Below are 212,723 nucleotides of genomic sequence, written 5' to 3' on the forward strand. Positions count from 1 at the left end.
GAGTTATCTTGAACTGCTTCCGGTTGCGTGCAGTTATTGTAGTGCTTCTGACTTAATGACTGGATCGATATGGAGAGCGGCAGTGTAGGCCTGCTTGTCCGTCGAGTATTGATCACTGGAGCTATATTTATCATCATCTCACCCTCAATACGCCTGTCTGCTGTCAGCTCATTAATCATCCTCTCAAAGAGTGCCACATGTCCCACCCACAGTTGTAAGTGCAGCCAGGCTTTTTAGAATAAATGTAAGTGCAGTAAACATTTCTGTATTGCATTTATAATGATGATAGGAGACTTTGATGCTTTTCATGCTAAGCAACAGATTATTACCAGTCATATTCTTACATTTATCAAAGACAGAACTTTGAGATTTTGGGTATCTCTATGGACCGCAGTTTTGTGTGGAATATGCAACAGGACAATGCATCATGCAGGCTATAATGACCTACTGGCGGGCTTCCGGTGACGGCGGGCGGGAGGCAGCCGCACAATGGAGGGCTCCCATTCGGGAACGGCATTTTCGGGGCTTTAAGCCTGGTCCCAGGGTCCACGGAGGCGGCTAAAGCAGGGAGAAGGCACAGAGGAGGCACAGTGAAGGCACAGTAAAGAAAAATGTCGAGGGTGAGCAAAGAAACGGCCGTAAAAAAAAACAGCTGGAGGTCCGTCGGGGAGTGGAAAGGTCACCACGGGGTCACCAAGGAAAATGGAGGCTGGAGCAACAGGGGAGGCCGCATTGCTTATGGTGATGGTGATGGCTGCGGAATTCGAAAGGCAGTTTACAAAATACATGGAGACAATGAGGAAGGAGATGAGGGAGGTTTTGAGTGTGTTGGTGGAGGAGGCGATTTCCCCGGTGATGACGGCGGTGGCGAGCGCAGTAGCGGTGGTGCGGGAGCAAGGGGAGGCGCTGAAGGAAGTGGAGGAGACATTATTGCAGCACAGTGATCAACTTACCTCGATGGGGAAGGAGATGCGGAAGGTGCTGGAGATTAACAAGGATCTGCAAGGAAAAATGGAAGACCTGGAAAACAGATCCAGGCAACAGAATTTGAGGATTGTGGGGCTGCCCGAAGGAGTTGAAGGACCGAGGCCGACTGAGTATTTTGCCACGATGCTGACGAAACTATTGGGGGAGGGGGAGGATCCCTCCCGATATGAACTGGATCGGGCTCACCGGTCGTGGAGGCCTGTACCAAAGGCGAGTGAACCGCCAAGGGTAGTGACTCTGTGCTTCCGGAGGTACAGTGCGAAGGAGAAGGTCCTGCGCTGGACCAAGCAGAAGCGGGTGGTGCAGTGGGCTGGAGCTGGTATACGTGTATACCAGGACTTTACGGTGGAGCTGACGAGGAGGCGGGCTGCCTTCAACCGGGTGAAGAGGGCACTGTACATTAGCAAGGTGCAGTGCGGCATTGTATATCCAGCGAAGCTGAGGGTGACTTACAAGCTCAAGGACTTTTATTTTGGAACGGCGGAAGCAGCGGAGGAGTTTGTGAAGGCAGAAGGACTGTGGCAGAACTGACAAATTGAGAAATGGCCATGTGCCGATGTAACCTCATGACTGTATTTTCTTCTTTTTTGTATCACTGCGCGCGGGTGTAGAGGCTAAAGGAGCCAATGTTGTATATATTTGGACAAGGGAAGTGATGGGACTTTCACTCGAAATGAGAGCTCTTTGGGGTGTAGATGGATATGTGGGGTTTGTGTGCTAAAAGGGGATTTCTGGGCTTTCCTAGGGCCGGGCAAGGGGGAAAGGGACCCAGGCGGGGGCCTCCATGCTGGCCGGTTTAAGCCGGCAAGTGAACGGGAGTGAGGTGGGGGGAGGGGCTGCGGCCATCGGAGCCTGGCAGAACAGGGTCCGAGTGTTCTAGCCGGGGTGGAAAGTTGGGGGGAAGTCTAGCCGGGGTGGAAAGTTGGGGGGAAGGAACCGAGGTTGGGGGGAGGAGTTTTACAGGAGGCAGTGGACGGGAGGAGTTGGAGAGGGGGGTCGGTGTTTACAACTCTTGGGTATCATGTACGGTACTCTTTCAGAGGTTGGATGGCGTTGAGTGTTGGGGGGGGGGGAGTGGACTCTATAGGTTAATGGTGACCATAAGCGATCCCGGACTCCTTTTTCTTTTTCTCCTTTGTTTTTTGTTTCCACCATAGGAGGGCTTGTTTTTGTATTGATGCATATATTGACAGGTGGGCCGTTGTTTGGGTGGTGGGACGGTGGGATCGTTGTTATTGTTAAAAGGATTGATTTTGTATTTGTTACCATTTACTGTCTGTGGGTGGGGTGTAAATTTTGAAGGAAAATGTGAAAATGGAGAATAAAAACATTTAATTTTTTTTTTTAATGACCTACTGGCCTATCTCCATTATTGCAATTCAAAGCATGGAAAACAAGAGTGGAAAATTGCTGCTGAGTTTGAGGCTGACGTGATGGAACCTGATGTTGAAGCCAAGTAGTCTGCTCTCAGTAATTACAAGTGAGATGTGAGAGGGAAAAACACTGACTGCACTAAGAGCCACTCAAAGCAAAGTCCAAATGACTGGGTAGGCGGTATCCTATTGACTACCAGTTACGAACTCTGCCAGACTATCCTGTTGTCCTTCGAAGTAGGGGGGAATGTCTGAAGCAATCAAAATGGCAACAGGTCCATCAGTAAAGAAAATGTTCCATTAATAACAAAGGCATGGAAGGCCATCGCTGACTGCAATACATAGTTGGAGAGATGTGTGGAACACTACCTTGAAATGTACTCGAAGGAGGATACTGACACCAAGAAAGCTCTAAATACCACAGACATCATGGCAGAGCCACTGTGGAAAAACGTACCAAAGATATTGGGCAGGAAACTCTGTCCCACCGCACCAATTTTCTGGTGAGGTGCAACCCCACTGGCGGCGGTTATCTCCAGATGGACAATGGGGTTTCACATTGTGGGCAGCCCAGCCACCAGGAGATCAATGGGAGTGATTGCGCACCTGGTTCAACGGAGAATCCTGACAGTGGAGAATCCAGCTTGACTCACCATTAGCGGGATTCTACGGACCCCCACGCCGGGTCGGAGAATCCCCGGGGGGCCGTGCGACTCCCGCCCCGCCGTCCCAACGCCGGCTGCCGTATTCTTCGGTGCCGGTGTTTGGGGGGGGGCGGGGTTCACGCCACGCCGGTCGGGGGCAGTTGGTAGTGCCCCCCCCCCCAGCAATTCTCCGGGCCCTGATGGGCCGAGCGGCATCCGTTTCTGGCCAGTCCCGCCGCCGTAGGTTAGGCATGGTCCCACACAGCAGGACCTGGCAGGTAAGTCGGCTGGGGTGGTCCTCGGGGGGGGGGGGGGGGGGGGGGGGGGGTGATCCGACCCAGAGGGGGCCCCCATGGTGGCCTGGTCCGCGATCGGGGCCCACCGATCTGCGGGCGGGCCTGTGCCATGGGGCACTCCTTCCTTCCGTGCCGGCCCCTGTTGGGCTCCGCCTTGTCCGGAACGGAGAAGTCAACCCCCTGAGCATGCGCCAGAATAGGCCGGCCAAAAAACCACGCCGGTGGTTCCGCGCATGCGCCGGATCACACCAGCCCTTTGGCGCATGCGCGGACTCGCGCATTCCCTTCGCCGCCAGCTGGCACGGCGCCAACCCCTCCGGCGTCCACCCAGCACCCAGTACATTGTAAAATTGAGGCACTGCCCCTTTGCCAGCCATTGGCGAGGTGGTGCATGACACGCTGCAAGAGGGGGTCTTTGGCTGTCTCCTCACGGATACGAACCAGCTTCTCATCTGACGCCTGGAGAGTGCTAGCACACAGCTGCACCCGTGATTCAATCTGCCGGATGATTTCCAGCGATTCACTAGGCAATGTGATGGAGCGGGACAATGCATCAGCGATGATGAGCTCCTTGCCAGGAGTGTACACTAAGTCAAAGTCGTACCTTCTGAGTTTGAGGAGGATGCGCTGCAACTGAGGCGTCATGTCGTTCAGGTCCTTGTGGATAATGTGAACCAGAGGCCTGTGATCCGTCTCGACAGTGAATGTCGGCAGGTCGTAGACATAGTCGTGAAACTTGAGAATGCCAGTGAGAAGACCCAGGCTTTCCTTCTCTATTTACGCATACCTTGTTTCAGTGAGCGTCATGGCCCTCGATGCGTAGGCTACCAGTGCCCAGGATGAAGTGTCATCGCGTTGAAGCAGCACCGCACTGATGCCATCCTGGCTCGCATCTGTCGAGATCTTCGTCTCCCTGTCTGGTGCAGTGGTGAGCTTGGCTTTCAGCTCCAACCACTCTGCCTGATGTGTTGCCTTCCACTCAAAGGACTTTTTCACCAGGTTTCGTAGGGTCGTGGTGTGTGAGGCCAGGTTTGGGATGAACTTGCCCATAAAATTGACCATGCCCAGGAAGTGCAACACCGCCTTCTTGTCTTCAGGACCTTCATGGCTTCGATGGCCTTGACCTTGTCTGTGTCCGGGCGCACGCCCTGCTGAGAGATCTGGTCACCTAGGAACTTGAGTGTCGACATGCCAAAGCAACATTTGGACCTGTTCAGCTTCAGGCCATTGGCATGGACATGGCGGAATACCTGCTGGAGACGGGAAACATGCTCTTCAGGGGTCGTGGACCATATGATGATGTCGTCCACGTACACATGAACCCCTTCAATGCCCTCCATCATCTGCTCCATGATGCGATGGAAGATCTCCGATGCCGAGACAATGCCAAACGGCATGTGATTATAGCAGTATCTGCCAAACGGTGTGTTGAAGGTGCAGACCCTTCTGCTGGACTCATCCTGCTGGATTTCCAAAATCCATGTGACGCATCTAACTTGGTGAAAAAACATGCGTGTGCCATCTCACTGGTGAGTTCCTCCCGCTTTGGGATGGAGTAGTGTTCACGCATTATATTTTTATGAGATCCTTGGGATCAATGCAGATGCGCAGGTCTCCCGAAGGCTTTCTAACACATACCATCGAGCTGACCCAGTCAGTCGGTTCGTTTACCTTGGAAATGATGCCCTGTTGCTGAAGATCCTTGAGCTGTGCCTTCAGGCGCTCCCTCAGCGGAGCCAGGACCCGCCGTGGTGCGTGGACCACTGGCTTGGCATCAGGTCATAGCAGAATCTTGTATCGATATGGCACATGCCCATCCCGTCGAACACATCCGGATACTGAGCGAGGATGTCGTCAATGCCGGTCTGAAGATCCACATTGGAAGATGTCGTTGTGTAAACCCGCTGCACGAGGTTCAGCTGCTTGCAGGCATGCGCGCCAGGTAGGGATGCCCTGTCTGGCTTGACAATTTCAAAACGTAACCGTGCATGGGTGCTCCGGTTGGAGACGAGTATATGCAGGATCCCAGTGCTGTGATGGCATTTCCGTTGTAGTCCAGGAGCCTGCAGGCTGCTGGAAGGACCTTGGGGGGCTTCTTGATGCATTTGAAGTCTGCCTGTGAGAGGAGGTTGGCAGAAGCACCTGTGTCCAGCTTAAACTGGATGGAGCAGTGGTTGACCTGCATCACCGCACGCCATTCATCCGCAGAATCCACAGTGAGGATGGACTGAATTTGTGATGAGTTGGATGTGGCATATTCACATTTGGTAATGATGCCCACACAGTCGGCGGAGTCCAGGCAATCTTCCTCTGGATCCATTGTGCTGCCAGGATCAGAATCCTGTAATCGTTGTTGCACACTCTGAACGTGCCGTCGTCGGAATTGGGAGCGCTGGCCCGACTGGTGGTGCAGACCTGCACAAGGCTGCATAGTGTCCAGGCTTCCCGCAGTTTAAACATCGCCTGCCTCTTGCAGGGCAGTGTTTCTTTAAATGGGCATTGCCGCAGTTCGAGCACATCATGACATCGGCGTCCTGACGCTCCGTGCGTCATCGCACATGCGCAGTGTGGGTGTCAGCCGCTTTGTTATCCCGTTCGCATCGCGCATGTGTGGGCCCCAGGAAAAGAGCGCGAAATGGCCGCTTTCATCAATGCTAAGGCGCTGCATCCGGGAGATGGCCTGCACACTCTCTGCCTCGTGGAGGCAAGTTTCTAATTTTCAGCCGATTTGTATTGGGCGTAGCGATTTTTTGCGTGCTCATGCACTGTGCATGTTTCAATCGCGGCTGGCAGGGTCATATGCTTGATTTTCAGTAGCTGCTCTCTCAGAGGATCAGAGTGAACTCCAAAAACGATTTGGTCTCTGATCATGGAGTCAGCAATATCATCAAAGTTGCAGTACTGCGCTCACAGGCAGAGGTTAGTTAAGGAGGAGTTGAAAGATTCATCTTTACTTTGTAGACGCTGTATGATTACGTAGCGCTCGAAGATTTCATTGGTGTCCACTTCACAGTGACTGTCAAACTTGTCCAGGATGGTCCTGAAACTTTGTCTTGTCCTGGCCTTCGGTGAAGTGAAAAGAGTTGAAGAGTTTGATGGCTTGATCACCCGCTGTTGAGAGGAGAAGCGCGATCTTCCTTGCATCAGACGCACCACGACGTCTGAAGCTTCGATGTACAGCAGAAACTTTTGCTTGAATGTCCGCCAGTTGGCACTGAGATTGCCGGAGGTCTTGAGTTGGTGAGGAGTCTGGATCTTCTCCATGGTGCCGGGATACATTCGCTGGTCGTCATGGAACAGACTGAGGTAAAACACCTAGATTAAGCAGTCTCCTGGTAGCATGTCGTGTGATGTACTCTGGGATAACACAGGCTGCAACTGGATGCAGCTTTAACCAAAAGATACTCCAGACCTTGAAGTTAGTTCAATCTGATTTATTGAACCAGTCGCACAGTTCTCTATGAGTTCGACTCTCTGCTAACCTAAGTGTGGTTACTCTGTCTGACTGAACCAGACTAGCTCTTAGCCACGTGCTGGAGGTGTGATACTGTACATACACCCTGACTCACTCTGTAGATGTTCATCAGTGGGAAGAGGCGGAGTGTGAGTTCCTCGTGCCTTTCATAGTGAGATACGACCCCTGAGTGTCCTGCCTGCTCATTGGTCATGTCCTGTTCTCTGTGTTCATTAGCTGCCTGTCTGTGCCTGAATGTATATCATTATCTGCATGTCTGCATATCATGACAAGACCTGAACAATTTATGCGGGGCAGGGGAAAAGTCTGAACAGTTTCACCTTTGCTGTTTCCGATGTATCATCGGCATCTCTTGCCACCAAATCAGAGGTCCTGGAGCTTGCTAATTCCACAAACTCATTGCTGAGCCAACAATGTTTGTGGCTGGCTTGACCATATTCATCAGATGGATGACAGCCGTATACAGAAAGACCTTCTGCACGGTGGATTAGCAACTGGGTCATGACCTCCTGAGTGCCCATAGCTCCACTCAAAGGACACCTGGGAGTGAGATTGAAGATGGCAGCTATTGACACTACGAACTGGGAGATAGTCACTGACAACTGTGACCTCTGGAGGCTGACTGTTTGGCAAGGCATTGGATGAGATGAACAGAAACAAGTGCAGCTGGCCATGAAGAGGGCCCAGAGAAAACAGAGGCCAGTAAATCCTTCACCTTCTCAACCATTGTCCTCCGCTGCAGCAAATGAAGCAGTGGCTGCAATGCCGGAGTGGGGCTCTTGAGCCACACCAGGCAACGCTTTGCAGAGTTAACCACCAAGGCACAAGATGGAAGGCAGCCACATGTAATGTCTTTTACTTCCATTTCAAATGATATACTGTAAAATGAGCAATACATTAATCATAAATAGATTACAAAACGTCATTTGAACAGTACTTGTTGTATATGTTAATATACTGTGTACTTAATCTACAATGTACTACATAACAGCATAGAGATATATCAGATTGCATACATTAAGCTACAAATGGCCAATGTAACCATTGTGTTAAGGTGGTATTTATTACTAATCTCTTGAAAAGCAATCTAATTTCCATTCCAATAATGGATAAATATTTTCAGGAACTGTTTCTTAGTACTTGGATTGGTGTAGGAATACAAAATTAGACCTACCAAACATTTGTACATGTTAATCAGAAACATCCTGAAGTCTGAGTCAATAAATCAGACCAAGAGTAGTTGCAATTTTACTCAGTCACCTTCTCTCTGTGGGGTCGCAAGATCTCTTCCATTACTAAGGTTTCAACTTCTTGTATTTTTATCGTATCTAATCGATAAGTGGTGGAGTTGGCTCAATACTGCTGAAATCATGGAATTATGGAATCACGGAATGGAGACAATATTAGACTAAGCTAGAGTCACAGACAAACGACACGGTCTCTCGTCGGTTGTGGCAAGACTTAAACAATATAACAGACTATAAAGCCAAGCCGAGTAGAATCTCTGGCAACAGAGCACTCCTCCCCGATGAACTCATTGCATTCTGCGCTCATTTAGAACAGGAAACCAACAAAACAATTGTCAACAAACCGGACACACCCATACCTACTGTCACAGTCTCAGAAGTCAGATCGGCCTTCTTGAAAGTGAATCCTCGGAAAGCAACGCGTCCTGACAAAGTCCCTGTTTGTGCACTCAGATCCTGCATGGACCAACTGGCGGGTGTGTGCGCGTTCAAATTCAACCTCCCCTACTCCGTTCCGAGGTTCCCATCTGCTTCATGAAGACCACTATCGCCAAAGAAGAACCAGGCAACGTGCCTCAACGACTACCATCCAATGGCCTTGACATCTATCATTGTGAAGTGCCTCGAGAGGTTGGTCATGAGACACATCAACTCCGTTCTCCCAGAATGCCTAGATCCACTGCAATTCACCTACCACCATAACCGATCCACAGCAGACCTGGCCCTACACTCATCCCTGGAGCATCCGACAATAAGGACTCCTGCATCAGACTCCTATTCATTGGATGTAGCTCCGCCTTCAACACCATAATCCCAGCCAAACTCATATCCCTCTGCAACTGGATCCTCAACTTCATGACCCATAGACCACAATCAGTAAGGATAAACAACAACACCTCCTCCATGACAGTCCTCAACACCAAGGCCCCACAAGGCTGTGTACTTAGCCCCCTACTATACTCTCTATACACACACGACTGTGTGACAAAATTTGGTTCCAACTCCACCTATAGGTTTGCTGATGACATGACCATAGTGGTCGGATTTCAAAAAACGATGAGTCAGAATACAGGAGGGAGATAGAGAACCTAGTAGCATGGTACAACAGCAACAATTACTCCCTCAATGTCAGCAAAACAAATGAGCTGGTCATTGACTTCAGGAAGCAAAGTATCGTACACACCCCTGTCTGCATCAATGGTGCCAAGGTGGAGATGGCTGACAGCTTCAAATTCCTAGGTGTGCGCATCACCTACAATCTGTCCTGGTCCACCCACATCGGCGCTATCACCAAGAAAGCACAACAGTGCTTATACTTCCTCAGGGAACTAAGGAAATTCAGCATATCCACATTGACTCTTACCAATTTTTACAGATGCACCATAGAAAGCATCCTATCTGGCTGCATCACAGCCTGGTATGGCAATTTCTCAGCCCAAGACCATAAAAAACTACAGAGTCATGAACACAGCCCAGTCCATCACGCAAACTCGCCTCCCATCCATTGACTCTGTCTACACCTCCCACTGCCTTGGGAACACGGGCAGCATAATCAAAGACCCTTCCCACCTGGCTTATTCACTCTTCCAACTTCTTCCATCGGGCAGAAGATACAAAAGTCTGAGAATACGCACTAAGAGATTCAAAAACAGCTTTTTTCCGCTGTTACCAGACTCCTGAATGGCCCTCTTATGGACTGTTCACTGTACCTTGGTGCACGTGACAACAAAACTAAATCTAAATCTAAATTCAGCACTGAAAGAGGTAATTTTGCTATCCTGCCTGTGCCAGCTCTTGGAAGAGCAACCTAATTAGTCCCATTCCACTGCTCCTTCCTCATGGCCTTGCAATCAAGTACTTATTCAATTCCCTTTTGAAGGTTGATCCAGCTCCCATTCAGGTAGTGCATTGCAGATCCTAACGACTCACACCACAAAAATAAAAAAACATTCACCTGAAGGAAGGAGCAGCGCTCCGAAAGCTAGTGACATCGAAACAAACCTGTTGGACTTTAACCTGGTGTTGTAAGACTTCTTACTGTTACCACAAAAATAATTCTCCTCGTGTCAGCCCTGGTTATTTTCCCAATTTTTAAAATGTTTTGTGTACCCAATTAATTTTTTCCAATTAATGGGCACTTTAGCGTGGCCAATCCACCTACCCTGCACATTTTGGATTGTGGGGGCGAAACCCACGCAAACAGGAGGCGAATGTGCAAACTCCACGCGGACAGTGACCCAGAGCCAGGATCAATCCTGGGACCTCAGCGTCGTGAGGCAGCAGTGCTAACCACTGCACCACCGTCCCGCCTTGGTTATTACCTTATATCTGTGACCTCTGGTTGCTGACGTTTCTGTTACTAAAAAGATTCTGTCCTTAATTACCCTATCTAAACCCTTTATTATTTTGAACACTTCTATCAAGCGTCCCCTTAACCGCGAAGGAAAACAATTCCAGTTCCTCCAGTCTATTTGTGTAACTGAGCCCTTTGTCCACGGTGCCACTCTGATAAGCTTCCTCTTTAGGATCATGTCAATCTTCCTAAATTGAGCCTCCAGAATTCATTACAATAGTTCAGCTGGAGCCTAACCTATGATTTATAAAGACCTGTAACTTATTGGTGTGCAAAGTCAGATTTGGGGGGTATCCCAAAGATGCGATGGGGAATTCCTCTCGGAAGTTCCTAACTTTCCCTGAACAATTGCTGGTAACCATCCAAAAAGCAACCTAAATCGCTAACTTCAGATGGTTCTTCCAACATTACGCTAATAGTTACTTTGAAAATGTTAGAAGAAATATAACCACTTCTAACTTCAGCATAAGTATTTTAAATACCCAGTCCGGTTTCCGCATTGGACCCCACCCCCTAACCCCCAGGGGACTCTGTCACCCCATCCTCGACAGAACAGCCCCACACAGTGTTCCCCACCCCAACCCTCACCCACATGGTATTCCCCACTCCCCACATTCGGCCTGATCTGGCTGAGCCCCCCCACCCGACCCGTCCCATCCCAACCCAACCTGACATGACCTAACGCATATGTCCGAACCCCCCACCTCCCAAATCTAATTCACTTACCTTAGACACTTACCTTCCCCCTGGCCTGTTATTTATTTATTTTTAGTACCTAATTAATTTTTTCCCCCCAAATTAAGGGGCAATTTACAGTGGCCAATCCACCTATCCTGTATATCTTTAGGTTGTGGGGGTGAGACCCACGCAGACACGGGAAGAATATGCAAACTCCACACGTACAGTGACCCGGGGCCGGGATCGAACCCTGGTCCTCGGTGCTGTGAGGCAGCAGTGCTAACCACTGCACCACCGTGCCGCCCACTGGCCTGTTATTTTCAATGGGACCTTTAAAGCACCTGCTTTACATCAGCTAATGCCATAAAAAGGGGGGCATGACTTCCTTTGCTGAAATTTTTTTGCACTCTGATGCTGGATCCAGAGACCTGCCTAGATCTAATTCAGCCTGTGTCTGGAAGGTAGGGCGAGGCAGGAACTGAAGAAATTTAGTGCAGGCAAATGAGTATGGAGTGGAAATCGACGTTGATTGCCACTCTGAGGAAGTTATGGTCCAAAGTCTTTGCATTATTTGTCACCGTCAGCAAAGCTTATTGGGGTAGAAATTGTTATGTATTTTGCTTGTTTCGTGACTGTAATTTGTCGATGCATTGTTTCCACTGACAAATTTGTGGGAACCACCAAATTCAAGGAACCTCTAAATATTGACAAGTGATCGGGCCTGCCGCATGATCTGATTGAATGATAAAATAGGCTTCGGAATTCAGTAACTACTCTTGTTCCGAATAGAGTTAAATCTTGGTTGGCTTGATTGTTTCTTAGTTTAGGTATTGAATTGTAATCATGTAGATGCTATCCAGAGTGATTTATATGGACTTGGTGGAATAAATGACCTATTCTGATTAAAGCTAATTGAATTGAAATGTTAATTCGGTTTCTCTTTCCGCAGATGCTGCCTAATCTGATGAGTGTCTCCAACATTTTTGGTTTTTATTACAGATTTCCAGCACACACAGTATTTTGCTTTTGTTTGCTTGTGGTCTTGATTGAAACAACTACCATGTAGCTTTGGGAATGTAGAATCAACTGACTTCAGTATAAATTAAGTGTGAGGTGGTACATTTTGTTTGACAGGATAAGGAGGCCCAATATATTCCTTGGAAAATGAGTGTCCAAATGTGTAATAATCCACAGGAGGCAGGGGTACCATCATGACCTCAGTATTTATTTGCAATAACTATATACAAGAGCCGCTCCAAACAGTGCTGCTAGCATTCCAGTCAACTTAAGACTGCTTCACAAAGCCTACACAGGTGCTTATATGGGCCCCCTCAATGAGCTATCATTGAGGGAGCTCATACTCCAATTGGCCAGCCAATAATGCCAATTGGAGGTCATTACAAAATGGAGTAGAAGAACACCAGGATCTGTGGGGACCGTTAGGCAGGTAACTGAAAGTAGTAATTATTAACCACATTTTTAAAAAAAATATATTTTATTAAAGTTTTCAAACACAATTTTTCCCCTTACAAATCAACAAAAACGGTAACGTGATAACTGATATATAACATTGTTTAAATAATATAGTAAACCAACCAAATAACACGAAGTAATGCTCCCCCACCACCTCTCCCCATCTAGAACACAAACAATTTACCCCCCCCCCCCTTCCCCCCCCCCCCCCCCCCCCCCCCCCGGGCTGCTGCTGCTGGCTATCTATCTTCCCCCTAACGTTCCGCTAGATAGTCGAGGAACGGTTGCCACCGCCTGGTGAACCCTTGAGCCGATCCTCTCAGCGCAAACTTCATCCGCTCCAGTTTTATGAACCCCGCCATATCATTTATCCAGGCCGGGGGGTTTCGCTTCCTTCCACATGAGTAAAATCCTACGCCGGGCTACTAGGGACGCAAAGGCCACAATATCGGCCTCTTTCGCCTCCTGCACTCCTGGCTCATCCGCTACCCCAAATATAGCTAACCCCCAGCTTGGCTTGACCCGGACCTTCACCACCTTCGAGATCACTCCAGCCACTCCCCTCCAATACCCCTCCAGTGCCGGACACGACCAAAATATATGTGTGTGGTTCGCCGGGCTTCCCCCGCACCTCCCGCATTTGTCCTCCACTCCGAAAAACCTGCTCAGCCTCGCTCCCGTTATGTGTGCTCTATGTAGCACCTTAAATTGGACCAGGCTAAGCCTGGCACACGAGGAGGAGGAATTTACCCTCCTTAGGGCATCAGCCCACAAACCCTCCTCAAACTCCTCCCCGGGCTCTTCTTCCCATTTCCCTTCAGTTCTTCTACCAGAGCTCCTCCCCTTCTTCTCTCATCTCCCGGTATATCTTGGACACTTCGCCCCCCCCCGACCCCCCCCCCCCCCCCCCCCCCCCCCTCGAAAAGCACCCTGTCCTGGATCCCTTGTGTCGGGAGCAGTGGAAATTCCCTCACCAGTTGTCTCGTGAACGCTCTCACCTGCATATACCTAAAGATATTTCCCAGGGGCAGCTCATACTTTTCCTCTAGCGCTCCCAAACTCGCAAACGTCCCATCTATAAATAAGTCTCCCACTCTCCTGAATCCTGCCCGGTGCCAGCTCTGGAACCCTCCGTCCAGCCTCCCTGGGGCAAACCTATGGTTGTTCCTGATCGGGGACCACACCGAGGCTCTCAGCACACCCCTCTGTCGCCTCCATTGCCCCCAGATACTTAATGTTGCCGCCACCACTGGGTTTGTGGTCAACTTTTTCGGGGAGAGCGGTAGTGGCGCCGTCACCAGTGCTTTTAAGCTTGTTCCTTTGCAGGACACCATCTCCAGCCTTTTCCACGCCGCCCCCTCTCCCTCTATCATCCATTTACGGATCATCGCCACGTTGGCGGCCCAGTAGTATTCGGCAACGCCAGTCCCCCTCTGTCTCTGCTACATTGTAGGAACCCCCTCCTTACCCTCGGGGCCCTCCCTGCCCACACGAAGCTCATGATGCTCCTATCTATTTTTTTTGAAAAAGGCCTTAGTAATCAATATAGGGAGACATTGGAACACAAATAGGAACCTCGTGAGGACCATCATCTTAATCGCCTGCACTCTGCCCGCCAGTGACAGCAGCTGCATGTCCCACCTTTTGAAATCTTCTTCCATTTGTTCCACCAGCCGAGTCAGATTGAGTCTGTGTAAGGTTCCCCAGCTCCTGGCTATCTGAATCCCCAGGTATCGGAAGTTTCTTTCCACTCTCCTTAGCGGCAGGCCATCTATCCCTCTACTCTGGTCCCCAGGGTGTATCACGAAAAGCTCACTCTTTCCCATGTTAAGCCTATATCCCGAGAAATCTCCAAACTCCCTCAATATCTGCATGACCTCTGTCATCCCCCCCCACTGGATCCGCCACATACAGCAGTAGGTCATCCGCGTAGAGTGACACTCGGTGTTCCTCTCCCCCTCTAACCATCCCCTCTCCATTTCCTGGAGTCTCTCAGCGCTATGGCCAGTGGTTCAATTGCCAGCGCGAACAGTAATGGGGACAGCGGGCATCCCTGTCTTGTTCCCCTGTGTAGTCAAAAATACTCCGACCTTTGCCGATTTGTGACTACACTTGCCATTGGGGCCACATAGAGGAGTTTAACCCAGCTGACAAGCCCCTCCCCGAACCCGAACCTCCTCAGCACCTCCCATAGATACTCCCACTCTACCCTATCAAATGCCTTCTCTGCATCCATTGCCGCCACTATCTCTGCGTCCCCCTCTGCTGGGGCATCATTATCACCCCCAATAGCCGTTGCACGTTGACATTCAATTGTCTCCCCTTTACGAACCCTGTCTAGTCTTCGTGCACAACACCCGGGACACAATCCTCTATCCTCATTGCCAGCACCTTTGCCAGCAACTTGGCGTCCACATTTAGGAGTGAGATAGGCCTATAGGACCCGCATTGCAGCGGGTCTTTACCTTGCTTCAAGATTAGTGATATCGTCGCCTCCGACATTGTCGGGGGTAGGGTCCCCCCTTCTCTGGCCTCGTTAAAGGTTCTTGCCAGCAGCGGGGCCAACAAGTCCACATATTTTCTATAAAATTCCACCGGGAACCCATCTGGTCCCGGGGCCTTCCCTGCCTGCATGTTCCCCAGCCCTTTGGTTACCTCGTCCACCCCAATTGGCGCCCCCAGGCCTTCCACCTCCTGCTCCTCCACCTTCGGGAACCTTAGTTGGTCCAGAAACTGCTGCATCCCCTCTTTTCCCTCCGGGGGTTGGGACCTATATAACCTCTCATTAAAGGTCTTAAACACCTCATTTATCTTCCCTGCTCTCCGCACCGTGGCTCCCGTTTCATCCCTAACTCCCCCTATCTCCCTCGCCGCTGTCCTCTTTCGAAGCTGGTGGGCCAACAGGCGACTCGCCTTTTCCCCATATTCATATCTCATCCCCTGTGCCTTCCTCCACTGTGCCTCTGCCCTCCCTGTGGTCAGCAGGTCGAACTCCGTCTGGAGTCGTCGCCTCTCCCTGTATAGTCCTTCATCCGGGGCCTCTGCATATTTTTTTATCTACACTCAGAATCTCCCGCAGTAATCTTTCCCTTTCTTTGGCCTCTGTTTTCCCCTTGTGAGCCCTGATGGAGATCAACTCTCCCCTGACCACCGCCTTCAGTGCTTCCCATACTACCCCCACTTGGACCTCCCCATCATCGTTGGCCTCCAGGTACCTTTCGATTCATCCCCGCACTCTTCCGCAGACTCCCTCATCCGCCAATAATCCCACATCCAGTCGCCAGAGTGGACGCTGCTCCCTCTCCTCTCCTAGTTCCAGATCCACCCAGTGTGGGGCATGGTCTGAAACAGCTATGGCTGAGTACTCCGTTCCTTCCACCCTCAAAATCAATGACCTTCCCAAAACGAAGAAATCTATCCGGGAGTATACCTTATGGACATGGGAGAAAAAGGAGAACTCTTTGGCCAGCGGCCTAGCAAATCGGGATCCACTCCCCCCATTTGCTCCATAAACCCCCGAAGCACCTTGGCCGCTGCCGGCCTTCTTCCGGTCCTAGACCTAGATCTATCTAACCCTGGGTCCGGCACGGTGTTAAAGTCCCCCCCCCCCATTTACCAGGCTTCCTACCTCCAGGTCCGGGATACGTCCCAGCATCCGCTTCATAAATCCCGCATCATCCCAATTCGGGGCATATACATTAACCAACACGGCCTCCATTCCCTGCAGTCAGCCACTCACCATCACATATTTGTCACCGATGTCCGCTACAATGTTCCTAGCCTCGAACGACACCCGTTTCCCCACCAATATGGCCACCCCTCTATTCTTTGCATCCAGCCCTGAGTGGAACACCTGTCCCACCCATCCTTTCCTTAACCTAACCTGGTCCGCCACCTTCAGGTGCGTCTCTTGGAGCATGGCCACGTCTGCCTTCAGTCCTTTTAAGTGCGCGAACACTCGGGCCCTCTTAATCGGCCCATTTAGGCCTCTCATGTTCCACGTGATCAGCCGGACTGGGGGGGCTGCCCGCCCCCCTCCCCTGTCGACTAGCCATCACCCTCTCTGGGCCAGTACCACGTCCCGGTTCCGCGTACCCACCCGTCCCCCAGGCGGCGCATTCCCGCCCCGACCACCTTTTCTTTTACCAGTTCCCTTTCAAACCAGCAACCCAGTTATCCCCCCCTCCCCCCCCCCCCCCCACCACCACCCCCCCCCACCGCTAGACCCCCATCTAGGATGGTTACTCCCCCCCATATTGCTTCCGAAAGTCAGCTGACTTCAACTGACCCCGGCTTCTCCCGCTCTCTCCTTGACCCCCCCGTGTGAGGAACTCCCATCCACCTTGCGCCTATCTTCCCGCCATCATCTTTCTGATGCGGGAAAGAGAAAAAGAAACCCCGCGCTCTCTAGAACCGTCCCGCCCCTCATGGCGCAGCTCCCCCTACCGCCCCACTCCTATTTCCCATCCCCCGCCTGTGTCTCTTCTTCCCCCCCCACTGGCGCCCTCATTTCTCAATGTCCCCCCCCTCCCCAATTTACATCTCTATATACATCAGCATTGTCGTTTCCCCTCCAAGATCAGTCTCTCAGTTCTGATCCAGTTTCTCGTTTTTAATGAAGGTCCATGCTTCTTCCGCCGTTTCGAAATAGTAATGCCTCTCCTGGTGCGTGACCCACAGTCACGCCAGCTGCAACATCCCGAACTTCACTTTCTTCTTGTGCAGCACGTCCTTGGCTCGATTGAAGCTCGCCCTCCTTCTCGCCACCTCCGCACTCCAATCCAGATACACTCGTATCACCGCATTCTCCCATCTACTACTTCGTACCTTCTTGGCCCATCTCAGAACCACCTCTCTGTCATTGAAGCGGTGAAATCGCACGATCATTGCCCTAGGTGGTTCTCCAGCCTTTGGTCTCCTCGCAGGGACCCGATGGGCCCCTTCCACTTCCAAATCGCTAAGCCCCGCCGTCAGCTCCTTCCACTCCCTCGGGGAGACCCAGGATCCGGAGGTTCTTTCTCCGTGATCTGTTTTCCAGGACTTCAATCCTTTCGGTGCACTTCTTATGGAGCGCCTCGTGCGTCTACATTTTGACCGCTAGGCCCAGGATCTCGTCCTCGTTGTCAGTTACCTTCTGCTCCACCACACGGAGCTCTATCTCCTGGGCCTTTTGTGTCTCTTTAAGCCCCTCAATTGCTTGTAGCATCGGGGCCAGCACCTCCTTTTTTAGCAGCTCCACACACCGTCTTAAGAATTCATCCTGGCCCGGTCCCCAGGTAGCCTGGGCTGCCTCCGCCGCCATCTTGCTCCTTTCTTCCTTCTGCCACTGCCCTCGAGGATTCTTCGATATCTGGCCACCGCCGCCGATATTTTTATTTTCCGCTGGGGGGACTCCCTGTTGCCTCACCCCACACCGGGTTTCGTCCCGAAAAAATTCCCCATTGGGGCTCTTAAAAGAGCCCGAAGGTCCGTTCGAGCTGGAGCCGCCGAAACGTGCGGCTTAGCTGGTCATCGCCGCAACCGGACAATTATTAACCACATTAAGGCCATTTTTTAAAAAAACAAATCACTGGGGTTAATTTCTAGAGGATCGAATTGAAAAGCAGAGACTTGTTAAACTGGTATAGAACTTTGGTTAGACCAAAGATGGAGTACAGAGAGCAGTTCTGGTTTCCATGTTATAAAAAGAATAGAGAGACACTGGGGAAGGTGTAAAAAATATTTACTTGTTGTAGCATAGAATGGTTGCAACATAGAAGGAGGCCAACTGGCCCGTTGTGGGCGTGCTGGCTCTTTGCAAAGAGCAACTCAGTGAGTCTCACTGCCCTGTAGCCCTGCAGTTCCTTTCTCTTTGGCTAATTATCCAATTCCCTTTTGAAAGCAATGACTGAAACTGCCTCCATCAGACTCTCAGGCAATGTATTCCAGATCCTTTCCACTTGCTAAGTTAAAAGGGGTTTTTTCTCCGGTCGCCTTTAGTTCTTTTGTCATTCACCTTAAATCAGTGTCCTCTGGTTCTCAATCCTTTCGCCAATGGGAACAGTTTCTCCCTACCTACTCATGATTTTGAAAACTTCTATTAAACCCTCTCTCAAACCTCTCTTCTCCACGTTTTCCGCATAACTGAAGTTCCTCATCACGATAAACATTCTCACTGCACCATCTCTATTGCCTTTGCACCCTTCCTAAAGTGCGTTGCTCCAAATTGGACACAATATTCCAGTATAGACCGAACCTGTGTTTTATAAAAGTTCACCATAACCTCTTTGCTTTTGTGCTCTCTGCCTCTGTTCATAAAGCCAGATGACAAAACTATGGGTTCAATCCAATGGCCTCAGGGTGGCCGAAAAACAGCTTACCGCAGCGCACCGTGGCCAATAAAATCCAGGAGTTCCCGCTCCTACCCCCGGGATCTACCTGGCTCACAACTCCTCGCGAGATTCTACGCGATCTTGCGAGATGTTGTGATGTAAATCCCACCCATTGTGGGCATGATCATTTTTGGCAAGTCTCCATATTTGAGCGAGACAGCTAGTCTCACTCTAATGTGTAGATTCCCGAAGTACCTGAGACTTTGAGATTCATCCCATTCACCTCAGAGACCTCGGACAAGTGCTGTTTGGTACTGGTCTCCACAAAGGGGGAGCAGATGGAATGTCAATCGTGGTGGTTTCCCAGGGGATCGGAGGCACCCCCAGCTGCATTTTCCTTGGGTAGGGTGATGCCCTGGCAATGCCACCTGGGAGCCACCCTGGCACTGTCAATGTTCCCAGGAGGCATTACCAGCTGGCATACGCACTGCCAGGGTGGCATTGCCAAGTTGGCATTTTCTGCATGCATGCGATTGGGCCAGGGCGCCTTGCATGGTTGTTGGAGCAAGTGGAGCTCCCCAGTGTACAAAACGGGCTATGTGCGGCCTTCGCCACATGTTCCCGCTGAGACCCCTTATATAATGCAAATCGCTGCGAGCGCAGGGAAACATGTGGCTAAACGCTGTTGCTAACTTTTGGTTGGTTCAATTGGCTATTTTATAACCTTTGCTCTCGAGTCGCCAGGCTCGGGACTTGGCCAACCCAGGTGGCTACACTCCATCCTTGTGATCCTAACGCGAAGCGTGAAGTATCACATAACTGCGTTGTTTTTCATTCCCTGACCCGGCGAGCGCTCTTCTATAGCCTCTACATTGACCATAACTATGCAAAAAAATTTTAACTGACAATTCTGAGGGGCGCTATGTCAAACAGGGACATGCATTACAAAACAAGAAAATCGGAACCTCTAACTACCCTTAATAAACTACACTCACTCAAACATTTCATCACACTAACTTCCTGAATCATACAAACAAAATCATAGCAGTATTATAGACATTTTCTGGCTTGGCAGTCAAGCTCAGAATTGTACAATTGCTCATGAACATTTCTTTATTTACAACAAATCGCAAACAAATGCTCTTTATTATAGATCGTGGGGGTCTGGTCATATCCAAAAATAGGGGATCTTATCCTATATACCGGGGTGCGAGCGCGGCCGGCTCTCCTTCTCCATTTCCTCAGACGAATAGTCTGCACGATGCAGCAGAGTATTGCCAATACCAATAGGGATTCTATCAAGTAGGACAGGGAGTACCAGGTTATAAACCTGTCACACCAAGATGGTGTGGTGTCGCTTGTGACTGGGCTCTGGGTACTGTGGGGAAGTGAATAATTAACGGCTGCGGGGTTGAGGTCAGGGGGTTTGTGTTCGCGCGCAACCAAATGTCCATTATGGTTATGAGCCATGCGGAGGATGGCCTCATGGTTCTTCTTCTTTCACTCTTTTCTTCTCTTCTCTGGTCCTGGAGCTTCTGGAGTTCTGTGGGATCAAGCATAGTGTCTGTTACTATCGTGGTTTAATATCTCGTATGATAGCCTATCTGTCCTTTAGTGCCAATTACTCCCTTTATAATTGGTCACTATGTGTGACTCCCTCATTTTTTTTCAAAAACTGAATTACAGGACAAGACACACTTACAAATACTGAACCAGTGCGAGCCGTCTCGCAGACTGTGCAATTTACCATCCAAATGTTTGAGGATGTAAATAGCAGAGGGTTGGCAACCTAAGGGTTACCTGAAAACAAAACAAAGCTTTTTGAACAAAACGTGCCGAAATTAGGTGTGTATGGGCCGCGACGGGTAAGAGTTGGATGGAGTCCCCGGGTAGGACGGCGACAAATGCCGTGTGTGCCCTACCCGAGTGTAGCTGACCAGAGGGGGGTTCCCAAGCAGGGCGGGTCCCAATGCCGTTTCTTCACTGCCTGAGCAACCGACAAGAACGGGCAAGAAATGTAGTCATCGTGGGGGGTTGCCATATTGGTTCTACCTTCGAACCAGAAGGGCAGTTACGAACGAGGGTCTGTGTTTCAGTCGACAGACGAGTTCCTCTGAACTGGCATCTGGGACATTAACAAGTCTCTGCGGACAAACTAGTTCCGCTGAACTAGCGTCTGGCCAAACTAGTTTCTCTGACTGCCAGTGGGCGTCAGAAGGGTGGTGTCGTGGGGCCGTGGAAAAATAAATTCCGGTCTAACATACAACATTTAACAGTACAAGTACAAACAACATCAAATATGCTGCAGGTTCCATCAGAAAGGACACCGTTTTCTCCCAAGCGGTTCCTTTTAAAACATCATCTGGACACCTCCGTTATCAGTTGCGAGTAGGGTGGCAAAGGGGTTCTCGTTTTGGGAGTCAGACTCAAGGTCGTCATCTTCTCCCGGATGCCAAACTCTCGAGTGTATCAGGGCTGATAGGGCTGCATGGTGTGATTTTTGGATCGCTCTCGTCGTTCCAGACAGGTCTGTACAAATTATCTCGGTGCCAAAAGGTGGTGTCTAGTTCTGTGGGGACGGAATCGGGGTCGTCATTGTTGGTCGGTGGTGGGGTTTGTTTTGGAAAGTGATCATGAAGGGATCACTCGAATCGTGGTCAGATTCGGTGGGTGTCGGTCCTGTTGCATGGGGATAGTAGGGAGGCGTGCTGTGGCTATTGTCTGAGTCACAGTCTCTGTCGCTGCTGCTGCAGTCTGTGGGCGTTCCGGGGCGGAGTGTATATTTTGGGGGTGGAGTCGAGGTTGAGTCCGTGGCTGGGCAGGACGTGTTGGGGGAGGGTAGGGTTACGTTGGCTGTGGGCGGGGCATGGTCTGACAGGAATGTGCTGGGGTTGTATACGGAGAGCATGACTTGCTGTCCTATCCTGAACTCAGTCGCATGCACTGTCTTATCAAAACAGGTCTTGCTCTGTTTCCTTCTTGTGCCTAATTTCACTGTGGCTGCTAGCTGAGCTGTTTTAACATTCTCCACTAATTGTTCTACTGCTTTCTCGTGTGTGAGGACTGTCACTTCGGGGCTGGTCAAATCTAATCCTAATAAAAATTCTGTGCCTTTCATGGGGCGTCCGGTCATGAGGGTGTGTGGGGTGTAACCTGTGGATGTTGAAACTGTATTTCGCAAAAACAGCACAAATGGGAGGACTGAGTCCCAAGTGGTGTTGTTTTGCTGGACCATTTTTCTGAGGGTGGATTTTAGGGTCCGATTCATGCGCTCCACGATACCACTCGACTGGGGGGTGTATGCAATGTGGAATTTTTGGGTAATGCCAAATATCGTGAGGACGTTCTGCATGACACGTCTCGTAAAATGGGAACCTTGGTCGGATTCAATGCTGCGGGGGAGTCCCCATCTCGTAAAGATGTGGTGGGTTAAAATCTTGGCTGTGGTCTTTGCCGTGTTAGTTCTGGATGGGAATGCTTCCACCCATTTTGTAAACGTGTCTATCACCACGAGTACATATTTATAACCATTCCTGCAAGGGGGCAATGGTCCTATAAAATCAATCTGGAGGTTAGTCCAGGGGCCACTAACGGGTCAGGTGTGACTGAGTTGAGCCTTTTTGGCGTATCTGTCCGGGTTGTTCTGGGCACAGATAAGGCAATTCTCAATGTAGTGAGTTACATCGTCTTTTAAACGCGGCCACCAACAGAGCTGCCTGAGGTGGGCTGTAGTGGGATCGATTCCCTGATGTCCATGACTGTCATGGAACAAACAAATCAGTTGGTTCCTGTCCTGGTCAGGAACCACATAAAGGGTGTCCTTTAACACCACACCGTCATGTGTGGTCAGAGCATTTTAAAATCTGTCATAGGGAACTGGATAGTTTCCTTTCAAAATCTCCCTGAGATTGCTGTCCTGCTTCTGGGCCTGCACTGAATCCTCAATATTAGTCTGCGAGACCTGAACTGCATTCACTGGTGCGCTTTCGGGGGGTGTCCAAAAATATCCGTGCCTGGAACCTGCTTTAGCCAGTGTGTCGGCTTTTACATTTCCAGGGGGGGAGGAACGATGGTGACTTCGAACTTTGACTATCCCAAAAGTCCTGTTCTGTGCTCTCTCTAAAATGTGACGGAGCAATGGGGCTGAAGGGAGGGGTTTTCCGTCTGCGGAAACAAATCCTCTTGCTTTCCACAGGGGTAGGAATTCCGTAAGGCTGTTGCAGACATAGAGGCTGTCCGAATATATGTCTGCTGGGCTGGGGAAGGAATCTGGGTGTTCCACTATGTATGCGATGGCCGCAAGTTCTGCTCCCTGCGCGCCTAAGTCTCCTGGAAGTTTTATTGCTATTTCTTCTAGGGCGCGTCCTCGACGTAAATACCACATCCTGTTATGAGCTTCCCTTCTAATATTGTGGAAGATCCATCCACATATATCCTTATGAGGTCGCACGTGTCTGTGTGCTTGGGGCTCTGGGTTGAACTACCTATCTTTCTGGGGGGGTGTTTTCGCAATAAAGGTGCCTGTGTTGTGGTGTGGAGAGATAATTTCACATTCATGGGGGGCTCCGGGGTACTGTAGGTTGTTGGCTAAAAGGGTGTGGGTCTTTGTCCTTTTAACAGTGGTGTCCCGTCCCTGCAAAAGAAGGGTCCATCTGGCTGCTCTTATCTGACTAACTGTACCGTCCTTGAGTTGTCCGTCCAGTAAAAGTTGGGTGGAGGTGTGTTCTGTGAGGATTGTGATGGGGTTTAGTCCAGTAATGTACGGAAAATACTGTACTGCCCAGAATACTGCGAGCCGGTGCCTTTCACAGGCTGAAAATCCCTGCTCCACAGCATCTAAAACTCTGGAGGCATAAGCCACGGGCCTTAACTGTTCGTGCCGTTCCTGAAGGAGCACGGCCGAAAGGGTGCGGTCTGTGCTTGCTACCTCTATCGCATAGGGGGAAAGCGGGTCTGGAACTTGTAGTGCGGGGGCTGCTATGAGTGCTCTTTTCAACGCATCCACAGCATCCGTATGCTGCGGAAGCCATTCCCAGGGGGCTCCTTTCTTTAGGAGGTCTGAGAGGGGTGCTGCCTTGCTGGCGAAACCGTCAATGTGGTTTTGGCAGTAGCCAACCAGTCCGAAAAATGACCGGAGGGCTGAAATGTTCTGGGGAAGGGGCAATTTAGCAATCGAGTCAATCCTTTTATGCTCGATCTTGCGTTTACCATGTGTGATAATTGTACCCAAATATATCGCCTTATTTTCCAGAATCTGGGCCTTTTTGGGGTTAACTTTACATCCAATTGCTTGTAGGAGTTCCAGGAGTTCGGACAGAAGCTCGACGTGCTCTTTCTTGGTGTCTGTCTGCAGTAGTATGTCGTCTACGTACTGGGCCAGACATTCGGGGCGAGAAAATTTGGCTAAACCATTTGCCAGCTGTCGGTGGAAAATGGAGGGGGAGTTGTGGAACCCTTTGGAAGGCATGTCCACATGTACTGTTGATTTTTAAAGGTGAAGGAAAATTTGTACTGGCACGCCTTTGCCAATGGAATGGACCAAAATCCGTTCCTGATATCCAAAACCGTAAAGTATCGGGAATTGAGTCCCTGCTTGAGCATGGTCTCGGGACTTGTGGCTACTGTGGGGGCTGCTGCGGGGGTGACTTTGTTGAGTTCCCGGTAATCGATGGTCAGTCGCCATGATCCATTGGGCTTTCTCACTGGCCAAATCGGGGCATTATTAGTGGAGGCTACTAATCTAAGTACGCCCTGCTCTAATAAGCTGTCGATAACTTTTGCGATTTCTCTCTCTGCCTCTTGGGGAAATCCATACTACTTTTGGGGTCTAGGGTCAGGTCCTGTGATTTGTACTGAACCAGTCATCTGGCCACAGTCATGTTTGTGGGTCGCGAATGCTGTCCTGTTCTTTTGTAACACTGCCCTAACCTGCTTGACCGTGCTAATTGTCATCGGGTTAAACCAGAATTCGCCTACTGCGCTAATTTTGTTGGCGTATTCACCTATTGTGAGCGTTGCGGGGGCTCTTGTGGATTTTGCCATTTTCCAGACACACTGGTTGACTGGATCGAAGGACAGGTTGTGGGAATTCATAAAGTCTATGCCCAAAATGTGTTCTGCTGTGTGGGGCAGGTCGACTAAGACTACGGGGTGCTTGGTAGTGATGTTGCCGATTTGAATGGGTGCAGGGGCTGTGATGTGTCCCTGCTGTGAGTGGCCTGTAAAGCCGCTGAGGGTGATGGTGGCTGTAGTGGGCCACGTGTCCTTTTGGAACATGGTGGAGGAATTTATTGTGGTGCGGGACCCTCCTGTGTCCCAGAGAAACTCGATGGGCTCACCCCGTATTTTTGCTGCAACTACCGGTCGTCCGGACCTATCCCAAAGGGTGTCGCAGACCCAACTGGGGGAGCCTGAACACCGTCAGTCCGTTCCGTTCAGGTCCATCTGATCTGAACGGGTGCTCACACTATGTATGGGCTCTGTCTTATTCTTACTTAAAGTGGCCGTCTGCTGGGCTCTCTGTGGCTTTCGTGGGGCATTGCACTCTCTTGCAAAGTGTCCCAACTGTCCACAGTTGTAACACTCCTGTGACTTTTGTGGGGGGCTGTTCTTGCCTTCATTTACCCATGCGGGGTTCTGGTGTGTTTTAACTGCTTGTATGTCTGCTTCTGCCTGCTTTTCTTCGGGTTTTATAACTGTGGGTTTGTTTTGTACAGACTGCTCCCAGGCGCGGGACAATCTTTTTACGACCCATTTCTCATTATGAGCCTCCTCTGAGGGATCATAATTCGCGCAAGCTTTCTGTCCTGTTTCTGTGGCATGGATTGGATTGGATTGGATTTGTTTATTGTCATGTGTACCGAGGGATAAGGGTGCGGGTCCATTTGGCCATGTTGTCTGGGGACAAATGGGCGCGGTCTAAGGCTCCAAAAACTGCTGCAAAGTGGATCCACAGGCATCCAGCAAACGCTGTGGGGTGCTCGGTTTTCTTTTGCCTGCATTTATTGAGGCCATCTACGGGGTCACCCCGGTATACCCGGGGGCAGCACGGTAGCCTTGTGGATAGCACAATTGCTTCACAGCTCCAGGGTCCCAGGTTCGATTCCGGCTTGGGTCACTGTCTGTGCGGAGTCTGCACATCCTCCCCGTGTGTGCGTGGGTTTCCTCCGGGTGCTCCGGTTTCCTCCCACAGTCCAAAGATGTGCAGGTTAGGTGGATTGGCCATGATAAATTGCCCTTAGTGTTGGGTGGGGTTACTGGGTTATGGGGATAGGGTGGCGGTGTTGACCTTGGGTAGGGTGCTCTTTCCAAGAGCCGGTGCAGACTCGATGGGCCGAATGGCCTCCTTCTGCACTGTAACTTCTATGATAATCTATGATACCCGATCGCGTCTAGGACCGCAGTATGCATTTCTGCAAAGGTGCCTCCTCCTACATTCTGTGGGTCGGGAAGGGCTGCTACGACCGAAGGGTCTAAACTCAAAACTGTGAGCTTCACGTGCTCTCGCTCATCCAGGCCGTACATGGTCACCTGCTGCTTTATTCTGGCAAAGAAGTGGTGGGGGTCTGAGGTGGGGAGGAACAGTTTGATTTTCTCGCACACGTCCCGTAATTGGGTCACTGTTAAGGGGGTGGTGTACAGAAATTCCGTGTCGTCCGATGTGGCTGTGCGGTGATTGGTTACAGGGTTCATTGGAGCCTGAACTATCTGTTCTGTGGGGGGTTGGGGCGCTTTTCTCTTTTGGGGCTTTCCCTGCGCACATGTTCCCTGAACATATCTCTGCGCTGTCTCATTCAACTCTTCCCAATCAGGGCCGTCTTTCTCATCTAATTTGCTTCAAAGATTTCCTGGAATCCTTTTTGAACTTAAAGCAGAGATTGCAGCTCTGCAATCTGCTTCCAGGACTTTGCGTGGTCTAGTGAGCTTTGTCTTTGCTCCGTGGTGGCAGCATGGAGTGCTCTTAACGCTGCCTTCAGGTCACTACACTGCCTCTGCAATGCCTCTACCTGCTTCTCGGGTTCTTCTCGTACCAGGACTGCACGTTGCGTGTCCTGATAGGCCTTTTCATACTGGGACAGGAAGCTGCTTAAGTGCGCCAGACAAGACTGATGTGCCCCCTTGGCATCGTTCACCTCTCCGTCTTTTGCTGCCAACTTCCTCCTTAACTCTAAGTTCTCTTTCTACCTCACTGACGTCGACCTTGCTCATTCGATGTATGCCTTCTATCTCTTTCCGGAGCGTCCTAACGACCTCCTCTGTGCCTCGCAACTGTGCCAAGCAGGCCACGATTGCTATCAGCTTGCGAGCTTTTCCTAAGCTCTTCTTGTGAATCTCGCTGAGGTTCTCCCAGCAAGTATGCGCTATACTCCCAGGACCTGTTTCCTCATTGCTACAGAATTCGCTCCAAAGGGGCCATCCTTTCCCTTTGAGGTACTTTCTGATTTCTTCTTCCCATACGGGACATTGTCCTACTCTACTGCTGCTGATCGCTGTGACCGCAAATTCTTCTGGGTTCATGAGGCGTTGCATTGCCTGCATTGCCATCTTTCTTATCTGAATGCTTCTTTTAAATTTGGAACAGGAGGACTAAGGCGGTGCTGTAATTACGGGTACGGCTTTCGCTAATTTCCGAAATACAAACTCCCGACAGTTTTGTCGCAACAAAAAGATCTATCAGTATTACCTTATGGCCCTGTTAGTTACGCATGCATTTAACACACTTCCGAATTATGAGGATTGATCAGAACTGCTTGAACACTTGTGGTTTTCTGTTCCCAATTGGATCTCTAATTCAAATTTTTGGGTTCTCCCGGAGTGGTTAAGCCACTTCAAGTTCGAGTCGCCAGTAATATGTTGCTAACTTTTGGTTGGTTCAATTGGCTCTGTTTTATAACCTTTGCTCTCGAGTCACCAGTTATCTTTATGATACCGCCACGAGGTTCAAGTTCAAGTAATGATCAATAACTCAATACACCAATTAGTAAGATTCAAATCAAAGCACATTTTCTATACACAGTAATCGCTACTCATGCATAAATTCTACTTCTGAGCTACTTCTACAACTAACAGGCCTACACTTAGCTTCGAACTGGCCCACCAGGTCAGGGGAACAAATGGCCTTTCGTTCGGGTTCTGAGTCTGCGGGATTCAAAGTTGGTACGGATTGGTAGCTAGGAGCGCCTATCTCGTAGCGAGCGTTGACTTAAGACTTACTGGATATCGGCGGCAGCTGCACCGGTCACTGTCAAGGGTTGGTTCGCGTTGCTGAGTGACCCGGCCAAGAAGAACGATTTGAACTTGGGGGCTTAACTTTATAGTCCCCAGGGGTTTCTCGCCTTTCGGGGTGGACCCTGTACCTGGTTCTAGGTGATTGGACTTTGTTCCAATCGCTTAGTTCAATTTCTCCAATACTGGAGCGGTTCCCTGATCAATGGGCCGTCTTGAGGTGTCCGTTAACCTCTTTTGTGTTGGCTCCTGCTGGCGCTGAGGAGTCTGGCTTGGCTTTGTTTATCCCAAATGTTGCGATTGTTCCCGGGGATTGCTTATTAGTATGTAGATGGCTGCTACATTATTATGCAGATGGCTGCTTGTATCGATGCTGTCTGGGCTTTTGCAGAGTTTAATACACAGTAACTTGCACCTGCTAGTTTCTGCCTGTGTTGGCTGAATTTCCCTTCAGCCTTTGCTGTTCTCCATTTTAAATCGGGACTTGGCCAACCCAGGTGGCTACACTGCGCTCACTATGGAACTTTGTTCCCAATTAGGTGAATCGTGCACTATTCGTATAAGAAAAAATTGAACAGGATGGAACTCTTTTCTCTAGAAACGAGTGGCCAGGGAGCGAGGGGGGGGTGGAGTGAGTGACCTAATGAACGTCTTCGGGATTATGAAAGTCTTGATGGGATCAATGTAGAAATGTGTCCACTTGTTGTTGGGACCAGAACTAGGGGCCTTAAATGGACGGTACTCAGTAATAAATCCAATAGCCAATTCAGGGGAAGCACCTTTTCAAAGAATGAAACATGCAACACAGCAAGTAGTTGAGACGGAAGCTTGGATGCATTGCAAAGGAAATCTAGATGTGTGCAAGAAGGAAAAAGGAATATAAATTTATTTTGATGGGGTTAGATGAAGAGGTTGATATGGAGTATAAGCACAGCTGGGTCCTCTGAAGTAAATACATTTAGAATCACGGTTGGGGGTGGCATTTGTGGTCTGCAGGTCACAGCGACAGGGAGGAGCAAGATCAGAAAAAACAAAGATGCAGAATTTTCAAATAAGGTGATGCCAGACTAGACATCAGTGTAGGTCAGTGAACATGTGAATGATGGTGTAATGGGACTTGGTGAAATTTCAGATGGGGCAGCAGTTTGGGCGAACTCAGGTTTATGGAGGATGGAGATGGGAATCCGGGAATGCATAGGAATAGTCAAGTTTAGGGGAAACCAAAATGTGGATGAGTGTTTCAGCAGCAGGTGAGCAGAGGCAGGAAGCTAGAAAATGAAATAAATAGCTGTATTTACCCCTCGGGAACTATCAAAGGACTAATTGAAGTGCAGTGCAGTTGTAATGTAGGAAACAAAGCATGCAGCGTACAACAACAAATCAGTTGGTGGGAATCAGGGAATGCAACATTCATATAGGGGCGGCACGTAGCATAGTGGTTAGCACTGTTGTTTCACAGCTCCAGGTCCCAGGTTCGATTCCCGGCTTGGGTTACTGTCTGTGCGGAGTCTGCACGTTCTCCCCGTGTCTGCGTGGGTTTCCTCCGGATGCTCCAGTTTCCTCCCACAGTCCAAAGATGTGCAAGTTAGGTGGATTGGCCATGCTAAATTGCCCTTAGTGTTCAAAGGGGTTAGGTGGGGTGACTGGGATAGGGTGGAGGCGTGGGTTTAGGTAGGGTGCTCTTTCCGAAAGCCGGTGCAGACTCGGTGGGCCGAATAGCCTCTTTCTGCACTGTAGATTCTATCACATAGCTGTTTGCCTCTGGCGGGTGTAATTGGAGTGAACGTTGGAGACTGCAGTCCCATTAAATGGATTATTCTACTAGTTTATGCAGGATAATATGTTGACGCGCTTTGCAAGTTATCGTGTTAGTGCATGAATGCTTTGTACAGTGGCGGGGTATGCCAGGAATGAGCGAGGCATGTCAGCACCGAGGTCCCGCTGGCCACTTCCGAGTCTGTTGGGCGCCGCGCTGCCGGGGCGTTCGGCAAAGATCGTTGAATTCCGGCCACCTCCGTGTTCTGGGCGAACGAGCTGCGCTGTCCCCATGTCCAAGGGAAGGGGTGGAGCGGCGCGCCTGCGCGCCGCCGGCTCGCGCGGGCTGCGAATGGTGCAGTGAGTGAAGTTCCTGGGGAAGGAAGTGAGAGCGCAAGAGGCGCCGCCCGCGCGCCTGGAGGAAGTGAGCGCTCGCGCGAGAGAGTGAGTGAGGCAGCTCGAGCCGGCAGCACCAAGTCCAACAGTCACTTAGAGAGGGAGGGAACCGGGAAAGATGCCGCGAGTTGTCCCCGATCAGAGGAGCAAGTTCGAGAACGAGGAGTTCTTCCGCAAACTTAGCCGGGAGTGCGAGGTGAGGAGCGGCGCTGGGCTGGAGCGGACCAGGGCTGGGGAGTGCGGTGCGCGGGGAAAGTTTGCCTGAGTTGCCGCTCGGGTGAGGAGGGGGAGGGAGGAGAGGCCGGAGTTGGAGCCGGGCTCGGTGGTGGGGGGGAAGAGACACATGGCCACCCACTGGCACTGAGGTTGAACCTGCCCGCCCGCTCTGGGGAGAAGGGTGGGGAGGCTTCCCGGGCGCCCACTCACCATTCGCAGGCGACCGTTGTAACTTTTTTCCTCCTCATTTCTCCCCCCCCCCCCCCCCCCCCAGATTAAATACACAGGTTTCCGCGACCGGCCGCACGACGAGAGACAGATGCGGTTTCAGAACGCGTGCAGGGACGGCAGGTCTGAGATTGTGAGTACTAAACTAACATTCATCCTCACTTGGTTATGGGCACCAACAAAACATCGACTGTAGCTGACATCAAGTGACTTGGCGAGGAGCGGCATCCGCAAAACTGCGCCAGAGTCAGGCAGGCTGGCCGGCGGGGCTCTTACATTGTCCCTATACATGGAAACGGGGAAAGTAGTGAACACTAGTGCGGGTCGCCAATGTGTAGAGGAGGAGAAAGGCAGGGTCCACGAACAGTTTGGGTGGCATCCTCCACCAGGATGCTAGTGGAGTTGGTAGCCTATTTTTTTTTTCCTTTTTGGATGCTGCATGTTTGCAGCATTTAACGTTTATATTTCAGATTTTTGTGGATAACATTCTTTGACCGAGAGATTAAATTTAAGAAGTAATTCTCTAGGTAAAGCTGACCATTTCTCCTGAGAGATTTTATATGCATCTGGTATTTGGTGGGCACAGTCAGTCTAGTCGAGATAAAGTTCGCATTGGCCTATTTTGCAATGCATTAGTCAAAATGAGCCAACTGCTAAGGATGAAACTGGATAATGAAGATACTGAGCAAAAAGCTTTTTCTCCTGACTGATCTGTCAATATGAATTACATTTGGAGCTGCCAAATTTTTTTTTGTCCTCTTGGGAATAGCAGCTTCCCTCATGCAGAAAAATAATTGGACACTCAAATATTATTTGTTTGAATTCAGTGGTGTTGCTCAACTTTTAGGCCTTTATGCTTCACATCTTGTCTTTATTTATTTAACGTTTGCAGATGTATGAGGCTCGACAAATCTTAATCTGGTTCACAAAGCTCCCGGTATATTTCTTGAGCACTGGTACAGGCTAGCAGGATTTTACTATAGACAAGTGTTTCATTAGCTCAGATAAATTTATCTCATAAATGTACCTTTTTTGGCAGTGGGGTGCAGCTGTATATTCCCAGCTACATGGCTTATTTGTATTCATGTCCAGAAGGAACTTGTAAATTAAGTGCCATTTTGATTAAACCACCTCTAACATAGGGGAATTTATAGGGAGTGTCAAATTTTGGTAGGCAACTTGGTATCAATTGGGCCTCGGTAGTACACTGTTGAGATCATTACCGCCACTAAGATCTGCATTGGTTTTATTTTTATGATAAATGAATGAAATTTGAGAAAGTAGGAGAAAATAACCTATTTTGCAGTATATGGTTATTTAACATTCAATTTACTTGTACACATCGTCGGTAATCGTATATTTGTTCAGTCTCTGAAACCCTGGGTAAAATAAAGTTCCACAAATGTGAAATCTTTCTTGCACGAGCACATCTTCGTAACTTAAGTGTTAATTCCCTCTGGGTTGAATCCAATCGTCCATATCCCAGTCATATTTCAGCTGTCACAATCAGCACAGACAAGCTGTCTGATTCTGGAGGACATCTTGACCAAGCACAATCCTGTCATCTTGTAGCATTTGTGGATGACCTTTCCAGTAGGGGTTGCTGCAAAAGTAATCATATTGTCATAGCACAGATTGTATAACCCATCAAGTCCAATACTTGTGCTTTCTACAAGTGTGTCACCTAGTCTAATCCTATGCTTCTGTGTGCTTTCTCATAATCTGCAATTTTTTTTCTTTTATAATGAACTAATTCTCTTTTGATACCACTTAGACTCTGCTTGATGACACTTTATGATAAAAGTTCCACTCACAGAGCAGTGGTTCCCTTATTGCTTGGTGTTTTGGGAAATTAACATTCATGCCACATGTCAAGCAGTGACTGTCTCCAACACGAGTGAGTGGCATTAACCATTGTCATTCTGACCTCGCCATTGACCAGAAACCTAACTGGGCCAGTCAGGATCTGGTGGGACGGGGCACATTCTGTGACAAATGACTTTCCTCCTAATTCCCCAGAGCCTGTCTACCATCAAAGTATTCCAGCCAGGCAGAAATCAGGAATGTGTTGGAATACTTTAAGCTTGTCTAGATGAGTGAAGCTCCCAACACTCTGCAAAGCTAGACATCAACCAGAAAAAGCACTGTACCATGGCTGAGGGAGTATCATCTACAAGATGCACTGTACCAATATGCTGAGGTTTCTTTTATGGCCCCTCTCAAACCAATGATTTCTACCACCAAGAAAGATGAGCGTAGCAAGCATGTGGGAACACTACCTCTGTGTTGAACACCATATATCACTGTTCCTTTATTGTTAACAAATTCCTGGGGCTCATTCCCTAATTATAGTGGAAATAGCTTCATCAATAGAGTTCAGTAACAGCAACCCAGGGGGAGGGGGGGGGGGGGGGGGCGGGGGTTTAGTTTAGGTCAAAGATAAAGGGGTTTTGTTACTTGTGTATTGTTTAAAATTTCTGTATTGTTATTGTTGCGTTTGCTTTGTAAGAGGGGAAAAATTGTTGTTTGGGAAAAAATTTTCAATAAAACATTTATAAAAAAAAAAAAAAAAAAAAAAAAAAAAGAGTTCAGTAATTTAAGATCGTCTAGGACAATTGGCGATGACCAATATATTCTGGCCTCTGCCTATATTTCATGAATGGATTAAAATAAAATGGTAATATCCTTACCAATGTTTAAACTGAGATCAGATAATCAAGCACATCAGGGTCAAATATGAACATTCCTAGTATGTCAACTTGAGAGAGTGAAGCATGTCTCAAATTTAAGTGAACTAGATTTCACCCATGTAAAGAATCATTAAAATTCACAAGCTTTTAATTGGAAAATTTGGCATATTTAATCAAACATTTTCCAGCAAAAGGAAGGTTTCTCTTTTTAAAAAAAAAAAAAAGTACTTATGGAAGACCATTTGCATCTTTTTAGACCATAAGCAGGCTGATTTTGAGGGGACAAAAAATATTTGGCCAAGAACAAAATACTGTGGATGCTGGAAATCTGAAATAAAAACTGCTGGAAATACTCATGGGTCTGGCAAGCATCTTTAGAGCGAGAAACAGGGTGAATGTTTCAGGTTGATGACCTTTCATCAGAAACAAAAGAATGAAAGGTCATTGACTTGAAAGGTTAACTCTCCAGATTCTGCCAGACCTGTATATTTCCAGCATTTTCTGTAAATATTTCTTCTTGTGTTTGTCTGTTCCTCTATTTTTGTACAATGGCAAGTTTGTTTTTGAGCTGTTTTAAAATCTGATTTAAAAAAAAAAAACCACAATTCTTTGTATGGCATGCTTGTGCAAGCTCCTATACCAATGCATTAAATAGATTGAGTTGCTGTTACATGAATAAATGTGCTGTAGTTCGACAAAATAAATGCCAGGCAAACAATCCGAAATTGAGCACAGGATACAGCGTTATATTCCTGAATCGAAGAATTAATGCAGAGATTTGGTCTCTTTGAAACATGGTGGTTTATTCTGTACGTCTGCGCTATTGATCTTTCTTCCACTGTCATTTCTCTTTGCAACTTTGCAGCATGCTCAATACCTTTCCACCACCCCTCTGGAACAATTTGACATTTGCACTGTATAGATCATGCTGTAATACCAAATTGAGTCCCATAATGTTTTTTGAGGGGTGCGTAACCGATCGTTATCAGTTATTGTTAAAGTCTCCCTTCCTGATTTTATTTGATCTTGTCTCACTAGAAATAATCATCATTATACGTTCAGCTTTTCAAAATGCTTAATTGTTCTGGGCAGTGACTTAGTTAACTGATGGCTGGCTTATTGATTAATGCAGTATCCCATGCTATCGACATCTTCTTGGCTGTGTGTCAAAGCAGAATCCGATCCCTGGAAATGTACACTTGAGAAATGATGAGTCCATGTTTTATCATGTAATTTCAGAGTTTGAAGTATACGGTGCCGTCTGGCAGGCTATAACCTCAGGATGCAGCACTGATGTAAAAAATAAATGACTGCATAATTTATTTAAAGTCCTGTTTCTAATATAGTTTGTATTGATTTTTCTGAAAGGCTTTTGTGGCCTCTGGAACCAATCTATCTCTGCAGTTTTTTCCGGCAAATTGGCATGGAGAACAGCGACAAACACCCACTCGGGAGTATGTGGACTTTGAGCGTGATGCAGGCAAGGTAAGAAACGGGTCCTGACATTCTTCTGATTGGGAGAAATCTAGATGTTCTAGACTGTATGTTGCTATATAGGTGTTTTTAATACATTTAATATGAATATGAACAGTGAAGTGTTTTATACTACCTGGATATTTGCTCAATTGTGCTAATTGTTTACAGTATGGTGAAGTAATTAGCAAAGCTAAAATAAGTAGATATATAGCCAGAACAATAGATATAAACCATTATGGGATTTTGCTGAGACTCTAGTGTATCTAGATTGGACAACAATGAGTACTGCATGCATTTCTGGTAATTGTGATACAAATGAGAAATGCAAGCATTGGTGAGGGTATAAGGATGGCCAAGTGTATATTAATGAGCTACAAGGAGAGACTGGAGATCAGCTTTTACAGATGGAATAATACAAGTATATTAGTTACAATGAATTCTGAATACATTATTTTCGAATTATGAATATAGTATCAAATGTCATAAATATGAACTACTAAAGTATCAACTTAAATTGGATAATCATAGAATGGTTACAGCACAAGGCCATTCAGCTTGTCATATCCATGCCAATTCACATAACAGTTAGTCCCATTTCCCCATGTTGCCGTTGGTTCTTGACCCTCCTCTCTACTTTGTCCTGTCTACTCATGGTTTTGAACACCATCAAATCTCATCTCCACCGCCTTAAAATGAATGACCATTCTCCATTCCATTCTCCAATCCATCCACCTAAGTGAAATCCCTTGTCCCTGGAATCTTTCTCAAATGACTCAAGTCCAATGCCTTCACAACCTCTTTAAAGTCCGATGCTCTAAGCTGGACAGAATACTTCAGTTGATCCTGAACCAGTGTTTTATACAATTTACCGTAAATCCCCAAAGCACATAATTCCATATACCTTATTTTTCTCTCTTTAACCTACCATCTTTAATGATTTCTGCACATTACACCCCAAGTCCTTCTGCTCTTGTAGAATTTTCCCTTTAATTCTTCTTTATTTGTTCATGGGACGTGGGTGTCTCTGGCTGTGCCAGCATTTATTGCCTATCCCAAATTGCCCTTTGGTGGGGGGGTGGGTGGGGTGGGCAGTTACAAGTCAACCACATTGCTGTGGGTCTGGAGTCAAATATAGGCCAAACCAGGTACGGATGGCAGATTTCCTTCCCTAAAGGACATTAGTGAACTAGATGGGTTTTTATGACAATCAACAATAGTTTCATGGTCATCACTGGACTTCTACTTCCAGATTTAAAAAAAATTTAATTCAAATTTCACCATCTGCAGTGGCGGGATTTGAACCTGGGACATCAGAATACTCTGGGTCTCTGGAGTACTAGTCCAGTGACAATACCACTATGCCACTGCCTCCCCTAAAATTTGTATTGCCATTCCTCATTCTCCCTACCAAAATGCATTACTTCCCATTAAATTGAATCTATTGTGTGTCTGTCCATTCCACTAGCTTAGGTCTTTTTTAGGTTTCTCACTATCCTTTTCGCAGTTGACAATACTTGTCACAATAATAAAGATTATTATTATAAGTAGGCTTACATTAACACCGCAAAGAATTTACTGTGAAAAAATAAAAGTATTGTCATCAGCACAATTTGAAATTATGTCCTGTACACTTGTCATTAATATAGATCAGACAAAGCAGTGGCATTACCCACCCATTATATACTTCCAGTGTGTTCACTGCTTCATTTCTGTTTCATATCATTCAGACAACTTTGCTTCCATTGTCCCTTTTATTCAATGGACGTTAGCAAGCCTATTATGTGGCACTTTATAAAATGCCTTTTAGTCATGCTGACTTACTTTAATTTACATTTATCTTACTGACAATTTATGTCCCATATTTTAAAAAACCTTTCTACCAACGAGGCTAAACTGACTTGCTATAGTTGCTGGGTTTATCCTTCTAACTCCTTTGGAATGAGGTGTAACGCTTGCAATTTTCCAATCCTCCAGCAGAACTCCTGTGTCTAAGGAGCATTGGAAAATTATGATCGGTATCTCTGCAATTTCCACCCTTCGCTTGGTATCTTCAAATGCATCTGATCTACTTCTGGTGACTTCTCAACCTTGAATATAGCCAATCTTTCTAATACCGTTGATCAATTTTTAACCCACCCAGTATCTCAACCACCACCTCTTTACTGAATTTGTATCCAGGAGTAGTTAGCGCCCAGTCCTGCCTTTTGTTTTGAGCTAGGCTTCTGTTATCACCAAAATATCATAGTTCCACATGGATAACTGCGCCTGCAGCTCACCAACCTTATTTACCACAAACCGTGTTCACATGTAGACACAGTGAGTCTAAATGAGGTCTCTCTGCATTTCCTCTTACTCCGCCCCCATCTGATGCATTACTATTTCTTATCTAGTGCTATCTGTCCCTCCCAATTTTTTTTTGTGCATTTTGTTGCCCCTCTCTGATATCCCCTGGTTCCCATCTCTCTGCCAATTCAGTTTAAATCCTTACCAATAGTACTAGCGAACAGTCCCGCAAGGACATTGATCTCTTATTGTTCCGGTGCAACCCATCTGACATGTTCACTTCCCATCTTCCTCAGAACTAGTTCTAATTTCCCAGGAATCCAAAGCCCTTTTCCCAGTACCACTTCTCCAGTCAAGCAGTAATTTGCTGTCCTCCTGTTTCTTTTTTTAAAAAAAATATATTTTATTCAACTTTTTCGGCCATACAAAACAATACAAAGGTTTTTCCCCTTTTTACAACAGCAAAACAATATAAATAACCGTGACCGTATTTTAACAAATAAATAAATAATATATAAACTAAATGGCAACTGCCATAACAAAAATAATAGCTCTCCCAAATAATAAAATCAGCACTTCAATTCAATATACATAACCAAGTACCAATAATTTTACAAACACACCCCTGAGGACCCACCTGAGCCCCCCTCCCCCCTGGGTTGCTGCTGCTACCTTCCCGTTTCCTTTATCGTTCTGCGAGGTAGTTAATGAATGGTTGCCACCGCCTGGTGGACCCCTGAGCCAAACCCCTTAGTGCAAACTTTATCCGTTCCAGTTTTATAAACCCTGCCATTTTGTTTATCCAGGTCTCCACGCCCGGAGGCTTGGCTTCCTTCCACATAAGCAGTATCCTTCGCCGGGCTACTAGGGACGCAAAGGCCAAAACATCAGCCTCTCTCGCCACCTGCACTCCCGGCTCTTCTGCAACCCCGAATATAGCCAGCCCCCAACTTGGCTCGACCCGGACCCCCACCACCTTTGAAAGCACCTTCGCCACCCCCACCCAGAACCCCTGCAGTGCCGGGCATGACCAAAACACGTGGGTGTGGTTTGCTGGGCTTCTCGAGCATCTCCCACACCTATCCTCTACCCCGAAAAATTTACTGAGCCTTGCACCGGTCATATGTGCCCTGTGCAAAACCTTAAATTGTATCAGGCTAAGCCTAGCACACGAGGACGAAGAGTTTACCTTGCGTAGGGCATCTGCCCACAGCCCCTCTTCGATCTCTTCCCCCAGCTCTTCCTCCCATTTTCCCTTCAGCTCATCCACCATGTTCTCCCCCTCGTCTCTCATTTCCCTGTATATATCTGACACCCTACCATCCCCCACCCATGTCCCTGAGATCACTCTATCCTGAATCTCCTGCATCGGGAGCTGCGGGAACTCCCTCACCTGTTGCCTCGCAAAAGCCCTCAGTTGCATGTATCGAAATTCATTCCCTTGGGGCAACCCATATTTTTCCGTCAGCGCTCCCAGACTCGCAAACGTCCCGTCCAAGAACAGATCCCTCAGTTGCACAATCCCTGCTCTCTGCCATGTTCCAAATCCCCCATCTATTCTCTCCGGGACAAACCTATGATTATTTCTCATCGGGGACTGCACCAAGGCTCCCGTCGTTCCCCTATGCCGTCTCCACTGCCCCCAGTCCTCCTGTTTCTATACTCACTAGCATGTGGCACCATGAATAGTCTCGATGTTTTAACTGTTGAGATTCTGCTTGCTCTTTTCTTTCCTCGCTTCATAACATCTACCTGCAAGACCCTCTTTCTGATTGATCTGATTGAACCGTATAAAATTCTAACAGGGCTGGACAGACTAGATGCAGGGAGGATGTTTTTTCTGGGGAATCTCGTACCAGGGGACAGTCTCAGGATACGGAGTAGATCACTGAGATGAGGAAAGATTTCTTCACTCAAAGGGTAGTGAACCTGTGGAATTCTCTACCACAGAAGGCTTTGGAGGTCAAGTTACTTAATGTATTCAAGAAGCGATGAATAATATTTAGATTTTAATGGCGAAAAGAGGTATGGGGAGAAAGCTCCAAAACTTGAGCTTCAGCTGATACTTACTGCACGATATATGAAAAGCATCCTGTAAATCCCACATAGAACAGGATATGCACTCGATGGGACTGTGAAGCCTTGTTCTGCCACACCTCTATTTATTAGACTATTAACTAACTTAACAGGAATAGGCTTAAATTGATGCACCAATCAGCTGTCTCCCTTTTTTGTAACAAATTGGTTTCCGTTTTTATACTGCTAATTGATCGAGTCTTACTTTATAGTTGATTAATTTAAATTAAAAGCTTAACAGTATACTTACCCCAAATGAATCCATGTCCCATGATGTTGCAGTGTTTCCTCCCTTCAATTCTCACTTGTGGTCTGATCACAGCAGCTTCAATCCCCAGCCTCTCCTTTATGCTCTTTTTGCATAGAAGGTGACTGATTGGAATAATCTGCCTATTTTGGGTGATAAAAACAAAGTCGCATGCAAATCTGGGAGAGTTGTAACAAGAGGCAGATGAGATTTGGTGGATTGAATGTCATTCTCTATCCTGCACTTTTCTGTCATTTTAATGCAACTTTAGATCCATAGTATTTTGGGAAATTAAAGTAGCCGTTGTACTGATAAATGTTTGCTTTTATGACATTATCTTTCTTAACATTTTTGTAAAGGCACCAAATTGAAGTCAATTAAGATATTCTAAAGTACCTGGCAAATTTTAGCATGATAGTAAAAACTTTGATCTTGAAGTCCAAAAGTGACTAGTTTTAGTTTTGAAAAATCAGTTTGTTTCAACAGCCAGTAATCCAATTTTTGTCAGTAGGTGATTCCTAGAAAATGGAAATGACTCATTACAGGTCGGTGAAAACTGAGTTTGATGGTAGACTTGTATTATAGAAATGGGTGTAGTCACAGTGGAACATCAGTATTCTCATTCTTATACTACTGTTCTTCAAAGGCAAACAATTGCAGCTTCCAAGTTTGCATGTTTTTGTGTTGCCTTTGTTGTGGATGGATCTCCAGGGTCCATAATAGTGACTGAAATTAGAAAGTAATAAAAAGCTCTGGTTAACCTGAGGCAGTCGGCATGAAATTGTGATGGATAGATTGTGTTTGTCAGAACTAGTTGTGATCCGAGGAACTGGCAGAGTAAGAAGCAATAGTGATGAGGGAACTATTTTCACGCAATGAGTGGTTAAGATCGGGAATGCTTTGTCTGAGTGTGTGGTGGTTCAGATAAAGCACCCAAAAAGAAATTGGATTGTTATTTGAAAAGGAAGTATGCTCAGGAATATGGGGAAAGTGGGAGAATGAAACTAGGTGAGTTGCTCATGCAGATTCAAAGGACCAATTGGCCTGCTGCACCTTAACGGATTCTGTGAATGGCGTAAATGTTATCCCTGTATATTTGAAGCCATTTAAGGTGGTGCTGAAGTGTTTGATTATGATGGTGCTTGTTATTAAAAGAACTACAATCCTGCAAATTTAGACAGTTACACAAAAAGCTGATTGGAGGATAACTATTCATTTAAGATGTGGGTAGTGGTATGCCCAAAGAATTTCTGCTGAAATTTCTTGCTTGTAATTGATTTGGTCGAAGGCACACATATTACATATGCCATGTTGAGCATCAGCAAATGGAGGAAGACTGCAGAAGGACAATAAATAGGCTGCTTATGAGTGGGGAAATAATTGGCTGGTGCAATTAAATGTTGAATCTGAAATAACAATTGGGTGTGGTGATAAAAATGAGAGAGGAAATTTACCTAATCGCAAGAAGCTTGAGCAAGGATTGTAGGAAGGATTTTGGAGCCATTTAAAAGATACAGTAAAAATTCAGTACGTTATGCTAGGAATCCGGGTTAGAACTATGATGGGGCACTGAAAAAAATGTATTCTGTCAGGACAGGGATTGAGGGAATACAGTTAGGTTTTGCAAGATAATGGAAGATTTGGATAGGGTAAATAATGAATGATCTAGACTGGATTCTCACTGGGAGAATGAAAGGAAAAAAGTTTGAAAAGATTTGACCCCACAAAGTTTATACAATGGAATAAAGAGCTATTGAGGCAGAGATTCTAACATTCTAGAGGATAATTATTCAGTAAGTAAGAACATTAAATTGTATCCCATCCAAGTGATTTGATTAGACTGGCTATCTGTTAGCATTTAAAAGTTCAACGGACTGTAATGCTATTTCTACAAAATCAAACCAAATTATGTCTTTAGTTTGATGTCAACTGCAGAAGATCCAAATTGGATGATATGAGTGTTTATAGTGTTGAGAGTTTATGCAATATTTAAAAATAGTTCTTCAGTGAGATGGTTAAATATTTGTAAGTAATAGATATTGAAAGAGCGAGCGTACGTACTTATGGGGAAGTTGTTTCCTGCTTTGACTTGCGGTATTGTCTGAGACCAATGGTTCACCTTTTAGCTTTTAAACAAGTTTCTTTGCACCATTTGTTTTAAATTTGGAAACTATTTCATGCAATATGTTATCATTTGTGACCTAAAGGCACTTTGCGGGTCAGTCTTGAGCTCAACAGCTAAGTGCTTCATTTCAAATTGAATCTTATTATTATAAAGTGGCGCTCCAATATCTGATTTCATCTCTGATCAAAAATACAATTATGATTACTTCAGAAAAACTAATGTTGCATACTTTCTTCATTTGTGTTTTACTTTTAATTCTCATTTATACCCCATTTGAACGAGCTGTACTGAGTTGATTTTGTTCTTGGAAGTAGGCAAATGAAATTAAGAACCTGTGTTCACAACTCAACTTAGTTTTCTTTGCCAATTCTAATGTGAACCTATTTTGAACAACTCATCATGAGACCTGTTTCAGTTGAAGTCTATACAAAATACACCGAAGCGAGAAGGATTTGAGCTCAATAATCTATAAAGTATGAAAACACTGTACCACTCATATGGGTACAGCCGTTAACTTTCCTGTGTTATCAGTAAACCAATATACCACCAGGAGTTGAGTTTTGTGTTGTGAAGTGCAGGAGAGGGTACTCTCCTGCACTTGAGTGGCCTTGACTGACAGAAACTGAGCACTGCAACAGCATAAAGTATTTTTCATCAGCCTGTTGGTTATATGTCTTGCTACTTGGATCTTTTTCTTCTCCTTCATTTGTCGCCTTTCCCTCCCAAAAAAATCCCTTTGAAGACAAGGAGAGGACAGGAACCCATTGAATCAGTGCCACTAAACATGCTGATATTTGCGAGGGTATCCCAACATGGAATACCAGCTTGTGGGGGTATATAGTTTTGTTTTGGTGTGAGGAGACGAGTGAAACTCCAGTGAGAGTAAATAGCCCAGTTGTCATGTAACAATTATTAAAGACTATTTATTATAGAAAATACAAATACACACAAACCTGCCTACTCTATTCTCATGCAATTAACATGTATGAATTATTAAACACACACTTTCTATGGAATGTACCCCTTGTTACAAAAAATATATCTATGGTACCTGAACTCTAAGGCTTCCCCTGTTCCCAAAGCAACAACCAAATTGAATAACCAGCTATACTTACCACACAATAAAGAAGTTATACTCAAATCTGGGAACCGTCTTTTCTTGGCCCAACGAAGGTGTTATGAAAGTTTACTGCACTACTTTGGCTCTAAGACTTAGAAGCTTGGCCTCCTGGCTTGGTAGCTGGAAATGGGCCTGTCCAGTTTCTGAGACTGCTAGATGGTAACTGTCTCCCTTCTCGGAGGGAACTTAAGGTGAAGGAACCCTTAGTTGACCACAATATGATAGAATTTACCCTGCAGTTTGAGAGGAAGAAGCTAGAATCAGATGTAACGGTATTACAATTGAATAACGGTAACTGTAAATACACGAGGGAGGAGCTGGCCAGAGTTGCTTGGAAGGGAGCCGAGGGGGGGAAGACAGTGGAACAGTAGTGGCAGGAGTATTTGTTTTTTCATGAGGCACAACAGAAATTCATCCCAAGGAGGAGGAAACATGCTAAGGGGAGGATGAAGCATCCATGGTTGACGAGGGAAGTCAAGGACATCGTAAAAGCAAAAGCATACAAGTAGCAAGGATTAGTGGGAAGCCATGGGAGTGGGAAGCCTTTAAAAGCGAGCAGAGGGCAACTAAAACAGCAATAAAGGGGGGAGAAGATGAAATACGAATGTAAGCTAGCTAGTAATATAAAAGAAGATAGCAAAAAAATGTTTCAATATATAAAAGCTAAGAGAGAGGCAAGATTAGATATTATAAGACCTTGAGACATAGGAGCAGAATTAGGCCACTTGGCCCTTCGAGTCTGCTCTGCCATTCAATCATGGCAGATATTTTTAGCATCCCCATTCTCCTGCCTTCTCCCCATAACCCCTGATCCCTTTATTAATCAAGAATCTATCAATCTCTGTCTTAAAGACACTCAGTGATTTGGCCTCCACAGCCTTCTGCAGCAGAGTTCCACAGATTCACCACCCTCTGGCTGAAGAAATTCCTTCTCATCTCTGTTTTAAAGAATCGTCCCTTTAGTCTGAGATTGTGTCCTCTGGTTCTAGTTTATCCTACGAGTGGAAACATCCTCTCCATGTCCATTCTATCAACTAGACCACTGGAAAATGAGGCTGGAGAAATAGTAATCGGAAACAAAGAAATGGCTACTTTGCACCAGTCTTCACGGTTGAAGACACCAGTGGGATACCAGAACTTCAAGAGAATCAGGGGGTAGAGGTGAGTGTAGTGGCCGTTACTAAGGAGTATGTGCTGGGGAAACTGAAAGGTCTGAAGCTGGATAAATCACCTGGATCGGATGCAGTGCACCCCAGGGATCTAAAAGAGATAGCTGAGGAGATTGTGGAGGCATTGGTGGTGGTTTTTCAGGAATCACTGGAGACAGGGAGGGTCCCAATGACTGAAACATGGCTAATATAACACCCTGTTTAAGAAGGGAGGGAAGCAGAAGACTGGAAATTATAGGCCGGTTAGCCTGACGTGGGTCATTGGTAAGATTTTAGTATCCATTAATAATCATTATTGTCACAAGTAGGCTTACATGAACACTGCAATGAAGTTACTGTGAAAAGCCCCTAGTCGTCACATTCCGGCGCCTGTTCGGGTACGCTGAGGGAGAATTCACAATGTCCAAATTACCTAACAGCACGTCTTTCAGGACTTGCGGGAGGAAACTGGGGCACCCGGAGGAAACCCACGCAGACATCGGGAGAACGTGCAGACTCCTCACAGACGGTGATCCAAGCCGGGAATCGGACCTGGGACCCTGGTGCTGTGAGCAGCAGTGCTAGCCACTGTGCTACCATGATCCCCATTTAAAGATAAGATTGCGGAGTACTTGGAAGTGCATGATAAAAAGGATTGAGTCAGCATGACTTCGTCAAGGGAGGGCAGCACGGTGGTGCAGTGGGTTAGCCCTGTTGCCTCACGGCGTTGAGGTCCCAGGTTCGATCCCGGCTCTGGGTCACTGTCCGTGTGGAGTTTGCACATTCTCCCCGTGTTTGCGTGGGTTTCGCCCTCACAACCCAAAAATGTGCAGGGTAGGTGGATTGGCCACGCTAACATAGAACATAACATAGAAAATACAGCACAGAACAGGCCCTTCGGCCCACGATGTTGTGCCGAACCTTTGTCCTAGATTAATCATAGATTATCATTGAATTTACAGTGCAGAAGGAGGCCATTCGGCCCTTTGAGTCTGCACCGGCTCTTGGAAAGAGCACCCTACCCAAACTCAACACCTCCACCCAACACCAAGGGCAATTTGGACATTAAGGGCAATTTATCATTGGCCAATTCACCTAACCCGCACATCTTTGGACTGTGGGAGGAAACCGGAGCACCCGGAGGAAACCCACGCAGACACGGGGAGGACGTGCAGACTCCGCATAGACAGTGACCCAAGCCGGAATCAAACCTGGGACCCTGGAGCTGTGAAGCAATTGTGCTATCCACAATGCTACCGTGCTGCCCTTGAGAACAAATAAATCTACACTATATCATTTTACCGTAATTCGTGTACCTATCCAATAGCTGCTTGAAGGTCCCTAATGTTTCCGACTCAACTACTTCCACAGGCAGTGCATTCCATGCCCCCACTACTCTCTGGGTAAAGAACCTACCTCTGATATCCCTCCTATATCTTCCACCTTTCACCTTAAATTTATGTCCCCTTGTGATGGTTTGTTCCACCCGGGGAAAAAGTCTCTGACTGTCTACTCTATCTATTCCCCTGATCATCTTATAAACCTCTATCAAGTCGCCCCTCATCCTTCTCCGTTCTAATGAGAAAAGGCCTACCACCCTCAACCTTTCCTCGTAAGACCTACTCTCCATTCCAGGCAACATCCTGGTAAATCTTCTTTGCACCTTTTCCAAAGCTTCCACATCCTTCCTAAAATGAGGCGACCAGAACTGTACACAGTACTCCAAATGTGGCCGTACCAAAGTTTTGTACAGCTGCATCATCACCTCACGGCTCTTAAATTCAATCCCTCTGTTAATGAACGCGAGCACACCATAGGCCTTCTTCACAGCTCTATCCACTTGAGTGGCAACTTTCAAAGACGTATGAACATAGACCCCAAGATCTCTCTGCTCCTCCACATTGCCAAGAACTCTACCGTTAACCCTGTATTCCGCATTCATATTTGTCCTTCCAAAATGGACAACCTCACACTTTTCAGGGTTAAACTCCATCTGCCACTTCTCAGCCCAGCTCTGCATCCTATCTATGTCTCTTTGCAGCCGACAACAGCCCTCCTTACTATCCACAACTCCACCAATCTTCGTATCGTCTGCAAATTTACTGACCCATCCTTCAACTCCCTCATCCAAGTCATTAATGAAAATCACAAACAGCAGAGGACACAGAACTGATCCCTGCGGTACGCCACTGGTAACTGGGATCCAGGCTGAATATTTGCCATCCACCAGCACTCTCTGACTTCTATCGGTTAGCCAGTTCGTTATCCAACTGGCCAAATTTCCCACTATCCCATGCCTCCTTACTTTCTGCATAAGCCTACCATGGGGAACTTTATCAAATGCCTTACTAAAATCCATGTACACTACATCCACTGCTTTACCTTCATCCACATGCTTGGTCACCTCCTCAAATAATTCAATAAGATTTGTAAGGCAAGACCTACCCCTCGCAAATCCGTGCTGACTATCCCTAATCAAGCAGTGTCTTTCCAGATGCTCAGAAATCCTATCCTCCAGTACCCTTTCCATTACTTTGCCTACCACCAAAGTAAGACTAACTGGCCTGTAATTCCCAGGGTTATCCCTAGTCCCTTTTTTGAACAGGGGCACGTCATTCGCCACTCTCCAATCCCCTGGTACCACCCCTGTTGACAGTGAGGACGAAAAGATCATTGCCAACGGCTCTGCAATTTCATCTCTTGCTTCCCATAGAATCCTTGGATATATCCCGTCAGGCCCGGGGGACTTTTCTATCCTCAAGTTTTTCAAAATGCCCAACACATCTTCCTTCCTAACAAGTATTTCCTCGAGCTTACCAATCTGTTTCACACTGTCCTCTCCAACAATATCGCCACTCTCATTTGTAAATACAGAAGAAAAGTACTCGTTCAAGACCTCTCCTATCTCTTCAGACTCAATACACAATCTCCCGCTACTGTCCTTGATCGGACCTACCCTCGCTCTAGTCATTCTCATATTTCTCACATATGTGTAAAAGGCCTTGGGGTTTTCCTTGATCCTACCCGCCAAAGATTGTTCGTGCCCTCTCTTAGCTCTCCTAATCCCTTTCTTCAGTTCCCTCCTGGCTATCTTGTATCCCTCCAATGCCCTGTCTGAACCTTGTTTCCTCAGCCTTACATAAGCTAAATTGCCCCTTAATTGGGAAAAATGAATTGGGCACTCTAAAATTTTTTTTAAATGACTTCGTCAAAGGGAGGTCATGTCTGACAAATCTGGGGTGAGATTCTCTGACCCCCCCGCCGGGTCGGAGAATCGCCGGGTGGGGGGGAGCGGCGTGAATCCCGCCCCAGCCGGCCGCCGAATTCTCTGGCACTGGAGATTCAGCGGGGGCGGGAATCGCACCAGTCGGCAGGCCCCCCCCGACGATTCTCCATCTCGCGATGGGCCGAAGTCCCGCTGCTTCTATGCCAGTCCCGCTGGCGTAAATTCAACCAGGTCCCTTACCGGCGGGACCTGGCGGCGCGGGCGGGCTCCGGGGTCTTGGGGTGGGGCGATCTGGCCCCGGGGGGTGCCCGCGATCAGGGCCCACCGATCCACGGTCGGGCCTGTGCCGTGGGGGCACTCTTTTCCTACGCGCCGACCATCAGCCTCCGCCATGGCCGATGCGTAGGTGACCCTGCGCATGCGCGGGGATGACGTCAGAAGCCGTTGAGGCTCCCGCGCATGCGCGGACTCGCGCCGGCCAGTGGAGTCTCTTCGGCCCCGGCTGGCCTGGTGCCAAAGACCTTCCATGCCAGAGGCGGGGCGCCAACCACACCGGGGTGGGCCTAGCCCCAAAATTTGCGGAGGATTCCGCACCTTCTGGGCGGCCCGACGCCGGAGTGGTTCATGCCACTTTGTCCCGCCGGGACCCCTGCCCCGCCGGGTAGGAGAGAATCCTGCCCCTGTTATTTGAGGAGGTGAAAAGGAAGTTAGACAAAAGAGAACCAGTGGTAGTGATCTATTTAGATTTCTTGGAGGCCTTTGACAAGGTACTGTATAGGAGGCCGTTAATTAAGTTAAGAGCTCATAGTGTTAAGGGTAAGATACTGGCATGGATAGAGGATTGGCTGACCGTCAGGAGCAGAATGTGGGGATAAAGGGTTCTTTTTCAGGATGGCAGCTGATGACTATTGGTGTACTTCAGGGGTCGGTGTTGGGACCACAACTTTTCACAGTATACATTAACAATCTGGAAGAAGGAACTCGGGTACTGTTGCTAAGTTTGGAGATGATACAAAGATATTTGGGGGGACAGGTAGTATTGAGGAAGCGGGGGGCTGCAGAAGGACTTAGACAGGCTAGTAGAGTGGGCAAAGAAGTTGCAGATGCAATACAATCAGATTATGCACTTTGGTAGGAAGAATGGAGGCATAGACTATTTTCTAAATGGGAAAGGGCTTAGGAAATCAGAAACACAAAGGGATGTGGGAGTCCTAGATCAAGATTCTCTTAAGGTTAACGTGCAGGTTCAGTTGACAGTTAGGAAGGTAAATGCAATATTAGCATTTATGTCGAGAGGGCTAGAATACAAGAGCAGGGATGTACTTCTGAAGCTGTATCAGGCTGTGGTCAGACCCAATTTGGAGTATTTGAGCAGTTTTGGGCCCCATATCTAAGGAAGGATGTGCTGGCCTTGGAAAGGGTCTGGGGGGGAAGGTTCACAAGAATAATCCCTGGAATGAAGAGCTCGTCATATGAGGAGGGGTTGAGGACTCTGAATCTGTACTCGTTTGAGTTTAGAAGGATGAGGGGGGGATCTTACTGAATGTTACAGGATACTGAGAGGCCTCGATAGAGTGGACATGGAGAGGATGTTTCTGCTATTAGGTAGAACTAGAACCCGAGGCTACAGCTTCGGACAGAAGGGACGATTCTTTAAAATTGAGGTGAGGAGGAATTTCTTCAACCAGAGGGTGGTGAATCTGTGGAACTCATTTCTGCCGAAGGCTCTGGAGGCCAAATCACTGAGCGTCTTTAAGACGGAGATAGATAGGTTCTTGACTAATAAAGGGATCAGGGGTTGTGGGGAAAAAGCAGGAAAATGGAGATGAAAAACATATCAGCTGTAATTGAAGGTGAAGCAGACTCGATGGGTTAAATGGCCTAATTCTACTCCTATGTCTAATGGAAACTGGTCAATTATACCTTTGTTGTTCTTTGATTATGCCTTCTGTGTATTCGGCTGTCTGCCCCCATCAACATCCTTGACCATACATTAACATATGTATTTCTCGGACTGTTTCTCCTCCGTAAAATATTCACACTTGATTATTATCTAAGTTGCCGTTCTAAATACGTTACTGGGAGAGAGACTTAATAATTGAGGCCCTTTTAATACTGTCTATGCTGTCTCCAGGCAGATTCATGACACCAGTTATTATGGATATTGCAAGGAGAGTTTGGCATATTTAGTGGAGCAGCATTTAGTTGGGTTCTCGAACAGGTGAGCAATTGCTCAACTGCATTACCTCCTATATGAAGATGAAAACGTGCCCAATGGTGTCATGTTAGCTTTTTTGTGTAACAAGGGAGTTTACTGTTTTGTACATAAACAAGTATATTCATTGATGCAAGTTTTCTTTATAAAACTGTTTTTTTCATGCCTATGTTAGTAAATTTGAACAATATAATTTTGTAGTACTGGCTTATACAAATATTTTGAGAAATTAAATGGGCAGATGTAAATACTCTGGCTTGGACCATGTATTTGAAGATGTATATCTGTTTGTTGTACTCATTTGGTTTTTGGTATGAATTCCTCTCGTTTTGAATTACTTCCCCAAACTGACTGATCTTGTCAACTCACCTTTGCTCCAGCATGTTAGTATTACAGAGTGAGAGGTGCTTGATATTTGGCTAATCAACTGTTGACCTTGTAGGATGAATAATCTGCACAAGAAAACAAAAGTAGATTGGTGCAAAGGAAGTACAGTATTTTGTCAAATTAGAGCAAATGCCTTCGGGAGATGAATTCATGGTTTCATGGTGTGGCTGTCTTGAAAAATGTTGGTATGTGTGGTTAATGACTGAAGTAATCAGGCAAAATGAGACTCGCTTTAATATTTTTAGTCCTATGTGTTTGGAATCTGAGTGGGTCATGGATGTGTTCAGATGGTTAATTTGTTCAGCACATGGAACGTTTAAGAGAATCACTACATGCTTATTGGCAGTAAAAACTGTTGCGACTTTATTGTTCAGAATGAGGAGACTTGCTGAGGGTAGTTAAGAATCAACTCTTGATTAGGGGCAGCACGGTAGCACAAGTGGCTAGCACTGTGGCTTCTCAGCGCCAGGGTCCCAGGTTCGATTCCCCGCTGGGTCACTGTGTGTGCTGAGTCTGCACGTTCTCTCCGTGTCTGCGTGGGTTTCCTCCGGGTGCTCCGGTTTCCTCCCACAGTCCAAAGATGTGCAGGTTAGGTGGACTGGCCATGCTAAATTGCCCTTAGTGTCCAAAAAGGTTAGGAGGGGTTATTGGGTTACGGGGCTAGGGTGGAAGTGAGAGCTTAAGTGGGTCGGTGCGGACTCCATGGGCCGAATGGCCTCCTTCTGCACTGTATGTTCTATGTTCTAACTCCATTGTGTAGATCTGGAGTCACATGGAGCGCAGGTGAGGTAAGGATGACCGATTTCCTTCCCCAGAAGACATTAGTGAACTAGATGGATTTTTACGACAATTGACAATGGTTTAATGATCATGTTTATAAAGCACTGCGGAGGTTAGGGGAAATACTTTTTATATAGAATTCTGTTACACCATGGAATTCACGATCAGAAGCAGTGACAATAGCTGAATCAAAATATGATCAATGTTTGAAAAATATATTGGACTATGTGTATGGGTTGGGACTAACTGGATTGCTCTTCCAGAAAGCCGTATGCTGGGGCACAAACTGCATCCATAGATTATCATAGAATTTACAGTGCAGAAGGAGGCCATTCGGCCCATCGAGTCTGCACCGGCTCTTGGAAAGAGCACCCTACCCAACGTTGAGTGTCTTTAAGACCGAAGTTAATAAATTCTTGATTTCTCGAGGAATTAAGGGCTATAGAGAGAGAGCGGGTAAATGGAGTTGAAATCAGCCATGATTGAATGGTGGAGTGGACTCGATGGGCCGAATGGCCTTACTTCCGCTCCTATGTCTTATGGTTAACAAAGCTGAGCAGATTCAAACAAAGAACTGGTGTGAATTTCTATCCGAATAGAATTAAAAAGCGGAGAAGATATGGTTAAACATGTAAGAAACCTTGGTTGGACCATGCTTTGGAGAGCTGTACACAATTATTGTCTCTTTATTCAAAGGATATTTGGACACTGGAGATGGTGTTTTCAAAAAAGGAAAACAACAAAAAATTACATGGATGGTACCAGAACAAAGGGGTTGTAACTATTAAGATTAAGTCTGGGCTGATCTTTAGAAAAGAGAAGGCTAAGAGAATCAGATAGAAGTTGTTAAGATGATGGGCCTCAACAGGGTAAAGGTAATGAAGATGTGGAAGAACACAAACGACGAGCGGCAATAATTATAAGGAAAGTCATTAAAGTTTAATAAGGAATTCAAAAGAAAAAAAATTATCCACAGTGATTAGAATGTAGAATCTGGGCTTCCAGTGACGGCAGGCGGGAGGTGGCCGCACAATGGAGGGCTCCCGTTCGGCAACGGCATTTTCGGGGCTTTTAAGCCCGGTCCGCGGAGGCGGCAGAAGCAGGGAGAAGGCACGGAGGAGGCACAGTGAAGACACAGGAGGAAAAAAAGAACAAAGAAAAATGTTGAGGGTGAGCAAGAAAACGGCCGGAAAAAAAAACCAGCTGGAGGTCCGTCGGGGAGTGGAAAGGTCACCGTGGGGTCACCAAGGAAAATGGAGGCTGGAGCACCAGGGGAGGCCGCATTGCTTACGGCTGAAGAAATAACTACGGTGATGGCTGCGGAATTTGAAAAGCAGTTGGCGCAGGTTGCGAAATGCATGGAGACGGTGAGGAAGGAGATGAGGGAGGTTTTGAGTGTGCTGGTGGAGGAGGCGGTTTCCCCGGTGAGGACGGAGGTGCGAGAGCAAGGGGAGGCGCTGAAGGAAGCGGAGGAGACGTTGTTGCAGCACGGTGATCAACTTGCCTCGATGGGGAAAGAGATGCGGAAGGTGATGGATACTAACAAGGATCTGCGAGGAAAATTGGAAGACCTGGAAAACAGATCCAGGCGACAGAATTTGAGGATTGTGGAGCTGCCCGAAGCAGTTGATCGACCGAAGCCGACTGAGTATTTTGCCGCGATGCTGGCAAAACAATTGGGGAAGGGGGAGGATCCCTCCAGATATGAACTGGATCAGGCTCATCGGTCGTGGAGGCCTGTACCAAAGGCGAGTGAGCCCCCAAGGGCAGTGACTCTGTGCTTCCGTAGGTACAGGGTGAAGGAGAAGGTCCTGAGCTGGGCCAAGCAGAAGCGGGTGGTGCAGTGGGCTGGAGCTGGTATACGTGTATACCAGGACTTAACGGTGGAGCTGGCAAGTAGGCGGGCTGCCTTCAACCGGGTGAAGAGGGCACTGTACATTAGCAAGGTGCAGTGTGGCATTGTATATCCAGCGAAGTTGAGGGTGACTTACAAGCTCAGGGACTTTTATTTTGGAACGGCGGAAGCAGTGGAGGAGTTTGCGAAAGCAGAAGGACTGTGGCAGAACTGACAAATTGGGGAATGGCCATGTGTTGATGTAACCTCATGATTGTATTTTCTTCTTTTTTGTATCACTGAGTGCGGGTGTAGAGATTAAAGGAGCCAATGTGGTATATATTTGGACAAGGGAAGAGACGGGACTTTCACTTGAAATGAGAGTTCTTTGGGGTGTAGGTGGATATGCGGGGTTTGTGTGCTAAAAGGGGATCTTTGGGCTTTCCTAGGGCCGGGCAAGTGGGAAAGGGACCCGGGCGGGGGCCTCCACGCTGGCCGGTTTAAGCCAGCCAGTGAACGGGAGTGAGGTGGGGGGAGGGGCTGTGGCCATCGGAGCCTGGCAGAACAGGGTCCGAGTGGTCTAGCCGGGGTGGAAAGTTGGGGGGAAGGAACCGAGGTTGGGAGGAAGAGTTTTACAAGAGGCAGTGGATGGGAGGAGCTGGAGACCTGCGGTGGTGGGGGGAGGGGGGGGGGGGGGGGGGGGGGGAGCTGTGTAAGATTAAGGGTGACTACGGGTAATCCCTGATTCCTTTTTGTCATTTGTTTATGTAAACATGCGGGTTGAGGTACGGGGGTTGGTGGGTAGATGGGATTGTTATGGGGACTGACATATCTTGCTGATTATTGTTTATTGTTGATGGATGTAAGTGTGGGAGAAAATGTGAAAAAGGAGGAGAATAAAAGAAATAAATAAAAGAATGTAGAATCTGCTGAAGTAATTGAGGAGATCTGTTTTCGAGAGAAAGCTAAATAAGTACACGAAGGAGAAAGAAATAGAAGGATGTTCTGATAATTTAAAATTAAGGTAGGAGGGTATTTGTGTGGAGCATAAACACTGGCATAGACCAGTTGGCCTACAGTATCTGTTATACAAAATTCATAATTCCACATTCCATGCTACAGGATTGATATACAGTAAAAATGAGTCGAATCCCAGGGGATCTACCTCCAAATTAATATTAACTGATAGCTGAGGAGGCCCCATTCCCACATGAATGCATCTCCACCTAACCCGATACGCCGGCACACGCAGTTTATGTCAAAAACAACATTCATATGCTAAATGAAAACACCGTGAAGCAGTACATGTATGGAATGGTCTTTATTCAATTTGTTCACTCCTTACAATCAGCTGTCCTTGTGAAAGGACGGAACTTTGCATTGAAAAAGATTGGTAGTTAGCTCTGGAAAAGCTCTAATTCTTTTCTGCTTAAGTGTGCTGTCTTTATATGTGCACGATATAGTTCACCATGCTGTCAATGCAGTCTAGCATGATTTTGTGCTGTACTGTGAAATTTCAGAGCATCTTCACAGCTTTTGTATTGGTTGGGGAAACAGGTAATCTTAATTATTGTCACATGTAGGCTTACATTAACGCTGCAATGAAGTTACTGTGGATGAGTGGACTGGCATTCATTTTTGACTATTTAGGGTCAGCGGCCTTCTCGTGCTCCATGATTTTGCACTTTTCAGTGGTCTAACTCCAATCTGGTTGACGCAATCATATGACAAGCTTGGGAATGTTCGGCTAATCGGGGTTACCAAGGTGGAATTTCAGCTTATTGAAGGTGTTGTTCTATGGGATTTACTATTCTGCTGGTGGGGAAGGTCGATGACTTAGCTGGAATTTCATGTCATCCGAGATTGACTCATTGCGATTTCATTAACCTATTTCGTCCCTACCAACAAATGTACCTTCAAATCAGTTGCTCGTGATACACCCACAACAGAGCTGCGGAAGACAACCTCGGAAGCCTTTGCCCTTGCGCAGACTAGTTGGGCTAATTGCCTATTTGTGCTATAAATATATCCGCCTGTGTGCTCTGACATAAAATTGTTTGGGAATGCTGATGTAACAGCGCTCTTCAACATTTATGTTCCTAAACAGTTGCATTGCAAGCTTTGTATTTTTATAAAGGCTGTTTATTTGTGCTCCCGCACTAGGGGGAGTACTTCCTGCATTTGCACAGATGCAGTGTCAGGATGTTTAAAATGAGCGATGCTTTTAAATGCACAACTAAATGTGGAGTTTTGCCATTGGTAGAAATTAATGAAACCTAGTTTAGAATCAAATACGAAAAATAATTGCCCAGTTTGGGGCTCAAAGCCATGGTTCTCGGAATAAGTCCTACTATTTTACTTTTCTTTGTTCTTTTAGAAGGGTTTGGGGTTTTTTCAATGTTTTTATTAAGGCGTTTATATTTAAAAAAATATATATATATTATATAAAATCTCATAACAAATAAATAACCAACACCCTTGCGCCTGACCCTGCTGCTACCCTCCACTCACTGAAAGAGTTTAGGTTAGATGGGCAGCATGGTCAGTGCAGGCTTGGTGGTCCGAAGGGCCTGTTCCTGTGCTGTACTTTTTTTTGTTTGTTTATCTGCCAACTGAGCTTGCGAGGCTGTGTAGGAATTCACACACAACTTTCCTAACTTGTTCCAATAAATCAAAAGAAAAATATTGTTTAGTGTTGAAGTTGAAGTATTAACTTGGGCTTTCTGCAGTGTTAAACTGGTCTGGGAGCAAAACTGCATCACCCAACATCATGGTGGGAGAATCTGTGTGCCTGCTGAAACTGAGTGCAGCTAGTGTTCACATGCAACAGTTGCTGATGCTTTTCAAGTTGGTGGCACAAGTTACAGTGATTTATAAATGATCTAGAAGAGGGTGCAGGCCACTTCAGATTACATCAGTGAGTTTCCTGAATCGTTTTCAGGAACCATTTCTCACAGCTAGGCGCAACCCAAAAGGTGGCAAGCGGAGTGCCTTCATAATCTCTACTGTAAAGAAAATGTTCTGCCTAAGGATTCTACTAGGAAAGCATGCCAGCTCCTGAAGAAATTCTTGCTATTGAGGGAGTACAAAGTAGTAGAAGAAGTTTGGTTAGAAAGTATATATCTTGGTACTCAAGGGGAAGTGAGGCGTCAATACCAAAAACAGCAGCAACAAGGCACATAAATTAGTCCTCGCGGATTGTGTTTGTCACTGGTGGGATATATGTGGTTAGATTTGGAAATGCCTATAAGAAAGAGTAATAATGTTTCCCTCATGGGAGTCTTGAAAGCTGATGCTGGAGGAGAGATATGTATTGCAAGTTAATGAAATTATACAGTAATTGAAGGGGGACTATGATGGTTGGATGTTTAGCACAGTGCTTCCCCAGTGCCTTCGGAATCCTTAGTTAAGTCACAATGTGGGTGGCAAAATCATCCCGACTTCCACTGTAGTTTCTCATCACCCTGGAGTTCATTCTCTTTAAAGTACATGTGTGAAGCAATCCGTGCTTTACAGATGAGGGTATAAAAACTTAAAATGGGCATCACTAGCAGTAATTTTGCAGTTTTGGACAAGTTGGAAGAAAAAAGATCTCCAACTTAAATGATTCTTTGACAGCAGGTTTTACATAAATTTAAAATCCCTGGAAGGTGGACTAGTTTCTGCCCAGCTTAGCATTTCAGAAGCATGGGGCTTGTTCTCTGATCCAACTGGCTTCCCCATAAGTTTAATTCATCCATACAACTTCTAAATATAATGCATTTGGCTTGTATTGGATTTGGTTATTGGAGGACATGTTTTTAGTCAAAGGTTTTTGGAGGCCAGTTGACATTTTATATACTAGCTGCGTGTACTTACCAGAGCTGCACAAACAAAGATCTGAATGCTAGTGTCATATTTGTGTTAATTTAGATGATACTTAGCTAGCTGCTTTTTAAAATCAGTAACTGCTAAGACTAAAAATGAGGTTTCACGGAGTAGTGATGGCAGCTATTCTGTAGTTGGCACCAAGTTGAAATTGTAATGAGATTACCACCTTGAGAGGGTCAGATTGCCTAAATTCTTCATAGTACGAAGTCTTACAACACCAGGTTAAAGTCCAACAGGTTTGTTTCGATGTCACTAGCTTTCGGAGCGCTGCTCCTTCCTCAGGTGAATGAAGCCTGAGGAATTCACCTGAGGAAGGAGCAGCGCTCCGAAAGCTAGTGACATCGAAACAAACCTGTTGGACTTTAACCTGGTGTTGTAAGACTTCGTACTGTGCTCACCCCAGTCCAACGCCGGCATCTCCACATCATGGCTAAATTCTTCATGTCCAAGTAGATGTGGCACTTGCAGCAGATGAGTAGCCATTTTTAGATGCCTTTCTCTCCACGAGTTGAAGCTTCTTAGACTGGTTGAAGCTTCTTGAAGATGGATCTCTGTTGAATGTGGCTTCCAATGCTTTTTACAGGGAAGTCAAAGTGGCCACTGTTATCATGTGACCTGTGCAAGAATGCTAATTTACTTTCCATAAAAGGGATTGGCACTTCTAAGAGCCGAAGAGATATTTTGGTCTTTGAGGGAGTGCAACGTAGGTTTACAAAAATGATACATGGATTACATGAGTTGTTACGAGGAGAGGTTACTCAAATTAGACCTGTTTTCGCTAGAATTTAAGGGGTTAAGGGGTGATCTGATCGAAGTATTCAAAATATTAACAGGGTAGATAAAAATAAACTATGTCCACTCGTTGGAGATTCCAAAACTAGGGGGCATAGTCTAAAAATGAGGGCTATACCGTTCAGGAGAGAATAGGATCCAGCTTTCACAATAATGTTCCTGTTCTTTGAATAACACAAAAACGCAACTTGATGCACTAGACAAAAGCTCATTTTTTTGTTAACTACTTCAAATTAGTGTGTTCACAGTGAGGGGAGCATTTCATTTTAGGAATGTAGTGATCCTCTTGTGCAAAACTGTATCCTGTTTTATTTAATATAAACAAATTTGTTGGTTTTCAATTATATCAATCTTCAGAGTGCATTTCAGTTAAGGCAGGGTCCTGCTCAGAACATATTTTAAGTGGCTTCTGTAATGTAAAGAAATGATCAAAATGTCAAACTGACCGTGGTAAAGATCGAAATGTTAGCTCTCTCCTATAACCCAATTTGCAATAAAATAGGTTCATATAAGATTGTAGAACTTGCAGAACTACATTTAAAACATCCATTTAATCAGATTACACTGGTTATTTCTTCCCATGCTTACATACTTAGGCCAGTTTCAAATTCCTAGGGGTGCACGTCTCCAAAAATCTGTCCTGGTCCACCCACGTCGACGCTACCACCAAGAAAGCACAACAGCGCCTATACTTAGAAAACTAAGGAAGTTCGGCATGTCCACATTGACTCTTACCAACTTTTACAGATGCACCATAGAAAGCATCCTATCAGGCTGCATCACAGCCTGGTATGGCAACTGTTCGGCCCAGGACCGCAAGAAACTTCAGAGAGTCGTGAACACCGCCCAGTCCATCACACGAACCTGCCTCCCATCCATTGACTCCATCTACACCTCCCGCTGCCTGGGGAAAGCGGGCAGTATAATCAAAGATCCCTCCCACCCGGCTTACTCACTCTTCCAACTTCTTCCATCGGTACACGTGACAATAAACAAATCCAATCCAATGTGATGGGGGAGCCTTGAGACAAAATGTGATGGTTTTTGATGGAGATGGATGTGGCAAAGAGTGAATGTGTTGATGGTTGCTGCTGTAATGTGTTAATATGCTTGACTTGTTGCAGGTGTTCTAATTCTTTTGTTACTGATCAAATAACCTGAACAATAGAGCATTAAGCAATGGAACCCACCTCTGTGTCAACTGTGGTGTTTACTCAGGTTTCCTTCAAAATGCTTTGCCTAGCCAATGTGTTTAGAGCAGGTGCTGGAGTTGAGAGAAGCACGTTACTGTCTTACTGACCTTTCATCTGTCAAAGTATAAGCGATTGTTGTATCATGATGTGCTTAGTAAGATGGTGCAGTTAATACTATAATTGCAGTGTGTGTGATAGGTTCGATTATGGAGTACTTGTGTACAGTATAAAGGACTCTGGTATTTATGTTTTCCCCACCTAAAAATAAATCAGAAATTTAGATTTAGTTGATTTGCATTCAGAAAGACTTCTTGTTTCAGGCTTCCAAATGATGGAGTGACTTGGATGATTGAATAGCAAGCCACATTCCCAAATTTGACCCAAAGATGGGTGGGGTGGCATTGTAAGCCATGCAGGTGGAATCCTAAAATTATGAAGAGACACTGCGAAGTGATTGGCAAAACTGGCAAATGGATTTCAGGCTAGCTAAGTGCAAGTGTATCCACTTTGGGCCTGAACAGGATGCTCTGCAAGAGTGTTGCGTCCCTCCCAAAAGATATATTAGGTGGGGTGCAGAGTAAATTTACCAGAATGATAACAGCTCCAAGGACTAAATTGGGAAGAGAGATTACATAATCTAGGTTTGTATTCACTGAAGTTTAAAAGATAAAGGGGTAATATGTTCAAAGTTCACAAAATGTTACGGGGAAATTGCAGGACTGATAGAAACTACAGTAAAATTTCTACTCTCTGGCACTCTACGAACCAGAATGCTCTCTATTAATAATTCAGGGGTTGGGTCTGTTTTTTGACAGATGTCAAGCTCGCCAGTAATAATAATCTTTATTGTCACAAGTAGGCTTACATTAACACTGCAATGAGGTTACTGTCAAACGCCCCTGTTCGCCACATTCCAGTGCCTGTTCGGGTACACGGAGAATTCAGAATGTCCAATTAACCTAATAGCACATCTTTCGGGACTTGTGGGAGGAAAGCGGAGCACCTGGAGGAAACTCGCGCAGACACAGGGAGAACGGGCAGACTCCGCACGGACAGTGACCCAAGCCGGGAATCGAACCTGGGACCCTGGTGCTGTGAAGCAACAGTGCTAACCACTGTGCTACAGCCTCAATCTTCCATTGCTCAGCAGCTCCGTCTCCCATCGGCGCCACTTGTTCAGTTCATGTGTTCCTGCATCTTCTGCAAGGTCTCGACATCCAATTGATCGTACTCGAGCTTTCTGTTTAGATCAAAGTGCGTAACTCACTTGGGTAACTGGCACCTCCCGTTCCCAGAACCTACTGGATAACAAATTTTCTATATTTCAGCTCACTGGGGTGCCTAGGACCAGGGGATGTGGTCTAAAAAATTTGAGCCAAACTTTTCAGAAGTAAAAATAGGAGAAGGTTCTAAGGTTAAGTGTGGTAGAAGTTTGGAATTCCTTTATGCAAGTGACGATTTGTACTCGATCAGTTAATTTTAAATGATATTGGAGTTTTGTCATTCAAAGGCATAAACCTCCCAACAACTCGGTTAAACCCTCCAAGCACTACCTGCTTCATATGTGGCAGATTCTGCAGATCAAGCCATTTTAAATGTTGCTGAAGCATCATTGTCATGTTGTCTTCAGGTCATATTAACTTCAGCTTTGGATGAGAAAGAGCAAGTCTGTCCGATTTATGTGCAAGCTGGAGAATGTTAGTGAGTTGGCATGATGTGGGTGAGCATATGTATATTTTGAAGTGAACTATTGAAGCTGCGCAATAAGTGAAATGTGTTTTGCCAGGATATAACACACATGTGGAGACCAGTAATGGATATGACTGGTGTCGGGTAACAATTAGCGATGCCAAGATATACTGAAGGAGAGAAAACTTTAAACGTCTGCAGCAGAGATGCATGTAATTTTGAAGTAATTTCCATTTCTTGCACTAATATTTGAGAAACATTGAGGAAGCTACTACTGTTTATTGTCAAAATGCAATCCCAATTTCAATAGTTATAAATCACTTGATCACTGCAACTAGTTCAGTGTTGGATTTATAATGAGAACTGTCATGTGCTGGCTTTTTAAGTATTCTTTCCTTGTGGCTGCCTGTTTACACTTCCTAACAATTGTCTTCTGGCTCCCACTTGCCCATCCGTTCTCGTCCAATAATTTTGCCACATTTCTATGGCAGCTAGCTTTAGTACTGTTGTACCTGGGGGGGCGGGGGGGCTCTACCCTAATTTGGAATAATTAACTGATTGTGAAAAATAATTTGGCAAAGGATAGTCTCCTAAGTTATGAGACATTGCGTTTAATATTTACAGAATTTGTAATCCATAAGGGCAGAAATATGACCATGCAGATTTTGGTTTGAAAGACTGTGCACTTAAAAGGTGCAGTGGATAGGATGGGGAAAAATTTGTATCTTTTTTTTGGATGTGCAATTGAGAAGTTGGAAGAGGAAAGGAGTGTGTAATGGAGGCAAACTAAAAATGGGAGAAGTTGCACTTTGAGGAGGAAAACATTTGAATGTCAGTTAAGATTGGATTAATTAGCTCTGTTACAAAGTCTAAGTCACTTTACTGCCTTTAACTGAAGTTGTATGATGTGGTTCAGCCTGATTTGCTCTCTTGTATATGTTGATTTACGTAGAAAGAGAAAATTAGAGATCTATAGACCTCAAGTGTCATTAATTACTTGAGGGATTAAGAGATCTAGCACCTGCATTGTGGTACTGGTTGTGATGTCTGTGGCTAAGCTCCATAAATGTGATGTCTATAAATTGTGAACACAGTCTGGTAGCATATGTGCAATAGCATTTTCACCTGTGCAAAAGGTTAGGAGTTAAATTCTTAAGTTGACCATCACTGATAGTTGTACAGTAATAGTGCAGGCAAATCCAATAGTTCTATAGTTGCTCTTTAAAATGGGATGGACACAACTAACAACAGTACAGTGCACACCCAGTACATGATGTGCTGCAATTATTTGCACGGGTTTTTTATTCCTAGAATAACAAAACTTATTTAATATGTTCACCCACAGGGCTCCATGCTTTGCAGACAGAAGGAACATGTCCACACGTTGTACTTTTTCAACTTAAGGGGAAAGGACCTTGGAATTTATTATGATCCTGGACCAGATCAGTTGCTAGGATACTGGACAGGAATCCCAATATTTTATTTAATTTGTAAGACTGAGGAAAGAATACTTTGCTGCAGGAGTGATTTCATGCACAATCGGGATATGGTGTATGAATACAAACTTTATTACTAACACCGTATTACTAATTTTAACATTATAAATACAGTAATTTTCAATTACCAGTTAAACAGTGCTTATTAATACAATGAAACAATCCTAACTGCTATCTTTATTTCCACTCAACCAAAACTAGTCTCTGGTCACAATCCATTTTAAAATACAGTTAGCGGTGGGTGGCACAGTGGTTAGCACTGCTGCCTCAATGCGCCGGGGTTCGATCCTGGGCCAATGTCCATGTGGAGTTTGGACATTCTCCCCGTGTCTGCATGAATCTCATCCCCACAAAAAAATATATAGTTAGCAAACTCCGGAATACTTGCTGTAAAGAGATGTCTTGGATAAACCACTTTGAGAAAGCAATATCCTTTAGGACCTAGCTTGCAGAACCTTGTCTGTCTCAAAATACTGTTTAAACTGCCAGCTTTTCCAGAAACTGCTGTTCTATTCCCAGGCAAAATCTTTTGAACTAAACTGCTTTGAGAAAAGCTGCTGGTCTGTCCTTAACTGACGTTCTCCAGAAACTGCTCACAGGCAAATCTTTAACTGAACTGTATTGAGAGCACAGCTTCTTGTCTGTTCATATCGCAATCCAAAACCTGACTGCTTTAGCAACCATCCCACCAAAATCAAACACAATGTCTCCAATTATCTACTCCCCACGGAACCTTCTCATTACAAAAAAAGTCTGCCCCTCAAACCAGGACCCCCCAAAACATGGCCACAGCAGTCATACACACATCAACGCAGGTCTCCAAACTGCACCAAATACCCACAACAAAATATACAAGGAAATTCCTACGTTGATCACAAATTAGACTAGCTAAATTGCTCTTGCAGGGAACTGGAATGAACTTGATGGACTGAATGACGGTCTCCTGTGCTATGTAACCATTATGATTTTGTTAAACAATCCATGCTTACTTGATCCTTTTGGAGAAAAGTGTTATTTATTTTTGCCCCACAATTTATTGGCTGAATTGGGATAGGTTTTTCCCAACTTGCAACAGACCTGTAAATGCTACGCTTGAGTGCAGGTTGGAATCTTGATGTTTTTCCTGACCTCCTCATACAGTAAATTTTCAATGCTTGCGGGTGGGGGGGGAACTGTACAATTAGTCATACGATGGAATTTTAAAGAATGTACTATAAGGGAAAGTGCAAGCCTTAGAGCCTGTAACTAGTTAGTTTGGAATAGACAAAGCAGTGTAGCAAAGACTTTCCAAAACCTCAGACTCCCTGGAACATAATGTTGCGGGTTTTGGTATTCCGCTCTGTCCCATGGATTCATCTGGGTTTTCCTTTCAGTTACTTATCTGAGTGATTTGGCTGTAGAAGGCAAGAGATTTTTTTCACAACCCTTTAATGCCATGTGCTTTCATTGCCGGTCAGTGTGTTCTTAGGAAGTTGAATATAGTATATTTTATGTGCATATAAAGATAGTGTTGATCCACATAGATTCAAGGATAATTACAGGTTATAAATATTGGACAAGGTTTGGAACCAACAATCAAAACTAAAGATGCTTACATAATCGCAAGATGATTGCTCAATGTAGGGGAGAAAGGGAAAACTAGAATATTAGCTGTTACTGGAAAGTTTACAAGCAGTTTAAGGTGCATTTTAACATTTGGCACATATAAAAAGTAAATAGTAAGAGTAAGATATCGGAACAAAATTGGATGAAACAGTTAATAGCAATGTAACTGACATAATTTTAATTGAGATTTTCCCTAATTCATCCTAGCAAATACACTTTTCCTCCTCCATTCCACGACAAAGAAAAGCCTGTATTAGAATGCATGGGATTTTTCTCCTTGCGGTCATAGAATCCCTACTGTGCGGAAGGAGGCTATTCGGCTCATTGAGTCTGCACCGACCCTTCGAATGAGCACTCTACCCATGCCCACTCCCCCTATACCCATAACCCCATAACTTAATCTTGAAGTTGGTTTTTAAATTACAAATGGTAAAATATAAGTCGAGCATAGTTAAAATAATTTCAAGAAACTGTAGCAAAAACAAGTGTGCTAGTTGTATCACTGATGTCAAGAATATATATATAATTGAGTATTTGTCATTGGAAACTGCAATAAATGCTCCTTAAATCATTCAAGCTTTTCAAATTGTACTGTGTGGCATGTTGAAGTGTAGCCATTTTCTCAAATGTAAAAGCCAATTAATCCATTTGGATTTTGTTCCCATTTTGATTATATTCAAAGAAACGTGGGGTAATGTGTTCCGTTTACAAGGAAGAGAACAGTTTATTGTAGTTTTGTTGTGGTATTTTAAAGTTCCCAGGTGTTAATGTTGTACGGTTTATGTCAGCTGCACTGATGTGAAGTACTTTTGAACTGTGTAATGTAGGAAACCCGACAGTCAAGTTGCGCATAGCAAACCGCTGCAAACAGCATTGTGATAATGACCAGATAATCAAAGAATTCCTACAGTGCAGAAGAAGGCCATTTGGTCCATCAAGTCTGCACTGATCCTCTGAAAGAGCACCCCACACCCACAACCTCACAAGGAACAATTTAGCATGGCCAAACCTATGGCTGCACATCTTTGGGCTGTGGGAGGATACCGGAGCACCCGGAGGAAACCCACGCAGACACGGGGAGAAAGTGCAAACTCCACACACACAGTCACCTGAGGCCGGAATTGAACCCAGGTCCTGGCGATGTGAGGCAGCAGTGCCACTGTGCTGCCCACATCTTTTCTCCTGTTTTGTTTTGATGAATAAAATTAGCTAGGACACCACATTTACCTGAGTATTGACATGGAGAATGCATCTGGGAACAATGATCGCAAAATAGGAACAAAGGAATTAGGAGCAGAAGTAGGCAATTCAGCCCTTCGAGCCTGCTCCTCCATTCAATCAGATCACGGCTGATCTCCTCCCGGTCTCAAATCCACTTCCCCATCTGTTCCCTGTATCCCTTTCAACCCGTTTTAAAATCAGAAATATATCTATCTCCTTATTGAAACCATTTAATGACTCTGATTCCACTGCACAATGGGGCAATGAGTTCCAGAACTTCATCAACCTCTCGAGAAGTAGTTCCTCCTCATTTCAGTTTTAAATCTACCACCTCTCATCCTATCGTGACCTTGCGTTCTCGAGCAATGAGTAATGTCTATATGAATTTCAGTACCAATGTAATGCCAGCTGTGTAGGCTGTGCATCCCAACGACTGGCAGATCATGTCAAACATTACGTCCCTTCAATGTTTGCAACAGGCAGTACTGACTACCCAGTCAATCTATTCTTGTAAAACTAAAACATAGTTGCTCTTTTTAATGAGTGGAATACTATCCCACCAGTGTCACCAATAATGTTGCCAATTCGCACCAGAGACGCCAATAATGTTGCCAATTCGCACCAGAGACTCCAATAATGTTGCCAATTCTGGGGTATCTACTTTAGTCAGATATTAATCTGACCGTTATTAATGAGGATATTGCTTTCAGAGTTGCCAGGTATCAAATGATACCACCACAAGGTTCAACCGGATATCGATCAAAGACCCAACAACCAGTCAGTTAGTTCAAGTTCAATAAGAGTTTATTTACACACAAAATTAACTCACACACGCAACATAAAAACACTATAAGCTAAATTATACCTAACACTACAACAACCTGTACTTAACTTCAGGCATCCGGCTTTGGCAGAAGAACAAGGCCTTTGTTCGGATCTGGAGTGGCTGGGTCTGGAGAAGTAGCTTCGGTTCTGCTGGGCTCATTCGTTTGGTAGCGGTCGTTGATCTTGAACTTGCTTCTGGTCGTGGTGCTGCTGCAGTTGGCTTCAGGTATAGGCCGGGCCGAAGAGTGCTGGTGTGCCAGGGCCAAAAAAGATCGAACACATGGCAGTGTCTCTCTTTATCCTTTGGGGGTTTCGCGCTCTTTTGGGCAGTCCTTAGCTTTGGACCCAATAATTTGTCAGGCTTCAATTTGAGCCTTGATGGCTGGGCGGGTCCTGAGCGGTGATTGACCTTGGCTGTTTGGGCTTTCTGGGTGAAGGGAGTGGCGCCGATGTGTCTGGATCTGTATCTGATACCTGAGCACAAGTCTTTTGTCCTGGGGAAATGGGCCATTAGAATGTAAATCGGCTGTGGGTTTCGATAGTGTCTGGTTCTCTGGTGGCAAATATACACTTCAGCTCTGAGTTCATCTGGATCTTGCATTGGCCATATTTCCCTTGATTCTTTGCAAGTGGCCACATTTCCCTCTGTGAGTGGCCATCCCAGATGGCTACAATAGCGCCCAACATTAGATGTGGTGCAAAAAATTACACTTTTAGATTCACTTGAGTAGGCAGATTGGTTCACTTGTGCATTCTAGAAACTACATACATTCACATACACGGCTCTGTCCTTTGCAGATAGAAGGAGTATGTCCACTATTGCTCCTTTTTCAACTAAACAAAAGCTGGGGGGTCAGCCATTCCCTCTTCCCCAGGGCAATGCCGTGATCAATCAAGAGTTCTCCTGCCTGGTTTGAATTTGAACAAAAACTTGGCAGTTAACTGTTCCCTCATGTATTCTCCATGGCAATGCTCTACCAATCAAAGTCCACTCGCCAACCAGACAGCACTCTTCCCATGCTGTATAAATTGTTGTTCCCTTTACGCTTGATATTATTGCAAACTGTCCTGTTGAGCGCAATATGAAAAGCTATGATTGAGCACAAATGAAAAGCTATGACAGTGTTTTTTTTCTTCCTCGGCAATTCTCCAGTTCTGTACTATCAAACGATTATGGAAGTAGTATAGATGGACTAAAGCAATTGCGTGCCCTTGTGGATAAAGAAGAGACTGGGAATATAATCAGTTAGTAGAGAGTTGGGGTTGGTATCTGATCAATCTGGGATTTATTGAATTAATTTTGATATTTCTGCAACTTATTTTGAATATTTTGTGCTCAACATTTACCCAGACTCCATAAGAATAACTGTGGCTAGTTCTACATGTTTTGTTTCCCCCTTTCATTTATTGGTGTATTCCTTAATACTTTCATTTCTGTCATTCGTTGTGCCAAACTTTAATTAAAAAAAATATATTTCTTTATTCTCCTTTTTCACATTTTCTCCCAAGTTTACACCCACCAACAATAAACAATAATTAGTAACAAATATGTCAATTCCCATATCAATAACAACGATCCCATCCTCCCACCAAACCCAAAACATTCGCCCACGTGTTCACATAAACAAATGACAAAAAGGAATCAGGAATCACCCATAGCCACCATCAACACCCATCGCCCCCCAACCCATCAGGATCCGCCTTCGGGCGATCAATGAGGCGAAGGCTACAACATCTGTCTCCGCACCCGTTTCCAACCCTGGCTGGTCCGACACCCCGAATATGGCTCCCGGGGGCCCGGGTCCAGTTTCATGTGCACCACTTTAGAAATTACCCTAAAAACCTCCTTCCAGTAATCCTCTAGCTTTGGACAGGACCAAAACATATGAACATGATTAGCTGGGATGCCCCTGCACATTCACACACATCTTCTACTCCTTCAAAGAATCGGCTCATCCTCGCCCTCGTGAGGTCTGCTCTGTATACCACCTTCAGCTGTATCAGCCCCAACCTCGCGCACGAGTTGGAGGCATTCACTCTCCAGAGCACCTCACACCAGAACCCCTCCTCCTTATCGTCTCCCAACCTTCCTCCCATTTTGCTTTGATCCCTTCCAGTGGTGCCTTCTCCTCTTCCAAAATAGCTCCGTAAACCGCTGACACTACCCCCTTCTCCAGTCCCCCTGTCGTCAGCACCTCCTCCAGCAATGTGGAGGCTGGCTCCTCCGGGAAGTTCTGTATCTTCTTTCTGGCAAAATCTCGAATCTGCATGTATCTAAACATTTCCCCCTGCTCCAGCCCATACTTCGCTTCCAGCTCCTTCAATCCTGCGAACCGACCCCTAAGAAACAAATCTTTCAGTGTCTGAACCACTTCTCCTCCCATTTCTTCTCATTGCAATTATGACGCAAGTACAATATCAGTTTCTGGAGTCCACACATGTTGTTAAACGTGGGTATTTGAAAGTTGCAGTCCTGCATCTCCAGGATGCACTCCACTGGTACCTTGCCAATGGACTCAGCATTGAAATCTATTTAAAGGTAGGAAGTTGTAGAATTTACCTACCAGCTACTCTCTAACCATGCCAGAAACGTTTACATAGAATTTACAGAGCAGAAGGAGGCCATTCGGCCCATCGAGTCTGCACCGGCTCTTGGAAAGAGCACCCTACCCAAGTCCACACCTCCACCCTATCCCCATAACCCAGTAACCCCACCCAGCACTAAGGGCAATTTTGGACACTAAGGGCAATTTAGCACGACCAATCCACCTAACCTGCACATCTTTGGACTGTGGGAGGAAACCGGAGCACCCGGAGGAAACCCACGCAGACACGGGGAGAACATGCAAACTCCGCACAGACGGTGACCCAGCGGGGAATCGAACCTGGGACCCTGGAGCTGTGAAGCAATTGTGCTAACCACCATGCTACCGTGCCGCCCGGTTTAGGTTGGTACATTCATGTATATGTGAATTTTGTGTGCCAAGTCTTGATTAGTACCAAACAGCCTTCCTGTCCATGAAAGATCCATTTTAGAAGTGTGGATTCTCATTCCTGCAGAATTTTGCCATTGTTGGAGATATTAAAAATTACTTTCACTTTGTCTTTATCTCTCTCAGTCATCTTTTTTTTCTGCTGTGCATGATTTTTACAATTACCTTTTCCTAATTTATACTTCCTGATTTAGACTCTGCAAGCCTGTGAAGATTCTTCTGGTTGAAGAGCCATGCTGTACCTTGGCCTGCTTTCTCACTCGGGTTTCCTGCAGAGGGTGCTGAGCTGTAAAAGAATTCAGGGGAACATAAAGTTACCACTCAAAAAGCAGACACCAATTCCATAGCCAGCTGCAAACCACCTCTGCCACTGATCTGGGCCAGTATGTCTTTTGACTCTGTCTAACTTTTTGGACAGATGTGCCTTTCTAAACTTTTGAAACAGATTAAAGATTCACATCCAAAGTTATTTTCATTGATTCCATTCAACAAAATGAGAATGTTCCTACTTTTTTAAGAAGAAAAATCAGTCAAAACATGCATAAAAATGCTTGAACTCCTGTAAGTGTGCCACTTTCGTTCAGTCATTTCAAGCTGAAAGGCTCGCACACTTGGGTGCATATTTGTGGGTCATTGATTTTTACCAATCCTTATCAAAAATCCATATTGTAACTCGAGCTGTTAACTCCCATTCTTCCCTTGCCTGAAGGAAGTTGCTTTTTTTTTTTGTGAAGCTGTTAATTACTAAATATAAACACACACTGGAATGTAGAAAATGGAATTGCTAAGATTTGGTTTTGAAGAAGTACTCATCACTCAAGATTCAAAGGATAGCTCTGAAGTCCTTTCCATTCAACTGCTGTTTTGAATCTTTTTGTGAGGCCAGAAACAAATCTTTATTAGCTGACTGCAATTGTATTTCGAGAAAAGTAAACTTACAACAGAAACAAAATTGGAAATCAAATACGAAATTTGTGAAAAAACACAGCAAACTCATCAATATTTAGAATGATGGGTTAACACGAGTTACAAAATTGACGTTCCAAAGTTCTTGCTAGAATCTTGGCCTGGAGGTTGTCTGCTAATCTAAGAATTTAAGCTTTGGGCCTTGGTTCCTTCAACAAATATACTTAGTTCTAAACAGGACTGTTAGAATTATAATTAAAACTCATCAAATTCCCATTTGCAACCAAATGGTTGAAACACTGGCCTGAGGCGTCACATCCAAATATGTAGAACTAGCATTGGCTCTGCAAAGTCCTCCAAAACTCATTACTGGCCTGGCCAAACGTAAGTTTTTAACCTCTGCAGCTATTAAAGATTTGATATTCCATGTTGTTATTTTGACTCTTAATAGACCAGGGTTTTTCCAAATTGCAGGTCACGTGGTTCATGGGTGGGTGTTGGGAGGGTCGTGGCATGATCGGTCATGGCGTTCCCGATCACGGGAGAAGCGCTCAAAGGCCGCACCCGGCATTTAAATTGCCAATTATGGTCGCTACCGGCTTTTAAATGGAACGATGCAGTCTTCCAACCAGAAAAGGGGACAGATGGCAGAGTGTGGATCATGCGCCTGGCACGTACACTGAATTCACGCACCCTGTATGTCTGTGCTTTTGCCGGGAAATCGGAGGAATTCTAACTGTGAGCAAGCAAGGCATCAGGACAGTGAAGAACTGAAGATGGATCGTATCTTCAATTGAAGGAATAAAGGATCAAAGGAAGAGAGGGCCAGAGACGCATACCGGTCAGGATCTCACAACTGAATTTACTGGAGAGAGCTGCGCAGGAGAATCCACGGCAGAACAAAGCAGTGCTAGTATTAACTCTACAGAGTTCCATGGCTTCTGGTGAACAGCCAACAAAGAAAACTGAAAACTGGAACAAAGCAGTATAAAGATGATTTCTTGAGGTATGTCTTTGTTAATCATGCCAGTGCAAATCAGGATGCAAAGCCCATGTAGGGAAGTACTGGCAAATTAGAGTTAAAAATCCTCAACTTCAATAGGCATTTGAATGCATGGCAAATTTGAGGACAAACGTCTTGATTTTTTTCAAAGGATGCAGCGCAAACGTAAATCATCAGCTGAAGTCCTTAGCCAAAATGTAACATTGAATGACAAAGCACAATTAGCCTCTTTATGTGGTAGCTTACTGTGTAGCTAAAGAGAAAATATCCCACACTATAGCAGATTAATTCTCCCTGCAACATAAGACATGGCTTGTACTGAAATGCATCCCACTTAAACACAGTGGCTCGCCAAATTTATGGTATCGCTGAGAGTTTAGAAGCCCAGCTTATTTTGCATTTAAAGTCAGCACAGGAGTTCTCAATATAACTGGATGAAAGTACAGATGTTTCAGATTGTGCATCATTGCTAGTTTACATTATTTATGATTGACACAATGAATTTGTTGAGGGTTTACTGTGCTGCCTGACATTACCAACTCTGAAGCATTGAATAGTTACGTGGTTGGAAGTGCGGGCTCAACTGGGTTCATTGCAGAGGAATCACAAGTGATGGGGCGGCCAACATGACTGGGAAGAACAGCGACGTTATAATAAGGATTAAGGAGGCAACTGGTCAGGAATCATTGTTTTATTCACTGTGAGGCATTGGCATTGAAAGGGATTCCATCCGATCTTGAAGTGGCATTGAAAGGAATTGTGCAAGTTGTGAATTTCATTACATGCAGCAAACTCAATATCAGGCTTTTGAGGCTCTTACGATATGAAGGCCGAGCACACACTTTTTGTTCCACACAGAGGTACATTGGCTATCAAGGGGTCGTGTGCCTGTCAGAGTTTACGAACTGCGGTATGAAATCCATGGATTTGGATGGATTTTGTTTATTGTCACGTGTACGAAGGTACAGTGAAAAGTATTTTTCTGCGAGCAGCTCAACAGATCATTAAGTACATGAAAAGAAAAGGAAATAAAAGCAAATACATAATAGGGCAACACAAGGTACACAATGTAACTAGATAACACCGGCAACGGGTAAAGGATACAGGGATGTAGTGTTAATCGGGTCAGTCCATAAGAGGGTCATTTAGGAGTCTGGTAACAGTGGGGAAGAAGCTGTTTTTGAGTCTGTTCGTGCGTGTTCTCAGACTTTGGTATCTTCTGCCCGATGGAAGAAGTTGGAAGAGTGAGTAAGCCGGGTGGGAGGGGTCTTTGATTATGCTGCCCACTTTCCCCAGGCAGCGGGACGTGTAGATGGAGTCAATGGATGGGAGGCAGGTTCGTGTGATGGAGTGAATGCTTTCCTCCTTGAGAAATCGTCCCTTCTAGCTGATTCGTTTGGTGATGGAACTTGGATGCTAACTATGTCTTTTCAATTCTAAATGAATTGAACCTCAAATTGCAAGGGAAAAGTGGTTGTTATTGGCACTGTGAAGAAATAGATGCTTTCCAAAAGTCATTGAAAATTTGGCAAGTACGAGCACAAAGCCAAAACTACTACATGTTCCCCACACTGCTACGAGACATCGAAGAAAACAATGTAAGTAAGGGAACTGTCAATAGACTGACGAGCCTTATTCAGTCGCATCTGGCTGCGCTGATCAACACTTTCTGTCACTACTTTCCGGAGGAGAAGTTTCAGATTTTGAAAGAGAAGTGGTGGGTGAAAAATCCTTTTGGGTTTAAGACCCTAGAGTCAATTATTAACTATCAGCTGACTCCAAGTGAAGAGACTGACTTTCTGCACCTCACCAGTGACAGCACATTAAATTGATGCCATGAGTCCACGAGGCTGTCAGTATTCCTGGAGTAGCGTCTCCGAGGTGTATCCAGTGCTGAGTAAAACAAACCTTTTGTTGTTATTGCCCTTCACATGTGCAAGGTTGGATGTGCTGCCCTCACAAAGCTGAAGACAGCACAAAAGAACCAACTGAACTCTGCACCTGATATGTGCATTGCCCTCTCTTCCTACAAACCTGATTGAAGTGAGATCGTGAGGACCAAGCAGGCTCACCTGTCGCATTAAAGATAAGCAAAATGATTAGGGTAGAGGTTGGCAGGCAGCGTCACCCCGGGCCTCGCAATGGCTCTCAGATCTGGCCGATTTCATGGGAAAAAAATCAAATCGCCCTTCCTGGAAAACTCAAATTCAAAGGGGGAGAATGGAACCTCAGGGGCTCCAGTAGGAACCCATAAAAATGAACAATACTGTAAAACTCTGAATTAGTATTAAAGCCTCAATCACTGATGTGCCGAAAGCAAGGGGCTCATGTCTTTCTGTTTCTATTTTTAAAAAAATGCATTTTATTACAAACATGTAGCAAAACAGGTTACTACAAATAAACACCCCGGGAAATGTGCTTCCCAGCACTCAACGATACAGTCTGTACAGATTTTTCCCTTTTTACACCCCCCCCCCCCTTGCGACGAACAGCCCCTCCAACACGGTCACAAACACCCCTCCCCCCTCCCCCACCTTTCCTCAAACCCCCCTGAAGAGCCCCTTAACTCATACTTAATCTTGTCTAATCGCAGGAATTCGTACAGGTCACCCAACCAAGCCGTTACCCCCGGTGGCGATGCCGACCGCCACTCGAGCAAAATTCGCTGCTGTGCAATCAAGAGAGGCGAAGGCCAAGACATCGGCCTTCCTCCTCTCCATGAGCTCCAGGTTCTCTGAAACCCCACCAAAGGGTCCGGGTCCTCCACCTCCTCCACTATCCTGGCTAAGACAGCGAACACTCCTGCCCAGAATCTTCCCGATTTTTCACAACCCCAAAACATGTGCGCGTGATTCACTGGCCTCTGCCCACACCTCTCACACTCACCTGCTCCCCCCTGAAAGAACCCACTCATTCTCACCCGAGTCATATGCACCACTCTCTCTTCCCCCCCCCCCCCCCCTCCCCCCCACAGCCACTTGTATATATCCCCAATTCTTGCCTCCCCTTCCACATCCGGAAGCAGCAGTCGCTTCAGCAGGGTGCAGCCTAGGGAACCCCCTCCAGACCTTTTGCGCAATGTCCCTAACCTGTGGATACCTGAACTCTCTCCCCTCGGCAGCTCTACCCTCTCCCTTAGCTCCTCCAGACTGGCGAACCCTTCCTCCAAATACAGATCCCCCACCTTGACCAGCCCCACTTCCCTCCACCTCCTCATTCATCCCCTCCGGCTCAAACCCATGATTCTCGCACAGCGGCGTTAGCACCAACATCCCTTCCACCCTAAAATGTCTCCTCAACTGATTCCATACCTTCACTGTGGACTGCACCACCGGGCTCCTTGAATACTTACTCGGAGCCATTGGCAATGCTGCCGTCACAGTAGCCCTCAAACTAGACCCCTTACAAGATTCCTCCTCCATTTTTTTTTTTACAAAACATTTTATTGAAGCATTTATAATTTAAACATGTTAACATTCTAAATAACAGAAAAGTCCGACAAAGGCGAAGACCCCCCAGTAACATACCCAACTTGCCCCCGCCCTAACTCCCAGCTACCCATATATTAGATTCCCTGCCCTTATTCTGCACTTCCATGCCTCCCCTTTTCTCCCCCCCCCCCCCCCCCCTCTGATGGTCAGTTTTTTCCTTGAGGAAGTCGATGAATGGCTGCCCCCCGCCCCTCCGGGCTCCCGGATTCTTCGACACTCCAAATATTGCCACCTCTGAGTCACCAGACCTCTGACATGACGTCTGCAAATCCCTGCCAAAATCCCCTCAGCTTCGGACACGCCCAAAACATATGTACGTGGTTCCCCTGACTTCCCCGGCAGCTCCCACACCTGTCCTCCACCTCCTCAAAAAACCTACACTCCGGGCCTCAGTCATATGAGCCCTGTGGACCACTTTGAACTGGATCAGGCTAAGCCTGGCACATGACGAGGATGCATTGATTCTTTTCAGGGCCTTCTCCCATAGCCCAAGTTCCAACCCCCCCCCCGACTCATCTTCCCACTTCCTCTTCAGCTCCTCGATCGGGACCCCTTCCCAATCTATTAATTCCTTATATATTTCCGAGACCCTCCCCCTCCCTAACCCCTGTTTTTGACATCACCTTATCCCTTAGCCTGTAGTCCCCTTAGAGGGATACGAGGGAAGTTTGGAACCAGCCTTGGGACAAAGTCCCGCACCTGCAGGTACTGAAATCCGTTCCGACCCGATAACTCAAACTCCTCCTCTAGCTCCTCCAGGCTCGGGGAAACCCTCAATGAAAAGGTCCACAAATCTCTCAATCCCTGCCCGCTGCCACCTCCTAAAGCCCCCATCCAGCCCCCCCAGAGCCAACCGGTGATTGTCACAGATTGGTGACCACATCGACGCCCCCTCCAGTCTCATATGCTGCCTCCATTGCCCCTACACTCTCAGGGCTGCCACTATCATTGGGCTTGTGGAGTACCGAGCCGGCGAGAACGGCAGAGGTGCCGTTAACAGCCTCCACGATGCCACCTCTACCCACTCCCACACCGACCCCATCCCTACTACCCACTTCCTAACCATCGAAATATTAGCCGCCCAGCCGTAATTAATAAAGTTCGGAAGGGCCAGGCCTCCCTCCCCGCGTCCCTGCTCAAGAAGGACCTTCTTCACTCTTGGGGCTTTCCCAGCCCATATAAAACCCGAGATTACCGCATTAATTTTCCTAAAAAATGCCTTGGGGATAAAAATTGGGAGACACTGAAACACAAACAGCAATCTTGGGAGGACTATTTTCACAGTCTGTACCCTCCCCGCCAATGACAGCAGGAGAATGTCCCACCTGCGGAAGTCCCCTTTTATTTGCTCAATCACCCTGCCCAAATTTAGTTTATGAAGCTGGCCCCAGTCCCTTGCCACCTGAATCCCCAGATACCTAAAACTGCTTCCCACCACTTTGAACGGCATCTCCCTCAGTCCCCTCTCCTGCCTCCTTGCCTGGATCGAGAAGACCGCTCTTGCTCATGTTTAGTTTGCAGCCTGAGAACCCGCCTAATTTCTGCAATCCCCCCCCCCCCCCCAAAACGGGTCAGACTAATATACTCTGACCGAACCCAGTTGGTCCTTACATTTGCCACTGGTTCCTGATGAAGCAACCTGACCCAATCCACAAATCCCTGCCCGAATCAACCTTCCCAGGACATCCCACTCCACTCCACCTGATCAAAGGCCTTCTCTGCATCCATGGCCACCACCACCTCGACCTCGCGCCCTCCGCAGGCACCATTATCACATTTAGGAGCCATCTAATATTGGATGTTAGGTGTCGTCCCTTCACAAATCCCGTCTGGTCCTCCCCTATTACCTCCGGGACACAATCCTCCATGCGCATGGCCAAGATCTTTGCCAGCAATTTAGCATCCACATTCAACGGGGAGATCGGTCTATACGACCCACAACTCTCTGGATCCTTATCCCGCTTCAAAATAACGGAGATCGATGCCTGCGATAATGTTGGGGGGAGCACTCCCAGCAACTTGGACTCATTGAAAGCCTTTATCAGGAGCGGCCCTAGCAACTTGGAGAATTTTTTAATAAAACTCAACCAAGTATCCATCAGGTCCCGGGGCCTTACTCGATTGCATCGCCCCCAAGTGCGGGGTGTGGTCTGACACCACAATTGCTGAATATTCAGCATCCACCACCTCAGCCAGCAGCATTTTGTCCAACACAAAGAACTCTATCCGGGAGTAGAATGAAAACGCCTTGCACCTTGGCTCCCAAATCTCCACGGACCCCCACCCCCTCCCCCCTGGAACCGCCTCTATTTTCCCCACCTCGCCCACCACCCGTTTATTGACCGGGATTTCCACCCACCTGCCCAACCCATCCCTTCCTCAACCTAATCTGAACCCCCACCTTCAGATGTGACTTCTGCAACATGGCCATGTCCGCCTTCGGTTGCCTCAAGGGCGCGAACACACGGGTCCTTTTGACTGGCCTATTCAGTCTCCGGATGTTCCACGTGACCAGCCTGTTTGCACCCCCCGCCCCCCAAAACATCGGTCTTCAGCTCACCCCCCACTTTGGGGTGAACTAACCCTCCCAGCTAGCCTGGCAGCCCCGCCCATGGTGCTTAGCATCTTACACCCCCCCCCCCCCCCCCCACTGGTTCCTCTCCCCCCGCTCTTAGTGCAAACCGTTGAACAAAGGCGAAGCGAAAACAATCACTCCCAAGGGCCGAGCACAAAGGCCCACCCCCTCCTCCCTTTATAAATGACTATATACCAGCCTAACCCCAAACCAAACCCCCAAAAACCAGCAAGAAACGAGCAAAACCCCCAAAATAAGTCCAAACAACATGGATCCAAAGTTTTCCAAACATAGTTCAGTTCTCCTCAGTCAAAGTTCAAGATCCTCCTTCTCCTGTCAGTCTATTCTCCTTCATGAAGTCCGCAGCCTCCTCCGACGAGCCAAAGTACCACTCCTGGCCCCCTTAGGTCAGTCACCCATAGCTGGGCCGGGTACATTAGTCCGAACTTAATGCCCTTTTTGTACAGGGCCGGCTTGACCTTATTAAAGCTCGCCCTCCTTTTTGTGAGCTCTGCCCCTAGGTGTTGGTACACCCGGATCGCGGCATCCTCCCACATACATCGCCTCATCTGCCTGGCCCAACTCATAATGTGTTCCTTGTCCAGGAACCGATGTAATTGCACCACCATCGCCCTCGGCGGCCCACCCCCCTGAGGCTTGCGCATCAGTGCCCTGTGGGCCCAATCCACCTCCAGCGGTCGATTAAACACACCTTCCCCAAGCAGCATCTCCAATATCTTCCCCACATATGCACCAGCGTCCGATCCTTCGATTCCCTCAGGCAGACCCATGGTCCGAATGTTGTGCCTCCGGGAACGATTTTTCAGGTACTCCACTTCCTCCAGCAGCCTCTTCTGCTGGTCACGCAGCATCCCAATCTCTGCTGCCATCGAGGTGGACTGGTCCTCATGCTCCACCGCCAGTTCCTCCAACCTCTGGATCGCCTGACCCTGGGCCGCCAGTTTCATCTCCATACGGTCAACCACCGCCTTGATCGAGTCCACCGTCCGGGCCAGGTCCTCCGCACTCTTTCCGTTGTTGGATGAACTTCTCATTTAAGAAGCTCACCAACTGGTCCATCGACCACTGAGCTGACGGGTTCCGACCCTCTTCGTCCGCCATCCCCATTCGTGTTGTCCGCTCCACACTCGCCACCACGCCTGGTTCGTTATTTACCCATGACTTCTGGGCCACAGCTCCATAAACGGGTCCCATCTGTCAGTTTTTGCTTCTACACCCTTTCTCTACAAATTTCCTGCAACAATCCGGCTCAAAAGCCTCACACAACCCGCCATGAGCGGGAGCTGCCAAATGTGCGACCGTTCACTCCATGATCGCCATCGGAAATCTTTTTCCTCCTCCATTCAAACCCACCCAACCCCTTCTCCTTCCCACCACCGCTGCACCTTGTCCACATTCGCCGCCTAATAATAATGAAGAAAGTTCGGCAATGCCAACCCCCCCCCGCTCCCTCTGCCTCTGTAGTAGGTGCTGTTTCTATTTTTGTTGCATACCATTGTCGTTGTTGTCGTATTGCCATTTATATGCAAAACTCTGTTTTTCTAACTCCCAATGCCAATAATTTGTTTTTAAAAATTGTAATAAGAAGAATAAAACCCAGAAGTTACCCGGGCAGACTGCAGAAAGCACAGAAAAGACAACTGCAGAGAAAGACTGTGTCATCTTTGCCTTTTAAGAACCAGTCGTCAGCCAGTCTAAGTGCCAGACGCAAAGTAATTGCCTTGTTCCAGTAAAGTTCACTGACAATCACTCTCCTAGATATTCGATTACAGGACACCTTCACCACCCCCCCCCCCCTCTCCCCTTTCTTTTACCCTCACAATCCAATCTTTCGTCTTCTGCCAATTTCACTTTCTGTACAGGATTTGATGCTTACACATCCTGGTTTAGACTGCACAGTTCATTTCACCATACTTCAATCCAATTGCTGAAGGGATATACAGTTACTTCTCCTGTTCACAAAGATCTCAGATGCCCTGAAGAGAGTGCAACTCCATTTACATTAATTTCCAGTATCATGGAATGGGAAATTCCAAACAACGGTGGATGCTTTTTGTTTGCTGGCTACAGTACATTCTGGCTTGATGGTTTTGAACAGCAAACCAATCAAAATGTCTGCCGAGGCACATGCGCAAAACTCAATACATCTTCATCCGGCCTCCCTCTAAATCAGAAGATTCCCAAGGAATTACCTTTGAAGTCAAAGATTTTTAAAAAATGTAAAGCGGTCAAGGCAGACTGCATTTGAATGTATGTAACAAAAAACTGATGTCAATTCATAGGAAAGCCAAAGTCTCTGCCTGGTGATCAGTGAGACAAAGGTCAGGGCATCTGCCCCCTTTCCTGTCCAGAGCTCTGGATGCGCTGACACCCTGACGACCACCACAGATGGGCAAAACTCCATCTCGACCCCCATATCCTTGGACATAGCCTCGAAGAAGGCCGCCCAGAGACTGGGGCAGGACCAGAATATGTGGGTGTGGTTGGCCAGGCTCCCCTGACAATGCTTGCACTTGTCCTCCACATCCGGGAATAACCTGCTCCTATGTATCTTGGTAAGGTGTGCTTTGTGCACTACCTTGAGCTGCACCAGGCTTTCCCCAGTGCAGGAGGAGGTGGAGTTGATTCTATGCAGCCCCTCGATCCAGAGTCCTCCCCCTATCTCAATGCCCATTTCCTCCCTCCATTTCCGTCTGGTCTCATCCAGTGGGGTCCTGACCTTTTCTATAAGTCGTCTGTAGATGTCGCCACACTTGTCATCTCCTGACCAGTCCAGCCCTATAATTTTGTCCAGAAATGTGTGCCAGGTCTTTTGGGGAAACCTTGTTGTCTCCTTGTGGAGAAAGTCACACAGCTGCAGGTATCTAAGCTTGTTCCCTTTCGGAAGTTGGAGCCTCTCTCTCAGTTCCCCCAGGGCTGCCAGTCTGTTGTCTAAACACGTCCTCTACTGTGAGCGTCCATCTGTCCTCCCTCCATGTCCCAAATGTGGCGTCTATCCTCGCCGTTGCGAACCTATGCTTGTTGCAGATGGGGGTGCCCCAATGGTCATCTCGCCATGCCCTTAAGGTGGCTACTACAACTGGGCTCCTGGAGTGTGTATGTGGGCGGGCCGGGAGTGGCGTGGTGGCCAGCGCTCAGAGAGATGTCCCCGTGCAGGAGGCCTCCTCCATTTGGACCCAGTCCGCCTTCGACTCCCTTAGCCACCCCTTCACCCTCTCCAGTGGCAGAAAGATTGAGACGATTTGGTAGGGCCCGGTCTCTATCACGTGCCACTCTCGCTACAGAATACCTCTTTCTCCTCCCTCTTTCCCCCCCCCCCACACACACCCATTAACTTGTCGACTCTGATGTAGAAGGATTTGGGGAGGAAGGTCAGGAGTGAAATGAATACGAAGAGGAAACTAGGCAGCACATTCATTTTGATCGTCTGTAACCTGACCAGTGAAAGCGGGAGTGAATTCCATCTTCGAAGGTCCCTCTTCACCACCTCCACCAGGCTGGTGAGATACCATTTGTTGAGTTTCCACCAGGTGTGGGCCACCTGGATTCCCCAAATACCTGATTTGAGTTACTTTGAGCAGCAGTTCTTTCAGCTCAACTCCTCTCTTTTGGGAGTTTACCAGGAAGATTTTGTTCTTTCCCAGGTTGAGTTTGTAACATGAGAAGGTGCCAAACTCTCTAAGAAATCTGGTTATCTTTTCCATACTGGCTCGGGGTTAGACATGTAGAGGAGCAGGCCTTCCTCATTGAGTGAGAGTCTATGCTCTCTGCCCCATCTCCGAATGCCCGCCCACCGATCTGCCTGTAAGGCGATAGCCAGCACGATCAGGTGTTGGGATAACGGGCACCCCTGTCTTGTTCCCCTGTGCAGCTGGAAGTATTCAGAGCTGGTGGCTTATGTCCATACGCTCGCCATAGGAGGGCTGTACAGGAGCTTAGCCCACATGATGACCCCCTCCCAAACCCAAACTATTCAAGCACCTCCATGAGGTACTTCCATTCTACTGAATTGAAGACTTTCTCAGCGTCCAGGGAGACGATTACCCCTCGTGTCCTCTCACCGGGTGGGATCATTATTACATTCAGCAGGCACCTGATGTTTGCTGTTCGCTGTCTGCCTTTAACAAATCCAGTCTGTTGAGGAACTGTTTCATCCTCCGGGGGCTTGGAGGTGTATAGTCCTTGGTAACTATTCGTAAATTTCTTCTTGACCTCGTTTTGGTCCGCTACCATCCTACCGTTACTGTCCCTAACTTGAACTATTTCTTTCGTGACTGACTGTTTTCTCAACTGGTGTGCCAGCATGCGGCTGACCTTGTCTCCATATTTGTAAAAGGCGCCCCCCCCGAGCCTGGCGGAGCTGGTGGACTGCCTTCCATGTGGAGAGCAGGTCAAATTCCATCTGCAACTTTTTCCTTTCTGTCATAGTTCCACGGCTGTGGCCATGGAGTACTGCCAATCCACCTCCAGTATGGAGTCGATCAGCCGATACTTGTATGCCCCCTCCTTTCTCACCCTAACGGCCCTGTAGGCTATAATTTCGCTCCTGATCACTGCCTTCAGTGCCTCCCAGAAGGCAAGGGGTGAGACTTCTTGTTCTGGCTGCAGAATACGTAGTCGTCGATGGCTTGGGATATTGTAAAAAACAAATTATAAGTACCCAATTCATTTTCTAAGTGGCAGTTTAGCATGGCCAATCAACTGTCATGTGAGAGTACCTTTAAGAAATAGGTGTTTATAAATGGGTATGTATATGAATATCTGTAGTGAGAGTACCTTTAAGAAATGGTACTACTGCAGTGATATCAGAGAGTGGGTGGAGCTGGGCTGTCTGTCAGCTTTTTATTTTCGCTTTAGGCTTTTTGCTGCAGGGTGGGTTTGGTTCATTTTAGTTTTGGAGAAGCTGCAATCACAGCAGGATGTGTGTGAACCTCTGCAAGCTTATGAATGTCCATTTGCTGATTTCAACATGGTAACTGTTCTCAGTAGTGAATTTAAACCTGAGGTGCTTCTGTTAAAAGGTTTTGTTATAAGTCTTATGGAAGTTAAAAGGTACACGCAAGGATTACTTAGTGTTGTATTCTTTGGGGGTTGTATTTGAATTGATGGTTATTAAGATGTTCACGATGTTTTAAAAAGGTTAACTTGAGTTCATAGAATAAACATTGTTTTGCTTTAAAAAATACTTTTCCATTTCTGCTGCACCACACCTGTAGAGTGGACCGTGTGCTCCCCATACCACAGTCTATTAAAAGTTGTGGGTCAGTGAACTCCATGATACACTTTGGGATTCTCTAAACCCTGGCTCATAAATTGGGGGCTCGTCCGGGATAAAAGTCTATCTATTGGATTGGCTTAGTGAACTTAAAGACAGTGAGGGGTGAGCATATTGTGGTTGCTTTTTAGGTGCGGTATTCCAGTTTAAGTGAGCAGTTTGTTGTGGTCAATGGTTTTTTCAGAGGCTCTGAAGTTTTTGGGGGTGGAGACGGTCACATGCAGTACCTTACGGACAGAGACTAAAAGCAGACTGTTAGATTTGGCAAAAACATTGCAGTTAACATTACCTGACAAAATGCGAAAAGATGAGGTAATTATGGCGGGGGCTAAGCATTTAAAGTTGCCTGAGATACAGTTTGACTCATTGGAAATGGCAAAAATTCAGTTACAAATTAAACAAATGGAACGTGAGAAAGCATTAAAGCAGCTTGAATACGAAAGAGAAGAAAAAGAAAGAGAGAGAGCGGAAAAAGAAAGAGCTAGAGAGGAAAAGATAGAGAGTTTGAACTTCAGAAAACGCCCATGAAACATGACAGTCAGTTAAAATTGGCAGACGTAACGCCCGGTCCTAGGGCCAGCGACGGCAGTAAAAGTCGGGAGATAGCGCAAGGAGAAGAAGGATGTCGAAAAACACCAAACAAACGGCAGGGAAAAAAGCGGCTGAAAGTCCGTTGGAGAGGGGAAAGGTCACCGCGGGGTCAACAAAGAAAATGGAGGCTGGAGCACCAGGGGAGGCCGCAGTGCTTACGGCTGAAGAACTAACTAAGGTGATGGCTGCGGAATTCCAAAAGCAGTTGGCGCAGATTGAGAAATGTATGGAGATGGTGAGAAGGAGATGAGGGAGGTTTTGAATGTGCTGGTGGCGGAGGCGGTTTCCCCGGTGAAGACGGCGGTGGCGAGCGCAGTGGCGGAGGTTCGAGAGCAAGGGGAGGCACTGAAGGAAGTGGAGGAGATGGTATTGCAGCACGGTGATCAACTTGCATCCATGGGGAAGGAGATGCGGAAGGTGATGGACACGAACAAGAATCTGCAAGGAAAAATGGAAGATCTGGAAAACAGATCCAGGCGACAGAATTTGAGGGTCGTGGGGCTGCCCGAAGGAGTTGAAGGACCGAAGCCGACTGAGTATTTTGCCGCGATGCTGGCAAAACTACTGGGGGAGGGGGAGGATCCCTCCAGATATGAACTGGATCAGGCTCATCGGTCGTGGAGGCCTGTACCAAAGGCGAGTGAGCCGCCAAGGGCAGTGACTCTGTGCTTCCGTAGGTACAGTGTGAAGGAGAAGGTCCTGAGCTGGACCAAGCAGAAGCGGGTGGGGCAGTGGGCTGGAGCTGGTATACGTGTATACCAGGACTTTACAGTGGAGCTGGCGAGGAGGCGGGCTGCCTTCAACCGGGTGAAGAGGGCACTGTACACTGGCAAGGTGCAGTGCGGCATTGTATATCCAGCGAAGTTGAGGGTGACTTACAAGCTCAGGGACTTTTATTTTGGAACGGCGGAAGCAGCAGAGGAATTTGCGAAGGCAGAAGTACTGTGGCAGAACTGAGAAATTGAGGAATGGTCATGTGCCGATGTAACCTCATGACTGTATTTTCTTCTTTCTTTTTTTTGTATCACTGCGTGCGGGGGTAGAGGCTAAATGAGCCAATGCTGCATATATTTGGACAAGGGAAGGGACGGGACTTTCACTCGAAAGGAGGGCTCTTTGGGGTGTAGGTGGATATGCGGGGCTTGTATGCTAAAAGGGGATCCTTGGGCTTTCCTAGGGCCGGGCAAGTGGGAAAGGGACCCAGGCGGGGGCCTCCACGCTGGCCGGTTTAAGCCGGCCAGTGAACGGGAGTGAGGTGGGGGGAGGGGCTGTGGCCATTGGTGCCTGACAGAACAGGGTCCGAGTGGTCTAGCCAGGGTGGAAAGTTGGGGGGAGGGAACCGAGGTTGGGGGAGGGAACCGAGGTTGGGAGGAGGAGTTTTACAAGAGGCAGTGGACGGGAGGAGCTGGAGACTTTGGGGTGGGAGGGGGTACAACTTTGGGGTATCATGTACGGTACTCTCTTAGAGGCTGGATGGCGTTGGTTGGGGGGGGTGGTGGAGAGCCGTGTAGATTAAGGATGACTACGGGTAATCCCTGATTCCTTTTTGTCATTTGTTTATGTAAACATGCGGGTTGAGGTTTGGGGGTTGGTGAGCGGATGGGATCGTTGTTATTATGGGGATTGACATATCTTGTTGATTATTGTTTATTGTTGATGGGTGTAAATGTGGGAGAAAACGTGAAAAAGGAGGAGAATAAATAAAAAATAAAAAAATAAATAAAAATTGGCAGACGTAAATGGAAACGTACAGTTGGATGATAGTGATGAGGAGAGTGAGAAAGAGCGTCAAAGTCGAAGGCTTGGTGGGGATCTATTTAAATATGTCCAAGCAGCGCCAAGGTTTGATGAGGAGGAGGTAGAAGCCGTTTTCATTTCATTTGAGAAGGTAGCTAAACAAATGAAATGGCCACAGGACATGTGGGTATTACTGATTCAAACAAAGCTGGTAGGTAGGGCTAGTGAAGTGTTTGCATCACTACCGGAGGAGGTATCTGGGACGTATGAGGAGGTGAAAAAATCCATCTTGGGTGCATATGAGCTGGTGCCTGAAGCTTACAGACAAAGGTTTAGAAATTTAAGGAAAGCATTTGGTCAAACATACATGGAGTTTGAAAGGCTCAAACAGAGTAATTTTGATATGTGGATAAGGGCTTTGAAAATAGAGCAAACATATGAAGCTCTCCGAGAAATGATACTTTAGGGGGAGTTTAAAAATTCAATTCCTGATGTGTGGGAACTCATGTGAAAGCAGAGGGTTAAAACTGTGAGATAAGCAGCCAAAATGGCAGATGATTATGAATTAGTTCATAAATCAAAGCTTGGTTTCTGACATCAGTTTCAGCCTGTGAGGGACAGAAACTGGGGACATGAGAAATACTCAAGTAGTAAAGGTAAAGGTGATCTGATAGGAGACAATAAAGAGAGTGTATCTCAGATTTAAAAATAAATCCAGGAGGGTGGAAGAGACATGAAAAGTTTCAAATGTTTTCCCTGTAATAAACTAGGCGATGTAAAGTCACAGTGTTGGTGGTTGAAGAAAAGCACTGGGAAGGCTGATGTGGTAAAACAGGATAAGACAGTGGGGTTTGTTAAAGTGGTAAAGGAAAGCCCAAGTGAAGCGAAGGAGATGCAAAAGATTGTACAGCCTGATCAAGAGGTGATTGATAAGAAGGTGCCAGATCTCTTTAAAGAATTAACTTGTGTGGGTAAAGTTTACTCATGTGAATCAGGAGGAGCAGGTAAAGAAGTCACAATTTTAAGAGACATGGGAGCTAGTCAGTCTTCAATGGTAAGAGATGAGGAGTTATGTAGTTTGGGAAGATATTGCCAGAAAAGGTGGTAATATGTGGAATTCAGGGTGAGAGGAGTAGTGTTCCATTATATAAGGTACGGTTGGAAAGTCCAGTGAAGAGTGGTGAAGTGGTAATAGGAGTAATAGAGAAACTCTCTTGTCCAGGAATACAGTTTATCTTGGGTAATGATATAGCTGGATCGCAGGTGGGAGTGATGCCTACTGTGGTTGATAAGCCAGTCGAAAATCAGACAACTGAAGTGTTGAGGGACGAATATCCTGGGATTTTTCCGGATTGTGCAGTAACAAGGTCGCAAAGTCACAGGTTAAGACGAGAAGAAATCAAAGAGTGAAGATGAAGTTGAAGTGCCATTATCAGAAACGATTTTTGATCAGATGGTTGAAAAAGAACAAGAACAGGTGGAGGATGAGGCGGTTATTTTTCGTTCAGGAAAATTGGCGGAGTTGCAACAAAAAGATATAGAACTAAACCAAATGTATCAGAAAGCATATACGGAAGAGGAATCCGAGTGTATACCACAGTGCTATTACCGTAAAAGTGATGAGAAAATGGAGACCTTTACATATGCAGGTGGATGAAAAGTGGGCAGAAGTTCGTAAAGTAGTATTGCCGGTAGGGTATAGAAAGGAGGTGGTGCGAGTTGCACATGAGGTACCAGTGGGAGGTCATTTGGGAATAAGGAAAACTCTAGCTAAAATCCAGAAACATTTTTACTGGCCTGGACTACGTAAAGATGTAGTTAAATCTTGTCAATCATGTCACACATGTCAAGTGATAGAGAAACCTCAAGCAGTGATAAAACCAGCACCCTTGATACTCATTCCAGCATTTGAGGAACCTTTTACAAGGGTCCTAATTGATTGCGGAGGACCCCTTCCGAAAACGAAAAGTGGGAATCAATATCTTTTGACTATAATGGATGTGACTCCGAGGTTTCCAGAGGCCATTCTAGTACGTAATATTACTAAATAGCTAAAAAAAATTGTGGAGGAGTTACTTAAATTCTTTACTAGATATGGACTACCCACAGAAATACAATCGGATCAAGGATCAAATTTTACCTGAAGGTTATTCAAAGAAGTTATGGATAGCTTAGGAATAAAACAATTTAAATCAACTGCGTACCATCCAGAATCGCAGGAAGTGTTAGAAAGGTGGCATCAGACATTAAAGACAATGTTGAGAGCTTATTGTCAAGATTATCCAGAGGATTGGGATAAAGGAATTCCATTCGTACTGTTTGCAATTAGGGATGCACCTCTTGAGTCAACCAAATTCAGTCTTTTTGAACTAATTTTTGGTCATGATGTAAGAGGACCACTTAAATTGATTAAGGAAAAATTGGTGAGTGAGAAATCGGAAATTACATTATTGGATTACGTGTCAAATTTTAAGGAACGATTAAATAAAGCAGGTGAATTGGCGAGACAACATTTAAAAGTTGCACAAAATGTGATGAAACGGGTAGCAGACAAGAAATCCAAAGTTCGTAGTTTTGCCAGTGGGGATAAAGTTTTAGTGTTGTTACCAGTGGTAGGTGAGCCTTTAAAAGCAAGGGTTTGTGGACCGTATCAGATTGAAAGGAAATTAAGTGAGGTGAATTATGTGGTTAAAACGCCAGATAGAAGGAAAACTCACCCAGTGTGTCATGTGAATATGCTTAAAAGGTACTTTGAAAGGGAAGGAGAGAAAAAGGGAGGAGGTTTTAATGATCCTAACTCAAAGTGACGAACCATATCCAGATGACTGTGAATTTGACATACCTCAAATTAAATTGTAAAACGAGGATGTCCTTAAAAATTGGGATAAATTGTTGAGTTACCTTCCAGAGGAAAAACGAACTGACCGGAAAGAGTTATTGATATCACATGGCAAGTTTGTGGAGATAAATTGGGAAGTAGTAAAATGGCTATACATGATGTAGATGTGGGAAATGCTGTTCCTATCAAACAACATCCATATAGACTTAACCCGTTAAAATTGGCACAGGTTAACAAAGAGATTGAGAGTATGCTTAAAAATGGCATAATTGAAGTGAGTTGCAGCCAATGGAGCTCACCCATAGTGATGGTACCTAAATCAGACGGTACCGAACGATTGTGTGTGGACAATTGAAAGGTTAATGCAGTTACAAGAAAGGACTCTTAACCTATCCCACGTTTGGACGATTGCATTGAGAAAGTGGGACAATCAGCTTGTATTTCCAAATTGGATTTACTTAAAGGTTACTGGCAGGTACCTTTATCCGAAAGGGCGAAGTAGATTTCAGCTTTTGTGACTCCAGGTGGTATATACCAATTCAAAGTTATGTCATTTGGCATGAAAAACGCCCCAGCCACATTTCAACGGTTAACAAACAAAGTCGTTTCAGGATTACCCAATTGTGCGGTATACATCGACAATCTGGTAATTTTCAGCCAGACATGGAAAGAACATTTAAAACATCTGATGGAGTTATTCAATCGACTTCAGGAGGCGGATTTGGTGATAAACCTAGCCAAAAGTGAATTTGGAAAAGCCCAAGGTCACTTTCCTTGGCCATACAATCGGACAGGGTCGAATGGTCACATGGGATGTGAAACTGTTGCCAATTTGCACCGGCGACGCCAATAATGTTGCTCTTTTTAACTGGATACTAATATGACAGTTATTAATGATATTGCTTTTCAGAGTTGCCAGGTATCAAATGATACCACCACAAGGTTTAGCCGGATATCGATCAAAGACCCAACAACCAGTTAGTTAGTTCAAGTTCAATGATAGTTTATTTACACAAGAATTACTTTGGCATGCAACATAAAACACTACAAGCTAAATTACACCTAACACTACAACAACCTGTACTTAACTTCAGGCACCCGGCTTTATGCAGAGGAACAAGGCCTTTGTTCGGACCTTGCGTGGCTGGGTCTGGAGAAGTGACTTTGTTTTTGCTGGGCTCATCCGTCTGGTAGTGATCATTGATCTTGAACTTGCTTCTGGTCGTGGTGCTGCAATTGGTATCGGTCGTAGGCCGGGCCAAGAGAGTGCCGGTGCGCCGGGGCCAAAAGAGACCAAACACATGGCAGTGGCTCTTTATATCCTTCGGGGGTTTCGAGCTCTTTTGGGCGGTCCTTAGCTTTGGAACCAATAATTTGGCAGGCTTCGATTATTGCCTTCGATTTTAGCCACTAAAGGGGCGGGTGCCTTGATGGTTGGGCGTGTCCTGAGCGGTCATTGACCTTGGCTGTTTGGTCTTCCTGGGTGAAGGGTGCGGCGCCAATGTATCTGATACCTGAGTACAAGTCTTTTGTCCTGGAGAAATGGGCCATTAGAATGCAAATCGGCTGGGGGTTTCGATAGTGTCTGGTTATCTCGTGGCAAATATACACTTAAACTGAGTTCGACTGGATCCTGCATTGGCCATATTTCCCGTGATTCTTTGCAAGTGGCCATACTTCCCTTTGTAAGTGGCCATACTTCCCTTTGTAAGTGGCCATACTTCCCTTTGTAAGTGGCCATACTTCCCTTTGTAAGTGGCCATACTTCCCTTTGTAAGTGGCCATACTTCCCTTTGTAAGTGGCCATACTTCCCTTTGTAAGTGGCCATACTTCCCTTTGTAAGTGGCCATACTTCCCTTTGTAAGTGGCCATACTTCCCTTTGTAAGTGGCCATACTTCCCTTTGTAAGTGGCCATACTTCCCTTTGTAAGTGGCCATACCTCCCTTTGTAAGTGGCCATACCTCCCTTTGTAAGTGGCCATACCTCCCTTTGTAAGTGGCCATACCTCCCTTTGTAAGTGGCCATACCTCCCTTTGTAAGTGGCCATACCTCCCTTTGTAAGTGGCCATACCTCCCTTTGTAAGTGGCCATACTTCCCTTTGTAAGTGGCCATCCCAGATGACTACATCCCGTCCTCTTGATCCTGAACGCGAAGCGTGGCGGATCACACTATTGATCCCTCATCTATCTTTGGTGTGCTGGGTACCCTTGGTCAAGGACAGGTTCTACACTACTCTGTCCCATGTTTTGGAACATTTACCTAAGTTTTTAATACATTACACAGTCATAAATTCTAACGGGGCACTACAGACATTCAATCATACATTTAACTTCTTCTCACAGGGGAACCTCTAACTGTCATTACCTAAGCTGCATTCATCCTGTTAGCAAATAACAAAAAGGAACTTGTAATACAATACAACATTTTTTAAACAATAGCAGCATCACATTTCTACTTCAGTTATTACAATCAAAAAGTACAATTTTTTATTTGTCAGTGGAGCGGATTAAAATGTTTGTGGGGTTTGGTGGATTCCAAGAAAAGGGGCTCGGAGTGTATATATCTGGGAGTGGGAGGCTCTCCTTCGCCATTTGCGGAGTCTTAAGTGTCTGAACGACACTGCAGAGTATTGCTATTACCAAAAGGGCTTCTACTGTATAGGAGAGGGAATACCACTTTACAATGTTTTCGCACCATGTGGGGGTATCAGTGTGTATCTCTATGTGTGGTGTGGTATCTGGGCTAGGGGTATCATGTTGTGTGGTCATGTTCGGGGCTGGTGTGGTGTAGGGTACAAAGGCTGTAGGGATCCAACGATGATCATAATGGAGGTCATCAGTTCTGTCTTCATCGTCTTTTTGTTCTTCGTTCTTCGTATATTCCTGGGGTTGCAAGCATAATATCTATTATTACCCGTGGTTAATATCTCGTTTTGTTTCTCTTTCTCTTCTGAACTTCAATTACCCATTAGAACCATCACCATGTGTGACTCCCTCATTTTTTTCTTTTTTTGAAATAACCATTTTGGAGATGAGACATCCGGGAAAAAAAAAATCTGTTAAAGTGCAAGGAGTCTCGCAGCTTGGGTCGATGTGTATAGCAGCAAATTTTGTTCCAACCAAGTGTGTTGATCATGTAAATAACAGTTGGGGTTGCGACCAAAGAGTCGCTGAAAGTAAAGAGTTGTGTGCAGAGACTGTGGCAGAGAGCATCCTTTAAACCACATGCAAAAGGAGCAGATAAGGGGAAACAAAGACCTGCCAAGGACAGTAAGGAGTGTTAAGAACTTATCCAAATTACTCGCAATGACGGGAAAATGGGGTGCGTGCGAGTGGCAGGGCAAGAATGGGTGGACTGCCTCGGGTACGGCGGTGATCAGTGCTGTTGCTCCACTACCCGAGCTTGGCTGACCGAATACATAGGGGGTCCTCAGGCAGGGCGGGCATTAGTGCCGTTACTCTACTGCCTGGGTGACCTTACACGAGCTGAAAGAATTTGTAACATATGGACTCCGACAATGTACAGAAGAGTAATCATGACTGCATCAAGAAATTTAGTAAATGGGCGACATTAATTAAAACATGTGAGTCCGGAAGAATAAACTGTATCAAGAAATTCCATGTCAAAGTGACATTAGCTAAGGCCATGTAAGATCAGAAAGAAAGAAAGAAAGCGGGCAGGCTCCATTAGGAAATAGGACACCGTAAATCTCAGTCGGTTCCTTTTTCTCATCATCTGGACACCTCGGGGTTCAGTATCAAAAAGCGGCGCAAAAGTGTTACCGTAATGGGAGCCAGATTCTGTGTCATCACCATCTCCCAGTTGCCAAACTCGTGTCTGGCGTTCTCGTACCGTGGCCATGTGGGCCGTTGTGGGATCCGAATCGTCGTTCCTTATCAATCGATACGAGTTGTCGCGCTGCCAATGGGGAACTCTTTGGTCATGAGGGGCGGTAGCTGTAAAGGGCAAATTTCTCTTGTCGGGCGGTGGCTCTGGCTGTGGCAATGAAAGGGGGTACAGGGGGCCAAACATGTCTTGGTCGTGGTTCCAGGGGCTGGAGTGACTGGAGCCTGGGCGGTTGTGCCATTGGTTGTTTATTTCCAATAAGTCTGGAGTGCTGTCGCTAGTGTCTGAATCAAGTTAAAGGTGGAAAGTCGTTCCTGTGGGTGGAGACACGGTCGGGTCTGTGGACATGCTGTCCTGGCTGGGGGAGGGTCGGGCTAGGTTGTCAGTGGGCGGGGCGTACTCGTCTGCCATTGCCAGGGGGACGTGGTGTGAGTGGCTGCATTGGGTTCCATAAACGTTAAGCTGGTTGATATGGAACCAACCTGATTTTCTATTAGGGTACGTTATTTTGTATACAGAGGGGCTCACTTTATCTGAAATGGAGGAGGGTCCTGCAAATTTAGGGGAGAGGAACAAACTTGTGTTGTATAGGGAAACCATCACTTGCTGACCGACTGTATTCTCTACTGGGTGGACTGTTTTATCAAAGCAGGCCGTACTCTGCTTTTTCCTAGCGCCTAGTCGGACAGCTGCAGTGAGCTGGGCTGCTTTAATATTGTCCATGACCTGTTGGACTGCTTTTTTGTGGGTGAGGGCGGTGACTGGAGCTGGCCAAATCAAGTCCTAATAAATATTCAGTTCCTTTCATGGGTCGTCCGGTCATGATGGTGTGGGGGGTGAATCCTGTGGAACTTGATACTGTGTTCCTAATAAACATAAGGGCGAATGGGAGAACCGTGTCCCATGTGGTGTTGTGCTGTTGCACCATCTTCCTAATAGTAGCTGTGGGGGAGCTTGGAAAGTGCCTTTGTGGCAAAACCATCTATATGGTTCGTACAGTAACCAACTAATCCTAAAAATGACCGGAGTGCAGTGACATTGTGGGGCAAGGGCAATTTAACTATCGATTCAATCCGTTTCTGTTTTATCTCTCTTTTTCCGTGTGTGATAATGGTGCCGAAGTAAAGGACCTTTTCTTTTAGGATCTGGGCTTTTTTCGGGTTAACTTGACATCCAAATGAGTGTAGGAGACCTAGTAATTCGGAAAGAAGCTTAACGTGCTGTTCCTTTGTGTCAGTTTGTAGATGCAAGTAGTCCACATACTGAATGAGGCACTCGGGTCGGGAGAATTTGGATAGTCAATTGCCAATTGTCAGTGAAAAATGGAGGGGGAGTCGTGGAAACCTTGCGGAAGGCATGTCAATGTATAGTGCCGTCCTTGGAACGTGAAGGCAAATTTGTATTAGCAATTCTTATCTAAAGGAATGGACCAAAGCCATTGCTAATGTCCAGCACAGTAAAATACTTATCATGTACTCCCTGCTTAAGCATTGTTTTGGGACTTGTGGCAACGGTGGGGGCTGCTAATGGAGTTACTTTATTGAGTTCTCTGTAACCTATGTTTAGTCTCCATGAACCGTCTGGTTTTCTTACGGGCCAAATTGGGGCATTGTTTGTTGAGGCTACGGGCCGAATTAAGCCTTGGTTTAGCAAACTTTGAATTACTTTTGCAATTTCTCACTCGGTTTGCTGTGGGAAACCGTATTGCTTCTGGGGCTTGGGATCGGGACCTGTAATGGTGACTGTTCCTGGAATTTTTCTGTAATCGTGCTTGTGCTGGGCGAAGGATGCTTTATGTTTTCTTAGGACCTCTCTAATCGTCTCATGTGGTAATCGTTTGTGGGTCAAACCAATAATCTCCCACTGAGCATATTCTGTGTTTGTAGTCTCCTACTGTGAGCGTGGCGGGGGCTCTTGCTGTTCTGGCCATTTTCCAAACACACTTATTCACGGGGTCAAAGGAAAGGTTGTGTGAGCTCATGAAGTCGATTCCTAAAATGTGCTCTGGTGTTTGGGGCAAATCTGGTAAAACAACAGGGTGCCTGGTATTTATGTTTCCAAGTTGAATATCTACGGGGCCGTAATGTATCCCTGCTGTACATGTCCTGTAAATCCACTAAGAGTGATGGTGTCTGTGGTGGGCCATTTGTCGCGCTGAAACATTGTGGAGCAGTTTAAAGTGGTGCGGAACCCTCCTGTGTCCCAAAGGAACTCTACTGGATGTCCCCGGACTGTGCCTGTGACTACTGGTCTGCCTGATTTGTCCCAGAGTGTGTCGCAGACCCAAGTTGGGGAGTCCGAACACCGTCAATCTGTGCTATTGGTCGCAGCATTACCTGATCGGTCGCTAATGCTATGTATGGGCCTAACATTGTTCCTAGGTGGGGCGTTCGATTACTGGTTCGGGGGCGTTGCATTCGCAGGCGTAATGTCCCTGCTGTTCACAATTATAGCATCCTCGTGGTGCCTGTGCTCTGGGGTGCTATTCTTCATTTCTACCCTCATTTACCCATGCGGGGTGCTGATGTGTACTGACTGGGTTCATATTTGCTTCTGCCTTCTGATCTGCCTTTCTATGTAGGGATTGTTCCCAAGCTCTGGAGAGTCTCTTTAAAACCCACACTTCATTATGTGTGGCGTCTGCGGGTCGTAATTCACATAGGCTTTTTGACCTGCTTCTATGGCGTGCGAGACGAAAGTGCGGGCCCATTTGGTTCTGTTGTCGTTATCTAAGTGTGCGCGGACTAAATCCCCAAAGACCGCTTTAAAGTGTATCCAAAGGCATCCTGCGATGCAGTCGGATGCTCTCCCTTCTTTTGTCTACAACAGTTCAGACCTTCTACGGGGTCTCCTCTGTTGTAACCAATTGTGTCTAAAATAGCTGCCTTCATCTCCTGGAGGCTTCCTCCTCCTACGTTTTGTGGGTCTGGTAATGCTGAGCTAACGGATGGGTCAAGGCTCATTACTATAAGCTTCACTTCCTCCGGTTCGTCCAGACTGTACATAACTGTCTGTTGTTTTACTCGCTCAAAGAAATGATGCGGGTCTGCTGTGGGTTGAAATGGTTCTATTTTGTCGCACGCATCTCTCAATTGTGTGATGGTTAGTGGGGTGGTGTACACGAAATCGGGCTCATCGTCAATCGGTGACTTGCACTGTGTGGTGACTGGATTCATGGGGTTGTGTGATGCCTGTGCAGTCGGTGGTGTGGGTGCTTTCCTTTTTGGGGCCTGGGGGGCTCTATTCTGATTCTCAGTGTCTTCTACATACCTATGGGCAGTTTCATTTGAGTTCCTGCCAATTGGGGCCATTTTCCTGGTCTAAATTCAGTCCAAAGGTATCTCTGAATCTGTTTTGCACTGAGAGCAGTGACTGCAACTTCTCTATTTGTCGTCTACATTTGGCGTGATCTACTGAACTCTGCCTTTGTTCCGTTGTGGAACTATGGAGTGCTCGTAAAGCTGCCTTCAAATCTGCGCATTGTTTCTTTATCTGTTCTACCTGTTGTTCCGTCTCATCTCTTACCAAAACTGTGCGTTGTGTATCTTGGTAGGCCTTATTGTATTGTGTCTGAAAGCTGCTTAGGTGAACTATACAAGATTGGCGTGCCCGTTTGATATCAGCCATCTCCTTGTCTTTAGCTGCTCTCGGAGTTGCTCATTATCTTTGTTACATTCACTAACATTTCCCTCACTCTTTTCCTCTTTCTCTACAAGCTGTCTGCAGAGCGTCCTCACAACCTCGCTGTGCCTCGCAATTGTGCCAGACAGGACACGATTCCATCGGCTTAGGAACTTTTCCTACATTCTTTTTTTGTATCTCGGTTAGGTTATCCCACCAGGTTTGTCCTATACTACCTGGACCTGACTCTTCATTCGAACAAAACCCTGCCCAAAGGGGCCATCCTTTCCCCTTCAAGTACTTCTGTAATTCCTCTTCCCATATGGGGCACTGCTCTGCTCTACTGGTCGCTGCGCATTCATCAGGCGTTCCATTGCCTTTGCTGCCATTTCTACTAGTATCTCTTTTCCTACCGTAATCTCTGTTTCTCTACCGTAAATTTGGGACAGGGGGAATAAGGCGGTGATTCGAACAGAGGGTATGGTCTAGGTTATTTTCCGGTTCACAATGCTCCCGTTAGTTTTATGCAACAAAATCTCCCGATAGTTTTATGCAACAAAATCTGACGAGTTTACCTTATATCCCTATTCGTACGCATGCAAGTTAATACACACTTCCGAATCTTGGAGATTTGATCGATATAGGGCCTTACACTTGTGGTTTCTTTCATTTTTCTCAATTGGACTTCTAATTCAAAGGTTGTCCAACAGTTAGTGAGGAGTTTCCGATACCCTCAAGACGAATGGAAATAATGCGATTTCTTGGCATGAATGGATTTGATCGAACATTTGTGCAAACGTTTGTAGCGTGGTTGCTCCACTGATAGACTTGCTGAAGAAACATCGAAAATTTCAGTGGACAGCAGACTTTCAACAGGCATTTAACTGCCTGAAAGCTGTGATAGCCAATGCTCCTGTGTTGGAGAATTACAAGGGATCCTGTGATCAAATTGAACTAAAGTATCTGACTTTAAAGAGAAATGCTGAGGCGTAGAGAAATGGATGGATCGTGCAGAGACCTTCTTGTTCAAAGATACTGTCAATCGAGAAGGATTCCAGTTGGAGGAAGAAGAAGAAAAAATGGACTATTATTATATCTGTTTGCGTATGTTTTTTTTTAAACGAAAAAGTATATTTACTGTGTGCATTTCTTAAAGGATAGTGAAAAGGTGAAAAATGAAACCATCTTGAAGTTGATGGGTTTTTTTTTCTTGGGGGGAGGTGTCATGTGAGAGTACCTTTAAGAAATGGGTGTTTATAAATGGGTATGTATATAAATATCTGTAGTGAGAGTACCTTGAAGAAATGGGTGTTTCCTACTGCAGTGATGTCAGAGTGGGTGGAGCTGGGCTGTCTGTCAGCTTTTTACTTTCGCTTTAGGCTTTTTGCTGCAGGGTAGGTTTGGTTTCATTTTAGTTTTGGAGAAGCTGCAATCACAGCAGGATGTGTGTGAATCTCTGCAAGCTTATGAATGTCCATTTGCTGATTTCAACGAGGTAACTGTTCTCAGTAGTGAATTTAAACCTGAGGTGCTTCTGTTAAAAGGTTTTGTTATAAGTCTTATGGACGGTAAAAGGAACGCGCAAGGATTACTTAGTGTTGTATTCTTTGGGCGTTGTATTTGAATTGATGGTTGCGAAGATGTTCACTATGTTTTAAAAAGGTTAACTTGAGATCATGGAATGAACATTGTTTTGCTTTAAAAAAAAATACTTTTCCATTTCTGCTGTACCACACCTGTAGAGTGGGCCGTGTGCTTCCCGTACCACAATCTATTAAAAGTTGTGGGTCAGGTGAACTACATGATACACTGGGGTTATCTAAATCCTGGCCCATAACACAACCTACCTGCACATCTTTGGGTTGTGGGGGGTGAGACCCATGCAGACACTGAGGTTTCCCTCCCCTCCTTGCTGGCTTTTTGACGGCTGACATTTCCCCCCATTTCTTTGTCGATCCAGTTTGCGGGGGTTAGGCTGAAGGGTTGTAAATATTTTTGGTGCCTGTTTCCTGGAGTTATAAAAAGGTCGTAATCGAGGATTTCATGCGAGCCATCTTTCGTGTGACCGCTCAGCTCATGGCTGCTACCGAAATGCATTTTGTTCACATGGTCAACAGCCAGTATCCACTCAGGATGGCTGTAAGCTAAAAAGCCGTTGATCTACAATAGGAGATAGATGGTGGTCTTTCACTTAACTGGTGTTATTAGCTTTTCTTTGTTGAACTCCATTTCTGGTTACGGAGTGTAGGAGTCCATTAGCTCTGATTTGAGTAAGCTAGGAACAGTGGCGGCTGTGAATTCCACAGGACATTAATCTTGGTAGGTTCATTCCAGGGAGTGGCCCCCACATAGACACAGACATAGAATTTACAGTGCAGAAGGAGACCATTCGGCCCATCAGCCCCCACTTATGACTATTCCAATTTGGAACTTTCTGTCAGCTAACATTGTTTTTTTCTTGTTGCCTAGAGTTGAAAGAATTCTACATTAGCCCTAGTGTATGATTTTGTTAATAAATTTAGAATACCCAATTATTTTTTTCTCCAATTTACAGGCAATTTAGCCTGGCCAATCACCTAACTTGCATATCTTTTGTGTTGTGGGGGTGAAACCCACGTGGGGAGAATGTGCAAACTCCACACGGGCAGTGACCCAGGGCCGGGATTCGAACCCGGGTCCTCAGCGCTGCAGTCCCAGTGCTAACCACTGTGCCTCATGCCGCCCTCCTAGTGTATGATTTAAAGAAATCTCAGAAGTGTACATGATATCCAAGCACACTTCCTACTTTCTCATAAGACTTGGTGCATAGGGTGCACATCATAAGTACTTTCTGGCAAACAGATGATTCAGGAGCAGGTGGGAACAGTGTAGGATGCAGTTAAGATAGCTGTGGTCTGTTAGTGAATGAATGATCAGATTCATAACGACTGAGCAAGAACGATGAGTCAGAGCTCTGTCTCTGTGATGGAATGCAGATCTCTGAAAGGCTCTTTTTGGGAAGTGTGATTTGGGGGAGGGCAGACTGGTTGTCTGTGGTCTCGGCCATTTCCTGTTGGTGTGGATTTGCTGGACATTGCTGTGACTGTACTGATTCATGATCTCCAGTTACAGAAGCTGTGGGAGGGCATGGTTACTGCTGCTCTCTTCCGACCACAACCGGAAACGCGCTTCACAAGCTTCTGAGTCGTCAAAAGAGAGGAAAGAGTTAGAATGTGGTCAGACAGGAATCCAAGGCTGACCAGTTGCTGTAGATCACAAAACAGCATAGCTGAGGGGGCAAGATCCTAGGTTTTGAAACACCTTTTCATGAGATCTTCATGCTAAGGAGCAGGCAAAGAATATGTGTCTGCTTACATTGTAGTTCTTAACATTTCATATATTACAACCGAGACCGCTTTTCAAAAAGAGCAAAGGATTTTGGGACATCCTGGCACCTTTAAAACAGCAGGGTGAGAATTCAGAGCAGATGAGTTAGAAAAACAGTACGAGAAGGGTGAGAGTTCTGAGAACAGAAGGGCTAGAGAAACCAGAGTTCAGAAATAGAAATTGAGGTGCGACATCACAGGAACTTGTAAGTTGATTGGTTGAGTGTTGCTGCTAGGGGACTGAGTCTCGACAACTGGAAGATTAAAAATTATTTTTAAAATTAACTGAGGAAAATGTGAGTATTACCCTTTTTAAAGTGAGGGTTATTGCAATGAATAATGTTGTTAAATATTAGTAGGATTTATTAGTACTTGTAAAGTGTATTGGTATTGCAACATAGAAGTAGGCCATTAAGCCTGTTGAGCCTGCCTGTTTCACCATTCAAAACTATCATGGCTGCCAATTCACATCAGTGTGCCCCCCACCCCCCCACACACACACTATCCCCATATCACCGTCATTGGGATATAGAAATCTGTCAACTGTTGCTAATGACTGAGCGTCCACAGTCCTCAGAGATAGACAATTCCAAAGATTCACAACACTTCTTGAGTAAATTCCGCCTCATCTCGGTCCTAATTATTTTGAAATTGTCTCCTGGTTCTAGACTCCCCAAACAGTGGAAACATCTTAGCTCCATCTACCCTGTCTATATCTTTTAAATATTTTGTAGGTTTCAATGAGATCAAGTCTCATTCTTTGAAACTCACAGCCCCGGTTTCCCCAATCTCTCTTTATAAGACAGTCCCGCCATCTCTGGAACAAGTCTGGTGAATCTACGTTGCACTCCACGTAACATCCATTTTGAGGTAAGGGGACCAAAACTGCACACACTACTCCAGGTGGAGCCTAACCAATCTTCTGTACAATTGAAGCAAGACTTCACTACTCTTATACTGAAAGCCTCTTGCGATAAAGACTAACATTCCATTAATCTTCTTCAATTGCTTGCTACACCTGCATGTTAGCTTTCATTGACTTATTGAACAGGACCCATGATCCCTTTATACATCTACATTTTCTAATCTCTCACCATTTAAGAAATATTTTGGACATTTGTTTCTCCTACCAAAATTGGATAGCCTCAATTTTTTCCACTTTATATTCCATCTACCCATGTTCTTGCCCATTCACTAAGTCTGTCCAAATTACCCTTGAAGCCACTTTGCATCTTCGTCACAACATATATTCCCACCAGCCTTATGTCATCCACAAATTTGGAAATATTATGTTTGGTACCCACATTCAAATCATTGATATATATTGTAAACAGCTGGAACCCAAGCACTGATTCTTGCGGTACCTCACTAGCTACAGCCTGTCAATGCACAAATTACGCATTTGTTGCTACTGTTGTCTGCCTGTTAACCAATCTTTAATCCAAGCCAATATATTACCTCCTATCCCATGTGCCTTAATTGTGCTAATCAACATCCGGTGGGGGGGCATTATTGAAAGCCTTCTGAAAATCTAAGTACTCTACGTCCACCTAATTCCCTTTATCAATTCTGTTAGTAGCATCCTCTACAAAGCATTCTCTATGGGCTACAAAGCAAGCCGAGTAGAATCTCTGGCAAAAGAGCACCCTTCCACGATGAACTCAATGCATTCAATGTTCGTTTGGAACAGGAAGTCACCTGTCCCAACAGCCTCGGGCTCACACATACCTACTGTCACAGCCTCAGAAGTTAGATAGCCCTTCTCGAAAGTGAATCCGTGGTAAGCAGTGGGTCCTGCAGAGTCTCCGGTCGTGCATTCCGATCCTGCGCAGACCAACTGGCCGGTGTGTTCGCAGACATCTTTAACCTCTCCCTACACCGTTCAAAGATCCCCACCTGCTTCAAGAAGACCACTACCATACCGGTGCCGAAAAAGAACCAGGCAACGTGCCTCGATGACTACTGCCCGGTGGTCCTGCCATCTATTATTATGAAGTACTTCGACAGGTTAGTCATGAGACACCTCGCCTCCAACCTTCCAGATTGTCTTGATCCACTGCAATTTGCCTACCGCCACAACAGGTCCACAGCACATGCTATCTCCCTGGCCCTATACTCATCCCTGGTACATCTTGACAACAAGGACACCTATGTCAGACTCTTGATCATTGACTACAGCTCCGCCTTGATCACCATAATCCCAGCCAAGCTCATATCCAAACACCAAAACCTAGGACTTGGCTCCTCTCTCTGCAACTGGATCCTCGACTTCCTGATCCACAGACCGCAATCAATAAGGATACGCAACGAAACCTCCTCCACAATAGTCCTCAATACCGGGACCCCGAAAAGCTGCGTACTTAGCCCCCTGCTATACTCCCTATACACACATTACTGTGCAGCAAATTCCGGCTCCAACTCCCATCTACAATTTTGCTGATGACACAACCGTAGTGGGTTGGATCTCAAACAACAACGAGAATGGGCAGCAAGATGGCGCAGTGATTTGCACTGGGACTACGGCACTGAGGACCCGGGTTCGAATCCCGGCCCTGCGTCACTGTCCATATGGAGTTTGTCCATTCTCCCCGAGTTTGCGTGGGTTTCACCCCCACAACCCAAAGCTTTGACAAAGAGTCATCGGACTCCAAACGTTAGCTCGTTTCTCTCTCGACAGATGCTGCCAGACCTGCTGAGATTTTCCAGCATTTTCTCTTTCGTCCCAATAGATTCAAAAACAGCTTCTTCCCCGCTGTTACCAGACTCCTCTTATGAACTGAACTGATCTTTCTACCTTTGTCTCTAGTGTTGTAGCACTATATTCCATATGCTGCACCTATATCTTATTTTTAATTACATTGTGTATTTATAGTATGTTCTATGTATTCACGTATGGAGCAATCTGACTGGACTGTGTTGCTAACTTTCTCCTTAGTTCAATTGCTCTGTTTTATTACCTTTGCTCTCGAGTCGCTAGGTATCTTTATGATACCGCCACGAGGTTCAAGTGCGAGTAATGATCAATAACCCAATACACCGATTAGTAAGATTCAAATCAAAGCACATTTATTATACACAGTAATCGCTACTCATGCACAAATTCTACGGCTAAGCTACTTCTACAACTAACAGGCCTATACTTAACTTCGGACTGGCCCACCAGGTCAGGGGAACAAATGGCCTTTTGTTCGGGTCCTGAGTCTGCGGGATTTGAAGTTGGTACGGATTGGTAGCTAGGAGCGCCTATCTCGTAGCGAGCGTTGAATTAAGACTTACTTTGTTCGGGGGTCACTGGTCAATGTTGGTTCGTGTTGCTGGGTGACCCGGGCAGGACGCAGAGGTGAAGAGAGAGCTTAAGAGAGACCGATTTGAACTTGGGGCTTAACTCTTATAGTCCCCAGGGGCTTCCCGCCTTTCGGGGCAGACCCTGTACCTGGTCCCAAGTGATTGGACTTTGTCCCAATCGCTTGGTTTGATTTGCTCCAATACTGGAGCGGTTCCCTGATCGATGGGCGGTCTTGAGGTGCTCGTTCACCTCCTTTGTGTTGGCTCCTGCTGGTGCCGAGGAGTCTGGCTTTGCTTTGTGTGTCCAAAATGTTACTTATTGTTCCTGGGGATTGCTTATCAGTATGCAGATGGCTGCTACTTTGTAATGCTGATGGTCGCTGATATCGATGTTGTCTGGCCTTTTCAGAGGTAAATGCACAGCAAACCTGCAGCTGCTGGTTTCTGTCTATGTTGGCTGACTTTCCCATCAGCCTTTGCCGTTCGCCATTTTAAATCGGGAGCTGGCCAATTTAGGTGGCTACAACTGTACGCCGAACAATTCTTTTCACTGTACCTTAGTACATGTGACAATAAATAAATCAAATCAAAGAAATCTTCTAACAGGTTTGTCAATTGTAATTTCCCATTCATAAATCCACGTTGACTCTGCCCAATAGGATCATTGTTATCTAAATGTTGATTTTGCATCCTTTATAACAGATTCCAGCAATTTCTGTACTACTGAAATAAGGCTAGCAGGTCAGTAGTCCCCTTTTTCTCTCTCGACTTCTTAGATAGTGGGGTGATATTTGCTACCTTCGGATCTGTAGGAGCTGTTCCAGAATCTATAGAATTTTGGAAGATAGTCACCAAGTGGGAAATCAGATAGCCAAGGTAACGATAGTGGGTTCAAGTCTGGACACCTCCGGAGAGAACCTTTGTTTGAGGGGCTGGGCAGAGTTCAGAGAGAGAGTGGGAGAGAGGAAGAATCCTGTTTGAACAGGTGGGGAGAAAGATTTGAAAAGCCACAGAGAGAGGTCATGGAAAGCTGTTCCAAACACAGGCTTTTGAAAAGGGTTCTGAAGGAACTTCACTAAGAGAAGAAAAATTGCTTCATAAATGGAAGTATCACCTTTTGCTTGGCTGCCTCAGTGGAATGAGAGCTGCATGCTCCTTTGATCTGCTGTTTAATGGGAATTTGTGTGTTCGGGTATGGAAACTACATGCAATCTGTTATTAAAATATAAAAGCAAATTACTGCAGATGCTGGAATCTGAAACGAAAGAGAAAATGATGGAAAATCTCAGCAGGTCTAGCAGCATCTGTAGGGAGAGGAAAGAGCTAGCGTTTCGCGTCGGATGACTCTTTGTCAAAGCTAACAGACCGAGACGGTGGGAAATATTTATACTGTGGAGTGAGAATGAAAGATCAGTCATAGCCACAGAAACCCAGGGAAACCGGGTGCTAATGGCCACAGAAACCAAGGGGAAAGAGTGCTAATGGCAGTCCCCAGAGAGAACAAAAGATGAGAAAGGCCAAACAGCAGAGAAACTAACATCAGAGGGTGAACTGTAGATGTGGGGGAGGGGAAGGGGGAGCAAAGGGGAGAAAGGGTAAGGAAAGGTGTATAATAGGGGGGGGGGGGGTGGGGGTGGATTATATATATTAAGAAAGACAAAGAAAGAAATGGTAAAAGACAGTTAAAATGAAATGGGGTGAAAACAAATGGGTCGAGGTGGGGCAGAGCTAATCATCTGAAGTTGTTGAATTCAATGTTGAGACTGGAAGGCTGTAGCGTGCCTAACCGGAAGATGAGATGTTGTTCCTCCAGTTTGCGTTGAGCTTCACTGGAACATTGCAGCAGGCCAAGGACAGACATGTGGGCATGGGAGCAGGGTCTTTTGTTAAAATGGTAAGCAACGGGAAGGTCAGGGTCCTGAATCCACACAGACCGAAGATGCTCAGCAAAGCGATCAGCCATTCTGCGTTTGGTCTCTCCGATATAGAGGACACCACATTGGGAGCAGCGAATGCAATAGACCAAATTGGAAGAAAAATGCTGCTTAACCTGGAATGAGTGTTTTGGACCTGGGATGTTAAGCATGCAAGAGATAAAGGGGCAGGTGTCGCACCTGCTGTGATAGCAGGTGAAGGTGCCATGGGTGATGGGAGAGTACTGGGTATGGTGGAGGAGTGGACTAGATTATCTCGGAGGGAACGGTCTTTGCAGAATGCTGACAGAGGGAGTGAAGGGAAGATGTGTTTGGTGGTGGCATCACGCTTGAGTTGGCAAAAATGGCAGAGGATTATGCTTTGCATATGGAGGCTGGTGGGATGAAATGTGAGAACGAGGGGGACTCTATCCTTGTTCTGGGAGGGAGGGGTGGGTAGTTCTGTTATTCTGCAATCTTATTGTTAGGGTTGAAGTTTAAAAGTTTTTATTCTCTTGTTTAATAAAGTTTGTTTACAAAATAACCAAGCCCTATTTCTTATGTTATCACTCGCGGAATGAATCGGTCTCTCTGCTGCGTATTACATAGATTACATAGAACATACAGTGCAGAAGGAGGCCATTCGGCCCATCGAGTCTGCACCGACCCACATTAATCCCTCACTTCCACCTTATCCACGCAACCCAATAACCCCTCCCAACCCTTATGGACACTACGGGTAATTTAGCATGGCCAATCCACCTAACCTGCACGTCTTTGAACTGTGGGAGGAAACCGGAGCACCCGGAGGAAACCCACGCAGACACGGGGAGAACGTGCAAACTCCGCACAGACAGTGACCCAGCGAGGAATCGAACCTGGGACCCTGGCGCTGTGAAGCCACAGTGCTAATCACTTGTGCTACCGTGCTGCCCAAAATGTAATGAAAATTGCTTATTGTCACAAGTCGGCTTCAAATGAAGTTACTGTGAAAAAGCCCCTAATCGCCACATTACGGCGCCTGTTCGGGGAGGCGGGTACGGGAATTGAACCGTGCTGCTGGCCTGCCTTGGTCTGCTTTCAAAGCCAGCGATTTAGCCCAGTCTGCTAAACCAGCCCATTAAAACCTTAAAAAAAATATATGGTTCTGGTCCAGTATCTTAGCCACTGCTGAGAGCTGACCAGACGCCTGTAACAGTTCAAGTTTAACACCCTGGCTTCAGATTGAACCACCTCACCTTCAGACATAATGTAAAATTCTATCATTATAGTCACTTAGACCTTGTTACATAATGCAAGATCTAAAATAGTCAGTTTCACAACATGCTGCTCTAAAAAACCACCTCCAATACTCCAGAAACCCATCCTCCACAGCATTAGGGCAGACTTGCCAATCTCTGCGCAGATTGAAGTCACCCATGATTACCGTTATTACCCATGCCACATGCTTCTCTAATCTCCTGATTAACACTGCCACACATTACCACTACTGTTTTGTGGCCTATAAATAGCAACTACCAATGTTTGCTGTGCCTTGCTGTTTCTTAGTATCAGCCAAACAAATTCCACATTTTGCTCTTCCGATCTGAGATCCTCCCTAACAAATGTACTGATTCCATCCCTAACAGAGCAACACCCACCTCTTTTCCTTTTACCTGTCCTTCCTAAATGTCGAATATCTTTGAATATTCAGTTCATGGTCTTGATTACCCATGTTTCTGTAATGGCAATTAGATCATACCAATAACGTCAAATAATCTGCCTTGTTGCAAATGCTGCATGCATTCAGGTAGACTGCCCTTAACTTTGTATTTTTAACATTCCGCATTCTAAGCCTAGTTCATGCTTGCCTTATTTTCACCTGCCTTCTAATTTCGCTTATTTGCCAGGGCCCCAGGTTCGATTCCCGCCTGGGTCACTGTCTGTGCGTAGTCTGCATGTTCTCCCTGTGTCTGCATGGGTTCCCTCCGGGTGCTCTGGTTTCCTCCCACAAGTCTCGAAAGACATGCTGTTAGGTAATTTAGACATTCTGAATTCCCCCTCAGTGTACCCGAACAGGTGCCGGAATGTGGCGACTGGGGGCTTTTCACAGTAACTTCATTGCAATGTTAATGTAAGCCAACATGTGACAATAAATCTGCCTCACGGCGCCGAGGTCCCAGGTTCGATCCCGGCTCTGGGTCACTGTCCATGTGGAGTTTGCACATTCTCCCCGTGTTTGCGTGGGTTTTGCCCTCACAACCCAAAGATTTGCAGGGTAGGTGGATTGGCCACGCTAAATTGCCACTTAATTGGAAAAATGAATTGGGTACTCTAAATTTAGAATTTAAAAAAACGTGACAAAAATGATTATTACACTTTTTAACTTCCTGTTCCAAGCTTTTCCATCCAATTTGAGCTATCCCTCTGACAGACTAGTTTAAACCCTCCCCAACATCTCAAACAAATTTTGCTGCGAGGATGTTAGTCCTGGCCCTGTTAAAGTGTGATCTGTCCAGCTTGTACGAATCTCACCTGCCTAGAACAGGTCCCAATCTGATGACCTCCTTCATACACCATTTCTTCAGCCACATGATCGGTTGCTCAATCATCCTATCCCTATGTTCAGTAGCACGTGGCACTGCGGTAATTCTGAAATAACTGCTTTTGAGGTCCTCATCCTATCTATATCATTGGTACCTCTGGCTGTTCACCCTCTCCCAGAAAGGTATTCTGCAGCTGTTCCATTACATCCTTGATCCTGTCGCAATTGCTCTTCCTCCTCTCCTGTTCAGCTGAATCACCCGTGATAACTGTGGAATTGGATCTGGCTGCAATCGCCTTCAAGAGTGATTACCACTACTGCCTCATGGTGCCAGGGACCCAGGCTCAAATTCTGACCTTGGGTGACAGTGTGGGTTTCTTCAGGGTGCTCCAGTTTCTTCCCACAGTCCACAGATGTGCAGTCTAGGTGGATTGACCATGCCAAATTGTCCCTTTATGTCCAAAGATGTGCAGGTTAGGTGGGGTTGTGGGGATAGGGTGAGGGATTGGACCTGGGGAGGGTGCTCTTTCAGAGAATTGGTGCAGGCTCGATGGGCTGAATGGCCTCCTGCACTGCAGGGATTCTATGATCCAAAATGGAAAACTGATGAGCGAGCAAGATGGACTTGGGGAACTTGTGCACTACCTGCCTGGTTCTCTTTGGACCGCCTGGCAGTTACCCATTCCCGCTCTGTCTGGATGCTCCTAACCTGCGGTCTGACCAAAATGTGCTATCGGCATATTTCACTGCCTTGCAGGCGTACCACAGTGACTCCATTCACCACTCAAGTTCCAAAATGCAGAGCTCTAACTTCTGGAGCCAGTGACACATCACAGATATGTTTGCCTAAGACACATGGTGCATCCATGACATCTAATATGCTACAGGATGCACACTGTACTCTGCCAAGCTAACCTGTCATAAAGTAATTTAAAAAACTATTTGTCACAGTTCGAATAAGTTGAATAACTCGTCCGTTACCCACCAAACAGTGTCTTCCCCTGTAGTGAAGAAAAAGCCAACTACTGGAGGCTGAAAAAGGTAGAAAACGAAGCACCTCTTTCACTGAACTGCCTCACTAAACTCTCAGCTTGACACTGTACACACTGCAGCAAACTAGGAATGGCAGGGCTCCTCCAACCTAGAGTGCATATTCTGTGCAATGTGGGAACTGCAGGGTGCTCCCATGTATAGGACAATCATTTGTGCAGGAAGCATTCTCAGTTACAGCAGCTGGGGGCTGGTTTAGCACAAAGCTAAATCACTGGCTTTGAAAGCAGACCAAGGCGGGCCAGCAGCACGGTTCAATTCCCGTACCAGCCTCCCTGAACAGGCGCCGGAATGTGGCGACTAGGGGCTTTTCACAGTGACTTCATCATTTGAAGCCTACTTGTGACAATAAGCGATTTTCAATTTCAATTTGAGCTCCGGATTTCAGAACTTGAGCAGCAGCTAGCATCACTGCAATGCATCCATGAGGATAGAGCTACATGGACAGTGTGTTTATAGATGTGATCAAGCGCACAGTTTGAGTTTGCACAGAGAGGGGGAATGGGTGATGAACAGGCAGTCAAAAAGAAACGGGCAGATCGTAAGGAGTCCCTTGAGTGCATCCCACTCAGACCAGTGTTCAGTTCTGAATACTGACGAGGGATGGTTATCTGGGGAGTGCAGCCAGAGCCACATCTATGGCACTGCAGGTGGTTCAGCTGCACAAAAGTGCAAGGAAGTTGAAAAGATCAATCGTCGTAGATGACGTGATAATTAGGGGAACTGATGGGCATTGCTGCAACCGCGGGTGTGAATTGAGAATGATTTGTTGTAATTCTGCTGCCAGGGTCAAGGATGTCACTGACCGAATGCAGAGCACCTTGAGGGGGAAAAGAGTGAACAGCAATCAGTCGTGGTCCACATTGGTACCAACAGCATAGGTAAAAAGAGGGATGTGGTCCTGCAGTCAGAATTTGGGGAGCTTGGTAGAAAATTAGCAAGCAGGACTTCCAGTGTAGTAATCTCCAGATTACTCCCAGCCCAACAAGAAAAGAGGCACCGATAGACCTGGTTCTTGAGAATGAGGTGGGTCAAATAGATCGTGTCAGTGGGACAGCATTTAGGGGACAATGATCACTGTATCATAAGATTTAGGATGACTATGGAAAAGGACAAAGAACAATCCAGAGTAAGAATAATTAACCAGGGTAAAAGTAGACCTGGGCCAAATAAATTGGAGCCACAAGTTGGCAGGAAAAACGGTAGCTGAACAATGGGCTAACTTTAAAGAGATGGTTCGTTCGGACAGTCAAGGTATATTTCCTTAAAAGGAAAAGGTAGGACAAACAAATGTGAAGCTCCCTGGTTCATAAAGGAGATAAAAATAAAGATGAAGAAGAAAAAAATGCTTATGGCAGGTGCTGGGCCGAAAATACAATTGAGATCCAGGCTGAATATAGAAGGTTCAGAGGAGGGCGACACAGTGGTTAGCACCATTGCCTCACAGTGCTGAGAGCCGGGATCGATCCCGGCCCGGGTCACTGTCCGTGTGGAGTTTGCACATTCTCCCCGTGTCTGTGGATTTCACCTCCACAACCTAAAGATGTGCAGGGTAGGCACATTGGCCATATCTTTTTATTAGAACAGTAATAGGCGGATTGGCCATGCTAAATTGCCCCTTAATTGGGAAAAAAAATGAATTGGGTATTCTAAGTTGAGCAAGACTTCAGTTCCCGAACCGCTACGACCTCTACCCTACACTCCACCCTTCTGTAGATATTAGGGCTATCCTCTCTGATAATGTGTCTGATAAATTCGGGCATTTTGAGGATAATGAGAAATTAAAGGAGGGGGGGTGTCGGAGTCATGGTAGATTCTTTTCAGAGGCTGGTGAAATGTTGGAGGAAGTGTGTGGTTTAACAGTTTATGTTACATAGACTGATGTTCCTTCTCTTTCCGGTTAGACGTGGTTCTTTTAAGATGACGAAAATTGGACTGATGTGGTGGTCATAAGGTGGGTTGGGATAAGTGGACTGAATATTCTAAGCAATGTTCTTTGCACAGACGTTAAGGCATTGTATGGAAGTTGGCTGACAACAGACAGCTCTGCAGGCAGTTGGAAGGCAACCACAGTATACAGGAAGTCATGAAGGCAAGTGTACAGATCAGCTGACATGCTATAGGTATTGGCTTGCATCCAGTACAGTGTCTTCCACAACTGAAAGGGGGTTTTCTGTGCAAAAGCCTTTATGCATATCTTCTGTTCAGAAGCAAATTCCTTGCCAAAAGCTTTCCAGCTAATTAAGTCAGAGAAATTTGAAAACCGAAAGATAAAATTGATGGAAACTTGGAGTAACCAGCTGCAAATGAGTTTGCAATTTACTTGAACATCTGTATACATTATTCAACTAGGCCTGATTTTGTTATTCCCCATGCTCCCCAGAAAAAGTACTTTCATATACTGATTGCTTTCTGATTTATGAATCTTGTTTTTGAAGTCTAAATGTTAATTGTTCATGTATGCAATCATAAGGGCAGCACAGTGATGCAGTGGTTAGCATTGCTGCCTCACAGCGCCGAGGTTCCAAGTTTGATCCCAGCTCTGGGTCATTGTCCGTGTGGAGTTTGCATATTCTCCCTGTGTTTGCATGGGTTTCGCCCCCACAACCCAAAGATGTGCAGGGTAGATGGATTGATCATGCTAAATTGTCCCTTAATTGGAAAAAATGAATTGGGTACTTAAATTTACTTTTTAAAAAATGCATGCAATCATAAGTTTTAGAGTAGCCACATTTGGTGTTCAGTGAAAGGTTTTACCAACTGGTTTTGTTTTGAGAAATGTCTTGTTTGCTCAGTGTTGCACATAGAAGTCCCTTTGATAAAGCTTTACATCATTATTTTCTGCAGTTAACTATTGACAAATTGGCAAGGGTTTAATGTAAGGGGAAAGTTGCTCTGAAGAACGACTGACAGACAGAACCGTGCTACTTTCAAAGAACCTACATCTTGTATTTCACCAGTAAAAATAAGAGCCCACGGGCAGCACGGTGGCACAGTGGTTAGCATTGGCTACACTAAATAGCCCTTAATTGGAAAAAAGGAATTGGGTACTCACAATTTATATTTAAAAAAATAAGAGCCCACAATGATTGGCACAAAGTGTGCAGCATTGGTAGAAGGTTTGATTGGAAATGTGACAGTTACATCAAAGATTTCATATGATAGAGAAAGCAAAACATTGTTTAATATTTCATTCTCCTTTGCAGCCAAACAATTTTAATGTTTTTATATTCATTCCTGAGATGTGGGCGCCACTGGCTCGGCCAGTATTTATTGCCCATCCTTCATTACCCTTGAATTGAGTGTCTCGCTCAGCCATAGAGGGAATTTTAAGAGTCAACCACACTGCTATGGGTCTGGAGTCACATGTAGGCCAGACTGGTTAAGGATGATGTATTTCCTTCCCGAAAGGAGATAGTGAACCAGAAGGGTTTTTAGGATAGTTGACCATGGTCATCATTAAGACTTTTAATTTCAGATTGCCATGGCGGAATTTAAACCCAAGCCCCCAGAGCGTTATCTTGGGTTGCCAGTCGAGTGACATATCACTATGCCACCACCTCCCCTAATACTAATTGCAACCTGTGCTGCTTGCCGTACAATGTATAACTTGCAGAAAAATGTTTCCAGTATTTTCCATTATTTTCGAAATGGCATGTGTTGGGGAAGTGAAACTCTGATGTGTGCTATTTTCTATTGGCACTGTTGAAGGCATTCAGCAATGTGAACTTTTAACAACAACATTTCCTCACCTATGTCACAAAATTGAAACAATTGCCAGAAATCACAGTATATAAGTCAACCCCTCATAGAAGACAACAAATTTTTCCAGCCTCGTAATTCTGTTTTAGCATATACTTGGTGTAATGCCAAGACATGCACAAATGGTCAACATTAATTTTTCACCCCACAAGTGCATGTTTTGCTTAGTGGTACCTTTTTATAAATGGGCAAATTTCAAACAATCACAATTTATACTGCTGGAGAAAAGGGTGCCGATTGGTTGATAGTCGACCCTAGCAGAGTACAGACCATACTCAACCAACCTGTGCTGGTAAAACCCAAAACAAAATGTTTACTGTTAAATGTGATTCTGCAATTGAGTAGACTTGCTGAACAACCCCAAGTGCATTAATAGCAAAACCATCGATCAGCCGAGCTCATGACGTGGTTCATTTAGACTTGCAGATACAAGCAACATACATTGAAACTTAGGGGACCTGCTCTCTGCAAACAAAAGGAATATGTTCAAGCCTTGCACTTTTCTGAATACCCAGAAGAGCCGTAAATACAATGGGTGGAATTCAACTAAAAAATAAAGTTTCTCGTTTTGGGTGAGTTTGGCAGGGTGTTTCCTGATGGCTTTTTGGGTGAGATGCTCACCAGTATTCACCCATACTCAGCCATTTTTTGTGGGCCTCGGGGAGATTCTACCTGGTCTAGCCCACATTAGAAATCTTTCAACAGTGGGGAGCTGAACTCGATGGCAAGGCCAGCTTCTCCGAGATTGGGCAGCCATTTTGAAAGGGTGCTCCGATCTCAAAGTGAGCTTGAAGGGACTCCCATAGCCCCACCCACAGACTATGTCATCCCCTGCACACATGGGAATGACCCCAACCCCACCCCCAGGCCGGGTGAGGACACCCCGCTAAGGGTCCCTCATTTCAAACCTCCCGATCCCCCACCTTTCAGGACCCCCATCTTTCTCCCCCCCCTCATTTGATGTCCCTTCATATCCCCCCCCCCCCCCCTCATCCCTTCTTTCATGGGCATGATCCCCCTCAGGCCAAGACCCTTGGAAGTAACAGCCTTATAGTGCCATCTGGGCATCCTGGCGGTGCCAAGGTACCTGGGGAGTGTCAAGGTACCACCCTGCTCTGTCTTAAACTACCCAGAGGTCTCCAATGGCCTGTGAGACCCTCTCGGTGCCATTACACCGTGTCCATGTTAAACGACCAGTGCTAAACGACATCTAGGTGAGGCCGTTGGGTCCCAGGCGCCGGGAGAATCTGGTGAATATATACTTAAATGAGCCTGATGACTAATTTAAATGTGCATATCTGGATCTCGCCCAGCGATGACAAGATCCAGATCGCAACGTCTTGCGAGGTTCAGTTGAATCACGCAGGTCGGGCATCTCACAATGTTTGAAAAAGGTTCATCTCAATCTGAACATGAATCGATCCTGAATATATAAACAGTTTCAGTTAATCCAGTGATCTACTGGTCTTTGTGGAAGGTGTAATGCTCTCATTTATAACTTGACCCTTAAATAATGTGCATAAAACATGGAAATACTTTCCCACGGACAGTGCATCTTTCCATAAACCAACTTATCACTCATTTTTACCATAATATTTCGAATCGGTTGGCTTACAATTACTATTTTGCACTAAATATTTAATAGTTTCATGAATAGGAAAATATCAATCCAACCAAGATTTTATGATACGGGAGAATGGATTAGATTTCAATCTCATTACAATGTGATGCCTTCTTACAGTTTATTGGAGAATTTATAGTTGGTAATGAAATGTACTGATAATCAGAGCAATTCTTGGGCATGTAATGTGATTGTCCTAAAAGCACTCAATGTTTTATTTAATTAACCTACTCTTTTAATTTCTCATTATATAAGATTGCTGGTGCAGCTCTAGCTGCAACTTTTTCTTCGTCTGTGAATAGAGCCAACAGCTATCATCAGTCCTTAATTTTTAATTCAGTATCTTGTTAACATGTAGGTGTGCCTGAAGGCTCCCATGATTCTTAATGGAGTATGTGTGATCTGGAAGGGCTGGATTGACCTCCAGCGACTTGATGGCATGGGCTGTCTGGAATTTGATGAAGATCGTGCACAGGTAAGCAAGGAATTGAGAAATGCATTGTTTTACTTTGCAATTGTAATGAGTTCACCAGCAGCTCCTATCTGCAAGATGTATACATATATTTTTGTTCATTGTACATAGGAGTCTCTTGTTATAGCACTTTGTTGCTCTGGCCCTTGAGCACCAAGTTGGTATTTTACTAATTTAACCCCCAAGTGAATTGAGTTTAAAGAACAGTTTGGTGCAACCAATCTGACTCCTCTTAAATTCATTTATAAATTGGTTTACGTTGTAAATCATTTTGTATAATGAGAGTTACTTATGATCTAATAACCAGTTAGTACACTGTGCTGTAGGAATTAAATTTGGCCTTTGAAATGAAATGAAATGAAATGAAAAATGAATTCCTTGTGTTGTGAGTTCCTCTATAGTTTAGCCACATGAGCCCTTCACAGACACTTTTATGTACTGTTAGTAATGGCAGCTTGTCTTTGGCTGCGTCCACACCTCAGAACGTATAACAGTGTCGTGAAAAATACTTTGAAGTGACTTTTGTCATTCAGTACTAGATTCATTTTTAGAAATAGTCAAGTTCATTTGTTGAGTGTTTAGGCAATACTGATCATGCTTCTATTTTCAATTCCCAGTCTCTGCCGATTTAACTAGCTCAACTCGGCAAAAGTGCTGCAATTTTTACAGCCATTGGCTGAGAACATGATCAGGCCACCTTCTTGCATTGGAAGAATTTGCAGTCATATTGTATGACTTTCTCCATGAAGAAGAAGATTAAGTTTGAGTTGAGGGGGTCAGAAGAGGTTTTTGAGGTGCGGTAGAGGCCGGGGAGAGGGGGCGGAGAAACTGTGCAAACTGTTGACTATGCTTTGATGGACTGTTTTTTTTTTTCTATAAATTTAGAGTACCCAATTAATTTTTTCCAATTAAGGGGCAATTTAGCGTGGCCAATCCACCTAGCCTGCCCATCTTTTGGGTTTTGGGGATGAAAGTCACGCAAACATGGGGAGAATGTGCAAACTCCACACGGACAGTGACCCAGAGCCGGGATCGAACCTGGGACCTTGGTGCCGTGAGGCAACAGGGCTAACCCACTGCGCCACCGTGCTGCCCAGGACTGTATTTTGTTGATGTGTATGTTTGGAATAAAATATCTTAGACTGGGATGAGTTACTTGTGGGGAAATCTACAGAAGAGCATTTGGGAGGTTCAAAAAGGAAATGGGGAGGGTGCAGGCTCAACATGTTCCCTCTCGGGTAATAGGAAGGAGTAACAAGCCCAGATAACCATGGATGACCCGAGACATTAAGGATAAGATGAGCTGGAAAGGAGTGGGTTTTAGCAGGTACAAGGGGAGCAAATCAACAGAGGCGTTAGTGGAGTACAGAAAGTGCAGTATGGAACAGAAGAAAGTAATTAGGAGAGCAAAGAAGGGATATGAGAAAGCTATGGCTGGTAAAATAGGGAAAATTTCAAGTATATCAATGGAAAGAGGATAACCAGGGAAAGAGTAGGGACCAAGGGGGAAATCTGTGGGTGAAGGCCAGAGTACAAAAAATTCACATCTGTCTTCAGCCAAGAAAATGAGGAGGTCGACATGGAACTTGGGGAGAAAGACTGAGGTTCTTGAGCAAATTGTCACAGTGAGTGACAAGGTATTGGAGGTGTTGGCAGGCTTAAAAGTGGACATATCTCCAGGTCTGGATTAATTGTGTCCCAGGATGCTGTGGAAGGCGAGGGACTCTTTTTAAAGAAAAAATAAATAAATTTAGAGTACCCTATTATTTTTTTCCAGTTAAGGGGCAATTTAGCTTGGCCAATCCACCTACCTTGCACACTTTGGGTTGTGGGGGTGAGACCCACGGAGAGAATGAGCAAACTCCACACTGACAGTGACCCGGGACCGGGATTGAACCTGGGTCCTCGGTACCATGAGGCAGCAGTGCTAACCACTGCACTACCGTGCCGCCTATATTGCATGGGCTCTAGGGCAGCACGGTGGCGGAGTGGTAGCACTGCAGTCTCACGGCGCCGAGGTCCCAGGTTCGATCCCGGCTCTGGGTCACTGTCCGTGTGGAGTTTGCACATTCTCTCCGTGTTTGCGTGGGTTTCGCCCCCACAACCCAAAGATGTGCAAGGTAGGTGGATTGAACAAGCTAAATTGCCCCTTTATTGGAAAAAAAAAAGAATTGGGTACTCTAAATTTATATATTTTTAAAAAATTGCATGGGCTCTGACCTGCAGTTTTAATTCCTCTCTGGCTACAGGGGAGGTTCCAGAGGACTAGAGTACAGCTAATGTGATCCCACTATTTAAGAAAGGTTGCAGAGATAACCCGGGAACTACAGACCAATGAGTGTCATGTCATTGGTAGAACTACTGGAGAAAATTCTGAAGGAGGGAATCTATCTCCACTTAGGCAAGGTTTGATCATGAATAGTCAGCATGGCTTTGTCAGACGGAGGTCATGCCTAACAAATTTGATTGAATTTTTTGAACACGTGACCAGGTGTGTAGAAGAGGGAAGTCCAGTTGATGTAGTTAGTTTACATGGATTTTAGCAAAGCCTTTTACAAGGTCCCACATTAGACTTCTAAAGAAGGCAAATGCACATGGGATATAGGGTAACTTGATAAGGTGGATTCAAAATTGGCTTAGTTGTAGGAGACGAAGGGTTATGACGGACGGCTGCTTTAATGACAGGAAGTCCGTGTCATACCGCTGAGTCCCCTATTGCTTGTAATTTATATAAACAACATAGATGACTATATAGGGGGTAGAATCAGTAAGTTTGCAGATAACACAAAGATTGTCCAGGTGGTTAACAGTGAGGTTGAGTGTCTTGGGTTACAGGAAGATATAGACGGGATGGTCAAATGGGCAGAAAAGAGGCCGATGGGATTTAACCCTGAAAAGTATGAGGTGATACACTTACAAGGATGTATTCGATGAATGGCCTGACACTGGGAAATTCTTTTTTTAAAATATTTTTATTCAAATTTTTTACATATTTTCAACAAAAAGACAACTTACAGAAATAAGAAAAAACAAAGAACACATAAATAAACATCTTATAGCTATGTCACGTATTCCCCCACTGTACAAGCCCCCCATTAAATGATAATAAACACAGTAGTAAACACAAAATCCTCCCCTCCCCGGGTTGCTGCTGCTGCTGACCACCTCCTAACGCTCTGCTAGAAAGTCTAGGAACGGTTGCCACCGCCTGAAGAACCCTTGCACAGATCCTCTTAAGGCAAATTTTACCCTCTCCAATTTAATGAACCATGCCATGTTGCTGATCCAGGCTTCCACGCTTGGGGGCCTCGCATCCTTCCACTGTAGTAGAATCCTCCGCCGGGCTACCAGGGACGCAAAGGCCAGAATACCGGCCTCTTTCGCCTCCTGCACTCCCGGCTCGTCCGATACCCCAAATAGTGCGAGCCCCCAACTCGGCTTAACTCGGGTGTTTACCACCTTAGACACCATCCTCGCAACGTCCCTCCAGAATCCATCCAGCGCTGGGCACGTCCAGAACATGTGGGCATGATTTGCTGGGCTCCCCGAGCACCTCACACACCTGTCCTCCACTCCAAAAAAACGCCTCAGCCTTCCCCAGTCATGTGCACCCTGTGCAGAACCTTAAATTGGAATTCCTCAAGAGGAGGAATAATTTACCCTACCCAGGGCGTCCGCCCACGTACCCTCATCTATCTCCTCCCCCAGCTCCTCCTCCCATTTACCTTTCAGCTCCTCTACCGAGTCCTCCTCCTCCTCCTGCATCTCCTGGTAGATCGCCGAGACCTTGCCTTCTCCAACCCACACCCCCGAGAGCACCCTATCCTGGATCCTACGTGCTGGCAGCAGCGGAAATTCCCTCACCTGCCGTCTTACAAACGCCCTTACCTGCATGTACCTGAAGGCATTTCCGGGGGGAGCCCGAATTTTTCCTCCAACGTCCCAAGTCTCGCAAACGTCCCATCTATAAACAGGTCCCCCATCCTTCTAATACCTGCCCTGTGCCAGCTCTGGAACCCCCCATCCATTCTCCCCGGGACAAACCGATGGTTCTCTCGGATCGGGGACCACACCGAAGCCTCTACCTCCCCCCTGTGGCGTCTCCACTGCCCCCACATTTTGAGGGTCGCCGCCACCACTGGACTCGTGGTGTACCTTGTCGGCGGGAGCGGCAGCGATGCCGTCACCAGCGTTCTCAGGCTCGTGCCCACACAGGACGCCATCTCCAGCCTATTCCACGCCGCCCCCTCCCCCTCCATTACCCACTTGCGTATCATCGCCACATTGGCAGCCCAGTAGTACCCACACAGATTAGACAACGCTAGCCCTCCTCTGTCCCTGCTCCGTTCCAGAAACACCCTTCTCACCCTCGGGTCTTTTTCGCCCATACAAACCCCATGATGCGCCTGCTGACCCGCTTAAAAAAGGCCTTGGGGATTAGGATGGGGAGGGACTGGAATATAAAAAGGAACCTCTGGAGCACCGTCATCTTCACCGACTGTACCCTACCCCCTAGGCAGAGTGGCAGCATATCCCATCTTTTAAACTCTTCCTCCATCTGCTCCACCAGCCTCGCCAAGTTAAGCTTGTGTAGGGCCCCCCAGCTCCTGGCCACCTGGATCCCTAGGTACCGAAAACTCCTTTCCGCCCTCTTCAGTGGAAGCTCGTCTATCCCCCTTCCCTGGTCCCCTGGGTGTATCACGAATAGCCCACTCTTCCCCCATGTTGAGCTTATACCCGGAAAAGTCTCCAAACTCCCTGAGGAACCGCATCACCTCCGGCATTCCCCCCACCGGGTCCGCCACATACAGTAACTGGTCATCTGCACACAGCGATACCCGGTGTCCCACACCCCCCGCACCAGCCCCCTCCAGTTCCTGGACTCCCTCAAAGCCATCGACAAAGGTTCAATTGCCAACGCAAATAGCAGGGGGGATAGGGGGCACCCCTGCCTCGTCCCCCGGTACAGCCGAAAGTATTCCGACCCCCTCCGATTTGTGGCCACACTCGCCACCGGAGCTTCGTACAGTAACCTAACCCAACTAACGAACCCCTCCCCAAACCCGAACCTCCTCATCTCTTCCCACAGGTATCCCCACTCCACCCTATCGAAGGCCTTCTCCGCATCCATAGCCACCACTATCTCCGCTTCCCCTTCCACTGCAGGCATCATGATTACATTTAGGAGCCTCCGCACATTGGTGTTTTAACTGTCTTCCCTTCACGAAAGCCGCCTGGTCCTCGTGGATCACCCCCGGAACACAGTCCTCTATTCTGGTAGCCAACACCTGCGCGCTAACAGCTTCGCATCCACGTTGAGGAGCGAGATTGGCCTATACGACCCACACTGTAAAGGGTTCTTGTCCCGCTTCAAGATCAGCGAGATCAGCCCCTGCTAGGGCCCCCCACTCCCTCGCCTCATTGAAAGTCCTCACTAGTAGTGGGCCCAACAGGTCCATATACTTCCTGTAAAATTCCACCGGGAACTCATCTGGCCCTGGTGCCTTCCCCGTCTGCATACTCCCCCGCCCCTTAGTCAGCTCTTCCAGCCCTACCGGTGCCCCAAGCCCCGCCACCTGCCCCTCCTCTACCCTCGGAAACCTCAGCCGGTCCAGAAAACGACGCATCCCCCACTCCTCCATCGGGGGCTCAGACCTATACAGCCTCTCATAGAAGTCTCTAAATACCCCATTTATTCCCACCACACTCCGCACCGTTCCCCCCATTATCCCTAACTCCCCCAATCTCCCTCGCCGCCTCCCGCTTCCGAAGCTGGTGTGCCAGCATCCGGCTTGCCTTCTCACCGTATTCATACACTGCCCCTTGCGCCTTCCTCCACTGCACCTACGCCTTCCTCCACTGCACCTCCGCCTTCTTGGTAGTCAGCAGGTCGAACTCTGCCTGGAGGCTTTGTCGCTCCTTGAGAAGCCCCTCCTTGGGGACCTCTGCATTCCTCCTATCTACCCTTAAAATCTCCCTCACCAACCTCTCCCTCTCTTTCCTCTCCTTCCCCTCCTTGTGGGCCCTAGTGGAGATTAGCTCTCCCCTAATCACCGCCTTCAGCGCCTCCCAGACCACCCCTACCTGAACCTCCACATTATCGTTCACCTCTAGGTATCTTTCAATGCACCCCCGGATCCGCCCGTTCACCTCCTCATCCGCCAGCAAACCCACCTCCAGGCGCCACAGCGGGCACTGGTCCCTCTCCTCCCCTAGCTCGAGCTCCACCCAGTGCGGGGCATGGTCTGAGATGGCTATGGTCGAATACTCCGTGTCCTCCACCCTCGGGATCAGCGCCCTGCTCAAAACGAAGACGTCAATCCGGGAGTAGGCTTTATGGACGTGGGAAAAGAAAGAGAATTCCCTGGCCTAACAAACCTCCATGGGTCCACTCCTCCCATCTGGTCCATAAATCCCCTCAACACCTTGGCTGCCGCCAGCCTCTTACCCGTCCTGGACCTAGAGCGGTCCAATGCTGGATCCAATACCGTATTAAAGTCCGTCTCCACCCCCCCCCCCTCACATTCCAAGTTATCAGCCGGTTGAGTGGGTGTCTCCCCCCCCCCCCCCCCCCCCCCCCCCCGCACCGCGATTAGCCATCTCCCTTTCGAGGCCAGCCGCGTGCCCGCAATCTCTGTTCCCCCCAGCGGCAGACCCCCGCCCCGACTCTCTCTTCAGGCTCCAGCTCCCCTTTGGCCAATGCAGCAGCAACCCAGTTTCCTCCCCCCTTACCCCCCAGCTAGGACCCCGCTCGCTGCATTGCTCCCCCCATAGCACTCCCGTATGTCAGCTGACTCCTGCTGACCCCGGCCGCTCCCGCCACTCCATCGACCCCCCCCCCCCCCCCCCACCCAGTGTGAGAATCTCTCTCCTCTTCTTCCCCCCCCCCCCCCCCCCCCCGTGTCCATCAGCGGGCGCTCCTCTCCAGCATCACCCCTCCCCCCTGACCCCGCCCCCTTCCTTCCCTAGCGCAGGAAAAAAAAACACGCTTTCCACCAAGCCGGCCCCGCCCCCTCAAGCGCAGCTCCCTTTCGCGGCCTGATCCCAGCTCCCCCACCTCTGGCCTCCCCACCCACCCCCCAATGGGGCCCCCTCTTCCAATCACTGACGCCCACACTCTGACCAAAACCCCACTATGAACCATTTCACCCTACCCCACCCAGCACCCAAAAAAACCAGTACCAAACAGAACAGAACATCCCCCCCCCCCCCCCCCAAAAAACACAACAATCACATAAATCCCCTCTCGACATCCCCTCGCAACCAACCCTCAATCCGAGTCCAACTTTTTGGCCTGGATAAAGGTCCACGCCTCCTCCGGCGTCTCGAAGTAGTGGTGACGGTCCTTGAAAGTGACCCACAGTTGCGCCGGCTGCAACATTCCAAATTTCACCCCCTTCCGATGCAGAGCCGCCTTAGCCTGATTGTACCCGGCCCTCTTCTTGGCCACCTCCGAGCTCCAGTCCTGGTATATCCGGGCCTCTGCATTCTTCCACCTGCTGCTCCGCTCCTTCTTTGCCCACCTTGGGACACACTCCCTGTCCACAAAGCAGTGGAACCGCACCAGCACGCCTGCGGCGGCTCGTTGGGCTTGGGCCTCCTCACCAGGACTCGGTGGGCCCCCTCCAGCTCCAGGGGCCCCGGAAAGGCCCCACGCCCCTCAACGTGTTCAGTATCGTGACCACGTATGCTCGCAACATCCGACCCCTCCACTCCCTCTGGGAGACTCCGAATCCGCAGGTTCATCCCCCTCGACCGGTTCTCCATGTCCTCGAACTTCTCCTGCCATTTCTTGTGCATCGTCTCGTGAGCCTCTACCTTCACCGGCAGGCCCAAGATCTCATCCACATTCTCCGAGGCCTTTTGCCACACCTCCCGGATCGCCGCCTCTTGGGCCTTCTGGGTCTCGATCAGCTTGTCTATCGAAGCCTTCATCGGCTCCAACAGCTCTGCCTTCAATTCCGTGAAGCAGCGCTGGAGAAACTCCTGCAGTTCCTGCGACCACTGCGCCCACGCTGCCTGGTCTCCACCCGCCGCCATCTTGATTTTCCTCCCTCGCACTTTTCGCCGCTCCACTCCTGGTCCAATCCATACAGTGCCGGGGAAATGTTACTATCACCTTCCCACACTGGGAACCGTCGAACGAATGCCGCTGGGGGCCCTAAAAAGAGCCCAAAAGTCAGTTTCTGTCGGGAGCTGCCGAACGTGCGACTTAGCTCCACATAGCCGCAACCGGGCGTGACACTGGGAAATTCTGAGGAATAAAGGGACCGTGGAGTATTTGTCCATGGATCTCTGAATGCAGAAGGGTAGGTTAATAAGGTGGTGGAAATGGCATATGCGACACTTGCCGTTATCAGTCGAGGCATAGGCTACAAAAGCAGGGAGGTCATGTTGGAGTTGTGTAGAACTTTGGTGAGGCCACAGCTGGAATACTATGTGCAATCCTGGTCGCCACATTACAGGAAGGATATGATTGCAATGGAAGGGGTGTAGAGGCGATTCACCAGGATGTTGCCTGGGATGGAACATTTAGGCGATGAAGAGAGGTTGGATAGGCTTGGCTTGTTTTCGCTGAAGCAGAGAAGACTGAGGAGTGGCCTGATCGAGGTGTACACGATTATGAGGGGCAAAGACAGGGTGGATAGGGAGCAGCTGTTCCCCTTCGTTGAAGGGTTAGTTACGAGGGGGCACAAGTTCAAGGTGAGGGTAGGAGGTTTGGGCGGGGGATTTCAAGAAAATCCTTTTTACGCAGAGGGCGGTGATGGTTTGGAATGCACTGCCTGGGTCGGTGGTAGAGGCGAGTTGCCTCAATCCTTTTCAAAAGTACATAGAACATACAGTGCAGAAGGAGGCCATTTGGCCCATCGAGTGTGCACTGACCCACTTAAGCCCTCACTTCCACCCTATCTCCATAACCCAATAACCCCATTTTACCTTTCTGGTCACTAAGGGCAATTTATCACGGCCAATCCACCTAACCTGCACGTCTTTGGACTGTGGGAGGAAACCGGAGCACCCGGAGGAAACCCACGCAGACACGGGGAGAACGTGCAGACTCCACACAGACCGTGACCCAGCGGGGAATCGAACCTGGGACCCTTGGCACGTCATAACATTCAAGGCTATGTGCCAAATGCTGGCAAATGGAATTAGGTAGACAGGTCAGGTCTTTCATGCATCGGTGCAGACCAGATGGGCCGAAGGGCTTCTGCCCTTTATTATTTTGTGATTCTGTGATTTTAAAAAAGTTTTTTTTTTAAATTGGACCTGGGTTGTGTATGAAAAGGTGTCTGCTATACATGGAATTGTAGCCTAGAAAACATTTTGATACCTTCACGAATGGAAGGGGAAAAAAATAATGGTGAGAAAGGGCATTCTATTCTGATTGTATTAGCTTTAGCCTTGCATTAAAAAGAAGTATGTATGAGGAGAGGCAGTGCTTTAGTGGTATTGTCACTGGGCTAGTAATCCAGAGACCCAGGGTATTGTTCTGGGAAGCCAGGTTTGGTAGATGGTGAAATTTGAATTCAATAAATATCTGGAATTCACCATTGTTTATTGTAAAAACCTATCTGGTTCACTAATGTCCTTTTGGATAAGGAAATCTGTCACCCTTACCTGACCTGGACATCAGACCCACAGCAATGTGGTTGACTGTTCAGATGTGCTCTAAAGCAATCAGTTCACGGGTAATGAGGGATGGGCAATAAATGCAGGCCCAGCCAGTGACGTCCACGTCCTCTGAATGAACTAAATAAAATAATGTGTGCACTTGAATCCCAAATTTATAACATTGAAAAATATAGTATGCACCACTAGTTGTTTCATTTGGGGGACTTATTTAAGAAGTTGCACTGAATCATAAGCAGTTGAGCTCTTCAATGTTTGCATAACTTTTGGGCATATTCCGTTAACCTATGCTTTAACTGCTCAATGTATGGTTTTTCTTTCCTTCCCCACCCTGTTCCATGAACCCTTTAATTTTGTAAAGTACTACAGCTCATCTTTCCGCTTAAATGTGCTGTTTGTTGCCATTAACTGTGTAAAGGGCTTTTATGCCTCAAATCTTCTAACAATTTGGCATTTGCATTTGGAATATTCCCCACATGTTAGACTTGAAGGAATAGTCCTGTGGTTGACTTCCTAAAGTTGTTGCTTCAAATATTTTAAGAGGTTAACACCTATAACCTTGCATTTCTATTGTGGCACCAGCATGTCCTGCATTGTATTGATGATGCATCAAATCAAAGATTGCAGAAAGTAATTCGTCTTTTTGTTTGGCTTCTGTGCTGCTGACTCCCTACATGAAATTGGGGTATATAAAATATTTTATATTTACAGCAGTAAAGTTATTAAAACCCTGGGTTAAGGTATATATTTGTTGCAGTAATATTAAAGGTATCCAGACTCTGTCTAATTAAAGCTGTAATTTACAGCTAAAGGGCTAATGGTATATTATTATTGCTGGAGATTTCCTGGAGAGTAGATAATCAATGTGAGGAGCAGGGCTGTCTGTAGTTTTTTATTTGCATTAGAATTTGAGTCTGACGACTGAAGGATTTATAAGTTGAACAGCAATTTTGCCAAATGCTGTTAGGTTGAGCAGAAGTGCACTGAATCTGCTCTTGAAAGGAAGTCTCTCCAAAAGTTTCTGCACAACTGAGCAAGTAAACCTGTTTTGTTAACTTTATTTATGAGTGGCATTTGAACTGTATTGGGTTGCTTAATTGGAGTTAGTAGCAGGTATGGTTATAAGTTCAAGTTTTTCCTTTTGTTTAAGAACTGGCTAACTGATAATTGTAAAGCAATTTATTTGATAATGTGGTTAATTGTGTGTTTAAATTAAAGTTTGTTTTAACATAAAAGATACCTATAGGTCAGAGTCATCACTCCTGTGGTGAGGTATCCTTCCTTCACAGTTTTACAAATTTTTTTTTTTTTTTAATTGTTTGGGGATCTTGTCCGGGATTCTAACAAATGTTGGGGTCTGGTCCAGTATCCTAACAGTACATGGATTCATAAGTAACTATGATGCAACCTGATGCCTTGAGTTGGGGGAGCTGGTGAGAAGTTTCAGTTGAGAGGAGGAACGAGTTCTGGTACTTGCAGATTAGGCATTTTGTGAGGAAGGAGTTGGTCATGTTTCCGTAGCTACCGTCCCCTTCATTGCTTGAAAAGATTGTCTGAGGATGAGATAGGGGAGGGCAAGGTCTCGGATATCTATGGGCAGTTAATGGAGAGGGACAGGGCCGCGATGGAGGAGATAAAGAGGAAATGAGAGGAGGAGCTGGGAGAGTTGCATTTGAGGGGAGAAGTGAATGCTGGGGTCTTTCTAGTAGGATATAGCCAGCATCTGGAGTGCCACTTTGCAATGGTTTTGTGAGCAGGCTGCCATTACACTAGTTGTGCTATGGAAATGGAAAGGGACAGAGGCAGAAGTCCTGAAATATGTTGATGCTAATGAATTTCATTGGTATTTTTCACTCAACATGCTTGTTCAACTGGGAGATTAAGCACAGACTGAATGATGTCTGTGTTACAGAAGTGACACCTCGGTTATATGAGAACTTTTGGATATAATGTCATATGAGATTCAGCAGAAAATTCTTTAATGCCGTACTAATTCTAATGACTCTTGCTATTTTATTAAAGCTTGCATTCAGCTATTTATTCTTGTAGCAGGAGGATACCCTAGCACAGCAGGCGTTTGAGGATGCACGACGGAGAGCCAGGGATTTCGAAGAGAGGGAAAGATCCCATCGGGACGACATGGAGGTGAGAGGTTAGGACACTTTTTGTGTTAGTTAGGGAGGGAAGGGGTATTACTCTGCTATAGCATGTAATATTATTTATTCATGTATGTATTCCAGGAGATCTTAAGTAAAAGTTTACTGCAAAGTAGTAGTGCTACAGACGTTTCCAGAGAATGACTCTGGAAGCCTTGATCTCCTTGAAGTTTAGCATGTCAGGAATGATTTTATTTGTTCTTATCCTCCCAAAGTACTTGGGGGCGAGGAACTTCAATTACAGAGATGCATTGGAGAAGTTGGGACTGGATTTCCTTCAAGAAGAGAAGGTTGACAGGAGATTAGACAGAGGTATACAGCATCCAAGATGTCTGCATACATTAGAGAGGAGACAATCTGTTCCCATTATTGGAAGGATCACAAAGGCAGGGAGTGATACAAAGTGAATTGCTCCTTTGGCAAGCCAGCATAGACATGACAAGTTGACTAGCCTCCTCTTGCGTTGTAACCATTGTGTGATTCTGTACAATGGAAAATGTCAGTTCTGAGAATTAATTAACAACAGAAAATTCTGGAAATACTCTGGTCTGGTAGCATTTGTGGAGAGGTCTGTTTGGAGTTCTGATGAAAGTTCATGAACCTGAAACGTTAACTCTCTTTTGTCTCCAAGGATGCTGATGACCTGCTGATAATTTCTAGTGTTTCCTATTTTCATTTGATTTCCAGCACTTTAAATACTTTGCTTTTGTATTAATCAGAAATTGTAATGCTGGCTCTGTCTATTCTGAGAATCCCAGGTTATGGCTGCGCAAGATTTATTTTATCTTAATGCAAATTTTAACCCCAGTCGCCTCCAGAATATTGTATTATTACACCAGTGTATCATTTCCATTTTCTACTGGTGTAGGAAAAGCATCCCACAATCAGTTTTCTCTTTTGGATTAGCACCCATTATAAACTGGTTTAAAATCATATTTGTGATTTAAATCCAGTCCAGATAAAAGAGATTTGATCCTTATGGTCCAAGTTCTTCACTATTTAATTCAATTTAAAATAGAGATATAAAAAATCATTTATTTTCTACGTAAACTGCAGTTTGAGCTTAACTGCATGGTCATGAAAATGTGTCATTTAATTCACAACATTGGTTCTACTAATAGGAATTGTAAAGCAAAATACTTCAGCCAATTCCAGTACTGCTGTCATGGTAGCAGTCACCGGCTTTGTTCCTTTTGGTGCTTTGCATGTCTCGTTTGGGGCACATATTCCTGTTGAACTGCAGTCTGTCTTTTTAACTCCTACAAGCACACAGTTGGGTGGGACAGTTGAACTGCTCCATGCACAAATGACAAACTTAGCAACTGATCCATTTTAAAAATAAAAATGAATGTCAATATTTAAGGCATATTAAAACAAACTTTAAACTAACCCAGCTGTGCTTGATCTGTTGGGTGCTCTGCAAGCAATCCAGCATTGTGCAGTGGCTGTGCTTTTCCTGGCAGAACACACACTCCTCTGTTTTATAAAGTTGTTTAATGCAAAAAAAAAAAAACAAGCGTTTCCTTATTTGAAATTACTTTAATAGAGAACAGATTACAGTCCCTTCGGTAAAACATAAATAACTATCATTACTCCATTCACTCTACCCACCACACCGTATGGAGATTGCAGTGCCGGATTTCACAGCAATATGCAGTTTGCATGTATTACCCCTTCTGTCTGAAAAAAGCTACTTAACCAAAATACAGGAGGGCTGTTGATGTATACTATTCTAACGCATCAATTCCCCTACCTCTCACCCTCTGTAATCAGCCTCTCATGCATTTTGTGCCTTCAGCTCTTTCTCGCAACTATTATCTGTATTTGTCTCCGTCTTTCGTGTGCACATACTTACCCTGCATCTCTTTGCTCCCCCAACCCATTTCTGAGCACGCATGCATCCTCCCTCTCCTGTTTTATTTGCATGCTGCCTCAGCTGGAAAGATCAATTCAGTGAGGCAAGCATAAGAAGTCGCGAACGGACATGCATACTTTCGCAACAAAAACAGAAAATACTGTACAATCTCAGCAGCTCTGACAGCATGAGTGGCACAGTGGTTAGCACTGTTGCCTCGCAGCGCCAGGTACCCGGGTTTAATTCCAGCCTCGGGTGACTGTGTGGAGATTGCATGCTCTCCCCGTGTCTGCGTGGGTTTCCTCTAGGTGTTCTGGTTTCCTCCCATGGTCCAAAGATGTGCAGTTTAGGTGGATTGGCCATGCTAAATTGCCCCTTAGAATCCAAAAGGTTAGCTGGGGTTATGGAGATCAGGTGGGGCTGTGGGCCTAGGTACGGTGCTCTTTCCAAGGGTCGGTGTAGACTTGATGGGCCAAATGGCCTCCTTCAGTACTGTAGGGATTCTGTCTGGAGAGAGAAGGGAACTAACGTTTTTTTAAATTTTATTTATTATAAATTTAGTGTACCCAATTCATTTTTTTTCCAATTAAGGGGCAATTTAGCATGGCCAATCCACCTAACCCTACACATCTTTGGGTTGTGGGGGTGAAATCCACGCAGACGTGGGGAGAATGTGCAAACTCCACACGGACAGTGACCCAGGGCCAGGATTCAAACCCAGGTCCTCAGCGCGCAATCCCAGTGCTATCCACTGTGCCACATGCCGCCCAGGAAGGGAACTAACGTTTTGAGTTTGAATGAGTCTTTGCATATTTTTTTGAATGGTTTTGAGTATCAGTGTTGGTCTGCAGATGCCTTGAACTGCATTTGAATATTGTGCTAACTGGATGTTTGAGTAGGCGGAGAACGTTTCATTCATGTCTTGGAAGCATTCTTAATCAAAAATGACTTTACTCGCTGATTATGTCCTAATATTGCATATTTTGTGTTTTATCAGTTTGAGTCCACAAAAAAGTCTTCCATTATGGCACCTTATCACACTGCTCATATCAATATTTTCTTTATGTATTGCATTACTTTAAAGAGCACTTTGATTAGTTGTCAAAAATTAGTTTGAACACGGCAAGATCCCACAAGTGACTGAGATAAATAACCACTTCAGTCTGTTTTTGTTGAGGAAGAAATGTTGGTCAGAATACCAGAAAAATCCTCACCTCTTTTTGTGTGTTGGTTCTTTTTGAAGTCCACCTGAACCAACAAACAGTACAGGACTTTGGTGTAAGATTTCATAGAAGAACAGATCTCTGACAATAAGCCCTCAGACGGATATTGCATTGCCAGTGATGATTATGTGCTGAAGCCCCCGAGACATTTTTTGCCTTAGTTTTATCTTCCTTGGATTGGATTGGATTGGATTTGTTTATTGTCACGTGTACCGAGGTACAGTAAAAAGTATTTTTCTGCGAGCAGCTCAAAGAGAACATTTAGTACATGGAAAGAAAAGAAAATACATAATAGGGCAACGCAAGGTAGACAATGTAAATACATAGACACCGGTAACAGGAGTGTAGTATTAATCAGGTCAGTTTAGGAGTCTGGTAACTGGGGAAGAAGCTGTTTTTGAATCTGTTTGTGTGTGTTCTCAGACTTTTGTATCTCCTACCCGATGGAAGAAGTTGGAAGAGTGAGTAAACCGGGTGGGAGGGGCCTTTGATTATGCTGCCCACTTTCCACAGGCAGCAGGAGGTGCAGATAGAGTCAATGGATGGGAGGCGGGTTTGTGTGATGGATTGGGCTATGTTCACGACTCTGAAGTTTCTTGTGGTCTTGGGCTGAGCACGCTGTGATGCAGCCAGATAGGATGCTTTCCATGGTGTACCTGTAAAAGTTGGTAAGAGTCGGTGTGGAATGCCAAATTTCCTTAGTTTCCTGAGGAAGTTAAGGCGTGTTGAGCTTTCTTGGTGGTAGCGTTGACGTGGGTGGACCAGGACAAATTTTAGGTGATGTGCTGTCAACCATCTCCACCGTGGCCCTGTTGATGCACACAGGGCTGTGGACAGTACTTTGCTTCCTGAAGTCAATGACCAGCTCTTTAATTTTGCTGGCATTGAGGGATAGATTGTTGTTGTTACACCACTCCACTAGGTTCTCTATCTCCCTCCTGTATTCTGACTCATCGTTGTTCGAGATCCGACCCACTATGGGTGTACAGGGAGTATAATAGGGGGCTAAGTAGGCAGCCTTGTGGGGCCCTGGTATTGAGGACTATTGTGGAGGAGGTGTTGTTGTTGTTTGTTCTTGCTGATTGTGGTTTGTGGGTCAGAAATTCAAGAATCCAGTTGCCAAGTCCTAGGTTTTGGAGCTTTGATATGAGCTTGGCTGGGATTGTGATGTTGAAGGCGGAGCTGTAGTCAATAAATAGGAGTCTGATATAGGAGTCCTTGTTGTTAAGATACTCCAGGGGTGAGTGTAGGGCCAGAGAGATGGTGTCTGCTGTGGACAGGTTGCGGCGGTATGCGAATTGCAGTGGATCTAGGCATCCTGGGAATATAGAGTTGATGTGCTTCAAGACCAACCTCTCGAAGCACTTCATTACGATTGATGTCAGGGCCACCGGACGGTAGTCATTGCGGCATGTTGCCGGGTTCTTCTTTAGCACCGGTAGGATGGTGGCCTTCTTGAAGGGGTTGGGACCCGGAACAGAGTAGGGACAGGTTTAAGATGTCCACGAACACATCTGCCAGCTGGTCCGTGCTGGCTTGCTCTGGGTGCGTGACCAGGGACCCCGTCTGGGCCCGTCGCCGTCCGAGGTTTCACTTTCAGGAAGGCCAATCTGACTTCTGAATCTGTGACGGTGGGTATTGGTGAGTCTAGGGCACTCGACAGCGGATCGTTGGTTTCCTGCTCGAACCAAGCATAGAATGCATTGAGTTCAACGGTGAGGGTTCAGCGGTGAGGGGTGCGCTGCTCCCGGAGATACAGCTCTGCTTCGCTTTGTAGCCCGTTATGTTGTTTGGTCTTGCCACAACCAACGAGAGTCTGTAACGCTAGTCTGTGACTCTAGCTTGGTCTGATATTGTCTCTTGGCATCCCGGATGGCTTTGTGGAGGTCTTACCTGGACTTCCTGTATAGGTCAGGGTAGCTTGACTTGAACGCCTTAGACCTGTCCTTCAGTAGGGAGTCAATCTCCCGATTAAGCCACGGTTTCCGGTTGAGGAACATACATACTGCTTTCTTTGGCACGCAGTCATCCACATTTGCTGATGAAGTCTGTTAAGGTGGTGGCATACTCATTTAGGTTGGTCGCTGAGTTCTTAAATATGGACCAATCCACTGTCTCCAAGCAGTCACATAGAAGCTCTTCTGTTTCTTCGGACCAGCATTGTACAACCTTCTTAGCCGGATTCCCCCGCTTGAGTTTCTACTTGTATGCCGGGAGAAGGAGCGCACCGTCTTATGGTCTGATTTTCCAAAGTGCGATCAGGGAATGGATTGGTAGGCTCCCTTAAATTTTGTGCAGCAGTGGTCAAGAGTGTTGTCACCCCTTGTAGGACAAGAGATGTGTTGGTGGAATTTTGGCAGTACATTCTTGGGTTTGGCCTTGTTGAAGTCCCCGGCCACGATGAACAAGGCCTCCGGGTGTTCTGTTTGTAACGTGTACAGTTTGTCCAGCGCCGCCTTCACTTCTGCCTGGGTCGGGATGTAGACCGCTGTGATAATGGCTGAAGTGAACTCGTGTGGAAGGTAGTAAGGGCGGCACTTCACGGTCAGGTATTCCAGGTCTGGGAGCAGTAGGTCGCCTGAGCCGCCACATCCGAGCACCTGGAGAGTTGATGAGGAGGCAAACCCCTCCACCCTTTGCTTTGCCTGATGACGCGGTGCGATCCGCCCGATGAATTGAGAAGCTTTCAGGTTGTATGGCATACAACCTGAATACGGTCAGAAGGGGGAGAGAAACTGGCTTTTAAACAGTATTTTGAGTTAACAGATTTGTTTAATCTATTTCATCGACATGGGTGTTGGTGGCAAGGCCAGCATTTATGGTGCATTCCTAATTGCCTGTAAGAAATTGGTACTACTTGAACTGCACAGTTCATGTGTTGATGGTGCTTCCACAATGCTGTTGGATAGGGAATTGTAGAATTTGGACCTTGTGGTCGTGAAGGAATCACAATTGAATGATGTGGTGCTGTGTGACTTGGAGAACCTGGAGGTGCACATGTGCTTCTTATTTGTGGGGTTGAGAGCTGCTGCCATGAATATTGACTTGCTGTATTGGAAACCTAGGAACGGAAATAGACTATTCAGCCTCATGAGCCTTTTCCGGCATCCACTAATCTGTATCTTAACTCTCTCCACCTGACCTGGTGGCTTAGTTCTATATCCTTTTACATAATAAATCTAAAAATCAATGGATTTTTGTTAGCCAAAATTAACTGAGTGAGCTTTTTATGAGAGAAAACTGCACATTTCTCCAACTCTGAAGAATCGTTTCCTAACATCTTTCCTGAATGGCTGTTTGAGGGCTGTGTGAAAAAGGTTTCTCTTTATCTACCCCCCTGTCAATTCCTTTATCAAATCTCCCCTTAACCTAATTTATTCTGACAATTACAAGCCTAGCCCCTAGTGTATATATAATCTCAATCTAACGCTTGGGAACCTTGTAATGTTCTGATGAACCTGTGATACATTACATTACTGTCATTATCCTTTCTATAGTGTGGTGCTCAGAGCTGTACTCAGCACTCCACATATGGCCTAACCAGGGCTTTGTATAGCTTTAGCAAAGTTATACAAAGCCCTTTCTATTCAATCTTCAGTAATAAAGGCAGACATTCCATTAGCTTTTTGATTATTTTTGTATCTGATTACCATATTTTAGAGATTTGTGTAAATTGACCCCTAAATATCTCGGGATTTCTACTGCTCCTCGCTTTCCACTATTTAATCATTCGGGAATACTTAATTTTAATTAGTAGATATGTTGCTGGAAACCACTTATTAAATTAAAACTACTTGCATCAAAGAAAATGTTTGCATTTAAATATAGGAACCCAAGATTTTCAGCACCAATACATAACATGTTAATTTGTTTCATCCCTTGACCAAGTTGATGGTGTGCGCAATTTTGTTCCTACATTTCTCTTAGATACCATTATTCATTAATATTTTGTTCAATAATTACTGTCAGGAATGCTGTTTTACTCCACTAGGATATTTTTTTTGAAAATATTTCATTGAAGCATTTGTAATTTTCACAGTTTCCAGTTTAACACTTTAACATTCCTAAATAGCCGCACGGGCCGGCGCACGCAAAAAAACTAAAAACAACATCCCCTAGTACCCCGTCCTATTTCTTAATTACCCGTGTACTTAGTTCCCTGTCCTTGTCTTACACTACCATGCCTCCTATTTTCTTTCCCCCCCCCCCCCTTACTGCTGACATTCAATTTTCCTTGAAGAAGTCTATGAATGGCTGCCACCTCTGGGCGAACCCCTGAATTGATCCTCTCAAGGCGAACTTAATCTTTTCCAGCCTGAGAAACCCTGCCATGTCGCTGACCCACACTCCTGACTTTGGAGGTTCCGAGTCTCTCCATCCCAGCAAAATCCGTCTCCAGACGACCAGGGAGGAGAAATCCAGGACATCAGCCTCCTCCCCCCGGATCTTCCGATACCCCAAATATTGCCAATTCTGGACTCGGAGTCACCCTCCCTTCCAGGACGTCCGACATAACGTCTGCAAATCCCTGCCAGAATCCCCTCAACTTCGGACACGCCCAGAACACGTACATGATTTGCCAGGCTTTCCGCACCTATCCTCCACTTCATCAAAAAACCTCCTCATCCGAGTTACCGTCATGTGGGCCCTATGAACCACCTTGAACTGGATCAGGCTAAGTCTGGCACACGACGAGGATGAAGTAACTCACTTCAAAGCCTTTTCCCATAATTAGATTTCCAACCCTCCTCCTAGCTCCTCTTCCCACTTCCACTTCACCTCCCCTATAGGAACCCCTTCCCACTCCATCAACTCCTTGTATATCTCCGAGACCCTCCTCTCACCAACTCCTGTTTTTGACATCACCTTATCCTGCAGTCCCCTCGGGGGAGGCGAGGAAAGCTTGGAACCTGCCTCCGGACAAAATCCCGTACCTGTAGGTACCGAAACCCGTTCCCACCCAGCAACTCAAACTCCTCTAATGCCTCCAGGCTCAGGAAACCCTCCTGATTGAAGAGATCCCCAAATCTCTCAATCCCTGCCCGATGCCACCTCCTACAAGACCATAAGACATAGGAGCGGAAGTAAGGCCCTTCAGCCCATCGAGTCCACCATTCCACCATTCAATCATGGCTGATTTCAACTCCATTTACCCGCTCTCTCTCTCCATAGCCCTTAATTCCTCGAGAAATCAAGAAATTATCAACTTCTGTCTTAAAGACACTCAACGCCCCGTCCTCCACCGCCCTCTGTGGCAATGAATTTCACAGACCCACCACTCTCTGGCTGAAGAAATTTCTCCTCATCTCTGTTCTAAAGTGACTCCCTTTTATTCTAAGGCTGTGCCCCCGGGTCCTAGTCTCCCCTGCTAATGGAAACAACTTCCCTACGTCCACCCTATCTAAGCCATTCATTATCTTGTAAGTTTCTATTAGATCTCCCCTCAACCTCCTAAACTCCAATGAATATAATCCCAGGATCCTCTGACGTTCATCGTATGTTAGGCCTACCATTCCTGGGATCATCCGTGAGAATCTCCGCTGGACCCGCTCCAGTGCCAGTATGTCCTTCCTGAGGTGTGGGGCCCAAAATTGCTCACAGTATTCTAAATGGGGCCTAACTAGTGCTTTATAAAGCTTCAGAAGTACATCCCTGCTTTTATATTCCAAGCCTCTTGAGATAAATGACAACATTGCATTTGCTTTCTTAATTACGGACTCAACCTGCAAGTTTACCTTTAGAGAATCCTGGACTAGGACTCCCAAGTCCCTTTGCACTTCAGCATTATGAATTTTGTCACCGTTTAGAAAATAGTCCATGCCTCTATTCTTTTTTCCAAAGTGCAAGACCTCGCACTTGCCCACGTTGAATTTCATCAGCCACTTCTTGGAGCACTCTCCTAAACTGTCTAAATCTTTCTGTCTAAATCTTTCCTAAAGCCCCCATCCAGCCCCCCTGGAACAACACTGTGATTGTCACAGATCGGTGACCATATTGACGCCCCCTCCAATCTCGTGCTGTCTCCATTGTCCCCACACCCTCAGGGCTGCCACTACCACTGGGCTTGTGGAGTACCGAGCTGGCGATAACGGCAGGGGCGCTGTCAATAAAGCCTCCAAACACGTACCCTTACAGGATGCCGCCTCTACTCGCTCCCAAACCGACCCCTCCCCCACAACCCGCTTCCTGACCATCGAACTGTTGGCCGCCCAGTAATAATTAATAAAACTCGCGAGGGCCAAGCCCCCCCTCCCCTTGGCCCCTTCCAGGAGTGCCTTCTTCACCCTCGGGGGTTTTACCAGCCCACACAAAACCCGAGATCGCCGCATTCGGTTTCCTAAAAAAAGGCTTTCGGGACAAACATCGGGAGACATTGAAAAAAAAAAACAGCAGTCTCGGGAGGACTGTCATCTTCATCGTCTGCACCCTCCCCGCCCGAGTCAGCGGAAGCATGTCCCACCTGCGGAAATCCCTTTTCATCTGCTCGACAGCTTTACCCAGATTTAACTTGTGGAGCTGTCCCCAATCCTTAGCCACTTGGATCCCCAGATGTCTAAAGCACTTCCCCACCACCTTAAACGTTAACTCCCTCAGTCTCCTTTCCTGCCCCTGTGCCTGAATCGCAAACACCTCGCTCTTTCCCATGTTTAACTTATATCCTGAGAACCGCCCAAATTCTTCTAGTGCCCCCATAACTCGAGCCATCTCCTCTTTCCTCCTCCCCCCCCCCCCCCCCCCCCAAGCGGATCTGTGATATAAAGCATCAAATCATTTGCGTAGAGCGAGACCTTGCGCTCCACCCCCGCTCACTAACCTCCGCCAAACATTCGATGACCTAAGGGCCATTGCTAATGGCTCTATGGCCAGGGCAAACAGGAGTGGGGAGAGCGGGCACCCCTGTCTTGTCCCCCTTCAGAGACTAAAACATTCTGTCCGGACCCAGTTGGTTCTTGCATTCACCACCGGAGCCTGGTATAGCAACCGGATGCCAATCCACAAATCCCTGCCCAAACCCGAACCTGCCTAAAATATCCCATAGGTACTTCCACTCCACCCGGTCAAAGGCCTTTTCTGCATCCATAGCGACTACCACCTCAACCTCGCGCCCCTCCACTGGCATCATTATAACATTCAGGAGCCATCTATTGTTGGACGTCAGGTGCCTGCCCTTCACAAATCCCGTCTGGTCCTCCCCGGTTACCTTCAGGACACAGTCCTCAATACGTGTGGCCAAAATCTTTGCCAGCAATTTAGCGTCTTATGTTCAAAAGGGAAATCGGCCTGTACAATCCACAGCTCTCCGGGGCTTTGTCCTGCTTCAAGCTGAGAGAGATCGATGCTTGTGATAACGTTGGGGAGAGCACTCCCAGCTCCTTAGACTCGTTAAAGGCTTTAACCAGGAGCAGCCTCAGTAACCCAGAAAACCTTTTATAAAACTCCACTGGGTATCCATCAGGTCCCGGGGCCTTACCTGATTGCATTGCCCCCAACCCGTCTATCACCTCTCCGAGCCCAATTGGGCCCCCCCCCAGGCATTTCACCAGCTCCTCATCTACCTTCGGGAACTCTAGCCTCTCCAAAAATTGCTTCATACCCTCCTCCCCAGCTGGGGGTTCCGATTCATAGAGTCGACTATAGAATTCACGAAACACATCATTTATCGCCCCTGGGTCCACCACTACCTTCCCCCTCATATCCTTTACTTTCCCAATTTCTCTTGCCGCCTTCTGCTTCCTCAGTTGATGTGCTTTTTCACCATAGTGGAATATTGCCCCTTTCACCCTCCTCAACTGCCCTTCTGCCTTACCTGTGGACAGGAGCCCAAATTCCATTTGGAGGTGACGCTCCTTCAGGAGCTCCTCATCCGGAGACGCCGCATATCTCCTGTCCACCTGTAAGATTTCACCTATCAGCCTGTCCAACTCTGCCCGTTCAATCTTCTCCCTGTGGGTCCGAATCAAAATAAATTCCCCTCTGATAACAGCCTTCAATGCTTCCCAAACCACCCCTGCCGCGGTCTCTCTCGTGTCATTGCTCTTTATGGCCTCCCTCACCCGCTCACAAACCTCATCCTCCGCTAACAGCCCGACATCTAACCTCCACTATGGATGCAGAGTCTTTCCTGTGCTTATCCGTAGGTCTATCCAGTGTGGAGCGTGGTCCGACACCACAATTGCTGAATACTCAAGTGTCCTCCACCCCCGCTAATAGCGTTTTGTCAAGTACGAAACAGTCTATCCTGGAATATACCTTGTGCACATGGGAGTAGAATAAATACTCCTTGTTCCTTGGCCTCCCAAATCTTCTCAGATCCCCACCCCCGCCATGCGCTCCATAAACCCCCGCAGTTCTTTCGCCATTGCTGATACTTTACCCGACCTGGAACTCGACTGGTCCAGCCTCGGGTCATAGATTATCATAGAATTTACAGTGCAGAAGGAGGCCATTCAGCCCATCGAGTCTGCACCGGCTCTTGGAAAGAGCACCCTACCCAAGGTCAACACATCCACCCTATTCCCATAACCCAGTAACCCCACCCAACAGTAAGGGCAATTTTGGAGACTAACGGCAATTTACCATGGCCAATCCACCTAACCTGCACATCTTTGGACTGTGGGAGGAAACCGGAGCATCGGGAGGAAACCCACGCACACACGGGGAGGATGTGCAGACTCCGCACAGACAGTGACCCAAGCCGAATCGGGTCCAGAACCGTATTAAAATCCCCCCATCCCCCGTAATCAGCCGGTGCGAGTCGAGGTCCGGAATCTTCCCCAGCACCCTCCTGACAAACGTGATATCATCCCAGTTTGGGGCATATGTATTGCCCAACACCACTGCCATTCCCTCCAGCTTCCCGCTTACCATAATAAATCTACCCCCGGGTCTGCTGCTATCTTCCCCATCTCGAATGCCACCTTTTTATTAACCAGGATTGCCACCTCCCTTGTTTTGAAGTCCATTCATGAATGGGACAAACTTGGTCTCCCAGCTTCAAGTGCGTCTCTTGCAACATGGCCTTGTCCATAGAACATAGAACAATACAGCGCAGTACAGGCTCTTCGGCCCACGATGTTGCACCGAAACAAAAGCCATCTAACCTACACTATGCCATTATCATCCATATGTTTATCCAATAAACTTTTAAATGCCCTCAATGTTGGCGAGTTTCACTACTGTAGCAGGTAGGGCATTCCACGGCCTCACTACTCTTTGCGTAAAGAACCTACCTCTGACCTCTGTCCTATATCTATTACCCCTCAGTTTAAAGCTATGTCCCCTCGTGCCAGCCATTTCCATCCGCGGGAGAAGGCTCTCACTGTCCACCCTAACCAACCCCCTGATCATTTTGTATGCCTCTATTAAGTCTCCTCTTAACCTTCTTCTCTCCAACGAAAACAACCTCAAGTCCATCCGCCTTTCCTCATAAGATTTTCCCTCCATACCAGGCAACATCCTGGTAAATCTCCTCTGCACCCGCTCCAAAGCCTCCACGTCCTTCCTATAATGCGGTGACCAGAACTGTACGCAATACTCCAAATGCGGCCGTACCAGAGTTCTGTACAGCTGCAACATGACCTCCTGACTCCGGAACTCAATCCCTATACCAATAAAGGCCAACACTCCATAGGCCTTCTTCACAACCCTATCAACCTGGGTGGCAACTTTCAGGGATCTATGTACATGGACACCTAGATCCCTCTGCTCATCCACACTTTCAAGAACTTTACCATTAGCCAAATATTCCGCATTCCTGTTATTCCTTCCAAAGTGAATCACCTCACACTTCTCTACATTAAACTTCATTTGCCACCGCTCAGCCCAGCTCTGCAGCTTATCTATATCCCTCTGTAACCTGCTACATCCTTCCACACTATCGACAACACCACCGACTTTAGTATCGTCTGCAAATTTACTCACCCACCCTTCTGCGCCTTCCTCTAGGTCATTGATAAAAATGACAAACAGCAACGGCCCCAGAACAGATCCTTGTGGTACTCCACTTGTAACTGAACTCCATTCTGAACATTTCCCATCAACCACCACCCTCTGACTTCTTTCAGCTAGCCAATTTCTGATCCACATCTCTAAATCACCCTCAATCCCCAGCCTCTGTATTTTCTGCAATAGCCTACCGTGGGGAACCTTATCAAACGCTTTTCTGAAATCCATATACACCACATCAACTGCTCTACCCTCGTCTACCTGTTCAGTCACCTTCTCAAAGAACTCGATAAGGTTTGTGAGGCATGACCTACCCTTCACAAAGCCATGCTGACTATCCCTGATCATATTATTCCTATCTAGATGATTATAAATCTTGTCTCTTATAATCCCCCCCAAGACTTTACCCACTACAGACGTGAGGCTCACCGGTCTATAGTTGCCGGGGTTGTCTCTGCTCCCCTTTTTGAACAAAGGGACCACATTTGCTATCCTCCAGTCCTCTGGCACTATTCCTGTAGCCAATGATGACATAAAAATCAAAGCCAAAGGTCCAGCAATCTCTTCCCTGGCCTCCCAGAGAATCCTAGGATAAATCCCATCAGGTCCCGGGGACTTATCTAGTTTCAGCCTGTCCAGAATTGCCAACACTTCTTCCCTACGTACCTCAATGCCATCTAATCTATTAGCCTGGGGCTCAGCATTCTCCTCCACAACATTATCTTTTTCCTGAGTGAATACTGACGAAAAATAGTCATTTAGTATCTCGCCTATCTCTTCAGACTCCACACACAACTTCCCATCCCTGTCCGTGACTGTTTCCTACTCTTTCCCTAGTCATTCGCTTATTCCTGACATACCTATAGAAAGCTTTTGGGTTTTCCTTGATCCTTCCTGCCAAAATACTTCTCATGTCCCCTCCTTGCTCGTCTTAGCTCTCTCTTTAGATCCTTCCTCGCTACCTTGTAACTATCCATCGCCCCAACTGAAACTTCACACCTCATCTTCACATAGGCCTCCTTCTTCCTCTTAACAAGAGATTCCACTTCTTTGGTAAACCACGGTTCCCTCGCTCAGCGCCTTCCTCCCTGCCTGACCGGTACATACTTATCAAGAACACGCAGTAGCTGATCCTTGAACAAGCTCCACATATCCAGTGTGCCCAACACTTGCAGCCTACTTCTCCACCTTATCCCCCCCCAAGTCACGTCTAATGGCATCATAATTGCCCTTCCCCCAGCTATAACTCTTGCCCTGCGGTGTATACTTATCCCTTTCCATCATTAACGTAAACGTCACCGAATTGTGGTCACTGTCCCCAAAGTGCCCTCCTACCTCCAAATCCAACACCTGGCCTGGTTCATTACCCAAAACCAAATCCAACGTGGCCTCGCCTCTTGTTGGCCTGTCAACAAACTGTGTCAGGAAACCCTCCTGCACACACTGTACAAAAAATGACCCATCTAATGTACTCGAACTATATCTTTTCCAGTCAATATTTGAAAAGTTAAAGTCTCCCATAATAACTACCCTGTTACTTTCGCTCTTATCCAGGATCATCCTCGCCATCCTTTCCTCTACATCCCTAGAACTATTTGGAGGCCTATAGAAGACTCCCAACAGTGTGACCTCTCCTTTCATGTTTCTAACCTCAGTCCATACTACCTCGGAAGATGAGTCCCCATCTAGCATCCTCTCAGCCCCCGTAATACTGCTCTTGACTAGCAGCGCCACACCTCCCCCTCTTTTGCCTCCTTCTCTGAGCTTACTAAAACACCTAAACCCCGGAACCTGCAACATCCATTCCTGTCCCTGCTCTATCCATGTCTCCGAAATGGCCACAACATCGAAGTCCCAGGTACCAACCCATGCTGCCAGTTCCCCTACCTTATTTTGTATACTCCTGGCATTGAAGTAGACACACTTCAAACCACCTACCTGAACACTGGCCCCCTCCTGCGACGTCAAATCTGAGCTCCTGACCTCTATACTCTCATTCTCCCTTACCCTAAAACTACAATCCAGGTTCCCATGCCCCTGCTGCATTAGTTTAAACCCCCCCAAAGAGCACTAACAAATCTCCCCCCCCAGGATATTTATGCCCCTCAGGTTCAGATGTAGACCATCCTGTCTGTAGAGGTCCCACCTTCCCCAGAAAGAGCCCCAGTTATCCAGAAATCTGAATCCCTCCCGCCTGCACCATCCCTGTAGCCACGTGTTTAATTGCTCTCTCTCCCTATTCCTCATCTCACTATCACGTGGCACGGGCAGCAACCCAGAGATAACAACTCTGTTTGTTCTAGTTCTGAGCTTCCATCCTAGCTCCCTGAAAGCCTGCCTGACATCCTTATCCCCTTTCCTACCTATGTCGTTAGTGCCAATGTGGACCACGACTTGGGCCTGCTCCCCCTCCCCTTTAAGGACCCGGAAAACACGATCCGAGACATCACGTACCCTTGCACCTGGGAGGCAACATACCAAACGTGAGTCTCTCACGCTCCCACAAAATCTCCTATCTGTGCCCCTGACTATCAAGTCCCCAATTACTAATGCTCTGCTCCTCTCCCGCCTTCCCTTCTGAGCAACAGGGACAGACTCCGTGCCAGAGGCCCGTACCCCATGGCTTACCCCTGGTAAGTCGTCCCCCCCCACAAGTATCCAAAGCTTGTTTCTCAGGGGAACGACCGCAGGGGATCCCTGCACTGACTGCTTTTTCCCAGTCCCTCTTACAATTACCCATCTATCTCCAATCTTTGGTGTAACTAATTCCCTGAAGCTGCTATCTATGACCCCCTCTGCCTCCCGAATGATCCGAAGTTCTTCCAACTCCAGCTCCAGTTCCCTAACTCGGTCTTGGAGGAGCTGGAGATGGCAGCACTTCCTGCAGGTAAAATCAGCAGGGACACTAACGGCATCCCTCACCTCAAACATACTGCAGGAGGAACATTGCACTCCCTTCCCTGCCATCCCTCTAACTTTCTACCAAGATCTGGCTAACAACTAAATTAAATTTTTTTAATTAAAAAAAAATAATAATAATAAAATATGGTACTTACCTCACACCAATGGGTTTTATTATTAGGTTAGAGGAGGAGGGCGGGTGGGAGACACTACATGTGTCTCTACACTACACTACATGTGTAGTGTCTCGGGTTTCCTCTCCACCAGAATTTATTGGTGAGGGTCTTCCCAGAAGTCCGCGGGTCGACTTCCTGTTCCCGCCTTAAACACTAAAATTTAAAAAAAAAAAACAGCAAAGAGGGACCGAAAACGGGACCAGGTAAGTGTTTTTAAAGGAGAGACTTACCTCCCAGAAATCACTTCCGCACTGCCCCCGCTGAAATGGACTAGCCTGCTCCGCTCCTGCTGAAATCGACTGGGCCTGCAAGGTAAGGAAGTTGTTAATCAGTACTTACCTCACCCAGGCAGCGACCTTTTAAACTGTCCCCTCTGCCTTGCAGCTCCCGCGCTTTTTCAAACTCACGCGCTGTTTCTAAGGTCCCGGCTCTCTCTCTCTCCCGAACTAACAGCTGACCTGCAAGGTAAGGAAGTTGTTTATCTGTACTTACCTCACCCAGGCAGCGACCTTTTAAACTGTCCCCTCTGCCTCGCAGCTCCCGCGCTTTTTCAAACTCCCGTGCTGTTTCTAAGGTCCCGGCTCTCTCTCTCTCCCGAACTAACAGCTGACCTGCAAGGTAAGGAAGTTGTTAATCAGTACTTACCTCACCCAGGCAGCGACCTTTTAAACTGTCCCGTCTGCCTCGCAGCTCCCGCGCTGTTTCTAAGGTCCCGGCTCTCTCTCTCTCTCTCCCGAACTAACAGCTGACCTGCAAGGTAAGGAAGTTGTTAATCTGTACTTACCTCACCCAGGCAGCGACCTTTTAAACTGTCCCCTCTGCCTCGCAACTCCCGCGCTGTTTCTAAGGTCCCGGCTCTCTCTCTCTCCCGAACTAACAGCTGACCTGCAAGGTAAGGAAGTTGTTAATCAGTACTTACCTCACCCAGGCAGCGACCTTTTAAACTGTCCCGTCTGCCTTGCAGCTCCCGCGCTGTTTCTAAGGTCCCGGCTCTCTCTCTCTCTCCCCCAAACTAACAGCTGACCTGCAAGGTAAGGAAGTTGTTAATCTGTCCACCTTCAGCTGTCTCAAGTGTGCGAACACACAGGCTCTTTTGACCGCCCCATTCAGTCCACGAACATCCCACGTAACCAGCCTGGTCGGGGGGGGGGGGGGGGGGTGGGGTGCACTACACCCCCCCCCCCATCCCTGTCGATCTGCCATGACCTTTCCTAAGCCCCTAAGCCAGCCCTTGGCCCATGGTCTGCACCTCAGCAGCTACCGTCATCTACTCTCCCCCTCCAACCTCCTAAAAGTCCCCTCCTCGTCAGCAAGCAGCCCCCCCCCCCCCCCACCACGTTAATCTTCAGCTCACCACCCACTTTGCTTCCGTGAACTAGCCCTCCCAGCTAGCCTGGCAGTTCCCGGCGCCGAGTATCCTACCACCTGCTGGTCTCTTCGTATAAGTTACCAAAACAATAGCACGAAGCAGAAAAAACAAACAATCCCTCCCAAGGTCCAAGCACAGAGGCCCACCCCTCCTCCCTTAACAAAATCTTATCTATTCTAACACCCTCAAGCAGGACCAAATAAGAATATGGGCAACACGGTAGCATAGTGGTTAGCACAATTGCTTTACAGCTCCAGGGTCCCAGGTTTGATTCCCGGCTTGGGTCACTGTCTGTGCGGAGTCTGCACGTTCTCCCCGTGTGTGTGTGGGTTTCCTCCGTGTGCTCCGGTTTCCTTCCACAGTCCAAAGACGTGCAGGTTAGGTGGATTGGCCATGCTAAATTGCCCTTAGTGTCAAAAATTGCGCTTCGTGTTGGGTGGGGTTACTGGGTTATGGGGATAGGGTGAAGGTGTGGGCTTGGGTAGGGTGCTCTTTCCAAGAGCTGATGCAGACTCGATGGGCTGAATGGCCTCCTTCTGCACTGTAAATTCTTTGATCTATGAAGAAAGACTGGACAAAAAAAAAGGAATTATACATGTAAAAACTCAAACAGCCTTTCAAACATCGCAACTTAAATTAGAGTTAAAAGACTAAGGTTTTTAAAAGGGCAACACATAACTTCTAACTCAGTTCTCCAAAGTCAAGGTTTAAGATCCTTGTTTGTCTACCAAGTTATTGTCCTTCATGAAGTCCACCACGTCCTTCGGCGAGCTAAAGTACAGTTCCCGACCCTCGTAGGTCACCCAAAGACGGGCCGGGTAAAGCAGACCAAACTTTATTTGCTTCTCGTACAGGACCGCCTTGACTTTATTAAAACTCGCCCTCCTTCTTCCGAGTTCTGCTCCCAAGTCCTGGTACACCCAGGTCTCAGAATCTTCCCACATGCACCGTTTCATCTGCCTGGTCCACCTCATGATGCATTCCTTATCTAGGAACCGATGCAGCCGTACTACTATCGCCCTCGGGTGCTCACTCCCCTGGGGCTTATGCATAAACGCCCTATGGGCCCGATCCACCTCCAACGGCTTGGGGAACGAACCTTCCCCCATCACCTTCTCTAGCATCTTCCCCACATGCGCACCGGCATCCGATCCTTCCTTCCCCTCTGGCAGACTGACGCTCCGGATATTCTGTCCCCGAGAACGGTTCTCCAGGTCCTCCACCTTCTCCAGCAGCTGTTTCTGTTGGTCCTGTAGCATCCCGATCTCCATTGCCATCGTAGTGGACTGCTCCTCTCGTTCCAACGCCAGCTCCTCCAACTTCTGGATCACCTGTCCCTGGGTCGCAATCTCTCCTCCACACGGTCGACCACCGACCTGATCGAGTCCACTGCCCGGGCCAGGTCCTCCGCACATTCCATGCGATGTTGAGTGAACTTCTCGGTCAAGAAGTCCACCAACTGGTCCATTGAGCTGGCGAGGTCTAACCCTGCTTCCCTGCCATTGCCTCCTTCAAACTCTGGTCCTCGCTTCCAGCCAACTTTTGATTTCTCCTTTTCCGATTTTTCCTCGGGCGCAGCTCCATAAACTAGCTCCATAAACTTCTCCTCTCGCTTTTACATCTTTATTTTGAAAAATTCCTGGATTTGAGAAATCCAGCTTAAAAGCCACAAAAGACCACCAAGAGCCAAATGTGCGACCTTTCACTCCATGGCCGCCACCGGAAGTAGTCCTCCACTGGGATATTAGGGCAGTGATCTGCACCTATGATTCTTCTGAAGCTGGGGTCACCAGAAATGCAGGAACCAAACAGCTTCTCGTCTTCGTCCCTCTTTCTTCTGTGGAGGCAGTGACTGTCTGGATGGTGGAGGCACTGGTCAGCACCGTCTTTCTCATGGCGCTCTACTTTTCTATGGTGCTGGTGGCTGTCAGGCACTTGGGTGGGACCCAAGGATCAAGGCAAGCTGGTGGTGATTGGAGTTGGAGCTGCTGGGCTTCTAGTCAACTTCTTGGGGCAACTGAGTGCAACGGCTGTGGGCTTCTCCCCCACCAGCACTGCCACTGCTGTGAAACATGCAGAGCCGTCAGTGCAGCTCCAGTGAAATATGTTCTCAGCTGCAGTAGGAGGACCAGTGGCTGGGAAGCCTTGTAGAAAATGGAGGAATATTTCATTGTTTCATCCAGCCAGTAACTATGTTGATGGTTACAAACTAAGTTTTCAACAATTCTGAAAAAAATAATGAGTGAGATAATATTTACAATAAATGGGTAGTAATTTTAAAACTACTTAATAATAATCTTTATTAGTGCCACAAGTAGGCGTACATTAACACTGCAATGAAGTTACTGTGAAAATCCCCCCTAGTCGCCACAGTACAGCGCCTGTTCAGGTAAACTCTGGGAGAATTCAGAGTGTCCAAATCACCTAACAGCATGTCTTTCGGGACTTGTGGGAGGAAACCGGAGCACCCGGAGGAAACCCACGCAAACACTGGGAGAATGTGCGGACTCTGCACAGACAGCAAGTACACTTTTGCTGAAAAAAATACATTTTTTTTGGTCCTGCACTCATCATGGCAATGGCAAGCATACCAATGTCAGGAGAAACAACAACTTTATACTGCATGGGAAGAGAGTACTGATTGGTTGGCAAGTGGTCTCTGGTAGAGGCGTTACCATGGTGACTGACAGTTAATTGTCGAACATTGTTTAGAAAATCTAACCAGGCAGCTTTTTTCTATTTCATGGGCTGCAGGCATCATTGACTGATCACTAGTTGCCTTTACGGGAGAATTTAAGAGTCAATCACATTGCTGTGGTTCTGGATTCACATGTAGGCCAGACCAGATAAGGACGACAGATTTCCTTCCCTAAAGGACATTAATGAACCAGGTGTTTTTATTGAAGACTTTTATTTATATTTTTAACAGAGAAGAATACAAAGAGAAAAGCATATTGACAATATAATCCACACTCGTAACAAACCTACCATAAAATATAAACAAAATACACCATTGTAATAAACATACTCGAAATATGCTCAAAGTACCTAAAACCTAATACACAAATAGCCATGGTAACAAATAAACATTTCCTTCCTTCGACTCCTTCTAACCACTATGCGATTAAGCTGTACATGTGCTGTACATTTTAATGGTGTAGTCTATGTTGGTGGATCGTTCTTGGCCTGGTGGCTCTATGTTCCGGGGTCACGAAGTAGAGACCCCACTCTGTTGTCCCCAGGGTTGGGCGGAGTACCAGTGGACTGCACACTACGGCGAGGCAGGACCGGACCGACGTTGGGTGTGGTTGGCTGGACCTCTCTGGCACCATTCACATTTTCGCTCCACCTTCAGGAAGAACCCACTCATGTGCGTTCTGGTCAGGTGCACCACTTTTCGCTGCGTTTGGCTAAGCCCTGTGCATGAGAAGGTCGAGTTCACCCTATGCAGCGCTTAGAGCTGCAGTCCTCCTATCTCCATGCCTAGGTCTTCCACCTTTCTCATCCAACAGGGCCCTTGCCTCTTCTAACATTCGTCCATACATGTTGACATATTTAACGTTCCTTAATTCGTCCGCCACTGGCAGTCTGTCCAGTACGGTGTGTCTGGATAGCTGGGGGGTAGTCTGCACCGATGCATGGAAAACACATGACCTGCCTACCTAATCCCATTTACCAGCACTTGGCCCATAGCCTTGAATGTTGCAACGTGCTAAATGCTCACCCAGGTACATTTTAAAGGATGAGGCGCAACCTGCCTCTACCACCCTTCCAGGCAGTGCATTTTAGACCGTCCCCACCCTCTGGATAAAAGGTTTCCCCTCAAATTCCCCCTAAACCTCCTGCCCCTGACCTTAAACTTGTGTCCCCTTGTAACTGACCCTTCAACTAAGGGAACGTCTGCTCCCTATCCACCCTGTCCATGCCCCTCATAATCTTGTACACCTCGATCAGGTTGCCCCTCAATCTTCTCTACTCCAGCGAAACCAACCCAAGGTTCCCCAAAAAGTCCAGTAAAGAACGAGAAGCATAGGAAGCCAAGCCCTCCCAAACCTGCAATATTATCACTGGGCAGCAGTGGAAAGAGTAATGGGGTGGATAACGGAATCGGAGGCCAAATGGGTAAGAATGGAGGAAGACTCTTGCTTAGGAACATCCCTTCAGACCCTGGCCACAGTAGCAATCCCATCCCCACCGGTTGACACACAACGAGCCCAGCAGGACACGTGGATAACGTGGTTAAGAAGGCCAATGGGATTCTTGCCTTAATTAACTGAGGTATTGAATATAACGGCAGGGATGTTATGAAGGGGCTATATAAAACACTGGTTAGGCCCCAGCTGGAGTTCTGTGTGCTGTTTTGGTGACCACACCGTAGGAAGGATGTGATAGCACTGGAGAGGGTGCAGAGGAGATTCACCAGGATGCTGCGGTCATGGAATCAGCCACAACATTTAGGTCTAACCGAGATGTCCCTTAAGGCCCTCCTCTGTAACAAACACAGGTTTGTGCTAGCCAAAATGGATGCCACCTTCAAAAGGTGGAAACAGGATGGGGGGAATGTTGACAGTTAGGGACTTCAGACTGACAATACTAGAGGAACTGACAGAAGTTTCAACTGACCGGAGGAAAGGAATTAAGGTATATGCAAATCAAAAACTTCTTATAGGGAAACAAAGACATATGCACAACCACCACAACAATCGCTATTAGAAGACCTGCTGGAGGTGGACATTCTAGGGAGGGGAAACTGCGGGGACCTGTGTGGGTGACTACTGGGAAGGGCATGCTCAACACTGGACAAGGCGAGGGAAAATGTGAGGAGGAGTTAGATTTGAAATGGGGGGGGGGGGGGGGGGGGGGAGAAAGAGACTCTGGAGCAAAGCAGTGCACAGGGTCAACTCCACCTCCACTTGCACAAGGCTAAGCCTATTGCAGCTGAAAGTGGTACACAGCTCACTTAATCAGACCCAAATGAACAGGTTCTTCCCGGAGGTGGAGACAAATATGAACGGTGCCAAGGAGGCCCGGCCAATCGTGCCCACATGTTCTGATCATATCCCAGACATGTCGAGTTCTGGACAGCCTTCTTCGAGGCGATGTCCAAGGTTGTGGGGATGAGGGTGGAACCGTACCCGAGAATCTGCGGGGTATCGGAGCAGTCAGAACTCTTGTGGGGAGGAGGTCCGACGTCTATACCGTTGCCTCGCTAATTGCCCACCGGAGAATCCTGTTCAGCTGGCGATCAGCAGCACCACCCAAAGCTGCGGACTGGCTGTCCAACCTATTGGAATTTCTCCAAATGGACAAAATCAAATTCACTTTCGGGGGTTGGAAGAGGGCTTCCACAAAACATGGGAGCCATTCACCAATCTTTTCCAAGATCTGTTTGTAGCCAATAGCCAATAAGCCAGAGGGAGGGGGGGTCCATGGAAGAATCACAAACACATTCGGGGGGAAAAGAAAAGTTGGCGGGGGGGGGGGGGGAGAAGGGCGGGAACAAAGAAGCATAGAACCCAACCATACCCAACATGAAACAGCAAATGCAGCACCATGCTACCCCAACAAAGACCCAACAATGCCAAATAACAGGAAGGGGAGGGGGAAGCCTGAAGTAGGGAGCCTAGCCAAAACTATGCACTTGCTGAGATATGTATATTGAGTGGTAACCGATGTATATAGCTTCTGTGTATGTTCATGTTCCTCTTTGCTTTGTAGAAAAAGAAAAACTTGAATAAAAACATTTTGTCTTTAAATATAGTGAATAGTTGAGACTCCACAGATTCTTGAAGGATGACATTAGTATCTTTCTTTCAATTTATATACGTAACCTGCCTTCCTGTGCCTCTTCATCAGGTGACTAATTTATTTTTAATTCCAGGAGCTTGAATTACATCAGAGTTTATTATATACCCCATATCCATTGGCATCCCCTGTCTACAACTTTACATACTTCAAAAAATTCAATTGGTTTCATTTGACATGACCACCCTTAATAAATTTTAATTGTCTGTCTCTAATCAGCTCGAATTTCTCCATACTGCTCAGTCATCCAGAGTGCATTTTTAATCTGCTATTTCGGAGGCCAATCACACTAACTGGTTAGCCTTGGTTGGTGTTCAACTTCTTGAACTTATAGCTGCACTTTTCCAAGATGAGTGGAGAATATGCCATCGCTCTACTGATGTGCCTTGTAGGTGGTTGTGACATTTTGGTAAATCAAGAGGTGAACACTTGGCACAGAATACCTAGCTTCAGATTTACTTTAGTTACCTTGGTATTTATGGACTGGTCCAGTGAAGTTTCTAGCCAACAATGTTCCCCATTAGAGTGGGGATAAAGGGGTGGGGAATGGTTGGGGTGAGAATTCAGTGGTAAAATTGCCATACATCATGGGAAGTGGTTCGGTTCGCATGTTAGTGATCATTTCCTGCGTGAGGGACCAAGACCTCTCCTGTATATTATATAAATGTTAGATATTTCAATTGGCACTTATAAAAATTTAAAACTGAACAAACTCCTTTTAAAGTGGTTGAATCTATGTTTGTCTGCTCCCCCCCCCCCCAGAAAAAAAGGAACTGCCTAACAGTGTTGGGGAAACTTATAGATTGTTATCACCTGGGGAACCACAAAGACCCTCTGGACTGTGCAGGCCAAATTCAAAGAGAGTTATATTTTTTGTAAAATATTTTTATTCTCCATTTTCACACCCCACCCACAAGCAGTAAATGGTAACAAATACAAAGTCAATTTCCTTATCAACAACAACGATCCCATCCTCCCACCACCCCAAGCAACAGCTCACCTGACAATATAAACATCAAATAGAACAAACCCTCCCACGGTGGGACAAACAAAGGAGAAATAAAAGAAAGGAATTAGGAATCGCCTATGGTCACCATTAACCTATAGAGTCCCTCCCACCCCCCTAACATTCAATGCCATCCAATCCCCGAAAGAGTACCGTAGATGACACCCATGCATTACAAGCGCCCCTCTACCCGGCTCCTTCCCTCCACTTCCTCCTACAAAAATCCTCCCCCCAACCTCCGTTCCTTCCCCCCATCTTTCCACCCCGGCTAGACTCATCGGGACCTATTCTGTCAGGCTCCGATGGCCGCAGCCCCTCCCCCCACCTCACTCCCGTTCACTGGCAGGCTTAAACCAGCCAGCATGGAGGCCCCCGCCCGGGTCTCTTTCCCCCTTGCCTGGCCCCAGGAAAACCAAGAAATCCCCTTTAGCACACAAACCTCGCGTACACACCCAAGCTCCAAAGAACCATCATTGCAAGTGAAAGTCCCCTCTCTTCCCTTGTCCAAGTATATACAACGTTGGCTCATTTAGCACATACACCCGCCGCAGTGAAAAAATAGTTACATGAGGCTACATCAGTACATGACCACTTCTCAATTCACCCACAGTCCTTCTGCCTTTGCAAACTGCTCCACTGCTTCCGCCGTCCCGAAATAAAAGTCCTTGGATTTGTAGGTCACCCTCAACTTATCTGGGTATACTATGCTGCACCGCACCTTACTGATGTACTGCGCCTTCTTCACCCGGCTGAAGGCAGCCGGCCTCCTCGCAAGCTCCACTGTAAAGTCCTGATATATGCATATACCAGCTCCAGCCCAGTGCACCACCCGCTTCTGCTTTGCCCAGCACAGGACCTTCTACTTCACACTGTACCTACGAAAACACAGTCACTACCCTTGGCGGCTCACTCTCCTTTGGTACAGGCCTCCACGACCGATGAGCCCGATCCAGTTCATATCGGGAGGGATCATCACCCTCCCCCAATAACTTCGCCAACATCGTTGCAAAATACTCAAGTCGGACTCAGGCCATCCACTCCTTCGGGAAGACCCACAATCCTCAGATTCTGTCACCTGGACCTGTTTTCCAAGTCGTCCATTTTGGCTCGCAGACCCTCGTTGATCTCTATCACCTTCCGCATCTCCTTCCCCATCGAGGTAAGTTGATCGCTGTGTTGTAACAACGTCTCTTCCACTTCCTTCAGCGCCTCGCCTTGCTCCCATACCTCCGCCACTGCGTTCAATACTGCTGCCCTCACCGGGGCAATCGCCTCCTCCACCAGCACTTTCAATACCGCCCCCATCTCCTTGCTCATCGCCTCCATGTGTTTTGTGAACTGCCTTTCGAGGTCCATGGCCATCACCGTAGTCATTTCTTCAGCCGTGGGCAATGCAGCCTCCCCTCGTGCCCCAGCCTCCATTTTTCTTGCCATCCCCGCGGTGACCTTTACACTCCCCGACAGAATTTCAGCTGTTTTTTTCACAACTGTTTTTTAACTTATTCTCGACATCTTCCTTCACTGTGCCTTCTCCCTGCTTTTGCTGCCTCTGTTACTTCTGGGACCGGGCGTTAGACCCTGAAAAAGAGAGTTCTATTAAGGTCATTTACATTTCATAACCCAGGCCAACAGATGTCTAAGATAAAGTGCCCTGCAACTTTCCTTTCTATTATTAATGGTCAAGGTGGGGGACGCAGGCAAAGGAAACACGTTCCTTGCCCGAGACAATATGGAGAGGTGGGAGTCGTGTGACATGGGACTCTGGCTTGCAAAACAGCAAATCTCAGTCTGCTGTTTTCCATCGAACTGACAACCTCACAGAAAAGGAGCTCTGATCCAGTTTGGACACCTGTCCCCATCTACCCTGCTTCAGCTGGAAATTCTGTACCATCACCTACAAGATTGATTCATTTCTGCATGCAGGTCTCATTGTATGAAGTCAACACCACCAGAAAAGTGAATTATCCAGCATTTGTTTTTAACCCACCGACCTCTGAAGGAATATCTCATTGGCCTTTGATTCTGGACTCAAGAAGGTCTCTGCACTGTAAATCTTTCTTTTCTCTATTCCCTCTCTTTACTATCTGAGTGTGCGGGTAGTGTTGCAAATAATCTGAACCTTTGAGTTCATCTTATCCTGAGTCAGTTGTGAGGTTATTAATAAAAAATTGAATCACACCAAAACCAAGGGGTTGGGAAACATGCCACTGCTTATAAAGAGGGAAACTTATCAAAAACACCTTTCTGTTTGCAAGCAGGTGGCAAGAGTATAAATTGGTACTGTTTAAATGACCCCTCCCCACCTCCTTTACGTAACACCTGACACTTGTCTGGCTTGAATGATAGTGCCACTTAACAGCTGAAGCTTGGATGATGTTCAATTCTTGGTGCATGTGGGCATGGATTGCTTTATTTTCTGAGGAATTGCAAATGGACTGCATAAATCATCCGTGAAACAGCCACATTTATTTCCTTATAAGTAGAAGGTCACTGAAGCAGCTAAAGATATTTGGAACTCGGATGCTGAGCAAAGGAACTTGTGCAGCAAGTGTCCTGAACTGAGGTGTTTAGTATCCAAGGACAATTTGTGCCAGATTGACTCTGACCTTACCTGAACTAATCTCAGAAGTCACTATTAATTACCTTCATTTCATCAGTCCAACCTTTAGAATGTACTTGTAAAGTTCACATCTCATATCTTCCTTTGAAATTCTAACTTCTTACTCAAACTCTTGACATTCTGTTCTCCGTTGTAACCAACTTGCCGTAGGTAAACATCTGTTTACAGGATTGGTAGGCTCATCAACATCTCGAGCACAGGGTGGCACGGTGGCGCAGTGATTAGCACTGCTGCTTCACGGCGCTGAGGACCCAGGTTCAATCCCGGCCCTAGGTCACTGTTCATGTGGAGTTTGCACATTCTCCCTGAGTCTGCGTGGGTCCCACCCCCACAACCCAAAAAGATGTGCGGGTAGGTGATTGGCCACGCTAAATTGCTCCTTAATTGGAAAAAAATAATTGGGTACTCTAAATTTTTTGTTTTAAAAAAAACAAACATCTCAAGCACTGGTTCCATCATCCTAGACAAACTGTCTCTACCACTACACAGTTTCAATTTTTAAATAGTTAAAAATACAACCTGCAGAACATATTCCCAATGACTGGATTTCTTTTATTTTTCATATTATCACAGTTTCTTGACAAGATGTTGAAAAGCTGAAATTAAACAAATTGCTGGAAATACTCTGCTCAGGTAATATCTGAAGTGTTATTGACCTGAAACATTAACTGTTCCCCTCCATAAATAGTGCATGACCTGAGTATTTCCAGCATTTTTTGTTTTTTTTATTGTAATTTCCTAGCCACATATATTTTACTTATTGTGGACCGAACCTATTTGGGCAGTTTTCCAAATTAACTATATGGCATGTGTTGGAACAGCATGGCACAAAGGTCTTCAGCCTGGCAGCTGAGAAGCTGTTGAGGCCATATTGTTGCTGCACCCAGTGCACTGGGCTGTTCTTGATTTTGCATGGAATGAATCTGGTGGTAGGGACTTGGAGGCTGAGAAGGATGACACTCTCTATACTTATGGCTAAATGCAGTGTTGGGCGGAGGGGGTGCTCACATGATGTGAACACAGGAGCGCTTGCGTTTTCGTGAGCTCCAAGTTATTTTAATCTGTTATTTCATCCTGATGCACATTTCTTGTTTTTTTTCTTGGATTACATGGCTTGCACCATGTCCCAGGAAGTACCTGATGGGTCTTTTTGTGAGAAAGAGCTGAGGTTAAAATGCTTAAGTCTTTGTTTCTTTCATGGGGGATGAGGGGAGCTGGGGTGGGGCCCAGCTGGGAATGGCGCAGCTGTTGTTGAGCAGGCTCTCGCGCCTTGGCAGTGCTGTGTGCAATGGATGATGGCTGCCTTCGAAGATGCTGTCTTGACGGAGAATTTCGGTTCTACAGTGCAGGTTGTCAAAGCTCACTTCAAGGGAGTGCAGAGTGCCTTTAGAAGAGTGGTGGACGTGCATCAGAGGATTCTTGCATTTGAAAGCACTATCTGTTTAGGGGCCGCCTTCGTGTCATTGAGATCCTACTGCATGGTGTGTCTGGTATCCTACCGGATTCAGGAAATGAGGGCCGGGTGGGTTGTCCCCCTGAGCCCAGTCCTTGACAAAAGATGGGAGATGGTTTCCCGATTGAGGCTGCCATGCCTCGGATATCTTTATTTGGAGACTGGATGCATCTGACTCAAAGCAAGGAAGGAAAAAATTAGAACACAAAAAGCAAAATCGGGACAGGAGAACAACATGAGAAGTGGCTTAATACCATCATTTAATGATCCAACACAGCCTTCTCTTCCTGGATTCCAGACCACCTGCACCCAGGAGTAAGGAATGAATATCATACCCACCCTTGCAAAAACAAAAGACCTATTCTGTCTGCAAGGCCAGCGGTCGGGAGGGCCAATCGATCACCGGTCCAGTATCGTCCTATTCTTGATGCTTGTCGTGAGGGGTTGGAAATGGCCGTCACTGTGCCTTGGTGGATATCCTATGGTTCCCCGAAGGAGACTGGTCCCTTTTTTATTGATTATGTGGCCTGTTCTCCTCTTCGCTGGTGAGTGTTGTCATTTGGTGGGATAGCCGGAAAGGACTGTTTCTTTTCTGCCTTGGGAGGCCTGGCTGGCCTGACCATGGTCTGAACATACTGTTTCCAGTCCTCTTCCTCTCCTTTTGTTATAATTGTGGTTCTGCTTTGGGGTTTTGCTGCGTTATGTAGCATGCCTGTAACTCCTCACAGATCTGGGGTTTCCAGGCATTTTTCTTTTGTTTTTGCAATGGTGGGTATGATATCCATTCCTTGCTCCTACATGGGTGTAGGTGGTCAGGAATCCAGGAAGAGAAGGCTGTGCTTGATCATTAAGTGATGGTATTAAGCCACTTGGTATGTTGTTCTCCTTTCCCTATTGTGCTTTTTGTGTTCTAATTTTTAATTAGAACACAATCCTTGCTTTGGGTACTGCATTATTTTTTAGCTTGCAATATTTTCTTTAAATGTAAAATTTCAAACTTTTTTGAAATATGGTTGTGAACACGTGGCCTTTTTTTGCACCTGTGCTAGACTCCCAACATAATTAAAGGTGGGCTAGGGTATATTCAGTGTCGCTTATCACCTCCTATTATTTGCTTAGTTCCTTTGCGGCTGCATCTGTTGAATCTGCAGAGGATATGCTCGGCATGCTGATTGAACCAGGGGTTGGTCCACTGAATTGTTGGTAATGAGATAACAGATTGTGGTGGATTGCAATTCTGCAGCTGATGGCCCACAGCAGCTTCTGAATCCCTGTTTTTAGGTTGATTGGTCAATATTTAATCTGTCCCATTTAGCAGAGTGTTTTGGCATTTAATGGGGAATGTGCCAAGATCACAACACTGAAAATATTGAAATTAATAGCAAAGTTTAGGTTCTGAATATATGAAAAGTGATTATCAGAATACAAGATTCCATAGTAGTTGGTGTTGGTCTGGAGGCTGTTCTTTGTGCACCTGGGCAACAACTGTTTCCATGATTGGGGGGTAACATCATAGCCAAGTGTGCTACCTTCATCCACATAGTCCTTCCAGCAGGGCAGTTGGTAAGCAGGAGCTAAAACCCAAATTGGGGGTTTGAGGACTTTTTTCCTGCCTGATCGTGTCCAGGTAGAATTATCGTCCCTTTCTCTCCCACATCCTAAAAAAAAGCATGTTTCTAATGTGGTTGATTAACATGGCATAGACTGAAATTTCAGATTGATATTGTCCTTGTGGTTCAGTGTAGTGCATTTAACCAGAGTCACTGGATGACATTTTTTAAAAAAAATTTAATTGGAGCTGAATAATGGGGTTTAACCATGTCTCTCATTTTAAAAAATAAATAAATTTAGAGTACCCAATTTTCTTTCAATTAAGGAGAAATCCACCTACCTGGCACATCTTTTTGGGTTGTGGGGGTGAGACCCAAGCAGACACTGGGAGAATGTGCAAACACCACACGTACAGTGACCTGGGGCCGGTAACGAACCCAGGTCCTCGGCGCTGTGAGGCAGCAGTGCTAAACACTGTCCCACCGTATGTCTCATTTTATATGCACGTTTTTATTCATTGACATTCTACCAGAATTTAACAAATAGATTGTAATAGGCTTAGAATTCTTCAGCAAAAATGGTAAATTTTCGAGAAAATGCAGGTTTGCTGTTTAGTCAGGCATTAGTTAACTAAGGATACTTTCCATTGCAATTGTAATGAGACTTCTCTAAACCAGGGGCTGGTTTAGCACAGGGCTAAATAGCTGGCTTTTAAAGCAGGCCAGCAGCACCGTTCAATTCCCGTACTAGCCTCCCCGAACAGGCGCCGGAATGTGGCGACTAGGGGCTTTTCACAGTAACTTCATTTGAAGCCTACTTGTGACAATAAGCATTTTTTTTTTTTTTTTTTACTCGCTCCTCATTTAAAAAAAAAAGTCAACTTTAAAGTTAAAATGCACAAATATTATTCGGGTCTGAATAACTTAAAGCAATGGAATTTCGAACAATGGGTTGGGCCAGACGAAAGGACAATTTATAATCGTATGTTTAATTGTATTGAAAGATGTTCATAGATTATCTCTACAGCAAAGGAACAAAATCTGGTATTGTTCTGTTGCTCCCGTACGCTATCCTGTTACAATTTTTCATAAAGGTTTTCTACCCAGACTAAAAAGGGAAAATGTTACGTCAAAAATCAGTGGTGATACAAGTACAAGATTAGTCTTGACTTTCAAATGTGTATCTTCGCTTTCTGGCAATCTGAAAGCCATTGATCCGAGTGGTTTGTGATGAGCCGCAGGTTTGAGTTGTGATTCGAACATAAATGTTTACACAGTTCAGTGGTGTTTAGATTGTTGATTATCTTCAAAAAAGATTTTTGATGCTCAGAACTGCTGAATATAAAATTTTGTTAATATGTGATATTACTTTAGATTATTTTCATTGGCGTTTACTGTTTTACTAGAATGAATGGATTATTGTTTTCACTATTTCCATTAAAAGAATGTGACAAATCAGTGTGAATTTTTAAAAAATAATTAATTTTGAAATACTATAATTTCACAATAGAATATCCAGTCTAATTGATTGTATGGTCTGATATATCTGGAGCTTCTAAGTGCCGTGATTTGTCTTTTGCAAATTTCATCAGAGCATGATAGTTGCATCTGTTCTGGTATATGTTGCTGATTTGTGGAAACTTCTTCAATCCTGGCATTGCCTGCTAATATTAAGCACCTCTGATGTTAATTCTAAAGATGCACTGTTGGAATAGGGAGTTATTAATGAACATGTATGAAGAATAGGAAAGGAAATTGTATCCTGAAAGTAGATGGGATGAACTATTGTAATTGTAATGGAATTGAAAATAATGTTAAAGATCTTGAATTTTAAGAAGGATCACAATTTGGGGATGGTGGGGGAAACTAATGACCTACCAGTTAAAGTTTTAACTTCCAAAGTTTCACATTCATAATCCTTGTATGTTTCCCCCCCCTTCTCTTCCCACCCTGCTCAATTTATTAAGATTTGATTTTTTTCAGCTTCATGATGCTACGCATGTTGCGACTTTATTGCTCAGAATGAGGAGACTTGCTGAGGGTAGTTAAGAATCAACTCTTGATTAGGGGCAGCATGGTAGCACAAGTGGCTGGCACTGTGGCTTTGCAGCGCCAGGGTCTCAGGTTCGGTTCCCTGCTGGGTCGCTCTCTGTGCGGAGTCTGCGCGTTCTCCCCATGTCTGCGTGGGTTTCCTCCCACAGTCCAAAGATGTGCAGGTTAGGTGGACTGGCCATGCTAAATTGCCCTTAGTGTCCAAAAAGGTTAGGAGGCGTTATTGGGATGGGTGGAAGTGAGGGCTTAAGTGAGTCGGTGCAGACTCGATGGGCCGAATGGCCTCCCTCTGCACTGTATGTTCTATCTCGTCAATGCATTAATTGATCAATCTGAAAAATGAAATCTGCATTGCAGTATATTCAAAGTGTACACCTGTATACACTATAACATATAACACACTAGAAATCGTGGCTCACACTGACTCTTAAGTTATTGCAAAGTTGGGCGTACTACAATAAATTATTGGGCACATTATTTTTAGCGTGTGACCAGACTGAGCACACTTGGGCAAGTAAAGATGAGAACAAAAATGTACATGGGCAGCTAAACAAAACTGATCATTTACTGAAAGGTCATGAGTTCTAAGTAAAAGCACTTTAAACTTGTGCCCTGACGTTTGAGTGAATTTTTCTAAAAAATATTAATTTTTTAAAAACTCAATTGTCCGTGTTGGGAGTATCTCCATGAAAGTAAAGCAATTTTCAGAGTCAGCTGGGTAACATCACAACCTATAATTTACCATAGGGGTACATTTAATTAGCCACAGCCCGTGGTGTTGCTTTTAGCACCATCCAGTGTTTCCACCAGGAATTGCATCTATATATTCAGCATCCCTCTTCACAGAAATTGTGTAACTGTAAAACAAGATGGACAGATGTTTTGTCATTCTCTTGGTAAACATTCTACATGCCTCTGTTGTTGTCTTTGTTCTGTTTCAAATTTCCATGCTCCAGAAAAATCTCTACAGAAATGCAATCTTTGTAGTCTGAATGAATGGACTTTTGATTATTGTGTTTAAAATTGCTGCCTTACATAGACCAGGCTAGCTGACTTGCCTTCAGTCATGCCTTTCGGTGGTAGCAAGTTGGTGATAATTTAGCCAGTATATACTCTTGAGACCATTACTTTTGCGAAGCTATGTAGTCTGTACATTTTATGCATATATCTGGGATATATGACCTTATGAAAAAGACAAGACCAGCTGATTCTCAAGTCCTGTCCCATCTTGGCATGCTGTAACTTTCATACAACATGGCAAGTTCCACCCTCCCATAGTCATGCAATTAGCAGACTGGTATTAGTGCACAGAAATGTAGTATTTGGAGAGACCTGCTGCTTTCCTTTCCAGAAAAGAATTAACTCTAAAATGGAACTTATTCATGCAAAGCAGCTTTTTCTTTTTTAATTTGTATGCAATATGGTGTTTCAAGTATGGACAGATACAGAATCGAAAGTTCTCCTGAAATTGGAAATGTGCATCCTTCGGGTCATTGTAAATTCAAGATCCAAATTGATTTAATTGAGAATTGATAGGACATGCAGAATCCCAGCTGCCTTTAATGAATGAGCCTGTGGGTAAAAGATTGCCGTGTGGAATGTTTGAAGGTTCAAATGAATACAGGCTGATTGCTGTTAAATACAAAAAAATATATATTGAACCCAGCTGTAGATATTTAGAAAGTACTTGTGGCCTGTGTGTAAAAATAAATTTATCCTGGCTGAGTGCGATGAGTTTCTGGAGAAAAGTAGAAACAAATACTGTGCTATACATCAATTAGTGGGGTGTGAGCGAATTCAAGTCAATTACAGCCAACTCAGTCGCAACAGGTATCTATAATATCAGAAGAAACATTAATCAAAATTGTGTAATCTTGATATGTAAATTTTGAATCGGGGAATCGATGACAGTCCTACAGTAGGTCATACCCTTAGTGCAACGATGGTTTTCATTAATTGCATCAATTAGGAGCTTTATAAATTCTATTTCTTACATAAATGAGGAGTCTTTTTGCAATCTGCAGGTCACATTGCAGTTTAACTGGATGTTTGGCAGCAAGGAGTGCTCTCTGATTGTAGAGGATGTGAGGTCTGATAATGTGTGGGAATAGGGGATCTGAACTTAAAGGAATATCCACTTTAGACCCATATATCTGTCTGGATCAGATATATAAATAAGATGTGCTGTGTCTCAGCATTTCATATAGGTGTCCAAACTAGCCCTGGAGTTGAATAATGGGATGTTATGGCCGGTGTGGTTGCATACCAAGCTTGGATGACTACTTGAGAGTCAGTCAAAGGTTGCGAAGTCTGAAATTGCAGTGACGTACCTTTAATGTCGAGATTGACTGCTGCCAGGTTGTAGATTTGAGGACAGTGATTTCTGCTACAGCAGTGACACTGAGTTGTTTTGAGTGAGTACGGTATCTCCCCTCATGGTATCTTGCAAAAGGCTAGACTACCGTGAGTTAGATGAAGTGCATCAGATTCGACCTATACTAAAGGACACAAATTCTGGCATCTAGGTCATTTTGCCGGTATAAAAAGTACTACTTGCAATTCCTGCTGAGCAGAAAATCATCAGACATTTGCCCATGGATGTATTTTGTTGTTGCTTATAATTGTTTGAATTAGTTCATCATCCCAAACATCTTGTTCCATTGCAGCATTTTGCTGTTTGCACCATTGTTCTAGTCGGTGTGCAGTGACAAGTAAAATGTCTCGAAGTCCCAGTTACACACCAAATAATAAGGCCCTGAATCTGGAATTAGTGACTTTGTCAGTTATTTCAGTCCTTTGAAAAGAGAGCTAGGCATTAATTGGATAGAACCCAATGTAATTGACATCTTAATTTGAAAGAGACTTGATCTTGCATATGATAGGTTTAAAAAATTACTATGCACTTTATAGTCAATTGCCAAAAGGCTGCAGTGTTTTATAACCATAAAACAATACTGCATTTTGTAAATTTACACAATCTTTTATTTGTTTATTTACTAAATACATTTAGAATACCCAATAATTGTTTCCCAATTAAGGGGCAATTTAGCCTGGCCAATTCACCTACCCTGCACATCTTTGGGTTATGGGGATGAAACCCATGCAGACATGGGGAGAATGTGCAAATTCCTCACGGACAGTGACCCAGGGCTGGGATCGAACCCGGGTCCTCAGCGCCATAGATAGCAGTGCTAACCACTGCACCACCGTGCAGGAAACCTTTATGTAAGAATATGTATTGGCTTAAGGTCTTTGTCACAAGCTGGTAGTGTTTATCCAGTCTCCCATATTAAGCTAAAGAAAAATTCATCAGCCAGCAATAGTAGCAGTATTAGTAGTTCATGTCTAAGTAAGGGATTTCTTTTAATCTTGAGGTTGTAGTATCATTTGTCCAGTTATTGGTTACGAAGGAAAGTTGCATTCCAGATTTGGTGCAAGGTTAATTGATGGGAGTGACTTGTGGCATTGAACTTGAGGAAATATCAATACAAAATCCCCAAAACGTGATTCAGCGGAGGAAGAAATGTCTATGTACAATTTGAACCAACATAGTGACCTCCTTTTGGCCCATGCATTCACATCAAAACCTGCTGAGAACCAGGAACCAGAAAAGTTCCAGTGTGAACATAGATAACATTACTTTTTAAAAAAATATATTTTATTGAAAAAAAATTTCCAGCTTACAAAACAAGCGAAACGATAACAATAACAAAACAGAAATTTTTAACTTTTTAACAATAATAATAATAATACACAAGTAACAAAACCTCATACTCTATTGACCTATACTCAACTAAACCCCCCCCCCCCCCGGGTTGCTGCTGCTGGTCATCTGTCTTCCCTCTAACGTTCCCCTAGGTAGTCGAGAAATGGCTGCCACCCCCTTGAGCCGATCCTCTCTGGGCAAACTTTATCTGCTCCAGTTTAATAAACCCCGCCATATCGTTTACCCAAGCCTCCAGTCCGGGGGGTTTCGCCTCCTTCCACATAAGTAGGATCCTGTGCCGGGCTACTAGGGACGCAAAGGCCACGACATCGGCCTCTTTCGCCTCCTGCACTCCCGGCTCTTCCGCAACTCCAAATAGAGCTAACCCCCAGCTTGGTTTGAACCGGGCATTCACCACCTGCGAGATCACTCCCGTCACTCCCTTCCAATATCCTTCCAGTGCCGGGCACGCCCAAAACATATGTGCGTGGTTTGTCGGGCTCCCACCACACCTCCCACATCTGTTCTCCACTCCAAAGAACCTGCTCAATCTTGCCCCCGTTATGTGTGCTCTATGTAGCACCTTAAATTGAATCAGACTAAGCCTGGCGCATGAGGAAGAGGACTTTACCCTGCTTAGGGCATCAGCCCACATACCCTCTTCTATCTCCTCCCCTAATTCTTCTTCCCACTTTCCCTTTAGTTCTCCCACCGACTCCTCCCCCTCTTCCCTCATCTCTCTGTAAATCTCTGACACCTTGCCCTCTCCGACGCACACCCCTGAAAGCACCCTGTCCTGTATCCCCTGTGTCGGGAGCAACGGAAATTCCCTCACCTGTTGTCTAGTAAACGCCCTCACCTGCATATATCTCAAGAAATTTCCCCGGGGTAACTTATACTTTTCCTCCAATGCTCTCAAGCTCGCAAAAGTCCCATCTATAAATAAATCTCCCACCTTCCTAATTCCCAACTGGTACCAGCTCTGAAATCCTCCATCCATTCTTCCTGGGGCGAACCTATGGTTGTTCCTGATAGGGGACCCCACCAGGGCTCCCCGCACCCCTCTCTGTCGCCTCCACTGTCCCCATATGTTCAGTGTTGCCGCCACCACCGGGTTCGTGGTGTACTTTTTAGGTGAGAGTGGTAGCGGTGCCGTCACCAGCGCCTCTAGACTCGTCCCTTTACAGGACCTTCTCTCCAGCCTTTTCCACGCCGCTCCCTCACCCTCCATCATCCATCTACGTATCATTGCCACATTGGCGGCCCAATTATAATCTCCCAAGTTCGGTAGTGCCAGTCCTCCTCTGTCCCTACTGCGCTGAAGGAACCCCCTCCTTACTCTCGGAACTTTCCCTGCCCACACAAAGCTCGTAATGCTCCTATCTATTTTATTAAAAAAGTTCCTGGTGATTAAAATAGGGAGACATTGAAATACAACTAAGAACCTCGGGAGGACCATCATCTTAATTGCTTGCACCCTGCCCGCCAGCGATAAAGGCTGCATGTCCCACCTCTTAAAGTCCTCCTCCCTTTGTTCTACCAGCCGTGTCAGATTAAGTCTGTGCAAGGTTCCCCAGCTCCTAGCGATCTGAATCCCCAAGTATCGAAAGTTTCTTTCCACTTTCCTTAGCGGTAAGCCTTCTATCTCTCTACTCTGGTCCCCTGGATGTATCACATATAATTCACTCTTCCCCATGTTTAACCTATACCCCGAAAATTCCCCGAACCTCCTCAAAATTCGCATAACCTCTGTCATCCCCCCCGCTGGGTCCGACACGTATAACAATAGGTCATCCGCGTATCACGAGACTCGGTGTTCTTCTCCCCCTCTAGTCACCCCTCTCCATTTCCTGGAGTCTCTCAACGCCATGGCTAGAGGTTCAATTGCCAATGCAAACAACAATGGAGGCAGCGGGCATCCCTGTCTTGTTCCCCTATATAATCGGAAATACTCCGATCTATGTCGACCTGTAACTACGCTTGCCATTGGTGCCCCATAAAGTAGTCTAACCCAGCGAATAAACCCGTTCCCAAACCCAAACCTCCTTAACACTTCCCATAAATACTCCCACTCCACCCTATCAAATGCCTTCTCTGCGTCCATTGCCGCCACTATCTCTGCCTCCCCCTCCACTGAGGGCATATAGATAACATTACTAAAGGTACCAAAAGAGAAATGCTGGAAAATCTCAGCAGGTCTGGCAGCCTCTGTAGGGAGAAAAGAGCTAACGTTTCGAGTCCAGATGATCCTTTGTCAAAGCTTTGTCATTACTAAAGGTAGCCCATGACATCCCCCCGAATATGGGATCAGATGTACAGAGGATTACATTAGTTTTTGTTTTTTAAAAAATATTTTATTGAAAATGTTTGGCCAACCATCACAGTACATTGTGTATCCTTTACACAGTAATATAACAATATAAATAACAATGGCCAGTTTTATAAACAAGAAATAAATAATATATAAACAAAAACAAAGCTAAATGGCAACTGCCTTGTCCCAGATAAATATTCTCCAAAAATATGTTTTAACAGTCCAATATACAATTATCTATAACAACAACCTATACATATTATACTTATATATTAACATCCCTGAGAATCCCTCTGGTTCCTCCCCCTCCCCCCCTGCTGCTGCTGTCTTCTTCTTTTCCATTCCCTCTATCTTTCTGTGAGGTATTCGACGAACGGTTGCCACCGCCTGGTGAACCCTTGAGCCGATCCCCTTAGGACGAACTTAATCCGTTCCAGCTTTATAAACCCTGCCATGTCATTTATCCAGGTCTCCACACCCGGGGGCTTGGCTTCCTTCCACATCAACAGTATCCTGCGCCGGGCTACTAGGGACGCAAAGGCCAAAACATCAGCCTCTCTCGCCTCCTGCACTCCCGGCTCTTCTGCAACCCCAAATATAGCTAACCCCCAGCTTGGTTCGACCTCGACCCCCACTACCTTCGAAAGCACCTTTGTCACCCCCACCCAAAACCCCTGTAGTGCCGGACATGACCAGAACATGTGGGTGTGATTCTCTGGGCTTTGAGCATCTCGCACACCTATCCTCCACTCCAAAAAATTTGCTAAGCCGTGTTCCAGTCATATGCGCCCTGTGTAACACCTTAAATTGTATCAGGCTTAGCCTGGCACACGAGGACGATGAGTTTACCCTACTTAGGGCATCAGCCCACAGCTACTCCTCAATCTCCTCCCCCAGCTCTTCTTCCCATTTCCCTTTCAGCTCGTCTACCATAATCTCCCCCTCGTCTCTCATCTCCCTATATATGTCTGACACCTTACCGTCCCCCACCCATGTCTGTGAGATCACTCTGTCCTGCACCTCCTGCGTCGGGAGCTGCGGGAATTCCCTCACCTGTTGCCTCGTAAAAGCCCTCAGTTGCATATACCGGAATGCATTCCCTTGGGGCAACCCATATTTTTCGGTCAGCGCTCCCAGACTTGCAAACGTCCCATCTACAAACAGATCTCTCAATTGTGTTACTCTGGCTCTTTGCCATGTTCCAAATCCCCCATCCATTCTCCCCGGAGCAAACCTATGATTATTTCTTATCGGGGACCACACCGAGGCTCCCGTCTTTCCCCTATGCCGTCTCCATTGCCCCCAAATTTTCAGAGTAGCCACCACCACCGGGCTTGTGGTGTATTTCTTCGGTGAGAACGGCAACGGCGCCGTCACCATGGCTTGTAGGCAAGTCCCCCTACAGGACGCATTCTCCAATCTCTTCCACGCCGCTCCCTCCTCTTCTCCCATCCACGTACATACCATTGAGATGTTGGCGGCCCAGCAGTACTCACTCAGGCTCGGTAGCGCCAGCCCCCCCCCCTATCCCTACTACGCTGCAAAAATCCCTTCCTCACTCTCGGGGTCTTCCCGGCCCACACAAAACTCATGATACTCTTCTCAATCCTTTTGAAAAAAGCCTTCGTGATCACCACCGGGAGGCACTGAAACACAAAGAGGAATCTCGGGAGGACCACCATTTTAACCACTTGTACCCTCCCTGCCAGTGACAGGGATACCATGTCCCATCTCTTGAAGTCCTCCTTCATCTGTTCCACCAACCGCGTTAAGTTTAACCTATGCAATGTACCCCAATTCTTGGCTATCTGGATCCCCAAGTAGCGAAAGTCCCTTGTTACCTTCCTCAGCGGTAAGTCCTCTATTTCTCTGCTCTGCTCCCCTGGATGCACCACAAACAGCTCACTTTTCCCCATGTTCAGCTTATATCCTGAAAATTCTCCAAACTCCCCAAGTATCCGCATTATCTCTGGCATCCCCTCCGCCGGGTCCGCCACATACACCAATAAATCGTCCGCGTAAAGAGATACCCGGTGTTCCTCTCCTCCCCTGAGTACTCCCCTCCACTTCCTGGAACCCCTCAATGCTATTGCCAGGGGCTCAATCGCCAGTGCAAACAATAATGGGGACAGAGGACATCCCTGCCTCGTCCCTCTATGGAGCCGAAAATACGCAGACCCCCGTCCATTCGTGACCATGCTCGCCATCGGGGCCCTATACAGCAGCTGTACCCATCTAATATACTCATCTCCAAAGCCAAATCTCCTCAACACCTCCCACAAATAATCCCACTCCACTCTATCAAATGCTTTCTCGGCATCCATCACCACCACTATCTCCGCTTCCCCCTCTGGTGGGGGCATCATCATTACCCCTAGCAGCCTCCGTATATTCGTATTCAGCTGTCTCCCCTTCACAAACCCAGTTTGGTCCTCATGGACTACCCCCGGGACACAATCCTCTATCCTCATTGCCATTACCTTGGCCAGAATCTTAGCGTCTACATTTAGGAGGGAAATAGGTCTATAGGACCCGCATTGCAGCGGGTCTTTTTCCTTCTTTAGGAGAAGCGATATCGTTGCCTCCGACATAGTCGGGGGCAGCTGTCCCCTTTCCTTCGCCTCATTAAAGGTTCTCATCAGTATCGGGGCAAGCAAGTCCACATATTTCCTATAAAATTAGACTGGAAATCCATCCGGTCCCGGAGCCTTCCCTGCCTGCATACTCCTAATTCCTTTCACTACTTCCTCTATCTCGATCTGTGCTCCCAGTCCCACCCTCTCCTGCTCCTCCACCTTAGGAAATTCCAGCCGGTCCAGGAAGCACATCATTCTCTCCTTCCCATCCGGGGGCCGAGCTTCGTATAATCTTTCATAGAATGCCTTGAACACTCCATTCACTCTCTCCGCTCTATCTCTCCTTCCTCACTCCCCCTATTTCCCTCGCTGCTCCCCTTTTCCTCAATTGATGGGCCAGCAACCTGTTCACCTTCTCCCCATACTCATACTGTACACCCTGTGCCTTCCTCCACTGTGCTTCTGCAGTACCCGTTATCAGCCAGTCAAATTCTACGTGTAACCTTTGCCTTTCCCTGTACAGTCCCTCCTCCGGTGCCTCCGCATATTGCCTGTCCACCCTCAGAAGTTCTTGCAGCAACCGCTCCCGTTCCCTACTCTCCTGCTTTCCTTTATGTGCCCTTATTGATATCAGCTCCCCGCTAACCACTGCCTTCAGCACCTCCCAGACCACTCCCACCTGGACCTCCCCGTTATCATTGAGTTCCAAGTATTTTTCAATGCACCCCCTCACCCTTAGACACACCCCTTCATCTGCCATTAGTCCCATGTCCATTCTCCAGGGTGGACGCCCTTCTGTTTCCTCCCCTATCTCCAAGTCTACCCAATGTGGAGCGTGATCCGAAATGGCTAAAAGTATACTCCGTCCCCCTCACCTTTGGGATCAACGCCCTACCCAGAACAAAAAAGTCTATTCGCGAATAAACTTTGTGGACATAGGAGAAAAACGAAAACTCCTTACTCCTAGGTCTACTAAATCTCCACGGGTCTACTCCTCCCATCTGCTCCATAAAATCTTTAAGCACCTTGGCTGCAGCCGGCCTCCTTCCAGTCCTGGATCTCGACCTGTCCAGCCCTGGCTCCAGCACCGTATTAAAATCTCCCCCCATTACCAACTTTTCCACCTCTAGGTCCGGGATGCGTCCTAGCATGCGCCTCATAAAATTGGCATCATCCCAGTTCGGGGCATATACGTTTACCAAGACCACCGCCTCCCCCTGTAATTTGCCACTCACCATCACGTATCTGCCCCCGCTATCCGCCACTATGGTCTTTGCCTCAAACATAACCCGCTTCCCCACTAGTATAGCCACCCCCCTGTTTTTCGCATCTAGCCCCGAATGGAACACCTGCCCCACCCATCCTTTGCGTAGTCTAACCTGGTCTATAAGTTTCAAGTGCGTCTCTTGTAACATAACCACGTCTGCCGTAAGTTTCTTAAGGTGTGCGAGTACTCGTGCCCTCTTTATCGGCCCGTTCAGCCCTCTCACATTCCACGTGATCAACCGGGTTGGGGGGCTTTTTACCCCCCCCCCCCCCCCCTGTCGATTAGCCATCCCCTTTTTCCAGCTCCTCACCCGGTTCCCACGCAGCTGTGTCCCCCCCCCAGGCGGTGCCCCCCCCGCCCACCCCACCCCATTCCGGCTCCCCCCTCACCCGCTTTCCCACCAATATTGCCACCCCTCTATTCTTCGCGTCCAGTCCCGAGTGGAATATTTGTCCTACCCATCCCTTTCTTAACCTGACCTGGTCTGCCACCTTCAGGTGTGTCTCTTGGAGCATGACCACATCTGCCTTCAGTCCCTTTAAGTGCGCGAACACTCAAGCCCTCTTCACCGGCCCATTCAGGCCCCTCACGTTCCACGTTATCAGCCGGATTGGAGGGGCTCTCACACCACACCCCCCACCGCCGACTAGCCATCTCCTTTTCTGGGCCAGTCCCTTGTCCACGCCTCCCTCACCCTCCAGTCCCCCAGACGGGGGACCCCCGTCCCGACCACCTCTTCTATGTCCCATTCCCTTTCAGCCAGTGCAGCAGCAACCCTTTTCCTCCCCCCCCCCCTTCCCTCCCCTCCCCCCCCGCTAGACCCCTGTCTAGCTTTCTTGCTCCCCCCATGTCACTCCCGTAAGTCAGCTGACGCCTGCTGACTCCGGCTACCCCTGCTATCCCATTGACCTCCCCGTGTGGGAGTTCCCCCTCCCACCTTTCTTCCCGCACGCGGGAAAAACAAGAAACCCCGCGCTTTCCAAAGCCCGCTCCGCCCCCTCTGGCGCAGCTCCTGTCGTGGCCTTGTCTCTCTCCCCCAGCCCATATAACATTTCCTATGCGTGATTGTGATTGACCCCCTATACACAACAACCATCACACATCAAACCTCAAATATTCCCCCCCACCCTCACAAATACTCAGTTAGAGTCCAACTTTTCGGTTTGTATAAATGTCCACGCCTCTTCAGGTGTTTCAAAGTAGTAGTGTTGGCCCTTGTATGTGACCCACAGTTGCGCTGGCTGCAGCATTCCAAATTTCACTTCTTTCCGGTGCAACACCGCTTTGGCCCGGTTGAAACCCGCTCTCCGCTTTGCAACCCCAGTGCTCCAGTCCGGGTATATTCGGATCTCTGCATTGTCCCACTTACTGCTCCGCTCCTTCTTGGCCCATTTCAGGACCCACTCTCTGTCCGTGAACCGGTGGAACCTCACCACCATCGCCCTTGGCGGCCCATTTGCCCGGGGCCACCTCGCCAGCACCCAGTGTGCCCCGTCCAACTCCAGCGGCCTCGAAGGGGCCTCCTTGCCCATCATCGCCCCGAGCACCGCGCTCGCGTATGCCCCGGCATCGGCCCCCTCCGCTCCTTCAGGGAGTCCCAGGATCCGCAGCTTCTTTCTCCTCGACCTGTTCTCCAGGTCTTCGAGGCTTCCCGCCCACCTCCTGTGTAGCGCCTCGTTCTGCTCCACTCTCACCACCAGGCCCGAGATCTCGTCCTTGTTCTGAGCAACTCTTTTTTTTTTACCTCCTGGATCTGAACCTCGTGGGCCTTCTGGGTGATCCCTAGTCCTTCGATTGCCGAAAGCATAGGCGCCAGCATTTCCTTACGCATCTCCTCGCACTGCTCCTCGAAGCAGCACTTGATAAACCCTGCAGCTCCACTTTGTCTCTGGCCGCCGCCATTTTGTCTTTTTTCCCCGTTGCTCCAATTCCACTTTTGTGGCCGTTACGCTTCGAGTCCGTTTCATAAAAGTTGGAGGGGGACCTCCCTCTTACCTTCCCCACGGGTCAGTATCAAAAAAAAAAGTTCCGTTGGGGCTCTTCTAGCAAGCCCAAAAGTCCGTGGTAGCGGGAGCTGCCGAATCGTGCGGCTCAGCTCTGCATAGCCGCACCCGGAAGTCCTACAACTTATTTTTGCCTGGTTTCCCAGGCCTAGAAGAAAACCTAGGTGGGGCTGGAGGGGCTGGGGCGGGTGGAAAGTTTGGGGGAGGGCTGGAGGACAGGTGGAGGATTTGGGGGAGGGGGAGGGAGGGTTTGGGGGAGGGGGGGGGGGAGGGTCGGGCACAAAAAAAAATGATGAATAAATGTCTTTGCAGCGCTGCTTTGGACGAGGAGGCACAGGAATATTTATTTAAAAGCACAGCAATCCACCCAATTAACCACCTCTTGGAAATGCCTGTTTCTCCTGATGATCATTAATGGGACCACATGATAACAAGAAACGGCTGAAGGCACTGGATACTGCAAAGTCTATGGGTCTTGGCAATATTTCAGCAATAGAACTGAAGATTTGTGCTCCAGAACTAGTTGCACACCTAGCAAAGCTGTTTCACTACACCTACAACATGAGCATCTTCCTGGCAAAGTGGAACGTTGCTCAAGTATGTCTTGTCCACAAAAAGCAGAACAAATCCACCCCTGCCAATTAGCAGTCTACTGTTGATCATCAGAAAAGTGATGGAAGGGGTCATTGACGGTGCTATCAAGTGCCCCTTGCTCAACAATAACCTGCTCACTGACACTCTGTTGGGGTTCCACCATGGACAGAAGAGCTGAACCCGTGAGGTGAGAGTGACTGCTGTTGACCAAGTATGGCATAAAGGAGCCGGAGCAAAACTGAAGTCAATGAGAATTAGAGAGAATTCTCCCACTGGTTGGAGTCCTGGCTATCACAAAGTAAGATAGTTGTGGTTGTCGGAGTCAGTCATCTCAGTTGCAGGATATCACTACAGACGTTCCTCAGGATAGTGTTCTAAGCCCAACCATTTTCAGCTGTTTCATCAATTAACCGTCCTTCCATCTTGAGGTCAGAAGTGAGGATGTTCGTGAATGATTGTGCAGTGGTCAGCACCATTTGTTATGACTCACATACTGAAGCAGTTCATGTCTATTTTCTTTTTTAAAAAAAATATATTTATTAAAGTTTTTTAACACAATTTTTCTCCCTTACAAACTGTTTTGTTACCCCCCCCCCCCCCCCACGGTAACAAAAAAAACCCGAGAAATCGCGCAGAGCAAGATATATGGCAAAATGATATATTTACACAGCTTTGTACACTGGCCCTCACCCGTACGTGCCAGTTTCCCCAACCCTTCATGTTATCTCTTGCTCATCCACCCTCCCAGGCAGTCCCCCCTTTCCCCTCCACCCCAAGGTTGCTGCTGACCGACCTTCCTCTAACACTCCGCGAGATAGTCTAGGAACGGTTGCCACCGCCTGTAGAACCCCTGCGCAGACCCTCTCAAGGCGAACTTAATCCTCTCCAACTTTATGAACCCAGCCATATCATTTATCCAGGCCTCCAGGCTGGGGGGCTTCGCCTCCTTCCACATTAGCAAGATCCTTCGCCGGGCTACTAGGGACGCAAAGGCCAGAATGCCGGCCTCTTTCGCCTCCTGCACTCCCGGTTCGTCCACTACTCCAAATATTGCTAGTCCCCAGCTTGGCTTGACCCGGACTTTCACCACCTGAGATATTGCTCCCGCCACTCCTCTCCAGAACCCCTCCAGTGCCGGGCATGACCAAAACATATGGACATTGTTCGCCGGGCTCCCTGAGCACCTTCCACATCTGTCCTCTACCCCAAAGAACCTACTCAACCTTGCCCCCGTCAAGTGCGCTCTGTGGACCACCTTAAATTGTATCAGGCTGAGCCTGGCCACGAGGAGGAGGAATTAACCCTACCTAGGGCATCAGCCCACAGACCTTCCTCGATCTCCTCCCCCAGCTCCTCCTCCCATTTACCCTTCAACTCTTCTACCAGCGCTTCCCCCTCTTCTTTCAACTCCTGGTGTATTTCCGACACCTTGCCCTCCCCGACCCATACACCCGAGGTCACCCTATCTTGAACTTCTTGTGCTGGGAGCAACGGGAATTCCCTCACCTGTCACCTCACAAAAGCCCTCACCTGCATATATCTAAAGGCATTTCCCGGGGGTAACTCAAACTTCTCCTCCAGTGCCCCTAGGCTCGCAAACGTCCTGTCGATGAACAGGTCCCCCATTCTTCCAATCCCTGCCCGATGCCAGCTCTGGAACTCCCCGTCCATCTTCCTCGGGACAAACCGGTGGTTACCCCTGATCGGGGACCACACCGATGCTCCCATTGCACCCCGGTGCCGCCGCCACCACCGGGCCCGTGGTATACTTTGTCAGCGAGAGCGGCAGCGGTGCCGTCACCAACGCCCCCAGGCTCGTTCCTTTACAGGACGCCATTTCATGTCTATTTTCAACAAGACCTGAACAACATTCCGACTTGGGCAAATATTATTTGCACCATACAAATGCCAGGAAATGACCATCTCCAACAGGATAATCTAACCATCCCACCTTGACATTCAGTGTTATTACCATTGTTGGAAATCATCTACAAGGCACAAATCAGGAGTGATGGAATACTCTCCTGGATGAGTGCAGCTGCAACAACACTCAAGAAACTCGACACCATCCAGGACAAAACAGCCCACTTAATTGGCACCAAGAAGCTCGACTCCATCCTACAAAGCAGTCCACTTAATTGGCAATCCATCCACTACCTTCAGTAGTCAATCCCTCCATCACCAATGCACAGTAGTAGCAGACTGTACCATGTGCAAGAAGCACTGCAACAACTCACCAAGGCTCCTGTAGCAGCATTTTCCAAACGCATGACCTCTACTATCTGGGGGGATGAAGACAGCAGATGCATGGGAACTCCCCTCAAGGAGCACACCATCCTGACTTTAATACCATTCCTCACTGGACCAAAACCCTGGAACTCCCATCCTAACAGCACTGTGAGTATACCCACACCACATGGACTGCAGTGACTCAAAAGGTGGTTCACCACCACCATATCTAGGGTAATTAGGGTGGGCAGTAACAGCTGGCCGAACTAGTGACGTCCACAACCTATTTCATTTTTCAAATAATTATCTTTTACCCTCCCCACAGTTCTGCTCTCATGGGCTTCAACCGTATGCAGCTGGCTTCCTGTCAAAATGTGCTACCTCTGGGCAGGAACCAAACAGGAAAAATATTAAACACGCCCTGTCGTAAAACCCACATGCATGGAACATGTTCAGGAAACTAAGGAAATTTGGCATGTCCACATTGACTATTACCAATTTTTACAGCTGCACTATAGGGGTGGCACCGTAGCACAGTGGATAACACTGTTGCTTCACAGTCCCAGGTTCGATTCCCGGCTTGGGTCACTGTCTGTGGAGTCTGCACGTTCTCCCTGTGTCTGCGTGGGTTTCCTCTGGATGCTCCGGTTTCCTCCCACAAGTCCTGAAAGATGTGTTGTTAGGTGAATTGGATATTCTGAATTCTCCCTCTGTGTACCCGAACAGGTGCTGGAATGTGGCGACGAGGGGCTTTTCACAGTTACTTCATTGCAGTGTTAATGTAAGCCTACTTGTGATAATAAAGATTATTATTATTAGAAAGCATCCTATCTGGCTGCATCTCAGCATGGTATGGCAACTGCTCGGCCCAAGACCGTAAGAAACTACAGTCATGAACACAGCCCAGTCCATCATGTGAACCTGCCTCCCATTCTTTGACTCTGTCTACACCTCCCGCTGCCTTGGAAAAGCGGGCAGCATGATCAAAGACCCCTCTCACCCAGGTTATTCTACCTTCCAACCTCTTCCATCAGGCGGGAGATACAAAAGTCTGAAAACATGGATTAACAGGTTCAAAAACAGCTTCTTCCCCGCTGTTAACGGACTGCTGAATGACCCTCTTGCATACTGAACAGATATCTCCACGCATCTTCTCTACTGAGCAGCACTACATTCCATATGCTTCATCCGATGTCTTGTGTTTATGTATTTACACTGTTATTTATCGTATGTCCTATGTTTCTCATGTATGGAATGATCTGGCTGGACTGTATGCAGAACAATACATTTCACTGTACCTCAGTACACTTGACAAATGAAATCAATATAAGCTAAAACCCAGGCTAGTATCACTAAGGGTAGGGTTATATTTTCAGGATCCATGAGTGTGATGTTAATATAGGTAAACCAGAGTGTTAAAATTAAGCTGCATTGCAATTCTATCCATTATTGATGAAGTTTTTGAATTTAGGACTGACTTCTGTCAGAAATTGTTTGAAATGATGGTGTATATAATTCATGATAATCTATATATCTGTGGATGTGAACATGCATGGCAGACCATTCACTTGTTAGGCTCCCAGAAGAGAATTTGTCTGACATAAAGACTAGTTTTATCTACGTCAGTCACTTGGGCTACCTGCGCCATATAAAACTACTTTGATCCACCATACTTCCATCAAATGAATGCGTTGATGCAAAGATTTAGTGGTACACTGGCTCATATGCTGTGGCAGTTGAGTCGATTTGGAGGATTGAAATAAAATATTACTTCAAGCAAATAAATATGGTAATTCAAGAAGCTACTCTGTTCTCACTAGACATGAAAAGAGTGTGGTCTGTTAATCACAGTGACATGGTCAAGGTGGACCACAGTGACATAGTGACAGGATTTTGAGTAATCAGAGAGGGAAGGAAGTGATTGGTGGGTCAGAAACCTGGGGCTGGTTTAGCACACTGGGCTAAATCGCTGGCTTTTAAAGCAGACCAAGGCAGGCCAGCAGCACGGTTCAATTCCCGTACCAGCCACCCCGAACAGGCGCCGGAATGTGGCGACTGGGGGCTTTTCACAGTAACTTCAGTTGAAGCCTTCTTGTGACAATAAGTGATTTTCATTTCATTTTCAACCTTTTTTGGTGGCAATGGAATTATGGTGACTTCTTCCTTATACAAGAGTTGCTTAAAAATCTACCAAACCAAGTGTCCAGGAGAAGACCAAATCATTCAATTCAAATAGAAACCTCTTATGGTATTGGATCAAATATATATTGAGCAGTCTTTGTTGAGCTAAATGTGGGATTTGGTATTTATTTTGTCCATCTCTTTTTTTAGGAAGCATTTCTTGCTCCCGTTTCAAATCAGAAGGTCCATTTGATGTCTTTGGAGAAAGGTGGTCAGGACAGTGAGATTCCAGAGACTGGAACAAAAGCAGCATTTAAGTATATTAATTACATTGTGGCAGTCAACTTTTTTCCCTACTTGAGGCAAATCATTTATCTTGCTGCAAGATCTTTGGTGTCTTTGCTATTGTTAATTTGCCTTTCAAACAATCAGTTTGATTGTTGAAGCTTAAACACTTGCCGCACTAAGTGTTTGTTATAGAATCCCTACAGTGCAGAAGGAGGCCTTTCGGCTCATCGAATCTGCACCCACTCTCCGAAAGAGCACCTTACTCAGGCCCAATCCCTCACCCTATCCCCGTAACCCCACTTCGGGCCAATTGAGCATATCCAATGCACCTAACTTGTACACCTTTGGACTGTGGGAGGAAACTCGGAGCACCCTGAGGAAACCCACATAGACACTGGGAGAAAGCGCAAATTCTACACAGATAATCACCTGAGGTCAGAATTGAACCAGGGTCTCTGGCCACCTCAAAAGTTAAGGAGGTTTATATAAACAAGCACACGTTAAAAGAAGTAGGCTGATAATTTCTCAAAATTGTTAGGCATAGCAAAAACACTCAAAGTGGGATCATAATTTATGAAAGTAGTCTGAGACACAAGAAATAGGAGCAGGCACTAGCCATTTGGCCCCTTGAGTCTGTTTTGTCATAAGATCATGGTTGATCTGATTGTGCCCTAAACTCCACTTTCCTGCCTATCTCCCTTAACCCTTGATGATCAATACTCTGTTTAATCTGGCCTTGCATGCATTCAATAATCCAGCCTGCACTGATCATTTTGGAATGGAATTCTAAAATCCAACAGCTCTCAGAAGAAACTTCTCCTCCTCTGTCTTGAATGGGAGATCCATCCCTTATTTTTAAACTACCTCCTAATTCTACTTTCTCTCAAAGGGAAACATCTTTTCATCATCTACCCTGTCAAGCCCCCTCAGAATATTTTACTTCACATTCTTCAAAACTCCAATGGGTACAGGCCCAACCTATTCAACCTTTCCTCACAAGACAACCCCTGCATCCCAGGAATCAACTGAGTGAACTTTCTCAGAACCACTGCCAATGCAAGTATATCGCTCAATATAAGGCGACCAAAACTGCATACATAATATTCTAGGTGTAGTCTCAACCTATGCCCTGTTCAGTTGTATTAAGACTTCCTTTTATACTTCATCCCACAAGAACACAAATAGGAGCAGTAGATTATATGTCATATTGATCCTGCTCTGCCATTCGATATGATCATGGCTGATCTTGGGCTTAAATTCTACTTTCCTTCCTGCTCCCTATATCCTTTAATTCTCTGAGACCAAAAATCTATCTATCCCAGCCTTACTTATATTCAACATTGGAGTATCTACCATTCTCTAGGGTAGAGAATTCCAAAGATTAACGAACCTTTGGGTGAAAAAACTGTAACTAGTGGAGCTTTCTTTATTGCAGCATTCATAATCTATTTTTTGTCCTCTTCCTGCCAAAGCATTTTCCCACATGATACGCAACCTGCCAAATTTTTTGCCACATATTTAGCCTATCTTTATCCCTTTGCAGACTATTTGTATCCTCTTCAAAACTTGCTTTTCTATCTATTTTTGTATAATCAACAAATGTAGCTACGATACAGTCAGTCCCTTGATCCAAATCATCCATGTTGATCGTAAATATTTGAGGTGCCAGCTCTGGTCCCTGTGGCGCTCCACTAGTTAGTTTGCCAAGTTGAAATTGACCTATTTATTTTGACTGGTTTCTGTTAGTTAGACAATCCTCTTCCATGCTAATATATCTTCTTTCTCAACAACATGAGCTCTTATCTTGTGTAGTAACATTTTAGGTGGCACCTTATCAAATACCTTTTTGGAAATGCAAATATACTGCTTACTGGTTTCCCTTTCTCGACCTTGTTACATACTCAAAACTCTAATAAATTTGCCAAATATAATTTCTCTTTCAAAACCATGTTGAGACTGTCTGATTGTATTGTGATTTTGTAACTTTTCTAAGTGGATTCCATCATTTTCTCAATGCCGGATATTAGGCTAGCTGGCCTATAGTTTTCTTCTTTCTGTCTCTTGACCGAAGCTGAATTTTAAAAATCTCGACACATATGGGGAGATGGGACAAAAAAGACCTGAAATGGTATTTAGATAACCGCCTGAGAAAAATAAACCTGGCCAGTGGAAGGAAAAGACTTGCATTTAGGATATGAAATTTACAGCACAGAAACAGGATATTCAGTCTGATCCTTCTCCCACACATCAACATATTCTTTTCTCCCACATGTTTTATCTAACGACCCTTTTACCTCGGTTACTTGTGTTGCTGAGTTCCAATTTCTAGCTACTTTTTTAAAATATAAATTTAGAATACCCAATTAAGGGGCAATTTAGCATGGCCAATAAACCTACCCTGCACATCTTTGGGTTGTGGGGGTGACAGACTGGGGGGGGGGGGGGGGGAGATGTGCAAACTCCACACAGACAGTGACCCGGAGCCAGGATCGAACCTGGGTCCTCCCCGCCGTGAGGCAGCCAGTGCTAACGCCCCAGCTACATTCTGGGTAAATAAGGTTTGTTTGAATTTCCCACTGGAATTTATTAGTGACATACTGATGCCCTTATGGTTTTGTTTTGCCCACCAGTGGAAATGGCACCAACAACCTGAATTTATGTAGCCCTCTTTGCTTAGTAAAGCATCGTAAGGTGCTCTGCAAGAACATTATCAACTAAAATTGAACCTAACATCTCCTGTGACTTCTTAACCAAAAGAGCTATGTTTTGATGAATGCCTTAAAGGATAAGAGGGAAGTAGAGAGAGGTAGAGGGGTCATTGGACAGAATTCCAGAGCCTTGGGCCTAGGCAGCTGGAAGTATGGCTATCCATGGTGATTTAAATGGGTAATGCTCAAGTGGCCAGAATTGGCGATTTCCAAGAGCCTATTTTCTCTACATCTATCTTATCAACCCCATTAGTAATGTTAAGGGCCTCTATCAGGTGACCCCAGTCTTTTCTCAAATCTGTTCAATCTTCGCCTGAAAAGTATAGCCTACGCTGTTCTGATATCATTGTAGTAAATTATTTTTGCACCGTTTCCAGTTCCTCTATATCCATTTTTATAATATGGAGCCCAAAACTGTTCACAGTAGTCAAATGAGGTCCAAGCAAGATTCTATACTCATTTATATCCATTTTTATAATATGTGATTTGTTATGTTGTAGGTGTAACATAAGCGGCTTCCTTGTGGTGCACTTGACAAAGGAAGGTTCAGACATGGAGATAACTTCAACACGTTTATGAAACTATTTACACTTCTATTACTCGGGTTCGACACTACTGCTAATCCTACTATAGCGCTACCCAGACTGACTAACCAGTTGCTGCAATCCACGTGGTGGGTGTAATATTGAATCAACCCTGTGTCTCTACTCACCGACGGTCTCCACTGGAAAGAGGCAGATCATGTGTGTGGTGTCCTTTATATATGGGTTGGTGTAATGCCCTCCTGTGGTGGTGTCACCTCTGGGTGTATCGTGAATGTCCATAGGACACGACCAATCTAACTGATCTATTGGTTGAGTGTGTGTGTATGGTGTCTCTGTAGTGTCTAGCTAGCCTACATGCATTTACATTGGTGCACATCACCACAATATGGAGACCAAAACTGTTCACAATAGTCAAATGAGGTCCAAGCAAGATTCTATACACGTTTAACATAACCTCTACTTTTACCTCTACCTCTCTAAAAATGAACCTGACTGCTTTGCTTGATACCGCCTTATAAACCTATGTGGCTACTTTTTGATGATTTTTGTATGTGTGCTCCTTTATCCAGTTCCTCTACCTCTTTAAACACTTATTTTCTAAGGAGCATGTGGGCTCCTTAATCTACCAACATATACCATCTCACTTATTTATATTGTGATCCATTTGCCAATTATATGGTTGTTTTGAAAGTTTATTAATGCCTTCCTATTTAGTTGCAGTACTTCTGCGTGAACTACATGCCCCAAATGAGATTATACTTGTTCCTGGTCACACATTTATGTTGTGTTTTTCACACCTCGGGAGATCACTAAGTGCTTCACAGTCAATTAAATGCTTTTGAAGTTCAGTCACTGTTGTAATGTAGGATACATGGTAGCCAAATTTCACACATCAGCCTCCCAAAATAAAATAAATGACTAGATCATCAACTTTAGATGTTGGTTAGGAGACAAGTGCTGGCCAGGATAACTGGAGAACTCCTCTGCTGTCCGATTAGTGACATAGGATATTTTGCATCCACCACCCAGGACCAAGCAATCCACTGATGACCCCATGTGTTTTCATGTCCTATTTGAAAAATTGTGCAACACTACCTCCGTATGTTCAGCTGATGCTACCATTGAATGTTAAAGCACAAAAAGAGGCTTCACAGCTCATTGTCTTCAGTTAAGTAAATGGATGTTTAGAGTTTCCTGACCCAGTTAAATTTTTTTGGGAAATTGAGTTGCTGCTTGCTTTATTCATATAGTTTAAAATTAAAAGACTTGTGATTTACCAAGGTCATTACTAACCAGCCATTCATTACAGGAGGTGGTGAAAGTAGGTTGCAAGCGTCCTGGAATATTCTTTGGGCAAATAGGTTCCTTTTCAAAAATATTCTGCTTTTAGTTGCCTCAGATTGTCTTGTCCTGTGTGTTGCAATATGCAACTGTGAATAGTTACAACTGTAGCAAAACTCCTATTCCTTTGTATTCCAACCCTTTTGCGATGAAGATAAACTGCTGTAGGATTCTGTGAACACCTCATAGATTTCTGAATGAATGTGCATAATGTAGCCAAGTTGTTTTGAACAGAATGCATTACTCGCATATTTCCTGTCTTGTAACCAACATTCTTCCTTCAAGCAACTCCACCAAGAACAGTTTTGTCATTTGCTTGACCTCGGGAATGGAGATAGAATGAAAAAATTCAGTTTTACATACAAAAATACTGCTTAAAGAAAATCTCCCAAAGATATGGGTTTCAAGTGCTTGCAGCTCTCAAATACCTGAAGAAAAAAAATTGCAGGGGTGGGGGGGGGGGGACGGACTGAAAATAACTGGATTGTTTTTCAAAAGAGCCAATTCAGACTCAATGGAACGAATGGCAACTCCTGTGCTGTTTTATCCTATGATTTTTAAAAAATCTTTCATGGTGCTGCTTTTGACTTTCGTACAAGTTTTTCTGTAGGGGGAATTCAAATTGTTTTGAAAACTTGTTGAAAAAAGTGACTCATTTTCATCAGCTTCACAGACTGGCTGCTCAAGTCTCTTTCTGAAATTGATTTTTGTTAAGTATGCAACTATCCCACCTGAAATGCATAACTTAAAACACATTAAAACGTGAAATGTTTTAATCTAAAATGTTAAAACTTTAAGGAAACAAAATATTCATAAGCAATCCTATTTTTGGATGTGATTGATGTTGAGTAAACTAGGATGTATTAAAAATGTATGTGGAGAAAGAAGTTCACAAGTGAGCATGTTGTATGGGGGTACAGTAGCTTCAAGACCACGTGACATTCCGTGTTGAGAATTGAATTCAGTAAGACAGGCTGGGGCAAGTTCCTTCTGAGGGATCAATCCCTGGAGAAAGGCTGGTTTTATTAGCCTACGGTGTGATTTGATAAAAGCAGCCTGCAAACATTGTGGAGGTAAATCGGCACCTGAGCAATGGGCGACATTCAAGGAGGAGGTAGGAGGTCCAGAAGGAAGAATGGGACTAGACACCCTGGAAAAGCACACAAGATGAAATAAGGCAAAAAGGGAAGCTTATGGCAGGTACCACGAGCTCAAATACTGCATAAAATCTTGAGGCATATAGAAAGTAGAAGGGTAAGATTAAGAAGGAAATAGTGCATGGAACAATATTGGCTCCAAAGATGTTTTAAATGTATAAATTGCAAACGGATAATCAAAGAAAGAGTATCAAACTTATTAGCGACCAAAAGGTAACCTTTGTGCGGTGATGGAAGAGGTTGACATGGTTCTTTATGAATAATTTGTGTTGGTCTTCACAAAAGAGGGGGACGAAGCAGATATTGCAGTTAAGGAGATGTGTGAAATATTAGATGGGATAAACATAAGAATACTGTTTATGGGGTTTATCATCGTTGAAAGTAAATAAATCATAAGACCCAGGCTGCTGAAAGAAGCTAGAGAGAAATAGCAGAGGTGTTGGCCATTTTCCAATCTTAACAAGCATGCCAGCTATCTTGCAATGTTGTTAAAAAATGGATCAATGAAAGCACAAGTAAAATTTCACTGGAATTAAATCAAAGTATTGTCAATGGCTTTGAGTAGAAAACAATTTGCATTTGGAAGTGTGGATGATAGCTATGTCTATGCTTGAATAAGTAATCACATCTAACTGGTGACGAGTGATTGTTAAGCCGTTGTTTTGGTTGTATAACTGTTACAACTTGTGCATTTTGTCCAATGCTTCGACATTAAAAGGAGTTAAAATCTTAAATATGTAAGCAGGTAGCAGTATGTGGGCAACCGTTCGATCTAGAAGAGGATTATTTTTTGTCACCCTTCTGTCTTGTGAGATGATGGTTTGCATCTTGGTCAATTCTGTTAAACAATGGCGGCATGGTGGTGCAGTGGTTAGCACTGCTGCATCATGGGGCTGAGGACCCGAGTTCGATCCCGGTCCCGGGTCACTGTCTGTGTGGAGTTTGAACTTTCTCACTGTGTCTGCGTGGGTCTCACCCCCACAACCCAAAGGTGTGCTAAATTGCCCCTTAATTGGGTACTCTAAATTTATTTTTTTTAAACTAAAAATTAATTCTGTTAACCATTGCCTCTGGCTAAGGAGCCCTGCTCTGGTACAGCAACATGTCACATTTGCTGCAGATGAAGACTGGACTGAGAAAGTCAGTATTTACTAGCCACTGTTTTCTCTTGGCCCTCTTCTCAGCCAGCTGGCCATTCTATTTCTCCTTTCCCTTTTCCAATGCCCCTCAAACGGTCAGCCTCGAGAGGCTACAGCCGCCTTCAGGCACAGATCTTGAGGCCAGTGGTTAGGATTGTTATTGCTTGTTTCCCATTTGGCATATGTTGTCCTCTGAAGATGTTTTACTTTTTAAAATAATAATCTTTATTAGTGTCACAAGTAGGCTTACATTAATGAAGTTACTGTGAAAATCCCCTTGTCGGGTGCCACACTCGGGCGCCTGTTCAGGTACACAAAGGAAGAATTCGGAATTTCCAATTCACCTAACAGCACATCTTTAGCGACTTATGGGAGGAAATCAACTGCCTAACCACCCGTCCTGTATTTGCCACAGTATTCTACAGCATTTGTCAGTTTGCTCAGCCACCTACTCACACTTGATACCTTAACACCAGAAAAAAACATATTCTGTTAAATTCCAGTCATTCACTGTAATATGGACACCATCTTTGTCCCAAGATGTGCACATAACTAACACAACTGTGGCCATCTGTCACCAGATAGAACCAGATGATATGAAGGGATATCAGGCTTTGCTTTCTTCATTGAACCACAGATTACTCCAAGATCATCCTAAGGAACAGAGATGGCTGCCCTTTTTCTCTTCCTGACTCTCAGCTTATCTCCTTAAAAGCCTCTCCCGGCCCCTCCATCCTCAGGTTCAACAAATCCAACTACGTCATGGACTTGTCACTTGAAATTGAGACTACCTGGTGAATTGTCTGCTACTTATCCCCACCACGACTCCCCATTTCCTATGCCCACCAAGCCAAAACCTCAGTCTTGGTTCATCCTTAGCCATGCACCTGTCACTAGCTTCTCTCCCATCTCCCTTCCCTTTCTTCAGGTGTTGTCCTCCTTTTCAAAAAACTCGACAGACGTTGAAATCAGGTACAAGTAATTGACTCCATAGTTGATCTTTTGTAAAGAAAATGGGTGAGAGTGGGGTTGTGTGTTCATGATGGCATTAACCTCAGCACAAAGGAACTTTTGAACTTTTATCCATGTTGTAATCTGGAAATTTGTCTCCCTTCTGACCATCTAATTCTTTTTCTCACTAGCAACGCAGGCAGGATCCCAGTCCCGGCTCCAATCTGGGGAGCGGAGATGAGCTCAAGTTACGTTAAAGGTGCTCGGAGCAGCCTCGCCATGGGTCATTGTATGGGGATCAAGCAGCTTTTCAGTGAGACCCAAGTTTTTAAAGAAGTGGAGATGCTTTGGCACGGAACAAGAAATATTTGTCCTGTCCCCACAGCCCCAGGCCTTTGGATGTCCCATTCTGCACAAACTGCCAGGGATTGCACTATGTCCATGTTACAGTATCTGTATTTCTTGTTGTATGCATGTAGCCGGTAGCAATCTGTGTGTGACTGTTTTCTATGCAAGCTGTATTTTTTATTCTGTTTTTGATGAATTTTTACATAGCCCTTTTATGTTTTGTTTGTCTCCATTTCTCACCGTTGGTGATTTAACCAAAAAATGCAGGAAAAAAGTATCAGTTAATTAGGTAAAATGTGTTGCAATTAAATTAATTTTTTAAAGTAGCAGGAAACCCAGAGATTCTATTTTCTGCTTTTTGTAACAAATTCTGGGCTGGTCGAGGTTAAGAGCCTTAAATTCTACATCGATTTGCTTTTGCTTTTCTTGAGCACAGAGGAAATGCATTGTTTATTAGTAATTTTTAGCTTTGACTTTTGTATCCTGTTAAGCGATAGCCACATAAGGAAGCAGTTCATTTTACCAGAGCAAAATTTTAAAAATGTTAAGAATAAGTAGTCAGCAGAAGGTTGGCTGAAACACAAAATACATTTCCGTTTGGCTTGCCCCCCATCCATTTTCCAAATTCAGCTTCAGACACAAAACCGTAAAACCTACCTAAAATTGATTTCAATCTTTTTCTAAAGTAAACCAATTGATGTGCAGTATTTTTAAAAATCCAATATCAATAACTTAATTATTTTTATTTTATGCCACTCCTGGCACACTTGTGTTCTGTTCATAAGTAAAATATTTAACCCTGAATATAGGGTGCAGTTTGGGCTGACCATGTGTGCACTGCTTCCAGTTCAAATAAATCATATGCTGGACATGTGAAGCGTGACCAAATGAATTCTGACAGTTCCCTGACAGCTGTACAATGTGGAATGGATATCAGTGGTCTTGGTGGCTATTTCTTGCTCTGCATTGCGTAAAATATCTTAATGCTGGCATTAGGATTGGAATGTCTGCTTTCTGCTATTTAGTGCAAAGAATTCAAAACTTTTAAGTTACTGGTTTTAAGTTATTGATGCAATTTAATACGTTTTTCCAACCTCTATTTAAGTAGAAAGAATTGCATCTTTTTTTTACATAGTACACCTCCCTCAGGAGTTGCTTTGATTTATCAGAATAGCTTTTGCTACTTTTTGTTGAATCTAAAGCATTTTCTTTTTAAATTACTTTCATAATAAACTTCTGTAAAGTCAAACCTGTTATGTTCTGTCTTAATTTTTAAAATCATATTTGTAAATTCAATTGAAAACCCTTCCTGTCAACCACTGCTTCTACAAACTTTGAAAAGCATTGAGATGCACAGGTGTCAAAGCAATTGATATTGGGATTAAAGTTACAAATTCCATTGGAACATTTTTTAATAAATGGGGTCCATGGATCAACTGTAATCCTGTAACCAGGTAAATTTGAAAGCAGGAGGTAGAACTTCAAAGAGATTGCTATCCCAAATGTTATAAATAGTACAGCATTAGTGAAATTAGACATGACTTTTGTGGTGATTGGAAATTCAAAGGGACACTTGGTTTCTAAAGGATAAAAGTGGATGAAGATCACACACAGAGTTCTGCGACATTTATGGAGCAAATTGGCAGAAAATCAAGAGACAAAGCCACCTTTAGAAATGGGCCAATGAGCAAAGTTAATAGAGAAGTGCAGTAAGATGATGGTAATGAAATGTTTATTATGGGATGTTTATGAAGAAAAACACCAAGTTTCACAAGGCAGAAAGATACAATTGTCCACTAACATTAAACTTGAGTTAAAACTAAAAGAAAAGGGTATGGCTTTAGGGAAAGTTATTGAAATTTACACTGGTAACAAAAGCTACTTTTATATTGACCTCAAGAGTCATCACGCTTCTATGAAAACAACCAGGAAAATAAACCCAGAGAGTAACAATTCAAAACTGGGGACTGCTATAATCAATGATTGGGTTATCATGCTGAATTGCCAAGGAAATGACAGTGAATTATTAAAATTGGTAGCAATGGTAAGGTAATAAGCCTGTAAGGATTAAGCCCAAAGGATTATTTTAACATGACAGACTATCTACAAATGCAAAAAGACCTCCGAGCAGCAAGCAGCTAGAAACACAAACGGATAGCTTGCATTCAGGCACAGTTTGCCAGATAGAGAGAAATTGTAATCTTGAACCAGAAAGACTTTAAATGGTACCTTACAGGATGATAAATTGCCTGTCTCAGGCCAGAGAAATGTGTATCAAAATACATTTTGAAGAGGTATAGTCATGGTGGTCCACATCTGAGGAAATTACTTTTTTTTAAATTTAAAGTACCCAATTCTTTGATTTTTCCTAATTAAGGGGTAATTTAGCGTGGCCAATCCACCTACCGTGCACATCTTTGAGTTGTGGGGGTGAGACCCACGCGCACACGGGGAGAATTGCAGACTCAACATGGACAGTGACCCAGGGCCAGAATCAAACCCAGGTGCATGAGGCAGCAGTCCTAACCTCTGCACCACCATGCTGCCCATCTGAGGAAATTATAAGTAATGTTCTCAAGTGTACTTTTAATGTTTGATGGGAGAAAAAATTGTGCAAATGAATAGCTTTAATATGGTGCAGAACAACGCTATATTCATAAATAAAAAGTGAAAAGAGCATTCAGTAGAGTGTATACTGCTGCCACGCTGTGTTAACTCAACATTATTACAATTACAGAACCCTGGAGGTTCTTCCCTGCCTGCTTGATGTTTTGTAAAGCAACACTTCAAAAAAAACTCACCTTTTTATTAAGAGCTTAGTTTTTGAGATGTATTGTTAATGAACTAACACATGGGGGGGGAAACATTACTTCTCCCCACCTTCAATGGTGGAGGTAACTAGGGACATTTCCTATAAAAGTGGTTGATGCAGAAGAGGAAGGCTGTACTTAAACCAAGTGTGGAACAGATTATGGCTGTAATTGGAAATCGTTAAAACGGTGTGGAGAAAATGGAGTCCGGGTGGAATGGATTACAGTGGAAGATAGTCAGCAGTTCGGTATTCATAATTTTATATGTTTCTATAACATCCCCCCTCATCCTTCTAAATTCCAACGTGTACAGTCCCAGTTTACTCAACCTCTCCTCGTAATCCAACCCCTTCAGATCTGGGATTAACCTAGTGAATCTCCTCTGCACACCCTCCAGTGCCAGTACGTCCTTTCTCAAGTAAGGAGACCAAAACTGAACACTACCCCAGGTGTGGCCTCACTAACACCTTATACAATTGCAGCATAACCTCCCTAGTCTTAAACTCCATCCCTCTAGCAATGAAGGACAAAATTCCATTTGCCTTCTAATCACCTGTTGCACCTGTAAACCAACTTTTTGCGACTCATGCACTAGCACACCCAAGTCTCTCTGCACAGCAGTATGTTTTAATATTTTATCATTGAAATAATAATCCCTTTTGCTGTTATTCCTACCAAAATGGATAACCTCACATTTGTCAACATTGTATTCCATCTGCCAGACCCTAGCCCATTCACTTAGCCTATCCAAATCCCTCTGCAGACTTCCAGTATCCTCTGCACTTTTTGCTTTACCACTTATCTTAGTGTCGTCTGCAAACTTTGACACATTGCACTTGGTCCCCAACTCCAAATCATCTATGTAAATTGTGAACAATTGTGAGCCCAACACTGATCCCTGAGGGACACCACTAGCTACTGATTGCCAACCAGAGAAACACCCATTAATCCCCACTCTTTGCTTTCTATTAATTAACCAATCCTCTATCCATGCTACTACTTTCCCCTTAATGCCATGCATCTTTATCTTATGTAGCAACCTTTTGTGTGGCACCTTGTCAAAGGCTTTCTGGAAATCCAGATATACCACATCCATTGGCTCCCCGTTATCTACCGCACTGTTAATGTCCCCAAAAAATTCCACTAAATTAGTTAGGCACGACCTGCCCTTTATGAACCCATGCTGCGTCTGCCCAATGGGACAATTTCCATCCAGATGCCTCGCTATTTCTTCCTTGATGATAGATTCCAGCATCTTCCCTACTACTGAAGTTAAGCTCACTGGCCTATAATTACCCGCTTTCTGCCTACCCCCTTTTTTTAAACAGTGGTGTCACGTTTGCTAATTTCCAATCCACCGGGACCACCCCAGAGTCTAGTGAATTTTGGTAAATTATCACTAGTGCATTTGCAATTTCCCTAGCCATCTCTTTTAGCACTCTGGGATGCATTCCATCACGTCCAGGAGACTTGTCTACCTTTAGCCCCATTAGCTTGCCCATCACTACCTCCTTGGTGATAGCAATCCTCTCAAGGTCCTCACCCGTCAGCCTCATTTCCATCAGTCACTGGCATGTTATTTGTGTCTTCCACTGTGAAGACCGACCCAAAAACCTGTTCAGTTCCTCAGCCAATTCCTCATCTCCCATTATTAAATCTCCCTTCTCATCCTCTAAAGGACCAATATTTACCTTGGCCACTCTTTTTTGTTTTATATATTTGTAGAAATTTTTACTATCTGTTTTTATATTCTGAGCTAGTTTACTCTCATAATCTACCTTACACTTCTTTGTAGCTTTTTTAGTAGCTTTCTGTTGCCCCCTAAAGATTTCCCAGTCCTCTAGTCTCCCACTGATCTTTGCTACTTTGTATGTTTTTCCTTCAATTTGATACTCCCTTATTTCCTTAGATATCCACGGTCGATTTCCCCTCTTCTTACCGTCCTTTTTTGTTGGTATAAACCTTTGTTGAGCACTGTGAAAAATCACTTGGAAGGTTCTCCACTGTTCCTCAACTGTTTCACCATAAAGTCTTTGCCCCCAGTCTACCGTAGCTAGTTCTTCTCTCATCCCATTGTAATCTCCTTTGTTTAAGCACAAAACACGTGCTTGATTTTACCTTCTCACCCTCCATCTGTATTTTAAATTCCACCATATTGTGATCGCTCCTTCCGAGAGGATCCCTAACTATGAGATCCTGAATCAATCCTGTCTCATTACACAGGACCAGATCTAGGACCGCTTGTTCCCTTGTAGGTTCCATTACATACTGTTCTAGGAAACTATCGCGGATACATTCTATAAACTCCTCCTCAAGGCTGCCTTGACCGACCTGGTTAAACCAATCAACATGTAGATTAAAATCCCCCATGATAACTGCTGTACCATTTCTACATGCATCAGTTATTTCTTTGTTTATTGCCTGCCCCACCATAATGTTACTATTTGGTGGCCTATAGACTACTCCTATCAGTGACTTTTTCGCCTTACTATTCCGGATTTCCACCCAAATGGATTCAACCTTATCCTCCATAGTACCGATGTCATCCCTTACTGTTGCCCGGATGTCATCCTTAAATAACAGAGCTACACCACCTCCCCATACCATCCACTCTGTCCTTCCGAATAGCTTGATACCCTCGGATATTTAAATCCCAGTCGTGAACATCCTTTAACCATGTTTCAGTAATGGCCACTAAATCATAGTCATTCACGATGATTTGCACCATCAACTCATTATCCGAATACTACGAACATTCAGGTAAAGTACACTTATGTTGGCTTTTTTACCTCTGTTCTGAATCTTAACACCTCGATCAGTAACCTCTCCTAAGTTATATTTCCTCTTGGCCTTTCTCCTAATTTTCCGTGTCGTTGAACCCATATCTTCATGTAACAACCTGCCGCGTCGCTTACCATTAATGTTTTCACTTCCCGTTTTATTCCTTTTAGTATTCCTGGTCCTATTCGCTGAGCTCCCCTCAGTCACTGTACCTTGTACTGCTGCCCTTTTTGATTTTTGACTATGGCTTCTCTGCCTTACACTTTCCCCCTTACTGCCTTTTGTTTCTGTCCCTGTTTTACTACCTTCCAACTTCCTGCATCAGTTCCCAACCCCCTGCCACATTAGTTTAAACTCTCCCCAACAGCTCAAGCAAACCCCCCCCCCCCCCCCCCCCCCCAGGACATCGGTTCCAGTCCTGCCCAAATGCAGACCGTCCAGTTTGTACTGGTCCCACCTCCCCCAGAACCGGTTCCAATGTCCCAGGAATTTGAATCCCTCCCTCTTGCACCATCTCTCTAGCCACGCATTCATCCTATCTATCCTGACATTCCTACTCTGACTACCTCGTGGCACTGGGAGCAATCCTGAGATTACTACCTTTGAGGTCCTACTTTTCAGTTTAACTCCTAACTCCCTAAATTCAGCTTGTAGGACCTCGTCCCGTTTGTTACCTATATCATTGGTGCCTATGTGCACCACGACAGCTGGCTGTTCACCCTCTTTCTCCCTCCCCGCCCCCCCCCCCCCCCCCCCCAGAATGTCCTGCAGCTGCTCCGAGACATCCTTGACCCTTGCACCAGGGAGGCAACATACCATCCTGGAGTCTGGATTGCGTCCGCAGAACCGCCTGTCTATTCCCCTTACAATTGAGTCCCCTATCACTATAGCCCTGCCATTCTTCTTCCTGCCCGGCTGCGCAGCAGAGCATCCACGGTGCCATGAACCTGGCTGCTGCTGCCTTCCCCTGGTGAACCATCTCCCTCAACCGTATCCAAAGCAGTATATCTGTTTTGCAGGGAGATGACCGCAGAGGACACCTGCACTGCCTTTCTACTCTTGCTCTGTCTTTTGGTCACCCATTTTCTATCTCCCTCAGTATCTTTCACCTGCGGTGTGACCAACTCGCTAAACGTGCTATCCACGACGTCCTCAGCATCGCAGATGCTCCAAAGTGAGTCCATCCGCAGCTCCAGAGCTCCTTCCCCAACTCCATCAGTATTCTGTGTATTTGGGGCTTGTACCTTGTCTGATCCCCTCATTTTCGTTCTGGTGTTGGCATATTTGTCAAATAATTCTTTTAGTTTTAATTTGCCCTACCTTTATAATAGTTGCACTTCTATTAGGAAATCAACTCTCGAGTGTCAGGCTGGTGTAATAAATGAATGATGATTTATCCATCTGAACTCTATTTTCTCCAGAGATTAGATGAGACTTAATAAAAGTCATTACCAACATCTACCGAGCTCCAACTTTGTCAAGAGATGATAGTGCTGTTTGTGAGACTCTGGATTTTATTGCACCAATGTTTTTATACGGTAAAAAGGGATGTGGTGTTTACTTTGTCATTATCGTGAAGCAGTGTGTAAAGTAACATTAATGATCTAGCATCACCTTGATTTTCAGAAATTTGGTATAAGATGACATAACTTGCGGATGTTATTTTTTAAAATTTTGAATATTTTTCTCTGAGGGAAAACCATCTTTGCGTTGTGTATTATTTTATGTGACGCATCATTTCTGGCAAGTGGGCAGGTGGCCTGTTGATTGCTTTCTGCCAATATAGCTGGGGTTATATGGGAATAACCCGAGCGATTTATCCTCCAATTTTCCTTCCTCCCTGTGAGACAATCAAAGGCTGTGTCTGAACCGTACAGATTTTGGGTTCAGTACATGGGAAATTGTACGTACAGACATGTATGGAAATATCTTTTTTTTTTTGTTGAATTGGTTCGGTATCACAGACTAAACAGGCTTCTGATTACTGCAAATGGTACATTGAACCCTGCTTTGGCTTTTAGTCTTTAATGTGTAGGCAGCAATACTAGCCCCTGAAACTGAGATTTTGTGCTGAACTAACTGGTGCAAATTAATCATATTTTCCTCTGTTTAGCTCTGAAGAAGTCATTAACTCTGTTTCTCTCTCCACAGATGCTGCTAGACCTACTGAGTTTTCCCAAATTTTCTGTTCTAATTTTAGTGCAAATCTCATGGGTGAAGGTGCGAGTAGGACAATGTGAATAGACTGACAGTTTAAAGGTATAACATGCCGAGAGAGAGATATACTTAAAAGTATACAAACCTACTTCAATATTAAGCAACTTTCAATCATTTAATTTATTTTTCATTACATTTGATAAACGCGAACTGGAATTAGATGTTTTGTATGAGTTCCAGTAATAATAGGCATGATTGCCTGCAGTAAACTCAAAGTAACTGATCATTCTGACTAACACATTTCCTCTGATTCAATGGTCCTTTACTTTCTGAAGTCATTATACTGCCTGTCTGTCTTTGGGTGCCCAGAATGCAAATCAATATGAAAGGTGGACCGGCTTTCCAATTAAAAACTGTTGACTTCCACTCAGCCACCTTCTTCACCATGACTGCCAGTCTTCACACCTCGTACAACTGGGCTGCTCAGACATGACATCAGATAACACTTCATGCAAACAGTAGTGGAAATCTGGAACACACTCCAAAGAACCGAGGTAAGGTTTTTTTAAATTTCAAAACTGAGGTTGATAGATTTTTGTTAGATAAGGACATTAAGGAACATGAAACCAAGGTGGATAGGTGGAGGTAAGATTTAGATCAATCATGAATGAATGGCAGAATAGGCTTGTGGAGCTGAATAGTCTACTCCTAGAAACAGAATATGGGAGCAGGAGTAGGCCATTCAGCCCTTCGGATCTGTTCCACCCTTCACTATGATTATGGCTGATTATCCAACTGTTCCCACTACCCTCCCTCCCCCATATATTTTGATCCCTTAAGCCCCAAGAGCTATATTAACGTCTTGAAAACATGCAATGTTTTTGCTCAACTGCTTTCTGTTGTTGCAAATTCCACAGCCTCACCACTCTCTAGGTGAAAGAATTTCTCCTCCTTTCAGTCCTAAATGTTTACCCAAATCCTTAGTCTGTGATCCCTGGTTCTGGACTCCCCTGCCAACAGGAGCATCCCTCCTGCATCTACCCAGTCTAGTCCTGTTAGAATTTTATAGGTTTCTATGAGATTTCCCCCCCCTTTTCTTCTGAACTCCAGCGAATGTAATCCTAACCGATTTGATCTATCCTAATTCATCAGTCCCGCCATCCCAGGGTCAATCTGGTAAACCTTTTCTGCCCCTCTTCTATAGCAAGAAAATCCTTCCTCAGATAGAGACCAAAACTGCACACTGTTCTAGCTGTGGTCTCACCAACGCCCTGTATAATTGCATCAAGACATTCCTGCTCCTGTACTCATCCTCTCACTATGAAGGCCAATATACTGCATGCTGCACCTACATGCTTACTTTCATGGACTGGTAGACAAGGACACCCAGGTCTCATTGCACATTACCCTCTCACTCTATAGCCATTCAGATAGTTTATTAAAAACTGCCTTCCTACTGTTGCTACCAAAGTGGATAACCTCACATTTAACCACATTGTACAGCCTCTGGCATTCATTTGCCCACTCACGCAACTTGTCCAAATCACAGTGAGACATCTCTGCAATCACCTCACAGTTCACCCTGCCCACCCAGCTTTGTGTCATCTGAAAATGTGGAGATATTACATTTAGTTCCCTCATCTAAATCATTTATATTGTGAATAGCTGGGGTCCGAGCACTGATCCGTGCTGTACTCTACTAGTCACTGCCTGCCATTTGGAACATAACCTGTTTATTCTATGTTTATTTTATTCCTGTTTCAAGGTTCCTAATGGTCTGTGCAAACTCTTCAGCTGGACGGAGCTGTCCTAGGGCAGCAAGTGCCACTTGTTTCATTTCCATTTTAGCCATATATTGTTTGGGATATCTTTGAAAGTTTCCTCTTTCAGTGCAAAAATAGGAACCGTTTCAAGACAATGATTTTGGTATCAAACTCCAGGACCCGAACTGCGTTGAGACAATGTGTAAAAGTGCCTTTAAATACAGGAGGGTAATTACACTTGTGAATCCTGTGGTGAGAAATAATGGGTGAGGAAGGCTTATCTCTGCCAATGATGTCAACTAACACAGTAATTTTCCATAAATAGAACATTGTAAAAGGCCACTTACAACAGGGGGGACCGTGGAACTTCTATGCAATAATTGGGCAACATTACAAGGTCATTAAAAAGTCAAGTGTTCAGCTATAAAGGTTTCTAATTATGAGCAACTTTGAATTGCACTTCTTATAACTCAGATCCACACAATCAGCCAATATTTTTTGATATCGGGAAGATTACAGTTAAATTTAGAGAAACATTGGAAATGTCAGTGACAAAATTATACATATTTCGCAACCCGTCACATTCATTTTTTTTTATTAAACATTTGTTTGAGGTATTTTTTGGTATAACAACACAATAAACAATGTACATGAAACTATAAATATAGTGCAAAAGCCGTCTCCCTCCCTTACAGGTCCCACCTTTATTAACCCCCTACTCTACTCTAAACAACCCACCTCCCCTCTTCTGCTGACGATTAATTTTCCGCGAAGAAGTCGACGAACCGTTGCCACCTCCGGGCGAACCCTCACAGTGACCCTCTCAGAGCGAACTTGATTTTCTCCAAACAGAGAAAGCTAGCCATGTCCGATAGTCAGGTCTCTGACTTCGGGGGCTTTGAGTCCCTCCAAACTAATAGTATCCGTCTCCGGGCTACCAGGGAAACAAAGGCCAGAACGTCTGCCTCTTTCTCCTCCTGGATTCCCAGGTCTTCCGACACCCCAAAAATCGCCACCTCTGGACTCAGCGCTACCCTTGTTTTTAACACCGTGGACATGACATCTGCAAACCCCTGCCAAAATCCCCTAAGCTTCGGACATGCCCAGAACATGGGGACACGGTTTGCTAGTCCTCCCGCACATTTTGCACACCTGTCTTCCACCCCAAAGAATCTGCTCATCCGGGCCACTGTCATGTGAACGACCTTAAATTGTATCAGGCTGAGCCTGGCACATGTTGCGGACACGTTGACTCTACTCAACGCGTCCGCCCATAGACCATCCTCTATCTCTCCTCCCAGCTCCTCCTCCCACTTGCGCTTCAGCTCCTCGGTCTGCATCTCCTCTGATCTCACAAGTTCCTTGTATATGTCCCAAAACGCTCCCTTCTCCTATCCACCCTCTGGAAACTACTCTGTCCTGAATCCCCCTTAGCGGTAGGAGCGGGAAGGTTGACACCTGTTTACGAAGGAAGTCCCGCACCTGTAGATACCTGAATTTGTTTCCCCTCGCCAACCCAAACTTCTCCTCCGGCGCCCTCATATTCTGAAAGCTCTCCTCAAACATATCCCCCATCCTCTCAATCCCTGCACTCCGCCATAACCGGAACCCCCCCATCAATACTTCCCGGGGCAAACCGGTGATTATTACAGGTTGGGGACCAGACCAATGCTCACTCTGCTCCCACATGTCTCCTTCATTGCCACCAGACTCTCAGGGCCGCCACCACCGCTGGTGGGATACCGTGCCGGCAGGAATGGCAGAGGCGCAGTTACCAACGCCCCCAAACTGGCGCCCTTGCATGAAGCCGCCTCCATACGCTCCCATGCCGACCCCTCCCCCACCACCCAATTCCTGATCATGGCTATATTCGCCGCCCAGTAATAGTTACTAAAATTTGGCAGCGCCAGCTCACCCTCTCCCCGACTCTGCTCAAGTATTACCTTCCTTACCTGCCCAAACAAAGCCAGAGATCACTTTGTTGACCCGTTTAAAAAAGGACCGTGGAATAAAGATGGGGAGACATTGAAACACGAACAGGAATCTCGGGAGGGCCGTCATCTTCACCATCTGCACCCTCCCAGCTAATGACAACGGGAGTGTGTCCCACCTCCGAAAATCGTCCTTCATTTGGTCTACTCGCCAGGCCAGATTTAATTTATGCAGCCGGTCCCATTCCTGCGCCACTTGAATGCCTAGGTACCTAAAGCTACCCCCTACTAATCTAAACGGCTGCTCCCCAAATCGCCTTGCCTGTCCCCTCGCCTGGACCGCAAACATCTCACTTACCCCCATATTTAGTTTATACCCCGAAAACCGGCCAAATTCCCCTAGAATCCTCATGATTTCTTCCATCCCCTCTAATGGGTCCGATACATGCAGAAGCAGGTCGTCTGCATACAGCGAGACTCTGTGCTCCCCCCCCCGACCAGCCCATTGAGGCTCGCAGAGCAATTGCCAACGGTTCTATAGCTAGCGCGAACAACAGTGGGGAGAGGGGGCATCTCTGTCTCGTCCCCCGGTGCAGTCTAAAATAGTTCGATTTTGTCCTATTCATCCATACGCTTGCCACTGGAGCCTGATACAGCAACCTGACCCAGTCAATAAAGCCCCGCCCAAATCCGAACCGTCCCGGACCTCCCACAGATAATCCCATTCTACCCGACCAAAAGCCTTTTTGCATCCATTGCGATCACTACCTCCACATCCCTACCTTCCGGGGGCATCATGATCACATTTAACAACCTTCTTACATTGGCCACCAACTGCCAACCCTTAACAAACCCCGTCTGGTCCTCCCCAATAACATCCGGAACATAATCCTCAATCCTGGAGGACAAAATTTTGGCCAGCAGTTTGGCGTCCACATTCAACAGGGATATGGGCCTGTAGGACCCACACATCTCCGGGTTCTTGTCCCACTTCAGAATCAGCAAAATCGTGGCCTGTGACATCGTCGGGGGCAGCACCCCTCTTTCCCTTGCCTCATTGAACATCCTCATCAACACCGGCCCCAATATCCCAGAAAACATTTTATAAAATCCCACTGGGTACCCGTCTGGCCCCGGGGCTTTACCCGCCTGCATGGCTTTCAGACCCTCCACTATCTCTTCCAACCCGATCGGGGCCCCCAGCCCATCTACCAGCTCCCCGTCCACCTTTGGGAAATTCAGCTCCCCCAAGAAGTGCCTCATCCCCTCCGGCCCAATAGGGGATTCCGACCTATACAGCCTACTGTAGCAATCCCTAAACGCCTTATTCACCCCTGCTGAATCTCAACCAGGTTCCCATCTCCGTCATTTACTTTCCCTATCTCCTTGGCTGCCTCCTTTCTAAGCTGCTGTGCAAGCATTCTGTTGGCCTTCTCTCCATACTCATAGATCCGACCCCCTTGCGTTTCTCAGCTGCTCCACCGCCCTCCCTGTGGTTAACAAGCTGAACTCCGCCTCTAGCCTCTGCCGTTTCCTTAAAAGCCCTGGCTCTGGGGTCTCCGCATACCTCCTATTGATCTGTAGTATCTCGTTAACCAGTCGGTCCGTCTCTGCCCTGTCCACCTTCTCCCTATGGGCCCATATCGAGATCAGCTCTCCTCTGACCACCGCCTTCAGTGCTTCCCAGACCATCGCTGCTGAAATTTCCCCCGTGTCGTTGACCTGCAGGTAGCTCTGAATACATTTCTTCAGCTGCTCGCACACCCCTTCATCAGCCAAAAGTCCCACATCTAACCTCTTCTGCACTGTATGTTCTATGTCCAGTGCAGGCGCTGGTTACTTTCTGTACTAACCTGCAGGTAGTCACATTCACTTTCAAGCAATATGTATTTATACAGAGCCTTTAACACAGCAAAAAGTCTCAAAGCACTTGAGAGCAAAATCAAATAAATGGTCTCTGCTTCAAAATCGACATGGCTGTAGCAATGAGAAAAGGCCTGATGGAAAATGTGGGTTATAAAAGAAAGTGAAGGGGTTTAGGGGGAAATCCCAGACTGTTAGGCCTACACAGCTGAAGCTACAGCCAGCAATAGTGAAGTGATGAGAAATCGGCAAGCATAAGAGGTCAGATTCAGAGGAATGAAGAGTTTATTGATGGAGTGGATGGGAAGGCACGGACGAGACAGTTGTAGAGCTTGAGGGAGTTGCAGACGTTGGGAAGGGCAAACCATGAAAGTTTAATACAAGGATGGAAATTTTAAATTTGAATTGTTGAGGGTATTGGCAATTCATGCAGACCGGGTGATGACTCGTCAGTGGAACGTGATTGTGGAAAAGGATACAGCAGCTAAATCTTGGATGAGTTTTAAGTCCATGAGGATTTGAGGGCAGCAGGCTGTCCAGAAAAGCATTGGAATATGTGATTCTGTAGGGCCATAAGCATGGATGAGGCAGAGGGGGAGATCAATATGGTCAAGAGGATATGGGATCAGAAACTTGGTCAGGTGCCAGTTTTTCTGGTCTGTCAGTTTTTGCTAGTTATGTCACACTATCCACAAGTTCTTGACTTGAGTAATATTTCTGTATGGCTTGCAATGTTTCACTCAGTAAGTCTCAGTAAAGATTGGGTCCAGTAGCATCATCATCAATTGACATTCCAGAATAGATTATGCTACACCATTTTGTTATCATTTGTTTCACATGACTGTCATCAGTCACCAGGGAAGAAGAGTCAAGAAGGAAATAAGAATAGTTTTAAGCACTCTCCTTTGGATCTCTCACAGCAAGAGCAAAGTGCCCTTCCCATGATCTGCTTCTTGTGGGACAAAAGGCATTTTGGTCCATATTGGTCATGTTACCAGACTTCTGACCCGGAGGCATAAGTTCAAATCCCACTGTGGTAGCTGGGGAATATAAATTCAGTTAATTTTAAATAAATCCGGATTAACGGAAACTCATATCAGCATTTGTGCATCTCACTGGGGTGTCTATCAGCAGCAAGTGAGAGAGAGAAACGATCTGTGATGGGAGGAGCAGCAAGCAGTGGGAAGGTGTGTGCCAGCGCATGTGCCTGAGCACTGTAGCACAGTGGTGCGAGGGCAGCAGCAGTTAATCAAAATACTGTGAGTGGGAGAGGTGGCTGCTTCACCCACAGTTCGGTGGGCTGCTGGGTAGACATGGCCTGCCTACCTTAAGCCATCACCCTGCTGGAGCTTTCTCACAACGGTTATGCAAGAGTGAATATCAAACCAAGCTAGAGTCACAGACTCTCGGCGACTGTGGCAAGGACTAAACAACATAACGGGCTACAAAGCAAAGCCGAGCAGCATCTCTGGCAGCAGCGCATCCCTCCCCGGTAAACTCAATGCATTCTATGCTCGGTTCGAGCAGATAACCAACAATCTGCTGATGAGTGCCCCAGCAGCCCATAAACTCACCCATACCCACCATCACAGCTTCCAAAGTCAGATCGGCCTTTCTGAAAGTGAACCCTCGGAAGGCAACGGGTCAAGATGGGATCCTTGGTCGTGCACTCAGAGCCTGCATGGACCAGCTGGCAGAGGTGTTCGCAAACATCTTTAACCTGTCCCTACTCCACTCAGAGGTCCCCACCTGCTTCAATAAGACCACCATCTCGGTGCCAAAGAAGAACCAGGCAACATGCCTCAATGACAACCGTCCGATGGCCCTGACTTCAGTCGTAATTAAGTGCTTCGAGAGGTTGATCATGAAGCGCATCGCCTCCATACTCCCAGAACGCATTGATCCACTGAAATTCGCGTACCGTCGCAACCGGTCCACAGCAGGCACCATTTCCCTGGCCCTACACTCATCCCTAGAGCATCTCGACAACAAGGTGTTTGCGGACATGAACTGACATCAGACTCTGCAACTGGATCCTCGATTTTCTGACCAACAGACCACAATCAGTAAGAATGAACAACACCACCACCTCCACAATAGTCCTCAATACCGGGGCCCCGCAAGGCTGCGTACTTAGCCCCCTAACCTACTCCCTGTACACACACAACTGCGTGACAAAATTTGGTTCCAACTCCATCTACAGGTTTGCTGACGATACGATCATAGTGGGCCGGATCTTGAATAACGACAAGTCAGAATACAAGAGGGAGATTGAGAACCTAGTGGAGTGGTGCGGCGACAACAATCTCTCCCTCAATGCCAGCAAAACTAAAGAGCTGGTCATTGACTTCCAGAAGCAAAGTACTGTACACACCCCTGTCAGCATCAACGGGGCCGAGGTGGAGATGGTTAGCAGTTTCAAATTCCTAGGGGTGCACATCTCCAAAACTCTGTCCTGTTCCACCCACGTCGACGCTACCACCAAGAAAGCACAACAGCGCCTATACTTCCTCAGCAAACTAAGGAAATTTGGCATGTCCACAATAACCCTAACCAACTTTTACAGATGCACCATAGAAAGCATCCTATCTGGCTACATCACAGCCTGGTATGGCAACTGCTCGGCCCAGGACCGCAAGAAACTTCAGAGTCGTGAACACCGCCCAGTCCATCACACAAACCTGCCTCCCATCCATTGATTCCATCTACACCTCCCGCTGCCTGCGGAAAGCGGGCGGCATAATCAAAGACCCCTCCCACCCGGCTTACTCACTTTTCCAACTTCTTCCATCGGGCAGGAGACACAGAAGTCTGAGAACACGCACAAACAGACTCAAACAGCTTCGTCCCCGCTGTTACCAGACTCCTAAATGACCCTCTTACGGACTGACCTCATTAACACTACACCCTGTATGCTTCATCTGATGCCGGTGCTTATGTAGTTACATTGTATACCTTGTGTTGCCCTATTATATATTTTCTTTTATTTCCTTTTCTTCCCATGTACTTAGTGGTCTGTTGAGCTGCTCGCAGAAAAATACTTTTCACTGTACCTCGGTACACGGAACAATAAACAAATCCAATCCAATGCTAACAGAAATCTCTGTTCTCGGCATCATATACAAGGTATAGATCATGTCAATCTATGGTTGGTTTCATACTCAACAACACCTTTAAATACAACTCTTCTGATAGTGCTGCTGACAGATGCAAGCAGATTTAGCCATTAAAAAAAACGACAGAAAAATATGTTTCAGTGTTCCTTTCACAAGTTTCATTGGTCATCACCCAGGTGCTTATTTTGCTAGAAAAGTTGCAACTTGTGTTTCAGTTTCTACATAATGCACCACATTCAGATAGCCTTGTTTATTGCATCAGATCAACATTATGCAACTCTCAAAAATAGCGCTATCCTTCTGCATAACTTTACATACACATCTCAAATTTAAACTTCAAAAATAAATGATCTGTTAACATTTTTAGGTCTGTTGAACAGATTAGGAATGTATATTGGATAAACTTTACTATTTCAGCTGTATGTTGCAATGATTCCAGACTTAATCCTGAGGTGTGAAACTTTCAGTTATTTTATACACATTTGTCTATGGTACCCAAGTACATTAAACGCCTTGGAAAACTGGGGCTTTATTCACTGGAACAAGTAGTACAACTTTGGAGCAGAAGTAGGCCATTTAGCCCATTCTGCTCCGCCATTCAATTAGATCATGGTGGCAGTGGTTAGCCTCACAGCACCAGGGCCCTGGGTTCAATTCCAGCCTTGGGTGACTATCTGTGTGGCGTTGCACTTCCTCCAGTGACTTTGTGGGTTTCCTCCCACAGTCCAAAGATTGCAGGTTAGGTGGGATGGGGGCGGGGCAGGGCAGTGGGTCTGGGTAGGGTGCTCTTTCAGAGGGTTGATGCAGGCTCGATGCACTGCAATCCTGACTCCACTTTCCCATCTTATCCCCAGAAGCCTTGATTCCCTTACTGATTAAAAATCTATCTCAGCCTTGAACATAGTTAACGACCCAGCCGCCAGTCCTTTACAGTAAAGAATTCCACAGATTCACCACCCTCAGAAGAAATTCCTCTTCATCTCTGTTTTAAATGAGCGACCCTTTACTCTGAGATTATGCCCTCTGATCTTCCACAAAGGGAAACAGCCCTTGGCATCTACCTGTCAAGCCCCCTGATATCTTAAAGGTTAATTTGATATAAATATTCAAATAAACAAGGATGGATTTGGGTAGATAAAGATTGTTAATGGGTCAAAAGTGAGTAATCATAGATTCAAGATTAAATACTTAAGTACTTAAAGTATTTAATCTAAATATTTAGAACGGAGAGTAGGAGAAACTTGTTCAGAGTTGAGAGATTTTGGAATTTACTTTCAGGGTTGTCGTTGACATAAAAATGTCAACATTTAAGATTATGTTGAACATGTGGATGAGGATAAAGGGACTGGAAATGGAGTGGGCAAATGGAAGCAGGATTATGTGCGTGCAGGGAGGGTAAATAGTGATATGGGCTGGCTTGTCCAAGTGGCCAGGTTGTAATTTCTATGTTAGTACACGTTGTATCCAGTGAACTCTGCTGTTGGTGCTGGTCAAGGCAGAATCCAACTCTGATATGGTTAAATAGACCAAAACACTTACCGTTAACTTGCCTATCATGCCGACTTGTGAAATTACTCACTGGACAGTGGTGAAGATGGGTTTAACCCAAAGTAATTCCAACTGAAGGTTCATGCTTTCTAAGGGGGGGGGGGGGGGGGGGCGTGTTAGGTGCACTTGTTGAGATTGGAGTACACACTCTGCACGACCTGAGAGACAGTTTGCTCTGCTGCAGATACTCCCGCCGATTGGGATGCGCAGACCCAGAGATCCATTTGCAGGCAGGCTGAATTAGTTTGAGTGAACAAGGCCTGAGCGGAAAGGGTGGCGTGAATGGTAACCAGAGCAACTCCGCCCCCTTCACCACCGCCAGCCCTCGGTAACCGCTCGAGCCGCAAACCGGACTGGTGCACGTGACCAGGGAGTCCGCCAGCCTCCAATCCTGCTTCGGTGGGTCACGTGACGGGGCGGGGCGGCCTCCGCTGATTGGGCGACCGCCCGCTTGAGGAGGACAATGTTTACTGCTGCACAGGTCCGCCGCAATCGCTGCCTCCGGCATGAATAACAAATAATATTATATATCTATGTTTTTCAGAAGCCCAATCGTTGACAACAACCGAAGGCTCATCACCTCAAACGCGTGTGTTTGTAACCCGGAAGCGGTTCTGACGGAAGTGGTTATTGTATAATCAGCTGATGGAAGAGGAGGCTGTTATTGTTCGGGGTTGAGAACAAGCCAACGGCCCAGATTTGGAAAACATCCCCCACTGCCGGCCCGCAGCCCTATCACCGAGCCCCCCCCCAAAAAAAACATTGAGATCCGGCGGCATCCCACCCCCAGCCGGGACACACACACACAACAGGCACCCCCGGCTCTTTCTACCCGGGACGGATCCGCACCCGACCATTTATACCCGGGACACAGCGGCTCCCGGGCTCCTGTACCCGGGACACAGCGGCCCCCGGGTCCCATTACCCGGGGCACAACAGCAGCCGGCTCCGCCAGCAGGGCAGCCGGGTCTGGATCCACCCACCTCTTCGCCTGCAGCCGGGCCAATGCTCGATCTGGAAGTGGTGCCCGAGCGGTCTCTGGGGAACGAACGATGAATTCGCTTTAGGTGAGTACAAAGGACATTTTTTTTTTGAACGAGTGCTTTTGGAGGTAAATATTGCATCTCTGTGGGAAGGGGGGGAGGTAGGAGACCTGGGGACTTCATCCATTTGGAGCATTATGGAGAGAAGATGCGTATTGTTCCGATGTGGTCCAAGGAGGGAGAATGGTATTCGAGAGAGAAAAGTATTTGGGGAGAGGGAAAGGGGGGAGTTGTATTAAGCAAGGAGGAATGGGGGCTACCAATCCCAGTGAGGCGGCGGCTTTATCTTCGGGGTGGGGAAAGGGCGGCTATCATCCCGTAAAGGAATGAAGGGAGGGGGGCGAGACTCTTGAGATAAGGAGGATTTTTGAATTGATCGGTTATATAATTTTTTTTTAAAAACTCCTGGCTATTGTAATGCAAGCCTGACCCCTCTTGCTAGATTTGAGTTGTCAATCTACTTCTCCATATTTCATAGCATAAGACTGGCTGCATCTAATTGGGCAACATCTTACCTGTAACAATCCGAGGGTATTCTAGGTATTGAGCAGACCATCCCAGAATGTGGGCAAATGCCGTTTTGTGCACATTGCTCTTTTAAACAAGTGCTCTGCCCAGCCATCTTCCTGAGGAGGTCACGTATAACTTCTTGGTGCACTGCCATGTAAAGTGAAATGCTTATTTTCTGCTAATTTATCAACAATTAATCAATGCCTATTAAGTATTTTAATTACTGTAATTGTGATAGGATAGTCTTTAGTTATCACTATTTTACTAGGCTGGCCTAGTATCCCCGATGCTGGCATTGAGTGTAAACCACTTATTTAATGAGATGTGCGTGTAGCCATATATCTAGTGATGTCTTCATCTTGGACCTTTTTCTGTTACCTGGCAGCCAATCTCTACTAGAAATTCATTTGTCTTTTGGGAGTCAGGTGGGACTCTCTAGGGAAATTGGGTTGCTTGTTCAAATGATTATTTGATGCTTTGAATCCGGTTTGTTGAGCAAAACAGCTACCTTTTTATGTGAAGTGGGATCTTTTTTTTAAAAATAATTTTTATTAAAGGTTTTCATAAAATATCAATAACAAAATGAAAAAGAAACCCAACAGGGTTAAGTACAAAACACAGTCCAGAAAAACAACCATCCATTACCCCCCCCCCCCCCCCCTGTACATAAATAATAAATTAACATTAACCTCCTGACTTAATACAACAAGTATATACACCCCTCAGACCCTCCAGTGTAAATAACAAAAACAAAAAAATTAAGTGACACCCCCCCCCCCTCCCCCTCCCCCTCCCTCCCGAGTTGCTGCTGCCATTGCCCAATGTCTACCGCTCTGCCAGGAAGTCTTAAGAACGGTTGCCACCGCCGAAAGAACCCTTGTACCGACCCTCAAGGTGAATTTCACCCTCTCCAACTTAATAAGCGCCGTATCGTTGATCCAGGATTCCACGCTTGGGGGCCTCTCATCCTTCCACTGAAAAAGAATCCTTCACCGGGCTACCAGGGACGCAAAGGCCAGAATTCCGGCCTCTTTCGCCTCCTGCACTCCCGGCTCCTCTGCCACCCCAAATATTGCGAGCCCCCAGCCCGGCTTGACCCTGGATCCTACCACCCTTGACACCGTCCTCGCTACGCCCTTCCAAAATTCCTCCAGCTCTGGGCATGCCCAGAACATATGGGTGTGGTTTGCCGGGCTCCCTGAGCACCTAACACACCTGTCCTCACCCCCAAAGAACCGGCTCATCCTTGTCCCAGTCATGTGTGCCCTGTGCAGCACCTTAAATTGTATGAGGCTGAGCCTCGCGCACGATGAGGAAGAGTTCATCCTCCTCAGGGCATCTGCCCACGTCCCCTCTTCGATCTCCTCTCCCAACTCCTCCTCCCACTTACCTTTCAACTCCACCACCGAGGCCCCCCCCAACCGAAAGCACCCTGTCCTGTACTGTGCATGGCCGTAGCCGCGGGAATTCCACCACCTGCCGTCTGGCAAACGCCCTTACCTGTAAGTACCTGAAGGTGTTCCCCGGGGGGGAGCCCGTACCTGTCCTCCAGCTCACCCAGACGAACTTCCCGTCCACAAACAGGTCCCCCAGCTTTCATATCCCTGCCCTGTGCCACCCCGAAAACCCTCCACCTGTTCTTCCTGGGGTGAACCGGTGGTTCCCCCGTAATGGGGTCCCCGCCGAGGCCCCCACTTCCCCCCCCCCCCTGTGCCGCCTCCACTGCCCCAAGATTTTGAGGGCAGCCACCACCACCGGGCTCATGGTATACCTCCTTGGAGGGAGCGGCAGCAGCGCCGTTGCCAGCGCCCCCACACTCGTACCCACACAAGACGCCGTCTCCATCCTCTTCCATGCAGCCCCCTCCCCCTCCATCACCCACTTGCGCACCATCGTCGCATTGGCGGCCCAGTAGTATCCACAGAGGTTGGGCAGCGCCAGTCCCCCCCCCCTATCTTTACTCCGCACCAGGAACGCCCTTCTCACCCTCCGAGTCCCTCGCGCCCACACAAACCCCATTATACTCCTGTTAACCAGCCTGAAAAAAGCCTTTGGGATAAACACGGGGAGGCACTGGAACAGGAACAAAAACCTTGGGAGCACCGTCGTTTTGATTGACTGCACCCTACCCGCCAAGGACAGCGGCAACGCGTCCCACCTCTTGAACTCCTCCTCCATTTGCTTCACCAGCCTTGTAAAATTAAGCCTATGCAGGGCCCCCCCAGCTCCTGGCCACCTGGACTCCCAGATACCTGAAGCTCCTCTCCGCCTTTTTTAGTGGGAGCGCGCCAATCCCCCTCTCCTGGTCCCCTGGATGAACTACAAACAGCTCGCTCTTCCCCATGTTGAGCTTGTACCCCGAAAAGTCCCCGAATTCCCTAAGAATCCTCATTACCTCCGGTATTCCTCCCACCGGGTCTGCCACATACAGCAGCAGGTCGTCCACATAAAGTGACACCCTATGCTCCTCCCCACCACGCACCAATTTTTTCCAGTTCCTTGACTTCCTCCGTGCCATAGTCAGGGGTGCAATTGCCAGTGCGAAGAGCAGGGGGGATAAGGGACAGCCCTGTCTCGTCTCTCGATGCAACTGAACGTTCTCGGACCTCCTCCTGTTTATGGCCACACTCTCCATCGGGGCCTCATACAACAGCCTAACCCACCTGACTAACCCCTCCCCAATCTGAACCTCTTCAGCACCTCCCACAGGTACCCCCACTCTACCCCATCGAAGGCTTTCTCCGCGTCGATCGCCACCACTATCTCCGCCTCCCCCTCCTTCGCCGGCATAACGTTCAAAAGCCTCCGCACATTCGCGTTCAACTGCCTCCCCTTCACAAACCCCGTCTGGTATTCATGGATGATCTGCGGCACACAATCCTCGTGGCTAAGACCTTCGCCAGCACCTTGGCATCTACATTTAGCAAGGAAATCGGTCTGTAAGACCCACACCGCAGGGGATCCTTGTCCCGCTTCAGGATCAAGGAGATCAGTGCCCGGGACATCGTCGGTGCAAAGCCCCCCCCCCCCTCCCCTTGCCTCATTGAAGGTCCTAACTAACAGCGGGCCCAACAGGTCCATACATTTTTTATAGAATTTGTCCGGCCCCGGTGCCTTCCCCGCCTGCATGCTTCCTATCCCTTTGATCAGCTCCTCCAGCCCAATCGGGGCCCCCAATCCCGCCACCAGTCCCTCTTCCACCTTTGGAAACCTCAATTGGTCCAGGAAGCGTCCCAACCCTCCCGTGGGGGCTCGGATTGGTACAATTCCTCGTAGAAGTCCCTGAAGACCCCATTGATGCCAGCTCCACTCCGCACCACACTCCCTCCCCTATCCTTAACTCCCCCGATCTCCCTCGCTGCATCCCGCTTCCGAAGCTGATGTGCCAGCATCCGGCTTGCCTTTTCCCCATACTCGTAAATCGCCCCCCTGGGCCTTCCTCCACTGCACCTCCGCCTTCCTGGTGGTCACCAGGTCGAATTCGGCCTGGAGGCTACGCCTCTTCCTCAACAATCCTTCCTCGGGCTCCTCCGCATACCTCCTGTCTACCCTCACCATCTCCCCCATCAGCCTCCCTCTCCCCCCGCTCCCTCCGCTCTTTGTGGGCCCTAATGGAGATCAGCTCTCCCCTCACCACCGCCTTCAGTGCCTCCCATACCATCCCCACCCGGACCTCTCCGTTGTCATTGGTCTCCAGGTACCTCTCTATACTTCCTCGGACCCGCTCGCTCACCTCCTCATCCGCCAACAGCCCCACCTCCAAGCGCCACAGCGGGCGCTGGTCCCTCTCCTCCCCCATCTCCAAGTCCACCCAATGCGGGGCGTGGTCCGAAATGGCTATTGCCGAATACTCAGTATCCTCTACTCTCACTATCGACGCCCTACTCAAGATGAAAAAGTCGATTCAGGAATAAGCCTTATGGACATGTGAGAAGAATGAAAATTCCCGAGCCCCCAGCCTTGCAAATCTCCAAGGGTCCACCCCTCCCATCTGGTCCATAAACCCCCTCAGCACTCTAGCCACCGCCGGCTTCCTACCCGTCCTAGACCTGGAGCGATCCAGTGCCGGATCCAGCACCGTGTTAAAGTCTCCCCCCATTATCAGGCCCCCAACTTCCAAGTCTGGGATCCGACCCAACATACGCCGCATAAAACCTGCATCGTCCCAGTTCGGAGCATACACATTGACCAGTACCACCCTCTCTCCCTGCGACTTAGCACTTACCATTATGTACCTGCCGCCATTATCTGCCACAATGCACGACGCCTCAAACGACACCTTCTTTCCCACCAAGATCGCCACCCCTCGATTTTTGGCATCCAGCCCCGAGTGAAACACCTGACCAACCCACCCTTTCCTCAATCTTATCTGGTCTGCCACCTTCAGGTGTGTCTCCTGAAGCATAACCACATCCGCCTTGAGCCCCTTCAGGTACGCGAACACGCGGGCCCGCTTAACCAGCCCATTCAGTCCCCTTACATTCCAGGTTATCAGCCGGATCAGGGGGCTCCCCGCCGACTAGCCATGACCCCTCCTCGGCCAGCCACACGCCCGCACCCCACACCTGGCCCGTTCCCCACAGCGGCATACCCCCATCTCGACCCCCCCCCACTCGCTCCAGCTCCTCCTTGACCATAGCAGCAGCAACTCAATTCCCCCCCACACCCCTCCCCGGGCTAGGACCCATCCTAGCTGATTTACTCTCTCTCCCCCCCCCCCCCCCCCCCCATTGCACTTCCGCAAGTCAGCTGACCCCGGCCACTCCCGCCTCTCCTTCGACTCCTCCCATTGTGTGGCACACCCTCTCCCGTCCCCGTCCATAGACTCTCCCCCTCCCCCTTCTGTTCTAAGCGCGGGAAACAACCCTCGCTTCCCCGCCCCCTCCAGTCTTCAGCGTTGGAAAAAGCCCACGCTTTCCACCTACCAGGCCCTGCCACCTCTGACGCAGCTCCTTTTACAGGCCCGGTCCCCTCACCCCTGACTCGGGCCATCCCCTCGGGGCCCCATCTCACCGCCAAGAGCCCCCCCGACCAACCCAACCAAAACAGTGCCCAACCTGCCCCAGCCACCCCCACTGACCCAAAAGAGAAAAAACACAAAGAAAAAGAAACCCGGAGCAATACAAAGGCCCCCCCCCCCTCAAAACAAAAATAAACATAGCATATCAACCGCAGTCCCCAATCGCCCGTCCCGACCCTCAATCTGTGTCCAACATCTCCGCCTGAACAAAGGCCCACGCCTCCTCCGGAGACTCAAAATAATGGTGCCGGTCCTTGTAGGTAACCCACAGTCCCGCCGGCTGCAACATGCCAAACTTCACCCCCTTCCTGTGCAGCACCCCCTTTGCTCGATTGTACCCGACCCTCCTCTTCGCCACCCCCGCACTCCAGTCCTGATATATCAGATCCTCCGCGTTCTCCCACCTGCTGCTCCTCTCCTTCTTGGCCCACCTGAGCACACACTCCCGATTGACGAACCGATGGAACCTCACCAGCACTGCCCGCGGAGGCTCGTTAGCCTTGGGCCTCCTCGCCAACACTCCATGGGCCCCTTCCAGCTCCAGGGGCCCCTGGAAGGACCCCGCTCCCACGAGTTCAACATGGTGACCACATAGGCCCCCACGTCCAGCCCCTCCGGGAGGCCCAGAATCCGCAGATTCTTCCGCCTCAACCGATTCTCCATCTCCTCGAACCGCTCCTGCCATTTCTTGTGGAGCGCCTCGTGCGCCTCCTCCTTTACCGCCAGGCCTAAGACCTCGCCCTTATTGTCAGAAATCTTTTGTCGAGCCTCACGGATCGCCACTCCCTGGGCCGTCTGTGTCTCCAGCAGCTTATCAATAGATGCCTTCATCGGCTCTAGCAGGTCCGTTTTAATCTCTCTGAAGCAGCGCTGGATACCCTCTTGCTGCTCTTCCACCCACTGCATCCACGCTGCCAGGTCTCCGCCCACCACCATTTTGTCCTTCTTCCCTCCCTTCTTCAGGTTCACCACCACCTTTTTTGTCGCCCCGCTCCTAGTTGTAGACTCCTTCCCACACCGGGAAACGTTATAAAAGTCCCGTTGGGGGCCCCGAAAATAGCCCAAAAGTCCGTTTTTACGGGAGCTGCCGAATGTGCGCCTTAGCTCCGCATAGCCGCAACCGGAAGTCGTGAAGTGGGATCTTGTCATACATAGAAACATGCATAGAAAATAGAAGCAGGAGTAGGCCATTCGGCTCTTCGAACCCACACCAGGATTCATTATCATCATGGCTGACCATCAAATTCAGTATTATCCTGTCTTCCCCCATATTCCTTTAGCCCCAAGAGCTATATCTAATTCCTTCTTGAAATCTCTCAACGTTTTGGCCTCAACTACTTTCTCTGGTAATGAATTCCACAGACTCGCCAATCTCTGGGTGAAGAAATTTCTCCTCCACTCAGTCCTAAAAGATTTACCGCTTATTCTTAAACTATGACCCCTAGGTCTGGACTCCCCACTATCGGGATCATTCTTTCTGAATCTACCTTGTCTACTCTTATTAGAATTTTATAAGTTTCAATGAGATCCCCTCCCGCTCTTCTAAATGCCAATGAATATAATCCTAACCAATTTAATCCTGATATGACAGTCCTGCCATCCCAGGAATCAGCTGCACTACCTCTATAACAAGAACATCCATCCTCAGATAATGCACAAAATAATTTCAGTTATAAAAATCTGCCCATTGTTGTGGGTCACAGGGGAACTCAGCACACTGATTTCAAATGCAATCGCTGGGATAGGTATCATCATGCTGTCTCAGTGCCCATCTTAGGCCAATAGTGCCTCCACTAGGTATGTTCATATTAAAATTGAAGGGTTCTCATATTTCCCCCTGCAGGTCACTGCTAAGGAGGCCAACCGGTTTGCTGTTCCTTTTAGTTACCATTTTGAACTCCTGACACTCACCAAATCGCATTTACCCATTATCTTCTCACCGTCCTACCTTGGCTCCCGGTCTGGCAGTGCCTCAATTTTAAAATTCTCTTCCTTCTATTTTCAATCCTTCTAGCGCCCCCATCTGTAGCCTCCTAAAATCCTATCACCCTCTGCAGTGTTGGCACTTCACCAACACTGATTCCTGTACTTCCTGTTTTTTTTTATTTTAATGGCTCCACCATTGACAGCTGTACTGTCAACCGCCTTGGTCCAAAGCTCTGGAGTTTTCTTCTAAACCTCTCCACCTCTCTCTCCTTTTAAAATGCTACTTAGCACCTATCTCTTTGACATACTTTTTTGTCACCTCCTTGTATGGCTGAGTGTTAAATTTTGTTATCACACATATGAATTACCTTGGCATGTATTACTGCATTAAAGGTACTATAATCGCAAGTTATTGTTGATGGTATTTTTTTTTATCAATGCTGACCTTTGTACTGTTCTTGAAGCTGGCTGGATGAATGTACTTTCCCTGTACATTAAAGTATCCACCCACTATAATAATATATTAACTGGCAAGAAAGTGAAAGTGCCACATACACGGTTTCTCCTGGTGCAGGTGTTAAATTTGTTGCTTGGAACTGTGTATACTGGACTGCACTGTTAAGTTTGTATTTATCACCTTATTTTAGTGAACCACTTCAGTTTGTTTTTGTTCAGTTGAGTTGAGAAATTTTGTTTGAGTTCCAGAGGTGAGGTGACATTGACTGCCTTTGACATCAAGGCAGTATTTGACCGAGTGTGGCCCTAGCTAAACTGGAGTCAACTGGAATTGGGGGGGTGGGGGGGCACTTCATGGGTTGAGTCATACCTGGCACAAAGGAAGATGGTTGTGGTGGCTTGAGGTCAATCAACTCTGCTCTAGGACATCACTGCACATGTTCCTCAGGGTAGTGTCCAAGGGCCAACCATTTTTAGCTGCTTCATCAATGACCTTTCTTACAATATCAGGTCAGATATGGGGATGTTCGCTGATGATTGCACAATGTTCAACACCCCATTTGCGACTCCTCAGATACTGAAACAGTCCTTGTGCAAATGCAGCAAGACCTGGACAATATCCAGGTTTGGTATGACAAGTGGCAAGAAGTGACAAACGGTGGGGGTGGCTGTCGTGTGTACCATCTACAAGATGCGAAGCAGGAACTCACCAAGGTTCCTTAGACAGCACCTTCCAAGCCACTGGCGACTACCATCTAGAAGGACAAGGGCAGCAGATATCTGGGAATATCAACACCTGGAGGTTCCCCTCCCAAGTCATTCACCATCCTGACTTGGAAATATATCTGCATCCCTTTACTGTCGCCAGGTCAAAATCCTGGAACTCTCTTCTTAACAGCACTGTGGGTGTACCTACACCTCGGGGACTGCAACAGTTCAAAAAGGCAACTGACCACCACCATCTAAAGGGCAACTAGGGATTGGCAATAAATGCCTGCCTAGTCAGCAAAAGCTACATGCTGTAAATTAATAATTTTTTAAAAATTGCTTTAAAATATGAATTCCTCTTGCTGGGTTCTTTTGACCTTTCATAGCAAGCAATATGTGCTTCAACCAGCTTCTTGTCTAAAAGTGTTTTCTTGATGTATCTGTCATTTGCAAGAACACAGAACCGTGCAGTACACTTGCAGTATTGTACTCCTGTTTGCTCAAAACACTTAAATTTTCAACATAACACTGAGGATATGATTGTCTATTTTCTGTTTATTAACATCTGGCTTTGGGGTTGGTGGAGGCGCTGTGATGAAATCCTTGATCAAATGAAATGTGCAGCCCCAGGATGGGTTCTTTGGAAATCACGGTTATAAGGAAGGTAGAACCTTTTAGGCAACTGATTTGTAAAATGCCATGTATTGTCTGATTTGTAGATGTTGGACGTAGTGTTCCTGTTCTGTTGTTAGCCTTTTTATAAAGTTTGGAAGGGAAATAATTTCAATCCATTATCAGCAGTTTTGCTGATGGGTTTACATAGTCATACAGCTCTGACAGCCATTAAGTGTAGCGTTCTTGCAATGTAATGAACCAACTTAATTTTTTTAATTATACTTTTTGTTATTGATGATTTTTCCAAGGAAAATAAATTCTGCCTGGACTTAGAACTTCCTGTTGAGATTAACAGGCTCACAGTCTCGTAGCCTGTTTCTCTGCATTCACCTGCACCATACCCATTGCTACACCTGCACCATTTCAATATAGTTGACAGCTTGGTTATTTCTGGACATGATTGGGCACTGCTGACCAAATAGAATATTGCCACTCAACCATAGCGCGTTTCTGCTATAAGAATGTTGTCATTGTTCATTGGCATCCACGCCTCCCTGGACCAGACCCTGTGTCATAGTGCCAACCTCACCCTGGCTTCAGGTATCATTAAACTGAAAACTAAAGGGCAGAGCAACCATCTAAAAAGCCTAAATCCAGATGATTGTGTACAAAATTTTTACTACTTTAAATTTTTTATTCATTTATGGGCTGTTGGCATTGCTGGCTAGGCCAGCATTTTATTGCCCCTTCCCTAATTACCCTTGAGAAAGTGGTGGCAAACTTCCTTCTTGAGCCCCTGCAGTCCCTGTGTAGGTACACCCACAGTACTCTTGGGGAGGGAGTTCCATTACTTTGACCTAACGACAGTGAAGGAACAGTAATATATTTCCAAATCACAATGGTGAATGGCTTGGAGGGGAATTTCCAGGTGGTGGGGTCCCCATGTGCCTGCTGCCCTTGTCCTTTATTTATTTTTTTAAAATTCCAATTAAGGGGCAATTTAGAGTGGCCAATCCACCTACCCTGCATGTCTTTGGGTTGTGGGGATGAGGCCCATGCAGACACGGGGAGAATGTGCCAATTCCACAAGGACAGTGAACCAGGGCCAGGATCTAAATTGGGTCCTCGGTGCTGTGAAACAGCAGTGCTAACCACCGTGCCACCTGCCCTTGTCCTACTAGATGGTGGAGGTGTTGTGTGTTTGGAAGATGCTGCCAAAAGAGCCTTGGTGATTTCCGCAATATACCTTATGGATGGTACACACTGCTGCTACTGTTTGTCAGTGGTGGAGGGAATAATTGTTTGTGTGAGGGGTGCCAATCAAGCAGGCTGCTTTGTCCTGGATGATGTCAAGCTTCCCGTTATTTGTTAATTGTAAATATATGTTTAAAAATGCATGCATTAATTTTTCAAATGTACTTCAAACACATGATACTGCAAATAAGTGAACACAATTGATCGAGTCCTAAATAAATAGAGTACTTAGCTCTAATTGCCAACTTTGCAATTACTTGGGCATTGTGTTAGGAATTGTACCACCTTGAGCCAGTTGCTACAATTGAGTTACTGCCCTGGTTGGACTCCAGTTTGTTTTATGCACGCTGTGTTTTTTCCCAGCCCCCAAGTGGGAAGAACTGTCATAACCTTTTTGCAGCTTTTTCTCTCTGCCCTTTGAACCAGGCTTTGTTGAGCTTTGATTGAAGCCTGAATAGAGTGAGAATGGACACTGCATCCTTACATATTACTGCCCTGAGCAACAATGCTTTTTTAAACTCCTGCTATGGGCTGTTTTTCTCTATAGTTATCAAGCTGTTCATGTACCAGGTGTAGGCCTCAGGGGAATGTTTATGAACCTATCCTGTTAGTGGTAAATGAAGTTCTGTTTTCAATTACAATTGCTTTTTATTGATTGCTTAGTGGCATAAAATGGAATCTGAAAATTATAACCCAAAATGGAATGATGCAGATGATTGTTCATATTGAACACAGCAAGTGCACAGTAAATCAGTGCATTGTAAGCCATTCATAAGTGCTATATTTAATGGGTTTAAGTTTCAGGCAGAACTTTGATCTGTAGCTGCATTGTTTTCAGTTTTTTAACCTTAGATGATTACCGATGATTACCACAAAGACTATGATCAATTTCCCCATGTTGAGTTAGCTGATCTCAGATGAGACAACAATGGGGAATGCTCCATTTGGCCTAACACCCTGTGCTTGGAAAGGGGACAATTCTAGCTCCTGGTTGCAATTCAGCAAAGCCAATTGAAATTGCATGTGTGGATGACAAGTCACAGTAGGGTGTGGTTTACTCTAAGGACAATAGGCTTACAGATGTATAATGAATACATATGCGAGTTATCCAAAGGTGACCATTGTCTGCAGAGCTATCGCACAGAAATGAGTGGAAGGAAATGGGACAAAGGTGATTGATGGGGGACAGAACAGTTCGGAGGTTGGGGAATGTAGTTTATTTGCACACTTGCTTTCATCTCAGACGTGAATTAGTCTTCAGAATAATGGAATGACAGTTGTCTCTCTATGTAAAGGGTGAACTGTTGCATGCTGTGTTGACCCAGTTCCTTGAGTCCCCACAACACAGCTCATTAGATGTTGGCGTTACATTTGAAGTTTTGCTCACCAAGGTATGGTGCTGGTGGCGGCGGTAGGAAGAAAATGTTTAACTGGTGCAGTAATGGGTGTTAGTCTGAATTTGGGGTTGAGGAGTATTATTGGGCAGAATGCAAGGAGCTCTGATCTGCATTTAACTGTTCTGTATGCAACCTGGGAGTGCTCAGTACTGAAATTGGATGTTCAGCGTTACTCAACAGCCATTGTTCAACACTGACCCTCAAAAATTAAAATAATTGGATTGATCGCCCTCATTCAGTACCTGATGAATGCTCTGGTTGTTTTGTTCAATATGTTATTAACAAATGGCTTATCTAGACTTAAGGCATTCTGCTTGGTATTTTAACAATGACTGAGTGAAAAAACTGATTTCAGAAATGGCGTGGTTGTGGTAAGTTTCCCAAAATGGTGCTCTGAGTTTCATAACCTGCACATTTATAAATAACTCAGGAACATTGTAAATAAGGGCAGGAGAAGGCCATTCAGCCCCTTGACCCTGCTCTGCCTTTCAAGCAGATCACGACTGATCTGCTACCTCAGTGCTATTTTCCAGCACTAGCCCTAGACATTATCTAGAACTTATTGATCTCGGTCTTGAGCATATTCAATGACTGAGCCTCCGCGGTCCTCCGGAGTAAAGAGTTCCAAGATTCAGCTACTGAGTGAAGAAATTCCTCGACATCTCAGTCCTAAATGGACTACCTCTTATTCTGAGACTGTCTGCTGGTTCAAGACCTCCCCTCACACCAGGGAAAACCATCCTTCCTGCATCTACCCTGTTGAGCCCTGTGAAAATGTTGAATGCAACAACAAGATCACTTATTCTCCTCAATCTCTTCTGTTGCTGATAATGAGCTATTTTCCTCTTTCCTGCTCATCTCCTTCATGTGTTTATTTTTGTCCCCCTTTATAATGTGTGTGTATCTATCTTAAATTTCACCCTGCATAGCTCCTGGATCTCAGCCA

General features: G+C 46.3%; 1 protein-coding gene and 1 long non-coding RNA gene across 5 annotated transcripts; one reads left to right on the plus strand and one right to left on the minus strand.

The window, feature by feature from the left end:
• The first annotated feature begins 30,180 nt into the window (after nucleotides 1-30,180).
• cbfb (core-binding factor subunit beta) lies at nucleotides 30,181-182,128 on the plus strand. Of its 4 annotated transcripts, none has more exons than XM_072518468.1 (7): nucleotides 30,181-30,409; nucleotides 30,704-30,790; nucleotides 34,716-34,832; nucleotides 111,735-111,851; nucleotides 123,531-123,633; nucleotides 172,613-172,719; nucleotides 180,723-180,829. In XM_072518468.1, exons 1-6 carry the CDS (start codon nucleotides 30,332-30,334, stop codon nucleotides 172,684-172,686), a joined length of 576 nt encoding a protein of 191 aa, XP_072374569.1. In that variant the 5' UTR covers nucleotides 30,181-30,331; the 3' UTR covers nucleotides 172,687-172,719; nucleotides 180,723-180,829. The 4 variants fall into 4 exon arrangements, with proteins under 4 accessions (XP_072374569.1, XP_072374568.1, XP_072374571.1 ...); XM_072518467.1 differs by having other exon boundaries at nucleotides 30,182-30,409; nucleotides 123,531-123,626; nucleotides 180,723-182,128; XM_072518470.1 differs by lacking the exon at nucleotides 172,613-172,719 and having other exon boundaries at nucleotides 30,185-30,409; nucleotides 180,723-180,930.
• Nucleotides 31,966-39,742, minus strand: LOC140430781 (uncharacterized). Its single transcript, XR_011949544.1, has 2 exons — nucleotides 39,433-39,742; nucleotides 31,966-32,260 (listed from the first exon to the last, which is right to left on the minus strand). It is a non-coding gene; the product is annotated as an uncharacterized lncRNA (long non-coding RNA).
• Nucleotides 182,129-212,723: the final 30,595 nt, after the last annotated feature.

This window comes from Scyliorhinus torazame, chromosome 10 (assembly GCF_047496885.1).
Source record: "Scyliorhinus torazame isolate Kashiwa2021f chromosome 10, sScyTor2.1, whole genome shotgun sequence".
NCBI lineage: Eukaryota > Metazoa > Chordata > Chondrichthyes > Carcharhiniformes > Scyliorhinidae > Scyliorhinus > Scyliorhinus torazame.

What these genes read in the sequence shown, in the direction of transcription:
- cbfb (XM_072518467.1), top strand. Translation starts at nt 30,332, where the DNA reads ATGCCGCGAGTTGTCCCCGATCAGAGGAGCAAGTTCGAGAACGAGGAG. An exon ending in GGGACGGCAGGTCTGAGATT is followed by an intron (nt 30,791 to 34,715) that starts GTGAGTACTAAA and finishes TTTTTCTGAAAG; the next exon opens with GCTTTTGTGGCCTCTGGAAC. An exon ending in TTGAGCGTGATGCAGGCAAG is followed by an intron (nt 34,833 to 111,734) that starts GTAAGAAACGGG and finishes GTTAACATGTAG; the next exon opens with GTGTGCCTGAAGGCTCCCAT.